The sequence below is a fragment of the Drosophila elegans genome, unplaced genomic scaffold (genome assembly GCF_018152505.1).
Source record: "Drosophila elegans isolate 14027-0461.03 unplaced genomic scaffold, ASM1815250v1 contig_476, whole genome shotgun sequence".
NCBI classification, from domain to species: domain Eukaryota; kingdom Metazoa; phylum Arthropoda; class Insecta; order Diptera; family Drosophilidae; genus Drosophila; species Drosophila elegans.
The window spans coordinates 13,940,431-14,182,543 of record NW_024545863.1 but is presented as its reverse complement, the minus strand read 5'-3'; the positions used below and the strand labels follow the sequence as shown (position 1 = coordinate 14,182,543).

General features: G+C 41.2%; 45 protein-coding genes across 85 annotated transcripts; 21 read left to right on the top strand and 24 right to left on the bottom strand.

Moving 5' to 3' along the window:
* The first annotated feature begins 645 nt into the window (after positions 1–645).
* Positions 646–6,892, top strand: LOC108135673 (epidermal growth factor receptor kinase substrate 8). 2 transcript variants are annotated; one of them, XM_017256520.1, is made up of 7 exons: positions 646–767; positions 1,845–2,238; positions 2,294–2,338; positions 2,398–3,288; positions 3,926–4,292; positions 6,236–6,576; positions 6,646–6,892. In XM_017256520.1, exons 2-7 carry the CDS (start codon positions 1,846–1,848, stop codon positions 6,739–6,741), a joined length of 2,133 nt encoding a protein of 710 aa, XP_017112009.1. In that variant the 5' UTR covers positions 646–767; position 1,845; the 3' UTR covers positions 6,742–6,892. The 2 variants fall into 2 exon arrangements, with proteins under 2 accessions (XP_017112009.1, XP_017112001.1); XM_017256512.2 differs by lacking the exon at positions 646–767 and adding an exon at positions 1,213–1,324.
* Positions 6,893–8,941: 2,049 nt separating this feature from the next.
* LOC108135425 (peroxidase) lies at positions 8,942–24,886 on the top strand. Its single transcript, XM_017256158.2, has 9 exons — positions 8,942–9,364; positions 21,666–21,835; positions 21,895–22,101; positions 22,162–22,373; positions 22,451–23,195; positions 23,796–23,952; positions 24,014–24,383; positions 24,451–24,556; positions 24,615–24,886. The coding sequence occupies exons 2-9, from the start codon at positions 21,666–21,668 to the stop codon at positions 24,721–24,723; spliced, it is 2,076 nt and encodes a 691-aa protein (XP_017111647.1). The 5' UTR covers positions 8,942–9,364; the 3' UTR covers positions 24,724–24,886.
* LOC108135431 (adenylosuccinate lyase) lies at positions 14,852–16,475 on the bottom strand. The gene has a single exon (XM_017256171.2). It carries the CDS (start codon positions 16,400–16,402, stop codon positions 14,957–14,959), a length of 1,446 nt encoding a protein of 481 aa, XP_017111660.1. The 5' UTR covers positions 16,403–16,475; the 3' UTR covers positions 14,852–14,956.
* A 109-nt stretch (positions 24,887–24,995) lies between the features above and the next one.
* Positions 24,996–28,641, bottom strand: LOC108149898. Of its 4 annotated transcripts, none has more exons than XM_041709656.1 (5): positions 28,361–28,641; positions 28,138–28,299; positions 27,720–27,860; positions 26,948–27,659; positions 24,996–26,884 (listed from the first exon to the last, which is right to left on the bottom strand). In XM_041709656.1, the coding sequence occupies exons 1-5, from the start codon at positions 28,527–28,529 to the stop codon at positions 25,153–25,155; spliced, it is 2,916 nt and encodes a 971-aa protein (XP_041565590.1). In that variant the 5' UTR covers positions 28,530–28,641; the 3' UTR covers positions 24,996–25,152. The 4 variants fall into 4 exon arrangements, with proteins under 4 accessions (XP_041565590.1, XP_041565589.1, XP_041565588.1 ...); XM_041709655.1 differs by having other exon boundaries at positions 24,996–27,033; positions 27,097–27,659; XM_041709654.1 differs by having other exon boundaries at positions 24,996–27,659.
* A 1,332-nt stretch (positions 28,642–29,973) lies between these two features.
* On the top strand, positions 29,974–32,253 carry LOC108148199 (collagen alpha-1(III) chain). The gene is made up of 5 exons (XM_017275104.2): positions 29,974–30,004; positions 30,081–30,719; positions 30,985–31,287; positions 31,387–32,019; positions 32,050–32,253. The coding sequence occupies exons 1-5, from the start codon at positions 29,974–29,976 to the stop codon at positions 32,247–32,249; spliced, it is 1,806 nt and encodes a 601-aa protein (XP_017130593.1). The 3' UTR covers positions 32,250–32,253.
* Positions 32,254–33,163: 910 nt separating this feature from the next.
* On the top strand, positions 33,164–34,191 carry LOC108148198 (putative cuticle collagen 99). The gene is given in 3 exon segments (XM_017275103.1): positions 33,164–33,191; positions 33,610–34,109; positions 34,111–34,191. Coding segments are annotated over 3 exon segments (609 nt in total).
* A 1,333-nt stretch (positions 34,192–35,524) lies between these two features.
* LOC108148394 (peroxidase) lies at positions 35,525–38,083 on the bottom strand. The gene is made up of 5 exons (XM_017275421.2): positions 36,676–38,083; positions 36,278–36,617; positions 36,026–36,221; positions 35,867–35,972; positions 35,525–35,805 (listed from the first exon to the last, which is right to left on the bottom strand). The coding sequence occupies exons 1-5, from the start codon at positions 37,902–37,904 to the stop codon at positions 35,724–35,726; spliced, it is 1,953 nt and encodes a 650-aa protein (XP_017130910.1). The 5' UTR covers positions 37,905–38,083; the 3' UTR covers positions 35,525–35,723.
* Positions 38,084–38,145: 62 nt separating this feature from the next.
* LOC108148393 lies at positions 38,146–42,102 on the bottom strand. Of its 2 annotated transcripts, XM_017275419.2 has the most exons (13): positions 41,944–42,102; positions 41,676–41,811; positions 41,513–41,623; positions 41,295–41,454; positions 41,194–41,220; positions 40,928–41,093; positions 40,534–40,875; positions 39,655–40,473; positions 39,425–39,596; positions 39,259–39,361; positions 39,065–39,196; positions 38,854–38,995; positions 38,146–38,789 (listed from the first exon to the last, which is right to left on the bottom strand). In XM_017275419.2, exons 1-13 carry the CDS (start codon positions 42,036–42,038, stop codon positions 38,561–38,563), a joined length of 2,634 nt encoding a protein of 877 aa, XP_017130908.1. In that variant the 5' UTR covers positions 42,039–42,102; the 3' UTR covers positions 38,146–38,560. The 2 variants fall into 2 exon arrangements, with proteins under 2 accessions (XP_017130908.1, XP_041565471.1); XM_041709537.1 differs by lacking the exons at positions 39,655–40,473; positions 40,534–40,875.
* Positions 42,103–42,431: 329 nt separating this feature from the next.
* On the top strand, positions 42,432–43,545 carry LOC108148402 (putative tRNA (cytidine(32)/guanosine(34)-2'-O)-methyltransferase 1). Its single transcript, XM_017275434.2, has 3 exons — positions 42,432–42,608; positions 42,670–43,352; positions 43,411–43,545. The coding sequence occupies exons 1-3, from the start codon at positions 42,488–42,490 to the stop codon at positions 43,513–43,515; spliced, it is 909 nt and encodes a 302-aa protein (XP_017130923.1). The 5' UTR covers positions 42,432–42,487; the 3' UTR covers positions 43,516–43,545.
* Positions 43,546–43,600: 55 nt separating this feature from the next.
* On the bottom strand, positions 43,601–44,772 carry LOC108148401. Its single transcript, XM_017275433.2, has 2 exons — positions 44,320–44,772; positions 43,601–44,262 (listed from the first exon to the last, which is right to left on the bottom strand). The coding sequence occupies exons 1-2, from the start codon at positions 44,707–44,709 to the stop codon at positions 43,687–43,689; spliced, it is 966 nt and encodes a 321-aa protein (XP_017130922.1). The 5' UTR covers positions 44,710–44,772; the 3' UTR covers positions 43,601–43,686.
* Positions 44,773–45,180: 408 nt separating this feature from the next.
* On the top strand, positions 45,181–50,463 carry LOC108148334 (protein PAT1 homolog 1). Its single transcript, XM_017275336.2, has 5 exons — positions 45,181–45,304; positions 45,480–46,314; positions 46,760–48,306; positions 48,555–48,800; positions 48,856–50,463. The coding sequence occupies exons 1-5, from the start codon at positions 45,266–45,268 to the stop codon at positions 49,132–49,134; spliced, it is 2,946 nt and encodes a 981-aa protein (XP_017130825.1). The 5' UTR covers positions 45,181–45,265; the 3' UTR covers positions 49,135–50,463.
* A 6,751-nt stretch (positions 50,464–57,214) lies between these two features.
* Positions 57,215–74,818, top strand: LOC108148271 (mothers against decapentaplegic homolog 6). The gene is made up of 8 exons (XM_017275225.2): positions 57,215–57,582; positions 58,277–58,405; positions 60,884–62,135; positions 68,289–68,342; positions 68,405–68,530; positions 72,307–72,525; positions 72,583–72,733; positions 73,051–74,818. Exons 3-8 carry the CDS (start codon positions 61,154–61,156, stop codon positions 73,214–73,216), a joined length of 1,698 nt encoding a protein of 565 aa, XP_017130714.1. The 5' UTR covers positions 57,215–57,582; positions 58,277–58,405; positions 60,884–61,153; the 3' UTR covers positions 73,217–74,818.
* LOC108148270 (guanine nucleotide-binding protein-like 3 homolog) lies at positions 74,801–76,997 on the bottom strand. The gene is made up of 5 exons (XM_017275224.2): positions 76,887–76,997; positions 75,941–76,826; positions 75,602–75,852; positions 75,126–75,536; positions 74,801–75,063 (listed from the first exon to the last, which is right to left on the bottom strand). The coding sequence occupies exons 1-5, from the start codon at positions 76,906–76,908 to the stop codon at positions 74,888–74,890; spliced, it is 1,746 nt and encodes a 581-aa protein (XP_017130713.1). The 5' UTR covers positions 76,909–76,997; the 3' UTR covers positions 74,801–74,887.
* A 27-nt stretch (positions 76,998–77,024) lies between these two features.
* On the top strand, positions 77,025–78,368 carry LOC108148272 (30S ribosomal protein S11). Its single transcript, XM_017275228.1, has 5 exons — positions 77,025–77,296; positions 77,357–77,487; positions 77,556–77,656; positions 78,017–78,082; positions 78,153–78,368. The coding sequence occupies exons 1-5, from the start codon at positions 77,100–77,102 to the stop codon at positions 78,258–78,260; spliced, it is 603 nt and encodes a 200-aa protein (XP_017130717.1). The 5' UTR covers positions 77,025–77,099; the 3' UTR covers positions 78,261–78,368.
* A 146-nt stretch (positions 78,369–78,514) lies between these two features.
* Positions 78,515–84,744, bottom strand: LOC108148268 (kelch-like ECH-associated protein 1B). Of its 3 annotated transcripts, none has more exons than XM_017275222.1 (6): positions 84,670–84,744; positions 81,340–81,662; positions 81,008–81,265; positions 80,268–80,950; positions 79,769–79,974; positions 78,515–79,705 (listed from the first exon to the last, which is right to left on the bottom strand). In XM_017275222.1, exons 2-6 carry the CDS (start codon positions 81,652–81,654, stop codon positions 78,930–78,932), a joined length of 2,238 nt encoding a protein of 745 aa, XP_017130711.1. In that variant the 5' UTR covers positions 81,655–81,662; positions 84,670–84,744; the 3' UTR covers positions 78,515–78,929. The 3 variants fall into 3 exon arrangements, with proteins under 3 accessions (XP_017130711.1, XP_017130710.1, XP_017130712.1); XM_017275221.2 differs by lacking the exon at positions 84,670–84,744 and adding an exon at positions 82,715–83,006; XM_017275223.2 differs by lacking the exon at positions 84,670–84,744 and having other exon boundaries at positions 81,008–81,287; positions 81,340–81,423.
* Positions 84,745–85,160: 416 nt separating this feature from the next.
* On the top strand, positions 85,161–86,221 carry LOC108148414 (lysophospholipase-like protein 1). Its single transcript, XM_017275454.2, has 2 exons — positions 85,161–85,948; positions 86,013–86,221. Exon 1 carries the CDS (start codon positions 85,238–85,240, stop codon positions 85,943–85,945), a length of 708 nt encoding a protein of 235 aa, XP_017130943.1. The 5' UTR covers positions 85,161–85,237; the 3' UTR covers positions 85,946–85,948; positions 86,013–86,221.
* On the bottom strand, positions 85,996–87,215 carry LOC108148197 (probable histone-lysine N-methyltransferase set-23). The gene is made up of 2 exons (XM_017275102.2): positions 86,209–87,215; positions 85,996–86,150 (listed from the first exon to the last, which is right to left on the bottom strand). Exons 1-2 carry the CDS (start codon positions 86,858–86,860, stop codon positions 85,996–85,998), a joined length of 807 nt encoding a protein of 268 aa, XP_017130591.1. The 5' UTR covers positions 86,861–87,215.
* A 1,279-nt stretch (positions 87,216–88,494) lies between these two features.
* Positions 88,495–90,710, bottom strand: LOC108148212 (protein midgut expression 1). The gene is made up of 4 exons (XM_017275121.2): positions 90,624–90,710; positions 90,475–90,560; positions 88,810–89,017; positions 88,495–88,751 (listed from the first exon to the last, which is right to left on the bottom strand). The coding sequence occupies exons 2-3, from the start codon at positions 90,507–90,509 to the stop codon at positions 88,825–88,827; spliced, it is 228 nt and encodes a 75-aa protein (XP_017130610.1). The 5' UTR covers positions 90,510–90,560; positions 90,624–90,710; the 3' UTR covers positions 88,495–88,751; positions 88,810–88,824.
* Positions 90,711–91,653: 943 nt separating this feature from the next.
* Positions 91,654–118,941, bottom strand: LOC108148333 (cadherin-86C). Of its 7 annotated transcripts, none has more exons than XM_017275331.2 (12): positions 118,220–118,941; positions 103,373–104,166; positions 102,708–102,791; positions 102,514–102,639; positions 102,304–102,453; positions 102,127–102,241; positions 99,827–100,019; positions 97,359–98,670; positions 97,165–97,313; positions 95,769–95,859; positions 95,050–95,240; positions 91,654–94,991 (listed from the first exon to the last, which is right to left on the bottom strand). In XM_017275331.2, the coding sequence occupies exons 2-12, from the start codon at positions 104,162–104,164 to the stop codon at positions 92,375–92,377; spliced, it is 5,820 nt and encodes a 1,939-aa protein (XP_017130820.1). In that variant the 5' UTR covers positions 104,165–104,166; positions 118,220–118,941; the 3' UTR covers positions 91,654–92,374. The 7 variants fall into 7 exon arrangements, 4 of the variants coding, with proteins under 4 accessions (XP_017130820.1, XP_017130819.1, XP_017130824.1 ...); XM_017275330.2 differs by lacking the exon at positions 118,220–118,941 and adding an exon at positions 115,419–116,304; XM_017275335.2 differs by lacking the exon at positions 118,220–118,941 and adding an exon at positions 115,419–116,304 and having other exon boundaries at positions 91,654–94,940.
* Positions 118,942–126,827: 7,886 nt separating this feature from the next.
* On the bottom strand, positions 126,828–128,972 carry LOC108148206 (probable tubulin polyglutamylase ttll-15). Of its 3 annotated transcripts, XR_001774547.2 has the most exons (5): positions 128,808–128,971; positions 127,577–128,742; positions 127,309–127,522; positions 127,001–127,251; positions 126,838–126,942 (listed from the first exon to the last, which is right to left on the bottom strand). XR_001774547.2 is itself a non-coding variant. In XM_017275114.2 (4 exons), exons 1-4 carry the CDS (start codon positions 128,859–128,861, stop codon positions 127,135–127,137), a joined length of 1,536 nt encoding a protein of 511 aa, XP_017130603.1. In that variant the 5' UTR covers positions 128,862–128,972; the 3' UTR covers positions 126,828–127,134. The 3 variants fall into 3 exon arrangements, 2 of the variants coding, with proteins under 2 accessions (XP_017130603.1, XP_017130602.1); XM_017275114.2 differs by having other exon boundaries at positions 126,828–127,251; positions 127,309–127,507; positions 128,808–128,972; XM_017275113.2 differs by having other exon boundaries at positions 126,829–127,251.
* A 701-nt stretch (positions 128,973–129,673) lies between these two features.
* On the top strand, positions 129,674–133,098 carry LOC108148225. 4 transcript variants are annotated; one of them, XM_041709322.1, is made up of 9 exons: positions 129,674–129,941; positions 130,005–130,109; positions 130,161–130,301; positions 130,359–130,458; positions 131,236–131,369; positions 131,544–131,684; positions 131,748–131,954; positions 132,093–132,449; positions 132,551–133,098. In XM_041709322.1, the coding sequence occupies exons 1-9, from the start codon at positions 129,741–129,743 to the stop codon at positions 132,923–132,925; spliced, it is 1,761 nt and encodes a 586-aa protein (XP_041565256.1). In that variant the 5' UTR covers positions 129,674–129,740; the 3' UTR covers positions 132,926–133,098. The 4 variants fall into 4 exon arrangements, with proteins under 4 accessions (XP_041565256.1, XP_017130629.1, XP_017130630.1 ...); XM_017275140.2 differs by having other exon boundaries at positions 130,356–130,458; positions 132,551–133,096; XM_041709323.1 differs by having other exon boundaries at positions 129,835–129,941; positions 130,180–130,301; positions 130,356–130,458; positions 132,551–133,097.
* A 381-nt stretch (positions 133,099–133,479) lies between these two features.
* On the top strand, positions 133,480–135,968 carry LOC121467625. Its single transcript, XM_041709678.1, has 2 exons — positions 133,480–133,675; positions 135,700–135,968. The coding sequence occupies exons 1-2, from the start codon at positions 133,633–133,635 to the stop codon at positions 135,966–135,968; spliced, it is 312 nt and encodes a 103-aa protein (XP_041565612.1). The 5' UTR covers positions 133,480–133,632.
* Positions 135,969–136,001: 33 nt separating this feature from the next.
* Positions 136,002–141,689, top strand: LOC108148273 (la-related protein Larp4B). The gene is made up of 4 exons (XM_017275229.2): positions 136,002–136,108; positions 136,169–138,044; positions 138,223–139,175; positions 139,693–141,689. The coding sequence occupies exons 1-4, from the start codon at positions 136,047–136,049 to the stop codon at positions 139,769–139,771; spliced, it is 2,970 nt and encodes a 989-aa protein (XP_017130718.2). The 5' UTR covers positions 136,002–136,046; the 3' UTR covers positions 139,772–141,689.
* A 303-nt stretch (positions 141,690–141,992) lies between these two features.
* On the bottom strand, positions 141,993–147,588 carry LOC108148274 (eukaryotic translation initiation factor 2 subunit 3). 2 transcript variants are annotated; one of them, XM_017275231.2, is made up of 5 exons: positions 147,399–147,583; positions 146,658–146,832; positions 143,544–143,780; positions 142,564–143,437; positions 141,993–142,500 (listed from the first exon to the last, which is right to left on the bottom strand). In XM_017275231.2, exons 1-5 carry the CDS (start codon positions 147,462–147,464, stop codon positions 142,425–142,427), a joined length of 1,428 nt encoding a protein of 475 aa, XP_017130720.1. In that variant the 5' UTR covers positions 147,465–147,583; the 3' UTR covers positions 141,993–142,424. The 2 variants fall into 2 exon arrangements, with proteins under 2 accessions (XP_017130720.1, XP_017130719.1); XM_017275230.2 differs by lacking the exons at positions 141,993–142,500; positions 142,564–143,437; positions 143,544–143,780 and adding an exon at positions 143,882–146,009 and having other exon boundaries at positions 147,399–147,588.
* A 109-nt stretch (positions 147,589–147,697) lies between these two features.
* On the top strand, positions 147,698–149,519 carry LOC108148276 (protein SET). The gene is made up of 4 exons (XM_017275233.2): positions 147,698–148,084; positions 148,471–148,660; positions 148,722–149,063; positions 149,125–149,519. Exons 1-4 carry the CDS (start codon positions 147,833–147,835, stop codon positions 149,133–149,135), a joined length of 795 nt encoding a protein of 264 aa, XP_017130722.1. The 5' UTR covers positions 147,698–147,832; the 3' UTR covers positions 149,136–149,519.
* A 386-nt stretch (positions 149,520–149,905) lies between these two features.
* Positions 149,906–151,026, top strand: LOC108148277 (ATP synthase subunit O, mitochondrial). Its single transcript, XM_017275234.1, has 3 exons — positions 149,906–150,023; positions 150,260–150,703; positions 150,766–151,026. Exons 1-3 carry the CDS (start codon positions 149,994–149,996, stop codon positions 150,919–150,921), a joined length of 630 nt encoding a protein of 209 aa, XP_017130723.1. The 5' UTR covers positions 149,906–149,993; the 3' UTR covers positions 150,922–151,026.
* Positions 151,027–151,047: 21 nt separating this feature from the next.
* Positions 151,048–153,147, bottom strand: LOC108148275. 2 transcript variants are annotated; one of them, XM_041709677.1, is made up of 2 exons: positions 152,895–153,147; positions 151,048–152,831 (listed from the first exon to the last, which is right to left on the bottom strand). In XM_041709677.1, exon 2 carries the CDS (start codon positions 152,826–152,828, stop codon positions 151,065–151,067), a length of 1,764 nt encoding a protein of 587 aa, XP_041565611.1. In that variant the 5' UTR covers positions 152,829–152,831; positions 152,895–153,147; the 3' UTR covers positions 151,048–151,064. The 2 variants fall into 2 exon arrangements, with proteins under 2 accessions (XP_041565611.1, XP_017130721.1); XM_017275232.2 differs by having other exon boundaries at positions 152,899–153,147.
* Positions 153,148–153,484: 337 nt separating this feature from the next.
* LOC108148330 (zinc transporter ZIP1) lies at positions 153,485–155,455 on the top strand. The gene is made up of 5 exons (XM_017275328.2): positions 153,485–153,938; positions 154,002–154,246; positions 154,309–154,519; positions 154,656–155,034; positions 155,102–155,455. Exons 1-5 carry the CDS (start codon positions 153,687–153,689, stop codon positions 155,110–155,112), a joined length of 1,098 nt encoding a protein of 365 aa, XP_017130817.1. The 5' UTR covers positions 153,485–153,686; the 3' UTR covers positions 155,113–155,455.
* A 439-nt stretch (positions 155,456–155,894) lies between these two features.
* Positions 155,895–160,265, bottom strand: LOC108148329 (centrosome-associated zinc finger protein CP190). The gene is made up of 5 exons (XM_017275327.2): positions 160,154–160,265; positions 159,137–159,634; positions 158,069–159,080; positions 156,985–157,934; positions 155,895–156,927 (listed from the first exon to the last, which is right to left on the bottom strand). Exons 2-5 carry the CDS (start codon positions 159,536–159,538, stop codon positions 155,968–155,970), a joined length of 3,324 nt encoding a protein of 1,107 aa, XP_017130816.1. The 5' UTR covers positions 159,539–159,634; positions 160,154–160,265; the 3' UTR covers positions 155,895–155,967.
* Positions 160,266–160,676: 411 nt separating this feature from the next.
* Positions 160,677–161,692, top strand: LOC108148373 (18S rRNA aminocarboxypropyltransferase). Its single transcript, XM_017275398.2, has one exon. The coding sequence runs from the start codon at positions 160,765–160,767 to the stop codon at positions 161,575–161,577; it is 813 nt and encodes a 270-aa protein (XP_017130887.1). The 5' UTR covers positions 160,677–160,764; the 3' UTR covers positions 161,578–161,692.
* On the bottom strand, positions 161,575–163,243 carry LOC108148372 (nuA4 complex subunit EAF3 homolog). Its single transcript, XM_017275397.2, has 4 exons — positions 163,108–163,243; positions 162,933–163,047; positions 162,761–162,876; positions 161,575–162,705 (listed from the first exon to the last, which is right to left on the bottom strand). Exons 1-4 carry the CDS (start codon positions 163,178–163,180, stop codon positions 161,738–161,740), a joined length of 1,272 nt encoding a protein of 423 aa, XP_017130886.1. The 5' UTR covers positions 163,181–163,243; the 3' UTR covers positions 161,575–161,737.
* Positions 163,244–163,315: 72 nt separating this feature from the next.
* On the bottom strand, positions 163,316–163,837 carry LOC108148374 (cytochrome c oxidase assembly protein COX16 homolog, mitochondrial). Its single transcript, XM_017275399.2, has 2 exons — positions 163,677–163,837; positions 163,316–163,616 (listed from the first exon to the last, which is right to left on the bottom strand). Exons 1-2 carry the CDS (start codon positions 163,793–163,795, stop codon positions 163,421–163,423), a joined length of 315 nt encoding a protein of 104 aa, XP_017130888.1. The 5' UTR covers positions 163,796–163,837; the 3' UTR covers positions 163,316–163,420.
* A 4,913-nt stretch (positions 163,838–168,750) lies between these two features.
* LOC108148260 (tropomyosin-2) lies at positions 168,751–196,071 on the top strand. 17 transcript variants are annotated; one of them, XM_017275207.2, is made up of 12 exons: positions 168,751–168,869; positions 172,058–172,205; positions 172,684–172,809; positions 173,981–174,069; positions 175,715–176,924; positions 182,435–182,568; positions 183,882–183,999; positions 186,789–186,859; positions 188,235–188,310; positions 188,474–188,536; positions 190,482–190,551; positions 194,890–195,268. In XM_017275207.2, exons 2-12 carry the CDS (start codon positions 172,092–172,094, stop codon positions 194,973–194,975), a joined length of 2,157 nt encoding a protein of 718 aa, XP_017130696.1. In that variant the 5' UTR covers positions 168,751–168,869; positions 172,058–172,091; the 3' UTR covers positions 194,976–195,268. The 17 variants fall into 17 exon arrangements, with proteins under 17 accessions (XP_017130696.1, XP_041565339.1, XP_017130693.1 ...); XM_041709405.1 differs by lacking the exons at positions 173,981–174,069; positions 175,715–176,924; positions 183,882–183,999; ... (1 more) ...; positions 188,474–188,536; positions 194,890–195,268 and adding exons at positions 182,762–182,879; positions 187,624–187,694; positions 189,043–189,105; positions 195,316–196,071; XM_017275204.2 differs by lacking the exons at positions 173,981–174,069; positions 175,715–176,924; positions 183,882–183,999; ... (1 more) ...; positions 188,474–188,536; positions 194,890–195,268 and adding exons at positions 182,762–182,879; positions 187,624–187,694; positions 189,043–189,105; positions 190,997–192,270.
* On the bottom strand, positions 177,892–178,207 carry LOC108148262. Its single transcript, XM_017275209.2, is given in 3 exon segments — positions 177,892–177,982; positions 177,984–178,002; positions 178,054–178,207. Coding segments are annotated over 3 exon segments (264 nt in total).
* Positions 196,072–198,324: 2,253 nt separating the features above from the next.
* LOC108148337 (tropomyosin-2) lies at positions 198,325–203,913 on the top strand. The gene is made up of 4 exons (XM_017275339.2): positions 198,325–198,442; positions 200,985–201,631; positions 202,118–202,295; positions 203,610–203,913. Exons 2-4 carry the CDS (start codon positions 201,038–201,040, stop codon positions 203,690–203,692), a joined length of 855 nt encoding a protein of 284 aa, XP_017130828.1. The 5' UTR covers positions 198,325–198,442; positions 200,985–201,037; the 3' UTR covers positions 203,693–203,913.
* Positions 203,914–205,897: 1,984 nt separating this feature from the next.
* On the top strand, positions 205,898–207,858 carry LOC108148380. Its single transcript, XM_017275406.2, has 3 exons — positions 205,898–206,263; positions 206,322–206,893; positions 207,028–207,858. The coding sequence occupies exons 1-3, from the start codon at positions 206,079–206,081 to the stop codon at positions 207,669–207,671; spliced, it is 1,401 nt and encodes a 466-aa protein (XP_017130895.1). The 5' UTR covers positions 205,898–206,078; the 3' UTR covers positions 207,672–207,858.
* On the bottom strand, positions 207,778–209,530 carry LOC108148379. The gene has a single exon (XM_017275405.2). It carries the CDS (start codon positions 209,370–209,372, stop codon positions 207,963–207,965), a length of 1,410 nt encoding a protein of 469 aa, XP_017130894.1. The 5' UTR covers positions 209,373–209,530; the 3' UTR covers positions 207,778–207,962.
* A 343-nt stretch (positions 209,531–209,873) lies between these two features.
* LOC108148308 (E3 UFM1-protein ligase 1 homolog) lies at positions 209,874–213,016 on the top strand. The gene is made up of 5 exons (XM_017275295.2): positions 209,874–210,035; positions 210,117–211,117; positions 211,343–211,808; positions 211,884–212,542; positions 212,691–213,016. The coding sequence occupies exons 1-5, from the start codon at positions 209,959–209,961 to the stop codon at positions 212,828–212,830; spliced, it is 2,343 nt and encodes a 780-aa protein (XP_017130784.1). The 5' UTR covers positions 209,874–209,958; the 3' UTR covers positions 212,831–213,016.
* LOC108148307 (PAX3- and PAX7-binding protein 1) lies at positions 212,933–217,245 on the bottom strand. Of its 3 annotated transcripts, XM_017275292.2 has the most exons (9): positions 216,910–217,243; positions 216,548–216,849; positions 215,726–215,966; positions 215,483–215,665; positions 214,726–215,379; positions 214,058–214,606; positions 213,802–213,994; positions 213,417–213,740; positions 212,933–213,357 (listed from the first exon to the last, which is right to left on the bottom strand). In XM_017275292.2, exons 1-9 carry the CDS (start codon positions 217,133–217,135, stop codon positions 213,306–213,308), a joined length of 2,724 nt encoding a protein of 907 aa, XP_017130781.1. In that variant the 5' UTR covers positions 217,136–217,243; the 3' UTR covers positions 212,933–213,305. The 3 variants fall into 3 exon arrangements, with proteins under 3 accessions (XP_017130781.1, XP_017130782.1, XP_017130783.1); XM_017275293.2 differs by lacking the exon at positions 216,910–217,243 and having other exon boundaries at positions 216,543–216,655; XM_017275294.2 differs by lacking the exons at positions 212,933–213,357; positions 213,417–213,740; positions 213,802–213,994; ... (1 more) ...; positions 214,726–215,379; positions 215,483–215,665 and having other exon boundaries at positions 215,880–215,966; positions 216,543–216,849; positions 216,910–217,245.
* A 379-nt stretch (positions 217,246–217,624) lies between these two features.
* On the top strand, positions 217,625–220,649 carry LOC108148370 (arrestin domain-containing protein 17). Its single transcript, XM_017275393.2, has 4 exons — positions 217,625–217,840; positions 218,475–218,630; positions 218,686–219,531; positions 219,862–220,649. The coding sequence occupies exons 1-4, from the start codon at positions 217,726–217,728 to the stop codon at positions 220,014–220,016; spliced, it is 1,272 nt and encodes a 423-aa protein (XP_017130882.1). The 5' UTR covers positions 217,625–217,725; the 3' UTR covers positions 220,017–220,649.
* A 100-nt stretch (positions 220,650–220,749) lies between these two features.
* On the bottom strand, positions 220,750–222,740 carry LOC108148369 (axoneme-associated protein mst101(2)). The gene is made up of 2 exons (XM_017275392.2): positions 222,430–222,740; positions 220,750–222,254 (listed from the first exon to the last, which is right to left on the bottom strand). The coding sequence occupies exons 1-2, from the start codon at positions 222,617–222,619 to the stop codon at positions 220,777–220,779; spliced, it is 1,668 nt and encodes a 555-aa protein (XP_017130881.1). The 5' UTR covers positions 222,620–222,740; the 3' UTR covers positions 220,750–220,776.
* A 625-nt stretch (positions 222,741–223,365) lies between these two features.
* On the bottom strand, positions 223,366–224,447 carry LOC108148231 (sperm-specific protein Don juan). Its single transcript, XM_017275147.2, has 2 exons — positions 224,245–224,447; positions 223,366–224,183 (listed from the first exon to the last, which is right to left on the bottom strand). Exons 1-2 carry the CDS (start codon positions 224,339–224,341, stop codon positions 223,429–223,431), a joined length of 852 nt encoding a protein of 283 aa, XP_017130636.2. The 5' UTR covers positions 224,342–224,447; the 3' UTR covers positions 223,366–223,428.
* A 278-nt stretch (positions 224,448–224,725) lies between these two features.
* LOC108148228 (sperm-specific protein Don juan) lies at positions 224,726–225,702 on the bottom strand. The gene is made up of 2 exons (XM_017275145.2): positions 225,488–225,702; positions 224,726–225,433 (listed from the first exon to the last, which is right to left on the bottom strand). The coding sequence occupies exons 1-2, from the start codon at positions 225,609–225,611 to the stop codon at positions 224,817–224,819; spliced, it is 741 nt and encodes a 246-aa protein (XP_017130634.1). The 5' UTR covers positions 225,612–225,702; the 3' UTR covers positions 224,726–224,816.
* A 3,012-nt stretch (positions 225,703–228,714) lies between these two features.
* LOC108148226 lies at positions 228,715–232,910 on the bottom strand. Of its 3 annotated transcripts, XM_041709430.1 has the most exons (4): positions 232,312–232,910; positions 231,880–232,254; positions 229,559–231,825; positions 228,715–228,970 (listed from the first exon to the last, which is right to left on the bottom strand). In XM_041709430.1, exons 1-4 carry the CDS (start codon positions 232,793–232,795, stop codon positions 228,917–228,919), a joined length of 3,180 nt encoding a protein of 1,059 aa, XP_041565364.1. In that variant the 5' UTR covers positions 232,796–232,910; the 3' UTR covers positions 228,715–228,916. The 3 variants fall into 3 exon arrangements, with proteins under 3 accessions (XP_041565364.1, XP_041565363.1, XP_041565362.1); XM_041709429.1 differs by having other exon boundaries at positions 228,715–228,986; positions 229,559–232,254; positions 232,312–232,909; XM_041709428.1 differs by having other exon boundaries at positions 229,559–232,254; positions 232,312–232,909.
* An 18-nt stretch (positions 232,911–232,928) lies between these two features.
* LOC108148404 (sorbitol dehydrogenase) lies at positions 232,929–235,468 on the bottom strand. Its single transcript, XM_017275437.1, has 6 exons — positions 235,339–235,468; positions 235,242–235,275; positions 234,202–234,671; positions 233,401–233,619; positions 233,219–233,340; positions 232,929–233,164 (listed from the first exon to the last, which is right to left on the bottom strand). The coding sequence occupies exons 1-6, from the start codon at positions 235,390–235,392 to the stop codon at positions 232,981–232,983; spliced, it is 1,083 nt and encodes a 360-aa protein (XP_017130926.1). The 5' UTR covers positions 235,393–235,468; the 3' UTR covers positions 232,929–232,980.
* Between the last annotated feature and the right edge of the window lie 6,645 nt (positions 235,469–242,113).

The window sequence follows — 242,113 nt, the reverse complement described above, 5'->3', positions numbered from 1 at the left end:
CAAAATTTTGATTCGAACATTTATTTTTAATTATTTCCTAAATACAACCTTCAAATATATAGTTTTTTTAAGAATAAAACAACAATAATTTTGAATTAGAGTGCTTGGTAAAAACGCAAACCTTATAGAAAATCTCTACAGCTTTAAAATAAAAATGTAGATAACGCTAAAATGTATTTTTAAATGTTGTTTAATAAACACTTTCGCTTTGTTGTTGATAAGTTCGAGCGTTTAACTAGTATATATAGGTCTAAATGGGGAACTTGTCACTTGGGGATTACTTTGTGGGTATGCCAGAAATGTTACTCTGGGAAACTCGCCTAAATTCCTTGCACACCTTCTGAGTATTTGTTGGTCGCCCCCGCTGACCAATTGGTGCGATAACCTTGTAGGCCTTGTGGGGATATCAAAGCCCAGGGCAGCGCCATCAGACTATTCCTATGAGAAATGGTATATTTGTTTCTGTTGTTTCTCCGCCATGAGATAAGATTGCCAAAAGTGCCAATGGGTATGAAAGCGATACGATGCACAATCGCCGCAGAGATAAGGCACACTTTTGCTTTTGCGATAACGCAGCGCTGAAACAATTTCAGGCAATCAATTAATGAGCGGGGGGAGCCAGCTGATATCGCCGATTCCCTTTGGGCCAGCCAACGTCAGTTAGTTGGAGTTGGAATTTGATTCGCAGCGGGTCGAGAGTGCGAGTTCGGGCCAAAAACAACCGAGCAAATATATATATAAATAAAGATCGCAGTGGCCAGTACAAGGTAAACCATCGGTTCATCGAAGTCCGTAAATCACGATGCCAAAGATATGGCGCTGACATCGGTATCTAAGGATCTGATGTCATGCCAGTGGGAATAACAAATAAATAAAACTCCAATCGAAGCATCGACCATCCGATGGCGATAGATAATTGACAAAAATCACTGCCTAAAAATACGCGATTAACTCTTGTATTCGGGTCTTTATGTAATGAGCTTTCATTAATGATTGCTTCATGTGCCAAGAATTTCCTGGCTTTGTGATAACTGCAAAAGTAAAATAATGCCAGCAAGGTGCAAAAACAAAAGCAAAGGCAATCGCAAAGTCAGTTCCTAATGGCGTTTATCTAATCGGGCAGGTGGCTACCGCGCAGGGAAATGGGGTACTGCTTCTCATTAGAACCTATATACTTCTGCATGTAAAGGTATCTATCTATCTGGATCCCATTGCCCACTCGGAATCAATAGTTTCCCAGAACGCTTTGCTTCCACATCGGCGGAATGGTCAAAGCAGGCAATAGGACCTTGAAATACTTCCGACCCATATCGGTTAAATATGGGTAAATATCCCATATAGTCAGATAACTATCACAGAGTTCGCCGCTTAGATATTTTGCACAAACCAATCATAGTCTGGAGTTTGGGAAAACCGTATAATAATAAATCAGTTAAAAACTTCACATACAGTGCAGCTAAATATTTGTATTTTATTATTCCATTCATACATACAGCTTGATACCGAAAAAAACAAATCTGGTGGAGTTACAAGCGTTACAAATCAAAATAAAATATAACGAACATTAGCATAATTTCTTTAAATAGTAAATGATTTTTTTTTGTTAACAAATAGGACTGTAAGTGAATTGGTTCATGGAATTACAAAATGTAAGCACTGAAATGGCTTATTGACAATTGGCCTTGTTTATATGTAGTGTTATTATCAAAAAAATGTTAAAGAGTGTGGAACTGCGCAGTTTATTGTCTATTTTCGTATGAAATGGTGCATTGGTGACGACCACCAAGAATTAATGATACATATAAATGATAGATAATGAAAATTCGAATTACCCATTGATTCAGGATGCCACGCAACGGCTACGAAAGTGGAACCCCCTCTGTCGATCAGACAAATGGGCACTATGATGAGGTCAAACCCACCTACGCCCTGGAGCACCTGGCCACTTTCAAGCTGAAGAACGAGGCCGAGATCAAGCAGCCGAAGGAGAAGATGAAGCTGCTGATCGAACTGGACAAAACGGGGGGCATTTGGCCGCACAAGATGTTCATGAGCTTCAACGGTCAGTGGCTGGTGATGCTGGACAGCGAGATGAAGGAGATCGAGAATTTCCCGGGCAGTTTGATCACGGAGCCAACGGCTTTCATCAGCGAGCATCCGCAGGAGTCCTACAACAACATCCTGATCTTCTCGGTGCCGGGAATCTCACTTGGTAACACTGAGATGCACATCTTCCAGGTGAGCATGTTGCATTCGCACTGATCGGAGTTCTGATATCTCTTAAATCTCTTAGGTGGCCGATGTCAGTTCAGTGCATTTGGTAGAGGACTTGAAGACGGTGAGTTTTGTAGACACATGCTTAGTAATCACTGTAATCCAACCACCTGGCTCTTCCAGCTGAGCAAGGGCACCCCTGTGACAGTGGATCGCAACAAGACGCCCATTCTGCTGCCCAAGCCGGACAGACCTCAAAGTCAGCAGGCCAAGGATCAGTATGGAATAGCTGCTGCTGTGGCCGGCATCGCAGCGGAAAAGAACGCCCAGGACAAGGAGCAGACCGAGAGGGATGTGCAGGTGATCAATCACTGTTTCGAGGACATCGAGAGGTTCATGGCCAGACTTCATTACGCCGCCGAGGCCCTCAACGAGTTGAAGCTGCGCAAGGAGCAGCACAATCCCCACGGGGAAGGCCTCCTGGTCCTGAGATCACGACCACCGATCGAGAGCGAGTTCCACGACATTCTGGCCAAGGTGAAGCTGGCACTGATATACTCCGTTCGGCTGCAGAACCACTTCACCAAGTCCACCGACCCAGTGCACAATGTCTTCATCTCGCTGCAAACCATCGTGACCGTCTGCAATGACATCTACGTGGACGCGGGTCTGCCGGAGTCGGTGGTCAATCCCCTCCTGCGCCGTGAGACGATCGCCTTCCTCAACGGAACCCTCGACTCCAACGAGAAGCAGCTGTGGCAGAGCCTCGGTCCCAACTGGACGGTGCCCAAGGACCAGTTCAAGGATCACAAGAGCTCGTATCATCCGATATTTTACGACGATTGGTCCCCCGACTGGGTGGTGGACGAGGAGGTGCAGTACCTGGCGCCTGCCCTCAAGAAGACCGCCACGCCATCGCCAGTCCTAGTGCCCGTGCCCCCGAGCCCGGGTCTCGGAAATCGCACCTGGCTGAGTCGTTTGGAGAGCCGCAACGTCAAGATCGCCGAGGTGACCTACAACAAGTCGGCCACCAACGACAAGGAACTCAAGGTCACCAAGGGGGAGTATTTGGAGGTACGTAAACGATAATAATACATAGCTCCATTAAATTATGATCAATTAAGTTATCCGAATGAGAGTTACATTCATCTAATGCCATTAGCATAATTTAAACTGCACTTATCACTTTAAGAGTTTGTTTAAATTGGCCTTATCTCGTTACAAGGTTGTTTATTTACTTGGTAATTACGACTGATTAAACTTGATTTAAGATTTTTAATTTTCTGCTGACGTACTTAAAAGATAAATTCCAGTTTAAATAATTAAGGTATGCCCATAAGGGTTGAGTCACTAAATTGTTTGTCCCTAAAAATAATATTAATTTTTATTATACGTAATTAGAACGTCTGTCAAAAAGATTTCAGCTATCTCAAAGATAATAGACTTAAGCTTCGTAATACGCGTTAAAATAGTAATGAACTTATAGAGGTAGGAAATATGAAACGGTTTATAATCTACATGACTCAATATTAAAGAATAAGGGGAATCTCCTATGTCTTATGGTAGAGATTCTTAACGAAAAGGAGGTCAATAGCATGTTGTTAGTTTTTAGTAGAATACATGTACATATGAACGCCTAATCTTATCGATTGTGCAGTTACGAGAGCGCTTAACTATGGCTTACTATTAATGGTGCTCTTCCGATTCTAAGATTATCGATGACTCTCGCAACTGGTGGAAGGCCCGCAACTCGTACGGAAACATTGGCTACGTGCCGCACACCGTGCTCACGCCGTACAACTTTGAGCCCGGCGCAAATGGAAGGGACACGGAGTCCCTGGCATCGATGGCTCTGACCGATAATGGCGGCGAGGAGGTCAACCCCCCACTGTACCGCAACACAATGGCCATGTACACCGCCCCCGTGGAGCCGGTGACCAATGGAAAGGCCATGCCGCGTTCCTACTCCATGCCCAATGTGCCCGTTCCACCGCCGATGCCGCCACCAAGCGACAGCCAGCCGCCCACGCCCAGCGGCACCCTCAAGCGCAACATGGCGGCGGCAGGAGCACTGGCAGGTGGGTCCTTACTTACTTTACTCACTTGTCTAAAGTATAGATATATTGTTTGAAAATTTTAAAACGATCGGTGCAGCAGTTTTTAAGTTATGATAGACACTTACTTTGAAAGCGTTAGTTTTGAGAAAATCACTTTAAGCTTTTGAACATTAGAACACTAGTACCAGAACAGGTAAAAAAATACTTTTTTTTGTTTGTTCCTAAATTCAAAATTTATTCATTCATTAAAAATTAAAACGAAAAAATTAAAAAACATTTTTGAACTGTACTGTTCAAATTTGTAAATCAATGGTATCCGTAACATCATAAAAAGTCAGATTTAATTCAAATTAAACACTAAACATTGTAGCATTATTGTATCTCAAAGTTGATTAAGAGAAAGTATTAAGTGTTCGGCAGAATTTGTAACAAACAAGAAAGAAAGCAAACTTCGGCAAGCCGAAGTTCATATACCCTTGCAGCAATCGCAAGAATTAAATATTTTTGAAAACATTAAAATTATGATTTACTTGCGTATTTAAACCATAATTCTGAAATATTTAACCATTGCTATATGTCGAAGAACCCAACAAAAAATTAAAAAACAGCAAAGTTATAATTTTTTTTCAATTATTTTTCCGATTGTTCCTATGGGAGCTATATGCTATAGTCGTCCGATTTTGATGAAATTTAAACCATAATTCTGAATTATTTAACCATTGCTATATGTCGAAGAACTAAACAAAAAATTAAAAAACAGCAAAGTTATAATTTTTTTTCAATTATTTTTCCGATTGTTCCTATGGGAGCTATATGCTATAGTCTTCCGATTTTGATGAAATTTTAACCATAATTCTGAAATATTTAACCATTGCTTTATGTCAAAGAACAAAACAAAAAATTAAAAAACAGCAAAGTTATAATTTTTTTTCAATTATTTTTCCGATTGTTCCTATGGGAGCTATATGCTATAGTCGTCCGATTTTGATGAAATTTAAACCATAATTCTGAATTATTTAACCATTGCTATATGTCGAAGAACTAAACAAAAAATTAAAAAACAGCAAAGTTATAATTTTTTTTCAATTATTTTTCCGATTGTTCCTATGGGAGCTATATGCTATAGTCTTCCGATTTTGATGAAATTTTAACCATAATTCTGAAATATTTAACCATTGCTTTATGTCGAAGAACAAAACAAAAAATTAAAAAACAGCAAAGTTATAATTTTTTTTCAATTATTTTTCCGATTGTTCCTATGGGAGCTATATGCTGTAGTCGTCCGATTTTGATGAAATTTAAACCATAATTCTGAATTATTTAACCATTGCTATATGTCGAAGAACTAAACAAAAAATTAAAAAACAGCAAAGTTATAATTTTTTTTCAATTATTTTTCCGATTGTTCCTATGGGAGCTATATGCTATAGTCGTCCGATCCGGCTCGTTCCGACTTATATACTACCTGCAATAGAAAGACAACTTTTGGGAAAGTTTCATGCAGATAGCTTTAAAACTGAGAGACTAGTTTGCATATAAACGGACGGACAGACGGACAGACGGACGGACAGACGGACGGACAGACGGACGGACAGACGGACATGGCTAGATCGACTCTACTAGTGATGCTGATCAAGAATATATATACTTTATAGGGTCGGAAACGTCTCCTTCACTGCGTTGCAAACTTCTGACTGAAATTATAATACCCTCTGCAAGGGTATAAAAACAATTTTTTTTAGAGTTCATCCTAAGTTGTTTTTGTTTAAAAGCATTAACAAAACTAAATTTACACAATTGTCTCTTCAATTGACTTTGCCTTGTTCTTTATAAAAAAAACATTTTTAGCTTAATGAGCTTGCCGAATTTGAAAAATTATGCTTTCATTTATACAATTTTAATTTGAGAATGTTTTTGAACTTGTTATTTATTTGAACGATATTTTTTCTTACCCATTTACACAGCCATGCGCGCCCGCAATGATTGCGAGGCTGATGACCAGGCCTACTACATGCAGGACGACGTGAACGACGAGCTGCGTGTTTTGTTGCAGCAGCGGGAGCGACGCAAGGATCTGGAGATCCTGAAGACGCCGGAGATCTACATCACGCAGAACTCGACGCCTCGCGAGGTGGAGGAGTGGCTGCGGGGCAAGGGCTTCTCGGACATCATAATCAAGCGCTTGCACACGCTCACCGGCGAGGAGATTTTCGCCCTGTCGCCGCACACCATTGAAAGCTACTTTGGCCAGCGGGAAAGTCGCCGCCTCATCTCCCAGATCGTGCTGCAAAAGAACTTCTGCGAGGTGGGTATCTGCATACATACATAGCTACCTTAAATTGACTTTCATTTTCAATTGAATTACTCTTTTCAGTACAAAACCATTCGATCATCGGAGCTTTCTGCCAAATTGGCTCGTGCTCGCCAAAAGGCCGATCAGTCAAATGGCAATCCCAACGAGGTCTTCTAAGACTCCCACTGTCCCGATTTGAATAGCTGGAGACCGGAGTCACACTAAAGCCTTAGATGCGCCAATCTTATTTATTTATGTGTAATATTCCTTCATTTATGTTAAACAGTGTTCATACGTATACATTAAAAAACCAGAAAAAAAAGTTAAACTTGCTTTTATATTCAAACTCATACAAAATACTAATTATTTTCAACATGTTCAACATATGTACATTTTATATTTTCAGTAAAATCATATAAACATTTCCTGTACTAAAACAAGAATAACTTTAAAAACGGATATGCATAATTACCTTACTCAATGCTCTGACATGATTAATTAGGCAGGAATTATCATTACAGGAACCTAATATAAAACTGGTTATTAAACTACTTTATTGCCATGTTTATTGGTTAACCCAGATACCTTTTACGTCTAACTCCATTTCGAATTGCAGACGTCAATCAGTCCACTTGCATAATACACGAACTGAGTTGGAAAATCAGCAAACATGATTTTCCATGATTGAAGAAGAAGTACCTAATAAACACCCACTGTAAGACGAAATCTAAGTGCAATAATACCGCCAAACCGTAAGTAACCATAAGATAACCATAAATTCAGCATCATAAGTGCATCCTAAAAGTCCAATCAGTGAGAGTTCAAAACCGGTAAGGGCGTGACTTGTCAAGTGCTCTTTTTGGGTGCACGTTGCGGGGGAAAACATTTGAAAATGTAAGTCACGCGCCTGTTCACCCAATATTCGGATCTGTGAAGTCACATGTTTCAAGGCTCCAACCGGTCGCTTGTTCGCCTGTACGGTAGACATATGTACGTTCACGTGTACTTACTTGTTAAAACATTGAAAATACAACATTTGTTCGCTACAGATTCGGAATTTAACTTTTCGAGTTTGTCCAGTTGCAGCCGATGCCCAATTGTTTCGCTTTCTGCGGCGGTTTTGCCAATTAGAACGAATTAATTTTGCAATTACGCGCCACGCACAAACAGGTCCACGGGTTATTTGAGTTTAATAGACGGTCAAACCGAATCAATTATACACAAATATTATTGTAACGAACAAGCAGAAACCGAACAAGTTATGAGTGATACCTGATTTTTTGTCAACCTTTGTTACGGATAGGACTTTTAATCGATCGGTAATGCATCTGACAGATACAATTGTGTGTGAACGTAATGTATCTAATGCTAACCGTTTTTTCCATGCATGTTGAATTTTTCCATGCCACAATGTTGGCTACACATTATACGGCTTGTTAATGTCGACAGTAATTACTAACTGTTTGGTGATTTGGTAATACGATTGATTTAGACAGCAGCAAACATTCCCGGCCATAAATACTTGAAACGTTTAGCTCGTTTCTGTTGGGCGCTCTTCTGTGAAAATAACAGGCAGACTGTCGTATGTTGATGGATTGAACCCATCTAAAACACAAACGAATATTATAGAGACTTCGAGTTTAAAATTAAAGTATTATCTTTAGATTTATTTGATCAGTATAAAGTAATTAAAATGCATAGAGTAATTATAACGCTGTTAGTTTCATGGTTTATTTATATTCATCTTTTGGCTTTCAACACACTACTGCATTTCTTAATTTTTGCATTCCCACAAAACTTTGTTGGGCGTCGTTGCAGATGTCGCCATTTTTTGTACATTAAGCTCTAGGACGGCCTCAATGTTTAATTAATGAAAACAATTAGCCATAACGACGGTCACGCAGAGCCAGTGACACACACAAGACGTTGCTTTCGAAACATTTTCGAAAGAAAAGCTTTCTAGGTCACCACTGGGTGACCACGTTACAGAAGTAGGCACTTAAAAAGGTCACGCGATGGCTGATCCCCATTGCCACCTGAGCGCTAAAGACCAATAACCAATAACATTAAGCACACGTTAAACATGCCCAAGATATGCAAGTCCTGGCCAAAAACGACAACTGTCCGAACATAAATTACATAAAGCATAAGGCTGTGTTTTCAATAGCGCTATTAAATTGGAGCAGAGAGCAAAAAGCGGGCAGAGGTTTTTGATTTACACACTCGCAGACACAAGTACAGTGGAACCGGCCTGCTCTCCGCGGATATGCGGCTGGCAAACGCTAACGCTGTAGCTACTTTTTTAGCGTTTGCGCAGGCGCAGCGCGGCGCATTCGTTATAAAAGGCCCAAATTCAGCGGCAGCGCAGTTAGTTCGCCTTGGGCCTTTGCCACAGTTAACCAACCGATCCGAACCACAGTACCGATACAGTACAGCACCAATACATTGTGCATATCCAATTTAATCGTCCACGTATTAGCGCTTAGCCCTCGATTTTGGTGGGCAGGTGCAAAACTGCGACCAGTGGCTGCGGCGGCTAATTAAATAGTGAACTGTTTTCACGTCAATAGTAATCGCGAAAACCAACATAATTCAAAGCAATTTGCTCACCTCAGCGTGGAATTCGCGATTGCGCACTCGAAATTGGTGGATTGTAAATACGGTGTTTGCGTACCACGAGGGAATACCCCTCCGGCCCCTTCACCAAAAGCGTAAGCAATAAAAGTGAAAGAACTACATTGTCTTCGCAAACAAACTGTTGATTAATCGTCGGGAGAAAGGATATTCGCTTGAAGCTACTGTAAGTATAGTTTCTGTGAAAAGTGCGCTAACGAAATTTTGTAGCGCGAATATACACAATCATTTGATGACCTAAGAAGTCTGCGAAAAATCTACGATTTCCAAAACATTTAAATTTAATAAAATAAAGTCTCTAAACAAGACAAGAAATGCATATTATCCAATAATTTTAAAAACCTTAAAAACATTTAACAATAAAAAAAATAAGTGGGACAAATATAGTCAAATGTTTTCCTTTTTTTGCAAATAAAAAATAAACTTTGAGGTCTGTGCTTTATTAGACTTTTATTAGCATGTTAAGTATTGTGGCAATACATTTTTTTCATTGCAAGCCAAAAGATACTAAGCAACATTTAAAAAAACAAGAAAATAAGTGAACATTAATTATTTTGGTTTGATTAAAAATTCAAAATAAAAAAAAAACACCAATATTGAAAAATATATTGGTTTTGTTTTCTAATTGTTTTTCTTTAAAGCGTAAGACTTAAAAAAATGATATTCGCTTGAAGCTTAAATATAGCATGACAGTTAACCAAACTGCTTAAAAATATTTAACAAAAAACAGTTAGTTATTTATTTTACATTACATTTTATATATTTGCGACCAAGGACTTACAGGACTTTATTAGCATGTTTAGTTAAACATCTTCTATTTTATTTTTAATTATTTTTCTTTGCATACCATAAGTAAGAACACAAAATTTTTAAAATCAATATTTTATTTGCATGAAAAAAAGTGAAAAGATTTGAAAAATAATGTTTTTGTTTTTAGGTTTTTTCCTTTGCAAGCTATAAATCGTTTACAGAACGTCATAAGTTCTATTAAATAAATGAGAAAAAAAATTTATGGTTTTTTTTCTGCAAATGAGAAACCACAATTGGAATACATTTTATTTTATTTGGCAAAAATAAGGTCACCAAAATGGAAAATTACGACCAACAAAAAAATTGATTTGCATCAAAGCGGATTTGTTTAAATCCAATTTCCAGTGATTGCCTTTAATGAATTAAGTCGGAGGTTAATTAGATTTATCTGCAATTTGAAAATTAGAAACCGCATTTGCGCACAGTTTCTTTTATGGTTTAAGGGCGCACTGATTTCAAAAAGTCATTAAATCTATCAATCAACTTTAATGGCTTCAAATGATTTAAGTCCAATGGTAATTATTTTAAAATTTAAAATCTCAATTGCAAATAGTTTATTTTATTTGCTAAAGATATTTAATGATACGGAATTACGCTTACGTTTGTTCAAATTACATGAATCTCTTAACAGCTTTGGTTTTGGAATGAAATGATGGTAATTAATGGCAAATTATGAAGCTCAATAGCTGTACGTACTTAAAGCACGTACCGGTTTGCAAGACTGCTCTAAATTACACATTTTAACAAAGATTACGGTCAAACGTTGTTTTTAAAAACCACTTCGTGCCTCAGCAGTAAACAACTGACCCAAGCATTGCGTTGAAAGTAACAAATGTTTTAATTACAAGCAAGACAATTATTTTGAGATCCAATGCGAGCGACCTTCAGTTTTCCGTTGCGGGTCTTTCTGCAAAGGTTTCCAGTCGACCAAAAACAAAAAATAAAAACCAAATACCAAATACCAAAAACCACATTGATCAGCACCCGCTGCGGCCTTTGAATGGCTCGAATTGATTTCTATTTATTGCATTCTAAATTCGGTGTTTGTGATACGGCCACAGTACTTTGATATAAATCTCCGACTCTGACAGCTGTGATATATGCTCTACGTGATGGACAATTCATTTTCCTTTCTTCTAACCATTAAGCACTCGGTAAATTATTCATCTAGAACAATTAAATCGATCATTTGTATCCGGTTTTCGATCGTTCATGAATTACTACGCTTACGGGCTTTACTTTCTCTCGCGATTGGAATCTTAAGCCTGTTATGCAAACGCAGCCAATAGTGACGTGTGCCTTAATACTTTCATATATTTCATTGCATCTTGCACTTGCCATTCACCTGCTGGTCTTAACGGCTATGCTTTTTCTGAGCTGCCATTTAGCTCAAAACCCAGAAGTCATTTACGATCTTTGGGCCGCAGGTATGTAAATCTGTGCAGGCGACTTGGCAGGTGGTTGTATCCGTCTTTGTCGGTCGATCTCACATAAAATTAAATTATTGAATGGGAAATAATAAGACCTGCGCCTCGAGTCACGACACCTCCCAACAATGGCAATGATTAGTTTTGGGAACTGCTATATAAATCATCCGAAAACAAGAAACACCATTTCAATTAGTTAAGTTGCACATAATTGGAACTTATGTGCATAATTCACTTCTGGGTTCAGTTTAGTCATACCTGTAATTAGGCCAATCCAGTTACATTAATGAATTCAATCCAGAATTGCGTGAGCAAACCAGCAAAAAAAAAAATCTTAAAAATAAACTCGTGCCACTACAAAGTAAACCAGTTAATTATCCAGAGATATGTCTAAAACACAGATAAAGCAACAAACTTCACCGGCTTATGCCCAATTAAAAACAATATTTTGTGTGCACTTATTACGCATTTAAATGGCTAAAAATAGCTTGAGAAACGTAGCCACTGGTCACCTAGAGAAGTGGGCGTTTTTACGGGCGTTGCACTCGAGCTCGTTCATAAGTTGGCTTGCCAAACCGAAGGCACAGCCTGCAATCGCATTGGACTCTTTCATGGCAGACAGAGCGGCGCGTGCGCACCTCATATGGCGGGCTCGGGCTGTTCGCCCAAGAACCACCAGCTCGGCCAATTATTGCAATTACCCGAACGAATTAAACAATCGCATATTTAATTAGCTGCGGAGTTTGTGGAATGTGGCTGATGAGCACATACTTTCAAAATATGTGGGCCTTTGCCACAAGGCTCAGGATTATCTTAAAGGCATACGTTATCCATTTAAACAATATAATTTAAAGATTTCTAAACAGTATCGTTTAAATCTGAAATATAATAATATTAAACTTCTTTGTCTAAAATAAACGATTAATTCTTAGAAATAGCAATGGGAATAGCCTAGAGTATTAAGGTCATACGCAAATAAAAAATTGGTTTAACCATTAATTAAAGAGGGCAAGGCTATTATATTTTTAATCTAAAATAAAACGGATTTAAACAAATTTCTTATTTTAGTTGTTAGGAATAGTTTTGTTGCAATTCGCGACATACGTATAACGTAAGACCATAAACAATATTATTTACGATTAGACATTTTAATTAAAAATCAACTAGAAAACTAAACAAATTCGAATAGAAAAACACCTGCCTCGTGTTAAATTTTAAAGTGCATCTGCTTAAGTTTTTTTTATTATATATTTGACTATTTAATGCTGTTCAATGAAAATAAACCTGCACTAACTCATGTTATGGTCAGCAATAAAAGCATTTTACGCGCTTTGTTACATATTTAAATTCCTATTTCATAACGCATTGGCGACGACGGGTGGTAATGCGAGATGATTGCCATGACTTAATGCCCAAAGCGGTCGGCGAACTGCAGTTGATCCAATCGCTTCCCGCCAATCTGAATGCAATCGGCGATTCGGGCTCAACCAGTTTCAAACCATTTCACCTCCAGCCAAACTCTGGAGTCTCTGAATTCGCCTCGATTTCGGTGGCGGTGTCGATATCTGTTTCAAAGTCAAGGTCTCCGTTCAAAAACGAAAACAACGCTGTTGCAACGGTCAACGGCAGCAATTGGCAACATGGTCCGTCCATAATTGGCCCCCATTACCACTTCAGTTGGTCCGTAGCCGCTTGTCGGTTAGCTGATTCACGGGGCGTCTGTCATAGTTGGCGGCACGACTGGCTAACGAAGCCCGAGATTAGCTTCCTTGCTCTCCGGTTTTCCACAGCACAGACACCATTATAATCCAACAGACATCATAATATCATAATATCCAGTCCCAGGCAAGAAGGTCGCGAACGATTAATGGCGATGGGAGTGCGATGAAATAAGGGCGGCGGTCTTTGAATAGATTGCGTGAAAGCATATCCAGAAAAACGAGCCGACATTGCAGTAACACATTTTTGAGTGCGATATAATGAAGAAATCGCACATACATATGTACATATGCACATATCTCGCGTGCCCCACGACGAATTGTCTTTGGTAGCTTTAGCTTCCGTTTTTCATATTGCAAGAGTTTTCCCTGCTCTGGTTGGCATTGTCACTGCCGTATTTTGCGTGCCAACCGGACCATTGTAATTACATTAGATTTAATTGCAGCCAGTCAATACAATATTCAACCAGGTAGCGGATCATAAAATGCTGCCTTGTCTCCGGTGTATTTATATTTCTTTGTTTTACATGGCGCGACACTAAGCCCAATTAGTCGAAGTGCTTGTCTCACATCGTTCGCACAAGTGCAGCACACGTTCGGCTCATCATATCATAGCCATCATAGCCATCGCAATCAGTCCAACCGAAAAGGAAACTTGATGCCAGTTGTCGTCAGCTTGATTAAATTGTTATGCCTTCCAATTGCAGACAAGCAAATCTATTAACAGCTCATAAACAAGCACAGAAAAGCCAATTTCAGCTTGCTACCTAGGGAAAAAACTTAAGGAAATTCTCTACTTTTCAGTTTTTTGAAATTCTCAAACAAAAGTGTTACTTTCATATATAGTTGTCTCTATAATAATATAGAACTTGTTACTTAAGATGTTTAGTTAGTTATAAAATATTAAATTTATACAAGTTAAACTTTAATTCTTTCTTGAATATAATTTTGGGAATGCAGTTTTTTTTTTTAAATTTGAATGTTTACTTCTATTATAGCTTACAAAATAATAAATGTTATATTATTAATATAATACACACATTTAAAAACGTTGAATATATTGCATAATCTCCCTCCAAATCAGTTTCCATTTTTACACTGTAAGTATTATCTGTTTTGAATACAGTCAATTAAATGTGATAATTCATTTAGCAACAGCAACAGTTAAACGACCTCTTGGCGATGCGCTTTTGATAAGCTTACTTTTGTTGCACATTTCATTTTATAGGGTCGTATACTTTTAGTTTCATATTACTTCAAAACAATCTTAATTGTGGAAACTGATCATAAATATGAGATATATCATCCAGCTAACAACCAGTAGCAACTGCCTAAGAAATGCGACTCCCAAGAGAATTCTCAGCACTTGGCTATGTTATATGTTTATATGTTGTATAATTAAAAGTAAAGCAACAGCATGAGACCCAGAGACCTACTGTGCTGGCAGCATTCGATTCGAGTCGTGATATGTCAGTCCGAGTGGCGAAAGGCAAAGCCAAAGCCAAAGGCACAGGCGGCAAATATTTTTACTCAGATCAAGAACGTCGGCTCGATTTCGATTCGATTCGAGGCTTGTGGTTTTTGTTTTTGTGTGTGTGTTTTTTTTTATATTAATTGTAAATAAGCTGGCAAAACAAAAACAGAAAGACAAATCACGACGGGGGTCCCACTGCCATCGACCCATTGAGTCTATTGCGATAATGTTGACTGCATCAGCAGCTGACGCAGTTGATTAGGTGCGAATGTACGTGTGTATTTACGAAATCAAAGTTTGGAATTTAAACAGGGCAACATAAAGGGGATCTAAATGTTCAACTTGACGTCCTGAACGCTCTTCAAGGCTTCGGAGTAGCGTGCCAGCACGGGTTCCACCTCCTCCCTGACAAACTCGCCGACCTGGTCGCTGGCGCGTCCAGTGAAGGTCGTGGCATCCAGTATGGTATCCAGCTGCTCCAGGATGGGCGAAAAGTACGGGTCCTTACGCACTCGATCCACCAGATCGTTGTCCTTGCCGTGCTGCTTCACCTGGGCTCCGGCCTCCTGGGACAGCACGCGAATCTTCTCGTGGCACACCTGCCGATCTCCGCCCGCCTTCACCATGGCCATGATAATGTTCTCCGTGGACATGAAGGGCAGCTCCTGGGCAATGTGCCTCTCAATCACCTTGGGATAAACGACCAGTCCCTGCGAGATGTTCAGCAGAGTGAGCAGAGCGGCATCGGCAGCCAGAAAAGACTCCGAAAGGGTCAACCTCCTGTTCGCCGAGTCGTCCAGGGTGCGTTCCAGCCACTGAGTGGCATGCGTGTTGGCGGCACTGCTGAACAGGGTGATGAGGTGACGGGCCAGGGCGCAGCAGCGCTCCGAGCGCATGGGGTTCCGCTTGTAGGCCATGGCCGAGGATCCAATCTGGGTGCTCTCGAAGGGCTCCTCGAGCTCCTTGCGAGAGGCCAGAATGCGCAGATCGGAGCACATCTTGTGGATGGTGGTGCCCAGGCTGGAGAGGGCGGCCACGATCTCCACGTCCACTTTCCGGGTGTAGGTTTGCCCGGTCACGGCATAGGCCTTCTTGAAGCCGGCCAGTTCGGTGACCAACTGGTCCAGCTGCTTCACCTTCTCGCCATCGCCGTTGAAGAGCTGCAGGAACGAGGCCTGCGTCCCAGTGGTGCCCTTGACGCCCCGGAAGCGCAGATCCTCCAGGCAGCGGGACAGTGCTCGCTCGTCCATGATCAGGTCCTGGATCCACAGACAGGCTCGCTTGCCCACCGTGGTCAACTGGGCCGGCTGCAGGTGGGTGAATCCCAGCGTGGGCTGATCCTTGTAGCTCTGGGCGAACTGACTGAGTCGGGCTATCACGCTGGCCACGCGCGGCAACAGCAGCTTGAGGGCATCCCGCAGCACAATAAGATCCGTGTTGTCACCCACGTAGCACGAGGTGGCACCCAAATGGATCACCGGAGCGGCGGCTGGGCATTGTTTGGCGAAGACATGGACATGGGCCATCACGTCGTGGCGCGTGAGTCGCTCCTCGGCCGCGGCCGCCTCGAAGTCGATGTTGTTGATCTGCTGCTCCATCTCGGCGATCTGGGCATCGCTGATCTCCAGTCCCAGCCTGCTCTCCGCCCTCGCCAGCCACACCCACAGCCGTCGCCAGGTGGAGAACTTGTTCTGGTCGCTGAACAGGAACTGCATCTCCTTGCTGGCGTACCGGGTGCTCAGCGGCGACTTGTAGCCCTCGTAGTTGCTGGCCATCTTTGGGGGATTATCCTCTAGCAGATTAATAAAACCGTAGGTAAATTAAACGTAATTGCAGGCGAAGAGCCGGAAAACAACTGTTGCTTAATGAGCGGTTCTCACATGTGGCGCAGCAGTGTGACCGCCGGCAGGGCGCTCAAAGATACCGAACGCTTCACATACCGAAATATACCAATTATGGCTTCGAATTTAAAACGTTGTTTAAAAAAAAAACAATGTAACCGAAAATAATCACTTTTTACAGTTTCATGGGCCGTTATGTTGAAGTGTTCAACAAACACATTAGTCATAACAAAATAGTATTTAAAAAATAAGGATTGGTCAATAATATCTGCAATTTTGTGAAGTTTATACAGCTTAACTTAATATTTTGTAAACTCCAAGGTTTCTATATACATAAACCAAGTTAATTACAGTATTTTAGCTATAAACACCGAAAATAAGTTATTATTTATCACCGCTTTGTTAAGGGGGTTTTATTATATTTTGTATTAATAATCATTTACCTATCAAAAACCAGAAAATTCGATTATTAAATATCAGCAGTGAACTTAATGCTGTTTTTGACTAGAAAATCGCAATCCAGGGAATTAATTTAAAAAGCTTAGATAATTAAATTAACTTATTGAATAGGTTTGATTCATTTAAAAATCAATCAAAACCGAATAAAGTCAGCACATATTTATTGGGTAATTTGGTAAACATAGCACATTAAAAACTTGTCGTAAAACTAAACTTTAAAAGAGAAGACAGATATTTATTACAGATAAAAACTTCATCATCCGAAACTAGTTATGACTAGTAATTTACAAAAAACAAAACATATACAAAAAAAAAAAAAACATAAAACACCGAGTAAAATAAATTTTGCTAGATATCTAAACTAGTTTTTAAGAGTTGACAAGATAAAATTCTCTTTTGCCAATATGCTGAAATTCGTTGCGCCATAAGATAAAAATCAGTTTTAAAGCGATTGTCACCAAGTAGCCGGTAAAATTCATTAAGATCGCTAAAATGCGAAGCACTTGATGGACAATTTTAATTTGCATCGGGCCAAAACATAAAAAATAACTACACTCCAAAACTAGTTACCACTTGGAACAGAACTGGTCCACCGAAACGGACGCAAGACGGTAAAGAATCAATTAGTGCGTCGCATCTATGGCGATTGCAAATTGCATTTGGCATGTGTGAAAACATCCAAATGGCTGCCAAATTCGGCGGACAGACAAATATTCGCCGGCCAAGTGGCCAAGTGGGCAAATGAATAAGTGACCAGGCGAAGTTCCAAGAGCGTGGGCCTGGGCACGAGATCTCGATCCCCTCGAGATCTTGTGATCTAACTGGTTACGTATATCACACGATTTGGCTTTGGCTATAAAATCGCATATCGCATATTGCATATTGACAGCGTTTTGACAAAAAGCTGGCATTGCCTTGCATAAATTTTGATCTGAAACAGCACACACACACACACACACATACACATTTTGTAATTAACGCGCGGATTTCGAGTGTTGCGACAGCCGGGGGCCCGTAAAACAAAAATTCCAGAGCAACTGTCAGGCTTCTGATGGGCCAGCGCAACTCAAACCCCGGGCGCCACTTTTAGGTGCCAGACGCTTGGGACACTTTCCTTTTAAATGGCAATGGCCATTTCAATTAGTGCTTGTTACTGAATCGGTCGGACAAATCGGAATGTCCTCGATTAATGTGCACGCCACGTATTCGTATTCCCGGCGCGTTTTTCATGCCTCTGTCTCCTTCGTGCTCCGATTGCAATGATGTTGTCGCTTTCCGGTTATAGTGCACGGCTTATATGGATATAGTCATATAGATATATATATGTATATATATATGGTCCATAGTCAGCCAATAAATCAATCACGGCAGCGCGGCGTCCCATGGACTATTTTACACTTTAATGATCAGCAAATAGCTCGGGATATGAATTCGTTTTTAATTAGAAGTCGTTAAAGTTGTAAAAAATTTGCTCGCGATTTCCAATTTTGGCTCTGGACCTGGCCAAGTTAGCCACGCCTTTGATGGAAGTTCGGTTTTGGGTGCACCTGCGCATATAAGTGCATGGCTCCATTACGTATGGTCTATGTCAATCACGAAATTATCCAAAGATAAAGAGTGCACAAGAGTATGTATGGACATGGCCAAAACCAATTGGGCCCTTTCCGTCAACATGACGCAACGCTTTTATTTTCCTCAATCGATCTTTTGTTGCCGAGTACTTAAAAAACCATAACTCACTCTTTGGTATGCGCTCTTAATTTAGAGAAAGTCAATCAAACACAATCATAAATCATAGTTTGCAGACTTCGGAGTCGTACAACTTTGTTTTATTATTTATGGTTTCAACCAAAAATGTAGTTGTACTAAAAATACTTTAATGGTTAGTCTGGCCGATTCTTTTTTTCAAACTTTCGGCCTACAATTTGTGCCTGTAGGTAATAGTTTCAATAAAAATGTAAAGACTGTGACGAAATTAGGGACTAAAATTATTCAAAGAAGTTGGAGTAATAAAAAATTAAAAAAGGTAAGGTGGCAAGGTAAAAACAAGGGTTCACAAAGCAATTCTTATTTTATTAAAGTGATTTTTTATCTGTTCATTTAAAGTTCATACATATAAAGAGGATCATTAAAATCGTACCATTTCTGAAGGTACCAAATTTGAATAACATTTTTTGCGGAGAATTCAAATTTAAAATATAAAACATATTTAATCATTTTCCATTTCGCTTTTAGTTGTAAAATTTGTTCATCAATTCATGAGATGCCGATCTTATTTGGTCAATTATATTTGTACCTTCATAAATTGTATGGATTTCTAAACTCAAAAATGAAAGGTTTATTTTCTTCAAATAATCCAAAGTTCTTTAAGTCATGCCTTCGCTTAAAGAATTTGTGGCCATTGTGGTTGCTAAGCAATATATGCATGCATTAATTTTTTAGAAAGGGACTGCATGGTCAGATCGGAGTAATGTTGATATGTCAGCACCATTCTTGTGACCATTTTAAATGATACATGTGCATCTAAACGATCCAAATATCGTCTAGATGTATTCTGTTACAGATTTGAGCGATAGCAATATCAGATATTTTTATGTCCCAGTTAATCGTGCTTAGTTGCGGCTCATTAAGATCAACAATGTAGATGACGGCCCTGACCAACGGCTGCTGTTTTCTGTGCTAACTTGCATATGGATTGCCTTGGCGTGTCCGCCTGAGACTGCAATTCAAAATCAAATTGAGACTCGAGTACGCGACGGCGCTTTTTCTTATTGACAAGCGGTGACGTTGGCGTTGCTGTTTTTAAAATCCAGCCAATCGTCGGTTCCAATCACTCGCTGACCCCATTTGAATTTAGAAACCCAAGAGATGCACTCAGCAAAATATTAAAAGTAAGTTGACTAGTTTTGTAGTCTAGACTACAATACAAAAAAAAAAACAAATTAATTTGTTAGCTTCAAAAGACTTATTTTCACATAACATAAAACATCTTAAGATATAAATAATATAAATTAACATAAGCAGTTTAATATAAATTTCATGATTATGATGAAGTTTAAAACACCAGTTTGGTATAGAAATTTTACAAACAAGTGAATTAACAAATGACTTCCAACCACTCCATTAAGTACTCAAGCACTTTTGTTAGAAGTGTAGGCGTGGGTTTCCTGGAGAGGGCCACCTCCAATCGACCGATCTGTTTGAGACTCAGGGTCCAGGAAAGTGTAAGACTCATGGCACGAACTCGAATTGTTGTCTGGTCCATTGTTCTGCACGGCATGGCAATTAAAACATTGTCAGAGGCTGGCTTTGTTTTATTTTGTGTGGTTTCTGCCACGGCGGCTGCCGCTGCCACTGCCGATGGATGCGGATTTGCATGCAAATGCAGCTGGCCTTTTGTGGAAAAGGTTGGGAATGACTTGGCTCAGTCGACAGAACGAACGGGGCCGCAGACAAATTCATTATGTAAAGCTAACCATTACTGTCGATTCGGTCGGTTTACATAAGTAGCTTGCAAATTGGTCAAATATGCCGTTGCCATAAAACAATTATGAGACTTTTCACGCTTGCGCGGCGAGCACTCGAATCTGAATCCATTTCATTGTGCTCAGATTTTAGCTCTTAGCTCGTTGTTTGGGTGTTCGGTTTGGGCCAATACCATATAGTATACATAATAGCCAGAAAGCTGGCCTGAGCAATGAACATGTTCGTACTAAAATGTCGCAATAAATAATAATGAATGCGCACCGAAAACGGTGATGAAACCAGTTGTGACCATATGTGAGCCAAAGGAGTCGGAGTCCAGATCGATCGGCTGCCGCAAAAAATGCAAAACGTTCCAGTTGTAGTTCACTTGCCGTCTGCAGCCGGCGAACATGAAATGTGTCCAATGTGTCCAACTTGTCCAAGTCGATGGTGTTGGCTCTAAGCAGCCGATGGGGTACATACAAAGTATGCTCTTTTGGCCAAGCGCAGAGGTACCTCTGCAAAAAGTTTGCTTTTTATGTGGGTTACCATACCTGCACCACGTAAATTGCCGAATGTGTTAGGTGTGCTAACAACTTTTTCCCATGTAGTTCAGGATGCCATATCGAAAGATTGTCGCTGGCCGTAAATGGCGCAGACCTTGGACTACAATATTCATGATTATTATGTCTTGTTTCGCACAGAAAAGGAAAATATATCACACATTTTGAATTTTTTATTGCGTTAAATTGGATTTGCTAAATATAATGCTATCATACTTTGGGACCAGTGCAAAGCACATTGAGGATTTAAGATAAATGGCAATTTTGGTGCTTTATAAATATTTTTGTAAATTCAGGAAATTTCAAATTCCAATCTGGTGTTAACAAAAGGACTACGAAATTCATTATTAATATGTCTTGCTTCAGACAGGAAAAGAAAAATAATAAATCAAATAATCAAGAGCTCCTGTAAAATGAATTTTACCTTTTTTAAAGCATTACATTTATTTAGCTAAGTTTTGAACTATTTAATAATGCTATCATACTTAGGGGCAAGTGGAAAGCGCTTTGAGGATTTATGTTTATTTACAATTTTGTCTTTACATAAACACATTTGAAATGTAAATTATTTTTTAAAAGAAAATCAAGATTACAATCAGGAAATTCTAATTATTCGTTTTCCTTTGTTGCTTTATGGTATTTTGGTATGGTATTTTGTCTTAACAGAGGACAAACCCTTACTTATTAGCACATTTCCTCTTCAATTTTAGATGATAAGGGCACGGGATCTTCTGCTCTTGGCCCTTTTGGGATTCGTCTCAAGTGCTCTAGGCCTAAAAGTATCCTCGGGCTACCATATAGTCCACAATCATCCTCAACCAGCTTTTCCCGATTATCATGGATTCAGTTACCTCCAGGGCTCAGCTCCCTATGTAATAGGGTAAGTCTTAGGAAATACCGCTCATAGTTTTGCATTAACAATGTATGAATTTCTCTTAGGAATAGCCTTCCCACGTCGCCCGCTCCCCAACATCCATTTTCGGCGCCTGCAAGTCCTCCGGTGTCGGCCTACGGCTACAGTTTTCCCACGGCGGGTCAAGTGTCGTGTGCTGCTCCTCCTGCAGTTTGTGAGAAGACTTCCTACCGTACGCTGGACGGATCCTGCAATCACCTGGAGCGACCTGGCTTGGGAGTGGCCAACTCCAGGTAATAACTAACTAAGTAACCTCCAGTGCGACATATTATTAGCAATAATGATTCCCTTAGGTATGGTCGCCTGATGACACCCAAGTATGCCGATGGCATATCGGCACCCACAAGATCAGTGTCGGGAAACGAACTGCCCAGTGCCCGACTGGTCTCCTTGGTGGCTTTCGGGGAGCAGGATGTACCCGATCCAGAGTTCACGCTGCATAACATGCAGTGGGGCCAGATTATGACCCACGACATGAGCATGCAGGCGGGAGGCACCCAGTCGAGTAAGTATCCTTATTAATATAAGTTGCCCTTAGAATGGTGTTAAACATCCCTCTATCCTATACACCACCTCCCACAGAGAAGCATCCCACGCGTTGCTGCACCGACGATGGACGTCTGATTGGCTTGGATACCGCCCACAAAACCTGCTTCGCCATTATTGTGCCGCCCCACGATCCAGCGTATTCCCAGGTGGGCACCGAGTGCCTCAATTTTGTGCGCACTCTAACGGACCGCGACTCCAATTGTCAGTACCGCGGCGGTCCGGCGGAGCAGATAACGGTGGTCACCTCCTACTTGGATCTCTCGCTGGTCTACGGCAACTCCATTCAGCAGAACAGCGATATCCGAGAGTTCCAGGGCGGTCGGATGATCGTGGAGGAGCGTAACGGCGCCAAGTGGATGCCACTTTCACGAAATGTCACCGGCGATTGCGATGCCGTGGATGCCAACGAGGTGTGCTACCGTGCGGGTGATGTGCGGGTCAACCAGAACCCGGGACTGGCCATCCTCCAGACGGTCCTGCTGCGTGAGCACAACCGCATCGCGGATCATTTGTCGGCCCTGAATCCCCACTACGATGATCGCACGCTGTTCCAGGAGGCGCGCAAGATCAACATTGCTCAGTACCAACAGATTAGTTACTACGAATGGCTGCCCATATTCTTGGGAGGCGAGAATATGCTTAAGAACCGACTGATCTATAAGGCTCCATCAGGCAGCTATATTAACGACTTCGATCATAATATCGATCCATCCGTGCTGAACGAACATGCCACGGCCGCTTTCAGATACTTCCACTCCCAGATTGAAGGTCGTTTGGAGTAAGTACATTTCTACGATAAAGTTCAAGGTTAAAACCTTAAGAGAGATTAGATTTAAAAGGCTTCCACTATCAAAGCAACTGTTTAAAGATATAAAGATATCGCTAGATAGCAACATTTTAGATAAAGCAGTAAAGCTTTTTTTAAATGCTCATGTACAAATTCGTTTGATAATATCCAAATTATAAACTTCTTGTGAAATCGATCAAAAATATGGAAACTACAAATGAGGGTTACATCTGAATTATTTTATCAATTAAAAGTTCCTCGATTTTTAAACTCTGCACAGCATAGTTTTAGTGCAGGGCAGTGGGCTTTAGCGTATATTACTTATACTTTCTTATTGCAGTTTGAAAAAAACAAACAATTAAATGTTTTATATAGATATCTTCGGAAGATATAACTTTAAAAAAGCTTAGATGCCATTCTTAGGATCTGCATTAAAGAGTCCATCATATTTTAAGTAAAATTAATTTTATGAATATTTTAATATATGTGTTTACCTTTGTTCCCAATTAATTTTGTTAATTTAATGAATAGAACATGTGTTTTTAATCTGTAAGATATATTGAAAATTTAATGTAAAAAATCTGATTGCAGCCTGCTGTCTGAGCTGCGACAAGTTCTCGGATCTCTGACCCTCAGCGACTGGTTCAACCGTCCCGGCATTATCGAGGTGGGAGATAACTTTGATTCCCTGACCAGAGGACATGCCACACAGCCTGAGGAGCTGACAGATATCAACTTTGACAAACAGGTTGGGAGCACAAACATCAAATGTGATTTACCTATCTCACCTATGGAATTTGTTTGTCTAGATCAAGCACTTCCTGTTCAGGAGGAACATGCCGTTCGGTTCGGATCTGCGTTCCCTGGACATTCAGCGCAATCGCGATCACGGTCTGGCCTCCTACAACGACATGAGGGAATTCTGCGGACTGAGACGTGCCCATTCGTGGGAGGAGTACGGTGACCTGATCAGTCCCCCAATTCTGGAGAAACTGAAGTCGCTGTACGAGAGTCACGAGGACGTAGACCTGACTGTGGGAGCCTCGTTGGAGGCCCACGTGGCCGGAGCATTGGCGGGACCCACATTCCTGTGCATCCTCACCGAACAGTTCTACAGAACCCGCGTGGGCGATCGGTTCTTCTTCGAGAATGGGGACAAGCTCACTGGATTCACTCCTGGTAAGTGAATTGAAAACCATTACTTTAAATAACATGAAAGTAAATGAGGAATCGTTTACCTCCATAGATCAATTGGAAGAGCTGCGAAAGGCGAGTATGGCTCGCCTATTGTGCGACAATGGCAACCACATTTCATCTATGCAGCCCGAGGCTTTCAGGACAGTTTCCCATGCGTAAGTAGAGCTTAAGTACATTTAATTGAATGTCTATGAACCTTACGATTTTTTCTAGGAATCCCATTATGCCGTGCTCAAATATTCCACAAGTCGACCTCACCAAGTGGATTGATCAAAAGCCATATGCCGCGGTAGATCCGTCCGCTCATTACGGAAAGAAGTGATCTCCGGCTCTTCGCTCGGCGATCTATTATTAACTAGTTGAATACAAAATACCTTTAGCCTAATCAGTAACATAAACTTAAATGCAATCACCCCTTTATCCCTTTGTATGATAATTCCCCAAACTGATGTACAGAAATAAAGCCCTTACCATTTAAAGACAAATGTTGCTTTTCTAGATACTGCTTGATATTAAAATGGAAATAAATAAAATAAATGATGGGATCAAACTTTTTAATAATTTCATAGTTTAATTTGTATTCCCTAAAATTGTATTCATATATTTAATACCCACAGCGACATAAATTGCTTATTGGAAATTACATAGCAATTTGTCAAACCAAGGCATATCAAAATTTATCTTCAAAGGCAATGGGCATATAAATTATATTATAAAAGATTATATTAATCTAGAACCGATCCTCCCGCGCTCAGACATCAAAGGTCTCATCTCCAGAATCATCCGAATTTTCAACTAATTTGTTGACATAGCGCACTTCGATAAACAAGATCTCTTTGAAATCCTTGGTAAGCGACACCATTGTGGGATAATCGATGGCCAGATAGCTGTTCGGATAATTGATGATCATATGTGGCACGCTCTTGAATTCTGACATTTTCATAAAGTCCAAAAGGGACCTGCCCCTGATGCTGTGATCCTGGCTATAAACATAAAGTCGACATCCGACATTCGAATAATCAAAGTCGGCTATGGCCAGCCAAAAGACATATATGGTGGCATGCTTCTCGTCGGGTGGATTTAGTGGATCCTTACCGGCTATTGTCGCGTGTGAAAGCTTCCGTTTTGCATGTTCTTCAATATCCTTTTTGGAAACCTGGGCGAACATCAGGAAACAGGGTATATGACCGGCGAAATAGAGAAGTTTCGAGGGCAACTCTTCGTTGAGAACAATCCTGGGTTGTGGCACTAAGCTGCGTGGCATCCTGTCCAGCAAAGCGATCACACAGATGCAGTAGATCTGCATGGGAGGATATGAGTCTGGATAGAAGAGCAAAACCATGCGATCCGTTAGCCAGAGCTCTTCTATGCGGCGACAGTGGTCAGTGAGAAAGTGGGCCATTAGGGTCTGCGAGTTTAGGCCGCTGAGACAACCCTGAATGGCACACCGAAAGTCGAGGGGTCGAACGCGCTCTTTATCGGGATAACGCCTGATACTCGAAGCCATGGGATTAATGGCCAAAGCATCGGGTCGCGGCAGTACTCCTCGACGGTAAAACTCCTTTAATGAGTGCAAATTGGGCGTCCGCATCACCACAGTGTTCTCTAGGCCGGCCCGCTCCTTGGCATAGCTGATGGGCTCATCGAAGAGCTGTTTGACGCGACTCTCGTGTTGCAGGGCCCAATCCATTAGTTTTAAGTAATTGATTCGATCCTTGAACAACCGACGATCTCGCTCCTGCTGATAATGTTCCACCATCGAAACGGCAAAGCGACACCTGAGCAAAAATCTCTCCTTCGACGGTCGTCTTTCGGAGATGGCCCGATGGTAAAGCACCCTAAAGTAGGACGTCACCATCAGGTGGGCCATCTGGCATGTGAAGCGTATTTGACCCTGATCAGGTCTGTTTACGCGATTTATATACCTAATTATGTCATTGTCTAGCTGGGTATTGGTAAAGGACTTCAGCTCTTCGGCGGGTAGTTTCTCTAAAAGATAGTGAGCCGGAAAGAAGCCCTCGTTGACGAACCAATGGAGGAACAGACCATCGTAAAGCAAACGCTTCCTGTAAAAGTGCACCAAATAGTTACAAATCCTCTTCTGGCCCTCGATCTGGCCGTTCTTAAAACGCATCCTGGACACCCAATGGAGAATCTGGAGGGTAACGCTATCCAGCTCAAAATAACTCCTGAAATCGCCTTTCAAAGGTATGTATTTCACATTCGGGACTTCCAAATCGTCTGCAGGAGTTCTTTTCACCTGCTCTCGGCGTTTACTTAACATTGTTTTTGGTAAACCTTTTGGTACTCTACAACGCAGGCCAAATTTCTTTTTCCCACACAATTCCGTGCCTTTTCTTACATATAATACTTTCAGTTGAGGTTTTTCGGACACACCCATGCAGGAATTAAAAGTTTTCGCCGGTTGTTGGGCATCGTAATATTGGGTGCAAATGGAAGGAGCTTTCGGCGATGCAGGCAAACTGGAGGTGACGAGGGAACTGAGATTAGTACTTGATGGAGTCTCGCCCATTGGATTACTTAACCCTGATGTGCTGGTATGATAGGTCCTGGCACTTTCAAAATCGATTTGCTGTTCTATTTCCAAACTTTTATTTTGGGCATCTTGGAGCTGTAAACTGGATTTATTAAGGCTTTCTCTTCGCTCGAGAGTGGGTAAGTAGAATGCCTTTACCGGATCCTTGGGAAGTACCAGATGGTGCAATTTTTCCTGACTCCTCAGGCGTTTGCTATCCATTAGAAGGTTCTTCAATCTCTGACCCCGGTCTATTGCCTCGATGGGTTTGTTGATCAACGAGCAGCTTGAAACTGTGTTTTTTGGACTTTCCTCAGCTGTCTTGGGTACCACAGTATTTGGGATGCAACGCGGTATTACGATCTTTCGGTGTCGAACATTCAAGATTTTTCGCATTAGGAAAGGTTGTTGCTCTTCCGAAATCTTAGTAAAACTATTTTGAATGGGTGAACAATGATGTGTTTGCTCGATTTGCTCGGCCCTTAGGCATCTCCTATGACTTTTGAAGGCCTCATCGAACTTTGGGTGGACCTTTATTCTCACAATTGGTACATAGGAGTACTTCCTTTGAAGCTCCTCTCTGATCTTGTTCTTATTGTTCAGATCTATTAATGGTTCCTGTACATTCCCTTCCTTCTTTTGTTTCTTTCCTTTTTTGGTTTTCTTATTATATCTTTCAAAATTAATGACTTTCTTTTTATATTTCGTCAATGCTGGAGATCCTATTATCAGTGGAAAAAAAATCCTAAGACTTTGGGGAGGGACAAACGAAGCAAACTCACCTAAGCGTCTGATTTCAGTCAATGTTGTTTCCTCCTTTCTTGGGACCTCATAAACAGGATTTACAAGAATCGGGCTATTGACGATTGAAGATGCCTTTTCGTCTGAAGATTCTCTGGCTAGACCCTGATCTTTAGCTTTTGCTGTATTAAATAAAGTTGATTAATCACTCGTATTTACTCCAGAATTCATAAAAATGCGAATGGAACAAATGCCTAAAAAGTCATAAGCCATATAAAGTTTGAGTTATTATAAAATAAGTAATTGAAGTTGAGTTATTATTAAAAGCTCTGGCAAATTCTGAGTCACAAACAAATAAAAAAAAATTGCTGGACAATCCTAATGCTTAATTTTTGCCATACAAAAATAAATATAGATATATGTATATGTATATATATTTTGGAAATTTTACTCACTTACCGGGTGGGTTCGAGTCCTTGTAGAGCACAAAATCGCAGTTTGTGTTAAAGAAGTCATCTTTGTAGGAGTTTGGTGAGATCTGGATTATATTTTTGACCCGCGTGGTGTTGTCCTTGATTGTCAGCCGTTTTGGATCTTTGTCCGCAAATTCTGAGAATCCGTCTATAAGTTCATGAAAACACTAAAAAATATAAATATATTAATTTGTATTTAAACCGATTACCTTTCTTTGGGGTCTCTTTCATTTTGACAGTATAATCTGTGAGTTTTTCCCAACCCCTTTCGATTCCAGGTCCGCCAATGGAATAATCACGGACCGTGTTGGCTCGAAATCTGTCAATTTGCTCCTTTCCGAACTCGCAGTCAATATCGAGTTCTGGCTTCAAACTCATCTCCAGCAATGGATAATATGATTGGTTACTTACAGGAACGAGCAATCCAATTTTTTGGAATTATAGAGCTCAGATTTTATTCGTACTGCTCACTAACTGGACTGGTTGTACTGTTTTGGATCCTTAATACGAGGACTGACAGTAACTGTGTATTTTTCATGGCGCACCTGATATGTTAAGGCACATCAGCATAAATCTCACTCAATTATTTTTGTTCGTGTATATATATATATATATATATATATATATATATATATGCATTATATTAGTTTTTATTGTGCAATTTATTGAACAAGTTAATAATGACTTACAAAGATATCAGAACTCTGTAGTTGTTAAAATTGAGAGCTCACTATTTTGCTGTTATTTAAGATTAACACATATTAACGGTAATTATAAGTACTATTTTAGTGAAGCTGGGAAGATAAATAGCATTATAAGTATCCTTCAATGAAATAATTGTTTAAGATGTAAAATAATATTAATTTTTCATTTAAGTAATAAAGATTTTTATTTCTTTAATGTATATTAAAGTATGTATTTTAGTTTACAATTTTTTTATTTATTGGTTTAAGAATGAAATTTAAAAAACTTATGATTTTTTGAGACAGTTTGTGTTTGCATTATTAAAATGGCGTAAAAAGCGGACACATTGCAAGTTTGCGCCAGCTAACACTATGTGTACAAACTAATGATTTCGAAACAATTATAATGCACTACATCATATTGCAGTTAAAGTTATAGATATAATTGAAACTCCAGGTCCAATAAACGTTTCGAACAACTTAAGAAGTATGAATTTGCGTGGGCATCTAATGAGCAAATGCAGAACAAAAGGCGGGGAACTAGCAATCAGATTAACTTTGAAGTTCAAGAGCAATATCAAATCACGCCCTCTTCTTGCGCAATATGGGAAGATAATAAAGTGTCGGGTCCGAAAACCTTTACACTTTCGTTTGACTTTGGGTTAGCTCCGATCGATCGGGGTTAATCATATGTAGGCGCGCGACCAAGGTGTGAACAACTTGATAGAAACGGCCAATTAACAGACAAAACGCTTCTTTTCTGACGTCTTTGACTCATTGTCGATTCGAATCGTAAAGCCAAACAACCAACAACAAAGAATCTGTTCTTTTTTGCATATGTCTGCTGTATTCATATGCGAGTTTACATATTAATACATCAGAGGCGGTCCACTTTCTGAATGGACATAAATTTACATAAGTTAAGAGAGAACATCGACAGAAATCATCATCTCGACCAGGTTTGCATATTTTCCGAGAGATTTGGCGAGCAGATTTCTCAATGGTCATGATATAACGGTTCTGGTGAATCTAGATTAATGAAAGTGATTTAAACAAAGTGTGCATACGAGATTAACAGTTCATAATGCGGTATAAAAATGATCCATCCGTTGGCGAAAGGCAGCAGATGCCATTTTGCCATGAGGCTGTTCGCAGTGATTTTCTGGCTAGGTAAGGGATTTCCCCCGATGGATATGGTTTTAGTCGGATTAACTTGATTTCTCATTGGTCTGTATTTTCATTCCAGGCTGGGCTATTGGCCTGGCGGGAGCCAAGAGCCCGAGTCCCGAGACGGGCAGACTGATAGCCTCCCTCCAAGCAGCTCCGGCTCCGGCGCCAGCACAAAGTGTGATCTACAAGCTGCCACCGCAGCACTATTACCCGCCACCTCCGCCTCCTATACAGCACTTACCGCAGCACTGCAATTGTCCACCGGGACCACCAGGACCTCCGGGACCTCCTGGCTTGCCAGGAGTTCCGGGCCAACAGGGTCCCAAGGGGCCCAGCGGAGCTAAGGGTGAACGAGGCGAGAAGGGAGAGCGTGGTCATTACGGTTTACCGGGATCTCCGGGACAACCGGGACCCATGGGACCACCAGGAATGCCCGGACCACCTGGTCACAAATCGAGAAATGATCACCACGATCACGATCATGGTCATGATCATCATCACCATCACCACCACCCACACCCACACCCACCTCCGCCTCCTCCTCCACCGCCGCCGCCGCCGCCTCCACCGCATCATCACCACCACCCGCACCCACCCGTTATTCCACCTCCAATTATAGTTCCCATTCCAATCCCAGCCCCTTCGAAGGGTGGTGGTGGTCACCATCATCATCACAAAGGATCCGATGGCCCTCCCGGACCACCAGGTCCACCAGGTAAGTGAATTTTAAAGCCCAGAATTATTTTTTGAACTATGGATATTTAAAGTGTCAATAGTCATGTACACCCCGATAAAAAAGGATCAACATTTGTTACGATAATAAATTAGTTGATTTTAATCGATTAAAGCCCAAAGTGCATTCGTAAAAAACCGCTCTTTAAAACAAGAAGATTCAAATAGGCCTTTTTAGAACGTGATTAAGATATTAAAGCTCCGAGTTCTTAGTTTCATTGTTTATTTGTTTTTAACATCGATTTTAGGAACGGGACCTCCTGGACCACCAGGACCACCAGGCATCACGTATCCCCCTCCTCCTCCCCCACCTCCATACCCACCGTATCCGTACCCACCAGGACCCTATCCAGGACCAGGTGGACAAATCCCCTGGATTCCCGTGCCAGTGCCAGTACCTTGGCCTTCCAAGGGACACAAGGGAGACAAGGGGCACAAAGGCGGACACAAGGGAGACAAGGGCGGACACCACCATCACTACTATCCACCAGGACACAACAAGGGCGGTCATTATCCGTATCCACCCCATAATGGTGGACATGGCGGACATGGTGGACATGGCGGACATGGTGGACATGACGGACATGGAGGTCACAATCATCCAGGCCACAATCATCCAGGCCATAGTCATCCAGGCCACAATCATCCAGGCCACAATCATCCAGGCCACAATCATCCAGGCCCTTATCCGCCACCTTACCCGCCGCATGGTGGAGACAAGGGTCATCATCACCATCACCATCCCTCCCACAATCACGGAGGTGGAAATGACGGGCACAACCACCATCATCCATCTCACAATAACGGAGGGCATGGGCATCATCATCATCCCTCGCACAACCACGGAGGTGGAAATGACGGGCACAACCATCATCATCCCTCTCACAATAATGGGGGGCATAACCATAATCATCCCTCCCACAATCACGGAGGTGGACATAACGGCCACAACCATCATCACCCCTCTCACAATAGCCCTCCCTCCCATCACAATGGAAACGGAGGACACAGCCATCCCCCGCCGAATCCCAATGAGCCGGGTGGCAGTGGTGAACAAAGCCCCCGCGATGATCTAGACTTGCTGGATGAAGATGTAGAGATCGTCGAGAACATAATCGATGATAATGACTTTATGGAGGGCGCGGAAGAAACACCGTCCGAAAATTCAGATTCCGAGACTGAACCCGAGGATGCGGGCTATGTTGGCTATGTAGACAATACAGTGGAAGTTATGGAAACTCCTGTTTACGCTGAAGAAGCAAATGAGGAGGAGCCAAATTTGAGTGCTGAAAACATTGTAGAACCAGACGAAGAACCAGAAGAAGCCGTTGAAGCCGTAGAAGACGAACCTGTAATGGAGGATCAGATGGACATGGAAATTGTAATGGAGGATAACCAGTCTTTCGATGGTGATGCAATCGAGGAGCGAACCAACAAAGGTCCAATTATCCTGGCCATTGGAACTCCCAGAAATCCATTTCACATTTATGCCTATGAACAGTATACCACATAAACAAACCAATGATTCACGAAAATAAAAAAAATTAAACATGTAACACTTGCAGTGCTTTTTCTTTCAATATTTTTAGGTTGCATTTAAGAGGAACCAAAATTGTGTGTTTTTTTCTATGAACACGTAGCCCTTTTATTTTTGCTTTATATAAAAACGTTCTAGTGGGATATTATACAAAATTATAAGAATTTAACACCTTGCGTAAACTAAATCATAATATTTGATATGCAAAACTTTTTTGAGTTTATTCTATTAATGAGATCATCTTCACGAATTTGTTTGCCATAAAAATTGTAATAAATTCGCAATAAACTATCTTTTTGTTAACTGCCGAAATTGTTCCGTTGTTCCAAGAAATTGGTTCGGCTTTGTGTGCTTTTCTACAGATTAACAATGGACAAAGACATATGAAAAGTGAAATCACAAAGAAATAAAACAATTAAATCAATGGCAAAGAAATGGCTCTGCCAATACAAGTAAAAGTGTTCAAAGACATATTGTAAATCTGAAATACATATATAAGGCATTACGGTAAACCCGTTTTCATATCTCGGGTAAAAGTACTTAAGTTTCAAAATTACAAAGCTATCAAAATTTTTCTAGTTTTAAAGATATAATTAGATAGATTTAAATATAGATATAAAAAATAGGTTAGACCAGATTATTAGGGGATAAATAACAAGAATTTTTAAGTCCATATTGTTTGAGACAGCTTTACGATTCCGTGCATCTAATTGATCCACTATTGTTATTACCTTCAAGAATTTGGCATGTGTCATTTCGAATTTCGCTACTTAAAATCAATTTGTATGAGCACCATAAAAAAACAAACGTTTGTATCTATAAAAGCAAATAAGGCAGATCGTTCCATTTTTGCGATATCTCTTTTTTATTGCTCCATAATAAATAAAACAATGGGTGCAGAAGTGGAACAAAGCCCGGGTAGAAAACAAAAGTGAATTAACCTTTTCTTTTGGTAATAAATATATAATTTTACAACTAAACAAAAATAAAAAAGGACCACAATTGCACCACTAAATTTTTAATTTAAAATAAGACCATTTTAAAATGAAAATAATTTTTGATCTAACATCAACGAATATCTAGCCTGTGAAATTGGACCACACTGGAGTTAAATTTATGCTAAATTATTTGGCTAACTTAGATCTGAGATCAGCGATTTGAATTTTACGTGTTTCCAATTAACCCATTATAGTCTCACCCATCTTAGCAGTTTGAGGAGTCTATATAAGACGAGTTCTTAGACGAACAGGTGTTCACTTTCGAATGTAGAATCTCAACATGAGGCTGCTCGCTGTTCTTCTGTTATCAGGTGAGCCTTGCGAATAACTAAGTTTAGAAAAATTACCACCTCTAATTTTACTTGTATTGTATTTCTAAGCCTTTTCAACATTCTGCGAGGGATCGTGGTCTTTTGGCTCAGTTCAGCCTGTTAGAACAGAGTCTCGTCCAAAAGCGAAGAAGCCACAGTATAAAAACTATGACTTGTACTATTACAATCCTGAAACGCTAGGTTCTTCCTTTTACTTTGGATCACAGACTCATTGTCAGTGTCGTCCAGGACCTCCGGGTCCTCCGGGTCCACCAGGAGTTGCTGGCCTTTCAGGTGAAGAAGGAGCACCGGGTGAAAAGGGCGAACGCGGTGATCGTGGAGAAAGTGGTGATCGCGGAAGAAGTGGCAGACCGGGGTATCCTGGATTTCCGGGGCCCATTGGCCCACCAGGTCCCCCAGGTTTGCCTGGAAAACCAGGGGTACACCACCAGACAAAACGTCCAACAATCGTTTATTTACCGGCAGAGGACAAGCCGCCCAAAAAAGAAACCACAAAGGGCAGTTCAAGCAATGAAAACCCACCATCAAAACCCGATAACAGAAAGTCTATTAAAATAGTAAGCAAACCTAAGGCACCGCAGCCTTTGAGAGCAAACTCCAGTGAAATGAAGGTTCTGAAAATTAGTTCGCAACTAACCCAAAACCATAAAAACCTAAATCGCAAAAGACCAACTGCTTCCCCTATTTCCAATCGCAAGCGAATCAATCAGAGCAACAAGATAAACACACCAAATAAGAACAGAAAAACAGTGTCCATTTCCAAAGAACATAAAACAAATGTGTCAGTTGATCAACAGATTAGTAAACGAAAGGTAATTAAAAATACAAGTACAACAGTGAAAAATAACTCGAGCACTTTTAGCCGACGGCCATTAACTACAAAAAACAAGGGAACAGTGATTATCGAAAAACCCAGTTTAGCAAATGCAAATACAAGCATGAATTTGAATATCAGTCAAGTCGGATCGCACCAAAGGAAAAACGTAACCAATAATGGTGTACAAATAAGTCAAATTAATTACCCAATAAATCAAACAATACTACTTGGTGACAATAAAACAATAAGCAAAGAACCCGTTGTCGTTGATAAAATATCTGTACCGAATTCAATCGATAAAGATGTAACTACGATGAAAGCAGAGATAATTCAAACAAATTTGGAGAAAGATACTACTACTGCAGGTGGAGATTTGTTAGCTAAAAATACAACTTATCCTAATATGAACAAAATAAAAGAAGAAAGTCAAGATCCTAACTTATTAACTACAATTACCGAAGAGACACCTGTCGATATTGATACTACAACTGTTGAAACAAAAACCGCAAAGATTGAGAAAACAGAGGAATTCGAAACGACGGAAAAATCCATTCAGGAGTTGGAAAAAATCTCTACAGAAATTCCAGAAGAAGGAACCACAAATGGTACATTAAAGGATGAGGAGATGACACCCTTATCAACCACCGATATTCCGGTGACCACTTCAACAGAGTTAGCTGAATCGTCGGAATATACAACACTTTCACCAAACGAAATACCAACAAGCAGAAATGATTTTGAGAACTCAGAAGCAGATTCAACGACCGATGTACCAGTAACTATCAACCCAGAAACGACAGAAACACCAACAACAGTGGAAGATCAACCAGATCGGATGATATCTTCCACTTCCAAAGAAACCGATTTCGGTATCCCGGTATCTATACTAATTGATACTATATCTGGGGTGATGGAAACTACACAAGAAACGTAAATTGGGTGTGAGTTAATGAGTCTGATAGAATTATGTTTAATAAAAAAAATATAAAACAACAAAATTGGATTTTAATATTAAAATGTATTTTTATATATACTTATCAAGAACGTTTAAATTTATCTTAAACAATTCTTTTTGTTTTTATTAAGTAATTGCATTTTCGTATATATCAAGGGATGTATATTAGAAATAGAATTCATAGGTTGCCATACTTATTTTTAAACAAAGTCCAAAAACACTTTATTTCGTTGTGATATTGTTTAAAATAGTCGATGAAAAATAAAATGAAAATGTTGAAAATAAAAGTGTTTGCATCTAAAATACAAATTGGGCTGACCAATTTGGTTTAGATACAGGTATTATACTCTAGTGTACAAGTTCAGGTCTGAGATCCTGCCATTTGCTAAGATCAATTTGCCGGATAAAATTGCAGTTGAGTAGTAAATTACTAAAAATAGAGCAGTGTTTCAATAACATATGTTAAGAAAAAAAAATATTTTTGAACTTACTGTGAGTTTGGGAACACAAAAACGTTTGGCTGGATTAGATGCAGGTAGTTGGCGTTGTTGCAGAACAAGCTGGCCAGACTCACTTTACGGATCTCCGCCAGTTGAGCTGCGGAAATAAGATTTGCAAATGGTTCTGCCATATTAGGATTCTTTACTTACCACGTGAAAACCCTACAGCATTCTCCCGCTCGAAGAAGAATCTATCGCCGCGTCGCGTGTTCAGGAATTGTTTTCCAACCACACACAATAGAGTTGGTCCGAATAGAGCCTCTGGGACGTGGTACTCCAGGGAGCCACCCACACTCAGCTCCACATCATCCGGAGTGGCATATAGGCGACGCAATAGTGATATTTTCTGGAGAAACACACATTACAATGAGTTGAACTACAATAACCAACTTGATCGGCTACCTCTCCCGGAATCTCGTGAGCGAAATCCGCCCAATCCACAGCTCGTCGCAGTCCGCAAAACTCTCGCACATCATTGTAGGAGGCCAGTCCGAAGTCTCGAGCCCTCTGAATATCTATAGACTTCAGATCCGATCCGTACTCCTCGAACTCCTTGCGGTGGAAATAGTGTTTGATCTCCCGATCGATATTCCCATCCGATCGCTTTTGGCACTGAGTGGCCAAACCCCTCAACATGGCATCGTAGTTGTCGGCTGTATTCAGCAAGCGGATGGTCTCCGATCGATCGAGGTAATCGCTGAGGCGCATAGTCTGGTTGGAGTTGCGATTTGGGGCCACCAACCTGTGAAAACAATGAACTATAGTGTATCTCAGCCTAAGTTGTGTCAAGAAAAACTTACGAGAACCAGCCGGGGATCTGGGTGTGGGCATATCGGAAGGCTGCAGCCGAAAACTCCGCATAGGCAGCGGGATTAACCGTCTCATCGTAGTCGTTCACGTACTCAGTTGGCTCGACCGGATAAATGAGACCGTTCAGATAGCTGTAGGTGCGACCCACGACCAGGGGCAGCCAGTCGTAGTAGGTGATTTTCTGAAACTGGGCAATGTTAATCTTGCGCGCCTCCTGGAAGATGCGCTCGTCGTCGTGATGAGGGTTAATCAGCGCCAGGTTCTCGGCCAGGCGATTGTGCTCCCGGACCAGCAGAGTCTGCAGCAGGGTAATGGTGGGCGAGAATTGATTCCTAATGTCCGGCACGCTGTAGCACTCGCTCTTGATCCCGCAATCGCCGTTCTCATTTTGGCTCACCGGCAACCAGTGCTGGCCATTCGTGTAGCTTGTCTTCAGGAGACCGCCTTTGAGCAGGCGAACTTTCCTGTTCTGCGAGGGGTTGTTTCCATAGACCGACGACAGGTCCAGGTAGGCAGTGGCCACCGTCAACTTCTCGGGATAGGGTGCTTCACTCTTGGGGCAAATGGCATCCGCTTCAGACACACTGCGGGCAAAGTGTAGGCAGGTTTGGCCCGTATGATAGGCGATGGGTCCTCCACGCGGTAGGTTGATGACCTGACAGCGCGGATGACGTGGCTCGGCACAGCAATCCCGCGGAGCTCCCTGCAAGCTCAACTGGCTGATGTCGTGGGCCACAAACTGTCCCCATTGCATGGACGCCATGGTGCGGAATCTATCGTTTATTGTCTCCTCGCCGTACAGGGACAAGGAGATCAACCGGGCATTCGGAGCCTGCTCCACTTGCCGTGGAGGTAGAAGTCTTCCATATCGGGAAACGGAAATTCCGTAGTCAGGATACAACAGGTTATTGCAGGAACCATCGATACTCCGATATTGCAGATTCCGCGTATCATTTAAGCAGTCTCGAGGTGGAATACCACATTTTAAAGCCTGATGCGGACCAAAACGCGGGGGCTCAGCCCAAGTGGTGTGCACATTGTTGGCACTGTACTTGGGCATAAAGTCCTTGATCAGAGCATCCAAGCTTCCATCACTGACACTTGGTCGAATCTCAAAAGCACTCCGTTTGGACCTGGCCAAGGGTTCGATTGCCGCATACGGACACTTAATGGCCACCGTCACAGCCAGCACACTCAAAACCACCAGAAACACTCTCATAGCACCGACGACACCACAGAACTCAATGCAGCACCAGCGACTGGGCGCCCATATATAGAACTCCGCCAGTTGCTGGCCCGCACGATCTCCATGCTCCGGAGACGTGATAATGACTCGCGAAATTCTCGGTATGATTGCCCAGATTGAAGAACGTGCAGAAATATGTGAGCATAATTTCCAATATTCGGAAGTCTCAAACTGTGGCCGAATTTTCAAAAACAAATAAAGCCGACCGGAACGTGTTTACGGATCGAGAAAAAGTACAATGGTCGAGTTCTTATTAAATGAACTTATCGTGCAGCTAATATAAAAAGATAAAGTATTGGTAGTTTTATTTTTGCCAGCGGCATGAACAATGAAAACAGATAAAGCCTAATCATTATGTGGTGCATTAAGCAAGGTGTTATGACTCATATTTCTTAATATATGTTTGTTAAGTACATCAAACAAAATAGTTTTAGAAATATGTAACGTTGATTCATCTTAAACGAAAACTAAATCAAATAGTCAGTTTGCCTTTTTCTAAACCTAAACCTAAATTAACTGGAATGCGTTTTTAATAATATTATAATAACAAAAACATAATATTTTTCGGTTGTTTTGGCAAGTGAGAATTAACAGGATAATCAAATATTCCATTTGCAGTACAAGTTACCTTAATTTTTGGAGTCTACCAAAAAGTTTCTTAAACCTGGTGGCATTAGAATATAAGAGTTAAGTATTGTCTTCCATTTGTAATGGTAGGTACTATATTCCATGTATAATGAATAAGCCTCTTCGTTATCAATTAAAGCTTCGGTATGAAGCTGCAGTCTTCTTAAAATCAGTGAACAGCTTCCAAGCAACATTTTGGGATAGTTCCCACTTAAATCCGAGCAATCAATCCTGCAAAAGATGGAAAGTAATTAACAAGCTTGTTTGATTAATGCATAATGCATTTTTAACTCACATGATGTCAATATATTGTTCCATAATACGCTTGATTACACAAAAGGCTTGACGATAAATGTCGACATCTTTTAAATAGATATCATCCAATTCAATCAACTCAACCACGTGCATAATATTATCGCTTGCATGTTGCAAAAAACCTTAATTAAAAAAGATACAAAACTAGTCCCAATCAAAAGACATCAATTTTCAAAAAAATTAATACAAACCATTTATGGCCAAAAACATAGAAAATTTAAGTACTCCTATCAAACGTATCTCATCCTTTTCTGGGCAATGCAAGTCAAGAAAGCTATTGTAGGTGCCGTATAAAATGGTCAACTTAGCTTGTAGCTTTTCATCTGAAATGAATACATACTTAGTGAACTTTATAATCAAGTAATATCAGTAATATCATTCAAACCTTGAGTAGACTGTTTCCAAGTTGATAGTCTGTTGTTAATTGTGAATATGAATGCTTTATTATGTCGTAAAAACTCAGGAGAAGGGCCAAGGCTGTTTTCAAACTAAAAAGCATAATAAAATAAAAATATTAACTATACGGTCTCAAAATACAACCAAACACTTACACTTGATTTCCCATGATAAGAATTTGAAAGAAAATTAAAATCTCGACATTGTACTAAATTCAACATTAAGTTCGGATCATGATGCCTGACAATCTCAGAGCATATCACTAACTCTTCGCCGTCAACGATATTTTTAGCAGTAACTCCAACACACTTTCCTCTCGGTAGCGATCTGAAAATATAATATTATCTTTAGAAAAAATAAACAGATTAAAAAGGCACAAACTCACATGACTTTAACATTTTCTGTCGCACAGTCCTGTTTGAAAGCTTTTAAAGTGGCACGAAGTGTACATTTAAGTTGAAAGGTATTTGCAACTTTATTAAAATATTGATGAACAAATAGGTGAAAATATGTTGCAATACTTGTCATTAATTGACAACGTTTTGAAGTGTTAAAGATATCGAGAATTTCGACGACTTGTTGTGTCGGTAAGATTTCCGCACTTATGAGATCTTCAATAGTTTCGATTTCATATTTTTGAATGCATATGGAATGAAGCCTATCAGCAAACAAAAACATGGGACTATCATTAGAAGACTTCTCTTGCAACTCATTTTCGACCTCAGGTAGACTGTCGTGTAGGTTGTGATAACAGTCTATGAAATCTGATATCGCATTTATTCCGTAGTAGCTAAAGGCATTTGCGGTTATGCGGTCAGTTGGCATCGGTAGTGCATCACATTTTGAGAATTCTTCATGAGTTTCATTCATGACTTCTCCGGGTTTCGGATAGTACAGCTCATCTCGTTGAGATTTTAACAGAACGTGGCCAGCGAGCCGTAAAAGAATCGCGGCCATCACATTAATTATGTCTATTTTCTGTAGAGCCAGCAAATAAAAGTATTTATCTGTAAGGTCTGTGTCATTGTAAATAAAAACCGACAGACGGAATGCGGTAGTTACAACTTCGAGATACTTCTCCTTCGTGAGCTGTTTGTAATCAGGCGGTGTGGCAAGAAATTCCCCAACAATGTTGTATTTTTTATCCTCTTCCTGAGCGTGCTCCTGTATAAAGATCCAAGCGTCACGGGAATCATTTATTACTCTGTTTTCGGGGTAATACAACTGTGATTATAAGTACTCCGATAATTGGCACTTTACATACCCGCCCTCCATCGCAAAATCGACTAAAGCCGGAAGTATATATTCGCCTGATTGAAGAAACAATCGAAACAGTATCGAAGCCTCTAGCATAGGTATTAGGCCAATTCTGTATCCATAACACTCAAGTTGATGCACTTCTGAATCAGTTTCCATGCACAGCTTTGAGCAATAGGTTTTATAACGACACTTATCACAGGTGTAGAGCAGTTCCCGATGCAATCCACACATATCGCAATTTATAAATGGAGCACTGAATTGGAAGTAAATTGGATTTTCCACCACAACAATTTCTCCTTTGGGAATGTCGATCGAAGCGAAAACTCCGGCACATTTTTCTTTTTCGCTATGACAGAAGATGTACTACAAATTCAACAAGGCAAACATTCTTTACTTACAAGTATTCACAAGCTTTGCTGGCAAATGGTATTTTCCTTGTAAGCTTATGTCCCTCAAAAGGCACTATGGTCTTGCTTTGAACTTTCTGGCTAAACTCAACATTCCTCCTAGCTTGGTTGATTTTCTCATCATATTGTTGTAATAGAGACAGGAACATGGCGATTTCTATAAGATTGGATTAATTGCATTTTAGGCCTCTTACTTTGACTGTATAAATTATTGGGAGTGTAGGACTAACAACCGCAACAAATTTACTTTTACTCACCACTTTTATCAGATAAGGGCGTTTTCCCTAAAAAAAAATAAAAAACAAAATACATAAATTACTACGTTTTTAGCAAAACAAAATAATATTGTAAATATTACCAATCAGGTCTTTTAACATAGCTAATTTATCCTTTGATGCTTCATATTCCCGCACCATATAGAGACATATGCATAAAAGGATCTGTGAGACTATAGTTCCCTCTGTTGTCTTGAGAGCTGGGTCCAAAGCCTCATAAAATAACAGGTCATCGCAGGCAACCTAATAATGAAACAGGATTGTTAACAATATTCATCTAAGTTATTTACAGATTACCTACGCCGTGCTGGTTACTTTTCATATAAATGACACTCCGGGCCAAAATCGCGTCAACGAATGTAGTGGTTCCGCTGGGTGCGCGGCATATGATTTCGTCCAGACTCTGGGAAGTCTGAGAGAAAGGATTACAGTACGAATAACCACCGAAAATAGGATGCACATACCTTCTTCAGCACATCGCGGTTTTTCATGTTCATACATTTCCTTGAAACATTTAGGGACGTCTGAGCACTCTCGGAAAAGTTGTGAAAAACTGCATCGGTTTCCTTTCGCAAAACCTTCAAGAACAGCTCACATTCTCTGCAAACCGGATAAATGCAATTGTTAGATGGGATTTAATTGACTGGTTAGAGAGTCCTCATTCAGGAGGAGCAATATTTCACAACATTTGGAAAACGGTGTGGTCGAGAATCAAATCGTGTTGATACTTACATCAGGTTGCGCGGACACATGACCCTGGACATTGTTACATATTCAGAGGTCTCGGGGCAAGGGTCAGCCACCATATGCAGGGGAATTCTATGCATATTTGGCAATTAATCACGAAAAACCTCCAATAAATGCGTCTTTTTAAAGCTCTCGCGGTAAGAAGTGTGACCGTATTGCGAGTCCACTAAAATCCATCTCCATTTCGTTTGATGTTTTCAAATGCATTTTTCTCTAGACAAAATATACTATTTTTGATTTAGGAAATTCATTATAATTTAATACAGAATTTGACAGCTTCTTGTTAGTAAAGTTTTGTAATTGATTAAAAATCTAATTTAAGGGAACGGAACAGGCAACAAAGTGGTTAAAATAAGCTACGATTTAGCATATAACCGGCACAGGGAATATCCTAAGCTATATTTTTCAGGCTTTATTTAGTATTTTTACACAATATGCTAAAATAAAGAACCAGTTCCCCACATGTACCATCTCTAATATTTCATCCCAGCATGGGAGATACATTATAATTGACCCTAGATATTTTAAAATGGGAAAAACTTCTAAGGATAAACGTGATATATATTATCGACAGGCCAAGGAGGAGGGCTGGAGGGCCAGGAGTGCTTTCAAGTTGCTCCACGTGGACGAGGCTTACGGCATTCTAAATGGTACGAGTCAAACGGTTTCCGATTTTCAACAACCATGTAAATTTAACATCCTTGTAACCAGGAGTCCAGCGGGCCGTGGATCTTTGTGCCGCTCCCGGCAGCTGGTCGCAAGTGCTTTCCCGGAAACTGTATGATCCCTGCCAAACGGACGACGAAAAAGCCGCCGTGAAGATTATAGCCGTAGATCTGCAGGCTATGGCTCCTATACGTGGGATAATCCAGCTCCAGGGAGACATCACAAAACAGTCCACCGCAGAAGCCATCATCGGTCATTTTGGCGGAGATGAGAAGGCACAACTGGTGGTCTGCGATGGAGCACCTGATGTCACTGGCGTCCACGAGATGGACGAGTACATGCAACACCAGTTGCTAGTGGCTGCCCTCAGCATTGCCACCTGTGTGCTGGAAACTGGCGGTACTTTTGTGGCCAAGATTTTCAAGGGCAACGCCACCTGGCTGCTCAGCTCCCAGATGAAGATATTCTTTAAAAAGTTCGACATCTACAAGCCGCCGAGTTCCCGCCCTTCGAGCATTGAAGCGTTTGTGGTTTGCTCCGACTTCTGCCTGCCCGATGGTTACATTCCACAAGTGATCAACCCGGCTAGAGATGATATCCGCCTGCTGGCGCAGAAAACGGGATCAGATGTCAACCGGCGACTGGTCCCTTTCATAGCTTGCGGAGATCTGGGCGGACTAAGTGACCCTGATGAGGGTAAATCTTCCGCTTCAAAAGAAACAAAATCGGTAAGCAACATGAGCTTTATCTTTTTCAATCATTTCATTTAAGTCTCGTTTCCCAAAGGACGTGCAATATGTTTACGATGCTGTGATGAGCGACGCATCTTATCCCTTGGAATTCAAGGAAATCTTAAAGGAAGTCTATGATGAACAATTGCAAGTCAGCTAAATATCTCTGAAATAAAACTTAAGAAAGCTATTTAATTGTATGAATTGGGGGCCTTAAAGCAAATTAATGATAATATTAGGCAACATTTTAATGAAATACTTAGTTTATTTAATGATAAGGTTATTAAAACTACCTTTGTTATTACTTTATTGCGTAAGTAAGTGAGTCCCGTCATTTCAGCGACAACTTTCGTTGTTCGATTTCCAGGAGTTTCTTCTTTATTTCTATTTTCTCGGCCATCAGTTGCTCTATGGCGAGGTGGTGACGCTTGTCCTCGTACAGCTTCTGTTTGTACAGGACGAAAAACTCATTGAGAGCGAGATGAGCGCTGCTGGCTGCGTCGTGGACCATGCCAATGTTATTGCTGATCTTCTCCAGCAACGTCGCATCCTCCTCCGTGACCCGACTGCTGGCCAATGCCGCCCTCTTGCTCGACTGCAGATAAAGGGGGTCTATGTCCACTTTGCTCTCCTCCGGTTCGTAAACGTACTCGGCGGAGGTCTGAAGAGCGGCACAATCGTCTTCGGGGACCACGTCTTCCACATCGTCCACGTCGAACTCGTTGGTGGAATTATCGTGCATTTCATCGTCGGAAACCTTCATGATTATTTGACTAACATCCTCGTTTAGGCGGCACAAGGTGGCTATTGTCTCCTCCGACGAACTGAGACTGGTGCCGAAGGGTACGTTGTGCAACTCATTCTTCTCCACCTTCTTCAGGATGAACCTCTTCCAGTCCTTTAGGGCCTGAGATAACAAAATCGTATGAAAAGGGTATATGGAAAATAGCGTAAGTAAACCCACCCTTTTCCAGGTGGCCACATCCTTTCGCGGCGGCCCGTGGCGATTGAGATCGGAGGTCAGCTGTTCCCACAGTAACTCCAGATCACTCCTGGTCTCCCAGGTCGGGTTCTGCAGCAGCCGCGGATGCTTCTTGACGAACTCCAGGATAATCATCTCCTGCGTCGCGTTCCGAGGCTTTCCCTTGTTCCTGTCCATGGCAAAACTTCGTTGGCCCTGGATTTTGTACTTGTTGTTTTGCAGGACCGTCGTGGGATGCATCCTGTTCATGTGCTTACTCAAATTTGTGGTGGTCGTCTTGTACGACAGCTTCGCCTTGCAGATGTTGCAGAGCGCAAACGTGTCGTCCACGGCCCGGAAAAAGCCCCAAATCTCGCTTGTTTTTCTCTTCATGTTCGGTTTTCTGGTTTAATAAGTTCCGAAGCGATATCTTGAGGAACCAGTATTTAGAGATGCGCTAGCGTTCGTTGGTTCCGCATCGCGGAACTGGTTAAAAATATCGATTGCAAGGAAAGGGGTATTTATAAATTGCATTTCAGAATGAATTAATAAACAATAAAATAAAACAAAAAGCTATATATTTTTGTTTAAACTAAGGCGGCATTAAATTAAAATCAGGACTTTCCATTCAGTATAAATATACATATTCCAAAAATTCTAAAACAGCAATATGATAAAGTCATTATTAATATAATTTAATCTGGGAATAATAACACGATTTGGTACACTTCAAGTCCATATTTTTTATACTGAGCGAGTAGTTATATTCATACTTCCTTACGATTCGCGCCGATATTGGACTTCGATAATAATGCGTGCAGCAACAATCGATATAATCTATCGATGGTTGGCTACCCAACCACCCACGCCGCGCTGGTCACACTGGTGATGTGACAACTTGTCACTGACAAGTCATGATAATTTTTTGTAAAGCAATAGTTTTATCGCCATGGATGACTCGTTTTTCAGCTTTGACACAAATCTACCGGTAAGCAATGATCATGGCTGCGGCGGGAATGTCCGAGAAGGCAGAGCCGCAGGCGGGGCGGCATGTGCGCAACGCACACTTTAACTTTTCACTCGGCAAAGAAGGGGGAATGAAGGCCACCGGGGGCAGTAAAATGTTCGGATGTCTAATTTACTTGCATTGATTGTTTCCCCAGGACGATGACGGCGGCGATGGACGCATCGGCGAGGCAGAGTACGATGCCCTCAATGACGAAACCTTCGGATCGGCGATAAATGGCGACTGGGAGGAGGCCCACGAGACGATGGTGCGGCTGGGCGAGAATGGCGAGAGAGTGCGCAAGCGACCAGCGGATTCCAGCGGCGGCACTAATTTTGCCAGCCACGGCAACGGTGCCTTCCTGCGGCACGGGAACCCGCTCTCCTCGGCGCCCTCGTCCAGCGGTTCCACTCCGGCCCCGTTCAATGCCCCCCTCCGACAGTCGCGCCACATCGGCGACTCGGACTTGGAGCTGAACCTCTCCTCGATGAAGCTGGACGACATGGACCTGTCCACGTTCGCAGACAGCGAGGCCGGCGGTCTGAGTAACCGAATCAACTTGGATTCGGGCGTCTGGGGCTCGCAGCCGTTTCCCAACAACCAACCTTTGTTTCGTGAGCCGATGCGCAGCGCCTTCAAGCCACAGCAGCAGCAACAACAGCACCACCACCAGATGAAGCCCCCGCCGGAGACCAACGCCAACTTTCCACTGCATCACCTGCCTCCACAGGCTGGCCCAAAGATCACCACCCTCGAGGACATAGAACGCAATATGATCATCCAGCAAGCTATGCCCAAACAGCAGCAGCAGCAGCAACAACAAAATCAGCAACAGGCGGAGCGCAAGATGTTCGACGACTTCAGCCTGGGAAACAGACAGCATGTGGCCACACCAACCATGTTGCATCAGCAGCAGTTGCAGCAGCAGCAACACCAACAACAGCAAATGCAGCTGCAGCAGAAACAACAATCGCAGCAAACGCAGCACAAGGGTGAGAATATTTAAATTCAAAGTAAAGCGTTATGAATTTAGTTTTGAACAGATTTTAAAACAAATTTATTAGTATAAATGTTAAGAGGCAGTGCATCCTTTTTTTGCATTTTAAAAACAATTCTAAAACTCAATTAATCAGGTCCTGTGTTTGGAAATTTTAAACTTGACCAAGTCAAATAATCAAATGAAAAGTCATCGGTTTCCTTTAAACTGAAATTAACTGATTGAAGATAGAAAATGTATCTAATATATATATATATATAATCTAACATTAAAAACTAAACGTTTAATTGAGTTAAAGGAATTGATAGTAGAATTTGCGTTATCTCGAAGTCTTGTGTCTAATCAACGTTTTTTTAAGTGCTTTTCATTGAGTGTCTTATACAGATTAAAAGAGATTTCTGCGTCTATAAAGTCTGACACCTTTTAATCACTCATTACAGCCCCTCCTGGCTTTATGGGAACGCCGCAGACCTCTCCACCCAGGCCAAATATGGGTTTTCCCGGTCCCCATCCACTGCCCGAGCTACTGCCCACACCGCCGTCGCAGCAACAATTGAACGGCATGGGTGGCGCCCGAGTGCCGCCCGGGTTTATTTACCCGCCAGGTCTGCCGGGGAATATGCCGCCACTGCCGCAGCATCCGCTAATGCCGCAGCACATGCCGCCTAACTTTCCACTGGCCGGCGGTAACCAGCGCCCCCTACCCAATCCGCATGCCCTGCCCACGGCTCTGAACAACTTTGCCATGCATCCGAGCTTCAATGCGATGCGCGCCGCTGGCCTGCATCCGGCGGCCTTTATGCAGCCACCCCATCCGCACCAGATGCAGGCGCCGCGAATGCCGCCGCACCCGTTGCAATCGGCCAGCAGTCTACTAGGCCAGCAACCGAACTCCATGTACAACATGTTCAACATGCGGCTGGTGCAGGAGATCCAGCAGAATCATCCGCTTCTCCAGCAGGCTGCTGTGGCTCGCCAGATGCAGCAGAGCAGGGCGGGTTCGGTGGCCAGCGATCGCCAGAAGACGCAGATGCAACAGCAGCAGCAGCAGCGACGTCCGGATGGCACAGGGAATTATCCACTGGACGAATACGACGAGTATGCCAACCTGATGAGTACGCGCGATAAGCACTGGCTAATCGGAATACAGCTTTCGCAGCTGAACACGGACACGCCGTACATCGACGACTACTATTACACGGTGTTCAGGGAGCGCAAAGCCCAGCAGAACGGGCAGATGCGCAACAGCCAGGCGCACAAGGACAACCAGCTGAACCATCCGCTCACCCAGCCACGCGGCCATGCGCAGCTCATACTCGTGCAGTTGGGCAACAAGAATGGCACTCGCAATGGCCACGGACGAGAGCGTCGCAACTCGGAGAATGCCAACAGCACGGCAGGCAGCACAAACAATGGGTCAGGTGGCATCGGTGGCAACAACAACAACCTGACGGGCTATATATTCTCGCCGCTGAAGTTTGAGAACTCGTTGGGAAAACTGCAGTACGGCAGTGTGACAGCGCCGCGAAAAATCATCGATGCGGACATTATGAGTGGCGAGTCGAATCCTGGCGGAGATGCCAACGCTACTTCCTCCTCCACGAGCTCGACTCCGCTGCCTCCGTCAGCGAGCCATGATGTTAATCCCAGCAGCATGCGCAAGTCCCGACACATTCTGCTTCTGATCGAGACGCTGTACCGCTATCTGCTAAAGCTGGAGGATCTGGAGAGCCCCGAGGTCATGGCCACCATAGAGCTGAAAAAGAAAAAAGAGGCCGAGCGCATCGCGGCTCTCGAACAGCTGGAGATGGCCAATAAAACGCCCGAAGAGCGGGCCGCCGAAGCTGCCAATCCGCAGACCATGAATCCGCAGCTGAAGAACAAGTTTAACTATGAGGTCGAGACAAACGCTGCACTGGTCAATAAGTTGAAGGCGGGTCTGGCTTTTGACAAGGTGGTGTCCATGATGAATGTGCGCAAGGGAAAGGTGAGCTGAATACCATGCATATGTATATATTGTTAGGGTGAATAATGGGGAAAAAATCCGTCATTTTAGAGGGTAAATTAAAAACATATATCTAAAAAAAAGCGTTATACTCACAAAACTTAAACTAATAACTAGTACATAATAATTTGTTGACAATCTATTCTAGATTTTTTTAAACATATACTTGGGTTCTTTGGAAAACGCTTTATAAGATCAAAGCTATAACTAAAATAATATTTTCCTTGCAGATACTTCTTCGTCGCATTATGCCCTTCATTGAGAATCAAAGCATTCGCTGGATCGTGTGGAGCGGAATCTTCTGCTCCCTGCAGACTGTGGTGAAGAAGGACAAGGACGACGTTGAAGGAGTCTTGTACGCGCTCTACCCAGAGTTCAAGAAACACATAAACAAAGCCAGTTTCGACATCCTAGTGGGCATTTCAGCTGGCATTACGCTGAACGACAAGAAACTGACTGGAATATTCTGCAGTCGCGTAAGTAATCCTAATTTCCATGTAATAGGCAACCCAATTAAAATATGATTTACAGTTTGGCATCCTTTCGCTGGTTGCCCTGATACTTCGCGCCGAGGAAATTTACGTTTCCCGAACTGACGAAACTCTCAGCGAGGAGAACAGGCAAAAGTGGCGTGAGTTTCTGGCTCAGGTGGCGTCCTGCCTCAACCGCACTATTCAGAACCAGACCATCTCGGCCGCCATTGAGTCGGATGCGATTCATCCGCTTATGGACCACTTTGGACGGTTTAAAGATCTAAAACTGGATGCCCTCTTAGCATTAATAACCGAAGCTAGGCATCAAATTGACTAGGTTGCTTCGCAAGACTTTACTTTCACTTGATCGAGATAAATGTGAAATTATGTAGCCGAGTTCATTGCTTTACTCAATTACGCATATGTTTGTATAAATTATGTATCCAATACTTACATATGTACGACCGTGTTTACTTTTACGCATACTACACAAAAAATATTGCTACAGGGTATACAAATCTCACACTGAATGGAGAAAGTACTCAACTGTCAATAAATTTTGATAATAGTTTGTTAGAAACGTTCTTTTATCCAAAATTATGTGCACTGTACAAGAGAGGTAGAGAGAGAGAGAGAGAGAGAGAATAACATGTTTTATAAATAATATATCGAATGGTAGGTTTTGCTCATTGTACATACTTATTTCATTTCGTATTTGATAAGGAGTACTTTTTCGGCATTTTCTGCAGAGATTTATAAAGAATAATCCACCCTCTTATGTGTAAATTAACATTCTGGTAATTTTCTTCTTTTTTTTTTGTCATCAAATAAACAACTGGGTAACTTGTACCCGATTAGAAAGGGAATATAATAACTACGTTTACAATTTTTAAGCACCGATATTTATGCGCAATCCATTGCATACTCATTAAAACATGCAACCATAAATATCAACTTAATTTTTGGTATTTGTAAATATCGGTTTTATAAAATTTCTACTATAATACATTTTGGGTTTTATTGAATCAAATTTGTGCAAGACCCATTAAAAAAAATATAATCGAGACATTCAGCATAAATGTGTACTAAATAATTAGCATTGTGAGAGGTGCAGCCGAAAACGTGTTTATTAAAACAAAATGATCAAAATTGTGATACATTTTGACTTTTAAACCTAAACGAAAATCCGATGGTCGGAAAGAATTAGTTTAACACATAAACACAAAATTTGAAATTAGAAAACTGCAATTTTCATAACACTTCTGTAACGCAACGGAGAGATATTTGTTGTAAGAATCCGTTGTGTAGCATTTTAATTTTATTTCGTTTTTAATTTTATCGACTATCATTTCAATGTTCTTTTAAGTCACTTTTTATTGAAATTCATGTTTTGTATCTGAAGGAAATTAGCACTCGATTGCAGGAGTTTTGCATGCACATCAAAAACTATGCTTTTTAAGCAAAAAAAGAGTCAAAATACGATAGCTGTATAAGAATGTAAACGCATATACAATAATTATTGTAGATTAATTTGTATTTATCACAAGCAAACACTTCAAACATTTAACTTAAATATGTTGGCAGATTGAAAAACAAACTTTTAAAATTGATTTAATTTCAAGGAGTATAATAAATAAAACATACCATTTCACAGAACACACCGAAATCATATCGCAGTTTTTCTTAAGTCTTAAACTTTGAATGGTTATTATATTTTCAAATAATGGTTTTTAAAACAGAGGTTTTTAATAGACAACTGCATTAACTTTCACTTTTTTTCTTGTTGAACTATGAAGAAAAGTGGTGATCTCAACCATTTTTTTTTCCACTTTTCCTATTTTATGTTTCCAACTTTCAGGATTATCACTTGAAGGTTGTACCAATTAAAGAACAATTAAATTATCTATTGAATGAATTATACTTATAGTTACAATTACATTTCTATTAACTTATATATGTTCATATAGGAACATACGCGCATTATGCTTTGAGTGGGGGCCATCGCATCAATATCAATGGAGCGGTGACAGACCGTGTTTTGTGTCTGTCTGTTTTGTTTTTGGCGCAGAATCAAGCGCCGAAGTGTCGGCAGTTGCCTGTCCGTAAAGGGACATTTTGTTGTGCGGAGGCGCCAAAGTGCGTAACAAGTGGCGGCGGCGCGCTCGGGAATTGTTGCAAATTTCTGAGTCGGCGACGCCAACCACTGGCGACGGTCACCAAGACGACAACTTGTCGGCAATAGTCCGCCCAACGCGAAGGGATGCGAAGCGAAGCCCACGCACCCATTCCCACCCCCCTGCGGGCAGTTAGCATTCGGTGCACTCAAGAAAAAATTTATACAAAATTTACAAATTGCTTATATATAGAGTTACATGAGCCAGAACGGAACCCCAAATCAAACATCTCGGTGCTAAATATATTTTACTTTAAAAGCTATATTATTTAAAAGAGTGGTGCAAAGTGGACCCCATCGATTAATTGCTAATATCTGTGCAATTATCTACATATGTATCGCCCCACTCAGCTATTCAAATTACTAAGCTTAGTAAGTTTCCTTTTATTCTGAAATATTTTTTTATAATTTTACAAAATTAAAAAAAATATAAGAACTTTTAATCATGATATTATATATGACAAACCATTTCTTTTTACTATGTTCAATGAATTCTAAAACCAAATAAGAAATTGTATTTGTAAAAAAAATTTTTGAAAGAGATTTTAGAACCAACAATGAGGCAATGATCAATGGTTTTTAAAGTAAAGTGTGAAAAAATATGGACTATGAAATTTAAGTTTATTTATACATAAATCTCTATGAATATGTTTAATGCCCCTTACATGAAGAGTAGAAAGGCAATCGACTGGGCGCCAAAAGTACGGCTCTTTCCCAAATTTCAATCAGTTTTTCCGAGTGCACCCAAAGGCTAGACTTAGACAGACGATTGTGGCGACCAGTCGCCGTCGTTGCTTCTTCGGCGACAGCGAGAATGGCACGACGACAGCCGCGACAGGACTCTGCCGCTGCCGCTGCCGCTGCCGTGGAGCGGAGCGGAGCAGACAGTGCCGCAGTTCTGGGCAGGACCAGGACACAGCGGATGCGGATACGCAGAACTTTGATTTGCGAACGGGCCAAGTGTGCGCCACTGGGCGCCGCTATTATTGCCACTGCCACTATTGGCGCCCCAAACGCCGCTGCTCTCACAATTAGATGCGAAAATAGCCGGCGCGTCGATGATGACGAGTTATTGTCGCGTCTATCTGGTCGTTGTTTTTGTTGACGACACCCCGATTGGTAAGCCGGGGGGAGGCGGGGATCTGCTTTACACTATTACCAACGAACCCGAATTATTGGTGGTACAACTGGACTAAACTGATCCTTTCACCTGCTTGATCGAAGTAAATTTTTAGTAAAGTTTGCACTTCTTTGACTAACAAGTGTTGATTTAGCTTCATTTTGAATAATTTGTCATTTTACAGGGAATATTTTTTATTTTGTAGTGACATAAACAATACTTGGTTCATTAACATTCGATTTAGATTACATGTCGTATGATTAATATTATGTTTATAAGATCCTCATACGAATGGTTTAAGTATTTAATTTAATAAGTAAATTAATGTGATTCCTAAGCCTATCTAACTTAATTGTGTGTGTTAAATTAACGATTGAATATTAACAAAAGATAAAAAACTTATTTGACGATTTACTAAACTAAAGTCATGCCACTCATATCCAACTTACTCAGGTTTTGACCTCGTTACATACAATTTAACCACTTAATTGCCGGTTAATGAGTGTCGATGTTTTGATTTCTCTTCTGCTTGCCAATGGGTCGACGGGGTCGTGCACACTTTCCCATCGGAGTGTCTGCGTCTAGGGCTCACTGTGCGGTTTAGACCAACTTGGGCCGCCAGTCGCCATCGTCGCCGCCGCTGGCAGCCAACATTTGAAAAACGAAATGGCGCGCAGATAGGTTTCAGCTTAGACACCAGTGCGACTAGACCAGACCGCCTAGTGACGCCAACTAAAAATTTATGTACTTACTTCGTTGTGTTTTTTGCAGTCCCTCAATTTCTTCCAATTAAATAGGATTTCTTATTCTATTAATAATGGTTATGCTTATGTATTATTCAAGATAAGCAATGACTCGATTGCTAAGGTCGTAATTAATTTCGGCTTATGAGAAGCTCATTTTTTCTTAAGCTTTTAGTTAGTTTTAGTGTAATTTCATTTCTTCTTTAATTCATATAAAATTATATTTCTTAACCAACTATTGTAATTATATAAAATGAATGAAAAAATATGCAATTATAGAAATATTTGAAAACATGAAAGAACTCCTTTCCCAATTTGTCGCTGGATCCGGTAGCCAGAAACCAAAACAAACAAAAACCAAAACATCTAATGTGCCCGCCACAAAAAAGGATGGCAAAGACAATAAACTCGAATATCCACAGCGACAAATGTACATCTGCATACAAGTGCCAGTTTGGTGCATGAATGGCTGGCGAGGGACTGCCAATGAGTCAGAAGGACGCAGGAGCAGGACGAGTGGCGTCGGCGTCCAAGAAGGACTCGTAAGCTCGATTCAGTTTCAGACGGCGGCGGCGACGGCGCCTTGTCCAATGAGTCTTCCGTGCCGGACGGCGCAGGAGTCCCCAGTGCGCACCATACCCGTGGACCCGAGTCCTCGCCTATAAAAGCACGAATCCTGCTACCGCCGGCGCTTAGTTGGCTTAGAAATGTGCCACAAGACACGTTCGCTCGAATCGCGTCGGTTAAATGTAAACGCGCGCCATCCAAAACAAACTTTTAAAAGGAACCACAGACAGTTACAAAGAAATCAGAATATGCACAAAAATCCAGGAGGTAAGCCGCCGATGACCCTCGGATCTATTAGTCAAAGATATAAATAAATAAAGTGAAGTTTGTTATATTTTTTAAAAATATTTATAAAATAAGCAACATTAGTTAACTTCTTCCAAGGATAAGTTGTTGTCTGTAAATCGAATTTATAAGTTTGGGCTTAAAAATAGTTGTGAGTGTTTGCTAAAATGAAAATGAACTTATATTTTATAAGCCAAACTGAACAATTAAAAAATATTATACAAATAAATATAAAGTGCTCTAAAACCAATTTTATGAACTAGTTTAATAATATCTTAGTGCTTTTTGAATTAACAATAATACCGGAAAAAAAATTTAAAAAGTTAGAAAATCTTAGTTAATGTGAATCTCTTTGAACTAAAAACAATATAATTATAAATTATAATTTAGAAATTATAGACAAATTTTACACAAAAATAAATTATTAAAATAGTAGAAATAATCTCTTAAGTAAAAAGTTTTGAGACTGTTATATTTTATAAGCAAACACCGCTGATCAAATCAAACAGATAAGTCGATTTGACTTTTTAGAGCCCAAAGGCCAAACAAATTCTTCCAACTTTAAGGGACACACGCTACTCAGATTTATCTTCTTTGAATGAACTCTCGAAAATTAGCTTATGAAACTTAAAACCGGGGGTAGAAGTGCGACAGCGGGAATATCAATGAATAAAAAAAGGCAGGAACTCGTTAAGGGGCAAACAAATCTCAAAGAATTGCCCAGGATAAGAAGATGATGGAACGATGCTAAACTGGTTTTCAGCTCTGCCAGGAATTTCGTCAGCTTCAGGGTTTCAGAGGAAGTCTGCTGCTGATAGCGGATTGCAGCAGATTCACACAGAATGCGAGTGAAGAGTTCTCAAGGATGAATGACCACCCAAGTGGGTCCCTGTCAACTGGACAATCATTCAGACATAACAGAAAGGACAGAGATCAAGTACAATTACAGCTTATTAACTTCATCTGACAAGAATGTGGGAAATTTTTAAAATGCAGTAGCAAAAGGGCTGAACTTTTTTTTAGATCAACTGCTATTTCGAGATTATTTTTGGCTAGCAGCCACCTAACTTCTGAGAATTCTTCAGATAGCGAATTAGGAAAACATTCTAAATGGACCGAATTCCACAGTGTTTGTCGGCATTTAAAAAGACCGAATCAGAAACCCGATACTTTTCCAACATGCCAACGCGTAAAAAGCCGAGCGAGTTAAGATTTCATAGATGACCATCTACTATATCACTGAAACCATATACCATACCCCTTCCCACACACAATATGCATATTTATGATAATCAACATTGTGCATTTGTTCATATTAAGATGACGTCAGTATTATACAGGTATATTTCTGTGATAGGCAGGTGTAAATTGATGCTACAACATCAGTAAAATAATGGAAAAGCGAATGAGATTTAAACTTTAGCCGTGTAATCAAAATGTTTACTTATGTCTATATATGGTGGAATAATTAGATCACCAATCCACAATCAGCGTCAATTTGAAGTTATTCAAACCATTTTCTAAGTACACTATAATATGTTATTCATAATTATTCTGATTATTAAACATTAATGAAAAGAATTTCTTTAAATGTGAATAATAATATATATGGCCAAATTAAATAGCAGAGATATGACTTTTTGCATATTGATTTTATCTTAGTTCGTATTTTGATTTTCTAAGGGACAAGTTAAAAAAAAAAACAAAACATTTGCAAAATAATTGAACCTCTCAAAATAAGATGCTTAATGGGACGACCCGGCTTGCTGTCTTATTATTTGTTTAGCATTTGCGGAATGTCTTCTGCTTCATAAGAAAATAATGTATTCAAACTCCTGCTGTCCTTTCCTGAGGTAATACCCCTCGACAAGCCAGGGGCCCGACTCTCGCTTATTTAACGCTCACGACGCGATCAAATTCCTCCTGCCAACATCGGCATCGTCGGTTGCCGGTTCCACTCCACAAGTGGCCTGTGTTCCCTGTTCCCGACCTGTTATTATCGTAATGACGGGAGCCTATTTGCTTTTGTGTTTTCGAGTCGTCCAAACGAGAGACAATTATGTATTTTTGCTGGAACTGACGAACCCTGGGTTTCTGCTGGAGCGTCTGCTCGGCACTGAGAGAAATTAGGCTATCATTTTTTGTATTCAGATTTCCTTTATGGGACATGTGTAGATAATCAAAGATGGACCAAGAACTAACAATGCTTTCAACTCCATCTGAAACAAAATGTTTCGCTCACAAGATCAAAAAATATAATTTGATCACATATTAATAACTTTAACTTCCCTGTAACCTAAAACTCTAAAACTAAGCAAACTTAAAAATCATAAAATATCTGCTAGATTTTGTATTTTACAAACTCAAAGCTAGTTTAAATATTTTGGCTTCGATATAGTAATCATTACTGATTTTTCTCAGTGTGTGACTCGATCCTTGCTGCGCGTTTTCAGTAAGTTTGTGTGTGTAGGCACGCTGCAGGGGCGCCAGTTCGTTTGGGTGTGTGATTGTCAGTATGTTTGGGCAGACATGGGCAAGGCAATTGCAACTGATATGCCCTTGATCACAACCATTCATCACATTTTGCGGCAACGAAGACCGCGCTAAATGTCGATGTTGCTTCCTCAAGTTTTCCGCTCTCGAGTGCATCGAGGGAGTTGCGTTTTTTTAGCAACATAAACCGACGTATTTATTTATTGTAAGGTACTCGACTGAGGTCTGTTATTTTTAGACATTTTGTATGTTTTTTTCAAAAATTCGGCACTTTTTTTCTTAAAATTTAGCGTTTCTTCAACAAGTAATTTTCGAAAAAAAAAAAAGCAAATTGAATTCTCATATAGTTGGTTTTGGCGACCTTTCCAAAGTATATTAATTGTTAGCCGGCTCGAGGTCAGGACGTTGAATTTAAAATATATTTAAAATAGTTTTTAAAAACATGCTTTTTTAATTGTTTTTATTTTAATATCTGCTGGCTAAATCCAATCTTAAACGTACAATTTTTTAAAAATCTCTGGTATAATGTTAATAAACTACGAATTATTTAGTTTTACCAACTAATATTGCTTATCAAATTTAATAGTTTGAAAATTACCGCGCGCTTGCCAACACTAAATCCACCGGCACTGCCAGCTAGGAAGTAGAGAGACAGTGAGAGCGAGTGGGTGTGCGTGCGCAGGTTGTATCTGTGTGCGGGAGAGGCGTCAAATTCACCACGGCATCCAACGGATTGCTCTCCGCTCAGTGCGGATTCTTTGGTGCTCGCTCGAAGTAGGGATGTCAATACTCTGAAGAATCGTCGCGATGAATTCTTTTTTTTTAAAACATTCTTTTAATGTTTAACATTTTGTAGAGGAAAACTATGTAGGATTTTATAGAGGCTTAGTTCCATTTATCCTGTCAATAGATATCGCTTAAATAGAGCATGACTCTCCCGCTCTCAATCCGTCTCTTGTTGCGTTCGCTCTCTTCACCTATTAAGAGCATGTTGGTAAACCCAACGCTCAAGTTAATTCCCCACAGCTCCACAGACTGGCAATCCATATAGTTTCGTGCGCAGCGCTCCGCTCATTGCCCCACAATTTTTCAACCGCGCCGCTTGTGTTTTCGTTCGCCGTTCGAAAATCCGAAAGATATCAACAAAAAGATGGATACTTGACGTATTGCCACGAGAAATATTCCGAATTAATGATACTAGTGGTCGGAGCCGCTAAGCGATTTTTGGGCTAAACGAATGACAACGCTACGCAGTGCAGGAAACTCGGACTTTGTCGTCTTTTCCGTTTTTTGCGCTACGGCTACGGGTTTTTTGTTGTAAACGCGGGCGTAAACAACAAACAAGTGCAGTGGGAGTTGTTGTACGCTTCAGAACTGAAAAGTGAAGGAGGAAATAGAAAAAGTGTGAGTGCGGGCGAATCTTTTGAAGTGAAAATCGAAGGGGATTGGAAATCGTCAGGCGAAAAATCTTTTTTTTTTGCTGTTATGAATTCTATGCATATGTGTGTGTTTGTGTGCGAAGAAAGAGGGAGAATTCAGCGCCCGGCTTTTCCTTCGGATAACGGATCTTCGATCTCAATTAGAGATTGTTCACGAGTGCTTGCGCAAATATAAAATCAATAAGAATCAAGGGAAAGGCCGGGCAAATAATAAATCCATATGTGAGTGTATTCAAACTTTAACTGGGCAAGGCAAATAACCGAAAAGAAAAGAAATGCAATTGTTCGCCAGCCACGTACACACATTGTACCTGCACTCAGCCACACAAACAAACATACGTATATGTATATAGCTGCGGCAGCAACGCCTGCAGAATCGAAGCAGAGCGCAAATCGCAAGCCAACAAAAAACAGCTTTTCCACCACGTTGAATTGTTATTGTTTTTCGGCTACTTCAACATAATATTCAACCGAAATCAACACATTACTCGCACCTTATTAAATCCGCACAAACGTACATATGCATAGCAAAAAGTGACTGACCAACAAAAAAGAGAAAAAGGCAACTGCGGTTACCAATCCAATAACAAAAACCCGTCGGCACGTGTTTACCCAATTAAATTTCGTTGTGCATTTTTAATAATTTGTTTCTTCTACAGTTAATGTAAAATAGAAATTATAAAGTGAACTTCTTAACATATCAAATACACATAACACATATCATCTATAATTATTACTATTAAACAAAAGGATAAAACGGATACCGCTTGTAAAATATACTTGAAACAGTAAGTACTCATTTTCAACTTTTCTAATTCTAAGTTTCGGTAATTTTTAAAGGGGTAAGCTCGTGATTAAACTAAAATGGCTTAGGCAAGCAAATGTTTGGTAGTTTGAGTTTGGTAAAAATGCCGGTTTGCAGATAAGTTTTTGTAATTCTCTTATTTTTTTTATTATTTTGATTCAAAAGTAATATTAAATTCACATTGCTTTGTCGTTTTTTGCTTTATTTTTCAATTTAAAGGACGAATTATAAATTGAAATTGCGAAATATGCTTGTATTCTTTTATACGATCATATTGTTATAGAATGTGCTGTACAAGTCAATTCAATTGTTATCAACTTTGCTAGTTTTTAAAGTTCCCCTCATAAATTTTATTTTATTTAATACATATCTCCTAATCAAGGTGCAAGTATCTGTTACCAAAGCGTTAGCTTTATCTACCGACTGTTTCCAATCGAATTTTAAATTAGTCATGCTTTCATTATCAGCAAATGTATAACTATATAATGCTTAAATCTGTAAATGCGAATTTGCAGAAAGCTATATTTTAAATACTAATGAAAAAAGAATGCATATAGCCATCTGCTCGTTAAATATATAATAATTGGCGTTCAAACTGTTTGTCTTGGACTGCGCGGTTGTGGATTTATGTACATCCCAAAATATTGACTTTTAAGAACTTTAAAACTCTTAATTTTTTATTGTAGGTCTTTTGAAAACCTTCAAAAACACTACATTTTCATCCGGGTTTTGATTTTACCATACATGTACGTACTTATGTATGTTTGTATAGCATTTCTTTCTGTTGATTGGGTATTGTCATTTTTTTTATTGCAAGGTTTTGGTTCTGATCGAGTACATACATATGTACAAAGACTTTTACGTAGGTACATATATTGATTTTGTTTTTTTTTTTTGGTAACTGTAAGATTTCTAATAAAAGATTTCGGTTCTGATTAAGTAAAACTTTTAAAAATTCTCGGAAACTTAAATATATTATGTTTACCAGACTTGTATTAGGGGAATCAAGAAAGTTTTTTGAGAGCTTCTAAAACTCAAAGTTCCCGACTTTCTGAGTTTTTTAGATTCCATTTCCGATTCCCACCACACACTAACACATGGCGGTGGATTCTCTCGCTCGGAGGCTCTCTTCTCTACGGTAGATTATTCCATACTCACCTCAACCTTAAATTGTTGATTCTTCAACTTGTCAAACCGGCTGACAAACCGACCGTCGCTCGTCCGTGTCTGTCTGATGTTGAGCTTATATTGGTGTGGCGCCATTCCGACGACGCCTCTGCCGCCGACATCGTTACTATTATTTCTTTTATTACGTCAGTGGCGCCAGGCGCTTCCGTCTCGCTCGCACGCCCGCCGCCCTGCCTTTTTTTTTACTCTGCACGCAAGCATTCTGTAAGCGTGTGTGTGTATGTGAGTGAGCGAGTGTGTTGGAGAGCGTGTTTGTGGGGCTGACTGACTCGTAATTTTGTTGCTGTTCGCTGGTGCTGGTGCCGTTGTTGTTTTTGTTGTTGCCGTCATGCCGGCGGCGCCACTTTTGTCGTCGATAAGAGGAGCGCAAGAAATGCCAGCAACAAAATGGAAATGCTCGCATGGGCCACACACACGGACACATTTGGGCTGTTAATTTGCGGCGCTCCCCGCTCGGTCCCCCTTCCACACGCCACCACTGTCTCTTGCCCCCACCACTCACCGTCTCTTTTCTACCGACAGCTGATGCTGCCGCACAGATCTTTTGCATATGCATTGGCGCCGCCTGTCCGTCGGTGTAAGGGGTGTGGGGGCGTGGAGCGGGGGTATTACTCACTCAAGCGATCCGCGGGCAGATTCCTTGCCACCAAGGGCGTAGTCTGGAAAGCGAAGAAGGGGACTTACACGCAACACAAAAAACTTCTTTTGACGGAAATCTGAAAATGGAAAAAATCGTAGCCTTAAATTTATTAGCACCCACAATTTTCAGGTTACAGTTTATCCAACACAAAAAAGAAACCTTGAATTGCGTATTTTCAAACCTTTTATAAAAACTTCAAAAGGATCGGACTATTCAAAAACACTTTCTTATTCTTCTCAATGAAAATTACAAATTTGGTAGAACTTTTAATTTTGGTCATTTAGTTTTTTGTACATTCTGGGATGTCAAAATTATTATTAGAAAATATAGAGTAATTCTAATAAGTTACAGAACAGTAACAGTATTATTCAGAACAATTTATGTAATTTCATTATCTGCCCGTAAGGCCGATTCCACTTTATTAAAAAAAATTCTTTTGACAGGAAATGCTTACATTTTAAATGTATTTTTTTGTTTCCAATTGATTTAGTTCTTTGTATAATGAACAGGCTTTCACAAAGCTAGCATTCATTTGAACCCTACCTTTGCTAAGCATAAACACGAGTGCTCTTAACGATGCTGGGAAGACCAATAAGGCCAGTGACTAATCAACATACTTCTCTTTTATTGCAGAGTGCACACCACTGGACAATACATATCAAACCCGTCGAAAGCATATCAAAGCCAACAAGTGATACGAGGAGTATAAAACAGTTAAACGTGTTCCCAAGTCCCCGCTCCCCACGAGAAACTCAAGTTCCCAGACCCACCCGTATAACCGAAGAGAAACAAAGTAAACTACCGTGACTAGCCGGTCCTGTCGAGTCCGCGAACCAAGTTAGTCAACTACAAATAATGCGCATACAATAGGATCGATGTTACCGCAAAACTGTATGTCCCTCCATGCTATTCCCAAGAGAAACGAAGAAAGAACTATGGCGTTATGCGTCCAGAAACAACCCGGGTCCGTGCGATGGGGTGCCAGCTGCACCGCCCGTGCAGCCACCACGGCCGCCGCCCCCTCCACATCGACCCCGCCCTCATCCAGCGCCTCCCTGCTCTGGCTACTCCTGCGAGGAAGATTCCACGACAATGCGCCAGACGCCGCCGCCGCCCTACAGCTCGATGTCCTGCGCCATGGACTGCTCAGGCTCCGGCTCCGACTCCTACTGCCGGAATATGACTCAGGTGCAAAACAACAACAACAGCCACCCATACCGCCGACTGCCAAATCACAAGGATCTGTTGGCGCCTCCGTCAGCGTCCGACCGCTGCTATACCGCTCCTGGATGCAGTTGCGCAAGCTCCTGCGACGATATGTTGATCGACGGAAGCGATCAGGATCAGGATCATCATCGGGATCGGGTTCGGGGGCAGGTTCAGCAGGTGGATCGCCGGATGTTCAGTGCCACCACCTTTGCGACCATGTTACGGAAGTGCTGCGGCGGCACCACAGAGTCAACCAGCGGATCCACACCCACGTTTGCAGTCACAACGACCCGAGCCGTCCATCATCCTCAAAACCAAACGCAGAGTTCGAGACGCAAGGATTTCGATGCGCTAATGAAACTGCTGAAGCGCAAGCAGATGGCGGAGCTCCAACTAGCGGTCAAGAGTCGCTTGGATCCGCCGACGAGGACCCATCGAGATGCCGTTACCACAACCGCCTCCTCCGCACCCACCTACCTGCAGTGCATTCTGATCCACTGTACGACGCCAGCGGATCGGGAACAGCATGTGACCGCCAGCCGGCTGTTCTTCTGGCCAGGATTGAGGAGCGGCGAGGAGCTCAAGCGACTACCCGCCTGCCCCGCTGCACGCGACTGCGTCTACAATTGCTGCAATCCGCTGCACTGGTTCCGCATCCTGCATCAGCCCGAGACAGGTAGGGATCAAGGGACCTACGTACATATTTTAATATTCTTTGCCTAGAAAAGTACACATCTTTTTGGCAAAGGCTTTTTACGATTTTTTAACAAAATAAATATAGAACTATGGTTTAATGGTTTATTACTTTTTTTACCATATTTAATCTTTATTACCATCTCCATTTCAAGTGCCGGTTTCGCTTAGCCATGACACTTATTGATTTAAAAATTTTAAAATTTGTATAGTTCTGGGGGCTTACGGTATTGATATTCACCGAACATCCCATTTAATAATTTAAAAACGCAAATACAAAAAATTTAAAAAGCTAGACAATGGTCGTCATTGTGAGCCAATTTAAATAAATAAAATTATCGGTGGGTTTCTCGGAAAACTTCAATTTTAAAAGTTTTGTAATCGAAAATGGAGAGTTGTGTGTTTATTTACTGGACTTGGATCGAACGAAATCATTTGCAATTGGTTTCCCCCGCAATAAATTCGTACCTTATCCAAATCTTTATGACAGGGGAAAAGGTAATGACAATCTAAGCGCCAGCTGTGCCAATACTTGTGCCCACCACTGTAGGCGCAAACACTCAGACGCACACAAGTGCACTTGGTGAGTGGTGTACATGTAGTTGGTGGCGCCAGGGCACACAGACAGACACTCACACTAGTTCACTAGCGCTGCGGCATGCGAAATCCATACGAAAATGCCGCCGCTCGCCAATTTTATTTTTTTCGCAAGCGAGCATGGGTTGCACTCTGCATTGGTGTGGGTATTTTGTACTTATGAGTGAGTGTTTTTGGCCTGGAGAGCAGAAGCAAAGCCAAAAGAGCCTGAGACAAGGTGCAACCGGTCTGTACCTGTGTTAGGCATTAAACTGCTCCCGCAGAAGACTAAATTTCAAGTTCCTGCACAGAAAAAAAGAAACAGGTTGATATTAAATCGAAATGAGCAGGAATCGGGCAAAGATATGTATTCAAAATTTTGTATCGATTTGAAATGTGATGAAGATTGATTCTACATTTCAGCACGTACCAAAAGACCATGTTCAAATTCCAAATTAAATATGAATGTATGTAAAATTTTAATATTCTAATATTAAAATGGATTGTTCATTTTGTTAGCTATGTCCAGCTGGGGTCATGAAAATAGTAGTTTTATTTTTCTATGGAAATAGCAATCAAAACTAGTTTTGAAACCACCTTTGACATATTTTTTATGTTCATAAAGCTAACTATAAACTAAATGGGACACATAAAAATCCGCATTTATCATAGATATAATATTTTAAAATATTTTACAAAAATATTGATATACAAAAATTTAGTTAAGTTTAGTTTTTTAATGTTAAAAATAGATGAAAATTTACAAATATTTTTATTTCAACACAAAGGCCAGATGAACTATGAGTTTTGTTTATTTTCTTAAATATGTTTAAAATTATTATCTACAAAATTGTGAAAAGTAAATTTAATAATAAATTTGAATATCTAAAACAATATTAAAAGATTAAGATTTATCTTATTTTGTTCATTGTTAACTAAACGTAAGCATCAATTATAAAAACTTTTAATTTTCCTTGAAAATCTAAAACCGTATTAAAAGTTTTTTAAACCTAATTTTGTTTAGGTATTAAAAGTTTTGCTATGCCATAACGGTATGTTTTTAAGCGCATTATGACCGCAGCTGTATGTATATCGAATGGAAGTTTTTGATCATCATATCAATTTCTTTCTGTGTATGCACACTGTGCGCCGCCGCCTTGACTTTTGCCCAGACACAGACACCGCAACAACACTTACACACCCACCGATTCCACCGCTCTCCGGCTCATTTATTCCGCTTTATCATGGCCTGCACACACAAACAATAACACATACACACGTGGGGGAGCAGAGAGAGCGGCGGAGAATGTGCGTGAAAGCGCCACGCAAACGGTCGGCCCAACATGACGGCGACTAAATTCTTTTCAAAATAATTTGCGTAAATTTAGAAACTGGCGCCAGGAAATAATCAGGCGTCGTCGCCAACGCAAACGCAAAAGCTAAAGCTAAAGCAAAGTCAGGCGGCGGAGTCCGTTACCCATTGCCCATACCCATTACCCGTACTCGTCCGAGTACTCGAAACATTCGAAATACAGACCAGCTCGCTTAACTCGAACTATAGCGCCACACAAGCTTGTGGAGTTTTTAAAAATAAAAAATAAAAAAAATACGCACAGAAAAATAAGACTTAATTATTAGTACCATTTATATATTTTTACTACGAAATTCAAGTTAAGGTTTCAAACTCGAGTACTATTTAAACCCAATGCCTACTTCTTGGCCAACCGAAATTGGAATAAATAATGAGATGTTGTAGTAATTTAAAAGTTTAAGATTTGTATTTAAAAAAAAAAACACTTTGTAAGAGTTTGAAGCTCAGACCAAGAAGATGGGTTTTGAATGGCTAAAGATTCGTCTTATGCGGTTTTGACTGTAGCTGGGGCCGCGGCATATCCGTCGCCACCAGCTAGTTGGCGCATCGTTTAGATATCCCATTCGCACTATGTACATTCGGGCAAACATCGGAGCTTGTGCATGTACATATGTACATTAAATGTACATACATGTGCGCTTTCCGATTTGTTTGCTTTTATTTTTAGCACGCGCATGCACACACTTTGCTGTCGTATAAAAATACGTAGATAAACCATTTGCATTTGTCGAATGCAGATGCAATTTCATCGTAGAACTAACTCTTCATCACGGTTGATGATGAGTGCGATTTATTTATAACCCATTTCCCCGGCCAACAGTTCTACTGGGCACAATGAACGTTATCTAGAACATGCGTATCACTCGGCCGAGCTTACAACTGTATGGGCACATGGATCGACGTTCTGGTATTAATCTAATCGGACTATTATATCAGCACTTAACTGCATGCATGTAATACATCATCTGTGGGCGTATGGGTGTGAGTTGTTTTCATCAATAAGAGTCATTTTTTTCGGGCAGATTGGCTAACCTCAAAGTGTAACAAAAAAGCCTACTTGAAACGCCATGTGCAGACAGGAAATCAGAGGGTTTCCACTAAAATCTATAGGAGTTTTACTATCAAATTCTAAAAAATACTACTTAGTTTAAGTGTGCTAGAAAACCCAGACACTCAATTCCCCTAACTTGTTCTTCCTGAACAACATTTAAAATGTTAACCTCATGGGTAAATAAATACCGGTGATACTGTTAAAACACACACAAATGTATGAAATAGATTGGTGACTGGGAATCCTTATCATCAAAATTATACTTTCTGGTGATACCAGAAAATGACATTAATAAATGAAATAGGTGTACTTAAAATTTGATTAAATTACTCATCAAAAGAAAACTACCTTAATAAAATGTCTATGTGCGCTAAAAAAAAAAAAAAAAATAGGGAAATAAACCTTTAATTAGAGATTATAAGATTGCGTACAAATTAATTAGGAAATTGCATACATTTACTTGGCGATGTTTAACGTAATAGCGACCAAGATTAAGATCACATTTTTTGCCAGCGATTTCCGAGGACCCCTTAACCGATAATCACTGTAGATGTGATGGAGAAAAGGCATGTCTATACCGACATTCCTGTGCACAAAACACAATCTTTTGGGAAACATGAAGACTCTGTTCGTGCCGGTCCGCAGATACAGATACAGATACAGCCTCCCTGGCTGGTCGCTTACCTGTGCCACTTACCTGTGCAACAGGCAACTGGCAAAAGGCTCAGGCAGCAGCAGCAGCAGCAGCGGCAGCGGCAGCATTAGCAGCAGGCTGGCTCTGTTCTGACCGCTTTCTGCTTTCTGGATGCCTTCTGCTGGCTGTGTCATCGTCTGGCCGGCGGATGGACGTCCCGACAGTGACTGGTTTTTTAATGATGGCGCCGAACACATTAAACAAGTCGATAATGTTATTCCATCCGCATCGGCCGGGGAACACAATTCCAGGAATTGTAACGACGAGTGGTCCGCACACTGGTGCTAGTCTTTGGACATTGCGGCCCCAACGTCCCTTCGTCGCAGCGAGCACCCATAAAAAGGATCATTTTGCGTGCCTCAGCCCCATCCATCCGATCCCATTCAGAGGTGCGGTTCTTGCCCGACCGCCGTTGGCCATAAAGCTTTGCTTTCGGCCTCTACGGTTGAGGGTTTTGCTGTGTTCCTGTGGATCGACTGCAGCTACATATTTATGAAGGCATATTTGCGCTGGGCCGAAATTGTTTTGGGCCTATTCAATGGAACTGAGGGGAACTTGACTAATTACGTTGTATGCTTGAAACATCAAAGTTGATTTTGTACTCTTTCTTAAGCCATTATGTCAGGTGGGTTTATATTTATGTATACATTAAATAATAATGATCTAAGAAAAACATTTGAATATCTGTTAATTTACACTTATAATAAATTTTAAATCAGAGACAGAATCTGGTGCTTGGCCTAAATGGCATAAATTAAACCATAAACACTGGGTGGAATTGCCATGCTTAAATTACAATTACTGGAATCTGACTCAATAGACTCGTACTCTTTTGCCAGAACGCAGCACCGTGAATACTCAGTTGCCTATTTCGCCGACTGGTCATACGATCCATCCATCAGTTTGTTGACGGCGTGCTGGAATGGTTGGCCTCCCCTTAGGTTTCAGTTTCGGTTTCGCTGCGGCGATCGTGTTTTTATTTTTTTTTAAGAATTGTTATATTTTCGTCGTTGGCGTCGATGACGCGGCCGCTCGTAATCAGGTTTAACTGGTACATTGGGGCTTGGGGCCGGGTATCTGAGTATCTTTGAGTCGAGTCGAGTCGCCGGGCGCCGTTGACGAGGCAGATCAAGCGATTTAAGCGCCGTCACAATACCAAGAGCACTACCACTGATTGTCTATCCCTGTTTCTTGCCTGCTGCACTTTGGTGGATACTTTTGGGTCCTTATAATCATTGCTATTGCTTTGTTTTCATCAACGCTATTTACATGCAAAACCTTAAGATCTAGTTTTTTTACATAGGCCGAGCCATTTTTATCTTTGACATCTTTATGATGGCACATAAATGAAAATAGTAATTAATCGAACTATGGTAGGGCACAGTACAACTATCTCTTGGGTAAACCTTAAAATCCGCGAAAAACTTATGTATAAAAACAGACATAACTATATTTTTTATATTTCAAAATTTATAGCCCTCTTGTCCGACAGCCTTTTAGCTTAAAGTATTACTTTAATGCAATCTATTAAATATTAATGCGACGTTTAATAAATTATTGAGTTTATTGAATTGAATGAGAAATATCTTTGGATTTGGCAGGTAAATTCATTGAGGCTTTTGTTTGCCCGAATCTCCGCCACCAAATGCGACCTGTTCCGTTTGCTTTTTTGGGAGTGAAATGAGAGAATGAAAACGGAGTAGAATGTAAGCGAGATTAATCACAGCGCCAGCGGAGATCGCCGCACATCAAACGATTTGTGCGCCAATAAAATGTCCCCCAGTGCTGCTGCCTGATATGCAAAGATTATTTATTTTTATATCGCCGCGCTGATGTTTGGCTTGCTTACGCTTACGCCTGGGTTTGATTCGCCTGCCTTTTCTTTTCTTCTTGTTGTGGCCTTTGTTTTTGTTTGGCTTTGTTGCTCTCTCTGTTTTTGTTTCGCTTTGATTTGCTGCTCAAATATTCGAGCACTAGTATGTATTAGTTTTGCGAACCATGATCTCATCCTATATGCGCCCCGACTAGAAGACGCGCATTTATAACTCGAACTTTTGATAAACTCGAAATTATTTGTAATCACCCAAGTCCCTTTGCTTACCGGGCCTTTAATTGCACAAATTGTGTTACCTGACTTGATTGTGTTTTATATAACGCAAATGGCCTTGAAAATTATACATTTTACAAATTTATATCAGTACGCTTTTAAACTGAGATTAAATATATCCAACAAACTTTAAAAAGCTAAGAAGTATTGGTTTGTTAACTTCTATATTCTGATATGAAATAATATATAAATTACTATTTAAGTGGAATTAAAGGATATGGAATATTATTAACTTTTTAGGTAAACAAATGTGGAAACCTATAGTTGCAATTATCCCATCAAATATGTATCTTCAAGATATCTAAAGCAAAACCATACATTATTGTACCATTTCAGAAGCACAACCGCCGCCATACCAACGCTCAAAAATGCTGAGACTGAGAGATGCAGGTAACCGGCTATACCATATAGAGTTTCGATCCAGTGATACTTATCCTCCCCGATTTTTGCAGATTCCGAAGAAGACTCGCAGAACGATGCAAAGTCGGCAGCGCTGAGCACGTGGAGTGCGCAGAGCAGCAGCATTTCGAGCATCTTCAAGCCGCCTCTCTTCGAGTCTTTCACCACTGATGGAAAAGGTGAGTTTTACGCCCAATACCCCTCTCTGTTTAAGCTCCCCCGCATATCAGACAATTGCGAGAGTGCACATAAAGAAAAAATGTATATGATATGCCATGATTTTACATATAATTTTTTAACAAAAACCAATTCTAAAGAGATTAAAAATTTAAAAACGGTTATTTGGAATCATTTTTGTAAGGCTTTAAAAATAATGAATATGAGTGCTGTGTTTGCTATTTCCATTTAAAAAACTAATTTTTTATATAAAACGAAGATAAGAAAATCTGTCTTATGTTAACAAATGCCAAATAATATATTTAAAATTATATGATGTCAATATAACATATGTTAATTCATTTTAATATTGTAGTGAGGGAATTTTTTTTCCAGTGTGGGAGAACTGTTGCCATTATTTTGCAATGCAAGTGTGTTGGACCCTAAGATTTAGTGAGTGTGTGTGAGCGGACGCTCTCTCTCGCGTACCATTTGTTGTTGTATCGTGGCGCCAGCTTGCCGCGTCAGGTCGTCACTTTCTATATTGATATTAACTTTTAAGCGAAAACAGCAAAAACGAAATGAAAATAAATAATGAGCGAAAAACAAACACGGTCGGCGGTATACTGAGCGAATGAGAGTGCGGAGAGCGAGGAGTGAGGTGAGTTGGCGCTCTCGATGGCGCCACAATCTTAGCGCTAACTTACAAGAGTGTTCCGAAGGGGGCCGAAAGGGGTACGGCTATGGGTCCTACGGCCGCTATGATATCATTCACGGCATTACCATTACCCGGCGATTGGGACAACACCATGAAACTGGCCAGAACTCACACACACCATCGTGTATTTGGCTTTTTTATGGCATTGTACTGGCGACAAAACGACGGAAAACTATTACATTTAAATGGACCGTTAAGTTGCGGCTTTACGACGATTGGGTGACAGGCCTGTTAAAAATAGATTGAAATTCCAAATTGATTGATTCCCATCAGAGTTTCGACAAATGCCCATAGTTAGCATATTCTTGGAACTCGGAATGTGTTAATAAGGCTGGCAATATTCCTTTCACTTAATTTCTTGTAATTCGTCAGTGATAAGAATTATCATTGCGTTTGTTTTTAAAATGCATTATTTAATGCAAACCCATTATTATTTTGTTAATTTCTAGTTGTCTTTGTTTTCAAACTCAAGGTTCAGGCCCATCGCTTAACTATACCTTTTTTCCTATTGCCTTAGCTATCGATTCGAACTACCTAATTGTCTTAATGCAACTTTGTCGCCGTTTGCACTCCAACATGGAGCAAACACAAGACGAACATCCGCGTTTCCCGAAGGCACCACATGTGTGCCACCAACAAACTTACAGGCCACTGCTTCGACCCACACATGCACACAGATTGAAGATTAAATATTCTAAATTTAAAGATGATGTAGCAGCCCGTGGATTCGGGCATCTAACACAAATGTATGTACATTAATGTACCTACTTACATAAATATTAGCAAGGGGAATCAACAGCCACGAAGCGGCGCTACGAATTTATTTATTTAGATATTCATTGTAATGTGTAATACAGGAAAAAAGTGCAGTAGATAGAACTCCTAGGCAGAAACTTTCATTAATGGCAACCGTTTTACAAATTTTCCAAATATTCCCAGTCATTTGCCACCTAATCCCAAAGGCCACAGATCTTCCAAAATGGTATATGGGAAAAGAAAATTATAATGTATTTATTTTACAAAGAATCACTCGCAATACAAAGCTCTTGTATAAACTAATTTTTGTGATATTTTAACAAAGAATGAACAACTAACTAAGAATCCTAAGAACTCAAAAATATCGAAGTGTTTATTTTATAATAAAAACGGCCCAAAGACAACTATCCCAAGGAATTATAATTGATATTGCCTATCACCGAATCAAATACGATGTTTTTTTTAAGTTAAATACCAGAAACACAAATAAATTACACAAAAAATGAAAGTACTCGGAGGAAAGCAAATAAATTCCAAAGTAAATATTCAATTTCGACATGTTTGAGTTTGCGCAAATGGGGCAATTTGATTCCCCAATTTTCCAAATCACCTTTCGCTCGGATCAACTTCTCGCTCAGTTGAGCGCGACGCCAGCCTGGTGGGGTAAACAATTTTTCGTGGCCATGGCGAGACGCGACGGAATCGCCGGCGTCGACCTAATTAGGTAAACATCGGACAGGCGCCACTTGCAGCGTCCAACGCCCCCGCTGCCCCCGCATTCGGCACATTCTTTGCCATGCAAAATTTTAAAAGCCGTCTACGGATTTATTGCGATATATTTTTACTTGGCGCCACTGCCGTTCGCCTGGGCTTGGCCTTTGCGCCTTTCGGCCTTTTCGTTCCGATTTATTCTCGGCGAGCGCGTGCTGGCCATTGTTGGCCGTTTTCCCTGCGATTTTCCCTGAGCTGAGCGATTGTGTTTTGTGTGTGCCGCCAAAGCGCGCACATTTCTCGAATTGGCTCTCGCCGTTTTGGCCAACTGCAGCAATCGACTATCGACCCGCTGGCATTGTTGCAATTGGCAATTTGGCCGCCATGGCGTATGCGCGATGTTTGCACTGTATTGTCTCAGAATGCTGTTTTTGCCATTGTTGATTGATAAATTCCCAAGACGAGGGTGTGTTTATGCTGACAATGGTGTCATCTGAAATTGGTATTAACAAATACATATGCCTTGGATAAAATATGACTTCGGTGGCGTATACGTAATGTTGATATTGTTAGATTTTACGACTTTAACATTTAAATTCAGCACATTTTGTTTACTAATTCAGAAATGTTTCGAGATATTCATTGGTATTTCCATGCCTTTATACCTATATTCTTTTAATTAAATATAAATTTTTAAATTTATGAATGGTTTAATGTGGCCATAAATATTAAATAATTTGTACTCAAAAGCCCACACACTCGGATACTCTCGTTAGCAAGGATATCACATAAAGAGTTGCACTTGTTTCTCACTTTGTTATTGGCCCGACACGCGTTCGGAAACGGAATATACAAATGAACCCATAAACAGACTCTGTGGGTTTGCTTACCATATACATATACAGCCACTCAGGCCGATATATGCGCGAATGAATCCACACACATACGCGACACCGGTCTGTTTACGTAATGCCCTGGCGCCAAAATTATTACCATTTAAATGTCTGAGCACACAAGTGAGTGAAAACGTAATGTGTATGCGCTTGTTTGCTTGTTTGAATGTGCGACTCGCTGAATTCGCCGACGTCTCTTCGTTCTTTCTTCATTTTCAAACGATAAAGCGAGAGCTTACACCCCCGATCTCGCCCCAGCTTGAATGTTATGGCAATTTCAAATCACTTTTTATTGGGCGACGAAAGAGTTATTACCGCCTTAACTTACAATTTGTATGCGGGTTACAAGATTGCGATTTGAATAATAGTTATTGATGGGAATAACTTTATCGCAGGCATATTAAAGAATTTAATTAGTCCCCTATCTGGCTTATAAGTTAGCATGTTAACTTGACATCGTAATCTTTAAGCATTTGATTAGGCGCCCTGTAATGTGTGAAAAATATGCTTTGAATATATACAATTTATTAGGTGTTCTAAGTATGTAATTATCGACATGAAATCTTTTTATTTCCACCAAAATAACTTCCAAAATATTTTTATATTGGAAAATTCTGGGTGTAATGTATATTTTTGTTTATTCATTGTTATAACGGCTTAGACTCTTTAAATTATAATTAAATATATGTATATATATATCCTTTTTTCTTGTGTATTTCAGATTATAACATCAATGGCAAGGCCTGGTGCCAAATCGCCTACTGGGAGATGGCCGACCGAGTCGGGGAGTTCTTTCACGCCAGAACGAAAGCAGTCAATATCTACACGGATGGGATCGTGGGCAGTGAAGGGGACAGCATGTGCCTACGTGACCTTACTCCCGCAGGCAAACAGGTCTACTCGGAGCTGGTGCAAACTACGCGACAGAAGGTCGGATTGGGTAAGAAGATCGGCCTTTTATCTTTGAAGCAAATTTTAACCGGACTATGAATGGCAGGGGTGACATTGAGCCTAGAAGGCGGCGATGTTTGGATATACAACCGCGGAAACACACCTGTGTTTGTGGATTCACCCACCCTGGCCGAAAATCTGGACCGTGTGTGCAAAGTGATGCCCGGCATCTGCCTAAAGGCCTTTGAAACAAACAGGTTAGAACACTCTTTCAATTCGATTGCAGACTATTGCTTATATACAAGACTTTTTTGTTTTTTAAATGCCAAAAAGAACTTATAGAAAAGAAAAGTCGTTTGGCTCTTAATTATTTTATTGAATTTCGAAATTCTCCAAATTTGATAATAATTTTTTTAATTGTAATTTACACACAAAAATAAACTTGAATTGATTTTCTTAAATTTTTTAAAAATTTTAAAATTGAACTTTAGTAAATAGTGCATATGAAATAAATTAAAAGTGAATTTTACAATTTATATTTAAAGAATTGTTTTTTTTTGTTTTATTTAAACAGGGCTCAACTGCTAAGCATGAAACAGCAAGGACATCACCACATGGGACCCGTCGACTACTTCAGCATAAAGATCAGCTTCGTGAAGGGGTGGGGGCCCGCCTACAAAAGACAGGACATCATGGGCTGCCCCTGTTGGCTGGAGGTGCACTTTAGCCATCTGCGGTGACAGTACGTGCTGCTGGCGCTTTCGGCAGGACCTCATCCGGCATCCCAGCACCACGTCGAGCATTTGGGTTACCAGATGAGCAGCTGCCGGCGGGAAGGACATCGGCAGTCGCCTCAACTGCTGCGGAAGGCGCAAAAGCTGCTGACCAGGCTGTGCAGACACGTGTGCGCCCTGACGAATCCTGCGTCGAGGACGAGATGGAGGTGCCTGGCGGGCAGGAGAGCGAGCCGCCAGTTAACCAATAAACAACCAATAATTTGGAACAACAAAGGACTGCAAAAGAAATCATTTTAAATGTTAATATACATAATTACGAAACAAGTTTCAATTACTGCTAGTAGACACATCGAAATTAATTTTAATGCATCCGAGTCGCATTAAGTGAGAGAAGTCGAGGAGTCGGACGAGTTGGATTGAAATACATAGTAATTGATTGTTAAACATACATAGAAAAAATTAATATCCTGTGATTCACTCTATATATACACATGTAGTATGTACCGACGCGTGGGGCTAGAGCTCCATTGCCATTAGCTATATATGATATGTATAAATATTTAACTTATATATACATACATACTAAACAGAAGGCACATCAGGGCTAACAGTTTCGAGAATGGCAGATAGTCTAGTTATGATACAACATTTAAACGCCACTACCTTTTCTATTCGACGTTTTTAAAAGAACCTAAACCCATAATTTATACCCCACCCAAATGAAACCAAACATCACTGAAATACAAATCTGTTCAGTAAAATCTGCATAAGATCCTAGGTTAAATGAAAACACAATTAACAAAATTCTATACGGTTTTAGACTCTAGCGCATAGCGATCGAATTGACATTAAGAAAGCATACGTCATTTTCGAACATTATTTGTTTTATGTTGATATTTTGACTGTTTTCGTTGTCATGAAATTTGTTCATTGTTTAAATTAAAACCAGCCGTCATATAAATTGTATAAAAATATATCGCACTAAGATACTTACAGCATAGGATACTTCTATTTAAATCTGAAATCATCTATCGTCCATACACATTTCACAAGCCCGAACTTCAGTTGCATTTCCACCTGTTGGAAATGCCAATTCGAGAATTCGGAGTAGTAGTAGAAATCCGTGCGCTAGAGCTTTAGCCTTTGTACCAAACATCCTAGAATCCCAGCCTTGTATGTATTTCGTTCTAAGTATAAATGCGATCCACGTAAAACTATTGTTACCATTTTTCTCACTGTTAAAGGAAGACCGTGTTCAGTAAATTCATAAAGAAAATAGGTACGTGATTATTGTATGTATATTTTAATTCCAAAAAAGCACTTTAAAAAGTAGTAACAAACTTTATGAGCAAAGATACCGGGCTGATTTTAAAAGTTCTCCTCATGTAAGACGACAACGTAAAAAGCCTGGTTGAGAGGCATGTATACATACAATAGCTTCAATATGATCAAATATTTAATCAGTGCAGTTATACTGTTAAGTTTAAAAACTTGTAATAAAATTTCAATATATTTACAAAAACAATTGAAATACTGAATACGTTTTCACTTGTAATGGTTAAAATCATCCAAAATAAAAAAGTGGCATTTACATTTTTTTCCAGAGACATTACACTTCTCTATATATAGTGTATCATCAACAGATTTATTTAATGATTAAAACTAAGGCAGAAATTATTCAATCACATAATCCTTATCAAAATCGTATTTTTCTGCCTTTGAAGATGACGAACCTAAGCTAAAGTTATCCAGAACGTCTGTAATTTTGGAGATTTTCTTCTCATTACGGACATTTTGTTTCTTCTTTTGCTTCTGCAGTTGTTTGATGCCTTTGTTTAGGGATTGATTTTCTGGAAATGAAATAAAACACGACTTAAATACTATTTCTCGGTGAAAAATAAGTATTGCATACCATCCAAAAGCAGACTGGGATCAACCTTCTCCTTATCTTCATCCAGTTTTCTCTTGCGACCCTTTACTGGCTTTTCCTTCTCGTTTATAATCACATTTGCAGCCGCTTTTGTAGCCGAATCCTCTTCCTCACGGGGCTGTCTGATCTCCAGTGGTCCCGTAGACGTTATCTCCATAATGTCATCAGTTTTTACAGCGCAATGCTCTAGGATCTCTGTCTCCATGGACTCGAAATTTTCCACATCGAACTCGCGGGCCTCGGAGTGTACTATTGAGGCACTTATGTGCACACTCTGGGCTTCCTGAACTTCCGGTGGCTGTGTGCAGTATTTGATTTTGCCTGTGTTCCAATCGTTAAGCACGCTTCTCGCGGCGGCCACAACATCGGGAACTCCCTTTTTCAGAAATTTTCCTATTGAAGTGGTTAAAATAAACTTATAATTCTCCTCTACTTCTGATAGTCTTAGGTGTACTTACCCATTCTGGCTGCCTTTTTGGCGAAGAATTCCTCGAATGTGTCGTAGCTCGTAATGTCGTACATGGTGCAGAAGTAATCTTTACTTGCGCGCTTCAAAACGCTCTCGGCAATAGTGAAGGGATCTTTTACATCGCCCACACGCTGGGCATTTTTTAGAACAGCATGTGAGTTCTCAGCTCCACTGGTGAACACGATTCCGGGGCAATCGATCAGTTTTATTTTCGAATCCAACTCCACTTCCTGCATTGACCTAAGGTAAATAGTGTAAATTATCGAGTTTACATAAGTAAAACATTGAAAATATGCAACTTAAGGCACGTGAAAGATATTCAACTTACTTGGTCACTCCTGGCGTGCTGCCCACCATGCAGGATCTGCCTCGGGTCAATGAGTTGATGATGGAGCTCTTGCCCACATTGGGGATGCCCACGACGCCCACACGAATCGAGGTCTTGATGCCCTTGTTTCGGCAGTAGTTGCCCAACATGGACATGAGCAATTCGGCGCCAATGCAAACGGAGCCCTGCATGGCCTTCTCCGTCTTCATCTCGCGCAGCTTGCGACGCCCCAGTCGGTTGGCCTGATCCTGTGTGGAGGCTTTGAAGGCGGTGACGGGACCGCTGCGGCGAAAGTATTTGATCCAGTTGTTTAGGTTTTCACGGGGCACCAGATCGGCCTTGTTGAGCACCAGGACCAGGCGCTTGTTTCCCGGAGCACCACGCACGGCGCGCTCCACCTCGTTGCAGCGGGTTCCCAAGGGATCACGTGCATCCACCACCTCCAGTACAACGTCGGCGTTTTCTATGACTTTGCGGAACTCTTTGAAGTACTGCTTCAAGGACTGCTCCTTGGTGACGGCATTTTTGTACTTCTTTTCGTCCGCATCCAGGTCATCATTTTCGTGCATTATTCCGTGCACGGTGCTCCGCATGTCCGCATCTTCGGCCAGTGTCTCCAGTGATTTGAACTTGCTCTGCTCGCGCTCCACCTTAAATGCTTCGCGGCGGGCCAGCCGCTCGGCCTCCTGGCGTTGCTTTGCCTCCTCCACCTCCTTGAGAATGTCCTCCTTGAAGGGACATATGTTCGGGATCTGGATAAGCTTCTGTTTCTTGCTGCCCTTCTTGGGATTCTTCTTGGCAGCGCGACGTTCCTTTTTGTTGTGGTCACGCACCTTCTTTTCGATTTTGTGCTTCAGGCGGCCGGTCAACCTCTTGGATTTCTTAGCTAGGGAAAGCCATGAATAAGCATATTTATTTTAAGTAAATGAAAGTAATAAATACTTACTCTTCAACCTTTTCAGAGCCATTTTAGAAGAGGGAAACGGGAATCAAAACTAACTTTAAGCAAGAACACGTGAAAATACTCTTCTTCTTTCACTCTGTCAATCACCACGAAGCGGGTCACTTGTTGTGGCGTGTTAGCCAGCACTGCCGGAGTTGCCAGACTGGCGGTGTGATGTAATTTGGTTTTTGTACACCGTCCGCGAATTAAATTAAAATGTCACTTAAAACTGCTTTATTAAGTGTTATCCGGAGTTTCTCCCGGCCAGCTGTGACTCTCCAGACTTCAAGGATACACACAGGGGTGTGCTGGCGGAAGGCGGAGGATCGAAAGGAAATGCTGGCATCGCTGCCGGCCAAAGACGAAGGAACAGTGGGCGAAAAGACCGTGGACATAGACACACTTATCAACCGGTGGGCTATATTTCATATTTATGTAAAGAAGCGATTAATAATCTAGGTGTTCCTCTACAGCAAGGCCAAGTTCTTTCCCGACGCCAGCACTGCCACCCAATTATTCAATGGAACGCCCTTCAACGAGCTCCCCATCTGCAACATTCGCGTGTCGCCCAACAACACAATTATTTCCGTCACGGATCACAAAGGTTGGACACCTGAAAGTTTCCTTATGGATCTCTGGATATTTAGTAATGCCATCACCCACTATTTACAGGTGTCCTCCGGCTGATACGATCCTGTGGAATTGAGGGATTTAAAAATACTCGCAAGGGAACAAATATTGCTGCTCAAGCTACTGCTGTGACCATTAGTGGAGTAAGTCAAAACCATGAAGGAGCATAGTCCATGTTTTAACAAAATAGGGATAGTAAACATAGTTAACTTTACGTACCGTGTTCGACAAAACTTTAAAGACTCTTTGGAAAAACATTAATGTCTAAAAATTAAGTAGTTGCAAATACTGGAAATCGACTTTCTGTTAAACAATAATATTAGATTGCATATTTTGTTTGGTTTGATTATATACCACTGATTCATTAGGAAGTTTTAAAATTGTTAACCATTCTTGATTGAACAAATTAGAGATCGAATGATTGATTTAAAATTAAACCAGTATACTGATTATAAAGTAAACAACAAAAAATCCGTGACCCACCTAACGAAATTAAATTTCAGAAAGCCATTGAACTGGGTTGGAAGACAGTGCGAGTAAAGGTTCGAGGTCTTGGCCCTGGAAGAATGGTATGTTTACAAATGAATACTCTTTTTCTTATTAAAACTAAACTTAATTCAAATTTTATTGTGTTTTCAGTCGGCTATCAAAGGACTGCAAATGGGTGGACTAAACATTGTTTCCATAACCGACAACACACATGTTTCATTTAATCCCCCAAGACCCCGAAAGCAGAGAAGTCTTTAAACTTCAACTTGTTAACACCTTTGTTTATGAACAAAGTACAACAATAGTCGTTAAATAAAAAATAATACAAAATTTCTTTGAATTATAATAAACGATTTTGTCACGGTGTCTGATATTGTCTTACTTTTCAGTCACAAGGCTAAATCGTTAATTGCTTTTTTCTTACGTAAGATAACTTTTTTTTGTTTGTAAATATCTATATCTAAGCCAAATGAAAGTAATAATTCACAAATCGTACCAACGGTCCAATTACATCATTTTTGTAAATGTTTTTTTTTATTATAATTTCTCTTAAATTAATTGCGTTTTCTTATAAATTACTATGAATGCACATAATTCCTTTGATAAACCTACTCTAAAAAAGTACAATACGTAAGTTATCAGTATGGACCTACGAAATACATAAAAAACGACACTTTCCTTTCACTAATCAACTATTAACCCTAATCACTCTTTTTTAAATGGGCTAACGAGCGCCAGTTAATGTTATGGATGCCATAAAACTGTTTGACTAAATATCACCTAGCGTACACAATATACATATACAAATGATGCTAGATTTTAATGGAATGCTGCTTCTCAACATGGAATTCTATGGGACGCGAACAGGCTTTGTACAATGAATGATGTTTTTGGTTGTGGCTAAGCTTTAGGCTCGGATTCGTATTGTCATGTGGCTGTAGTTAGTTTTCGGAGACGACCTTCAATGTGGTTGTGGATCACTTTCGCAGCGGTGGTAAGTAAACATGTTTTTCGTGCTTTATCGAATTTATGTGGAGCCTTTAATTTTTTGTCATCCCTTTCCGTAAAAGATAAGGGTGGAGTTCTTCGAAATTTATTCTGCATTTTGGACCAGGGGCAATTCGGATTGGCAAGCTCCTCCGAATTGATGGCGGGAATTTGAAAATTATGTCCTTCTGCCGGAATTTCTGACTTCACATCTACTTCGGAGTCACAATTTTTGCAGCCGCTCATTCCGAATGAGGTGTGGAACTGCATGTTAGGCGCGATTCCGGGATAATGCGGACTTCCACCGCCGTACGGATTTTGTGATGTTTTTGCATCCGCGCCACCATCATTACTTCCATCCGTCTGGGGTGTCTCGCTCTCTTCGAAGTCCATTAACGTAGTGGTGCAAGCTGGCTGATAGATAACAGCAGAAGCATGGCCAGATCGTCCCGATTTTAGTGGCGTTCCTTTCGTCCAGGTGTTCGTTCGCGGATCGTAGACCTCAACGATGGACAGGAAATTGTTGCCGTCAAATCCACCAATTGCGTACAGCTTTCCGTCCAGCGGTGTCAGCGAGAGAGCACTACGTGCGATTTGGATTGGCGCCACCATGTCCCAGGTATCGTTTTCGGTATCATAGCGCTCCACTGTAGCTAGTTGTCGGGTTCCATCAAAACCCCCTACCACGTAGATGTACTGGTTGATTGCAGCCACACCTGATTGTAATTAAATCGTATTATAGTCGATGTGGAGATAACAGGAGGGCCATTCATGCTTACCCGCTCCACTGCGACCCGTTTGCAAAGGCGGAAGGAAACTCCACTCATTGTTCTCGGGATGGTAGCACTCCACGCTACCCAGACGCTCATTTCCATCGAAACCTCCGATGGCATAGAGCAGGCGATTGACCACCACCACCCCGACACCCAAACGTTTAGCGTGCATTGGCTGCACGAGGGTCCAGCGATCGAGTTCCGGGTCGTAGCTGTAAAAGATTATATGTACTTAATTAAATTAAAGTTAAATAATTTGTATTATTGCTAGATTTGTATGGGTTTTTTGGTTATAGATTAAAAATGTCTGAAAAATAAATTTCTTGTCCCTCGTTGTCAAGTTTACTTCACAAAAGTTATCAAAGATAAAGGACAGCGAGATAATTTAAAATAACTAGTTTCAAAACTACAAAAAAAAGTGCTTCTTTGCCCTTAAGAAAATTATATTAAAAAAAAAATGAATACAAATATCGAATACCCTTTTTCATTGAGGAAGATTACTTACTATTCCACAGTGTTGTGATACTCCATGCCCGCAGATCCGCCCACGGCGTACATTAACTCGTCCATAACGGCCACGCCCACTCGATGGCGGGGCACGGACATCGGAGAGCAGGGACGCCACGTTTCACTGACGGTACTATACCGATCCACCCAATCCGAGTCGTAGGAGGAGCCAATGTTGTTATTTCTGCCTCCAACCGCGTAGAACTTGCCCTTGAGAAAGGCGGCACCAAGGCCGGATCTTGGAATTCGCAGATTTGGCAGTGTCGTCCAAGTCTTATCGTCCACATTGTAGGCCTCCAGAATGTCTAATGAATGCCGGAAGAAGCCGCCAGCCACGAATATCATGCGAGTGGTGTTGGGTGTCCGTTCTTTTACACCTGGACACTTGTGCAGCGTTAAGTCCTTAAAGATTTTGGCCAAATACTCCCGGCAAGCGGGCACCTTTCGCAGAACATCGCAGTTTTTCATCTGCTCCTTGAGAAAGTTGGGCGTCAGGAACTGGCAACGCACGGCGCCCAGAATATGTTCCATTTTGCAGTGTCGATTGTCCTCGTCGTATTTAACCCACTTTAGGACAGCATTGTAGACCTCTCGCTCCTCCTGCACATTCAGTTCATCTCTGCGGATCAGGGCTATCAACTGATAGGCTGAAAGTTGGAGGAACTCCTCCTCTTGGCACACCTAAAGAAACTCAACAGCTGCAACCTTTTACAAATGATTCGAGGGAAGACAACTTACCTGGGTAAAATTCCGCTCAATAAAAATATTCGCCTTCTTTTGCAGTTCCACACAGCCGTGCTGCTCGGCAAAGTTGGCGATACCAATGGCATTGGTGGGGTCCAATTGGCGCTCTAGGAAGGCACAGCAGGCATCGATTACGTTTGGCACTTGGAACATGGTGGCCGCGGGCAGGAGTTGGCACACCGTCACCTCAGTCACTCGAATCTGGCCGGTGTACATGAAGTACAGGATGCGAGACATGGCCGTGGGACACACCTGAAAGAGCGAAAAGGACGAACTGTTCATCCATTAAACCAACCAATTGAGGGTCGCGCTTAAGCTAAACTTACCCCCTGGAGCTGGACGCGCGACATTTCCGACTCCTTGAGGCCGCCCGTGAACATGGCCTTGAAATAGGGCGATGCGGCGGACAGCACAACCTTATGGGCAGGAAATAGCTCCTTCTTCACCTCGAGCACAACGTCCGTCAGCATGCCGTGCGACCGCATCATGAACATCATCTTCAGGGCCTCCTTGGGGTAGTTGGACATGCAGAAGGTCATGTCGTCGTCCGTAGCATCGTGGTCATCTAAGGTCGAGTGCACCGATCCGAACCGACCGCCGCATGATGACGAGATGGAACAACTTTCCGATGTGCTGTTCATCTCAGCCTCTGAAAAGCCAAGAAAGTTTTGTTATTACTAAATCAATTAGGATATATTGTTTTAATTTATTTGCAATTGAACTAATGAAAACATTTTTATCTTCAAACAATTTGTTTAAAGTATATTTATATAAGATACCATCAAACTTCACTGGCACTATGTTTTAATACGTACAAGTACAAATTAAATAAAAACACTAAACCTCTTACTTTTAGTAATAAACACACACACTTTACAGCTGAGCCCTATAACCCTTGTACCCATACATCGCAAATAGATCGCCAATCAGCTTAGGCTATATATTCTATTATATTATCTAATCTGCTATGAATTTGCAAAAAAAATACAAGATGGCACTTTAAAGAAATCGTCCCAGTGTGAGATGACGTTTTTGTTTATGCATATCTAAGATAGCTAAACGATGAGATACGAAAAAGCCTTTAATGAGTTCTAGAAGTTTATGGTATTATTTAATTTATTTTTGAAATCATTTTATTTTCAGAAGTTTCGAATAGTTTATGATTGAAGTTTTATAAGTTCCAAATCATGATAAGATTAAAGCAATTTGGCATGTTTATATAAAGAGCTTTTAAGATCAAACCTTAACAAGCCAACACTATATTTACTGTTTCGAGTACACTCTTTCGAGCGGGCACTATAAAGTACTAACTATCAACCGGGTTTTGTATTCTCACCACAAAACCAGTTCCTTCGTACTGTTATCTTGTACGGTAATATCCAAAACGACATTCAAGTGTCTCTTAATATTCAACTCGACACATGCGCGAATCTAGCAAAGCAACTGAAATTAATGCACGTTCGGCTTTTGGTGATTTCACTGTAAAGCAATCTACAAACGTTTCAAACATTTTCGCCAATCATTGTGGGCTGTTTTAGAGTGTGGGACCCGCCAGAGAACTTGATTCACAATGTGCACTGTCATGATCAGTGGTTTTTTTTTCCCCAAAAGTCCAAGTAACAAAATTATCTTGCAAACTGGTTGAGAATTGAACTGTAGACCCATCGTAAAATCCAAAACAAAACTAAAAAAAAGACGAACCTTCTGGGCGGCGGGAGTAGATTTTGTGGGTGGGTATATCGGAGATGTGACTCTCGTACTGCATTGGGGATTGCATTTGGGTTTGCATTTTGGCAGAATTAAGTATAGTTCACAAGATATTGTTGCTAAAATCAGAGATATGTATGTCAACACTTCTCACTCGTGATAATGCCGATTCGCGAACAAAGCCACAATGTCTTTTCACACAGAAAATGAAAGCGCACGATCAGCTGCTGCTCCGCGAATCCGCTCCGGCGATCATGCGTGCGCCGTGGAGAGAGCCCGTCAACTGAATGCCGGGCGGTGGTTCGTTCGCCCACAGAGACTAATCTGGCGGATGGAGCGGAGCGTCCCAAAGAGCGCTATCATGCTTACATGTGACTCGGTTCTTTGCGACCCTTGCTTACATGTGAATACTCCTTGTTATGGCGATAAAAATTGTACCATCAATGAACGCACGGCTTACGAGTGTTTTTGGTTCGTAACGATGATGTTCACAAATCAGTACCTTTGGTTAGCAACTGTCTTTCATGATTTGAGGCGAGAAATACCTAACCTGCCCAGCAGTTTTTTAAGGGGATCATGATTTTCCAAAAGTTGTATGTTCCCATTCAATTATTTTGTAGGGTAGATGTGCGTCTACGCATCGTTCTTGAAAATTTTACGCGCGTCATTCAAGCATTTAGGAATTTCGTTTTGCTAAACAGATAGCTTAAATCTGTTCAAAGTCCATACAAAATCTACGACTTAATACAATCAAAGAACAAAAGTTATGCATATTTCTTAAAATCTACTTAATATCATAATTCTATTAAATATTTATGAAAGAAAATAATATAGATTCGAGAAAATATTTATAGTAAATTTATGTTTGTCTCTAATACTCAATCGATTCATTTTTTTAAGTAAGTGAAACCTATAAACCTTCAAATTTGTATGTATGGCATTGGTATATCTGATTAATCACTGTTACCAAGCAATCGAATCATGGCAATAAATATCTAAGAATCATGTCATGACTTTACTTTCCCAAAACTGACAAAAAACCACATATTTTTTAAACTCAGAAAATTATTATCTTATGTATATATGTACATTAATAATACTATTATCAGAAATATTACACTATAAAATGAAAATTACATTGATCTTGAGGTGGCAGAAATTGGGAATATTCGGCGACTATGAAGTACCTTCTCTTTCCTTTGTTTTATCTCAATCAGCTTTTCAGCGTATAAAGGGGCTTCCCCTAGCAATCTAATTTCTGTAATCCATTGAATTACACGCACTTAAGAATCTCCAGCTGCGGTAGTATTGAACTATCGTTTATCAAAAAGGGGTTTTAAAATTTCCGCGTAAAATTACGCTGGGTTTGTTGGTAAATTAATGATAAAGGCAAAAACTGGGCAAATTAGTGCCGAATCATGGTGAGGAGGCAAAACCTTATACACATTCACATATTCGGACGGATTTGTGTAGGTGAAAACAAATAGCGTAATCAGCACGACTGGTGGGAGTGTGTGTGTGGAGGTACCGTTGAACTTTGCTTCCACATAAACAAATATTACTCACATTCCACTCCCTGTCCCCCTCCCACGCACTCTATTTACTATTTACATACACACACGCACTGCCATGTGCCAAACAGCTGATGGAGGCCATGAAAATGGAACGCAAGGAAGGCCATTGTGATTAATTAATAAACTTAGTTGTAAGAGATTACTGCAATCACCAGGGATCTCGACAGCTCAATTCGTTTTCACAGAGGCTGTATATAAACACGTATATAAACCGTAAATTTCTCCCTTTGTTTCATTGAAGTTTTCACTAGAAGTTAAATTCACTGCCTCTAGTAAATAAAAGGTGTGTTGGTACATACAAAATGTATTTTAATGTAAGGCACTTGATTTTCATTGTTTTGTTTATAGATTTTATGGTTTATTTCGGCTACTCACAACTTTATTTATTTATTTTGCCACTTCACTTGCCACTCCGATTTTTTTATCCTCTTCCTCTTTGAGGTAAACGGACGAGTGTTGGAAAACGCATCTGTGAACATCTGTGAATTGAGGAGTTACCGGATGGTCAAAAGTTTAGATTCAAAATTTAAGAACTTCATTAAAATAATCTAAAACTAATATTATTTAGTTTTTAGGTTTGTTTTTTAAATTTTATCTGGCGGTATAGTTTAACTAGATTTTGGTCAGTCTTCTTATAATACCTAAAATACGGTCACACTTCTAAGTCAGCTGGGTTTGTTTACAAGCAAATAGTACAAAATAATTTTATAAAAGAAATTTGAGAAAATAAAACAATAAATAAAACATACTCAAGGTTTAAAAGGGCATTTATTGACGGCTGAATAAGTACAACAGACAAAAAAAGGAAAGAAATGGAAATCAAAATTGTTGCCAGCTGCTGATAACACATGTGTTTTATTTGAATTTTTAAAGCTGGTCACACTCCTGCCCTTTGATTTTCCTTCTATCGTGCAATTAATTATCAACCAAAGGTTAACTAAATATGAATCTGGCCTTGAAGACGGTAAATGCCACAGGGAAACACACCGCCTCCGTGATCTTTTTTCACGGATCCGGCGACACCGGTCCCAATGTTCTGGAATGGGTGCGCTTCCTCCTCGGACGCGACCTAGAATACCCGCACATAAAAATCCTTTATCCGACGGCTCCGCTGCAGAAGTACACCCCGCTGGACGGGGAACTATTTAACGTCTGGTTTGACCGCAGGTCCGTGAACATTGCCGCGCCGGAGAACAAGAAAAGCTTGTCACAGTGCTACGATGCGGTTAACCAGCTAATCGACGAGGAGGTGGCCAGTGGAATTCCGCTGGGCAGGATCATCGTGGGCGGGTTCTCCATGGGCGGAGCCGTGGCCCTGCACACGGCATACCACTTGAGGCCCAGTCTGGCAGGTGTATTTGCGCACTCCTCGTTCCTGAATCGCGGTTCTGTTGTCTACGATTCCCTGGAGAGTAGTAAAGCTACTGAATTGCCGGAGCTGCGAATGTTCCACGGAGAACGGGATACTCTAGTACCAAAAGATTGGGGCCTGGAGACCTTCGAAGCACTTAAAAAACTAGGCGTCAAGGGCACTTTCCACCCACTTAGAAACACCCTGCACGAACTAAAAACCGCCTCACTTAAGGATCTTGAGCAATGGATACAGGAAAAACTGCCGCCTCTGGAAAACCAAGTGCTAAATAAACTCTGATTGGCAAGTATCTACATTGACTTATTCAACATAAGCATTAGTTAATTTATTTACTCCCCGATTTCAGTGTTCGGCATGAATCCCGTGCAAGTTGCAGCAGCGCAGAGGCAAGTCTTTCCGTCATTTACCTTTTTGTACTGCCCCTCTCCGCCGTAATGAAAGCACAACTCCTCCCAGGCCGGAATATCTCGTGCTGCAAAAATACCTAGGCATAAAGATTCGTTAACTCCAGGAATCGGAGTACAACTAGCAATAAAACTCACCTATTTTCGGCAAGGGACAGTCTATTCGTACAGCTGCTATTTGACAGTTTGGCTCACAGCTATGGTTTAGGTAGCGTCCTATGTTACCACGCCTAGAAGGATCCACAATGGTCACCTGTTGCTTCTGTTCGCTGGTGTATTCATTTAGAACCAGGACATAGTTCATGCAGCCAAGTTCTTCATTAATCTTCAAGCGTCTTGTGGCCTCGGATGTGGTCAAAAGTTCTCCGGCATATTCACAAATGAAAGCGCCGCGTAGAATTTTTTCCTTAGTGCGGAGTCCTTTGGATCCGTATACGGGAGAATCAAATATTTCCAGATTTTTCCTTGGTCCATACTGCACAAGGCGATTGGAGCAGGTGTTTTTACTGCACTTGCAAAGATCATTGCATTCGACGACGGGCTTTGAGAATTTCTTAAGAAGCAGTTCCCTGCCCACCGTTGCGTTTTCGTATTGACTTCCATGTGGACAGATCTCGCTTTTTTCGCAGTCTCCATGGCAGGAACATTGGTTAAGAAGAACAGAATTGTATTCTTCCGCCAAATGTTTAAATTCTAAACTATCATCGTTTGGCATCAAAACAGATTCGAGTATATATTCTAGACTATCTGGGTGCTCGTAGTCGTCATTAAAAGCCATCTCACATTCCATCCACCTAGGATTGTTTTTATTTTTTTTTAAAGCAGTACTACTGAGGGTTTTTCTTTATTCCTTATTTGTATGACTTTAAGGCGTTATTGTGATTCCGTATTATTCAATTCCATGCAGTCGGTCACACTCTTAATTTAAAAATGTTTGTTAAGTTAAAGGGCATAAAACTCCAAAGCAAAGTATTGTATTTCTTTGTCATTTTATATCCTTCCCATATATGTATATCTGACCGTTTTATTTTGGGCGTTACCAGACGGCCAAAAAATGGTGTCAGTCCTTTGTGATGAGCTCCCATTTCCCCTGCATGGTGGGTTTCCAACGCTCCACCATGTTGAACTTCCCACTCCCCCGTCGTGTTGGGTTTCCATTTCGGAGCGATGAAGGGGCTGATTTGGATCCAATCGAAGTTGTCGAACGATTGGCAGCACTTCTGTACTTTATGGGAGCCTGGTAGAAGTTCATCGAGTCGATGGCTTCAAAATGGTTCTGAATATATCGATTTTATTGGACATTGCTCGCTGGGCGGAGGGACTGTTTTCGGATTGCAGGGCCCACGTGAAAGTGTATTGGATACTTAGATTTATACATTTGGCCCGGCTCTGTGGGAATTTTGTTATGCAGAGGTCAAATAATATTCTTATCAGTAACTTTTTTACTCTATTGAAAGACTTCCGTTTGGTTGTTTACACAATTTTTGCTTGAGTTTAGCAGTAGAGGTTTTTACTATAACTAGTACGAAAAGTTCATATTTGTAATAGTTAATAAATATGTTGTTTATAAAAAATATAAGGAATTAATAATTTTCCAATCGCCCGTGCTTTTTTTGTAAAAGCATTTTAAAGTTGCTATTATTTATTTTAATAAGCTAGTTTTTCTAATTCTTTGTTTTCTGAAAATGCTTATACAGGACTGCTCTGCAAAAACTATTACTTGGTAGTTGCAATTTAATTTTCGGTGTATCTTAAAATGCGAAAAATAAATATTCAGAGTTATTATTAAATCTTTCATCCATTATTTTGATGAATTGGGAAGTAATCTAAATGAACTAAAATCATGTAAGTCATTCAAATTGTGAACGCAAATCGATTTCGAGTTAAACGATTTAAAGTGAAAAGTGGAATTAGCTTGAAATATTTTATTTAAAACCAGGACTTGATATATTGTTGAAAAAATGTTTGTTACGTGAAGAAGAAGACATTGACGAATCATAACATAAAAGTTGTGGATAGGCATCATTAGTGCACATCTTTATTCGGTCATTTTAGGTTCAGGGGGTTTTAAACATTATCAAACATCTACAAAAACGCGGCTGACCAGACGATAATTTTTTAATCTGCCAGGGCTTAAAATGAAAATAATTCAACTTTGGACATTTCGATCTGATGGGAAATAAGGATGGTGTTTCAATTTTGTTTGTATGCCCCGTCAGCTTAGGCAGAAGTAATTTTTTTTTAACTCTTCATCTAATTGTATTAATTGAAATATGATTTAAAATTTCATCAAATACCGAAATATATTTGATTAACTTCATTGATATTAAAAATAACTGCAGAGGTTAGCTGTAATAGGAACAATCTAATAAAATATTTGTTTAAGGCCTACGTTTCTCCCTTTTTTATTTTTATTGTAAAACATTTTTTTAGAAAGTAATTTTTATTTAGACATCATAAATATATAATTATAAAATTGTTTTGTATTGAAACTTTCTGTACGTGGGAGATTCTCAATAATATTTAGAGGGTGTAATAATTATTTGTACCGTTACTGAAAAAGTTTAACAATTATCTTCCTCTAAAAGGCTCCGGCGGTGTTTGATTGTGTAAATTGGTGGCAATTAATCTGGTTCAATGGAATTATGCAAAGCTTGGAACATATTTTTATGTAAACTTATCTGAAAGTAAATTTTTTTACAGTCTTAGACAAATTTTTTATGCAGATTTCGTTTTTACCATCCGTTCTTAATTTTATTTGCTTAGGGCATCCTTGATTTTATCCAATCCTGACTGGAAGTTATCGGTAACTTTATTTGTGAGCTTGGTAACATCATCCTCCTTTTCGTAGTAGTAAATAAAGTAGACGGCCAATCCGACTACAATGATGACCACCAGAAATGTACTGATGACTGAAATGAGCACACTAAGCGCACAGTTGAAGCAGCTGAAAAGATAATAATTCGTAACTAAAATTAAATTGAGTATATAAATTATTTATTGACACATTTTAGAGCTATGATTTATTATATATATTATTATATATATATATTATTTCATCAAATGAGATCACCAAAAGCATGTCGTTTATAAATCGCAAAGCATGTGTTTGCTTTATGTTGGACTAAATATTCAAAATGTGTTTATATGTTTTCTTTGTGTTGTTTTGTAGTAAATATTAAAATAATTTTTAAGTGGTCATAACCATAACCATAGTTAGCCATTATTAGCCTCGATAGTTGAAAAAAAGTCTTCTAACAAAATATAAAATGATGCAATCCTTCCGAATTAATTACGCATGAAAAGTTGTGTCTAATAAAATTGCACCCCAAATAACATTCGTAGATTAAATTTCCACCCCAGCAGAGAGGTACAACTACGTTTCGAGGGCCAAGAGCTGGCATTCCTACGGAAATGCGAAACCGGCGACAAGCTGCCGGTTGTTGGCCAAACCACTGGGGCGGGGAGATTCCTGGGGGTAGATATGTATTAAGGGAATAATTCCGTCGCGCCTCGATGGAGCCAGGACTTTCTGGAGCCAGATGGTACATATAGAAACTAATGCGTCGCATAGTGCCACTGTAGTTCGAAATTCTACTAGACATGACCACATTTTTTGTTTGTATCTAATATATACGCAGATATGGAATTTTTCAATTGTGGTCACTGTGCGCGAATATGAATGTATATATGTATGTACATATATGCATACACTTAAATAAGTGCCTTAGGGAAGCGTGAGCTGGAATAATAATAAGTAGTCTTCTGTGGATACCATGTTGCATGCCATGTACGTATATTTTTCACAGCAAATATGCGTATGATACCATAGACAATTAAGTAATTTATTCTGCCAGTTGTATGTATGGGATGATACACCAACGAAAGTGGAAATACTTCCAGGTAGAATGGATCTGAGTTCGGACTCTCATGCGGTTTGTTTACCTGCTTTCATTGTTTTCATTTGTGATATGGAAACCTGTGTGAGGGCAAACCGACATGTATAAGAGTTGCAAGTGAGAATTTGCACAGACGATTTCCAGTTTTCTCTGAATTCTGCTTCCGCTTTAAAATTACATTGCTCTCTTTACGCGCCCTCTTAGTATATAAATAGTACAAGTACTGGGCATTATTTATAGGACTGTTTATAGGATTCAAACATATATGTATGTAAATATGAGGAAACCTAAGTTATCAGGTGGTTGCACACTTTCTTATCTTACTCGCTGACTTACTCACAAATCCCCAATCTATTTATATTTCTTGAGCCATTTCCCCCCGTTTTATAAATGGTACTCTACAAAAATACGTAAATGATTCTGTATACTTGAATATCTTGCTTATTTACAGTTTCCAAGATACCATATATGTATTTATGATGCTTATTTAATTTATAGAACTTACCAACAGGCTACGTTTCCGGCTAGGCACTTGCACATCTTCTTGTTCTTTTTCTATAGATGCCTTGGTGAAATTACAATTTCGAGTATCTGCAATTAAATAAAGAACTATTCAGAATTTTACGCTTCACTAAGAAGAGTCAATCAACTCACAGCAACCGCTTTTGTCGACAAAGTTTGTTTTACTAAACCCAAAGAGAGTGAGTTTATTTAGCGTCCCAGTTCGGTTCGAAAACTTCTCTGTCATACATGTTCGACGTCGTACAGTGGTATTATTTGAAAATAATTATGAAATAAATTTAATTTTCCATTATAACATTAATTAAAGTCTTTTTTTTAATTTGTTGTTTTTTAAAATGTTTAATTTTTCATAATTATAAAATTATAAATTGTAAAGAACTTTTAGTTTTAGTTGTTAAAATTTGTGAGTGTGATTTCGAAATACTCATGAATTTTGGTCAAAAGGGTAAATAAATATATCAAAAAATATCTTTAATTAAAAATAAAGATGATTGAAGTTTGAGCTGATTTAGAATTAGTATTTTTATGCTCTTTTGGACTGTTTGTATATATAAAAAAAAAACATATTTATTTAAAAATAATGATTGTTAAAGTTTTTGCTGATTTAGAATAAATTTGGTCATATAAACACCTAGTGGTTTGAGGTAATACTTCTTACGTATAACTCTAATACAATCTTTGTTCGAACCAGTAGAAGAGGCTTCCAACGTGGGCAAAGATTCAGACGTATTTTTTTCTTTCTTTGTTTTCCTGGCCTTCGCAAAGAAGTACTTAATATGAGAAGCGTGAATGCTGTACGCACTTCCTCTCCTCTCGACTTTTGAGCTCTTATACACACACTTAACGAGTTGGGGTGAGAAGTTGAATGGAGCGTGAAGAATAAAAACACGTTAAAATTAACCCTAGAGGTTTGTTTGTTGTTTTGAAGCCAACAACTGCCAATACGTAGGAAAAATGAATAAATGACTGCTTAGTTTTAGGTCTTCGTTTACGTGTAATCTTCTTTTAAAAGAGTTTTTTTTTGCAGATAACGCAACCATTCTCGATTTATAGATTTAGAATTGCGTCACCAGGCAAATTTATTTGTAGGAAATTTTGAAGAACCTTTTTCATTCTTCGGATTTTATGTTCCCATACTCATGACCAAAATGAAAAAAACATATTTGGGATTAATTTGATTTATTTGCATAGGCTTATCTTTAAAGTATTTACAAAAACTTGCTTCTGATTTATTAGATTATATTTGCAAGTGATTTAAATATGGCAGGCATTTGTTTATTCGACTGCATAGTATACATTAGCTTACGTACATACACATCTGCACAAGTTTTGTGGTAGGAAAGCACTTGGTAATGACTTGTGGGATATAACTACAAATGTATGTACATGTACAAAGATCCATTAAACATTATCCAATATAAATAATCTTAACAATTTTGGTCATGCAAAGTCCAGTACATTATGAATATAGGAAAGAGTTGAATACGTTGGCGGCATGGCCCCAAGTTCTGGCAAATATCGTCTGAATAAATCGGGTGACCGGGACTCGTAGATTAGAGAAGTAGTAACCTTTCTGAACGTCCGTTCCATACCACACTTCTAATTATAACATTAAATATAAAACTTTGAACTACATCTGTCGGCTTAAGTGTAAAATGAAAGTGGCTAACCGATCCGGGTCCTAACGTACTTTCGGTGCACGGAAACGAGTTGAACATTTCTCAACATCCCGTAGACTACGAATGGGTAACATGCTGGCTTTTGGTGTATATTATACAGTATTGCAGATAGTGTTGGTTGGTTCGATGATTCGCAGGTAGGGAGCCTTTGAGGCTATCACATATGATTGTTCCTTTGCAGGGTTTGGAATGGATCGTACGATCCTACGAGTACTGCGGCGACTCGCCCCCCGAGTTGATCTTCTTCACTCGGCTGACATCGTCGTAGGCGATGGAGAAGACGCTCTTCTTCTCGGCAATGGGATTCCTACGTCCCAGGCTATTGAGCAGTGAGTTCATGGCTATTCCGGAATCGTGATCATCCTCCAGAGTCGAGGCATTCAGCTGTTTCTGCGTGGGAGGCCCCGCTCCCCGATTCTCCACGTAAATCTTTGAGTTGGACACTTTGACTTCGTTTTCCCGGATGGGTGATGGCTTGGGTCTGGGCTCCTTGGTGGACTTGGTCTCCTTGTTGGCGGCAGCCGCCCGTGGCGGAGTCTCTGGGTACATGTAGTGGGGCAGTTTGGTGGGTGCAGTCGGCACCTCCAGAGCGTTCTCCCTTTCGAAACGGTGCTCCGAGTGCTGGAGGAGTGGATGATTCGTGTCAGTCTCGATTTTTGGTTTGTGCTGCTTGTTCAGAGCCCGGTCCTCCTTCAGCATGCGACTTCCCTTCGGAGGCGATTTCCGGGGCGCAGGCTCTGGCTTGTATCTGCCATTAATCTCCTCATCGTCCTCGAACTCTTTGGGATGAACTGTGATCCTGGTTTTCGAAACCCGCTTCTCCGCTGCTCCCACCTTCTTTTTGCTGGATGGCTGGGACTTGGATGACTCCGTGGAGGTGCGTCCACTTACGGACGCCTTCTTCTTGTTGTAGTACCACTCCATGTACTTCGGCACATTGCGTTCTTCCGGCTCGGGACCACCTAGATCCGTTTCACTCTGATAACTACGATCGGTTAGGGAACGCTTGGAGCCCACTATTTCCGTGGAGGTGGACATCAGCTTCCTGCCGTTTTCGGTGACCGTAGACTCATACTTGGAGATGGATACTCGGTTGTGCGGGGGTTCGGAGGACGTTTGCTTCCTGGAAGTCCTTTTAGAGCTATCGCGCCTTGACAGTCGCGGCATAGCTTCTGGCTGAGATTCCGTTGGCGAAGACTTCCTCGGAGACCTTCTTCGACCCGCTGCTTCCTCCGGCTCTACGTAGGTCCTCTCTTCCCTGCGGTACCTTTCGGTCTCCTGGCTCCGACTGGGGTAATTGGTTCTGATCACGATCTCGTCGCCATCCGAATCGATTGAGTACTCGGTGTCGTCCTCGTCGAAATCGGCATCCGAGTGCTTGTAGTACTTCTCCACCTGTATCTTTCGGATGCTGTGCGATCCCGGACTGGCTAGTTCATCCATGGAGTCGGTTACCTCCATGGGGAACTCACGGTTTCTGGCATCCGATTCGGACCTGTGGCGATTGCCTGTTTGGCTTTCCCCGTTTCGGGATTGGTCCTTGCGGCTTTCGTCACTTAACTGCTTGCGCAGGATACTCGTTTTGGTCTCCCGCAGCGGTTTCTTGGGTGGCACGCGCTTCTTCCTCTCCTGGATTTCTTCCTCCTCCTTGATTGGCGTCCGGATCTTGCGCTTCACCTCCTCGACCATCACGATCCGCTTACGGGGTTGCCTGGGCCGTTTCTTCGTCCGCCGTCGCTTGATCCAGTAGACTCCCTCGGGACTATTTGGCGGATTGAAGCGCACGTACTCGTATCCATCCTCCGACATGGACTCATCGTTTTCGCTGCGGGCTCTTCGACGTGAGGGCTTCGCCTGGGTAATCTCTGCATCCAAGGCGCCATCCAGTCCCTCTGTCTGGGTGCCTGCATCACAATCCGTCTGAGTTCCAATGGCCATAGACTGACCGGGAAGACTCTGTGTTTCCAGGGCCACTTCATGCTGCGTGTATGCACTCTCCAGCTTTTCCTTCTCCATTAGAATCTGCCTGAGCAATGCATTCTGCTGCTTGAGAGAGTGTTCCAGTTCGTGGGTGAGCGATTGATTGGAAACCGCTGGCTGCATCTGCTGCTCCAAGGAGACGCCTTCACCTGCCTGCACCGGCTGAGTGTGAATGACCTTCACCTCCGGCTCCAGTTGGGAGTAAACTATGCTATTTGGTCCCGATTTTCCCAACGGAAAGGTGTCCCCCTTCAGCGTCGATCCCTGCTGCACCTCGTTGGGCATCGATTGGATGTATGTGGCTCCTGGAACTATCTGGTAGTGCTCCCTGATGATCTGCTTGCCGTCCGGCTGCTCTTCGATGAACCTGCGCATCAGGATCTCCTTGCCAGAGTTATCCACCATCAGAAGCTGCGGGTGGGAGAGATTGCCCGCCGGTTTCAGGGGGACATTCACGTAGATATTGTCATCGTCCAGATTCAAGCCATCCCTAGTCTTGTCCCTGGTCATCAGCTGCAGGATCTCCACATTTCCGTCCTTAATGAACAGCTCCCGTTTGCTTTTCAGGCTGTTGTGCGCGGTGTTGAAGTCGATGTCGCTGCCTCGATCAATCTCATGCCTTCGCATGGAGTCATCGTCGATGTGCCGGACATCCGAGTCGTACTGCTTCCTCCGGGCGTACTCCTGCCGATTCACCCGGGTCCGGGTGATGTGCTCCCTGTCCTCCGCCAGATCCCGGTTCTCAATCACATCCTCCATGTACACGTCGCGGTCGTTGATCAGATTAGTCCTAGAGTTATGGAAATTAAGATGAAGATCGTCTTTGGCTGTGCGGTTATTCCTGGGAAGTCAGCTAAAGTTAACTTTGTTTTCTTCAGAATCCCGACCTAATGTCTTACTTGATGCGAACACGTCGCTGCTGCTCCTCGGCCGATTGGATGTGACGCCCCTCGCCGATGTCCTGGCCCCTTCCTACGTCTTCGTCAAGCTGCTCACGTCCATCGTGGAACTCCCAGCGGGTGGGCTTCGTTCGGTTATCGGGAGGTTTCTCCGCGGACCAGGCATCGCGTCTTCCCATCCACTCGGCGACCTGCAAGTCGGTTAAGGATCCGTTTTAAAAAGAGATTAGTACAAATTCTAATAAGACCAAAAACCGAATAATACTTAGGGAATTTAATAATGCATATGAAGCAAAGACGCCAGAGAACATAACACAAAGCAGTTATTATTTGACAAAGTATTTTCAGCTTTAAAATAGCTAATTGATCTTAGATTTAAATCTTGTTTGAAAATAACATAAATAAGGCTTGATTTTATATATAAATATTTACATATTTTTGAGTCAAAAAAATTTAACGAAACATTTATTGACAATAATTCATTTTGAAAAATAACTGCTTCGTGAAATGTCCCCTTTGGTTAGTTTAAACGTGTTAGATAGACTGCCACATCCGTTATGATTTGTGTGCCATTTTTGCAAAGTGAAAAATTTCGTAGGCGATAAGGAAATCAAAAATGAAAAACTTAAAATTGACAGCTTTTGCAATTTTGGAATTTGGTAAGTGCGTTTGCATTACGTTTACTACTACAATTGAGTTCGAAAAAGTTCAAAATCTACCTGAACAGATTTTGTTTGTTTTCCATTTGCCATTTCCCTATGCACTAGATGCACATCGTCTTCAGTTCTACTGATATTAACTATTCTTTTGCTACAAGAGAAAAATAAAAGATTATACATAGATAGAATGGTTGTGATGTTGATTAAATGTAAATGATCCCAGAAATATTTAAATACTTGTCCACCCAATCGGGTTGAACTCAGTACTTAAACGTTGGTTAAGTAAAGCCCATTTGACTCAGTTAATAAACTCGGTACGACATTAAGAAAATGGAATTGCGTGTTTACAGCTGCAACATTTACTAGGCACCGTAAATACTTGACCACTTTACATATGGTAATATTAATTGGGGAGTTCGCCTCACCCATGACCAATTTAGCATTCGAAAGTTGGCTTTAAATAATTATTATTGCAACCATTAAACTTTAAGGCTTTTTATATGTGCGTTTGTAACGAGTTTTTTATGCACTCCCAATGTGCCGTTTTTACAATTACATAACTTTCATCTTAGCTTTTATATCTGCGACTAAGTGACAGAGTGAATAAGCCGAGTACGATAATAAAATTTTGGTGGGCAGTCATTTTGACATTGCGTCGTAAGAAATAGAGTACTATTTTGAACATTTTGTTGATACAGGTTGTAAAGTAATGAAAAATATTTTAATTAATTTTTTTCTTATTTTGTTTTCTAACATAGGCAAAGATTTTGAGGATAGGTTGGCCATTGTAATCATTAAACGGGGCTATGATATTAATAATATAAATAAACTTTTGTAAAAGTCGAAGTCCTTTAAGAAGAAGTTAGCCAACTGCACATTTTATTTTAAACTTTAAAGTTTCTTTTGAACGGTTTTTTGAATTTAGGAAATACGGAACATAAATAACTGGTTCAAATTTGGATCTTAATATTATAAGAACGTGTAAAATCAAAAGCCAAATCGTCTACACTTTTAATATACATATTTCCGAATAATTAAACGAGTTTTCGCGAAAACAATTTCATAGAAATACAATTGATATGTGATGGTTTAGAGTTTGTACAATATTTTGAGGAACTTTTGCATACGTTGCATATACACCCAGAGAAAAATCATTAAGGAAAATGTTTTCGATACTGATTTAGCCCAGACGGGTATTGAACTTGTATTTGTTTTCTTTTTATTTATTTATTTTTTATTTTAAGTATGCAAAAATTGTGTTTAAAATTACAATTTTTCTATTGGATAAAAAAATTAAATATGTTAATAATTACATTATCAAGTTTTAAGTTTATTTTAAATAGGTTTTTATTTAAAAAATACATCTATTTTAATGTTTAATTTTACTATGAGGTTTTTCTCTGGGTGTATAGTTAATCGAACCGTTTAATTTTTAATAATATATTGTGGTACTTACGTCGCCGCCCCATAAAGTGGGCACCAGGAGCAGATGCAGCAGAGCAGCAGAATCAGGATGGTCAGAGCCACCAGAGTGGCCAGCAGGATGAGCAGCCAGAAGAGCACCTTGTTCTCGGCCTTGTACTGCGTCTGCAAGGGGGTAAGAGTCTATTAAACGCAATAAAGCAAACCGATCCTCCAGGAGCCACTTACGTCTGTGCCCGAGGAATCCTGCGGCATGATGGCATACGAGTTGTTGTGCTGGGACAAGCGTTGCTGAATCTCCGATATGTCCACCACCGAGGAGCTGTCATAAATCACGGTGGCCGTCACCACACTGCGCTCCTTGATCCCCGGATTGCCCGCTGGTATGTCCTTGGCACCCGGCTCATCGGGTCTCAGTGGTCGGATGTTGTGGATGTACACCTTTCCCCCCGTTATGGCCGAAAGGGTTTCCTCGGTCTTGGCCTTGTCTGGATTGTGTCCCGGCACCACGAAGGTCACAGTGCGTTTCCGGCTCTCCGGTGGATAAACGCGGATCGTGGTGGTGGAGAAGCGCACTGGCACTCCCAGATCGTATGCCCTGGCGGTCAGGATGAATATATCCTCGCCATCTGAGCCCGCCTGCCGACGTCTTCGCGTCTTGGCATTTTTCTTGGATCGCAGGTGGATTTTCTCCCTCACCGTCAGTTCACCGGTTATTTTATCCAAGACAAACTGATTGTCGTAGTTGCCGTTGATGATCTCGTAGCGCACTTCGTTATTCGGTGCAGTGGCGTCCTTGTCCTCCGCATGGATCACTGCGGTGGTGGTGAAGCCCAGTAGATCGGGTGCGAGTATAAACTCGTACAGGTCCTTGTCGAAGATGGGCGTCTCGTCGTTCACATCTATCAACTTGAGTATCAACGGCACCTGAGCTCGATTTCCCTCGCCGTCCATGTCGCGAGCCTCCACGTAGAGGTGGTATTCGGGCATTACCTCCCGGTCGAACCCATGTTTGTTGGTGGACACCGTGATCAGGCCCGTCTCCGCGTCCAGGTTCAGGGAGGTGTTCAGATAGCCCAGAATGGCCGTGTACCGCACCTTGCCACCCAAACCAGAATCCGGATCGGTGGCCAAGACCTGGACCACCTTGGTGCCCGCCGTCATGTTCTCGGGCAGCTCCACGGAGTAAGCGGGCTGCTCGAAGACCGGAGCATTGTCGTTCACATCGTTGATATAGACCGTGACATTGACCAGCGCCGAGAGATTGGTGGCCGGTCCCAGTTCCTGGGCCAGCACTTGGAATTGCACCGAGTGGCGCTGCTCGTAGTCCAGCATGGAGTTGTCCCGCACCCGGATGAGGAACCCGGCACTCCGCTCCGCCACATTCGGGGTGATCTCGAACGTGCCGTTGTTGTTGAGCAGCGTCAGCGAGAAGACGCCGTTCTTGCCCGTATCGTCGTCGTAGACCCGCGGCACATAGGGATCAACGAACGTCAGTGCGGTGCCTTGCGGGGCGTTCTCGTCCACCCTCGAGACGTAACTGCGGGGAGGGGAGCAGATCGGAGGAAAGTCGTGAGCCAGAGATTAGCATGGGGAAAGAACTTCGTGAACGCTGTACACTGTTGTTAAGGCGTGCGACAAGCTACGTCTACAGTCGTCAAAAAAATTGGTCAGCATTTCTGTCATTCTTCGGGGAAATTAATTGCAATCTAGTGCTCATACAAAATAAACCCTGACTGAAGACATTCTTTTGAAAACTTTACTAAAAAATGGCTTAAACAATCTGCCGAATAAACGTAAAGTTTGAGATGTTCTTAATGGGAATGCTGCTTTTAATGGCAAAATTGATTTTTACATGATGTACTTTTTAAAAGCATATGTCTTATCAGAAAAATTTGAAAAATATTCTGTACCCAATTCGGTTATTTTGATATTATATATAATATATAATGTTTAAAAATTTCTTTAATGGAAATACAATAAATACTAAAGTTAATAGGTCTATAACGTCAGTATTTTTGTTTAAAAATAGGTCAGGTTGATAATATTAAACAGTATATATCTGTACATTATTCGTTTTTAAAATATTTTGGCTACTTTTGTATACAGATTTTAGGTGGTCAAATTTTGAGCTGGAAATTTTCAAGGATGTAATATTTAAGTTGTGCAATTTAAAGTATGTTTTCTGAATTATGGGCAGCCATCAAAATTTAAGGACTTTTTCTTGATTAAAGTGCCATTTTTTCTGACTGCAGCTGGACTTCTAGTTGGCAGTTTCCAGTTTGTCGAGAATTCGGCTGGGACGGACTCAAGTTCAAAGTTAGTGCGCATAAATGGATGCTGCAGTCGCTGATTTCAGCAGAAGAGTTTATAGTCCTCGTCTTCGACTTGGTCGTCTTCTAAGTCGTCGCCTTGTCGCCGTCATCGTGGTTGCCTATGCCAAGAATTTTAGGACTTTATGCTAATGGACGCGGCTAAAATTTGTTGTTTGTGTTGGTCGCAGCACTGCTGTCTTTTCTGTTTTTGTTTTTGTTTTTGGGTTTTGGTTTTTTGGATAAGCAACATCACTCCTACTTCGCCAAATTGCACTTGGAGGGACCCATAGTGGTTAAGCAGGTTTGCCCTTGCCCCGCATCCCCCCAACATTTTTTTTTTGTGCCCCCCGGCCACTGCGATGGGAACCTGCTGGTACTTACTGATCGTTCTCGAAGTACGGCGGCGAATTGGTGCGATCGGGCAGAAAGAACGCCAATTGGACCGTGGAGGCCAGTGCGGGCGGCTCGTCACGACCCACCTTAACCTCTTCCGCAATTACGGTGAGCAGCACCGGATCACCCACATGCGTGATGAAGGCAATGTCCTCGAGGGGTCGCATCAGGAAGATCTCACCTGCAATCCGAAAAAAAACAGAAAACATTGATTGACTCAGAGCGCAGTTTTTGGGGTGGTGCATTAACTAAAAATGAAGTTCATACTTTTAAGAACTCCTAAAAATTCTAGAAGAGTGTATGTCCATGTTGGAACTTCCTTACCAGACAATATATATTTTCATTAACTTTAAACCAATGTATATTGTGAACTCATTAGAATAATAAAGCCCTGCTTATTTATATATATTTCAATAAAAAAAAAACAAGATTTAAAAGTATGTTTTTTACTTGAATCCCACAAATAAGCTATTTACATATGTTCCATTCTGCTAATAATAATAACACATAATCTGCTAATAGCAACACCTAAGGTATAAAAATGTTTACTAAACAGAGATTGATATTAATCTAAATATTTATTTATATTTTTCATATTGCTAAGAGGTCTATGGAACCTTATATAAAACACATCATTAACATCCAAAGGCAATTATGAAGGTCAACTATGGGAATTACAGTTTTTTCTGCATTTATTCTGGGGTGATTTGCGTGCTGGAAAAACTCAAAGCTCCAGGCACCTGTAAATGCACAGGTTTTGCTTGTGGCAGCAGAAGCGCTTTTCTTTTGCTCCCAGACGTCATCAGTAAACCTGATAAATGGTGCAGAAAGTTAGCAGTTCCCACGCCAAGTTCAGTTCAAGTTGATTATGCTTTTTTCCAATTTTTCATTGAACGTTTTTTTTATGGTCGCCTTGTACTTTTTCCCGGTGGTCTTTGAGTAATATGCAAAGAATCTGTGCAGACCGAGAGAAAAGTTTCCCAACCATAAACTTTCGGCGGATTATCCGGCGCCGTAGTTACGTTAACCGAGATTCTCAAGGCTCAGAGCTGCCTGGTTAACCTTGCCACCCACAATTTGAATAACTAATCAGCTTGGAGTAGCTTAGAAAGGCACAATGTCTTGTGTTATGTGTTTTTGCCGTTAAATAATTAGTTCGTTTCTGGTAGTAATAATAAATCCGGGCAGTGGGAATATCGACCACAACGTTGTTAATTGTTTTGCCCCGAAGGCATTGCAGTTTGAAATTCATTTGGAAACAGCCAGTAAAATGCGAATCTTCATGGCAGGCCTCAAAGGCCGTTCGCAAAAGCAATTCCCACTGCACACGGCTGAAGGAAATTGTGGGTTGAATGAGGGGAGGGAGAGGGTCGACGATGAGGTGGAGGTGGAGACAGCCTGGCCATTATATTCGATGGAGGGGCAAGAGCGGCCTTATAGCCAAAGTCATCAAAGTGCTACTGCCAAGACAAGCCAAGAAACGAAACGAGACGAGACGAGACGAAACGAGACGAAACGAGACGAGACTAGCACGAAACAAGGAAGTCTCTGTGGTGCTGCCTTGTGGTGGTTTGGGCCAAATTGCGGCACAGAACTTGGCCGCAACGAACGGGTATTGCCGCTGACGTCGGAGGAAGTTGGCTAAAATCGGAGGCGGGGTGCAGATGGCGATGGCTGTTTGCTGCTTGCTGCTTGCTGCTTCTATCTAACGAGTCTGACGACAAAGCGGGTTGCCGTGTTGCCCGACTCCCTCCTGAAGCACTCCGCTGCACCACCGCACCGCTGCACCACTGCACCACCGCACCACCTGGTAGTTATGTTAATATCGGTTACCTGACGTTCTTCTGCAGCCATTCCCTCTCGCTTATTCCTGGCGTTGTTGTGGTCTCTGATTTTCGTCCAATTTATTTTGCTTGCTTTACTTGCGGTCAATATTTTTAAGTCCGCTGCCCATGCGCAGACCATTTTTCTTGCTTCCTGCGACTATATTTGCGAAAGCTTGGTGCAGATTTCTTACCCCGCCGCATCTATGGGAATCTGCGATGCATCTGAGCCCGCAGAAAGCTGAAATTTTCCCCTATCTATGCACTATCAGTGTCCCATGAAGATGTTATCTTATTTTATTACAGTGGACGATGGTAAGAGTAACTATTATATAAGCATTCCCCAATACGGTGACTCTCGTAGGAAGAATTACAGTGTGTTATCTCTGTGATAAATGCTTCAGCCTTAGAAATTAAGTGAACTTCCGTATAGAAATAGATCACTTGCTAAAATCTTGTACTTACCGCTTGTTTCGTTAATGTCGAAAAACGATGTGAATGGATTGTTCTCGGAGACCAATCCGTAGCGGACCTCCCGGGGGTTTCCCTTGTCGCCATCCTCTGCATGAACTTGTAAAATCTGCAGGGCCAAATGAGTTGCAATTTATATATTTAGGAGATGGGAAAGGGACATTATCATACCTTATCCCCTGGCAGAATTCCAGGTGGCAGTTTGGTGACCGGTGGGGCAGAAGTGAACACTGGCGGCTGATCCTGAACATCCTGGACGATAACCACAATCTCCATTCCCGCAATATTGCGACTGTCTTGACCAGGCTCAGCATAGGCATCCTGTGTCCGTGATTTGACTTTGTTATTCATACTTTTCGTTAATTAAAAATCACTACTCACATTGGCTAGTATCGTTAGATGGTACATGGCTTGCTTTTCAAAGTCCAGTGGTCCTAGGAGGAAAACGGTGCCTTCTGTGGTCTCGGAAGATACGATTTTTTGTCTTATGGCAAACAGCGGAGAACCCTGTTGGCGAAAAGTACGATCCATAAATCATGAGCTCCGTTGGGTTAGGGGTCTCGTTCTCCACTTACCCATAACTCGAGGTAGACTGGTTTTTGAAACAGCGGATTCTTGCGGGCAATTACGTAATCCAATTCCGTGCCGCGTTTAGCATCCTTTAAAGATAAATCGGGGTTGAGACTTATAACTTTTGATATTTCGGTCGGGTAAATTACACATTTGACCCTGTCCGAATGCGCTTGTAATTTTGCACCATAACAATGATTATCGTGTACGAGCATCGCTTATGAAAAACGAATAGCATCTTCCCATTGGGAGACGTGCTTCTAATGGCTTATCTGATTACTGCTTCATTAAATTGGTTACACTTGCAAAAATTTCACTATTTTACCAATACATGTTATTTTGAAAATATTTTAAATTTTAATTTGCAATAGCTAGACTGACAACTGAAATCCTTATTTAAAATAATTTAAGGGTGCTTTAAATTATAGAATTATGAAATAAATTAGAATTCTATTCATCTCGTCCAAAAAAACTTGATGATAAGAAACTTCTTTTAGTTTATCAAATTCTTCTTTGTTTATTTTATATTCCTTTTCGAACCTAAGAACCCAACAGCTAACTTTTTCTAAGTGCTATAGAATCTGCCGACGGATGTGCACACGGGCGTTACTCGTAATTGGTAATTGAAACGTTCTGGCCAAAGGCACATGTGGATGGGTAGTGTTCTCACCTCGGGAATCATTATGATGCCGGGCTTGTGCGGGAAGATGAGGTCGTGCGGCGTGGTGAAATTGGTGGCCGTAATTGAGCAGAGCTGCGTGGTCATTCCGCCCTTGGTGTCCTTCACCGAGACCTGGAAGTCGTAATATCGACCCGGCTCCAGTCGTCGCTGGAGAACTATGTTGGCCTGGCAGACCGAGTTGTACTTGGTGCAGGGAAGCGATTCCACCTTGACGGTGGAGGCACTGGCATCGCCCACGAACTCGAAGGTCAGCGGATAGTCGAACTCCTCGTCGGTGGCACGCAACCTGTAGATTACCGAGTTGACCTGTGCGTCCGCCGGCACCAGAACCAGGCGCATGCGCGTGGTCGGATCGAACTTGGGGTCCACTCCCTGGACGTGATGTGGACACAGAATGCCAATTAGGAGGCTGATTGTCAGCAGTCGATAGGCGGTCATTGCGCCCAGCCAGGGACCAATCGGACCCAGCCGCGATGGCCACTGGTGCTGCATCTGCTGGCTCTGCTGTTGATGCTGATGCTGATGATGTTGATGTTGATGATGAAGATGATGATGATGCCGGTGGTGCTGCTGCTGCTGCTGCTTCTGCTTCAGGCGGTGGTGATGTTGGCGATGGTGGTGCTGGTGGTGCGAGGAGGTAGCTGGGGTGAAGTAGTAGCATTCCCTCTGCCCACTGGGCTCCTCAGCCGCGCTCGTCCGACTGATCGGATCCGTTCCCAGGCGGCATAGCGGGACATGTGATCGGCTCTTCTCCGGCTGACTGCTACTTGTGGAAGCCATTTCTGTAATAACAGGGATGGCCAAAAATTAGAGATTAGTTTTATTTAACATACGATGAGATCTCTTGTTCATCGGCATCATCAAATATACTTAATCTACAGAAGATTGAAAATTTCAGAAATGTTTCTATGAGGTTTAATTTATAAGATTGTATTAATCATTCTATTTAAATACAATTTGTTTTGTTTGTTACTTTTAGAGTGATGTTTCAATTTACATATGGCCTTTTAAAAGCTTGCCTATTTTTGAAACAATTTATTAAAAGTTCATCAGTATCAGCAAATATGCTTAATCCAGAGAAGATTAAAAATTTGAGAAATTTAAGTTACATTTGAAAAGATTGTATCTATAAAACCTTTCCATACAAATCCAATTTGTGTTTTCATTACTTTAAGAATCATGTTTAAATTTACATAGAAGATAAAGTGTTGCTTTTTACAAGCTTGCCTATTTTTTTAAACAATTTAATTGAAAGTGTGAAAAAAGGCACCATATTCAACAACAAAAAGGTGTATTTTCGCTGCTTAAATTCAATTAAAACAGATTTGAACTGTTTGAAATTGAATGTTTAATCTCTGGTAAAATCAAAATTGAAATTTTCTTAATACAAAAAAACCGGTGACCTTGTTAAAATTTAATTACAACGCAATGCGTATCGAATGGATAGTGTTAATTCGGGACTTAAAGGTAATTCAATTAGAGAGCCAATTTAAAGAAAGACTTGTAATGCATCATCATTGACCAATGAAATGGTATCAGGGCATCTGATCTGCATCTACGGATTTTCAAAAAGGTTGTCTTGGGAAACCAGAGTGGTTGTGCAACGCGGTGACCACGGCCTAAAACCACGCCGAATCATCGTCCAAGCCAAATGCATAACTTTTGTGGGCCAAGACGAATCCGAGCAGCAAGTCGGGACTGCAGTTGGATCGCTTCGGGTGTGCAAGTGTGAACTATGTATTAAGGTTTAAGACCGCGTCCGGTCCACGAGATGGCTGAGTGACCAACCGACCAACCGACCGTCTACTTTCATTTTCCGTTCGGGGCGGGCTGGGCAGCGCTTTGAAATCGAATTAGATTTCATAATTAATACTGCAGCACTTTCATTTTTTCATTTTTCCGTAAACCATAGCCATGACCAACAGAAGAGGCCAATTTGTATGGCTTTACCGCAGCAGAGGCAGAGGTGGCAGCTGCCTGATAAATAATGCAATTAAGAGATCTACGACTGCTTATTTGTCGCACACCCCGCTCTGTTTTTGGCACTGTGAACAAAATACTCAAACAGCAGGCCGAGTTGTAATATTATTAATTAACAAAATACTCGCGCTTTATGCAATCGCTCTGAGCAGCGACTTTTCACAACGAGTAAGTCCACTTGGTCAATGTTTTTCCGCCGCTTGTACTCATTCATGTCTGTGCAATAGCCATATACGAACGAGAGAAATGAATACGCCGAAAACTAAGAGCTGAAAGCGTTTTGGCAATATGTTGAAATGGGCATAAATTATGAACCTAACACTTGAAAAGGTTATGGCTGTCCTAATTACTTTTGTTTTGCCCTAAGAATGGAAACCAGATATCGACTCATAAAAAATGGTTTACAACTCCGTATAGTATTTTAATGACCCTATCGTAACTTTTCGCAAAGTCTTTCGATTACTTCGCTAAAAAGGGCATAACTTTCTCACTCAGCGCCCAACGAAGTTATGATGGATTTATTTATTTTACGGCTTGTTCAATAAGAAGGCGGATCTAAATTAAATGACTTTTCATTCATAATGTATTCCCTCATAAACTTAAATGCAAAATGTTATATGGGGCTAGCAAATTAATATTAATATGACAGCTTAATAACTTATATATTGTTCGAGTTGAAATATAATGCAATCATATAATAACCAGCCACAGATCTCATAAAACTCTGATGACCTTTATGTAACTTGGCGCAATTAAGACCCCAGATGAAATGTCGATTCATCTGTTTCAGAGAGAGAGTGGGATTATGTGGTCACCTGACAGGTAGCACTCGTATGTGTCTGCCGGCCCACAGAACACCATGTTTAGCAGATAATTGGGCTATGTCTTGGCAGAAGTTTCGTTCTCGAGCCATCATATCGGTCATCATCGCGGACCGAGTTGTGGAATTGGTAACGCGGTCATTCAAGCGGTCACGTCTCGTCTGTCTAAACGCGAAAAAATTTTATTACGTTTAATCATGTGCGACAATTACAAGCGGTACTTTAGACGCATTTCTCTGAGACACGGCACATTACGCTTACAAATCGTATCGCGGTCGTTTCTGGTCTAGTTGCTGCTCTTGTACGGCTCTTATTAAAACTCGTTATTCTAATGAAAATTCCATAAACCTTTGGGAATGTGATTGTTCTCGCTTTTTCAGATGGCTGACTGACGACCGACGACTGACGGACTTAGATACTTAGGCAGAGACAGCGGGCAGCAGCCACCGAAGGAAATCAAGAAATAGATCGCGACGGCTTTCGTTTTCTTAGCCCAAATTGCTCAAATTGGTAAGTACACACAGCGTGAAAGATGATAAAACTCGGACCGTAACGCTGACACAAATGACAGCGGACATTAAACGGTGTTGAAATGACAGTGTAGCGTTTTTGCACCCATCCGATGCCCAGCAGTCGAGCAGTTGAGCAAATTGAGGGGCCCGGACCCCGACATCCAGTGGCAATCTGGGCACAAAGAAGCGAGCGTTCTGGATGCTCGATTACAGGAAAATCGACCGGAGCCTGCAGACAGTAGCCGCGGCGAATCATTGACCAAATCCTGGGACCATTTGCTGGCCGCATTTGCTGGCTTTGCTGGCCCTTAGCGTTCACGTGTGCAGTGTGCCCCACGTAATTACAAAACTGGCCAAGAGTCAGCAGCAGCAGTAGCGATGCACTGCCGGAAAATTCCATGAAAAGTAGTCAACAATTAAGTTATTTTAATTGAAAATATATTAAATATGGTTTTCGTTTTCGAACACTGTAGATATTAGCTGAGAGTTTATATCACTAGATCATGTTTTTGAAATGTGAACCCAATCCTAGTTTTTATTTACAAGACCAATGTTTTTATTAAACTATTAAAACTAATGATTATAATTTTATATTGAAGTTTACCTTTAATTTAATTTATTTTATTGTTACTTTGTTTTGTTTAAATACGCTTAAGTTAACAATTTATCTGCATACTAAAGTTTTGTTTTTACACGAGAATTTGTTTAAATACTTGTACAAAACTCAAGCTAATATTATAAATTGACCTGCGGAATTTTAAATTTTTGTTAAGTTCTACAATATCTAAAATACTTTAAATTTTAAAATTATAAAAAAAATGTATTAGAAGATGTAAGAATGTTTGGATTGTCTTGTAATGTTGTTTTGTTTAAAAGCTTGCAAGAAATAAACGAAAGGGAATTAAGTTGACTAACAGTAAGAATTTTATTTTGTTAAAATTTTTACCAGTGGCGCAGCCGCGGCTCCTTTTGGCCCGAAACGACGCGGACCTCGGCTGCTTAAATTGCGAGCTCAGACTTTTTTGCGAACAGCTCGACGGTGAGCTATTGGCAATCCGGTTTTGTCCGTCCGCCGCGGTCGTTCGTGCTAGCTGTATTTGCCAATTTCCAGTTTGTGCAGCTGCATCTAAGTGGCATCGTCGAGTCCTTAGCCGCGCTGCAGCCACAAGCCAATGACCAGTTATGTCAGTCGGATCCCAGGCAGCCCCACTTGGAGTTGTAGCTGGAGTTGGAGTTGGAGGCGAGGCTATGGCCACCCGACACCCTCGCTTTTGGTCGCCAGCGTGTTGCAATATTTTCTGGCTGCTGCCCGCATTTGGCTTAGAAAGGCTGCACATAATGAATCTGTGTTATATGCACACTGGCGAACAAATGTGCGCCCGAATGGCCGATAATGCTTCATTTGCAAGTATCGCCCAGGCCCAGTTCGGTTCCACTCTCAGTTCCAAGTTCCAAGTTCCCAGTTGCCAGTTGCCTGTTGCCTGTTGAATGTTGCCTATTGAATGTTGCCTATTGAATGTTGCCTGATCCGTATTTTCAGGGGGCTGCTGTTGCGCAACAACTGTAACACACGGCACACAATATTTGTGCCATTTGACCGAATTTCTCTTAACACATATACCAGGCGGAGCAGTCAGACAGCTTGCCTGGCCAGCTTCATGCTACATACAACATACAACACACTACACACTAAACACAACACATTACACACTACATACTACATACTACTGGCAATGAAGTTGGCCCGGTCTCCATCCGAAGCTGGATCTGCAGCCAACGCCTTGATGTTTTGCTAGCTGTTATTTGCTATTTGCTAGCTGCTACTTCTCCGCCGTCTATATATAGGATTAAACAATCGTTCACATAACGCCGCGGATTCAAGCAAGACTACATTTCTTCGCAGAAAGGAGTATGAGTCAGTTGAATTTATTACCACCCAAAATGGCTTAATTTGTGCTACTCAGAAATGTCTTTGAAACGGGGGGAACACATGGGCAGCTGAATGCCTATAGCCTGTTTTATAAAATGATGACCTAATTATGGCCATTACTTAAAAGTTAAACAATTGTTTCAATTTTTTTTACTTATAAATGCCTTAAATAATATTTTGTTAGTTGATAAGCATCAGATGATATGACCTAATAAGGATTCATTTATACTAGCTATGATTATCAAAAGAAGATATTAAATATCAGATCAGGTGAGAGTACTTATTGAAAGTGCTTAGAAAGAAGTAACTAAGAAATGAGGCACAACTTGTCGGTTTTGGGTTTTTCCTTAACCAATTTCAATGACCTTACTATTTTTATACCAGAACTCTATGAATGAATAGTTGGATAGCTGCCTTACGACTTTTATTTCCTGTTAATGTGAGCTTTGTATTTTATAATCTGCCATTTCAAATGTGGATATAGACATCAATAAAAAGAACCATTAAAACTTGTAATTTACGCAGGAATGAGGAAAAGGAGAAATTGACATGTTAATGCTTTTCATTTTTATGAAAAAACCAGTGTTTTTATGGGTTGCAAATTGCCACTGCTGTCTGAAATATTTGCAGGCCGCATTTAGTGTGTCGCAAGTGAAGGGTATATAAACTTCGACCCGCAGCTAATGATCTATGCCTTCCTGCTCTGGCCCAAGTTGGCCCAAGTCTGTGGTCTAGTCTCTGGTCTAGTCTGCGGTATACAGGCTGTGGTCTATCGTCTCTGCCTATGGGCTAGGATTGGATTCCCACTCCACTGCGGCTGCGCCACAGAAACAGCTCGTGAGTTCACTCTGGAGCAAAACAAGATTTTGGGCGTTGTTCAATTTTCGGGCTGGCCGGGCTCCGGTTCAAAATTCAACTGCAACTTCCAGCACGCAGCTTCGTGAGCCTTGCACTTTTGTCTCTTTTTTGGTCTCGGCTTGGATTCGAACTCGGATTTGGGCTCGGATTCGGATTTGGATTCGGGCTGGGCTGGGCTGCAACTGCAACTGCAACTGGCTGGCTGCGACTGCGCCGTGGCTGCACACAACTAGAATGAAAATTTGTGTTGCAAATAAAGTTGAACCTGATGGCAAACTAATCTGCTTCACGACAATAGAGCTCGCAGCCAGACAGCGGGCAGCAACAAACTGCTGCACTGCAAAAATTGCGGGGGCTTTTAATTTAAAATAGTCGCTAAGTCAAAAACTATGTTTCCTATTTAAGTTAATAAAATTATTATGATTTCTTGCTGTTTAGCTACTGCCCAAACGGGAAATGGAAAGAAAAATTATAAATAAAAATATTCCACTCTACTCTCATGTTTTTAAAAGGTAAGCAATAATCTAAATAGTTGGGTTGGGTAAAATAGAGTAAAATGTAAAAAATGTAATATTTTGAAAACTTCACAAATTAACAACCATTTATGAAAGCTTATCATTTAAGAAGTTGTTCTTTTTGTTATTTTGTTTGTTTTGTTTTGTTTTTGTTATTATTCCCAAGTATTTTTTGGGCAATAAAATAGGTATTTCTGATCTAAGCATCCTTTACACAAAGTTCAGATGCTTTAATGGCTACATAAATCATCATGAACGTAAAATCAATGTTTCTATTTTTCATTTTCTTACTGGAATTTATTCCGAGTGTATCCGCCAGCAGACGGCGAGGGCAGCTAGCGGCGCAGACTCGTAATCAACGTTTACTCCGTGGTTCGTTCGTGTCCCCCATGCGACCGTCGACCGTCCTTCACCAAGCTAGAAGCCCCGTCTATCCTTTCCTGTTTGGACTTTTGGGGGTGGGGCGTGGGGTTTGGGCTGGGTTTTAGCTGGGCTTTTGGCTGAGTCTGGGGCTTGGGGTCTGGGGTCTGGAACTGTGACTGTGACTGGACTGAGACTGGGACTGAGACTGGGCCCGAACCCGAAGCCGCCGGCCGTTCCTTTCCGTCTTTGGGGTTTTGTCTGTCTGTCAGCTCGTCAGCACACACACGTATATTTATTCATGTATTTTCAGTCGATTTTTGCAGTGTATGTGTACGTATCTGCATCTATAAAGTTTTTATTGCCGCAGCTGCGGGCGTGTTTCTGGGTGCGCCTTGCTGGGTAAAATAAATACGCATAAAGGCAATATAGCTGAGCAAAATGGAAAAAACAGGGATAACTACTGCTGCATGCCAGAGAACGGCAGCGTTTTTAATATATTATTCCTGTATTTTAATTGCGTCCCATAAAGTGCTTAGCAAACACTGATTATTCAATCGCCTCTGGCAAGGATTTATTGATCAGTACTAAAAAGCAACGAAGATTAAAACCTGAGACAATTCGAGACAAGTATTCTTACAAAAAATGAATATAAAGTATGGTTTTAATATATTTATATGGCTACTCCCGGTTATCTAAGGCTTTGTGAACTCCTATTACTAAAACGGCCATTGTTATTCAACGTATAACTGGTTTCCTATCTGCAAATCAATGTTGACTTAAATACTTTAGTGCTTTCTTAGAAGTTTCTTTGTCTCTCGTGGCAAATAACTGCCAAGGGCGTGAAACTATGCTTTGAAACGTGAGAAAGTCAGTCATACTATTTATTGTGATAATTACATACCTAATCATTTAAATCATTACTAATTGAGAGTAATAACACTAGTACTTATCACTATCGTCACAATTTTGTGTTAGACTTTTTGTTCGGTTGTTGGGTTGATGTACGTGTTATGGATGACTAAAAACTTTTTGTTTAACTATGCGCGTTTCCCCAGATTTTCTAATTATCGTCGGGGCCGACTGTGATGTTTTCCTTTCATCTCAACAATTCCAAGCAGTTGGATGGCAGCGTTTTTTCGCCTTTGTTTCAGTCATTTTCCTACAATTAACAACGAACGCACTGCGGCCTAGACAAGGTTCAACTGCAGGCTCTCAGAGGCCAAAAGAGACCCAACAACTCACAGACTTGGCCTGCAGTTCACAGTCGATTGTAAATGAAGAGCACAAACAATGTTTTGTTAAGACCGTCGAATGGATTCCACTACAGATCCCACTCGGATGTAGACCCATAGCCAGATCTAGAGTCAGAAACCCAGACCACGGGGGCTGGACCGGACCACAGACTATTCGATTAGTCGGGGTGCCAACACGCCAACGCCGACGTTCCAGCTCGCCATCATCGTCCGATAGATATTAAGAAACCCCAGCATCTACAGCGTCATCGCCCGCGCCTTCTTCTATCGCCGGGACCTGGTTCGTCTCGCCTGTCGACTCCACTTCTTTTATTTTGTATCCGTCATGCTGCCGCTTTGTTTTCGGGCCACGGCTCCTACGATCCCCTACCGAATGCAGCAACAGCGTCAGCGACAGCGAACAAAAAAATAAAAATGTAAATAAAAGACTCAAATGAATGCAATAATAGCAATAACAGCAATAATAGCAATAACAGCAATCCCAGCGAGCAGCGTCATAAAATGGTGCGTGGGATTGACAGCGAAGACAGATACTGAGATGGTTCGGCTTTGGCTTTAGCTTTGGCTTTTGCCTGAGTTCCAAGCCAATCCAGAGTCTATTCCACCCGGGGCCAGGCACACTGCCAACGGCGATCGGCAATGCGATCCGTTCCGTTCCGTTCCATTGCGATCTGATCCTCCAGCCGGCAGCGTGTTGAATACTCAAATTGAATCTCGACTTTATCGGCACCCAGACACGGGCCGCTGGCAGACACGAAATTAATTGGCTTAATTTATGTGAACTTTTATAAGAAAATGCACTCAGGCTCTTTTGCGAGTTGATTTACATTTATTTTCGCATTTGCAGCGCAGTTTAAATACCCATCCCGTCGTCTTCTAATGCTTGTTTGGATTGCAGTAAAGCCGCATCAACTGACACAACCAGGCTCGCTCCGTAGGAGCCCAAGCCCAGCCATCCGACTTATACATACGTACCCAGCGCGAACGAACGCCTTTGCCGTTGGCCAGCCTTCAGTTTCAGTCTGCTGGATTACCAACCGTCAACGGATGAAGGAAGCCAGGCAGAAGGCCAGACAAAGGCTGTGACTGATGGCTGGCTGGCGGATCAGCGGCCCGGGGCATTAAGGCACTGGGCGAAAACAAGGACCAAACAAAACCTCTGCCCCCGAGATTTGTAAAATACTCAAAAATGGATGACAAATACTTTGAATACAAGTAGAATCGTTTCTCGATTATGAACTGAATCCAGAACCACTTCTTAAATCAATAATAGCTTTAAAAATATGTAATCCTATAACAAATTCAAACATTTTTGATTCCTAACTTACTAAATTATTTTTGGTTTATGAAATGAATCCCACGTTATTGGGATTTAGTACAAAAATAAACTTGAAGAGATTTTTGAAATTCTTACAATATTCAAAAATGGAATGAACAGACTCCTTTCTCGATTAAGAATTGTTTCCAGAGCTATTAACTAAAGCAGCGGCGATAACTAATCTAAAATATCTATAATAATATGTAATTCTATAACAAACTGTATTTATTGTTATATATTTTTGATTCCTAACTTATTAAATTATTTTTGGTTTTTGCAACCGGCAAGAACGTTGATTTAGTTATGTGAATTAACTATTTAAACGTGTATAAAATAATGAGATTTTGATATTGCATAGTTATAAAGAAAGTAAAATAATTTAACAATTACAGAAAAATATTTTAAAAGCTAAACATATAAATATAAACCTAAAGAAAAGTCTAATCATTAAAGAATATTAAAAAAAAGGATATTCGTTTATAATTACAAAAGGAATAGTTGCAAGAGTTGTTAGTTCTAATTTTAAACATGTTCTTGTTGTTTGCTGACTACCAGTTGCATAATTATCGGTATAAAACTCCTTTAGCTAAACCAATTTCTCTCAGTGCAAACGGACCAAGATTGAGATTGGGATTGGAGCGGAGGCTAGGGCTGTTTTGAAGAACAGAAAATCTATTTGCAGCTTTGCGTTGTAAGGAATCGGCGCGTCGTTGTAGGCCATAATTGCTCTCCTCAATAAAGCAAAAATTTATTTCCACTTCGGCAAATGGGACGCGCTGAGAGTTGGCCAAGAGTTTTGGCCAAGAGCGGTACGAGACGAGCGGTACGCGAAGAGCGGCCCAGACTGCAGCGGCGACATTGTGGGCGTCGAGCATAAATAAATGTCTTTATGTGCCTTTGCGCAGTTATTGTTCTTCATTCTGCATGCGGCCGGGCCGAGGCTTCAGACTCCGAATTGTATTTTTAAGACGCGGTTGAACGACACTTTAACGACTCCAGATTGTTGGGCAACCGCCGAGAACTAGTCGCCATTACGAGTGCCAGTACGTGGACGTCGATGTGAATGTGGATGTAGATGTGGATGTGGCCGTGCGTCCCGTTGCCTCGCAGCAATCGAAAGACTGAGGCAACGAACGCGATGCCGATGTAATTAACTTTAAGCGTCCCCGTCTCCGGGCACTGTTAATCGGGATGCAGCAATCGAATGGCTTTCCAGTAGTCTAATTTGGCGTTTTAGGAGAGGCCAACAGCCGGCCCCTCCAATTAATAAATGTGCTCGGCTCGACGCGATGCATGATGTCGTAAACTACAAAACACAAAATAAATCATAGACCGCCGACCGCATCTGACTGACTGGCTGACTAACTGACTAACTGACTAAGTGACTGCACCCCTCAGCGGCGTATCGGATTTTTATAAATGAAAGCAAGCGGCAGATCGATGGCCGGGAAAAGTTTGAGTTACGAGCAGAGAACAGTATGAAAAAACTCCAGTGCTAAACGGGGCACGATTGTATTTTCGATGCTCGAGCACGCACGGGACGGCACATAAAACACAGCCATTATGGATAATTCTGCAGCATAAATTTTAAAATGCCGCAAAGCTGTCAATTTTGGCACTGCCCCGAGTAAAGTGGGTCAGGCAAGGTCGCTCCGCTGCTGTTGTTGTTGACGCACAGGTAAGTGCCCAGGTATGTAGTTTTGAGTTTGAGTTTGAGTTTGTGCCTGTGTTTGCTTTTGCGTTGGCTGGTAGCCATGTTCGTGTGCCTCATAATATATACATATATATAGATATATATATATATATATACCGACTTGGCTAGTTCCTGCAGCAACAGTCACTTACTTGCTGACTGGCTGCAGATGAATGTACATCGTTATGTAATCCATCAACATGGCCTGAACGATTTGATTAGATTCACCATATGGTTTGATGTTTCGAGTATTTGGGGGGATTATCCCCTTAATTAGCCCCAAAGTAGGTGTATACTGGAAAATTATCCAACGAGATCATTTGTTTCAGATAAAGAGGTTTGAAAGATTGTCGTCTTTAGGAGGGTGTTTATTGAAATAATTAATTAATAAACGATCAATCATCAAAAAACATGTTTCAACGTTTATGAAATTTAAAAAAAATTATGAATTGTATAAAAAAATAACTGAGATACAAAATAAGCTTTGAGAAATGGTGTAACAGATATGGTATATATTTTGTTTAAGTCTGTTAGCCTAAGGACTATCCAGCATTGTAAAAGAGATGAATCAAATAACCATTAGATAGATTTTTTCACCAATCATGTTATCAGACACGTCTTATTAAAAATTACACAATAAAATACGACAAAGGAGAGTTACTTTTAACTTTACCTTCGTATTATTGGTTATTGTCTCGTCTGAAGAGACTTGATTTATATATTTTATTTTCTCCCTCGCACACCAACTGTGAGTTGATTAAATATGTACATACAAACTAGTTCAATTATACCTTTTGAATGGTTAAAAAGAGCTGCGATGTGAACTCCAGAGAAAAATCGCGGTATCTTCACAGTCTGACTCTTAATTTCAACTTTCCATGTGGTCGCCTTATTTATGCAACCCGAATTCGAGCACTTCACTGATTTTGTTTGTCGTCTGTAATCAAGTGATTGACATTTTCGGACCCGCACTGAATATTAATAGTCCATGTCTTAAATACGCTGCGGCACATTGGGGTCTAAATTAGAGGCACATTTTTGAGCGCTTTTTTTTACCAACGGTCCTTCCGCGTCCCGCACGTCTTCAATAAATTTTATATGAAAGACAAGCAACCGAAGACACCGACCGAAAACCGAAAACCGAAAATCGATACTGAAGCGCTCTCAATGATCCGTGTTTTCTAAGCTGCTCAGATAACCAATTTGAGGCTTCGCTTGAATGAACCTCGAACGACCTTGCCTTCGGATTAGATCAAAGACGATCGGATCCAAACGGATCGTTTCAAATTAATGGGGATCCCGTGCAGGCAGACCTGTCAGTCACTACTAGGAAACCATTCTTGGCGTAACTCAATACCGGGCCAGATTATTTTGGGAACTTTGCGAAACGTTCGCTAAACGTTCTTTGTTCGCTGGCGATTAAAGTGGTGTCTCCAATTGCAAACAGAAAAGTATGTACCGCGTCAGCAGTTCACCGTCCACATTAAATTGCAGCAATTATACTGTAGTGCCTGCTGGCCAGCCACCGATCCCGATTTCTATGCCGATTCCGATTCCGATCGCGTTCACGATTTAATCGCAGCTATGTAGGTAGAGCTGAACTGAGACGAAACAACACGAGACGATCCGATCCGATCCGTGTTTGTTGTAAAGCGCGCCGCCGCCGAAGTGCTACTGCCGCCGTCAATGGTCCGGAAAGAGTGCTGGACTAGTGGAGCTTATCTGCCGTCGATGGGGAGAATTCTTCGCAGAAAGCCAGAGACTGAGACTGAGACGAAGACTGAGCCGCAGAAAGCCGGTTTGTCGCACTCACTCTCTTTCGACAACAAACCCACTCTTGTTTTTGTGGGAGCAGCAAACCCGTTTCGCTCGCCGGTAGATACACTACACTACACTCGGCTCCACCACCACCACTCCAATGAACCTTGATATATTCCCAATAATAAACAAGCCTGAGAACTATCGGAAGCGGACGAGTCCGCAATTAATCCTGCAGCTCTTGTGTTCGGTTGCGTTCGCACATGCAAATGGCGTTTCTTTCAATTATTTAACTATGGGCCACAAATTTGCACGGCTTATACAATAGGTAATTTGTTGCCATTTTCGTGACTCTCAAAGACTCGAAAAGCCACAGAATTAAGCCATGAAATCATTATTGCGCTTTATATATCGGTGCTTATTTTAGCGATTTTATTAGCCATTTAAGAGTAAAAAATCAGAGTAACTGTTTAAGCGGAAAACAATAAATTAGCTATTTAAAAGTGCCAAGTATCGGTGTTTTGTATTAAAATCCTTAATGATTTCAATCGATTGGCAATATTCACTCTAACAGTTGCTAACAGTTAAGATAATAGTTTAATTGATGTTCGTTTTAAAATTTTGTGAAAGTTGCAGTATCGCAATTATTTTTTGATCCCGTAGTTGATTCCTTAAAGATTTATGCACCATTTAGTAATCATTAAATTTAACGCCTTCAGAGGTTTTAAAATAGTTGGTTTCCTGCCGACAGGAAAAAATATTGTAAAGGTCATTCTTTTTAATAGTCCTCGAAACTAAGCTGTGACTTAGCTAATATTCAAAACCGACATGCATTCGATTAATGACTTATGTCTGCTTAATTAATTTGGCCGAAAGACCACCCCACAAATGAAAACATTTACAGAACCAATGTTTTTCGGATTGGTTCCTCGGCGTCGGTCCGGAAAATGCTACACACGAAATTGCAGTAATTCGATCATGTTTTCAGCTTGTTCAATATGTGTAATCGTGTTCTGTGCTATTTATCTTGTGACCTGCATCTAATGCAGTCGGCAGAGGTATCGTAGGTACATTAAAATATTTCCAGTGCCGCTGTCTGCTATCTGCTGTCTATAGGATATTTATACACGGGCCAAAAATGAGGAAAAAAAACACAATGAGGGCGGCAACCTAAACGAGTTTAACGAATCCCAGGCCCCAGCCCCAGCCCAAGACCAGAACTCGGAGCAGATGTTGAACCCATTTCTCATATTAACCTCCGTGTGCATGGAGGCTTTTCGGCTGCAGTCGGAAAAACTTGAGATTTGGCCAAAGGGGCCCACGTGGTGACACACTTTTCCAGGCTTTTCAGAGTTTTTTTTCTTGTTAGTCACGTCTCGCGGTGACGAAGTGGAGCCGGAGCTATCCCGGCTCTTCCACATCCCAGGCTCGAATAGGGTCAAACCCAATAATGAGGACGACGTACCGCGAGATGGCCTATCCGAATGCCAATGGCTTGGCTCCGCCCTGAATCGAATCCACTAGTTGAGCTTGGTTTATGGGCCCTCGATTAGGCCTTACCTTGAACACACTAACTTAACGGCGCCTAACCTTTTTGACCTACGGATATTAAATTCGACGATGACGACGTCCTGACCTTGTGACCAGGCGGCCAAAACAAATACAGACGGGCAGAAGGAGTCCGTACGGCCAAAAATCGAACACGTCAAATGTCCATTACCATTACCATTACCATGCATATTTAAGTACGAATAAATATAGGTACTAAGTAGTACACACAGTTCAAGTGCAATATGATTACTTAAATTTAAGCTCGAAAATATATAGTAGTTACCTCATTTTGTTTAAGTTCCTTAGTTAATTTTGAACTTTGTGTGCACCATCCTGCATCGGGGTCTTCTCTTTCAATTTAAACATTTCATCGAAACAACTTGCGGATAATCGCTTCCATTTAAAAATACAAGACAACAGTAAAACAAATGTCATGTTGTTATTCCAAATTCAATATTTGCGATAAGTTTGGGGCTTTCACTGTCATGTTAACTTTATCCGCATGAAAGTTTAGATATAGCACAAATCACGCGATGCGCTTCGGCAGCGCAACTTTGACAGCCTGCAACATGTGGCTTCGGAGTTCGAATTGGTGAACCCCAAAGGTCCCTGCATGGGTGCAATTTCGTTTTATTGCCTCTTATCTGGGGGCTGGTGCTTGTGAGTGATTCTCGGGATCGAAAGAACTCAAGACACTGAAAGCGAATAGTTCACGAGTAAGTAAACTAAGTGAATTGAAAGTTTTCACACGTACTCGGGAGCACATACCCATGCGTACTGCATGTAAAGCCCCTTGTTGATGCTCTATTTAGGAAGCTAGCTTCTACCAGATGGCTTATCTGGCTCAGCAAACACTTTAGCAGAAGGCTAAGTCAAATTTGGAGGTACAACAACCTCGGATTCGACAAGGCACCCAGCAGTTATCGCACCGTCTCCACTTTCTCAAATTATTTTTAGGGTAATCAATAGAATGAGGCGGTGGAAAGAGAAAGAGTTCACTGCCTGAAAATAATTAATCTGGCTTTTGTTGAAAATGTTAGGCCATGTGGCCGATTTTTCGCTCTTTTCTGACAGCCTTGTCGTGTTTTTAATCCGCCACATCAAGTTTATTGACCCAAAATCACTTCACATGTCTGGATTTCATTTTGTATATTGGGAAAATTAAGTTATTAGGAATTATACTCATTATTACTCGAAACACTTTTTATTACATTTTTAAGTTAGCAGTTTAGTTTGGAAAACTTTGTTGTATAATCAGTTAGCACTTGTCATATTACAGAATATGGAAAAAACGCGTCACCGCTCCGTAAAAAAATAATGAAAACCCGCGAGCTACCGTTGGGCTCAGAGTCTTGACCACGTCTAAAGGTCTTTGAGTTTGATTTGCATGCGAACAGCCCAAACGGCCCAAACGGCGGGGACGACGCCACTGGAAAGTCGTGGGTCGAACGAAATTACAACCTTCCCCCGAGAATGTCCGAGAAAATTAATGAATTAAGCCGCGATTTATTCAAAGTCCGGTCCTAAGTGTATACTCTTACAAGGTGTTTCTGTGAACCGGCGGTCAGTACCAGTGAAATGTGGCTCATTGGTGGCGAATGTCATTGGGACACCCTAGTTCAATTTGCATACATATTCCCGAAGTGACCTCTCTCTATTTTCAGCCGTTAGCTCTAACACCATGGTTACCGACCATGGTCAAAACACGCTACTGGACTTTCCATTAATTTATACAACAGGATGAATGGTGGCATGAATCCTGGCCATACACACACATTTCCCCAGCACATACACATAGTATGGGTGCTGGTGGAGAACCTCAGGTGGTTGGAGCTCTTCGACTTTGTTTGTGACCAGCCCGAGGACCGAGGACCGAGGACCGAGATTCGAAATCCGAAATCCGAAATCCGAGGTCTGAGTTCTAAGTTCTGTGGAGTTTTTCCACACCTACACCTCAGGGCATTTGCCGTAGGTTTGTGAAAGGCAAACTGAACGAAATGTTTGTGTTTCCGGTTTGACTTGTTGAGGTTTTATTTGCATGCGAGCCCAGCTCCCATCCGCCGATTGTGGCGAGAATATTGGAATACTTAATTATTCCCTATTGGCGTTCATACATTTTATTCTCGCATTCACGCAATTCACGCAATCCACGCAACTGACCCCCGATCGCAAATCAAATTCTGCCTTAATGGCCAATGCCAGTCCCTTTCGGCGAGATTTCCCTGGATTTACGTGCATCCGACCAAGTAGCTGGGCGGATTTTTGAAATCGCCCAATTGGGGTCAGCCACCCAGAGTGAGCTACACTTTTCCAATAAAAAATGATTTATGAATTACCTAAACTTTCTTCAAAAAAAAAAAGAGGCATAGATGGGGGGAAATATTTTATGGGGCCAAGACCTTTGCATATCCTTGGAGTTTATGGGACAATGAGTTGTTATAATATTCGAAATTTTATAATAGTGACTTTCAAGGCCACTTGGAAAATGTTTATTAATTTATATTACATTCAATTTTATTATAGCTTGCCATGTTAATAAGATTTTTATTAGCAGTTTATTAGTAAGTTAGAAACATGAAAGAATATAAAGAAATAATGCCTTTATTAAGTGCTTCTAGTACACAAACTGAAAGAGAAAAATTTCTTTTGGAAAAAAAAGTTGCAAGCCTGCATTAATTCTATAACAAATAACATAACCCGTATACTTTTTATTTTCATTTCTATACCGAAAAGTCTAATACTATAGTGGTACTATTTTAATACTCACCTTTTTGAGAAATTTGTAATATCCAATAGTTTAAAATTCTTGTAACATATTTATTTTCTATGACAATTTTTTCTTGTGTGTACTAAAAATGTCTTTTGGTTTAGAAACTAACAACCTTTCAAATTATTATATGTTGTTACAGGAGGGATGCATGGACTTTCAGCTTTCGAATGGTAAATATCTCTGAGCTTCTGCTATTATGGAGTTCTTGAACTATTTGGCATATTTGTTTAGAATAGTTTTAATATTCAAAACTTTATAGTAGTAACATAGCAATTGTTTATTAATTTATATTACATTCCATATTTTTATAGCTTAATAAGATTTTTATTAACAGTTTATTAGTGAGCAAGAAACGCGAAATTAATAATGCCTTAATTAATAAAGCACACAAACCTAAAGAGAACAATTTTATTTGGAATGGAAAAATTTTGCACTTTTATTGTGCTGTTGGTTTAGAAACTAAGAACCTTTCAAATTTCCATATGTTGTGAATAAAAAGAGTTCGTATACTTTCAGTTTTAGAATAATAAATATCTTTGAATTATTGTTTTAAGATTTGCTATTATGGAGTTCTTTAACCATTTGGCATGTCTGTTTAGAAAGTAAACGTTCAAGGGAAACACTTACCCTTTCAGTTTGGAATTTACCATTAGTCAAAATATGAGTTTAATTGTGTGTGCCTTATCTGCTCCCTCCCCCATCGTGCATCGAAATATTCTCTATAATAGAGGTGCCAATGTCGCACGCCACATATTTCCTGGGCGTTAATTTGAGTGGCTCATACAATGGTGCAGACCTCACCTGCTCAAAGTTTCGTGCTCACTCACGTTCCTACACACTATGTATGTATATATGTATCTACGGCAATTTACATACTTTAGTCATTTCGATTTATTCATGCATGGCCCCGTATGCAAACGAATCTACGGGGAGCCCATCTAAATTGTTGCACACTGCCTTCGGGTGGTGGCGGGGGGGTCAATCGAGGACTCACCTCGAGGCTCGAGGACCTCCGAGAGGACGTGTTGATGCGCGTGGATACCATGGACGTGGACACGGATGATGAGCAGAAGCGCGGGACAGGTGGCGGCGGGACACGAGGGGGACACCAGGGTGAGGATTTGGATGCCCGATGGCGGGCAATTGCACTCGCACTTGCAGCCCGGCGAAAAGTTAAAATTGAAGTTGGCAAAAGGCGTCCGCATGGCGGGATTTCCGATCGCTTGTTCAGCCTTTCGCACACTGGCCAATATACATTTTGCGGGCCCGATTCCGACTCCTCCGATTCCTCCGATTCCACCGATTCCTCCGGTGCTCAAGTGCCGACTGTCAAAGCAAATAAAAATAACAAAATGGCCTCACCTGGCACCTGTATCCTGGCAACATTCATTAAAACACCTCCGAGCGGAGCGCCGCTCAACTTCAGAGCCGCGCCGAATTTGGCGGCGAGTCGCTGGGCTGGGCCCTGCGATATATGGAATATGGGATATTAATCCATTTGCACTCGCCTGCATAAGACAAATCGGGCAGCGGAACCGATTTCTCGGCCAACTTGCGACGCTGCGAAACGAGCGCATTATTTAATAATACCGTTTGTTTATTGAATCGCAGTCAAAACTTTTGGCAGAGTCGGAAACCCAGCTCCCCTGGACTCCAACTCCTCCGACTGCTCCTCCTCCAGTTCGCCGCAAGTTGGTTGGTTGGGCTGCTCGGGTGGTTCATTTCAGGTGGGTCAGCACAAGAAGAAAAAAATTGATGATGAAGATTTTACTTAAATATGTTCTCTGTGCTAGCAGGCTTTCAGTTTGATATGTATAAAAAAAACTATGAACTATATTTTTTAAACATTTCAATTTCATATTAGAACTGAAAAAACTTTTTTATTAAGCTTAAAAAACACGAATTCATTAAGACTGAGATCGATGCTGCAAGGTCCAGCCTAGTATGATATCTTAAAGACTGTCCATGTATACCATAGTTTTCTCTATTTACTATCTCTTCTTACCCCACATAATTATTACTTTATGGAAAAAGAATTAAAAAGTATAATCAACAATTAAAAGTATAAAATTAACATATAATCTCGATTAATCAGTAAGTAATATTTATTTATACTGACTGTGAAAACTTAAGTTTAAACTAGGCTACTAGACGGTCGCTTATATGAATCAATTTACAATTTTTAAAATATTTAAAATATAAGGAATACTGTTTTATATCAAACTTTGCTTATTCAGTACGTAATTTATGGACGCTCGCTTATGTGAATCAATTTACAATGTTTAAAATATTTAAAATTTATATCAAACTTTTTTTCTCTGTGTACTTGGTGGGGGTGGTGCAGTCGTCGACGGTAACGCCAAAAGAATGAGCAAAGGCAAAGGCCCTGGCAAAGGCAACGCCGGCATGTCTGTCACACCCCGAAAAGTGAAATAGCTTCTGTCAATATTCTGTCAATAGGCACATGTTTTCCGCTGCCGAGTGGGTGGTCGCGGGGTGGCGTTTGCCAAACCAATCCGAAACTGGAGCCACGGGTGGCTTTTGCTGCGTTTTCCCTTTCGCCTGATATTTAATCGATCTCCTGGCAATGAACATAGATCAATATTGCGTCCGAAAGTGAGTTTTTTTTTGGGGGCTCGACCCATTTTTGGCACTAGTCCTGTGCAAAGTATAATGGGTGCATTTATGATTATGTGGGGTTTAAAGCGACCAATTCATCTAGGTAGCAATACAATAAAAATACTAGTTTTTTTTTCTAAACTTGATCTGTTTTTAGCAAAGGGTTCTACTATTGCTAGAATTTATAAAAATACTAAATATATATTACACCCCTTTAAAACTGTATTTAAATATTTCTTGTGATTACAAAAAAACTTAAAAACATTTAAACATAAATAGAAAATAAAATATATAATAAATAATATAATAAATACTTTGTGCAAGCTTTGAACTTTTTATTAAAATACCTCCTATGTGTGCATCTCCAATCTTCCAACAAATATGTAAAATTCAACTCCATGTCAAATCGCAAAAAAAGTTTCTGTTGCTGCCCTTGTTTAGTTGCAAAATAAAGACGTTGGCGCATTTATCTGCATAAACTTATAGCGTAAAGTATCTCATCTCGCAGGGAAGGCAAGAGGAAGAACCCAACCGTCTAGGGTCAAGTAAGTACACTCGAGAGTGCATGTACATACGTACGAGTACATCTGTGTGGAGGAAGACAAGGATCTGGAACTTTGGAACTCTGGAGCTCTGGAGCTCTGGAGTGGCAACCAAGCGGACCGAGTCCACAGACTGTGGGATATGGGAACCGGCAGCTCCAACACTTTTCTTTGGCCGCTGGCCATTTCATCCATGCACCATAATTTTCAATAGCTATTCAAATTCTTTGAAGTTCTCGAGGTCACCTAACGGATGCAAGAAGGCATTGAAATTGATCCAGGCCATGAGCATCGCAGTTGCCACTGCCAACTTGCCATCCGCCAAGTTTTGGCCACTAAACCGGATAGTCATAGTCATAGTCATAGTCAGAGTCACAGTCCCTTGCAGCTCTCTTTGTTTGTGCGGTGCGGCCAAGATGCATCATCACATCGGCCCAATCGCATCAGCCAGTTGTATCCTATGCCGCGCATTTATCTGGCAAGCAATTCCAATTTCGTCCGTTACTGCGACTATTCAGGTAATCACTAGTTTTCCAAGCAATCAGGGGGCTAAGTTGCATCAAGATGCTTACTTAAAACAAAATTGTTTTTATAAAAACAGCATTAAGCCGCATGACTTTAATTAGAATGCCGAACTACATGGCATTCCTCATCTTCATGAATTGCATATGCAATAAAAGCCGCTTGGATCTGTGATTTTACTAGGTGCACAGAATGTGCTGTATTGCACTATTACGGCGATATTATTAAAGTTTTTAGAGCAACAAGATCCTAAAAGACTTTTTATACTCAGTACTATGCATGCATGTGGTTCTCAAATTACCAAAACTTTAGATTTCGGCACTAAAAAACAACACCATGCAGTGTCTTAAATAAAAAAGATGTGCGCTGGTTAGGCCGGGCAGAAACTAAATCTATGTATGTACATATATGATTTTGCAATGGAATCAAGTACTTTATTGAGTTAAAAAATTCTGACTTCCCGAGGAAATACTTGCTTAACAGCAATCAGTTTTTTAATGGAAACTTAAGTACGCATATCAGATTACGAGCCAATGAGCGTATGCATGAGAAATAATGGGATCTCGTCCTCTCGTTTAACGGTGGTGTCATCAAGGTAACGACCTTAACGAAGAACAGATGTTGGTGCCGAGGAATTTGCATACTCGAAACCGACTAAACCGAAAACCTACCCAATATACTCTAAAGCATAAAGCCAACTCGGTGTTAAGCATAAGCTCGAAATGAGCCAAGAGAGAAGTAATGAACCAGTTCGCCCATGGTCGCACATTAGCATCCTGCAGAGTACTTCATTTACGCCAGTTGCCTAAGCTTCTTGGTTTGCGCTTTGGCTTCTTGGCTCCTCGGTTTCTTGGCTTCTCGGCTCCGAGATGCAAATGAAATATGCGCCGGCATTAAGAGCAAAATTACAAATTTCAGGAAAGGAGTGCGAGTGCGAGTGGAGTGGAGTGGAGTGGAGTGGAGTGGAGTGGAGTGGAGTGGAGTGGAGTGGAGTGGAGTGCGAGCGGCAGCTGCTTCTGGCTATGGCGATGGCGATGGCTATGGCTATATGGCGCTGCCTTCTACCTATTGCACGGTGGCCATTTCCTGGCATTTTAACTGGTTTTGTTTGACGGTGGTTACAATTAGCGGCTATTTAAATTGCCACGCATGAGCCGCTATTAATTACGGAACGATGGCACCGCAGCCGAAACAGAGAAAAAGTTGTTTACGCCCGGTATTCCGGGGGAATCGAGATGGGGTTCACGATGGGGGATAGGGGATTGGGGATAGGGGACTGGGGGATAGGGGGCAGAGTTTGACCGTTAAACGGAAGCTCAAATGCCTTTTAAGTACCGAAGTTCAGAGAAACCGAGATGTTGTGGAACCTGCACTGATTTGGGCTCGGGGGAACCACTTTTTATCGAGCAGCAATTTGCACCTATCAGTCGATCCCCGATCAGTGTCCCTTTAGTATGGAGCTGCGCATTTTATTTTCCCATGGCGCAATCACAACTAATGCACAACGTATGGAGCCTCTAAATGTCGAATGAAGTCAGCGATAAATTCAGCTGGTTGATTAGCTGTTGGGGCAATAAATCCATCGCTTCACACCGCCACAAGTAATTGCCGACAAAGCGTCTTCGTCGTCGTCTTCATCTCCATTTCGACAAAAAAGCTCAGCTTCGCTCAGCGACTTGGCGACTTGGCGACTCGGACTTATGTCCAGTCCGTCCATCCATCCATCTATTCTCTGGTCCCTGGTCCCTGGTCCCTGGTTCACGGTCTGGACTAAAGCACTCGCACAGCTCTCCACTCTGAGTAAGAATGTGTGCCGGCCAATATTTTATCAAACCTGACATTTCCTCGTGTAGCTCCGATTATGGCCCGGGTTGCGACGAGGTCGCGATTCTGCGCGACCAGAGCGGCATTGATTGCCACTGCCCATGTGTATTTATTCCGCTGCTTATGTTTATGTTGACATTGACATATCTCGCGTCTTATCGGTTTGCAATAAGTGTACGCCGGGCCATCGTACAGGCACAAATACAGGCACTGCAGCAGCGCAGCAATAAGCCGGCATCGCTTTAACGTTCCTTTCTGCTCGGCCAATGTCGCCACAGTCGTCGATATTGGTGGAGGTATGAAGGTATTATGGCCGAGAACGCTGGCAACAACTCCAGCTCGGATCGGACCCTCTTGTCTCGTGGAATTGGACAATGACCTGCCGCAACAACGGGTTTGACCATTAGCAATGTGATATTTGGCAACGAAATTAAAGATTTGGTACTTTTTAAGTGATTCTTATTTCTTGAAAATAAATAAATTAATGATCAACGAAATAGCTGTCATTTTATGACATATATTGATATATTTTTGATCATAATAAACTGGAAGACTTATTTTTTATTCTTTAACAGGTTAATTCATTACCATATATATATATATATTTATATAATATATAAAGTTAAGGATAGCCATTTTTGCTTATGTTATTTTAGAGCTAAGGAATCGAATTCATCTAGGGACGGTTTTCTTGGTTTGTACATTTTTTTAGCTGTCAATTTAAAGCACCTAAGAGCAAAACGAGCTCTAGATTAATATTCTATAAATAGTAAATAAAACTGATTACCTATGACTGCAAGGCACTCTTTACCATTGGGCATTAACATTTATCAGTGTCGAATTAAGTACAATCGGTGGCCATTTACCAATGCTGAGCATATGAGGTTACTAAGTCACAGCGGATGTTTACATTCAAATTATCTAATTGCACCAGGCAGCATCAAATTGGCATTTGTTATAGAACCAGCGGGTCATCCAAGCGTTTCTCTTCGTCATATTAGCAGTTTCCTCCACAATGTGGAAACTTTTTAGGTCGTGCTGAAGGTAAGGATTATTTTAGTTAGAATTCCCGAACATTTGAAGTATTCTACGTACAATTGGTTGAGGAATAATGCGCTTCATGTCAACGCGATGTAGGTGTTCCTCATGAGCTTGCTGTAGCATCTTGTACTCCGATCCACTGAGGCATTGCAAGCAAAGATGGCATTCCTCTCTGTTGCAGGACTTGTCGCAGTCGTAGACAGCGCATTTGTTCAGGTCAGTGGCCAAGTTTTTATCGGCCGTGATCATCTCACTGCTTTCGCCAAACCTTTAAATAAATACATTTTACGACTCATCGGGTGGTTAAATAACAATTACTTACATGGTGCCACTTGCTGCAGTAAGTGGTCGAATGCCCACTAAATTGAAAACGCTGTACAGAACTTGCTCGTACAAAAGCGAATTCGGCTTGAAATGGGCTGAAGAAAGATTAGGAGACATGTTGGCCTCCATGAGGAAAACCTTTAGATCCTCGTCAATAAACAGATCAAATCGCATCAGATCGAAAAAGTTGTGGGTCTTGTACGAGCGTAGAATATTGACGATGTCCCTCTCCTTTGCCGCAATCGTGGTGCGGATTATGTGCTCCACCTGAGGCCAAATCTTGGCCGGTTCCATGCCCTGGTCACGAACATATGCTTCAAAGACGGTGCGCATGCTGCCACCAAAGCGATTGTAGTACTTCCGCAGCGAAGGGACCTCCCAGGTGGGCAGATAGTCGTCCCCCACAATGTACTTGTCCACATTCTCGGCGTCGAAGGGATGGTATTTCACCGGACAGTATCGGAACAGCACGTCGCCCGAGTAGATGTACGCTCGCAGGGGATTCACAGAGGTGATGACCACATAAACTCCGATGTCGAACTTGTGGCCATCCACCAGGAAGGGTCTCTGGACGAACTCCTGGACAAAGGAATCATTGGACCCTAATGCAATATCCGCGGGAGCTCGGACCTTGATGTGCCGGTGTTCGTTGTGCTTCTGGACGAAGAGAGCCTGCGGATTATCACTGGCGTAGTCCAGGAACTCCTCCCTCTGCGATGGCAGGCGGAAGGCGCGTGGCAGGAATGGCAGCTGGGTGGTGCACAGGTCCACCTTGTTAGTGAGATAGCCGCAGCCCGGTAAGTGATTAACCACCTGATGCTGGCCAAGATTCTTGAGGCTGGAGAGGGAGAGAAAAGGATAGTCGTGGGCCCACAGCAGGTTCCAGCTCTCGTTGACGCCCACTCTTTGGTAGCCGAACATCTCCAGCACTTTCACCACATGCACCAGATGCTCCTCCGTGGGACTCCGCCCAAAGATCGCATAGGTGGGCGGTGGCTGCTGCTGGTCTTCTGTGGAAACCGAGGAACTCCAGGGAAAAACCTTGCTGGCATGGGGCAGGAGTTCCACCATCACCGCTGTGGTCACCGTGGCCGCCAGGAAAATCATAACCGGCAACAGGCCAATGCTATTTGATGGCTTCTCGGCCTCCTCTGATTTGGCCAACTGAAAAAAGAGAAAGTTTTGAGTTGCTCATCAGAGTTAAATCCACTATTTACAGCCACACTTACCTTACATTCTGGTTCCGTTTGATGAGAAGCGTTTTCCTCCACACTGGCATCCATTTGAAGTTTAATAAGTGCTATACAAGCGACTAATACAAGCGACTATTTTAAAACAACCTTTTAATAACGATTGGAGGTGGAGGAACATTGATGTTTTCAAAACATCGGTAATATCGACGGTTGTTAGGGAATCACCAAAGTTTTTCCATCTCTAACTTTTCGATAGCTGCGGGTTATGTCCCCGCTACCAGCAGACGGTGTCTCCACTACCTGTATGTAGGGTGTATCCACCACTTCTAGTATTGGCAATATAGTTCGACAGATGGCGCCACCTAAACTCCGAATGTTTCGTGGGGAGTAGTATTTAAGTAGCAGTATTTATTTATTGAAATACTCTTGCTAATATATTTAAAAGATACTCGGTACCAGTAATAAAACTTTAAGGTATGTTTTATGTGAATATCAGTGAAGTCCAAATGTATGTCAAAGCAAATTGAGGAACACTCTCCCAAGTTGCCCAATTAAAAAAAGGGGGTACATCATCATACGTTATTATGATTATACGTTTTGAAAAGTAAGCCAACAAAAGCCGATCTTTAATGAATAATAATTTTCTTAATCGCATGAGATTGACTTTTTGAAAAATCCATCACTAGCAAATCAATCATACTTTTATCTCTAAACATTTTTTAATGGCAAAATTGATTAAAAATATATAAATATAACTAAAATATAAAATCACCAATACAACAAAAAATTTTAATTAAAATAATAGGTACAACTCAACTTGTGTGAAATGGTCTTAAGCCTCTTTCAGTGTTTCGTTCTGACACGATAGAATTCGAAATTATTTTCAGATAATGTCATAGAAATTGAACTAAAATCATTTTTTTTCTTACATTTTTCTATTTTTCTTCATATTTGCTAACACTTGCGGACATGTATAGGCGTTTAAGGGATACTGCAGAGGTCAAAAGAATTCAGGCTCTTAAGGCGTTGTTTAAAAAAGTTATTCGCATGGTGAGCTTAAATAATCCGTGGAAAGACAGCGATGACGACCACAAGGTAACTTCGTACGTTAAGAGGAATATATCCACTCGGGTTCGGGCACGGCCCAGAACAGGATTCCTCACAGCAGCGGTAATTATATGTTTTCACAATATATATTAAATGTAATATAAGAGATTTGTTATTACACTGCAGGAAAAAATAATAATTCGCACACCGCACGTGAGACGCACCATTCCGGATAGAATGAAATTGTGTACGTTATTTGCCAAGTTAAGATGCTTAACTTGTTTTACTCCAGTAAGGTAGTTTCAACTTGAGTAGGATCACAAGTGACCAGAATCCCCTCAGAAACTACGCGCACGCTTAGTTCCTGTGCTCCGCTTGATGCCTGTTGATGCGGGCCGAACTATCATAAGGCAATCGGATGTGCCTATAACCGTGTTTTTTGTAATATCCGGGGAAGTGCATATGATTGAAGACAACGACATGGTAAAAATGCATTTATTTTTTGCAATAACTCTGCAGTTGACTTTAATTTTTAAGGAGAAAGATGAGTTGGTGAAAGGCATTCTCGGCCCTGGAGATATGATGGGAGATGTTGAGCTGATAGAGGGTATCAAACGTACATGCACCTTTAGAGCAGCAAGTAAGCATATAGCATGGGTCTAAAATGAATTGCCATATTTTAAATACCTTTTTATGGTTTTTTTATTTGGTTGACTTTAAAAATTCAAAGATGAGTACAGGCGATAATTGCAGTTATGTTTAAAAACAATTCTAAAGAAAGCTTAGCAGGGGTTAATGATTTTCTGATTAATTAATATTTTTATACAAACACTGGATATTGCGCAAAGAAAATTGCGAAAATTTAGCAAAGCAAATCTAGGTGCTACTCCGTTTTTTGGCAATTTTATCGCACTTAAAGATGATAAGAAAATTACTTAGGTAAACTGCAACATTTGCGACTCATGTCGAAATAAATGGGAAATACATAGCCCAAGCACGCGATAGGTACGATTGTGTTTATTGGGAAGTTGTTGATTTTTGTTGCTTCATTTGCGATTGCCTGTACCCACCAATTTAATCAGCAATAAACAACGTTAAGTCCTAATTCGATTCAATCAAAATGAATAACAAAATACCCTCCGCCCGAGTCCGTCACGTGCCAGCTCCCCGAGAACCGGAATCGCCCGGTATTCAGTCGAATATAGGTTGGCCCAAAACAACACCCGCCTTCCATTGGCGCAGTCGTGTGGCTTGATTTTTGGGCTGTTGTGCCTGTTACTCCGCGTGCTGGCAATCTTTTAAAAACAGATGCACGCCACCAGCACCAGTAGTTGCCACTGCTCCATGGAGTCCGGGCCGCAGCCGATGTGCCCAATTCGAGAAATCGCTAGTAGCTATTGAACGCTTCACTTTACAGCTTACTGCGAGCTGCTGGTGCTTTTCGACTATGACTTTGTGAGGATTCTCGGGCCCCACATGACAAAGATTTGGGACGAGAAGAAACGGGCCCTCAAGGCGCTGGACTACTTTGATTTTCTCGACGATGACCAGGCAAGTACACTTAATTCCTTCCCACACAATACTCAATCTCAGAAAAGCCATCCCTGCCTTACCCTGTTTCCATTCAACAATCAACAAATGGCAACATGCAACGTTTAACAAACTACTTGCCATTTTTATCGAAATGTTATCTACTTGAACTACATTTTTGCAAATATTACCTAGATCGTGGAAGCCTGCCGATTCGGGAGGCTAAAGCAATTCCATCCGTTGGATACCATATACTGTGACGACATAGGTTCCATGACAAATGTTCACTTTGTGCTCAGTGGAGAATGTCTGATACTTCAATGCCTAAATATGAGTGTTAGCAGATCGGAATTGAACATAAGTGGGTACTATTAAAACTAACCATATTTCTTACTTTAGGTAAGCGTGAAAAAGGGAAAAAAGGTTTTTCAACTAATGCCAACGGCTGCGGGCGATGTGTCGAAAATGTTTAGACAAGGCGTTAGATCCACTATGGTCAGTCCAAGTAAATCGGAGAATCTCTCGAAAATAGATATAGTTGGTATTGTGGAGAGTTCGAGTACCAGTTCCAAGGAAAATGAACACAATTCTACACTCAATCGCACGGTGAGTCGTCCACATTAAATAGACATTTTGTAATCAGGCAAAAATATTAGTGTTTTATACAAAGTATACCATTCAACAAGACATTTAAATTTAGTTCCTGGTATTGTAATGTATATTATTAACTAAACAATCACACAGATGCGTAAAATGCAATTAAGAGATATTGAAAAAGCATGTGGTTTGGTCAAATCATTACCGACGCCTAAACCACGTATTACATTGCGGCGTTCAAATCAAAAGTCAAACATTACAGTATTCTCTGAAACCGAAAATGATTTTATTTACGAAGACATTTACGAGAATTTTTGGGAGATATGCGAAGATGAAGATGACATAGAAATAAGCTCATCTGATACAGAAGATTTGAGCTTTGAGCTCAGAGCGCCTTTTCATACTTCTCCTGTTGTCTACAATAAGGATGAAAGTGATCAGAATGACAGTGATTTTTGCTCATCGTCTTGTTCTAGATCTACGTCGAGCAGTAATTGTGCAACTGTAAGTCCACGGAAGAATTCATCACTCAAAATTATACCCTTAGTCTTAGAACAATATAATTTATTTGGCAGTTTTTAACTTTCTTCAGTTTCTCATTGTAGACACCCGTTGTCGAAAGTCATTTCATCGATGTCGGTACTCTAACTTTTGGAGGAATTTTCGGCTTGGGCGAGACAATGGAGCACCGAGTGATAATGGCCAGAACCACGGTTCAGTGTCTGACCCTTCCCAGGTTTTTTCTACTAGAAAAGAAGCAAAATCCTGGCAACATCTGGGAGCGCAGGCTTCTGTACATGGATTGTATGATACCTTCAAGGGAAGCCCTGTTTGCCCACTATTTAAAAGTTTGTGATTGGAAGAAATTCAAAAACGACTTTATACGCGAAAGTCTGAAGCCATCCGATAATGACGTAACACATGTAGGCGATATTCCAATAATTTGCAAAATTGTGGAAACTTCAGATGATGTTGAATAATTGTTTAAAATAAAATCGAGGGGTTCCGTTTTTACATATTTTAGTTAAGCAAAAAGTAGATACAAATCTTTTGGCTGAACTGAAAAATATAAAAACGTCCCCTGGAAGAACAAAGCCATTGTGTTCTTGTTACTACATTATAAACAAAGCCACCGTAATTATAATTTATCTACCAACCTTTCAAACATTAGTAATTTTTTGTCTTGCCTTAAACATTATGTGGATTTAACAAGAAGTAAGCCTAGTAACTATATTCACAATAAAATAAATAAAAAATAAATACACATGTGTGCTTATATCCTAAAAGACAATGATCTCATTTGCAAATATAAAATATGTCATACGATATTTCAAAGGTTTCAGTTTCCTGAGTCCAGAGGAGTGTTAAGTCAGTTAACCAAATGTCTTTTCATCACCTTAAAAGGCCGTTACAATTTCAAATCAGTCGTTCCACCTCCCACGCAATCTTTTCTGAAGCCCTGGAACTGGTTCCTTGCAGACAGGCACGATAACGGTGTCCATGAAGCCAACCCTGGCGCGTAACGTCTGTGCGAAAACTCCCGTTCGGTTCGTTGTCGTCGGTGGTTGTTGGTATTGCTCGAACGTTCGCAAAAAAACTGTTGAAAATACTTGAATAAAAGTTGTTTCACAAAATCAGCAAGTTTCAATTAATTGTGGCGTGTTGAGTGCTAACTAACGTGTGCAATATGTATTTTTTGGCATTGCTTGCGTTCATTGGAAATGCCAAAGGTAACGGATATCAGTGGGGAAAATGGTGTGAAAAATTTTATACACATACACACACAAATACAGGGACATGCAAATTCAGCCCCATTTCCTGGCTTTAAGTGAAAATCTTCAATTTTTCCAAGGATAAACTCTTTGAAAGCGAAACATACAAGGTTTTTCAGGCAAAATCAATTTCGATTGCTCAGCTCCTTCAGCGATAATTGGAAATATGGTCCATGGCCACACAGTTCACAATTTATGGGACACGGGGCACAAGCACACAGGCTTTGGCAGGCTCACCAATACCAGGCCACATGCTCGCTCTTTTTCAGAGAGAGAGAGAGAGAGCGAGAAAGAAATGGGGGCGAAATGGAAATGGCAAAACGAAGGAAGTGGCCTGCAAAATTTCGCTTTGCTCTGCACAGAAAGAAAAATTTATAAGATAAAATTACCAATTTGTTGGTTTCAGTTGTCTTTTCGGACCAGCTATGCGCATTCCATTCAATATGTAAAATATATTTTAAATGTTTTTAATATTGTATTTAGCTTTCAGCGTGAAATATACAAAGTGGTATAACTTTAAAAATGGGTTTAAGAACAGGATCTTAATTACTATAAAGATGTTTTACGTTTTAAAATAATTTATATGCCTTCTTAGGTAAAAATGATTATCATTTCAATAGGAAATACGAATGTAAATATCTATTTGACCTGCGCATTTCGATTTGATTTTGTGATTTTTTTTTCCGTGTGTGGCCACACACACATGCAAGTTTGTCAGTGTATGTAGGCTGGTGGGAGGTTGTTGTGGGTGTGTGGGTATGGTGTTTATTTTTTGCATGTATACTCACCTCCTCTGTATGGGTGTGAACTGGGTGTGCGTTTGACTCGCGTGTATGTATTTTTCGCACACACACACTTGAACGCAAGTTTCACTTGGAAACTCTCGAATAAAAGGCAAACTTTTTTTATATGTGATATTTTTCCACTTTTTTTGTTGCGGGGGTGTAACGCACGCCAGTTTGCCATTTTCGTTCGTGCGTTTCCTGCCCAGAAATTCGCTTTCCTGCTGCACACGCATGTACCTATGTATACAATCTATGTTCGTGTGTGTATGCGGGGGTGTGTGCATGTACATATATTTGTTTTTAATTTGAATTTCCTTTTGCTGTTTAGCATTTAAATGATGTCGAAAATGTTATGCGTTTGCATTTAATTTCATTCAAGTGATAAATATTGTGGTCCTTCGTCACTTCTCCTCGTATCCTTTTTGCCCACGCTTTGCAAGGAGAATTTTCAGCACCTGCTGCACTTTGGCAATGCTTACATGTATGTGTGATTGGTGGCGCAATGTTAAATCAGCAAAGGCGAAAGTTGGTCAAGTGTGTCAAAATAAAGAATTTAGCTAGCATCGAATGGAACGGATGACATGTAAATACATACATATGTATTTATGTACCAACGTACAAGGATGTACCTATTTATTTGGTTATTCACAAGATAGTTATTTAGAACTAGAAAAGTATTTTTTTATTTTAAAAAGGTATTTTTACTGTTTAAAAAGTTAACTTTCTTATAATTTTGTAATTCCTGGTATTGTCGTTTCTTTTATTATTAAATTTTCAAATAAAATATGAAACTGTAAAAAGAAAAGCGCCAAAAAGTGTGCTTTACAATTCAGCAATCGTTAATTCGCCGAGCTGTATTAATAACTTTTTTTTTAAAACATTATAGTCTCAAAGACAGTAGCCAAGTGCTCAAAACTTTAAGCAGTAAAAAAACTTCTGGATTTGTAGGTATTTGTTTAAAACATCTAAAAATGACAAGGCTGTGTCAAATTAAAAACTAACAATTTCGTTAAAGTCTCCAAATTGTTAGATCTTTGTTAATACATTGGGTGTTGTGAAAAGCTACTATTTAACATGAAATTGATCATAACAAATGCTTTTGCTAAAATCTGTCCCTTTTCCAATTAAAGTCCGCGAACTTAACCACTTGATTCCTCTGACTCACATAAGTACTAACCAAATACTCTCCTCACTTAGATGGAAACGCTGTGAGCTCGAGCCTCGGAGGCTCCTGCCGCGACTATAATGGAAAAATGTACGAGACGGGCATGCACTACATGCCAGGACCTGACTCCTGCCGCCTGTGCATCTGCGACAGTGGACTGCCCAAGGCCTGCAAGATGGTGCTCTGCGAGGCGTTCAGCAAGTGCAAGTCCTTCCAGACGGTGGGCAGCGGCAACAATTGCTGCGAGGTGATCTGCCTGGACGACCAGTTCAGCGACGGGAGCACCGACTTCGGCATTTGACTGGTGGCCAGTGGCATCACGGCCACGCTGTCGCTGTCGCTGCTCTTCTTCCTGGTGAATCGCCTGCGGCAGCGCAAGATGAGGGCGCGTGAGAACCGCCAGAATGCGGAGGATCAGCGCAGCATAGTGGGCAGCATAGGGTGAGTGTCCTTCAAATACCGTTGCCTTTTAGATTCTCTAATGCACCCTTTTCGATGTAGCTACATTGCCGGAAACATGGGCTACATGGAGGGCAATCTGAGTGCCATTGATTACTCTTATGGGGGCGCTGCCACCCACTATCCTTTGTGGAAACCGCACTTTCCGCGTGGAGAGGCTCCACCTCCGTATGAGGAGGCTGTGGCCATCTCCCAGGCGGAGGCATTAAGTGCCCAATGCACCGTCAGCCTGCCAGCCAGTTCCCAACGAGCGGTGGCCAGTGTCAGCCAGCAACAGCAGCAGGCCGTGGCCCAGGCCCAGGCTCAGGCCCAAGCTCAAGCCCAAGCTCAGGCTCAACAGCAGCAGCAGATGCAGGCCCAGGTGCAGGCTCACCAACACCTGCAACAGCACACGCTGCAACTGCACACCCAACCACAGCAGCATCACCAGCCTTACAGCCAACAGCTGGTAGCCCATCCGCACCCACACTCCGCGGCTTCGGTGCTGCCCCAATCCAACCAGTACACCCAGAGCACCACTAACCTGATCAACATCAACATAAACAGTGGCGGGGTGACCACCATAGCCACTGGGGAGAATCATCAGCCGCCTTACAGCCTCCAGAGCGACCACCAACTCAGTTTGGAGCAACAGCAGCAGCAGCAGCATCTAGTCCAGCCTCCGGTTAGCAGTGGCTCCATTTGCCTTCAGACCATGCCCAAGCCACCGGTCTCCGCCGAGTGTAGCTACAAGAACTGCCATCTGAACATCAGTGCCAGTGTAACCACTGCTGCAGCCAGCTCCAGTTCGGCAGCCTATACGGCAGGAAGAAGAACCACGCCGCGGGGATCCCAGGAGTTGCTTCATCAGTTACCACAGCAGCAGCAGCAGCAACAGCAATATCTTACGGTGGCCGATGTGGAGATCAATGCCAGCGCCAGTGCGGCTAGCTACCATTCACTTCCGGCCAGTAGTGGAGAGCTCCTAGCCACACCCACCCACTCGCAGGTGTTGCAACACCACCAGCAACAGCAGCAGCAGCATCATCTCCTGGCGGCCATCTCCTCGCCGGCCATGGAGCTGATGCAGCCTCTGGAGATAGCCACAATCTCGGCGGCGCCTGCCTGCAGCACAGCGGATTCGGTGACCCAAACCACCCAGATGCCTATGCATGGAACCCTGAAGAACAGCCAGCAGCAGCAACAGATCAACAAGACACCCTCCAGTTCGAGACGCTATCATCGCACTATACCACGCTATTTTGCAGTGGCCGATCCTCTCCAGGTGAAGCCGAAGACCAGCAATAGTGCCACCTCGACGAGCGAGAAACAGCAGGCCAGCAAGAAACCCATGTGCCAGTGCCCTATCCAGCACGTGCCCATGTCCTACATGGGTAGCACGGCCAACGCGAATGCCTTCTTGAGCGGAGCCGGCAAGTTGTTCGCGGGAAACTCGAGCAGCAGCAGCACCTCCACGCCCACCTGCTCCTTGTCTCCAGGAGCAGCGGCCACTGGTGGAGCTCGTCATGCGGCCACCTTATCGTATGGACAGCGAGCCAAGTCCTCGACGAATTTACAACAGCAAGCACAGGATTTGATCACGGCAGCGGCTTCGGGTGGTGGAACTTTAAGACGTAGTGGGTGTGGACACGAGCCCAAGATAGCCACCATTTCCAAGCAGGTGGGCGATGAGACGCATCATACGCATTCGGGATCTGGAGGCGGGGTCAATGTGTCGGCCATCATTCCACCGCCGCCGCTGCAGCATCCCGAAGAGGTTTCGGCCCCACCAATTGTCCTGGGACGCGTCCAGAAACGATCCTCCAGCAGTTCCGCAGACAGAGGGAGGAGCTCTAGCGGAGGTGGCAGTGGTGGACGCAGTGTGTCTAGTGGTGGCGGCGGCGGCGACTCCCTCTCCAGCGCCTACTTGAATCGAAAGGTGAGTTCGAAATGTAAGTAATCCCTTTGTGAGAGCTTGACATGGCGGGGAATGAGATCGAAGGCGAAATTGGAAAGGGACTTGATTGGTTTTCGGTTGAACACATGAAATATCTCTGGTTTCATTCCTCGATTTCTGTTTACCTTGGCCCCTGGGCTAATCCTCCTATCCTTTTCAGGTTGATGCCTACTTGAGTTTGACGCAGAAACAGCAGCAACATTTCTTTAACCAGCAACAGCAGCAGCAGCCAGATCCGAGCAACCCGACTTTACCACCGAAACTCTACAAAAGCCTAACGAATTTAAAGAGCGCCACCGTGGTCAGCACATCCTCCTCCTCCTGCTCGTCAGGCAGCGGGAACAACAGCGCCGTGGCCACCATTTACACTCTAAGCAAGCCGTCGTCCAGTGGCCAGCGCAAGGAACAGACGCCCTCGCTGACCCTGCCGCCGGCGAGTCCTGCCTCTGGACCCGGCGAGAAATTAACCAGCGGCAAGATCAACTCCAGCACCTTCTATCCGCTGGCCAATCACGTAACCTACACCCTGCCCAAACACATCAGCGGGAAGGTGTCGCTGAACAGCACCATCAACAGTGTAGTCAGCAAGGTGCCATCGGTGATCAGCATTCCTCCGGTGGAGAGCAACAATCCGGGGCAGACAGGAGTTCCGGCCAAAAGCACAACACTGCCAAAGATCCTGCGCGTGAAGCGGGACACTGGACCGGGATCGGCAGGAGGAGGAGGAACTGCCACGAGCCTGGCCGTTGCCCACTGCCAGATGCCCAGCTATCCGCTGACGCCGAAGTCAACCGCCGGAGGATCCAGTGGTCGATCGCCCAGCAAGCAGCTTCCAGTGTGCACAACGTCGAAGAACTGCTTGAATCCGAAGGAGCACTTCCTGCCCAACGACACCAGCTTGGACGATGACTATCTGAGCGAGTGCGAGAACTGCAAGATAGCCCAGAGTGCCAAGTACTACTTGGATGCGGAGATGAGCAACGGCGGCTCCTCGACCTCCCCGCAGGAGACAATGACGCTGCAGCGCAAGTCGTTGGAGGAGACCAAGGAGGAGCCGCTCGACAGTTACTACCGCAGCTCACAGACTCTACCCAGCAATTCCAAAAAGCATGGGTATGTAAAATTTTTGAAGACTGGTTACACATGCTTACAAATTTAAATCGAAAAAATCCTCCAGAGATCGAACATTGATTTTCCGGTTCAGTTTTACTCCCTAAATCATAAAATAACACTATTACCTATTTTTTAATGTGTAATTTATGTTTTTCATTTGAAGCCTATTTTGCTTGCAGAGGGTATTATAATTTTAGTCAGAAATTTGCAATGCAGTGAGGGCGACATTTCCGATTCTATAAAGTATATATATTCTTAATCAGCATCATGAGGTGATTTGATCTGTCCTATCCGTTTCTACAAACTAGTCTCTCAGTTTTAAAGCTATTTTCATGAAACTTTCCCAAAAGTTTCCCAGTTTTTTTTTAATCTTTAAACTTTTATCGGACTCACATTTGTAATAGACTTTGTATCACAATTTAATTAAATACATCACATTTTGTTAAGAACTTAAATATAATCAATGCTAAATAAAATCCTTTTGATCTTTTATGTTCTGGTCTTCTTAACCTTATAGCAAGAACAACAACCGGGAGAAGTGGCAGTTCTCGACGATACCCGCTGCCAGCTCATCGGATGAGGATGTCAACGAATGAGATTTAAGCCATTTTCTTTAAGATGCCAAATCCCCGGCCAGAAGAGCATCCTAAAGAAAACGCAGGCTCCAAAAAACCACAACCAATGACCCCGACCCGGAAGGCAAATCAGCTTGAAAAGAGCGAAACTTAGGTTCTTAACCAAACAATTGCTACTGCAATACGAGATATATCCTGTATATAGACATATTAAGCGTACTTTAATCTGCATACAGTTATGTAACAAAATATGTGTAGACGGTTACCAAATGATTGTTAGTTATAACCATGACGATACTCAACCCAACAGCGGCATGTAAATCTGCGTGTTTGTTATGCACCTGTATATCTCTGTATGTATGTAATTGAATCTGTACTATACGATATAAAACGATAGGCTAAGCGAGTTAGGCCGGGCAAAAATCAATTATAATCAATGCATTATGAGGATATTAGCGGAACTGTTGAATACTTAGCATAAATGAAATTGATCATTAAGATGTCAAACCCTACTGCCATCTGCCATTTTGCCAACGTTAACTGTCAATAACTGTGTATGTATGTAATATCGAAAAAAATGAATGTAATAATTGTAAGTGTTTACATTTAAGAAAAGGAAGCTGACCAAAATTCAAGGTATTTTCCTGCTGCTCATTCCCGAAATGCACAAACATTGCACATACGAACTCTAGGATAAACCAATTGACATATGCATACATATATATAAATATATGTAGAGGAAACCTTAGGATACGAATTTGAATTCAAAGCTCATTGCCATTTCATTCCCGCTTATTAAAATGTCGGCATGAGGATAAACGATCTAACTTCGAAATTGTTCCCTTATTTTCCCTTCCAACTCAAATAAATGTACCATATAAAATGAAACTATGTCAGTATATTAGAAATAAGAAATCGTTTCCAAATCGTTTTTGTGTGGGGTTTAATAGACATTAGATGGTTTCTTGATCGATAACGAAGGACTTGCTAGAGAATAACTTACGTTTGTTTCTTGAATCGGGCGGGTCCTAGACAGTCTAATGCCAACGATATAAGCTCGATATAATTATAATTATATGGAATACAGGTAGATGAGCGGCGTCCCAAAAAAAAATAAAACGGGAAAGGATGGTTTGATTTGATCAATTTTCAAAACTAGTCGTAATCATACCAAACCAGCACTTAGTCGAAGCTTCACTTAGACTAGAGCCAAAGATACTCAAATAGACACAAAAATTTATCTGATTTATCTTAGTTCGATCCTAGTTTAGGTAACTTCCCCACACTTCTAAAGGCAAAATGATGGCAAAAACTTGTTCGTAAACGGTTCTTGTTCCGCTTTTGGTTGTAATCGATCTCAGACCTGAAAACTGTATTGTGTTCAACAAATGCTCAAAATAGCTATATACCGAAAGGAATGAATTATACAATTTGTTGTTTAAGTTCGGATATTGTATGTTCAACGAAGACTTAACCTCGACTCTGTTATCAAATGCTCAAAGCGTGTACTGACCACAACGCAATCGTGTCCCCCAAAATCGGGGGAGTAATTTAGCAAACTGAAATTACAAGTATTACAGAAATTACTCAATAGTATTAAAGAATGAAATCAAACGTTTTTCAATATACTTATTAGAGTGTCATTTATCAACATTTAATTTCAACAGCAAAACAAAAACAACATATGTACATCACGGCTAAGTACGAATTTTTATTCAATAAGCTATATTTACTACTAAACAAAGTCTCAAGAAACCGAAAATAACAAAAAAAATTCTTGATAACAGTAGTTTAAAATTACAAAATATAAAAAATACATTAAAATTAAACTAGTGTGCGATAGTTAAAACAAATTTACCAAATCGAAAAAAACCAAACCGTTTCAAAAATTATTCAACACAATTGATGTCGATGCGGCATACTGATTGACTGTAATCGGTAACGACGGGCATCGTGTTTCAAAAACGATATTGAGATTTGTATGAATAATTGCTTAAACAACCAAATATTACGAGTATCAATGTGTTATTGAACAAACATCGTATTGTAACTATTTAAATTTAATTGAACTAAAATGGAAAAATAAATTGGTCTATAATGAAAACTTAATGTTTGTTTTCTCTGCTTTATGGGCAATATTTTTAGCCTCACTCTAGAAAAATGTGGGCTTCGGCAAAGCGATTGATATTACTTTCAAAAGTAAACCCCCTTACCAATATTCCCAAAAATAAGAAGTCAGTTCTTGAGGTTTTAATTGTAAAAATGCAATACAATTGTTACGTGTTTTTTGTTTGTTTCGTTTTTCTTTTGTATTTAAATCATAAAAACAATTTTACGATGCATCAGATTTGCCTTTAGTTAATATAATAAGTAAGGTATATCCTATTAGTTGTTTTTGTTATGCCTGATTCTGCTATAGATGCACAACACTCGTCAGCAAAACGTGTGTGTTCTTTTTATATACATACTCTACAACAAAATTCAATAAATTAAGTTAGGTATGTATTTCTTGTTGGTACTTATTTTTTGTTTCGGTTTGATCAACGGACACGGGAAGGATGGAGCGGGGAGACAAAAAGAAGCAGGTCAAAGAGGCCTAATAAAGATGATGCTGCTACTGCTGTCGCTGGTGTTTTGCTGCTTAATGTAGAACCAATCGGATCCTAACTTAGTTCTACTTCTTGGCTACCTGACTGTCCAAAACGGGAGTGATTGTCTTGCCTCCAAAGATCTGACCCCAGCCGATCAAACTGAAAGGGAAGAATTACATTTTTAAAAGCGATTTTAGAGCGAGTGTTGAGGGAAGCACTCACCGCCAGTGGTTCTCCACACGTCTGCTAAGGGCAATCTTTTCGCCCTTTTCCGTGCATACGGGCGTCGTGAGCACAATCTTGGCCAAATCACCCTTGGTGGCCGAGATGCGTCCACCGGTGCTAAGGGATCCGATGTTCACCAGCAGTATCTCGTTCTTCTGCAGCTTCTCCACGCGCGCTCCCTTCTTGTCGCCATCGGTACGGACGCCCAGAAGTCGGCGCAGCAGGTAGTACGAGATTTCCAGCTCCTGGTAGATGTCTGGCAGCTGGCCAACTGCTCCCAGCACCTGACCGACCAATCGATCGGCACGGCACAGCGTCGGATCGATCTTGGTGCCCACGCCAATCAGTCCACCGGGCACGGCATATTGTAGCTCGTTTTGTTCGGCGAAGAGCGAGACGATGCGAGAGAAGATCGGGCGGCAGGTGATGTTGCCGTCGCTGTCCTTGGTCACGACACCCGGACGCACCTCGATCTCCTGGCCCACCTTCAGCACACCGCTCAGGATGGAACCTCCGGCCACGCCGCCCTTCAGGTCAGCCACCTCACAGCCTGGCTTGTTCACGTCGAAGGACCGGATGACGATCAGACGAGGCGGGGCGTTGAAGTCACGCGGCGGCACAGGAATCTTGTTCACAATATACTCGCAGAGCACATCGATGTTGTACTTGAGTTGGGCCGAGATCGGAATGATCGGCGCGCCCTCAGCCACGGTGCCTTGGACGAACTTGGTGATCTCCTCGTACTGCTCCTTTGCCTGGCTCTCTTTGATCAGATCGATCTTGTTTTGCAAGATCAGAATTTGTTTAAGCTTCATAATCTCAATGGCAGCTAAATGCTCAGAGGTTTGCGGTTGTGGACAGGATTCATTGCCTGGAAATGACATGGTGACATGGTTACATTATGTTGTTATTTAATGTAACCCAATAAAGCTGGCACTTGTCTCGCACAATTCGCCGTAGTTTTTTGGATCACTCACCAGCAATGAGCAGCAGGGCGGCGTCCATCACAGCGGCGCCGTTCAACATGGTAGCCATGAGAATGTCGTGACCAGGGCAATCCACAAAGCTCACATGACGCACCAGTCTGAAGTTGCCAGAGCAGTTGGGTCGAGTGCAGGGCAAGCTGTCGTCCTTGCTCGAGGCGTCCGATACGAAGCTGGCCGGTCGCGGACACTTGGGGTTGTCGCACTTGTAGATTTTGGCATTGGCGTATCCTAGAAGCATGACGATAAGGATTATAAAGATCATAAGGCTGTGCGTTCTTCGAAATTTTAAGAATAGTTTTGTGAAAAAATAAAAAAAAAAACGTTTAATATCGAATCAGTTCATTACTTTATTTTCCCCAATACGTAAGGTTTAAAATTACAACATTATGTTGCTATTAATAAATGAAGACTTAATTATTAAAAGATATTTATTTTGAAATCAGTTATACACATAATACCGTACATAATTTCAGCACTTTGTAAAGGTGTTTGTCAAAACACTACTGTAACCTATTTCAATAATACAAATAATGAAATGTATAAAATTAGATGTACAATTTATACAAAATTTTCAATTAGTTCTCTGGTCGAGCCTTGATCAAACTTAACAAAGATCAAATCCATCCATAATCGGCATTCGGCAGTGCAAGTAATTAACAAATAAATAATTAAAATGCCATTAACTGTTTTGTAAAGTAAAATCTGCATTCAGATGGCTAGCAAGGTCTAACTTAGGTGTTAAAAAAATTCAATTCAATGTAGTTCAAGGAAAATCATAAAAAAAAAATGGGAAGTTCTTGTCCGCTTAGAAGAGGACTTTCCGGCAATTGTCCGCTCCGCAGCGGCACTCTACGCGCACAGCCGTCGAGAGGTTTTCGTAAGGCAAGTCCTCATTGTCCGCGCGGATGTAGTCGAAGCTTAGCTCCTCGCCCGCCTTGATTGGCCGCAGCGTGAAGAATACAAGGTGCGGAAGGGCCACATTCAAGTGCTCGATCCAGCATGGAAACACGGCTAGATTGGGATCGCACGAGTGGTTGATGAAGTGCGAGATGTTGCCAAAGTTTGCTGCGTCGATTGTGTACTCGCTCTCCTGGGCCGTGTTGTAGTCCAGGTCAAACAAATATGTCCTGCCCTTATCATCGTAAGCCTTGCCGCGCTCATTAGCCTCGTCGCTGGTGATAATCTCCCCGATATACTCGCACACAAATTCGCCCTTTCGTAGAGGTGTAGGGGTGCGCACTCCCCAGCCGCTGCCATTGCTTGTCTTGAACAGCACCAGCGGTATCTGTCGGCCGTGCTGAACCAGGCGGTTGGAGCAGCTTGCCTTGCAGGAGCAGCGACTATTGCACTCGAAGATGGCACTGCCGGGATGCAGGCGCAAACGTCGTGTGCTCCGATCGTAAGCGAACAGCTCGCCGGCCATGCGAGCACAGCATTTCGTAGAGGCGGCGCACTCCTCTCCGCCCTCCTCACCATCACACTTGCAGCCCAGAAGCCCCGCTTCCGGCTTTGGCACACCTGCGCCGATTATGTTCTTCTGTATGTACATGAAATTGTTGTCTATGGTATCCAGATCCACGTTGTTCTCAACTCGTATCCGAGGAGACGGCTGCTCCACGAGGTTCATGCGCTCCTCGAACTTGGAGAGGTCAAGCAGCTGCTTGCGTCGCAAAAATTGAGCTCGCTTAAGCTGCATGCCTCGCAGGGCTCGCTCCCCGATCTTCTGTGGCTCTCTTTGACTGCGACTGCTGGCCGCCCGGTATTGGGCCAGTAGGATGAGGTCAAGCTGCAGTATGAGAGGATCATAGGCATCCACTTCGCACACATTGATGTTCTCCATTAACGGCAAGGCCTCCAGCTGCTCCTCAAGTTCACTGGTTATCTTGGCTATATATGTCTCGTACAGCTGCTGGTGCCGCTCCACAAACTCTTCCATTTGGGCACAGTCGGCCAAGTTGGCAAGGCTCTCCCATGTGTTTTTGCTGGAGCTGTAGCCCAGCCATTTGACAAAGAAAACGGGCTTGTATTGGTCCACCTCCACGCACTCAATGCGCTCCACAATGTACTCCCCCCTGGGCGGCTTTTTGACCAGAAGTCCCTGGTTGTTTTTGGAGCGCTTGGAATTGGGAGCAGGTGTGCTAGAGCTGCTGTTACGTCGACGCTTTAGATTAGTGGATCCCTGAGATTGGGTCACGTCATGTTCTTCGCATCCGAAGACGCTGCCATAGCCGCTGCTGTTGCTGGGACTCAGCGAGGCCTGGCTGCTGCTGCGGCGGCTGAATCGTCTGTCCATGTTGAGCACGGCGGATGTGACTGGCTTCAAGCAGATCCAGCGCAACCGGCTGTGGCGCCGCAATTCGGCCAGGTGCCGCAGGTAAGAACGTTGCTTGATCTCGTACTGCTGTCGCTGCTGCCTAGAGCTCAACAGTTTTCTGATTTTCTTTTCGCTTAAGCGTTCTGCAAATGACAAGTTTTGGACATTTTTGGATTGGGTGGTGGGTTGTGTGGTTTTTTTGTGGACGCGCCGCAACCGAAGTAAACGAAAAAAACCGGAGGAAAAAGAAGAAAAAGATTGGCAATTAATTAAATTGCTGGATTATAAGTCGTATCAATCAAAATATCAAATTCAAGACTAAGCTAACAAGAAGAGTTTCTTAATAAAAGGTTTAGGTTTTAGGTTTAGATAAACTTTTTTCAAAAAGATTTCTTTCTTTTTAGTCTACTAAGGCGACGACACAGCTTGAGAGGCAAGGCAACGCGTGCTAATCCAGCAATTTAAGTAAACAAAATACACATGAGTAAAAAATACAAGAGGCAATCATTCGCAGAACGCTTTTTCAACGGTATCTTGATCCAAAGCAGCGACAGAGTTGGCTACGCGGTGTGCCGTCGTCGGTACAGGGTTAAATAGTAGTTCTTAAGATTAAACAGGATCTGTGGGAGGTAGGAAGTACGACCGGTTACCTTCGGCCAGCCGAGGAACAGTACATTCTTAGGGTGCTACGGGTATACAGGCGAGCAGAAAAGATCAACATACGGCTAGCTTAGACTAGAAACGTAGATACGTCTTAGACTACGGGTTTCTTAGGCGGATCCTTCACTCACCCAGCTTGATTGTGATGTTGCGCTCCAGTTCGTTCTTGAAACGCACCGTCTGTACGCCGGAGATGGCCTTGACCACCGTGGATTTGCCGTGGGCCACATGACCGATAGTGCCAATGTTGATGGTCGCCTGGCGCGAGATGACCTCCGGTGAAAGGGGCGTAAGTTTGGAGACGTCCTGCAAGATGCCATGGGCAAACCGATTAGTAAGGGTGGATCAACAGGGAAATTCAGTCCAGAAGTCTTTTTTACCACCACCACCACGCCCCCCGACAAAACATCCCGCCTTAGCTGCATGTGTGTATATGGGAAAGCAGTAGATTTTGAGGTTAGAATGTCGGTTGAATTGCATCAGCTAAATGGATGACAACAGTCGTGCTGTCCTCGCGAAACTGAGCTGTTTGTAAAGACCTACGCCTTGCCTAGATACAAATGAAGCCCATATGCAGGACCAAGCCCCTGGTAAAACCGAATAGTATCTAAATGTAGCGCCACGTGCTGCATTTTCCCTATGTTTCTCACCCCTGCCGATGGGCCAAAACAAAAGACTGTTGGCCCTGGCAAAACCCACTTGGATGGTTTGGAAAACCAGGCTGTGGCCTGCTTGAGGCTATCTGGGCGCGTCCTGGCGTCCCGCGCCCCGCTGATTTTCCGGGAAGCGGCTCCATAATGACGACGCGTACACTTTCACACAGGGGAGAAAAAAGCAGGCGGCGTCTGGCGGTCGACTTTTCGGCTGCTTACCAAGTTGCTGAGGTCCTGCTTCTGCAAGTTTCTGTTCACACCGATTTGAGCTTCCGCCGTGGCCATGTTGCTGATGTTTTAGAAAACGATGCGTATACAAAATTAAAAAATTAGTTTTCAGCTATTACAGCTCGGCATCAAATGTTGTCCGCGCGTGTTGTAAAGGACCGAAAACGCGCTGCAATCTAGCCGCCCAGTGTTGCACAGCGACGACGCAACGTCGGTGGTGGGTTAATCGATATGCGATATCGATAGTGCGATAGTGCGATAGCCGCATGCGGCCACTATCGATACACTCACAACTTTGCAGCCTCAAACTCTCTAGGTAAAAATCCGCTTCGCTTCTCTTCTGCTCAACTGTACCGCCGTTTTTTGGGCAAATATCTCGTAAATTGCGAGATAATTAATAAATAAATTAACAAATTACGAGCACAATGTCGAGCGTGCCAAAGCGACCCAAGCTGGACGGCGCCCCCGCCGATGGCAACACATCCGCCGGCAACAACGAGGAGGAGTCGGAGGCGCTGGAGCAGATCGATGCCTGCCAGAATGAGATTGACGCGCTGAACGAAAAGGCCAGCGAGGAGATCCTCAAGGTGGAGCAGAAGTACAACAAGCTGCGGAAGCCGTGCTACGAGAAGCGGAGCGAGCTGGTCAAGCGGATTCCCAACTTTTGGGTGACCTCGGTGAGTCCCCTGCGGCCATTATTGCCGGGTCCGCGTGTCTATACTTTGGTCCTAGATCTTGATGGTCTATATTGGTTTTGTGGCCTAGCATACTTCTACGAGAAATTTTCTCTATTCGAGAAATTTTTTCTTTTTCATCTTGGGCTGTAATTCTGCCACCGCCGGCTCCCCACTCTTTCTACCACCCGAAAAAGTATGTTATCGATACATCCGTCTGGCGGGCACGTTCGAGAAATACACAAATTTTCCCTGTCTTTGCCATCAGCAAATAACCACTGAGTGGGGACCAACAAACCTATAATTTCAAGAGCTCTATGTCCGAAAAAGATTTGCATGCAAATGCCGCATTCGCATCCCCGTGCTAATCCCAACAACCATACTTGCAGTTCATTAACCACCCGCAAGTATCCGGCATTCTGGACGAGGAGGAGGAGGAGTGCTTGCACGCCCTTAACAAACTGGAGGTGGAGGAGTTCGAGGACATTAAATCGGGCTACCGCATCAACTTCCACTTCGACGAGAATCCTTACTTCGAGAACAAGGTGCTCACCAAAGAGTTCCACTTGAATTCAGCGGGTAAGTCCAGCCGAAAATGCCCAAAAACCCGAACACTCATTTATACATCATTAACTAACAGCGGCTACTGAGAATGGCGAATGGCCCGCGTCTACCAGCACGCCCATTAAGTGGAAGGAGGGAAAGAACTTGCTGAAACAGCTGCTGACCAAGCCCTACGGTAACAAGAAGAAGCGCAACTCCGAGTACAAGACCTTCTTCGACTGGTTCTCGGATAACACTGATCCTGTCAACGACGAGATCGCAGAACTGATAAAGGACGACCTTTGGCCAAATCCACTGCAGTATTATCTGGTACCTGATATCGAGGTGGAGCCCGAGGATGAGGAGGACAACGAAGAAAACGAGGATGAGGATATCGACGATGAGGACGGAGAGGGAGAGGAAGAAGACGAGGATGAAGGTACCAAAAACTTTACCTAGACTACTTTGAGGATCGTTTCCTAACATTTTATCGCTTTCAGATGACAAGTAAACTGGAACCAGCGAGTATGTAATTTCATTTCGCTTCCAACCGAAGGCCCAAAGTGTTTCCAACCACTTGCAACTATAGTTTCTCGTGTGTAATATTCGCAACCATTTCAGACATATTTAGGTTTCGATTTAAGTAAAAAAAAAGGTATTCGTACGTATTTCCATTGAAGAGCAGAACAGAAAAAAGAAATCACAATTAAATAAATTTTAAAACTATAAAAATAAAAAAGACCTGAATCGAATCTCGCACCGAGTCGTTTTCACCATTTAAGTTCTTCTTTAAAAATTTGCTGAGAAGTTCAAATCAATAATGTTGGCTTTTCAAAATTGGATGACAAATGTTAGAACACACAAACGACATCACTATTAAAACAACAAAAAAGAACCTTTGTTTTAATTAAAACTTGGGTGGTTTTAAAAATTAAAAAATTTAGCTTTCTGGAAATAAAATAGAAGGTTGTCAGAGAAGTACTGAGGTATTATGAAGTTGGCATCTCGTTGCGAACTAGTCATTGAACAAAAAGGGGCGCATAATTGACTTAAATCGCACGATGATAATCAATTTTATTTATTAATAAACGGGTCGATAGGGTCAAAGATGATTTTCTGCGTCAGTTCGTGTGTCATCAATGCAACGAGCTTCTTTAAATGGTTTACAGAGGTTTAATGACTCGGGAAATCGGACTTAAAATAAATAAATTTGGGTAAATTTGAAATACAAATCTAGCTATTTTTGTTTATCGATAGTTGCTGCCCAGCACTCACCGACGGCAAGCAACCCTGCCTGAGGTATCGAAAGGTCCCCTTACGAGTAACGTAACCCTGGTCACTGCTGCTGAAAAAATTGTCGGGATAAACGATGGCCTCCATTAACAAATTAGCAATTTTGGTAGGTTTTTAGTGAACAAACCAAGGAAAAGAGGATTGCCCAAAAGAAAGACATGGCGTTTTAGGTGCGGCACATAATAGCAGTGCCAGAAGAAGCTTCCCTCGCAAGTGTACAATTATCTAACGAGCTTTTCTTGGTTATGTAATTTGTGTCCACTTTAACCCACAAAACTGGAGGACTATTATGTTTCTTAAACCGAAGGATTAACTAATAACTCTCTTATGGTCATCCCGCAGAGCCGAGCCCTCAGCTCCACCGCCTCCCAGGCGATGGTGAAGCCACCACTTCAGGTGTTCGGCCTGGAGGGTCGCTACGCCACTGCCTTGTACTCGGCCGCCACCAAGTTAAACCAGTTGGACCAGGTGGAGAAGGACCTTATCGCCCTGCAGTCCACCATCCGTAGTGACCGGAAGCTGCGCGAGAGTGTGACCAGCCCGATCATCAACAAGAAGGTTATGGGCACCGCTCTGAAGGAGGCATCCGAGAAGCTGCGCTTCGCTCCGGCCACCGGCAATCTGCTGGGTCTGCTGGCCGACAACGGACGACTAAAGAAGCTGGACACCGTGATCAACGCCTTCAGGACTATCATGGCTGCCCACCGCGGAGAGGTGGTCTGCGAGGTGGTCACTGCCAAGCCCCTGGACTCCTCCCAGAGCAAGCAGTTGGAGGGTGCCCTCAAGGTAGCTACACACTTCTGCAGTCTCTGTTCTCCATCACCATTAACTTTTGCTTTGCTTTGCAGTCCTTCCTGAAGGGCAACGAGTCGCTGAAGATCACCTCCCGTGTGGACCCCAGCATCATCGGTGGCTTGATTGTTTCCATTGGCGACAAATACGTCGACATGAGCATTGCCACAAAGGTCAAGCTCTACAACGATGTCATCCAGACCGCTGCCTAGACCCTTAAGGATTAGCTCTTGATTTAGATGGTTCAAACTAAAAGTTTGGTATTGGAATTCAAGCGGTAATAGCGAATAAACCACCCTTCACCCTTGGAAAAACAACGAAAACCTTTTTTAGCATGTATTCCCGGCTTATCATGTTAAATTTCGGTTTCATTTTTAGGACGTGGCTTGTCCGTGCACTGCAGCTCGGCCACCTTGTGCTGAATGGTCTGCTGCAGCAGGTTATGCTGCTGCAGCAGATTCTCCAGCTCCCTGATGCGCACTCTCTGCAATTCCAGGACCTTAGTGTAGTTGGCCGAGTCCGGGCAATCGACCCAGTTTTTGCCCAAATCGTACTGTCGTTCCGTACTTTGATTCTGGTTAGGACTAAGCTGCACTTCACTTCTATCCTGCGTGGCTTCGTCTCCCGCGGCTTTGGGGCTGCATCCACTTATGGGATCTTCTTCGAGAACAAGGACGTTCATCTCGTTGGGATCGGTGGTGGTAGGCCGGCAAACGCGGTAGTTGGGCTTGTCGATTTCTGGAAACGTAGCCTGTTCATTGCACTCAGTCAGGTCCGACTCTTGCACGCAAATCTCTGGAGGCGGGGCCAAGGACTTGGCCGGACAGCAACACGGATCAGCGTAGTCGTTTTTACGGGTTCCATTCATAAGCAGCACATTGATGGCATTTGAATATTTTCGCTCGGCTCCGTAGGAACTTTTACTTGAGTTAGTGACGGCTGAGAAACCAGTGGATAAACTTGCTGTTTGGTAGCTGAACGAAGGAGTCGCCTCGGTTCGACTAACAGGTATGGAATTTAGGGACTGTAGGGCCTCCTTTGACACCTGCACCTCCTTGTCCTTCAAGCGCCGGGGAATGGAAGCCTGACAGCATTGGCACTTCACCTCTGGCTTTGGGATCCTGTTTTTCTGGTTCATGGTGAGTTTGGTGCTATCGTTACTCCCCCACGATTCCGATGGCGTGCGGTTAATGGGGCTGAAGAAATCGATTTCCAAAGATTTTGAGTCCTCTGATCTCTGTTTCCTTACAGCGGGACAGCAATGACGTTCACAGGATCTATGTCTTTCCGCATTTTTCTTCGATGTCTCCTTATGACCTTTGTTCATACTTTGTTGGCTTCCGGAATGGCGAACCACTGGACCTTTTCTACAGGAGCCCTCTTCTGGAGGTCTGTTTTTTGTGTTTCTTAGCAGTGGACAGCATGAACCGGGGCAACCTTCTACAAAGGGTCTGTTGCTCGTGATTCTGATCATTGAACAGTGTGTACATTTGCAACATGCCGTTCCTTGAGGCATTTGATTAACATTTACCCTTGGGCTTAACTTGGTAAGAGGAGCTCCCTTGCTGGCAGAAAAAGATCTTGGCATCAGCGGACTCCTGTAATTCTGCCCCACTTGGGTGCAGGTATTGGTATTACCCTGGAACATGTTGTTGACGGCACCACGAAAACGGCAGTTGCCATTTTGACATCTATTTGCGTTGCTGGATTCCGGCCTCCCCGAATTGAGACCCAGTTTGCTTTGATTTTGGATCTTCTCGATGGCTTTGTTGTTTGTGGGATAGCTATGTGCGTTAGGAACATCCCGCGGCCCATGTCCCGATCCCGTAGAGCTCCGTTTGACGCCGGACTGTCGGCTTGCGGAGTCGTAGTTCGTCGATCCGGCTCTAGTACTTGCCCCCTGAGCAGCAGCAGACGAGCTCTTCGAGTCGGAGTTGGATCCTTGTGCCAAGTCCAAGTGGGAGGCGCACACGCAGCCGTGCCGGCACAGGGATTCCGTGTCCACATCGAAGGTGCTGAGATTGGCCAGGTTCTGCCACCGGCGAGCCTCCGTCATGTTTCGCGGGTAGACGCAGTGGTCGCCCGGGTCCTGGCCACAGATTATACACCGACGATGCATTTCCTAACGGACAACCAGGACAGAAACGGTTAAATTTTGAATTTTGAATCCCCGAGCATTACATACATACAGTCGATAACAGTTATCGAAATGGGCCCTATTTGCACTTTTATTTTAATTGGGATGTTCAAACGTAGAGTTCGAAATTTCACATTCGAAAACAATGTTAAAAGAATATTGGTTTTAGAGTAGGCAGTTCCCTCGATATGAGTTATACTGTTTGATCGATAAAATCGGATTGTTTCAGAGATTCAGACGTTTTGGGAAAACCCAAAATATCTTTAAATTTAGAGGCTTTTCTAATATACTTATATATATGTAGTATATTTGTGAAGGGTTTATTGTATAGAAAGTTCCGTAAAACTCTGAGTAAAAAGTGTGACCAGGTATTAGATGGTCCAAAAATCTAGGCTGTTCTTACGGTACTGTAGCGAGCGGGCTTTATAATTTTAATGTATTAATAACTATCTAAACATAACATAATTATTCCAATAATAATTTTGTTTTCAAACGATCGTCCAGCCATGGGTCCAACGATCCTGACGGAATGGCTCTCATGAAACCTAACACTTCAAACTAGCCGCCGTCTGGTAACGTAAATATGCAGAGACGCCAGCTGATCGCTCGAAACTTAGCGACTAAAAATACTTCTTGATATCAGTCTTAAACTGGAGCTCGAAGTGTTTAAATTGTTTTACCCGCGTCACGGTATTCTTGCATAGCGTTTCGGTATTCTGTGCGAATAAAACGGCAAGCACACCGCCACCTGTTTAGTTTAAAAATAGTAAATGCAACGAACTTTTGTGTGGTTTACTGGCCCATTCTTGATGACAAGGCCTGACACTGGCAGCTGAAACAATGAGCTTGGCGAACGCCTCTTCACCCATGGAAATGATGCCGAACCCCAGTTTGGGGGCCACGACGAGTCGTGGCGATCTAGAGAAGGTGCTGGCTATGCTGGTTCTGGGACTGGGTAGCCTTTTGTCCGGAATGCTACCCGCTATTATTTCGGAAAGGAATCGCCAGCGATTCCCACTGACCACATCCTTGCTCCTCTGCTTCGGTGCGGGCATTCTCCTGGCCACCGCCTTGGTTCACATTCTGCCCGAGGTGAGTTCACCTTTTCACAGGTGCCTGTGCAATTTGATGACTTGATATTCGACACTGCAACAGGTGCGCGAGCAAATGGACTCGAAATTCGCTGAGGTGGCCATGTGTGGCGGATTCTTCATTATCTACTTCATCGACGAGTTCATCCACTACTTCTTTGGCGAGGCCATACAGCACACGCATTCCCAGATCCCCGAAACTGAGCGCATAAGTCCCACCAATGGCAATGGCTATGGCGCAGTGGATGAACGGGCGCCGCTTTTATCAGCCCAGACTACGTCACATGCGCATTCGCATCACCATGACCAGTAGGTTGACTGTATTTCCATCCAAACACCCCAACTAATTACTTTGTGCTTCGATCAAACAGCGATCATGACCACGACCATCACCATCACCCGTCCACCGCATCCGGCTGTGATGACGCAAGGGTCGAGGACGCCAACGCCCGCATTTGCCACACCAGCCATACGGAACCCTGCGTCCAATCCATGACTGGCACCCTGGGACTCTTTGTGGCCCTGTCCCTGCACTCGGCCATCGAAGGACTGGCCATCGGCGTCCAGAACTCGTCCACAAAGGTCTGTGCAGCCGCCGGCTGCCTTGACACAGTTAGACTAGTCCGACACAGTGCGCAATCTTGGGCAAATATTGATGCTGAGAAACGCGCTGGCTTAGTCTAATTAGATAACCGGAATCTGCTTTGTCTCGTTTTAGGTTCTTTTTCTATTGGGAGCCGTCGCCTGCCATAAGTTTGTGATGGGCTTTTGTCTGGGACTTGAATTCCGCTCCAATCCGCAGACGAGTTTTCGCGCCCAGTTCGTCGGCGTTTCGGTTTTTGCCCTGGGGGCTGTCATTGGCATTGGCTTAGGTATGCTTATCGTAGATGTACCCGCCGCTTGGTCCAGCAAAACGCTTCCTATCGTCCAGGCACTGGCCGGTGGCACGCTCTTCTACGTCACCGTCTGCGAAGTGATACCGCGCGAAAAGGCCCGATGGCACTCGAATCCGATCCGTCGCTGGGCGGGATTTTCGCAGTTCGCAGCAGTAGTCGCTGGCTTCGCCACCATGTGCATTATAAACTTCTATCTTTCTGGTAAGTAACATAATTTGTTGGTTTTTTTTTCGTGCTCTGCTGATTCATCTCGTTTACACATTCCCAGATGAGGAATAGGAATTTCGGTTGGAGATATCTTCGTTGCGCTGTGACCCAAATAGCCTCTTTTTATATAAGATCCTTTTATATATAAGCAGGTGTTGTATGTAAGACTACGTCTATGTGCATTCCCAAAAAATCTTGTTTTAGCTTCTTGTATATCGATCTGCCGTAAAATAAGTAAAAACGTTAAAGCACACATTTGTGTCTACATTTTATATTTTGTTTCTCCAAAGTATTTGTTATTTTTTTTGTATGCTTTTATTATGTATAATAAACCTTACACTTAAGTTGGTAATCAAAAAAAAGGGTAACCTTTTTGATTTTGATTAACATTACTAAGCCAATCATAAAACGTCAATCATTTTACTTATTAATCTGCGAACATCCTGCCTTTGTTTTAAACCATTTAAAACAACATCTAGTTACTACATATATCTATATGTATGTAAATAGGCATATGTGTATACTATATATAGGTGTATATAAACTGTTTACCTAAACGTGAAATGTTGGTTGGTTGCTCTATTGGTGGCGTAGGGGTGAAAGAAACTGACACTCATAAATAGCGAATTGTTGGTTTGTTGGGTGGTTTGGTCTCTGATCTCTCATTTAAGGTAACTCCAACAAGTTTTACGAATTTCATGCTAGCAGCGAAACATATATGGGATGGGAGGGGATTTACACTTACGTGAGACGTGTAGATTAGATCTTATACACTTAAACCTGTGCATATGCGTATCTTATCGTCACCTCAATCTTCGTTAACAATTTAATTTACAATAGAAACCAAAAATTCATGCCGAGCTCAGATGGTACTATATGCTGATCTGGTTTGAATCGCCGAACTTAGAACATAAATAAATCTAGTAATTATAGCTCCTCCTTTGCCGCAGCACTCACACCATTCTCATCTTCGTCCTCCTCGTCATCGTCCCCCCATTCGCTAATGAGACTCTTCACCTTGTCTACACTGGCTGCTTCACCAGTCGTCGTTCCCTCAGCTACTGATTCAAGGGTCGCACTATCTGCTGCTGATGCATCCCCGCTCTTGTTTGGTTTGTCCTCTATGACTTCTTTATCCTCCGTCGTGCTTGTGTTATCGTTATTCTTGGCCGGTTTTTCCACTTCTTGCTCATTCACCTCCAGATGGTCGGTGGACATCTGTGTAGGAGGCACCAGTTCATCCTCGTCCGTGACGGCACTATCTAAGGCTGGATCTGACGCCTCTGTCGTAGAATCCTCTCCAGGTTTTACGTTGCTCTTCTCCTGATTAGGTTTCTCGGCCTCGGCTATCAGTTCATCTAACAGCTCTTTGCGTATGTTATCGGCCTCCAGATGCACCTCGTCGTCGCCCTCAGCGGTAGCTACCGCTTCGCTTGATTCCACCTCTGGTTCGGGATCCGCGATGGGTGTATCTTCCTTGATAAATTCTTCTTCCTCGTTCTCAATCCCTTTCTCTTTCTTGATCGTCACGACTGACTTTGAATCCTTTTCGTTCACCGCTTCCGAGTCTACATCCATTTTCTCGGGTTGGCTATTTGTACTAGCCGATGGTATTACAGCTTCTTCGGCACTGGTGATCAAATCTTCATTAGTTTTCGCTACAGCTTGATCTTCATGTCCTTTGTGAAGAGACTGGAGAGCCAAGTCAATGGCGTCCTCTTCTTCTTCATTGGCTGTTGACTCTGAATGCTTTGCAGCTAGTTCGGATTCAAGCTCTGTGGTTGCGGGCTGGTCGTCGGCATCGTCTTCGTTCTCATCCTCGGTCCAGTCACCGGTCAACTCCTTAAGCTTTTCGCTGATGTCATCTCGTGACTTTTCCAATTTAGGCTGCAAATTACAAATTTTCAGAGAAACCCTTGTAGAACAAAATTTGGCTGAACTCACCTCCTTGTTGCTCTGCTCCTCGGACTCGGCAATTAGGTTTTCTGCCCATTCCAGATTATCCATGGACTCCTTGCTTTCATCTGCAATGCTCTTTTTGGCGCTCTCCACAGAGTCGGCGGCAGCCAGCTCGGTATAGATTTGACTGTCATCATACTCCTCTTCGGTGCCGGCCAGCGATTTTTCGTCGGTCTCCTGCTTCACGGGCTCCGCTTCTGGCTCACTGAGCACCATTACCACGCCGCCGGCAGCGGCGCCTGCTTGCTGCTGGTTGAGCTGTGAGAGGATTTCCTTGCGCTGCTCGTCCGTAAGCTCCACTTCATTACCATCGGCGCCCACAAACTTCACCTCCTGCTGCACTTGCTCGTGGTCCACATCCTCCTCCTGCAGTTGCTCCTGCTGAACTGGCTGCACCGCGATGGCACTGGTTGCTGGCAGACTGATGTCCGAAAGGATTCGCACTTTGCCAGTCTGCTCGGGTTCCTGCTCTTCCTCTCCTTCGGCCTCCTCCTCTTCCTCGTCTTGAGAGCCGAGGAACTCCTCGTCCGTTTCATCAATGATACCATCCTCCAGGGCCTGCTCTTTGTGGTAGCTCTTCATATGCCTGTACAACTGAAGCTCTTGCTCGAACACCTTGTTGCAGTAGATACACTGCTGCTTGTTGTCGTCGGTGTGGGCCTCGTTGATGTGGGTCTCCAACTCGCCCTTGGTCAGATAAGACTGGTTGCATAGCGCGCACTCGGCGAAGGTGTACAGCAGCGACTTGACCTGGTGATCCGTATACATATGGAAATGCAGCGCCCGGTTGTTGCTCGACCTCCAGCCGCAGTGCTCGCAGAGCGCCGGGTCAATGGTCTCCTTGTGCGTGTTTATTAAATGGCGTCGGAAGCCTCGGTAAGACGGAATGCTGATGGGACGTCCGTTTACCCCGCATCTTAGGCACAGCCATGGACCTAAAATAATAAAGAAATTCCTTATTAGCGGGCAGAAATAAATGTTCAGATCAAATAATTGGCTCGATTTCGGCAAGATTTTCTTACAATATTCCCTACATCTAACCATGTGGTAACAAAACGAATCAACTCACCAGTGGTATTCTCGGCTCCTTGAGCAATCAAGGCATGCATTGTCTTACTGTCAATGCGTCGCTTCTGCGCTGCGGCTGCATTAACAGGTGGGTTCGTCGCCGTCCCTTGCGTAGCGATAGACTGCGTGGGCGCGGTTTTTTGTGGAGAACTGGCCGCCTTCTGCTGGGGGGTTATTAGGGGAGCGTTCTTGTCCGCCTTAAATGATACATGGAGCTTCTTATGGGGCGATGTGGAAGCGGATGACTGAGTCGACGGTGCTGGTGATCCACGCTTGACTGTCGCCGGTGCAGATTTTTCTGCGGACGCAGGTGGTGTGTTCGGCATTATCTTAAGTTTGATGTTCTTGTGGCCCTTTACAATGTGTGGATACTGGCGCAGCACTTCAGCAATGATCTTTGTGTGATTCAGCTTGGCATTGGAGGAATCCTTCACAATTATCGTCGGGGTTTGACTGGGCGAGTCCTGCTTCAGTATAATGGTCGTGGATCCATGCTCAAGCTGGGTCTGTGTGCCCTGCGGTGACTGCTGTTTTGATGTAGATGGCTGTAGCGGCAGATCATCGTCATCATCGTCACCGGCATGGACATCATCATACAGCATGCCACCGTCGTATTCAGGATCGTGATCGCCGTATTCCGCGGCTATTTGCTTACGCATCCGCTGTTGCTCGGCAAACTCCTTGACCTCCTCCAAACTGGGCTTTTTCGAGGGCGGCGACAGCAGACTGGTCTGTGCGGGTCTCTTATTGTTGTTGTATCCCTTGCGCAGCTGTTCGAATGGCGAGGTTGGCTCCTGCTTGACAGCAGTGGTCTCCGCATACTGTGAACGAGTTGTGCCGCCCGAGGTCCGGATCATTGTGTTGCCAGTAGGTCCGCGCTGTGTGTTGGCCCGCTGCATAGTGGGTGTTCCAACACTCCGGGACTGCGGAGATGGACCTAGGACACGTTGTTGCGGAAGGCCCGAAGTGGGCTGTCCAACAGTGCGTCGGCGAATGCCCTTGGGACTAGGCGGCTAAAAGGAAAACGTATATTAAAATAAATAAGCCGAACGTGAATAACTCTACTTACCCTCTGCTGGCGATTTACGTTCTCCATGGTACGACGATGTGCTTCCAGCAGTTTGAGCAGCACCGTCATGTTCATCTCCTTAGCGGTACGTAAAAGCTTGCCGTACATCTTGAGCTCAAACTCCAGGGTGCCCGTATACATGAAGTTGACAATGGGGACCACCACATCCGCCTGGAACTCGTTGGGCATGATGAGGGCATCATCGACAATCTCGCACGTCTGTTCCAGCACATTGAAGTAGTCTGTGCAGGCACTGAGCACCAGGCGGTGCACCTTCAGCTGTGAATTGTCCCGGAACTGGAGCGTCAAATCGCAGTAGTCCGTCTTGTTGAAAAAGTTCTGCAGCTTCTGCAGAAAGAAGACGCCCCAGTTGTCCACCTTCACGGACTTGACTTCGCCCATCTCGCCGATGCTGCTGTGTCCTTGGCAAGAGCCTGTTTTTCCTTTTCCGTATTGTTAGCCTCCCGTAGTTTTGCTTGCTCTGGCTTCCAGGCGCAACTGTACTCCGGCAGGGGTAAAGAATCGGAAGGCGCGAATTGGAACAGGAAACAATCCAAAGGGAAGGCCGAGAAAGAAACAAAACAGAAACAATTAGTGAGAGCGGTATTCCCGGACGTTGTTTTCAAATGAACGCCATTTGATTTTCGGTTATTCAGTTTATTTTGTGCTGCCGCCACGGCGCGAAATGCAACTCGCAAATATCGATATACGCCTGTGTACGTGTGCCTGCGTCGCTTGCACGGGTGTGCGTTGTGCGCGTCGTCAGGCTTTCTTTTATTATTTCTATTCAATTGCCAATTGTCTGTAGGCCAATAATGTTTTTGCCTAAACTACATTGGGCATCTTTCGTTGATGGCATTTATTTTGGCCTTTTTGGCGCGCCTCTTCTCATCACACAACAATGGGTTTTTAGGGCACACAACTTCACTTTGACCATGTAGTTCTCTTAACGAACTTTGTTTTGATTGCAACACATTTAACGCGTCAGCAACGGGCATTTGAACATTTAATACATACATTTCTTCGTATTGCACACTACTTTTGCCGGACAAATTCTAATTTTTTTCCAGAGTCAGGTCGCCATATTCTTTTCCATTCATCGTGACAGAGTTACACTTGACACTTATCGATAGGCATGCGATAACAGCACTTCCAGACATCGCGTTGTTAAGGTGACGCAAGGCTAGAAACCGTTAACACGGAATTTTAAAAATGTATGCAATATTATTAGTGTATTTGGCCTAGATATGCGTCCCTGTTATCAGAAAAAACAATTTTTATGAATTTAATTCCAACGTTCAGACCTAAAGCTACATGTCAATCAATAAAAACTGAATTAAAACCTTAAGAATTTGTATTATTATGCACAACATAAATTGATTTAATAATTTTAATTAAATAAATACAATAAAAAAACATATTATTATATCAAAACACTCATGCTTGGCCGAAAACCCCTAAAAATAATTATTTTTTCTCAATAAATGTGACGTCAGATACGTTTACAATTCATTGCGCCACCTTACAAAGTTATCAAAATTAGTAAATATAAGGCGGGTGAGCAGCCACCACGAGTTATTGAAAAACATTTGATTTACTTGTTCATTTTTGGGATTAAGTCGAACAGAATGAGTGCCCGGAACCGGGGAAAAGGCAAGAGAAGCACAGGACCCTATCGCAATGTCAAAGCGAATCACAATTGCGATCGCAACTTTGCCCAGCAGGCCAACGAATTGGCCAGCAGCACCGAAGGCGACAGCTCGGATTCGGAATCCTCGGGAGGGGGTGCCAAGGATAATCTCGGCCAGCCGCCGGAGTTTGCGGTGGCCATGTGGGACCTCAACCACTGCGATCCGAAGAAGTGCTCGGGCAGGAAATTGGCGCGCCTGGGACTGATTTCAAACCTCCGACTGGGCCAGAAGTTTCCCGGACTTGTCCTTTCGCCCGTCGGGCAGTTGTGTGTCAGTCCCCTGGATCGAGATGTGGTGTCCTCTTCGGGCGTGGCTGTGATCGATTGCTCGTGGGCCAAGCTGGACGAAACTCCCTTTGGAAGAATGCGTAGCCCACATCCCCGACTGCTTCCCTTCCTGGTTGCCGCCAATCCCATCAACTATGGCAAGCCCTGCAAACTCAGCTGCGTCGAAGCCATTGCCGCCACTTTGTACATCTGTGGGTTCCCGGAGGAGGCCCGCTGGTTTCTGGGCAAGTTTTCCTGGGGTCACGCCTTCCTGGAACTAAATGAAAAGCTCCTTAACGCATATGCAGCCTGCAAGAGCAGCGATGAGATTGTCAAAGTGCAGAATGAGTACCTGGAGCAGGAGCAGCAGGAAAAGAATAAGCCCAGGGATCTAAAAGACTTTTATCCCACCAGCAGCAGTAGTAGTAGCGAGGCAGAAAGTGAGGACGATGATGAAGAAGCAAAAACGAAGCCGAATAACTAATTTTTACAAGGTGCTGACATTTTATTAGCATTACCATTAGCTTATTACAAAACATTGTTACTTGTGTTTTAATTTACAAACCAGTTGTTAGAAGCAACTACTGAATTATTGCAAATTGTTTGGATGAAATATTTACTTCAAGTCAAAGAGAGATGATTGCCTACTGTGCATTTCGCACGTATTCGGGGTCCACGTTAATGAAGTTGCTCATGCTGAAAAACATGGCACTATTCTTCACCAAGAACTTGAGGAAATCCTGCAGGTGTACGAGCAGATTCTGCATTGACTGTTGGTCTAACGCTGAATAGCTTAGCATTGATCCCAGCCGTACGAACAGGCGGAGAAGGTGAAAGGATCCGTACAGCTCGGACAGCGGTGTGTCCGGATGTTTCTGCATCACATCCGCGTACTGGGTGCGCTCGAATTTGTACAGCAACTGGGAGCCGAGCATAACATTAAAGTATTCTACAATGCCATCAAGCACATCGTTTATGGCCACTTCCTTGCTGGCACTGGTCGACTTCACTGACTTCTTGTGCGCCAAATACTGCTCGGAGATCTGCTGCACAGTAACCTTGGCGGGCAGCTCCAGCAGCTTGTGTTCCCGCACCACAGCATACCAGTCGTCGGTCAGATAGTGCTTCAGTTCGTCAGGTATCTTGATCTTGACCTCCAGCTTGGCGGCGTAGGCCTCCTCGCTTTCCACACAAGGTGCGGGCTCCGTGGTGGGTGTGGATGGCGTGGTGGTGGGCGCCGGTGTCTTGTCTGCCACATCGCTGCCAGTTAGAGAAGGCCGCTGTTCGCTCATCCTTTTCTTCTTCGGCGCCACCGGCGTGACTGCCTCGTCCTCTGTGGTCTCTGCGGCGGCGGCATCTTCTTTTTTCTCACTGGGTGTTCCGGGCCGAGCTGTGGCCGCCGCCGACTGTGTGGACTTGCGGTTGGCCCGACTGGTCGTAGTGGTGCTAGTGCTGTTAGTGGTCGTGCTGCTGGTGCTTCCGGCGTCCGATTTGTTGCCCGGAACCGTCGGTGCGCTGCTAGCGGTCGATTGCGAGGTGTTGCTGTCCTTTGATGGCGTTGATGCACGAGATTCGTTGCGCATTTGCTCCATTTTCTTGGCCTTTGCGCTGCCTATTGTACAAATGGGTTTAGTCGATTGCTTCTGAAACTGCGCCTGAACACCCACCCTTCTTATTATCCTTCTTAGAGCGCTCGCCGCACTGGCGCGCCAGCTCCTGTCGGCGCTTGACGTTGTCATCGTTGTACTTCAGCACTCGGCTCTCTGGCACCCACTCGTCCCAGCTGAAAATGAGGCGGGGATTATTGTTTTTCGGTATTCTGCAGATCAGTTTCCTTACTTTTTGCTCCAGCCCGCGTAGTGGATGTAGTACTCAACCGGCGTCGCATCGGGCTTTGTTTTCAGCACCTTCGCTTCGTAAATGAGCGGGCCATGAAAGCACAGAACCCGTTCCCCTGTGGAAGGCATCAATACAATTAGAGCAATTTGTGGATGGGTCAAAGTTCGGGGCTTACCATCTACAAACAGCGTATTTGCGTCGGTCCCCGCGCTATAGTTTTCCACTTTAGCGGGTTTTACTTCTCCCATTTTATTTTATTGCAAAATACAATATATTATGACAAGTGTGACCGTAGAGCCACGCATTGGACTATCGGCTAGAAAAAAATACTGAAAATTATCGATGCATTACAGGGTATTGTTTTGGTATGTGTCCAAAGCATATGAAATTAAAAATTGTTTATATTTATTCAATTATGACTATGTACATTGTACAACAAGCAAAACAGTCTGCTTTTAACAAGTGTGTATGTTCGGAAAACATAATGTCTAGTGTTTTGCAGTCGAGGGCTGGCCCTCTTCCTCCCAGGGACGTGGTCCGCGTTTGTTTTCCCAGTGGTCTATATCCACCGACTTGACTTTGTCATACTCCGACTCCAGCGTCACCTCCTGGCGGTTCTTCATGTTCACGCCGTACTTTTTCATCTCCTCCGGCGTCACCGGTTGCTTCTTCGTGTACTGATACCTGCAAAGTTTTGAGCTCATGACTCTGATAAGGATTTTTCGTTGTTACCGAAGTACTAACCTGAGGTTCGAGAACTGCTGCAGTCCAAAGGAGCCGGCCACCATCATGATGAGGAAGGGTATGCCATATTTAAATGATTTTCGTTTACTATAGTAGTTTAATTTTTCTATGAACGACATTGTTGTTATGACATTTTGTTAAGTGTGGCCTTTCTACCATTGCTCTTTCGCCGGCTAAATATCGATAGCGTTTAGGGATGAACACAAAATTTATCTAAACTCTTGCAGCTTATATAAATAAAACGGTTTTTCCAAATATTTTTGTTGGAATTCAAGACCCAGACCATTCTGATTGCTTACCTTTTATTTTTTTATTTATTTATTTTTTCTTAAATCTTTCTCTTTTTTTTTCTATACCATTATAAAGTTCATAAAATTGTAAACAGTTTATTGTTGTTATACCCTTGTAGGCGGTATTAAAATTTCAGTTAGAAGTTTGCAACGCAATGAAGGAGACATCTCCGACCCTATAAAGTATATATTTTCTTGATCAGCATAAGTAGCCATGTCCGTCCGTTGACTGTCCGGTTTTATGCCAACTTCGCTCTCTGTTTTAAGGCTATCTGTATAAAACTTTCCTAAAAGATGTTATATAAGTCGGAACGTGCCCGATCAGAAGACTATCATATAGCTCTTATAGGACCGAAGGGGGAAAGAAATTAAAAAAATTCTTTAAAATATAGCTATGGTTTATTATGTTAGAATTACTAATTTGACTAAAATCGGACGATTTATTATATAATTCCCATGGAAACAATCGCAATATTTAAAAAATTAGTAAACAAAAAATGTTTGCTTCTATTTTTTGTTTTAATTTTTTTAGGACGTTGTAATTGTTTACCAATTCAGAATAACGCTTTTAATTTCATAACTTCATAGCTGCCACAGGAACTATTGAATAATTGAGCTGAATGAGCAATGCTTTTAAAAATATAAACAAAAAAATTAGATGGTTTAAAAAAATATTTAATTTTTGAAATAGCTGCAAGGGCTGCCGAAGTTTGCTTTCTATCTTGTTGCATAAGATTAAATTAATTTATATATTTCTCGTATACTTGTTAAATAAAAACTTGCATTAAAATCCGCGTTTTAGTGACATAATAATGCCATTTTGCGTGCAATAAAACACCGACTTTGAATTCTGTTAAAGCTATTTAGTTATTTTCACATTGACACACTCAGTATACTTTTTTATATTCTGCAAACTACACACAATATATCTCAATGTCCATTTTCTTTGTGCAGCTGTCGTGCCGACCCTATTAAAATAGTTGCCCTTGAATTAAAATTAAAAGATTTGTGTGATCTGCCAGCGCGCGTGCAATTTCTAAAAATTTCTAAAAAGCAATTGTTTACCGGCGCACGCCTTTTAATCATCATTTGCATTAGACTTGGCGATAAGTTCAAGGTCCCGACGTCTCTTTGATTCTCAAATAATTGACACTGACAATGTCGAAGAGCGCCAAAACGCTGTTCAAATGCACATGCACACGACATCCGATCTGGTTCACCTTGGCCAATTGCAGGCTTGGGCAAGGCAAGTAGCTCGCAGCGAAGATTTCCTTTTGGTGCCCAGAGCTCCAACCAGTTCGCGTCGCTTCATTCACAAGGAGCCGGCGCCAATTGAGTCATCGGGGGCCCCTGAGACTGGGCTAGTCCCACACACCCCAAACGCCTCCCCCCCACAGATTATGTTTCATTTTCCGATGCACCCTACTCTCGTTCCAGCGAGCATTAGACTGCCAGATCTGCATGGAAGAAATAATTTATATTATTTAATGGTCAATTTATTGGATTTATGTACATGAAAACCGTGGGCATCATCAGATATGAACAAAAAGGGAGCTTTCTCACTTAAAAGATTTAATTTTAAGTTTAAGTTTATAAAAAATACATTATGATTCCTAAAAACTCTGTTATTTTAAAATTTTTTAATTTCTTGATATAATACTAGTATTTTCCTTATTACTTTAAGAACTATTGAGAGTTATTTTTCATAAAACTAAAAATCTATTTATAAGCCTGTATTTTAGTTTCTTTGCCAAATAAATCGCATTTCTTTTAAATTCATGTTATTATTATCATTATTCTCATATCAAAATTATATATTAACAAATTTAAATCGGTCTGTTTCATTTTCAATTTTTCCCATCACAAATATAATGCAACATTTTTATCTTGTTCTCTAGAATTTATATCCATTTATCATCATAAAAAAGTGGTATCTTTAATCATTTCTGTTTAGTCTTTCGTCTAAGTGACCTGCTGCTTAGTCGTCTATGCCCCGCAGGCCTGATTGCACTTTTCATTCTATTTTCGCCAAATATGGTCGCGATTTTTCTAACAAGATTGAGCACTTGTCTGATCCAAGCTGAGCGCTACACACTCATGAACTTATTTTATTCGCGTATATTTTGGAATTATGAAAACTTTGGTTTTCCATAACTAACAAAATGTTAACAGCTACGGCCATGATTTCGTTTTCGTATTTAGCAAGTTGCTTAGACTGATTCGCTGTTTTACAATGTTTTTTCAACGATTTCTCAAGGGTCTTTCTCATGCCTATCTCTTCTTCACCCAGTTATATATTTGTAAATATGAAAATATATTCGTGTATTTTTCTTTTCTCAAAACTTTTTGTTTTGAATGAAAACTATTACGTCATACTGTGGGTGTTGCTTGTTTTAATTTTAAACTTTTCAACAGCCTCGACGTGCCAAAACCGAAATAATTTGTTCCATGATAAAAAAAATAAGAGGGCAAAGAGTAAATACATACATATGCAGATATCAAATTGGCTTATATTTATATCTGTCTTTGGTTGCATTCAGTATATGGCATTAAAAATATCTATGGAAATTATAAATAAAGAAAGCAACAATGATTAAAACCTCATTAAAGCCCCATAATGCAAATTTATAAACTTATTAGGGAACCCGGCCCAATTCTTTAGATTTTTATATAAAACATTTCGACAATTTGCTGAGAGTGTTTAATTTCTTTCTAACAAACTAAAGTAAATAGGTTGAATTTACGGTATGAATTAAAATATCCTTTCGCCTTTCTTTTAGGTTAAAAATAAAACTTTTCCTAACAATAACTAATTTTATTACAAATAAGATAACTTAATTGTGGTTCGAAAGTGGAATAGCAATCTACAGAGGCAAAGATATAGCCGGATCAGATATAGTTCTTATCAATTTGCAAATGATTAAAAATAAGATAAAATATTTGTGATTAAGAAGCTGAAAAGAATTCCTCAAGGGCAGAGATACCGCAATATGAGATCTACAACGATCTTTAGGAAATTGCATTGCAGCAATATTCACGTTTTGCGTTTAAAAACGCATGAATCATCTGTGAGTTTTCATCAGAGACAGTTACAAAAAGTATACTTTCATATGTGACATTAATGATTGCCAACAAAATGTTTTCCGTTCCCAGACATGACGGTAAAAAATCTATAGATATCGCTTTTAACATATAGAAAAAAAAATAATATTATGTAGACATATGGTGGAAATACATATAAACTACGTGAAACAAGATTTTTTGGCATATCAATAACTGAAAATTAAAAATAGAAGTCGAGAACATCAAAAAGCAAAACAAAAAGATCCACTAACCCATACACTCTCATTAGAAAAAGAGAAATGATTGCTTAAGTATTGGAATTATTTTGCAATGGCCAAAATACTGGGTCAGGAAAGCTTTTCAAAATAAGGGGAAATATTCAAAAATAGCCAGTATGAAAATGAGCGATTCTAAATGGCTGAGCACCAATACACTTACATGGGGCAGGTGAAAGCCCCAAAGAAAGGATCGTGAAAGAGAGGCAGCAAGAGCAAAGAAAAAAGGCGCAGGCGCCGGTTATTATTGTGCGAGAATAATGTACTGTGTGTTCGACTGCGGTGCTTTCGTTTACACTGGAAATACAAAACAGTAACGTTATCAACTATATGTACATATATAGTATTTCTGTTTAAAATAAATGACTATAATTTTTAAAACTAGTTAACATTATTAAATCAAAATATTCGATGTACAAAAAACTAAAGAAGATACAACATTAGAAGTACAATACAAGTTTTATACATATATATTTCATGAGTTCATAATCCAACAGCTCAACCATATATAACATTTTGAAAAAGTACAATCAAGCAAACAACAAATGTTGAGAAGAACATCCTTTTTATTTAGAAAATCACTGTTTATTAAGCTTTCGATTGTGGAGATTGTATCAAACAAAAACACCTTTTAACGCACCTTTTGTGACGAAAAGTGAATAAACTTTCGACTTAATAAATACACTTTTTAATATTTCCATTCCTATTTTGCCTACACAGGCATTTTTAATCTCAGCGCGCCGAATGGGAATATTTAAAAGAATTCCATTTTGAGCTATACAAAAAAAAAGGTGTTATTGATTAACTTTTGAACGGATCATCGGATCCAAGCAAATTGTTGGTGTCATTCGATGCGTATTTCCAACAAAATTTAAATTGTGCTAAAAAAGAGGAATATTTTACAAACCCGTGCCCAAGAACTCACTTAAAAAAATTTTAGTATGTCACATTCACCGCCTTTTCTCTGAACCAATTAATTTATGATACCATCGGACCATCCCAGCAGATTTTCTATTCTGCGGCTATATATAATAGTTTCCCATGCACACGCTCTTGGTGGGAATTGTCAACTACATGTTCTGCCGTCCATAGTAATTACAATTCATTAATTTAAATATATTTTTGAATAGTTTACGCCTATTTCGATAAAAAAAACCCTAAACCTAGAAGCGAATCAATTAAAAAAAAATTTCATAATAAATGTTAAATTTGAGCAAACATGCAATCTACCTTTTAAGTGGTTTCGCGCAGTGTACAAGCTCACATATAACACTCGCACAATTTGTTGGTTCTCTTCTTGGCGTAAATTGAGCACCGACTGCAATTCCAAAATAAACGCAAGTAGCAACAACATTGCCTCGCTTTTGGCCGAAAAGTGCGCGCTCTTTTACACAGATACTCACCCACACAGGCGCACCCGTGCGGCGGCTCACACGCACACACACCAGCGCAGATCGCTCGAAATCGACCAAGCGGCGAGCATCGAACGTCAACATATTGAATAAATATTTTCAGTTGAACATCACAATCCGTTCAAGTCGCGGATAACTCCGAATAAAAGTTTTGTAAGTAAAAAAGGAATAAGTTTACGTTTATCAACAAAAAAATGAAAAGATATCACAAAATTTCAAGCTAAATAAACCTGTTAAGTGCTTAAAATAAATTTTTGCAGTGCTAAAATCAAATTTTATTAAAGAAAAGGATCGAAATCAACCAAATAATATAATTATATAACCGTTGCTGCTAATCTAACTTTTAATCAACCAAAGTGCTGTGCAATTTTAAACTTAAACCAACAGCAAGTATTGAAAAATATTAAAAAAATATTTTCCGTCACAATTAAAACCCCAATTAGAGGTTACGCACCTTTGCAGTTTGAGAATATCTAAGAATAACTATTCGCGTGGCCTTCTCAAGATTGTCTGCTAACCGCAAATCGATATATAGGGTTTCTATTAAACGCAATTCATAAGATATATAAACATTGTCTGTGGGCAGTTAAGATGTATTATCAGCAGCATTTGTAAATTTTTTTCGGGAAAGGATACCAATTCCGAAAGATAAAGATTCCTAAAGTAAATATTTTTTAAGAAATATTTTTTGTCTCAAAAGATATGGTCGACACATATTTTATATATTTTAAGGATTTCCAAATACTTTTAGGATATTAAAATCTATATCTGACGACGTATGGTAAGCCCTTACATTATATTTGTGTCTGAACTAGTTTTTTTAAACAAACTAATCGTTAAGTAAATTTTGTATCTGATTATGCCCCATATCTTTTTAGGATTTTTTAAAAAAATTACTGGGAAGCTCGATAATTTTTGTTGCAATTTTGTATCTGTGAAATCCGATACACGACCACTGGCCTTAGATGCCAAATGGATCTGAAGCAAACGTAGGCGAAATTCACCAAGAATTTCCTAGAAAGCTCCCATCTCTTAGTGTTTCCCAACTTAGTATTAAGTAATATCCGTGGGGAGGCAAGATACTCAACAGATGCCTCAGTCTGACTATTTTTAGATACTTTCTGTGCGTGCTAGAGATATAAAACACTGAAAAAGAGAGGAGAAAAGAGTCAGAAAACTTTAAGTGTTGCCTTAGGCACTAAGCTAAATAATCTATATATGTTAGACCTATATAAACCAGTGTATGTGTATCCAAATCTATTTATAGAAAGTTATGTATTCTGTATAGAGAAAATCGTATTTTTTCTTAGAAAAGTTGGAAAATTTTCTGTACACGTTAGAGGCCGAAACATAACTGGAAAATATCTGGAATCTGTCTGGAGCTAGACAGGAGAATACACAACATTTGCAGAGTACAAGTACATAAAAGTAGCAACACACTTTTGGTGGTTTTAGATATAAATATATATAATATATCTGTATGAAAAATTATATGCAGTAAATAATTAAGTACTTAACCATTGAACATCCGCAAAAATCCAAATAATTGAGCTTTAGAATTTTGTAACACAGTGCTAGGAAAGTAAGTATTTCATAAAGTCAATATAATCAAGAACTTTGGAGGCATCGTTGATTTAGGCCCATTTTTTTTTTTAATTTATGTCATTGCCAAAAGTTTAAGATGTCATGCGAATTTTTGTGCTGAATCAGCACAAACATAACTCAATGTGTCACCTTAATCGACTTATGGCCCATACACATGCAGATATTTATATATATTCCGGCGAACAAAAAATTTGCCTCGATTGCGATTTCATTAAAATTCAACTTTTTGGCTTTTCGATTTGCGGTTGTTTTGCATTGCCATTGCCACTTCTCTTGTGCGGATCAGGCTCAGGAATGTAAACAGAGTTTTTAAAAATAAATGCATGTTTAAGGCAGGAGAACAACAAGTGACAGCGACGAGCCGTAATAAAGAATTAAAATTTCACGATGCGAAAGTCGATGTCAATTAGCCGGTGGTTGCTTTTCGTTCGAGCCATGACAAATGTTGGTCAAGTGGGTCTCATTTTGCCAGGAGGAAAGGGGGAGAGATGGACTTAAGGAAGGGCCAAACCCTCCAGCTGCGTTAGCATTGAGTCAGAAAGTTGAGGGAGTAGTCCACAGCAGCTGAGAAGATGATTCATTGTGTGTTTTTTAATTACAAAATGGAAACTCATCTAAATTTCAGTTTTAAAGAAGAAACTTTAGCTCTCAAACACATAACACAAACATATGTAGGTTTTTCAAATTTTTACCACATTTGTATAAATATAAATAAATGTGTACACCGATCTTTTGGCCCAGATTCAAATTATCCCAATCTAGTGACACAATTTGTGTTTGGCGACAGAACTCTCTATTTAGGAATGGCCCCTGTCTTTTCCCCCAGCTTCGCATGGCTCTACAATTCAAAGCGAGCCGATGTGATCAGCATAACTAAAAGCACACTTTTTCGGTTCGTAGTCTTCTCCAAGAAGAAAAAGGCAGGTATTCTCGTTTTAATGATTTACTGTGAGATGAGAAAACACTCTCGAAAAACAAACACCAAAGAAAGAATCGGGCAATAAAAGTCGTGAAGAAACGCCAGCGAAATATTAAATTCTCAATTTATCAGTTGGATGAGCTTAAACAATGCGTCTGGCTTTGAAATGAAACCTTGAGTAACGCGGTTTTTGGCCAGGCCGAATAATTTATTGTCTTGCCACCTTTCAACCAAATAAGGGTAACAATTATTCGAAATCATTGGATGAGTATCTCTATCTTGAAATGGAGGATAAAAGTCTTTCTTCCACTAATAGCTTAATGATAAGCCAGGCTTTAATACTTTATCTATAACAAGTTTTTTTTAAGAAAAGTGATGTAAATGATTTGAATAATTAAAATATATAGGTCCAGTAGTTTATTGAATAAGCCTTTGAAGATGAAGACGTAAAACTTTGTTAGTAATGTGTTTTATAGAAAAAGACCTGACAAACATGTAAGATAGACGGTTAATTATCTAGTTAGGATATCGGTTATTACAGAAAGTATCTTAAGAATTGAGTTTTGAATGGAATACTTTTCAATCAAATTTGGTTAAAAATAAATTCATATAAATTAATTGATCATTGTAGAAATGATTGTAATACGCAATCAAATTTCCAGAGAGTTTCACTTTCGCACAAGCCTTGTTTGGTTTTTCCTACACCCATTGCGATTGATGGTTATCGCATAAATTTGCTAATTGTTTTATTGGCTGCACTTAACAACAGTTTTGATCGCAATCTTCATCTCCATCTCCATCTCCGTTTCGGTTTCAGTTTCTTTCGAGTGCAGTAGCAAAACAAAACAAACATGGATGCCATCAAGAAGAAGATGCAAGCGATGAAAGTCGACAAGGACGGAGCTCTGGAGCGCGCTCTCGTCTGCGAGCAGGAGGCACGCGATGCCAACACCCGCGCCGAGAAGGTAAGTCAAAGTCAGCCACCCTGTTTCCCCCCCAAACGGTGCACAGAAAAAAAAGGTTCGCAATTTCACATTTACATTCAAAATCCTATTCAAATTTCAAGATCAACTTGGTAGATTACAAATACTTATAGGTTTAATACATATGCCAACTCAAAATATATATTAAAAATGTTGTGTGAAATGAGTATTGGTATATAATCAGTGTACAATAAAATATTAAATTGTTATTGAACCACGTCATAGGAAAACAAATTAATTATTTTATTTATTTATTTGAGCTATCAGTTTTCAAAGTGTCTAATTTTTTTTTTGTGTAACCACCACCCACTATAAACCCAACTGCGCACAACAAAACATTTACTGTAACAAAAAGCATAATTACCGGCTTACACACAAACACCTTAAAATCTTGTTAACACATGCAATTTTCGTGTAACGATTTGATTTTTAATTACATTTTATAAATCTAAATCCGTAGGCCGAGGAGGAGGCTCGCCAGCTGCAGAAGAAGATCCAGACCGTGGAGAACGAGCTGGATCAGACCCAGGAAGCCCTGACCTTGGTCACCGGCAAGCTGGAGGAGAAGAACAAGGCTCTGCAGAATGTAAGTTTCTTTCGAAATATTCAATATTTTAGAATCGGCCTTAAGCTAGAATAAAAAAAAATCCAATTCCGGCTAAACTTTTTTTAAAATTTACGTTATATTTTTAAAGTAGTTAATTTAAAACATAAGTTTAAAAAGAAAGATAAATTCAAAAATAAATTTCAATCACTCAATAAAGGAAAGGATTATAAGTATTAATATTGAAAATTCTAAAAACTATTTGTTTTTTTTTTTAACATTAAAATATGACAGATTTGATCAATCTGTATTCATTTTATACCTCAAGAACTATATTTTCAGCATTTCAAACCAATTTTCTATTTATTTTATCTCATACTTATGCTGGAAATAAGTTTTTTAACGTAACAATTTTCAAACAACTCAAAATTAAGTTTGACAAATATTGAAATAGATACAGAAAAAAACAAATCTTACCACAATAGCGTTTTAGCCACAAGGAACACATTCCATTAATCATTTGAAACTGAAGTCCGCCAGAACTGGTGAGAACTGACAAATTTCTCAGATGACCTGAATCTAACACCATTTCCTCTAAAATTTACAATAAGGCATTTTAGTTCTTAAGAAAAATAGATATATATTTTTCATTCTTCTGCTCGATTTTTTGAAGTGCATTCAGGCAAGAAATACACATAAATTTATAGCAGACAATTTTAAAGAATTTCGATGACAGCCGGCGGAGGGTGAGCTTCCCGAAAATGGGGCAGCGGCAATTTAACGCCAATTTCATGCTTGAAATGTGAGAAATTGTTTGGGGTAGACATTAATTTTGGATGTTTTCTAAAATTCCATAAAACATCATAAATTTCTTTTTTGAGTTCAAACAAAGCAGTCAGCAAATGACACGCAGCAATAGATCCTCTCTCGCACTCTCTCTTTTTCTGTATGTGCTGTTGGCAACGCCTTGCGGAGTGGCGCTATTTTTAAATTCTTTGAAAATAGCCAGCGCATGATATCAAATAACGCGACTGAATTTGTCTGTTGGTTTGCCAAAAAAATGTTCTCGCAAAAACAACACATACTGAATTCTCTTCTTCTCTGCATTTGCTTTGCACCTAGAAATTTCGTTCGTTTTTCGTTGCGGGCCTCAGTGTTTCCAAAAAGAATTCGAATTCGAATTGCGATTCATCTGTTGATTGCCACATTTTGGGAAAGTATTTCAAGGACATTTGGCAGCGTTTCAAAAAAGTCTCCGCAGGTAATACGCTTGGAAAACTTATCGTTAGGGAGGTCTACACAGTAAATACTTATCAGACAACATACATAAATAATCAAGAGTAATGTTGACTTGGCCCAACCCTTGGCTTTAAAATAAATATGACAACGTCTGACTAATAACCAGAAAATGGAGCAAAAACAAAAGATAAGCAATTAAATGAATCAAATGCTGAAAATTCTGTCTATTTGGGAGAACACAGAAGGAGAGTAAAGGAGCTGGAGAGCAAAATAAATGATTTGCTTAGAAGAGTACATTTCCTTTCTACCACCCTCTCTCTCTCTCTCTCTCCCTCTCTCTTTGAGTGGGAGGGCTGTGCCTCGCGATCCATATTGCTGACTCACTCGCACCGTGCCACACGCAGCGAGGAAGTGAAACGGAGAAAGAGCGAGAGAGTGAGTCTCCCCACTCTCATCTAACGGTGAGCGCATGGCCCCAAAATTCAAGTACAACACAAGCACAACACAACGAGGGGCCGAGGAAAAAGCAGCAGAAAAGCCAGCAGCAGCCGCCCGCTCATAAATCGTCAAAGAAAACCTAAATTAATTAAATTAATTACCAACAAATCACATTCTCTTAAATTAAATTAAAAGTCGTTCGGTTCGGAGCAATCAACTTGTACAAAAATCCCTACTTTCATTTAAAACTTATTAAATGAAATTCTAGCGATTTGCAATTACATAAAAACTGTTGCGGAAGTTCTCTCTCTGCAATTTTCACGCGCCGATGAAAATTCGCAAAAGATCTGTATTAAATCATCAATATAAATAGCGAATAACGGTACAATGAGCCCAGCTGTTTGAAAGCCGCAGCAATCAACAATCAAAAGTATAAAACAGCACGCACCAAATCACACAACAACAACAGCATTGCGCATAATTAATATGTACGAGAAAACATTAAACATAGGAACTGCAAAAGTTAATAATGCATATGAATGGCAAACAGTGAGATACAACAACAAGCCCCAAACAACAACAATAACAGCAGCAGTAAAAGTGAAGAAACAACAACCACAAAAGCAAAAAAATGCCACAAAAGCCGCACCAGCAACAACAGTGCTACCGTTAACCGGCAATAGCATTACCGTTCAACAAGGGCCAAAAATCAAATTCGTTGGCAACGCGGCGCGCCGGCAATCGTTGGCCCATCAAATTAAGCGAGCACATCGGCATTTACTGACCAGTCAGGACAAACCGCCGCAGCAAAAGCGTAAACAATTCACCTTTAATTATATTTTCAAAAATGCGAAATTCAAATTGTCTTCTACACGCGCACAAATGGCTGCGAGTGCTCTAGCAACCAGCTTTACATTGTGCGCGTGTGGTTGGCAGCGCAGCAAAAAATAAATTCGATCAGCTGGAAAGAGTGGAAACGGTGCCATTATTCTTATTGGCTTTGTTTATACTGAACAAGAAATGCACCGTTGCCAGCCCTTCCAGTCAATGGTATTTTCGGTATATTTCAGACTGGCCACACTGCCCAATCCAGCAACAGCTGGTTCCAGTAGAAATTCACGTAGCAATTTTGGCCACAAATTACACAAAAACAAAGTAAATAATTTGGTTTATTAAATACAGCGATATCAAGTTTGTAAATATACCTAAAATACCAATAGGAGAGAGTGGCCAACGGCGTTTGACTGGCCTCAAACATTGCCAATCGAAGAAAAACCAAATTTAACATTTCAGAAAAAACACAAGTGCTGTTGCAGACTGGCAAAACAGTTGCCAAACCGAAACAGAAGCAGAAACAATTGTTGAAAAGTGATAAGGCGAGAGAAAAGCAGAAGCAGCACCATCACCAAAGAAAGTCAGCCGCCAACAGGAACACTCGCAACCGCAGGCCGCAATCGGAATCTTCGGGCCTCTCTTCCCGCTGGTGTTCCATCGAGGAGCAGCTGAACCTGCTGGACGACCTGCTCTACTACTGCGATGAGGAGGCTGAGCTGTATCTAGCCCAGCTCTACGAAAGGTTCGAGACCCTCCAGGGGAGCAGTAGGGGCTCCTCGCCGGCCAGCGACTTCTGGAGCGATTCGGACATGGATCACGACGACTCCAGCACCAGTGGCACTGGCAGCCATACAGCCAGCAATGCCAGCCTAGTTCCCGCCTCGCTAAAGCGACGTGGCCACCAGCATCATCCGCGTTTCTCGGGCACCCGCCGGCCCAATGTGCCCAATGTCCAGGAGATACTAGCCGCCCTCTACCGCGGCGACTCCAAGAGTGCTCTCTCCAATCTCAGGGGTGAGACGCAGCCCGACGAAGAGCAACAGCAGCCGGAGGAGGTGCTGCCGCCTAGCAGAAACACTTTGAGCCTGCCCCTCAGCGAATCGGTAACGAATTCCCTGGGCAGCAACAGTCCCACGCCCACGGACGAGAGCAGTGTGCAAGACGAGGTTGCCAGCAACCCGCCAGCAGCTTCAACCGGAGAAGGAGCAGTTCCTCCGGCAGTCACAACCACCTCCAAGAGCAAGAAAAAGAAGCGGGAGAAGGGTGAAAAGTCGGAGAAGTCCGAGAAGTCCGAGAAATCCGACCGCAAAAAGAAGTCATCTGGCAAAAAGGAGCGCAGCAAGCGTTCCAATCCCATGGAGCTGAGCAGCGACAGCCTGGCCACCGATCTCAGTGCCGGGGCCATCGACGAGGGCATCGCCCTAGCGGATGACGACGACAACCAGGCGGCGGAGTGGTCTAAGCTACGTTGCACCAGCGAGGCGGCCGAAATTGTGGCGGAACGGGAGGCCAGCCGGAACAAGAGACGCTGTGCGGATTATCCGGGACTGGCATTTGGCAAGTCCATCTTCAGTTCGGACACCATGATGAAGTTCAACATCATTCGGAACGAGCTGCACAACATCATGAACACACAACTGAAAAGGGTAATTAGTGGAGTCTTGGAGTTTCTTGCAATTTCCCTACTAATGACCTTTCTAAATCTTCTGTATTTTACCCATCAAGCGGAGAAGCCACCTCGTTCTTGTTGTTCTTTGCTGAAAGGGGTCTCCAAAGTTTGGTTAGGTTCAGCATTGCTCCAATTTGTTCTTGTCATCGGCATTTTTTGTTCGCATTGCAAAGCGATTACGTCGTCGTCTTCGTCTTTACGCGATTTTCTGGTTGTGCCTTAACCCTCGGCTGGCCTCAGGGTCTTTGTTCGACCCGCTTGTTTTCTTTTGGCCCTAGCTAAAGATTTTGCTTTTGTAAATCTTGACCCACTTGATTCATAGCACTTATTTCTCTCACCTTTCACTAGGCATATTGCTTAAGATCGATTTGGCTCATAATTGTTTAGTTTGAACGTCTTTACAATTCGAGATGTCGATCATATTCATATTTCTATTTTGACAACATGAGACCATTTAAAATTTGTTCTTGAGGAAATATTTGAATTTTACAAAGCATACAATTTAAAGTTCGATTTTTTTCTCCAAAATATTTTGTGTTGGATTTTTTGCCATTCCCCTTGCAAAAGTATTCCATTAATTTGGGCAAATATTTTAACTTAATTGTAGGCAATTGTTTAATTAGTTGCGCAATTGCTGGAATGCCTAACGGTACTCGCCGGCCACCTGTTGCTCTCCCCCTCTTTCGCCTGCCGCTGTGTGGGTGGCTGAAAGAGAGCGTCCGATAAGACCGCAAAATGGTATTAGTGTTGTTTCTACTTTTTTTTTCTCAACTCTGCTGAAAAAGGCAACAGTTTGAAAAACTAAAAGGAAAATACGGCCTTATTTGGCCAAAGCATAAAACATGCGGGGCAGTCAAGCTCGATTTGCCAAAATTGGCTAACAAATTAATTATTAAACGCCGATTCTCGGCGACCTTCCCCTTTTATTTACTTTTAATTTCTCTTCAATGTCGCCCGGCTAAAAATGGACAAGCGCTCATTGTTTGCATTATCAAAACAATTACGCCATCGCCGGGAAGTCGGGGAAATTTAGCCAATTGCTACAGGTGGTTGAGCACTTCGAAAAGAGCGCTTAACATCCCGATTAGTCATTACGTTGCGCTTACGTTGTTTGCTGATAAGCGTGATAAAGCACCGGCATTGTGTTTTCCGTTTTCCGTAGTAGAGGCAATTAGTTGAAGTTGTAGGAGAGGTGGAAGGTTCGTTGCGTTGGCACACACACACACACACACCTGGAAAGCACCCTACCTGCTTACTCATCTTTGGCCATTTTACATGTCCGATTTTTGCATAATATTATTTGCCTGGAAATGACAAAAATCCAAAATATTTCTTCACTAATTAATGCCAAAACAACAACAGTGTCGACATGGACAGAATTTTAGCGGCTTTTAACAGGTTTTCCAGCCGCAAACACACACTGGCGCACCGTTTTAGGCGAGGCAGACAGACTGGAAGGCAGTGCAGCCAGCAGTAGTTGTCCCGCTCGCACAAACCACCACCGTCGCTTCGACTGACGGTTCCAGTTTCGTACTCTGGAATCATTTCCAGTTTCGTACTCGTCGCAGTCGCGTCGTCGTTTTCTCTCCGTGTGTTTTTGCCACCAAACAGCCAAAATTAAATAATTAAACGCTGATTATTCCTCTCGAAAGTGTTCCCTTGCGAGTTTTGAAACCAAACCCTGCCGTTAAAGTCAAGCCCAAGTCAGGGAAAAAGCAGTAAAAGCAAAGGAAAAACCGGTGGTTCACTGTGTGCGTGTGTGTGTCTCCAGTCCGTTCGTGTGTGTGTGTTCCGTTCCTCGAAATTCCAAATTGTAAATTAAATTTGGTGTGCGCAGAGAAATTGTCCGTAAAGGCAGAGTGCTTCTTCAGTAAAAAACGAGCTCAAGTACCCAACACTTTGTCGGCTAAAACACCCACAACCTCTCTGCCGTAAAAGAAAAAAAAACCACAAAAATGACGACCAGCATTCCACAAGGCACTCTCTTGGACGTGCTGAAGAAGAAGATGCGCCAGACCAAAGAGGAGATGGAGAAGTACAAAGACGAGTGCGAAGAGTTCCACAAGCGCCTGCAATTGGAGGTGGTGCGCCGCGAAGAAGTAAGCCCAATAGATGTGGATTCCCATAAATTTGCTACCTTTGGTTTGGGCAAACGATTTTGCATAAGTCCTAACTTAATGAAAAAAAAGATAGTCCAGCATTTCTTTCGCCCCCTCTGCCAGCGTTTTCTTTGCCCTGTGTGTGCGTGTGTGGGAGCGGGACAACACAAGTGGTCGCTGAGCGCTCGCTCTGGCTTGTTCTTCTCTTAGCTGTTGTTTTTTACTCTTCAGGGGTTTTTCCAGTCCAGGTCTCGCTCTTGTTCTTTTCGTGATGAATTTTCGGGTTCAGATACAGGGTGTATCTGGCTCCCCTTAGATTTTGGGCTAACTGTTCTTATCGCTGACCGAATTCATTCACCTTTCGAATTGTGTGTGTTATCTCCCGCTTCACAGCACACACAGAAACATTAGCATAAGACACACACACACTCGCATGAACATAAGGCCAAAAAGGAGAAAGAAATCTTTTGTAAATTGAGCGATTCGGTTGGTCTTTCTTCTAGCTTTCTGCTTTCTCAGCGACAAAAACCGGCTTTAAGTCCAGCGAAGAAGCCACATCGTTTAGCTTGCGGTGTTCTAAATTCGATTAATTATGATTTTTACGCCACGGCCATCAATAAGTGGTTTAATTCTCTTAATTCCTTTCCAGCTTTGGCCCGTTGGCTCTGTCATGTTCCTAATTCAATTCTAATTAGACAATTGAGTGCGAGGGGCTCCTTTTTGTTTGTGTGTATGACGTCATTGCTGAGGGAGCAGATTTTCGAATACAGTCTTAGCTCCATAACTAGAACTTCTTGGCTCATGGGTATTTCATTAAAAAAAAAAGATACAAAATTATATCAACATATTTGACACTTAGTTTGTGCGAGTTCCACTGTAACTTTCTGTTCTGATTTCAAATTGATTTTCAATTTGAAAAGATTCTAAAGCCTGATTTTTCTCCCTCGTTGACTATTTCCCTGCTGCCAACAAGTGATTGACGTTTCGCTTCCCCCTTTAAAACGACAAAAAAAAAAAACTAAAACAAAACATAATTTGCTTTATTCTGTATAAAATACAATGCTTTCAATGTCACTCTGGCGCGTTTTCCCCCTTTTTCCACCATTTTCCCTTCCTGCAATTGAACGTTGATAATTTCAATGCGCGCATTGTGACAAATTGGTTTTGATTTGTGTGCTTTGCCTCTTGCCAGTTTCGTAATTCGGAGATTACAGCATATGACGCCATCGCTTCACCCTTACCCTTCTCACCGGAATTAGAAAAAATATTTTATGCTTGAGAGCATCGTCTTTAAAACAGTGTTTTACATTTTCATGGCTTATTTTTCGGTTCATAATTAAAAATGCATCATCACAATAAAAACACGCCCTACGTACCGCTCCAATAAGTCTTTATTGTTGTTGTTTTTCGGTTGCCAGGGCAATAAAACAAAAGTGAAGGAAAAACGAAAAACACGTAAATTTCAAGGTGTGTGTGACTAAGCCGTCAACAATTTCTCGGCCACAGTTTGCATTGGATTTTATGGAAAGTGTCTTTCGGCATTTACATTTTTTTTTTGCATTTTGCCGGTCATTTTTTATACAATCCACAACAATTGGGGGCCACATTCGGCGACTGTCTCCATCTCCCTCTATCTTTGAAACGTGTTCTGTCGCCGCTTTTCTTTGCCCACTGGTTTTTACCCTTCCCCTCTTCGTTTTGTGGCCTGTTAATAAAGCGTTTAATCTTCAATACGTTTTGTTAATGAGTTCGAAAAAAGAGCCAGCGAAGAGACTCCCGCTACAAAACGAAAACCAACTGGAATTCACTCTTCAACTTCTTAGCTTTGCTCTTCGTAATTGTTGTTTTATTTTAAAATACCCTTGAAGGGGATATTACCAGTTTGGTCAGATGAAAGTAAAGTTTTCAAACGTCCTATAAGTATTTATGTTCGGAAACAACATCATCTTTAAAAGGGTTTTGTTTAACATCATACTTATCAGTCGGACTACAATCCCATTAATTTTAAATTTTATTTTAGTTTTTGTTAGAGTTACAATGTCCCTTAGTTGCCATAGGAACAATAATAACTTGGTTGTTATTGGAAAAAAATATTTTAAAACAGCAAAATGGTATTTTTTGTATGTTTATTATAAATATAGACATACGAAGAACGGAGAAGTCAATTTTGATGATATCTGCAAGGGTATTGAAACTTCGCCTTTTCTTGTAAGGTTTTATTTTATTTTTTGGCATTTTTCTTTGTTGCTGGCTCTTGGGCTTTATCGGCGGTTTTGTTGTGTGACTTTCGTGTTTGGAAAGCTGTGGTGCCTGCTCCCCCAATTCGAAATGCTTTTTATCGCTGAACATGTGTGTGTGTATATTTCGTACGATGACGTAAGCCACACGGTTGGTTCCAATTCATAATCACACGATACTTTTACGACCCGCACTCACATCGTTCATTTGGTTCTAGGCGTCGTCAGTTGGTCAGTTGTTCAGTTGCTCAGTTAGTCATTCCATGTACATATCAGTAGCTCTATCTCTATCTCTATACCCCGGCACCATATCAGTCATTGGACATGGTTTTGGACATGGACATGGAACTTGGAACTGGCACTGGACTGCCTTGTCCAATTGCTTTTCAGCCGTTTTTGATTCAAAGTTTGATTCGACTATTTCTATATACTTTTTTCACCATTTTTGGGCGTGTGCTTTTAGCCCGCTGTTTTCGCTTTTCATCGTTTAACGTGCAGGCTCTATAAGGCTATAGAGCATCAAATATTTTCCGTTTTTTAATGGTTGCATGATTCTTGACGGTGGGAAAACTCTCGGTTAATCTGAGTCGATGACGTCATGAGCCAAACACCTTGTATTGGCTTCTTTTTGGAATTAGTTGCCATATCAGGTATCGGTGTTGATGAACCTTTGTTTAACTTTGATGGCTAGTATTGATTGCACTTGGCAGAAATAACACGCCAACTTTTCTGTTGCTTACTTTATGGGGGCTTGGGGGTTTGTTTGACCTTGCTTCGACAACAACAAGAACGAGGTGGAAAAAGGAAGTTTTCTTTACAGGTGGAAGCCACAAAAAATATGGGACCAACGGTCGACTTAATAGAAAACAAATTAGGTGTACAAAAATAAGTACTGTAAAGGGGGTTAAAGAGAGCGCACAGGCAGCGGTGTTTACCAAACAATAGTAGCAAATTTACAAGAAGTTGCGAAACCAAAAGATGCAAACGTTTCATAAACCAAAAGTAGCAATTATTTATGAGTATTTTTTGCCTAAAAATCATTAAGTTTAGCTCTGTAAGAAGTAATTTAAACAATAAGTTAATATCGTTAAGTTTAAGCAAATGGATATGCTATATCTGGTTCTTTCGACCATCGAACGTTTATCTTATAGGCCGAATCCGAGGTTGCCGCTCTGAACCGTCGCATCCAGTTGCTCGAAGAAGACTTGGAGCGCTCTGAGGAGCGTCTGGGCTCCGCCACAGCCAAGCTGTCGGAAGCCTCTCAGGCCGCCGATGAGAGCGAACGGTTAGTACCATGTTTCCACCTTATGTCCATGTCCCATTATTACCCAATCTATACCCCCCACTGTACCCCAATATGTAAAATATTCTTTAAGTTTACAGCAATTATTACAGAATTATCTTAGTTCGAGTTACAATTATATATAATAACCTTAACCGTATCTGTATATCATTTCGCATTCCTGCAACAAATTCAGGATACGAAAAGCGCTTGAGAATCGCACAAATATGGAAGATGACAAAGTAGCTCTTTTGGAGAACCAATTAGCACAAGCAAAATTAATTGCAGAAGAAGCCGATAAGAAATACGAAGAGGTACAGTCTATATATTTATTTGCGGAAATTGGTCTCCGCTTTAGGGCACTAGGGTTATTAGGTTGTTCCCCTTGAGGTTAGGTTCACTTGGTCAACATTTGCGTTACTAATTAGGTTTTGGGTCTATTTATCTGCGCTCTCTTTTTTAAACTTATAAATAACCAACGACAATAATAATGGTCACTTTTATAATGATGATGTATTTAAGTTAGTTTGTAAGAATTTCTGTAAACAGCATTTAGTTTGCCATGATGTCGACCCGCCGTTGGAACTGGAACGCCGTGGATGCTCTAAATTCTTGTAAAAAATATTGTAAAATTATGTATAGGAAAGCATGTCCTACATAAGCTTATGGTAGTCAATTAGTCAAATGGCTGTCCAACAATTATTTCTAAAAAAAGAACAAAAGATCCCAAAATGATTGTAATGAGACGAAGCTTAAAAAGTGTTTGATTCTTGGTCTAGATGAAGTCTAGACAGGTTTGTTGGCTTAAATACCATTTAAAATTGATGCTTCTAAATTGGTTATGTACAATTCAAAGCCGCTTTTATTTAGCCAAACATTGTTTAAGCTTCTTGCTTATCCCTTTTCGTCTCCTCTAGTCTCCTTTCCCCCCTGTAAAATACTTGTTAATTAAGTAGAAAAAATCCGAATTGTTAACTTAACTGGCAACAACAAATTTCTGTCTCTTTTTACAACAACAACCACGACAACAACAATCAAACTTCAATATTCACAAACCAAAAATGTATATCTCTATCTGTGAATGTTTGTGTAAAACATCTGTTTGTCATAACAATTGCAACAACATCAACAACAACACTGAACACTCAACGATGTGGACGATGGCGTCGAATGATTCACATGAAACCTTTTCGGCTGTACCAACTGCAATTCCGCTGGGGAACGGCAAATCATCGCTAACCACTTGGTCACTGTCTTCTATGGGCATGGTCGTCGCAACCTATGGTCTATATATACACACACTATATATGATATAGTGCTCGCAAGATTCTTGAGAACCGCGCCCTTGCCGATGAAGAACGCATGGACGCTCTTGAGAATCAGCTGAAGGAAGCGCGTTTCCTTGCTGAGGAGGCTGACAAGAAATACGATGAGGTGCAGCTAAAAACCAATTTGTCTTCTACTAAGCTAAGCAACAATAACAACAACAGTAACAGTAACAATATCAATATCAATATCAGTAAATCAGAGTTATGTAATGCCAGCGCTATTGGTGGCACCAACAACAATAACGCATCCAGAACTATTGCATCTGCTGCTGTTGGTGAAGAGACTTCCACCTTGTCCTCCACAAGCCACGAACACAATAATAATCCCAATAACGATACCTGATCTGGTTCCTTTGTCAAGCGGATATTGAATACAATTGATTGATTGAGGGTACCTCGCACCCCAAACTTGGCACAGGAATCAGCCAGAGTGTTGATGAAAAACTTGTGCTTACCACAATGATTACGAATGATGCTTGAGGGCAGATTAAGCTTAGATCTAGAACTAGATCATGCACAGCCAGCCTGCCTGACAATATGCAATATATATACGTGTATAGATGATGACAATGGTGTATTAGTCGATGTACATACAATGCTAATCCAATCCAATGAAATTTTGATTGTAACTTGTGAACAAATCCCCCCAGAGAATGGAGAAGGCCCTAGCAAAGGCCGAAATAACTCCCTTGTGTGTCTTTTAATTTGTAAAATACCAATAGAATTATGTAAAGTAAATGTTAAGCGGTCTTTGGATGTCCACAAGTACTCTACTAAATGTACTCAATGCTCTTCCATGTGAAAAGGCTTGAAAAGCATATCGCTACTAAATTGATTTTTTGAATTTGTTTGTTTATTTCCATTCGATTTGCGTATTTGCAAAGAAAATGTAATTTATACTCACCTTATATATGCATAAAGAAACACACCTTAAAATTATAAATACCCCAAGGAAATGTCTTATTTTGGATTAATACTTTTGCAAATTAATGTTAATATAACATATTATATACAAACGAAATATATAAATATATAATTGCAGCATAACACTTACTTGAAATTATTGACCAATTAAAGGGAGCAGATATTTGGTTACTTATAATTGTTGTACATTGTAGGTCGGATTGAAAGTCGGATTGATTTGATTTTTAAAGGATTATGAGGGTGGAAAAACTTTTTGTTAAGGCAATTTTGTAGGACTATGCAAATAACTATGTTGAAGATGAGTATGCTGATAATAAGAAAGAATCTTCATTTGATATTCTGGTATTCTTTTTTTTTTTTGAGATATTGAATGTTATTACCAACATTTAGAAGTCTACAAAGGAATGGCATTAAATATGTATGCCTGAAAATCTTGAAATTTTTATATAAATTCCAAAGCTAAAGATTGAAACAAGTGCTAACCAGCTGAGCCTTTAAAATAAAAAACATCATGTTAGCTAGCTGGCTGGTAAAAGATCTCGACTTTCCTTATTAGTAAAGTTAGCCTAACCTACTAAAGACGGCCCTGAATACCGACGTGTTTTTCGCATCAATCAGAACGAAGAAATAAACCAACTGATAACCTGCATTGGCAGATAAGCTCCCCTTCTTTAGTATTTTTTTGCCCTTGCTTTCTTATCTTTTCGCAGAAACTTAGGCAAAGGCAGCGATTGCATGAAAAAATACAAAAGTATGAAAGTACAAAATGGAACCAATAACTGGACAGAGAGGGAAAAAGAGTTTGTTTTACTGGTGTCGATAAGAAAAGGCCGCTCCCCGAATGGGGATACTGTTTGTTCGAGTAGATTTCGTACGCTCGCAGCTTAAATCGTGGGCCATGACATAAGCGGCTAAAAACTCAGTTGCCAAAACGATCGATGATGAATCAAGCAGGGGGGATCACTTGACCCTCAGATGTAGGCCGATGGAAAGTGGTCTGAGTCAGTGGCAAAAAATGTGCGTGGAGCATACGTATTTCCATCTGCATTCGTTATCTTTTCCACCTAAAAGATCTGACGACACTTTAGTCACCAGGCCATGCTCGGTGCATTGTCTGTCATGATTCATCGGGATCTTTTCAGCAGGCCAAGTTATGTTAACATTCAAAACAGCGGAAATTAAAATTAATTTTGGGCAGCAAGATAATTATAATCAATAGGCTTCAACCCCAACATGGGTCAAAGTGATTTCCATGCGGAGGGAATAAAATTCAGAATCTTTTAGGTAACTGGTTTCTGAACAAAAGATAAAAGTTGCTGTATAAGCAGTTATGACAAAAGGAAGTTTGCAGTCGGTGGATAGTTTCTGTAAAGACTTAAACATGGTTTTGTTTAATTTAAAATCATTATTTCCGTTGGTTAACTTATGATTGCAGAGACAAAGCATTTAAGGTTAAAATTAAATTAAAAAACGTGTGTTTATTGGACGCGACTTAATTGCCGTCAAGAGTTTGGGTTAATATGAAAATATATTTATTCAAAAATAAAATGTACAACAATTTTGAAAGTCACAAATTGAAGCAACCGCTAACTGGTTATTTTATGCGACATATGGAAGAACAATAGTATAGTTATGGAGGACATCAAAGACACACACACAATAAGCACAAGTTTTATGGGATGAACATCTGAAAAACACATTTAAAATCTACACATGTTGTGTTGTTAGTACTAAAATATCCTAAGGCACCAATACAATATCATACAAAGTACATTACAAATTGCATTAACAATTAATAAAGAACATTATCTAATGCTTTTACGTTATTTCACTAAAAAAAATCTTTGTAAAAAACATGAAGTTTAATACATTTTCTATATGTTCTCCTGTATACCCGACGTTCCTTGTATTATATCAATCAATCAACAATCAATCAATGAATCGATATGTTATATGAATGTATGAGAAAAGGTTGCCCGTAAATTGGCCATGGTTGAAGCTGATTTGGAACGTGCCGAAGAGCGTGCCGAGCAGGGTGAAAAGTACGTTATAAGTCCAAATTTAAATTTATATTGTTCAAATTGTTCGCAGCCCGTTTGTTGTGCCTAATAATAAAAATAATGTTGATACTGCCGCAACAACCTAACCTCATTTAAAACCAAAAACATAGTTTTTGCATTTCCCCCGTTAAGTTGAAATTTTGATTTTGTTCTTGTTTTTCTAGCTAGCTAGCTTTTGCCTATATGTTTACAATGCTTGGTTAAAAATGTGAATATCCTTGAATTTTGTCTAGTCTAATTTTTGTATGATAAAAGCATGCAATACGTTTAATAGTTTAGATCAAACAGAAGCACAAACATAGAGCAGCTAAAGCAAAGAAGTGAAAATCATTTATCTCACTACCGCTGGGAATAAAACCGCAGGGTTCTGCTGCAAACCGCGGTGATCCCTGTTTTTGAGGTGGGAAATAAAGTTGCAATGACCTAAAGTTGCGGGTCAATGCGCTTTAAGTCCGCTCCCCAAGATCGGTAAACGTTGCACAGCGCAAAAAAAAACGAAACTTGACAGAGAATTTTCACCTTTTTAGCCCAACTGCTCTGTGGCCATGAATCATGAATGAAACCAGCACAGTATTCACATTTTTTGCCAATCTGCAGCTTTAGCCAGACACGAAACTAATCATGAAAACCTTTTTTCTATGCCATCCATAACCCATGCCAAACAAAAAAAAAATGTGTGTACTTAACACAATGCTAACACCTTGCCACGCCCCCGCCATGCCACGCCTCCTGCCCTGCCAAAAAAGGTTGCCAGAAAACTCGTGCTCATGGAACAGGATCTGGAGCGTTCCGAGGAGAAGGTCGAGCTCAGCGAAAGGTTTGTCCACTGCCAAGCCCCCATCAGCCTTCCATACGATGTCTTTTTGTCTACTAACTGCATTTGGTTAAATATAATCCACGTTCGTTTCTTTGTGAGCGCAACTTAAGCCCGAGATACACAAATATTTATTTATAATTTCCATAGTTATAAATAACCAAAAAGCTGTACAAATGCCTCAGGACGGGTCAGAAAAAGTGAAATCTTTTGAGTTGCCGGTCCAAAAACAATTGTTATTATTACAAAAATATTTGCCAGACCTTCGCATCATGATTTGACGGTTTCTCGTCTCTTGGCCAACTCAACTTAACTCATCGCCTCCATTGGCAGCAGTCACAAGATCTTTTTTGAAAGTGAAGTGTTGTCAACTTGGAGTTGGTCAACCGTTTTTGGTATTGCTCGGGCATAAATTGCGCTTGAAAGAAACCTTTATATTTAACAACTGCATGAGTTGTGCTATTCTTCTTCATTCCCAGCCTGTCTATTGGGCAACTATTTAATTATCAACTCTTTTCTGTCATTTTCTCTCCGTGCCAACAGCAAAATTGTGGAGCTTGAGGAGGAGCTGCGCGTGGTTGGTAACAACCTGAAGTCCCTTGAAGTCTCTGAGGAGAAGGTCAGTATCTTTATAGGATGACTAACTATATACTCCATTGGAGCCATATTTGATAAACGATTTCAATCAAAGCCATTCTTAAACATTTATATTTATATTGAATTCCCTATTCCTGAACCCTAAACTTACCCACGAAATGAACAAACAACAACGATAAATATAGGCCAACCAACGTGAGGAGGAGTACAAGAACCAAATCAAGACCCTGAACACTCGTCTAAAGGAGGTAGATACGAAAAAATGTCAAACGTCGTACCAAAAAGTGGTCCAAAAGCAAAGAGAGCTTCCCAGCTCAAAATCCATGCCAACCGAGTGTCAAACCAGCGAATATATACATATCTTTTGTTGTTGTTTCTCGTTTTGTTTGTTTAACCTAATACCCAAAATGAAGGGTTATTCGAGACAATTCCCCCTCTCTTCAAATGTTTTCGCACTAATTCCTTTAAAATGTCTACCGACATGATATTCGTTTACAGATCAAGCAAAACATTTTTGAAATTTGCACTAATTTATACTTTTTATTTCTTTCTTATTTTCATATATTGTTTATTTAAATGTTGACGCCTAAAAAAAAAATGCCATAAATCCAATTCTTATTTGCGTACCTGCTGGATGTTTGCCACCTACACAAACTGATTTGTTTTTGCATGAAAACCTTACAAATTATGTTCAATAATGCTTATAACAAAAACCCAACCGCTTGCCAACACTGAACACCAAAACCGCCCGCAGGCCACACAAAAAGAGGAAACCTTTGAGACGCAAATCAAAGTGTTGGATCATTCTCTGAAAGAGGTATTACGACAGAGTCAAACTTTATCATAAGTATAAGCTGTGGTCTCGGCAATTCTCAATTCTGGTGTTGGTTAATCTGCTGCTAATCTTCGATCTCCGTTAAGCTAACATAGTTTAAGCACTAAATAACCAAACAAAAAAGAAAATATTGAATTGCACAAATCGTTATTCTCAATTTTAAATTTACTGTACATATTCGTCGATTCGACATTTAATATTTTCTTTTATGTAAAACAAAAACGCTTTGTGAAAATACAGCAATCGTAAAGGAATACCACAAGTTATGAGTTTTAGATCAATAGATCGATATCGTTATAGAGCGTACATCATGGGCAAGTATTTGTGAACCATTCTCTCGCATAAGACGTGTGTGTGTACATTTGTTCAAAATTGAAAACAACTTTTTGTGCATTGATTGCAAGTGAGAAAAAACAGTAAAACCAATTCAAACTGCAGAGTTTACAATTATAATTTACTATTCCTAAAGCTAATGCCTGATTAGTGGCGAAGGAATTAATTCTCGCCAAGTAGACCATCGAAATTAATTCAAAGAGATAATTATTTCGGTAGATATTTTATAAACCCCCAAAACTCACACCCATGCAACAACACACACACGCACACACAGCCACCCAATGTACGTGAAATTGATCTATTGCCATAAATTATAATTTGTTGTATTTTCCTCGACGTCTAGGCACGCGTCAATCACAAATATTACGAACAGGAGCTCATACAGTTCAAATTAAATGTAGAAGCTGTAAGTCGCCACAGATAAATGGGCGTAGAGATTATAGAATCCGTCGAATTACGATCTTAACAGCATTTTCTGTTTTATGCAGTGACTGCGTAGCCTCCACCAGTAATCGTTGCTCTTATCATTCCCTTAATGACATTTAATTTGTCTGATTTAGGTTTTGTCTAAAAACCCTAAATACACAAGCGTCAGCAGTTTGTAAGCATTCTAGTTTAATAAAAAACCGAACTAGTTTCTAAGTTGTTTATTTGAATGTTTCGTTAATCTGTACCATATTCTTTTATTAACTAGTTTCATTTGTCATCGTTATTAAATAATCTTCATTTTACACGTACATTTTATTTAATAAGTTTTTCTGCTGGTTCTGGTAGCATATTTGGGAAGCTTCTTAGCTTAGTGAAATGGTTGAATTTAAATTCTGAGTGGAGGATTTAACAAAAACCGAACAATTTCGCCACCCAGAATTTAAATTTCGCAGTGAGATGAAGAAATGCATCTGTTTTTCTTTAACTCTCGTCTGCAGTGGTAGCCACTTTTTGCTGCTTACTGTTTAGAATATATTTAATATTTTACTAACATAAACTTTTTACCTTTTTTACCTCTTCCAATCAATCAAAAGGCTGAGGCTCGTGCTGAGTTCGCTGAACGTTCCGTTCAGAAGTTGCAGAAGGAAGTCGACAGGCTCGAAGGTATGTCCGACAAAGATTTTATTCAAATTTTACTGAGAATGTAGGATAACTAGCCACAGAAATTTTTAATTTCTGAAATCTGCGTAGCAATATTTCAAATTAAAGTACTAGAACATTTAGTTAACTGAACGTTTTTTTTTATTGTGGTTTATTATGAATTTATAAACTATTTTTATATAAGTAGGATCAAAATTGATTTCCTTATTCCAAATCCAGTACCAATTGTTATTTAGTGAAATTGATGTACCTCGAATTTTGTTTATTATCTTATCTGTTTATGCCATATTTTTTAATTTGATTTTCTTATTGTTTACTTTTCATATATAATTTTGTTGTTATTGTTGTTATTGTGCTTAACAAAATACAACTTGCGCTGCTTGCTAAACCATTTGTTGCATGCCCTGCCCTGCCCCACCGAAAAACAAAAAATGACCAAAAATCCCAGATGACCTGCTCAACGTGCGGGGCAAGAACAAACTGTTGCAGGAGGAAATGGAGGCCACCTTACATGACATACAGAACATGTAAACATCTAATTTGCTTATGTAAATTAACTAAACTGCCTGCTTTGACGTCAAACAAAACCCCACGCACACAAACTGGCGCTTTCCATATTTAAATACTAGAGAACACATCTCCACACCCACGCCACGCCCACCACCCACACGAGACAATCCAAGGACGCCAAGTGTCTTCCATGCGGATGCGAAAGCCATCTTTGAACGCTAAGCAACGGGAGAGTTAATCAAAAATAGCGTTAAACACACACTAAACATAAACATAAACTCAATGAAAAGCAGATGGAAGGGCAGAACCGAACCTAAAGCAAAACATTCTCGTAGCAAACGCATTCCAATTTACAATTTCCATTTCGATGTATCGATTTCAATTCGCAAAATTCGAATGGTTTACCGGCAGCTATCGCCATTTTACAACACTGCAATAATTGCAATACAATGTCGTTAAATCAAAATTTTAATTATACCTTATACTTTGATTTTACACTTGCTTTTGCTACCCCTTACCTTGTTTTGTTTTAATTTAAATCTTAAACTTAAAAGTATTCTTGTACTTTTGTATTTGACGAGATGACAACTTGAACAACACACGCATTGCCGCCTTCTTCTTAGTTTACGTGTATTAAAATAGAGAGACAAACAATCGCTGTTATTTATATTTAAAGAGTAAATTCTATGCTAAAACTTTGTATTTTGTCGCCAGCTTAACTGTATTAATAATATGCTAATGTTTACCTTGTTTATACATACATATTTAAACAAATTGTCGTGTTTGCAAAACGTTGTGTAATATTTGCCTACTTTTAAGTTGCCGCCACGCCTACCAAACTACTACACGTACTACTACTACTCTTTCGATAGAGATTCCAAAACAAAGACAAAAGACAACTAGCTAGTGCACATCATTCCAATTGCAAATCGATCACCGGTACCCGGTTACCGATTCCGACAACTTTTATTTGAAAAATAAAACGAAAACCAATTTCCCTATACTAACCAATCTTCTGATTTTGAAAACAGTAACATCCCCAAATGAGAAGAATGCTGCAACAAGAAGGGCATTAAAAATTCTAATTTGATCTATTTACGATTTACATAAATTAATTATTTATATTTTAATATATACCTATACAATACATATACTATACAATACATACCATGCTGCTGCAATTGCACAAATAAAGTATTTTTTCGAAAAACATATGCCCTGCCCACCGATCGTCCAGCGTTTAGTGTTTTGCCCCCGACTCTGTGCGCCCCACCACCCACATTGGCCATCACTGGAGGTTCTATCGCCCTGCTCTCTCTATCTCTCTCTCGAATCTGCTCTAATTCGACTTTCTAACCCCTTGAACCACCAACACCAACACCAACCATCAAACCACACCCATCCGCCATGCCAGACGAGATGATCAAAGAGATAGAGCACTACGCCCTCATCGGCGACCAGCTGGACTGGACTTTTGTGGAGATGATGGGCATGCCGCCCTTCTACAACGAACGCTACCCGAAGCCACCCACTCCGGAGCTAACCGAGGAGGAGAAGGCCGCCCTGGAGGCCGCTGCCTTGGCCGAAGCCGAGGCTAAGGCCAGGGCCGAGGAGCTGGCTGCCCTCGGAGAGGAGGCCGCAGCACAGGGCGAGGGCGGTGTGCCCGCGGAAGGCGCTGCTCCCGGCGAGCCAGGAGCAACTGTTGAAGTCGTTGAGGCGGCCCCGGCCGAGCCCGTCAGGATTCCGACGCCCCCACCTCCACCACCATTCGAGTATTCCATCGATCTGCCCCCAGAGGGTGCCGAGGTGCCGTACGTGAGGAACGCCGAGCCGGGTGACTTCGCGCCTCCTCCAGAGGCGGCTCCTGCTGAGGGAGCTGCACCAGCAGAGGGAGCACCGCCAGCTGAGGGAGCACCAGCAGCTGAGGGAGCACCAGCAGCTGCTCCTGTGGAGGGAGGTGAAGCTGCCCCTCCAGCAGCTCCCGCTGCAGAAGGTGAAGCCGGCGCAGCTCCACCAGCACCGGCTGAGGGAGAGGCTGCTCCACCAGCAGATGCCGCAGCCGCTCCAGCACCAGCACCAGCTGAGGGCGAAGCTCCACCAGCTGCACCAGCCGCTGAAGCACCAGCAACCGAAGCCGCTCCCGCCGCTGAAGCGCCTCCTGCCTAGAAACCCTGAAAATGTTTAATTGCGATTAGTGAAAATAGATCAAAGGATCTGTAGAAGGATCTCGGCGTTCAAGAACTGGCCCAAGTGTTTTCCTTTCACTAACTATTCAAGCCCTAAACTCCCAAGATAATATATCAAATCCAAACTGTATATAAGAAAAAATGTATATAATTTGAAATTTGTTCTGTTGTTTTACAAGTATGTTATATTGGTGTTTAGGGTTTGAACCCCCCTCTTCGTTTGATCCATTCCATCATCTACTCCTCCTGTTTCCCTCCCAAAGCTTATTGAAGTTTAATTTTTAGTTAATGCTTCTATTTCCTCTTCACGCCCTATTTTATTTATCTTTATGCTCTATCCCCCATCTCCATCGCTTGAATTGCTTTTCTCACAAACATCTTCGCATACCGACCCTGATCGCGATCACCAGACGATCTAATTGTCGAAAAAGAGCGCTATTGCCTGGTTAGCGACAGCCTGGACGAAGCCCTAATGGGCCAGATTAGTGGTCTGGAGCCCTTCTGGAATCCGCGCAACCCCAAACCACCCACGCCCAAGCTGCCCACGCCCACGCCCGAGGAGCTGGCCGCCTTGGAGGAGGCTCGAGCTGCAGCGGAAGCGGCCGCAGCGGCCGAAGCTGAAGCGGCAGCAGCCGCAGGAGGCGAGCCCGGAGCAGAGGGTGAGGGCGCAGCGCCCGGAGAGGCGAAGGCACCGGAAAAGGAGCCCACGCCGCCACCCAAGGAGCCCACTCCGCCACCACCACCACCGCCGCCATTCGAGTACTCGATCGACCTGCCCCCAGAGGGTGCCGAGGTGCCATTTGTCAAGAACTACGAGCCACCACCACCCGGATCCGAGCCCGAGCCAGTGCCCGCTGCTGAGGGGGAGGCTGCTCCGGCTGCAGAAGGAGCTGCACCTCCAGCTGCTGAAGGAGCTGCTCCTCCAGCTGAGGGTGCTGCACCAGCTCCTGCTGAGGGTGCTGCTCCTGCTCCTGCTGAGGGAGCTGCTCCTCCGGCTGAAGGGGCTGCACCTCCCGCTGAGGCAGCTGCTCCTGCTGCCGAGGGTGAAGCTGCTCCGGCTGAAGCGGCACCTGCTCCAGAGGCTGCTCCCGCCGAAGCAGCACCTGCTCCAGAAGCTGCCCCCGCAGAAGCGGCTCCTGCTGCTGCCGAAGGAGAGGCACCACCTGCTTAAGCCAAGTCCAGCCAATCCCCTCCTGAAACTGCTGCACAACATCGAAAGAAAAAAACATCTGCTACCATATGCTGCCCTGCTTTTAAAACCCTAATTAAGAACACTTTTAACGAGTTTTATTTTTTAGAAATAACATTTCGAAATTGAATTAAAAGTTCAGTTAAACAAAGCATTGCAAAAACCAAATGCTGCTTTATTTTTTTCGTTGTTCCTGTTATCTTTTTATTTCTATTAATATTAACAGCTAGCACAACCTTGCCGATTTTGCAAACTCAACTGCTGGCTTTTTCTGTTTATTTTGCCCAAAACGAGGTAATTATTATTCATTTCTGTCGAGTTTTTATGTCTAAGTGTGAAGGTCTTAGTTTGTGTCAGGTTTTAATTGTAATTTTAATAATTTTGTATACATTTTTATTAATTTCTGTTCCTTACTCTTGCGTTCTTTTATGATTTTTCAAACACTACCTTGAACAGACGACCTGGTCCTGGAGAAGGAGCGCTACAAGGATATTGGAGACGATCTCGACACTGCCTTCGTCGAGCTCATCCTCAAGGAATAAGCGAACCGACCTTGACGGCCCCTCGACCTCAGACCGAAATCGATCCACACCTCGATTTGCGCGGCACACCTTTCGATTGTTTTTACTGTAGCATAATCGTAGGCGCACTGTTCTCGTATTTTGTAGCCTTTACTTTTGATTTGTGTGTTGTAGATCGGTAGTTTGTAGATTGATTTTGACTGCGGACCAATAAGAGGAAGCATCGAAACAATTGTGTATTTGTTTGACTCAAACGTTTTTATTTATTATTTGTATCCAAACTAAGCAATAAAGCAATCAACTTAAAAATATAATTCCTGATACATTTGTCATCTTTATTTCGTTCACTTCACCGCTGCAGACGAGGTGAGCAAAGGTAAGGAAAAGTACAAAACTATTGCTCAGGAACTGGAGTACGCCGATCTCAACAACTACTAAGGGAACTTAAACCCAATCCATGCGGAAAAAGAACAGCAACTACAGCCGCCAGAACAACAAATGCAGCCTGCGATCTACAAAAAAAAAAAAAAAAAAAACTAAAAAATATGGAGTCTGAAAGCATTTCGACGTCCAATTTACAAATTATTTTTAGCATTACACTTCTTCGCCTAAGCATTCCAAGACAAATTTTCATAAATAAACAAAAGCGAGAGTGTTAAAGTAATTGTTTAGCAATTATTCAATACAATTTATAGAGAACATTTCGTAAGAGTTGTGTAACGAACAAACGCTGCCATTTTTCTTGAAATCACATTCCAGTTTGAAATAATATCTGTATTTTTTAATAAAAAACCCAGAAGCCCACCAGTCGATATCGTAAATACCATTTTCACAGCTCTCAGAAGTGCTTGATGTAGAGTCAATTTTTAATTATTTTCCGTTGCTTGTGTTTCTTGGCAGTCTGCGAATTGTGTCTACAAAATTTCTATGGCCTTTGCATAAGATTAAAAAAAAATATAACATAAGAATATATAAAGGAAGACGTATAAAATAAATTTACACATTTGACATAGCTTTTATAATTCAAAAAACATACCAATCAAATAAAGCAATGTATGTATTTTTATTTAAAACTCAATATTTTTATGATCAATAAAATGAAACCATTCTTTTGCAATTGAAAACTGTTTAATCTATTTTGTATTTAAATGGTGCACTGTAGTATGTATGTATGTATATGCGGCGGCTTCCTCATGCCTTTTGTTAACTTTCCTTGCAGAGGGTATTATAAAATTGGTTAGAAGTTTGTGACGCACATTTGCGACCCAATAACGTATATATATATATATATATATATATATTATTGACCAGCATAACTAGTCGAGTTGGTATAGCCACGTCCGTCTGTTTCTATGACGATTTCGAGATTAGTTTAAAAGCTATAGATTTGAAACTTTCGCAATCGTATTTTTTTTTGTGTACGCAGATCCAGTATGAAAACGGCCGAGATAGGACGTCTATATCATTCAGCTGCCATTGGAACAATCAGGTCTAAATGTCAGAACTCGCTGTTTTTTATTAAGTTTTAGTATAAATAGCTGATTCAAGCTCTATAATATGTTTTAATAGTATTTAGGACCTATACCTGGATATTTGATCAAAATCGGTTGTCTATATCCTATAGCTTACAGTTCTATGCTGGTTATTGGCGCAGTGTAAAGTATAGATTCTTGAATCACTGAAACCGATCATGCTTAAAAATCTTGCCGATCGGAAGACTATATCCTATAGCTGTCATAGAAACAACAGTAAAATTTAAAAAAATTTCGTTGTTTTCTAAGAATTATGCCTATATCTCCTTTTTGTTTGCCTTATATAAGGACTTTTAAAAATTTCGGATCCCTAGTCTGTAATAGTATTAAAACTACGACTCTTATCGCTAGAAAAAGCATAGAACTAGTAGAAAAATAATAAACCCAGAGAAAAACGGCATAGTAAAATGATATAATACAATAAAATATTTGAATGTACCATTTTTTTCCCCCTTGCGAAACATTATTGTCCGGTTAAATTTATTTGAATAATACGAGTAAAATAATTATTTCAAAAGTTATTAAGAAAATCAAAGAACGTCAGCCCAATCAGATAAATACCTTAACGCCTTCTAGACTTTTTTGAACTATGATTTAATCACTATTTGAAAATGTTAAAAACTCCACAAATTTTGCAGCAGTTATTCAGAATTTAAGTTAAACAAGGTCAGTTCTGTCAGATAATTGTTTTTAACACTAAATGGCTCCGCATCTTTTTATACCCTTGCAGAGGGTATAATAATTATAAATATAATATTTCAGAATTATGGTCTTAAAAATTATAAAAATATAGCTTCGCTTTTTTTAAATTTTTAAATGTTCTTGAGATACGTATTTAATCTCATTAACATCGGACGACAAAAACTTAGCTATTTTTTAATTAACTTGCATATACCTCATAATTGTTTATTAATTCAGAATTACGGCTGCCATAGTAACGAATGAATAATTTAGCAGAAAATCATCATATAGTCATAAAAATCAGAGTATTGGTGATTTAGGGAGTATTTAATTTGCAAGGGTATATAAACTTCGGCTGGCTGAACTTTGCTTCTTTCCTTGTTGTGTTGTGGTTAACAGACTAAGGAGTATTTCTTAGTCGTGCACTTAGCTGTAGCCTTAAATACATTCTTATAAAACATTATCCATTTATGTAAAAAATGTTATGTCATTAAAAAATGGATTATAGGAAAGGGAATGCATACAGAAAATTAATTTTAATTTTTTCCATAAATTTATTATTTAATCACAAAATGTAATGTATTAAGAAAATCGAATGAGTCCATGTGAGTCCAAGATCTTTAAAAAAAGAGCTGCATTAAGAAGCAAACTAAAGTTAACGCCTTAATTTCTAAATTTTGGATCAATTGCCATGCAGCCGTCGCACTCGAGGCTTTTGAAAGCAAAAGAACGATGGCCGATCAAAATTCCAAATATTTCTCAATATTTTTTTCCGAGCGAAAATAGATTTTCATCTTGTTAGGCTTGCTCTTGCTGCTAGTCGCTATTTTTAGCCGTGTATCTGACGGATACACATACACAAAGAGCCTGCTGTGAGTAAAATATAAATTGAATTTAAATTGTAAAAGGAGAAAGAAAAACGCATAATTTTCACGAGAGTGCAGCACGAGAGAGGCGAAGCAAATAGCTTTTGGGGAAATTTCGAGGGAAATTTTCGAGATTGCCGAGCAAAGTTTCGAAAGCGCTTTGGCGCATATACTTTTTAATGGGAAATTTTTGAGGCGAGAAAATTATTCAATACTGCGTTGGTGTGAGCCCATGTGTGTGTGAGTTTGCCCGATTACCAGGCTGTTTGTGTGTCTGTGAGTTTTTCAGTTTGTTCGAGTGCCAGTGTGCGTGTGCGTTGGATCTTGGGTCGCTTTCTGGGCTAAGCAACTTGGTCAGCATCAGTGTTCTCGGGGTTTCGACAGCGTATAGTGTGTTTGAAACGCTAAGGTTGGTCACGCCAGGATTTTTACCCGAGAAAAATTAACTCAAAAATAATATAATTAAATCGCCTGCTTTTGCTGCTGAATTGGTATTTTAAGCTGATTCCAAGTGGATAAAAATTAGTGAAAAGTGCATTGCATTTAAATGCATTGAAATCAAAAAAAAAAACCAGGAACCCAGGAAGGAAAATTTTAATAATACATCAAAAATATTGTGCATATGTATATGTGTCGGGCAGTATGGATACAATTCTTTAAAAAAATTAAAAGAGTGATGCAAATCTAACGCCAGTGAAAAAATGAAATAAATAAAAATATTAACCTTAAAAAATCAACTTAATACCTTAAAAGCCCCTACAAAACGCTTTAAACCATTTTAAATGGAATTCTTATGATAATTTTTTCGGACATTTTTAAAATTCGCTTATAAGGAATTTTGTAACTAAATCTGACGGGACTAATACCATTTAATGAAAATCCGTATGTGTGAGAGAATATTTTTTTGCACACACACATAAACACAAGGAAAAAGCTCCCACCACATATACATATGCACACCTTACTCACCTATTGCTACGCACAATTTTCACACACACACACACACACTACCAAAAGAATTTTCCTCGAAGAAAATTCTTTAAAATTAACTGCAGACAGACACCTGCCTGTCCCACACACATACTTGCCCATTTATTTTTAACTTTGCATGAAACTTAGACGAAAAAGCTTTTCCGTCTAGCTTTCTGTGATCTCATAAAACGAAGGCAGCTGAAAATTGTAGGTATTTATCCTTGAGATTGTTTTCGAGATAGTAGCGAGAAAGAGAGATATATTTTGGAAAATATCAGAGACTGACATGATTCCCAGATGTGGATAGATATCATATGAATATATGTATATTTGAACATATCTGGGTATATATGCTTGGCATAGACACCCACACAAAATTAAGAATTTCAGAATAAATATTCTCTTGCCGTTTGTGAATGATTCTGAAGGCCACAAAATTTGCTTACTTATAGATTCATATTTAAACTGGTTGAAAAATTAAATACTTTTGGCAGATACAAAATTGTAAAATGTATTGATAGTCTTTAAATTAATTAAAAAACAAAGAATTTTAAGAGTATTGAAATATTGAAAGCCATATATACCCCAAAAATTACTTTATATTCTCTGGATTTATTTGTTATTTATATACTGCAAAACTTTTTACCTGTCATCTTCACCCACCTCGTTATATCTTTTCTCTACCTCATATGTCTCCATTACCCATTGTCCCAATTTAATAGCATTTGGGAAACAAAACACTCCTAAGTATCGAAAGACCTCCAAAAGATCAGCAACTACAACATAAATGACTTTGTCCCACTTCGGGTGGAAGCAGCATAGATACACGAATACACACCCACGCATTGAATGACCCCAAAGAATTGAAAACTTTTCAAATTGCAATCTCTGCGTAGCTATTTGTGTGTGTGTTTCGAAATAATAGGGGGAAACTCTAGAATTACATTTAGCAAACGATGTCCAAAAAAGCATTTTTCTATGCGTGTGTGCGAGTGGACTGGATATTTTTCTCACATGCAAAAGCGTATAAAGTTTATTTTTAACTCTTCAGAATCGTGCAGCAAATAAATATATAGCTCACTGACGAATCCGGATTCGGATTCAGTGTGGGCGAAAAGAAAATGGAAAATGAAAATTACGTGAGATATTTTAAATGTTCGGCGTAGCCAAACAAAATGTGTTTACAATAAACTTTTAAAATTTATTGCACAGATACCTATAGAGGATATATATGTATATTTCTAAATATACGTACAGATATACATGTTAACATTTAGAATGCGCCTGGAGAGATTTTTAATTGCATTGGATTAAAAGCTTGATATTTCCAAGTGCCAAGTGAAATATCACAGAAACAATAATTGCTTATAAATGTTAGGTTCAAAGAAATCTATATATGTAGAATGTTTTGAAAACATTTCGGAAACTTGAAGTTCGAACGATTATTTTACCTGAGGACTTGATAAACAAACACCCAGAGAAAAATCATGATAAACCCCAACATTTTCACTTTGAATTAAATATTTTCGGTGCTGATTTGTTGTGTTTAAATCAAAACTTTCATTTTTATTTTTAAGTATAAAAAAACAAGGAGTTTTAAATTTTAAAAAAATGCAATCTAAAATTTTTCAATTGGATAAACCAAATAAATATGTTAATAACTACATTTATGTTGATAGCTCACGTTTTTAATCGCTTGTGTAGGCGCTCAAAAATAACTAATAATATATCTAAATATATAGAGAGCTACTAATTTTCTAAACAAATAAAAATAAGTTTTTTTTTTAAACATAATTTTTAATGAAGGCTCTATTTCTCTTACGTAAAAAAAGACTTTCTATTATATGGTTATATGGTTTTCTATAACTTTGGTATTGAATAATATTATTACAAGTTCTATGGAGACTAACATTTACATTTGCAAATTAATGTTAAGAAAACAGTTGGGTTTCCATACTAATCTTTATCTTTCGCCACAGTGCTTTTTTCCAGTTTTCTTCCTTTCTAAGCCAACAACAAAAACACAAACACCATGGACGCCATCAAGAAGAAGATGCAAGCGATGAAGCTTGAGAAGGATAACGCCATCGACAAGGCCGACACCTGCGAGAACCAAGCCAAGGATGCCAACTCCCGCGCCGACAAACTGAACGAGGAGGTGCGCGATCTGGAGAAGAAGTTCGTCCAGGTGGAGATCGATCTCGTCACCGCCAAGGAGCAGCTGGAGAAGGCCAACACCGAGCTGGAGGAGAAGGAGAAGCTCCTGACCTCCACCGAGTCCGAGGTGGCCACCCAGAACCGTAAGGTGCAACAGATTGAGGAGGATCTGGAGAAGTCCGAGGAGCGCTCGACCACCGCCCAACAGAAGCTGCTGGAGGCCACCCAGTCCGCCGATGAGAACAACCGCATGTGCAAGGTGCTGGAGAACCGCTCCCAGCAGGATGAGGAGCGCATGGACCAGCTGACCAACCAGCTCAAGGAGGCCCGCATGTTGGCTGAGGATGCCGACACCAAGTCCGACGAAGTCTCCCGCAAGCTGGCCTTCGTTGAAGACGAGCTGGAGGTCGCTGAGGATCGTGTCCGCTCCGGCGAGTCCAAGATCATGGAGCTGGAGGAGGAGCTGAAGGTAAGTTGCACTTGCAGTTTAGCGACCCCACGATTTTAGAGTATATAAATCACACTAGTAGACTAGTAGCCCACGATCTTGGGCTTATCAGGTCCCCTGTTAAACATTTATTGACAGAAAAAAAGAAATAGTACTTGTTTTAATGAATTGCATATTAATTAAGCGAAAAATTAACGCTTTTTAACTTCAATTTAACCTTTTTAAATGACACTACAAAATTAATTGCAATACTCAATCAAAAGTGTAAAATCAATATTTAAAACTACATTATGTGATATCCACAGGCCAACAAACCCGTATCAATTTTAAAATTTTAAAAGTGTATTATTAATATTAAAGAAAGCTAATTTTTCGCTTTTTAAAGAATACCAATTCATCACCATTTAAGCATTTAAAATACCATTCAGCTTAGGAATTCAAATTATAATAGGTTGTGTTTAATATCATACTTTAACATATTATTTCTACTCCAATCATTCCTCATAGGTTGTCGGCAACTCCCTGAAGTCCCTGGAGGTTTCCGAGGAGAAGGCCAACCAGCGCGTGGAGGAGTTCAAGCGCGAGATGAAGACCCTGTCCATCAAGTTGAAGGAGGCCGAGCAGCGCGCCGAGCACGCCGAGAAGCAAGTGAAGCGCCTGCAGAAGGAGGTCGACAGGCTAGAGGGTATGTATTGTCGTCCTTACGCATCCAGCCTACCCACTCAGCCAGCTCCCGAGGATGTATCTCTCCACGAGACACCGGAGATGCTGTCCACAGGAAGCGATCCGATTCGATCAGACGGATTGCTGGCTTCAACTAATGCTCGCATTGTAGTTATCGCCCATAAGGATATTAATACTTCTACTCAGTACTCTCTGCTTTCATTAATTGTTTTTATACATCCAAACATAATATATCACTCTCGCCCTCTTTTTGATTATCTTTGTATATATTTGTATAAATGAACAACAAACAAAATGCTTTTTGCAGACCGTCTCTTCAATGAGAAGGAAAAATACAAAGCAATCTGCGACGATTTGGACCAGACATTTGCCGAACTTACTGGATATTAAAAAAAAGATCAAAACAGAACTCACACAGAGCCCCTCCCAAAAGAAAAGACAACACAAAATTCAGTACTTCCCAAATCCCCCAATATATATATATATATATTATTTTTTGAAGCTCCCCCCCCAGCAGTTTCAGTGTATTTACCAACCACCCATCCCACACTTCTGTCACGACTTTCTATACACTGTAAATAATCTGTTTAGTCTCGCTTGAATGTGGCCACACCCACAAAACCCGATCCCCACGCCAGTACACTGTAAAAATATATTCAGATCAAGCCAAACCAAGTTGCAACTGTAGTTAATACAGGTGAATTTACCTATGTAAATATTGTTGTTTGTATGCCAGATTCTTACCCGTTTTGATGTGGCATGACCTCTTGACCTGTCTCGCCTGCCCAGAATCTCAGCACTCAGATCAGCACTCAATCTCAATCTATGTCTCTCTCTCTCTATATCTTTTCTCGACGATCATCAGTGCAAGTCCCTAGTCATTTAATGGTTTCCGAGCTGATTTCGCCTGGCCTTGGTTGAGTGAATCTCTCATTTCCGCACAAGCCAAGGATTTCTGCAACGATTGGTTGGATAGATCTTGGCTAGATTCCGTAGAGCACCCCCGTAGAAATGATCCCTGAACCCACGCACAGAACCGCTGACTAACCCACAAACTAGAAACGCTTGCCAGAACAGCGCGTCACTAACCCAGGCTCAATGAACTCTATAAACTTAACAATATGAGTATGGACCTTACTTCTTATCACATATACAAGGTCATGCGCATCTTGTTAAGATTGCAGAATATTTGCACCAAAGAATTCGCACAGTATAAAGTTTAAGTGTTCTGTGTTCGATTCTAATGTTGCTGTGTGCTGAAAAGCCGCTTTGAAAATAATTTAACATTTTTTAAACCATCATTTGCACTCCGCAGACGAGTTGGGCATCAACAAGGACAGGTACAAGTCCCTGGCCGACGAGATGGACTCCACATTCGCCGAGTTGGCTGGCTACTAAAATGGCCAAGTGTCCCAAAATCCATAACCAAACCAACATCGAGCAACAGAGGAGGAAGATGGAGACGACGAGGAACTCTACTAATTGTAAACGAATATCTCAGATTGATTTGGCTAGCAAGAAGAACCGCAGCCCTAGATACCAAGAACAACATCCATTGTGTATACAATTCTTTATAAAGCTATATATTTCATAATAAATAAATAACAACAACAACCAGATCAACAACAGCAACAAACACCAAGCATAGATTGTGTAGAACCAAGGATAACAGCAAATGGAAGTTCTTTTGTTTTTTAAAACAATAAAATTATCTTAAAGTAAAAAGTAGCAGAATGTAAAAAAATACCCCAAAACACGAATTTTGTATTTTTAAAGCCAATGTTTAAAAATATTAAGAAGCGCTTAAAGCCAGGCAATTGCAGAGAGATAGAGAGAAAATGGTCGAAAAAAAAAATCAGGGCAATATCTAAGATTTTAAGAACAAAGCCTGCTTTAATTTCAATTTATATCATACAATTACACAACACACAAAAAACACCCACAAAAAAAGTATAAAAAAATTTATAAAAACTTTGCTAAAAAAAAATTATATGTTTGATGTTTGCTTTCAATGATGCATAAAACTGATTTTCTTTGCCCGTCAGCGAACTTCGCTGAAATTTACTAGAAATTTTCGGGTTGCAGGCGGACTTGGCTGTTATGCAAAATCGGTTTTTTCAATGATTTCTCAGATTTTTGGGAAACCCCAATTGATGTTGCTGGACCGAAATATCCGATTTAAAGTGCGTCATCACTTCATCGACGATGGATCACGATCCGCAAAACGAGGCCTTCATTGCAACATCGTTAACATCCGCTAATTGTCAAAGCAATGAGTTATGAAAGTTCAGATATTGGTATATATATTCATACATATCTTCAGGGTGAATCGGTTTGCATTTTGAGAGATCTCTTGTAGATGTGGGCAGTTCGCTGTTTGACCATCAATAATCCAGTTAAGGCCGAGTTCGACATGGGGGTCTCGGTCTGCACCTCTTGGCCAAATGGATTCTGCCGGTCTAAGGCATTTCTTAAAAATTAAGCATTAATTCCCCCGTCTGTCCACCGGTACTTTTCTCTTCATTCGCTCGCGACGTGGGGCCATAAAATAGTTATTAAAACTTTAAGTGGTGTGTTAAATTGCACACTAAAAAGCTCAAGTCATTATTTACATAATTTACATTATGATATGAATGCTGGCAGATATTCATGTCGTATTAGAGTGGGACATAAACTTGAAAAGAAAAAGTGATTTCGATTTAAGAAAACTTTTCTTTTCAGTTTTGGCTAATACAAATTGAACTGATTAGAAAGAAAAAAAGTTTAGTTAATTGACAACTATATTGTTATTATATTATAAAATCCGATTTTAATCAAATTTAAACCTTCTTTCTGGAATAATAAACCATAATTATATATAGAAGAACTAAAAAAAAGAGGTAAAGTTTTAATTTTTTTCCGATATGTTATATTTGTCTAATCCGGCTGGATCCGAATTATATACTACCTGCAATAGATAGAAAAGTTTTTGTAAAGTTAGGCTGATACTGATCCTGATTAATAATATATATACTTTATAGGGTCGGAAATGTCTGTTTTGACTGAAATTATAATACCCTCTGCAAGAGTATAAATATGATAATACCTAAATAAAAATTAAGAAAAATGAAAATGTCTCTGCTTCTCGTGAGTGAAAACTTAAGCCAAAACTTGAAAATCTACTTTCTTAGTAAGTTTTATTTAGACAGAAAATCATTTGAATATTCTTCAAATTCAAAAAAGGCAGTATTTAATGTGGCAACACATAAATAAATTGATTTCTTTACACCATTAGTTTTCGCTTCAATTGACGGCCCCATAAGCCCCGTCAATTACCTAAGGCTGGGTACAATTTAATGGAGTGTAAACAGTGGGTCGGATGGCGGGCGTTGACGGGCCACAAAAGCTGCGAGAGAAACACTGAACACCGAAGAAAAGCCCAATGACTTACATTTGCCAAGAGCCAACCGAAGGAGAAAGTGAAATTTTGCATTTCTCGGCGGCCGGCAGCAACAACAATGGGTCTGGGCCATTGCCATTGGCGGTGAACAGTGTTCGGTGTCGAGAGACTGGTCGAGCAGAGCAGCTTGGACCGGCTGCAGGCCCAAAAGTCAAGCAGAGACTTCAGTCGCGGTTTTCAGCTCGACACAAGCAAACGAACGTCTAAGAAACGCGGACGCGGCTTAAACCGCACGAAAAAAAAAAAACGCACCGAAATCGAAAGTGTTTAGCGCGCGACTTGAATCGCCAAGTGCTTCTCAGGAGGCGGGGGCAATATACCCATCCGTAAACATTACGTGTCATCATGTCGCCGGCTGACAGACAACTCCGGCTTGCAGCCCTTGTTTACCTGGCATTAAGTCTGGGCCATGGGCCCTGGCTCTTATGCAATGCCAGCGATGGTGAAACTAGACAAAAATACGCCAATGAATCACTCGCGGATGCAGAAGCTCCAGTTTGGTCGCAGTTTCTCGAAGATTACGTCTTGAGGTGGGTTGAAGGAGCGCTAGGAAACACATTTATGCCAATCTTCCCTCGCATTTTATAGCCAAGGCAGCAGCAGCCAGCGAAAGTCCAAAGATCTACCCTATATGGGTGGCGATATGGGCATGAGTGGTCCGCTCAGCTATCACTCATCCGCCTACAAGCGACCGGGTAACAATATTTACATCACACGGCGGATTGGCGAGGCCGTGGAACTGGAGCCCCATCTGCGAAAGCCCGTGGAGAGCCAGAGCCCAATTGTTAATCCCCAGTTCCGACCCATGACCAATCAGATGTTGCACCAGCAACAGCAGCAACATCATCAGATGCAGCAGCAGCAGCAACAACAGTTGCAGCAACGCCAGCAACCTGGTTTCCTGCAGCAACTTTTTGGTATAGGCGGCACTACTGGCGGCGGTGCCAATGGCAATGGCAATCCAATCCAACAGCAGCATGTTCGTCCAGTGCCGCTGCAGCAGCAACAGCTGCAACAGGCACCGCTGCAACATCCGCAGCAGCAGCAGCAGCAGCAACAGCACATTGTAGGTGGTGGCGGCCAGCCAACCACATTCCGAGCGGTTTCTGAAAACGATCTTTATCTTCTGGGAGCCATCGAGAAGTTGGTATACCGAGTGGGTAAGTTTTAAGTTATATTTAGGAATACTTTTTAAGCACTGAGTTTGTATATATTTAATCGAAGTTCGTCAATTTTGTTTTTTTAAAAACATGAATGATTAATCAACCAATAACTTTAACTCAAACACTTTTAGACTATCTGGAAAGTCGTGTAAGACGTTCGGAGCAGCTAATCTACTACCTGATGGCCGGGAACAACCAGAAGGAGGTGAAGGATCCCTGTCCCACGAACTTCACCCGCATCAGCGACAACTGTTACTACATCAACAGTCAGCAGCAGGTCAACTGGAAGACGGCCAACACCGCCTGCAAGGGTCTGAACTCGCACCTGGCCGAGTTCGAGAAGGTGTCGGAGAACGAAGAGATCATGGCGTATTTGCTGAACCAACCAGCCCACAGGGGACGCGACTACTGGCTGGGCGGCCTCAATCCAGGACTGCTCTGGATCTGGTCCAACTCGGCGAAGCCAGTTAATCCCAACATGAATCTCACGTCCATTGCGATGTCACAAAAGGGTGAGAACTCCACGGCCGCCAATCTGGTGGACAGTTCGGAGCAGGCGGCGGAGGAGGCAACTGGCGGCGATGTCCTTAACAACACTGTTCAAATCGAGGGCAAGGGTCGCTGTCTCCGGCTGAGCTATAATGCTGGGAAGCATAGCTACGTGTACTACGGACAAGAGTGCACCTCCAGACACTACTACATCTGCGAGCATGAGGACAAGACGCTGGACAACAAGATCAAGAAGATCACTCGCGAGCTCAAGCTCTTTGAGTGAGGATGAGGATCCAATCCGGTGCGATCCTCATGTGATACTTCCAGTTTCCTAGCCATATCTATCACTTGATTTCAAATGAATTTATTCTTGTGTTACACATTAAATATTTATAAATATTTATACATTTAATAAACATAGCTGATAGTGTTCAAAACGTTTTAAGGATACTTTGTTCTTGCACAGCAAAGTTTTAAAGAGTTTCAAATGATCAGGGGAATACACTCGTTAACAAGATCGAAAGCGGAACTGGGTTCCGTTGCTATAAGCGGAAAGTATACACAGAGATCGTAACTAGTCCGGGTAAAGGTAGTCCTGCAGAATGTTCTGGAAGGCTATCTTGATCTTGCCGCGATCGCGCCCGTTCAACTTCTGGATGTCCGGCAGCAGACTCATTAGAAACATGGCATCCGGATCGGTTTTGCAGTCGCACAGTTCTACGCCGCCGTTTGATACGGATCCGCTTGACGGATTGTTGGCTTCGAGGCGCAAAGGAAGCGATGATGGCTGCAACTGTTGGTGTCCTCCATGAACGTGATTGTGTCCATGCCGTTGGCTGAGATAGCTACTGTTGCTACTGCTGCTGGTGGTATTAACGCTGCTGCTGGGCGCATTGGGTGTGGCCACAGTCGCTGAAGATGGTGTGGGCAGGTCCGCTTCGGATGGCCCAGCCATTCCGGTAGGCCCTCCTCCATTGTGTGTTGTTGTGCTGACCAAATCCACTGGCTTACTAAAGGTGGGCCGCACAAAGGAAATGTTTGGATGAGCGGCCGACTGGGAGGCGAAATTCACTCCAGTTACGGCTGCAGTTGGAGCTTGCAGCTCCTGGGAGCGTGGACGAATGGCGCCCCGCATCTCGTCGTGGTAGGCGCGCATCTGCAAACGACCCAAGTGCATTCGACTGGTGTGCGGCTGCTGATTGGGATAGCGACGCTGGGCGTCGGCAGACGAAGAGCTGGAGGTGGGCGCCATCTTATGTAGGTCCTGATCCTCTGGCTCATCCTCATCCGGCTCGTGCGTTTCCTGTTCGTAGTCATCTGCCGGTTCCTCACACTCCGATTTGATGTCATTGCCATCCAGCTGGCTGTGGTAGCGACTGCTGCGCTGTTGCTCTTCCTCCATAATGTCCTCCAGCTCGGAATTGTTCGGCTCGCCCTCATCGAAGTAGTCCAGGTAGTTGTCCAGCTGCGGAGCCGGCGGTGACTGGTGGGCGGAGGGCGTGGGCTGGCCACCACCGCTGCTGCTGGCCGGGATGACCACCGAACGTTCCCGCTGCATGCGACTGGACAGGCTGGAGAGATGTGCCAAGGCGTCCTGGACCTGAGTGTCCAGCGACTTGGGTTGCTGGTGCTTCTTGCGCAGATACGGATGCAGGAAGAACATGCGGTCGAAGTAGGACCAACAGGGCGGCACCTTCTCCTCCAGGTAGTTGGTGTACTCGCGCCGGAACGAGATACGCAGATTAGTCCACTTGGCAAGGCTGGCGCCCGGATTCTTCTCCAGCTTCAGGTCCACCTCGCGCCAGAAGTTCTCCACGTACGGCCGGCAGAAGTAGTACTTGTGGCGCGGATTGTAGATGGCCTCGTCGCGCTGCACAATGTCTATCAGCTTAAAGACCTCCTCCGTTAGCCAGCGGGAAGACGCACTGCAGCCTGCGTTTGGGTTGCTGGACACAAACTGGCCCCCGTAGTCGGTCGTCATCATCGGTGGCGGTGGCTCCCAGGCAGTCGGTCCAATGGATTTCGGTATCAGGCGTCTTTTTCAGCGCTCGCCATGACTTTTGCGAAATATTTTTATTGTTTTTCCCAAGTGTTCTTTTAAGTGCTGCCGAACCAAACAGGCGGTGGAACTGGTTCCGGAACACAGAAGCTTTTGCGAACTGTTTAGGTTTATGCGAGGGTTTAGGGTTTAAACTTTCAGTTCAACACTTTGCAACGGCCTACGAACCAGTTCTTTCGGAAGAATTTCTGGCCACCCCATAGACTCGCAATCAATCGCTAGGCAGCCGAACAGAAATTGTTTTTATCGTAACGTAAACAATTTTATTCAATTTATTGTTTTGCACATAACAGTAGCTAAGATTTCTACCATTCCATTTTCTTGGTTGACATACCATTAATAATTAGACACAAACCATTAGCAGTGTTTTAAACCGCCCAAGCCGTGAATGCTTATTAGCAAAACTGTGGTATGGCCACACTAGACTTTTGTTGACGTCTCAGTTTTTTTGCACGTCACCTAAATGAGAATCGTCTTTTTTCATATCTTATCTATTTGATTGATAACAAAGATGGGTAGTGATTGGGATGAGATCAAGCGCTTGGCCGCCGACTTTCAAAAGGCGCAGCTTACGTCGACGCTGCAGAAGTGAGTAACGCCAGCAAGATCAAACTTTTCATTTTTTTTCCACTTAACGACCTTAATTTGTCAAAATTTTCTCTTTTTCAGGCTCTCGGAGCGAAACTGCGTGGAGATCGTAACGCTGCTGCTGGAGAAGCAGATGCTGGAGGTGGTGTTCACCAACGATGGCAAGGAGTACATAACACCGGATCACCTGGAGCGCGAAATCCTAGATGAGTTGTATGTGAACGGGGGACGAGCCAATTTGGTGGAGGTCAGCAAGACCCTTAACGTGGATTTGTCACGTATTGTGGGTCTAGCCGACCGCATAGCGGCTGAAAATCCACACATACACCTGGTCCTGGGCCAGCTCATCGACGAGGATTATATCAGTCACATTGCACAGGAGATTAACGAGAAGTTGGCGCTGCGAGGAGAGATCTCCATATCGGAGTTGGCTTCCCAGTTCGACCTGCCGTCTGACTTTCTGCAGCACGACGTGGTGGAAAAGCATTTGGGCAGGATCATCAAGGGTCGCCAGGATGCCACCAATCCGCGTGTGTTCTTCACTCAGGCCTACATCCAACGGTGTAAGGCAAAGATTCGAGGAGCTCTGACTGCCATAACGAGGCCAACGAATGTGGCTGTAATCCTGCAGCAGATCGGAGTTCAAGAGAAGATCTTCCACTCGCTGCTTGACGAGATCGCGCCAGCCGGCCAAGTGACCTCCAAACTGGCCAACTCCCAGTACGTTCCGCACATCTATGCCAAGACGCAGGCGGACTGGGTGAACTCGTTTTACAAGCAAAACAGCTTCCTTGAGTATGATGCCATCCAAAAGCTGGGTATTTCGGATGCCAAGTCCTACATCCGCAAACAGTTCCCCAGCGAAGAGTTCCTCTTCCTAAAGCGTGTGGCCCTTGGTGCTCGACTTGTGGAGCTCACGGTGGTTACGGCGTTAAACGAGTGCAGTGCCACCAAGCAGTACTTGGATCTGTCCACCATTTTGCCTTCCAATCTGTCAGAGGAGGACATCGAGGAGGTTTTTGGCGCTATCATGGCACAAAAGCACAGCAACCCCAGCAACTTTGTGTACCTGGACAGCATCGGTATGTTCTACTTTAGTTTTAAATTTAATAATACATATTGAATGGAAAAAATACAAATATTTTTCCGTTTTCCCATAGAACAAATTTTTATTTTCTGATTTTTTAATTATAAATTTAACAAATATGGTTCCATTAAAACTATAATTTGAAATTTTTGTTCTTACTTTTAACTGTTTAAAAATGTAGCCAAACTAAATTTAAATAATTTATTCAATCTTATTTCAGTGTTCTCGCAACCGTATCTTACGCAGCTGGTTCAGCCCTGCCAAGCGCTGGCAGAGTCCCAGGCCAAGATGGCCATCGACAGCGGCACCTACCAACAGTACATCGTGGACAAGACGCTGGCGCAGAAGGGAAGCGTTTCGACCCAAGAGCTTGAGGACGATGGCAAGTTGGACAAGCGCGACGAGCGCAGGAAGAAAGCGTCTTCTGGCAAAGCAGGCGGCGGAGCTCAGGGGCGTGAGACAAAAACCAAGTCCACAAAGAAGCATCAACGAGGCAAGGCGGCAACTCAGAACGATAGTGATGACGATGACGAGGTACAGCAAAGCTCTCGAAGTGGCGGAAATAAGAAGGCAATGAAGCAATTGGAACTAGTCAAGACTGCCGATATTGTCAAGTTAATTAGTAGCAGTCTGGAGGAGGAGGGATTAGAACATTTGTCCAAATCAATTGCTGCTCTATATACGAAGTAAGTAAAGCAGTTCAAACCATATATCTAATGTTGTGGATTATTTCCAATTTATGGTTAACATTTTCATTATAGCCAATTTAATCAAGCAGCCTTATCACGTGCACAAGAGTTGTTTGAGGCCACACCACAGACCAACCGCCGCCAGACACACGCCGCCATACAGGATCGCATAAACACGCTGCTGATAGATATACGGCTTTACGAGAAGGGTTTGAAACTGTTCCCCCAAGACACGCAGTCCCAGTTGGTTAAATATCTGCTCAAATCATTGGGCAATGATATATGCAACGAACTATCGCTATACGTAGCCAGCGAGTGCAATCTGACTGTAAAAAATACAAACCTGAACGTGGATCAGCGGAATAAGTTGGCTCAGGAATGCGATGCCCAGTACCGAGCAGCGTTGTTGGAACAGAACAGGGCCCTGAACAAGACCATTGACGATTTTGAACTGGCCACGGAAGCGGTGCTAAAGACCTGCAGCATGATTATCAAGAAGGTGGACAAGAAAAAAGATCGCCTTCTGATCGCAGACCACAAGAAGAAGCTACAGGAGCAGCTACTCAATTGCCAGGAGCCGGCACTGCTGCTGCATTTGGCCGCTCTAATACTCTTCACCACGATCAGTGGCAGCATTTTGCACGCGTCCGGAAAATTTGTATCTGCCATCCTGCAGCACATTCGCGGATCACTGAACGAGCCACAGAACGCATTGTTGCTCCGATATCACGGTAAGTTTTTATTGATAGTTAAGGTGTGTACATTAAAACACATTTTAAAATAAGTGTCTGGGATGATATAACACTGGCGGCCGTTGTCTTTTCAAAAAAAGCTTTTTTGTCTAGTTGTAATTAATTTTGTGTTGCTCAATGTTTTCAGATCTGGTCCTCCAAGTTTTGCAGGCCAATCCGGACAGCAGCGAATCAAAGATCGCCCACGAACAGTTACTTGCCATGCAGACGGAAGTTGTCGAGCTGGCGCAAAATTTCACACGCGCCTCCGTCTCCAAGGCAGAATGATTATGATGCATCTATGTTCGCCTAAGCTTCCAAAGCATTTCTTTGTATCTTCATTGACATCGGGTCTGGTCCGAAATAGATTTTGCAATTGTTAAATTTTCATAGTTTATAAATGGTTTTTATTATTGCTATGCATGAGAGTCGCCTAAATACAATCAGTAAAGATACAAAACGATGAGCCTTAAACAGAGTTCCAAACTTTATCACTTTCGAGGTTTTATGTTCATAGGATAACGATTTAAAATTGATTGGATTGGATGTGCTATTCTCAATTTAGTTCTGTAAGCTCAAGCTTTGATTTTTAATAATGACCTACTGAGCACTTGCTAATTATATACATTTTTTGATGTCTTATAATTATAAGATTTGCTAACAAGACAAGATATAAGTTGTGCTTTCATGCGTTCTACAACGAGTATTTGATTGTTAGGATTGATGTGAACGTGATGATGTGAAGTGAATGGTTCCCTGCACTTTATAAACTATGCAGTCTTTGAAGTATTTGCTTGGCCTTATCGCTTGATTGCCTGAAGTAAAGAGTGGAAGTTAATATTTGTTGGCTTTAAAACTATGGTTGACAACTTACATGAAGACTGGATTGCTTGCATCACAGCTCTCTAATGTTTGTTTTATGTATCCTATGAAAAGCTCCATGTTCTTGAGGGTCTCACTGTTGGGCAGCAGCCAAACCGTGGGCAAGGTATTCACAATGACGTATGCCTTGTTTATGGCATCGTTTGGCGTGCATACCCGCATGGCCAATAGAAGGTAGCGGTTTAGCAGCGCTCCAATGGCCAGCTCCCGCAAAAGTTTATCCGCCAGGATACCCTGCCAGCTGAGGAAGTTTCGAAACAGCTTAAGGCCGCTGCAAAACTGACGCTGAAAGAACGACGTCTTTGCCTCTTGGACTCTAGAAAGCAAAAGAAAGAATTAAATTAGTTGTTAAACGTTTTAACGAAATATAAACTTACTGCTTTGGAAAGATAGGGATAAAGACGTCGTTTTCTAGGGCTAACCGCATGCGTTCCATGATGGATTCGAACAGTTTGTTAAGCTGCTTGTTAGTGCCGCTCAGCGGAAACTCGCGGCCCAGCCGATTGATGAACCCAACCAATCTAAGGGTCTGCGTGGTGGACAAGGGGTCCCAGCATTCCGTAACCAGGGCTAAAAAGAATTTATAAATGTGCCCTCAAATTATATTATAGCAGAGAAAGCATAATTACTCACCAGTCACCTTCGGCAGCACGATCTTTTCGATGAGCGACGGTACCAGATTGACATCCGGGTCGTTCTTCAGCTGCTCCACGGTTTCATCTGGCTGGCAGGCGTACAACATGCAGGCCTGATACCATCGCATATTCTCGATGTCCGCGTACTCATCCAACAGCGGCGACCACAGGACCAGTTCGTGGCGCACCAGCGGCGCCAAGAGTTTCGGAAGGCACAGACTAACGAATGCGTCCTGGTACGAGGACATGTCAGTCTTTCGCCAGGCATAGAACTTCATCAGGATTAGCTCGATCTTGCTGAAGTCATCGGTAACGTCCTCAAAGGCCTCCACCGACTGGGATTCTATCTGTGCCGTGGAAGCCACGCTCTGCTCCTGCTGTTGGTCGGCGATTTCATCGTCGCTGGACATGCCATCCAGGTGGGAGGAAAGCAGATCGTTCCGCTCACGCTCGCATCGACGACGTGTTCTTCGGCCCTCCCGTTCTGCGGCACGGCGGACTTGCTCTTCGTATTCTGGTGTTCGTCGGGCAGCAGCTGAGACGGGTTCTGAAAATCAAAAAATTAAAAAAAAAAAAGTATTAGTATTTCCCTAAGGAACATTCAAAAGTAGAACTCTGTTTCAGCAATTTCCTGGTCATTTGGCAATAATAATAAATTTCTCATACTTGCTGCCTCGGCGATTTCCTTGGCCTGATCCCGGACATCCTGCCGCCGTCGATTTACAAGATATCTTTGGTTCTTGCCGTATTGCAGCAGGGCTCGCTTTTCCAGGTCATTAATCACCGGCGCCTTTTCGGCCAAGCAGTCCACAAGGTCATTCACATAGCATTTTACCTCCTGGTAGAACTTGTACTTTGCCGCCGCTGTTGGTGCGTTCTGCTGGCACTCCAGCTGCTGAAGCTTTAATGCCTTCAGTTCGATACTGATTTTGGCCATACTGGCGCTGTGATCCGCCGAGCGTTCCTTGAGCTCGCTAAGACGTGCTTGAATGGCGGCAAAGATCTCCTGCGGAGTGCGCAAAGCCGTAGCCTTGGCCTTTTCCTTCTTGGACTTGGCGGATGAGCGAACTGCCGTAGCCAAATTGCTGCGATCGAGAGCGTTCTTCGCGTAAGCCTGCTCCAGCAGCGTGGACGTGGACTGCGGTGCCACTAAGTCGCCGTCGTCCATGGCGGAACCGTTTCCGGGAGTAGCTGGCTTGATCATGAAGCGGGAGAGTACGGTTTCGTGCTGGGAATGGACCAACTGGGCAGCCGTCACTCCTTTGCGGATCTGTTGGTTCTCCCATTCGTTCATTTCGCGATCAGAGTCTTCGTCGGTGGCTGCATTGGATTGAACGAAAGGTTAGCAATAGTTAACAAAGTTCACCTGCATTTGCTTTGGCTCTGTTACTGGCCACAAAACGGACTGGTCCACTCTACATACAATCATTCTCGACGGCATAGAATTGCTCGCGTCGCTCTTCGCGCTCTTTGCGTCCGGTAATGTCGTTCATGTCCATACGCTCCTCGTCATCCGACTGATCGCCCTCAACGTCTTCGCAGGGCAGGCGGGTGCTCAGCTTGGGCGGCTCCTTGGGCTCCTCAACGGGTATATAATCGCCTGCACCTGGATTTGGAAGCAAAATAATGGTGAGTTATTGTCGGTATTATAGCACATCGATCGTACCCTGTTCTCTGGCTCGCTGACGGCGCTTTCGGGCAGCGTGTATCATGGCTGCATCCGGAATGGAACCGCTTTCCAGCATTTGTTTCAAGTGTTCCGGCTTGGAGAAGCGATGACGCGTTTTGTCGTGGCCTCCATCCTCGGATTGCTGATCATCTTCGTCGCTCATATCCTCCCGCCCAGCACAAAGGGCAGCTCGACCATTTAGAACTGCTTCTGGGGTCTCGGATTTCTTCACCACTAGCTGGGGGTAAAAGAGTAAATGCATGTTATTGGCGGCGATCTCAACAGGGTTTTGATCAGAGTAAGGCTGAAGAATTCATGCTGCTAAGGAAGGAAAGGCATGCGATTATAGTCAATGGTGGGAAAAGTATCAGTTTTATAACTAGGTAAGTAATAGGTTTTTTAACATGGCTGGTATATGGCTAACAATATCTCTAGGCCATTTATTTTAAAATAATGACTAGTTGTTTACAAAAAAACAACCGGTTGTGTCCTAGCAAAGAATACTGTGGTATTTAAGAGAACAATTTAAAAATAACCACTTAAAAATTAATTGATTTTGTTGGTCATAGATAAGGTATATTTACTACCTAGATATTTCCCATCACTGATAAATTAAACGCAACAACTATATTACTTTGAATTTAAAATGGCTTAAAAGCGCCAAACAATCATAACTAAACTATGCTCTTAATACACATTTAAGCTAATGGTGTAATCATTTGTCTTTTAATCGGTCTACGATATTTTAATGTAATTTCTGATGTTGAAATTTCGTTAAACGGTTTAATGGTAGAAAAAATTGAATAATAATAACCTTACCACAAAGTCGTCTGTGCGTATTTCGGTTTGGATCATATGATTATCACTTTTTTTACTTTTACTCTGATCGCTGGCACTTTTATATCTGCCAGCATTGGCAGGATTTGAGTTGGAATTGGCAGGACCCGAAGATGGGCCACCGGACGACTCTAAATGCTGTGTACTACCATTTTCGCCACCGGGGTGTCCGCTGTTTTCCGCCCGCTCCTCGCGCTTCTTCTTGCGTCGCTCCTTGTCCAGCATACGCATCACTTTCTTGCTGTGCGACGATTTGCGTACTTGGAAGACCTCACCGTCGTCATCTGCAATGGGTTTGGGGATTAGAGACTCTTTTGACTCTGGTATTCCAGCCACCATCTCACCCTCATCCGCGAAGCTGAGCAGCGCCTTCGGTTTACTGCTGTCCTCCTGGGCCTTAATGGCCTTCCGGCTCTTCTCTTTGTCCCGCTTGCCGGAAATAATGGGAGGCGGAGGCGCCTCCATCTCCATTTCGGCGTCCGGGTCCAAGGATGTGCCGTCCTCCTCCTCGTCCGCGTTGCTGGAAAACACGCGCCGCTGGATTTTTTTCGGTTTGCGGAAAAGCGACATTTTCCTCGACGCTTTAGCTACTTGGGATTTGTTTAATCAATGAAAACTCGGGAGAAAAGTGAATTTTCGCAAAAGTTCTTCTTCTTCACTCTCGTATGTAATAGAGACGGAACTTGTGAGGTATCGTGCATTAGTTCGCGTGAGTCACGTGCAGTGGTGGACCAGATCGTTTGCCACTTCTTGGACAATTTTACCGAGTGGTGGTAATATATTTATATTTGAAACCACCTATTTGTTAGTTTGTTTTATGGCAATGCTTACCAATTGTACCGTGTGCAACTTAAATTTTATTTCAAATTACTAATGTAACCATAAACTAACTAGTAATGAACAGCGAAAAAGCGAAAAGTTGAAGGATTTTTTTTTCAAATAAATTAAATTACCCTGAAGCAAGAAAGAAATAAAAATAACCAGGGCAGCAACTCTCAAAAACCGGTTATACTAAAATATCGAAAGCTGTTATGTTATTTTTCATCTCTAGATTTTTCAAAGTCCATCTCTAATCTCTAAATTCGGTAAACGGAGGGCGTTTAAAAACAGACCGAAGTTGTCTTTTATTTATTGGTGCTTTAAGCCACTGAATCTCAAAAATGGGCCTTAAAGGTTGTGAAGTGCAATTGGATAACCCATGGAACACCTACTACGCGGGACAGACAGTCAACGGACAGGTGAAGTTCACATTTGACTCGCCCAAAAAAGTTCGAGGTAAGTAAGTGCGAATTAAATCACCTTTGTGGCACTTCAACTAAATGTTAATTAAAAACCCAGCTGCGTTCTATTACTCATTGAAGTGACGACATTTTTGTATGGGTCAGCAAATAATTTAAGATTTAGGTATATGAAATAAGCATATATGTATGTGTATCACATATTTTGTTTGATAGGCAATAGTATTTATTTTTTTTTTTGGTTTCTTTACTAGCTATTCCTTCAAATCCCGTTACAAAAAGCCGGTGCAGCACCCACAAAAGTAGATTTCTTTCATAGTCTTTAAACGACCTACTACCCGCATAGCAAGCGGCTGTTGAACCCGCCGAAGAAATGCACTTTCTCCTCTTCGAAGTTAGGCGATAACAAACTATAAATAAATAGCTTCAAGTGTGAACACAAATGAAAGTAAATAAATAGATCTGTATGGGTATGTGATCTGTGTGACAAACACCCTACAATAATCAAATTTTGAGGCCATCAAGCAAGGGAGCGATGCTGACTGGTGGCGATGATGTCATCCAGTGGGTATGCCGTGGCGAGCTTTTCATATTATTTATAGCTAAAATTAAAACGCGACAGTGACGTCGCAGATTGTCATTCGGTAAATACAGCCACTTGTTCCCCGTAGGCATTATCATCCGGTTCTTGGGCGAGGCCAACACCGAGTGGACAGAGGAGAAAAATGTGACCACTAGCGAAGGAAAGACAGAAAACGAGGTGACCCAGCTGAAGGGGCACGAGGAGTACTTCAAGATCCAGTACTATCTACTGGGCGGCAAGAACAGTAAGTATAAGGAACAACACATATTATCCTTATTTAAATTTATAATTGATTGCAGGTTCTGAGACGGAACTCCCGCCCGGCACCCACACTTATCCCTTCACTTGCGCCCTGCCGCCCAATCTGCCCTCTTCCTTTGAGGGTGAATTCGGCCATGTGCGCTTCACCATCAAGGTGACGCTTGATCGTCCCTGGAAATTCGATCAGGACATGAAGATGGCCTTTACGGTTATAGCACCAGTCGATCTGAATCTCAATCCACGTGTCAAGGAACCGTTTAAGCTGGAACTAGAGAAGTCCTTCTGCTGCTTCTGCTGCCGCTCGGGTCCGCTGGCCGTCATTACGAGCATACCGCAAACTGGTTTTGTTTCGGGCCAGGTGCTTCCCATCACCTGCGAGGTGGACAACACCAGCAATGTGAATCTCACCGCAGTGAAGTTTGAGCTGCGCAAGCTAGTCACGTTTCACACTAATCAGCCGCGGAGCGAGAAGCGCGAGTCCAAGGTGATCATAGCCAACTTAAGTGTTGGTCCAGTCAATGGAGGAGAGTCTCGCACCTTTACGCAGCAAATGGAGATACCTGCGCTGCCACCGACCAACCTTCTCAACTGCGGCATTATTGCTTTGGACTACGATCTGCACGTAGAGTGTGATGTCAGCGGTCCGCATCGCAATCTTACCGGCAAGGTGCCAATAACCCTGGGCACCATTCCATTGGCGGGTGTAAGGCCACCAGCCCAGTTTACAGATGCTCCGTCGGCCATGCCGTCCGAGGATCCATCGCTGGCACCTACACAGCCGGTGAGTCCGGCTAGTCCTCCGGGCGGCGATGGCAAGGGCGGTGCCTTGGGCTGGAATGTGGCAGACAGTACTGGGGGTGGTGGTTCCCTGTATCCCAATATCCGTAAGTATAAATTCGATTTTATAAAATTTATGGACTGTACAAACTAAGAATGCTACGAATAAGCATATTCTTGATCTCCGATTTTGTAGATTTATTTTTTAAAAGCGTAAACTATAAAAATTAATTTGAATTAACTATCAAAATCATTGAGTAACTGAGTCTAAGGTAAAGTAAAAATTAAACGGTTAACTTTTATGCAATTAATCTTTTTGGTAAAGCAATATTACGATTTTTAATTATATTTGTTTAAGTAAGAACCTATTATTAATATTTTTAATTATATTTATTTAAGTAAGAACCTATCTTATAAAATGTTTTAAATTTTTACAGCACCACCACAGTTTGTGGAGACCCAGTACAAGGCGCCGACCATAGCCGGACGCGACGACTCCGAGCATACACAAATGATGGGCGACGGAGCCTTTGCACCCCGCTATCCGACCTTTCAGTTCAATAATGCCACGGCACCGCCAGCGAACCAGTAACCGAATCTCTCAACCTGATCCACAATGATATTCTTAAAAAGCTGAAAGCAAATTGTAATCTCCCTTTTTATCATTGTCAATGGAAGTTCGATGTCCAAAGTTCGATTTAAATTTTAATTGCAGAGGGCCTATTTTTTTTCGTAATTTTAATCGGCTTGCATTTATTGAGTAATAGCTTTCCGTCCTTAACGAAAGCCCAAACAGCTGCAGTCAAAATAATAAACAATTTGGAAAAGTTGTTAAACTATATTTAAAACCCAGTTTTGTTTGTTACTTTATTTGTTGTTTACATATATATTTTTGAAAATAAAAACTAATAAACTTTAACTGGTAGAATTTAAGCTAGAAAGACTTAAAAATCATCGATCCAATCTATATAAGATATTTGAGTTATTTATACCAGTAAAGTTTGTTAATTACACCATACTGTTTTAAATAGTTTATCCAATACAATATTATATTGTTTTGACTGCATCTGAATAAAAATTCGAATAAATACGCACAATTCAGTCGATTCCGATTTAAAAATGCAATCGCTCTGCTCAAAATAATTTTTTCTCATTTTATAAGCCAGCAATAGTGCCTGAAACTGATGTACGACTATTATCGTAATAAAATACAAAAATTAATGAATTAATAACGTAGGCATAGCAAATGCTTTGCTGGCAAAGCTATTAAAATGTGTGATACTTCAAGGAATTTAATTTAGTTGGTAAACTGAGAGATCTGAGAATTTAAAGCCGTGGTACTTAAAAAACATTTATTTCTTCTTTTGTTCTGCTTTCTTACAGTACTCCTCTAGATCTTTGGCCTTCTTTGCTTTTTTTTCACACTCGCATTGTTCCTTTAACGTAATTTTTTTGCATTTGGCTTTCAGCTTCATGATCTCCTTTTTCTTTTGTCTTAGCTTATTTTCGGCTAGCTTTTTGCAAATCTGGAAGAGTCCGTTGGGATCGGCCTTGGGTGGTGGAGAGGGTGGATTTGCGGCCTTGGGTGGTGGCGGAGATGGGGGAGGAGTGGATCCAGCAACCTCCTTTTTGATCTGCCCCTTGACCTCTTGTTTGATTTCATCTTTTACCTCCGTTTTGATCGACTGTGCGGTTTCAATAACATCGTCCTCGCATTCCTCGAGTGCTTCTTCGAATTTGTATTTATCGCATATGTCAACTTTTTTCGGCTCTTGCCTCTTATTGAGCTTTTCGCATAATGCTATTTTGGCCCTAGATTCGCTTTCGGCCTTCAGTCTTGCCTGCGCAGCTTCTTGGGCGGCTTTAAGCCTGGCCGCCTCCTCCCTTGCGGCCTTTTCGCATTCGGCCTTCTCCATGTCGGCCTTTTCCTTTTTGGCCTTCTTTCGGCATTTTTCAATTGCGACCATCTTTTTGCACTGCTCTTTCATTTTTTTGGCCTTTGCCCTTTCGGCCATGGCCTTGAGTTTTTTCTGATTGGCCTTCGCTTTGATTCTTTGCTCCTTGGCCAATTCGGCACACTGCTTCTTTAGTTGGCAAAGATCTTCTTCGGGACCCTTTTTGGCCTCCTCTTCGGCCCTTCTTCTTTCCTCCTCTTCGGCCCGCTTTCTTTCCTCTTCTGCTTTCTTTCTGGCCTCTTCTGCCAACCTTGCGCATTCTTCTCTATATTTCTGCTCGCGACATGCTTTTTTGATTGCCTCTATTTTGGCCATCTTTTCACAGTTCAATTGATCCGCTAATTTCTGGATTTCTTTGTTCATCTTTTCCATCTCCTCCTCCTCGTCTGGGCATTTCTTTTCCTCCTCACAACATTCGTCGTCATCCTCCACCTCACTTTCTCCTCTTTCTTTTCTGACGCACTTAATGCACTGCTCCATTTCTTCCATTTTCTGGCATTCTTTAACCTGATCCATTTTCTTGCACTTTTTCGCCGCGGCCTGTTCTTTGCACTTTTTGAGCATTTTCTTCTTCCGTATCTTCTTGCACGTCTTTTTTAGCTTCTTTATGTCGTCCTCGCCATCATCGCCCTTCTTTCCACCACCCTTGCCACGCTTCTTGTGCTTCTTTTTTTCAACACTCTTGCCTTCTTCGCAACACCCACCGGAACCTTCGGCGGCGCTGGCCGTTTCGGTAAGAATTTCCCGCTTCAAGGACGTCTTAAGATCGTGACACTGTTTTTCCAGGATTCTCCGCTCCAGCTGCAGCTTGAGATCCCCCAGGAAGGCACATCGCATGGGCTGATCGGGTCGATGGTAAGGAATATCACTTGTACCTGAGCATAGAAAACAACGACACTTTAAGTCAACAGTTAAAGCATGTGGGGGATGTAAATGTAACCAAAAGTATTATTTCTTAATGATCTTAAAACAGACTGGTATATACATATTTGGCTTATAAATAAAAAATTTGTACCGATTCCGCATAAAAATACTCAATACAAAACCAACCTTCCTGGGAAATCAAGTGGCTTTGCAGCTTAAGCAGCGGCTTCCAATAATCCTGGTTAGATTTGTGAGCAGCCTGAAGATTCTCGTCGATTTTTTTCACATGATACATCCGTATGCTCCTGCAAAATTTGCAGGGACGGCAACAAGCATTGGGGTAGTGGCTCAAAGCCAGCGAGGCTCGCTTTAACATCTTATCTTTCAATTTAGTCCCAAAAGTTTACAGACAATTTAGAATCTAAAGGGTAAAAAAAATTCCAAAAGCTAAGAAAATTGGGACCCGATCTGCGACATGATATTCCTTTAACTGGAAAATAAATAGACCTGTTTTTGACGTTATAATCCCAGATGGTCTGTGGAATGCTAATATTAATTATTTTTCTTAGCATACTTCTTGGTATTACATTTTATATTAGTTTAACTCGGGTGGGTGCCCATGCCACTGATAAAAACAGCGATTAAAATATTATAATATTAACATATTTAGTACGCAGAGCATTCTGGTAAATATTTTGTACACACAAATTTAAACTTATAATAATATTCAAAAAATGTTCATGTTACGTCAAAATAGAGAAATGAACCGGTTTCATGGGAAATTACGGAAACTTAAGCCTTTCTGGTTAAAAATACAAGTGCTTACTGAAACTGGCTCCTCTCGATAAATCTTTGGTAAAGTGGATAGATATCAGAGATGTGCATTGGTTTTTAATTACTACTTTTTGTCCATAACTAGAAACGTCCATAGGTTGGAAACGCATCTTAAGTTAAATCAGTCTTGCGGAAATAAAAAGAAACCAACAGAGTTTGCAACATAATGGATTTTGGTTTTCATTTGTTTGCATACCGTTATTAATACTTTACCTGGCTACTTTACCCTCAAACTACATTTTATATGGCCTAACCTTTTATTTCAGATATTAAAGTATCACCACGCTGTTTAAAAGTTATTTAAATTTATTTAATTTTAATGTTAAATCCGCGATAACCTCGATCTTTCATTTACTTTTTCTTGCACTTGTCTTTTTTGGCTTTTAAGGCTTTTTTCCTGCATTTCTCTTTCTCGGCCATCTTCTTGCACTTTTGCTCTTCGGCCAGTTTTTTACAATTTTTAAGCATTTTCCTCATCTTTTCTTTCTCGGCTAAATTCTTGCATTGTTCCATTTCAGCTAGTTCCTTGCAAATTTTGTTTATATCAACTTTCTTTTTCTCGCATGGATCTTCTTTCTTGCATGGATCTTCCTTCTCGCAAGGGTCTTTCTTCTTTGGCTTTTCCGCGCAAGGACAAGGATCTTCTGGGCAAGGATCTTCTGGGCAAGGATCTTTTGGACACGGATCTTTTTTTTTACATTTATCTTTTTTTTTAATTTCCTTACACTTCTTTTTCAGTTTATCCTTTTCACATTTTTCCCTTGCAGCCAACTCCCTACACTTTTTCTTTATTTCTTCCTTTTTCAACTTCTCCTTCTGGACAATTTCCTTGCAGGAGTCTTTTAAATCGCTGTCGCCACCACTCATGGTGATCTCTTTGTCCAGCTTCTGGTATTCTCTTTTAATCTTTTTGAGATATTCATCCTTTTCTTTTTCTAACGACTCGTTCCTTTGTGCCTGTTGGTGTTTCAGATCATCTAGGAATTGGCGTTGCATCGGATTGGCGAGTAAAGAACGTTCGTGCTCCTGAATGCGGATTACTCCTATCAAACCGTTTTTAAATTTTGTAGGCTTGTGAATAGAAAAGCTATCAGGCTTGCAGATGTCTAAACCAGAGATTTTATATTAATATTACATTGTAACCAGGACCAAAAGATGAACACTAACCTTCCTTTTTTAAGTTTGCAAGAACCTTTAGGTGTTGTGACCGTTTTAAGGTGGTCTGTATGGACCGACCTAGAATTAACGCAGACATTTTAGACATTGTTAACTGAATTTTGAACTTTTGCGGCCAAATGTTACAAAGAATTTTGAAAAAGGCCAAAGCAAAGAGATATGTGTTGAGTCTACAGAAGCTGGACCTACACTGATATCAACCTGTAACATCTTTTGAAAGGGTATAGAAATACGAATGACATTTATATCGAGGGTATGCTGCAGGAAATTATAGCCCAACCGTTCTTAAAATACAATCTCAGCAAAAGTTATAATTTGTGTTATTTAAATAAATATAAAACATCAAACATTATGGCCACCAACTAATATCTAAAATATGTTCAAATTCGATCTGGCCATGCCTTAAAAGCATATTTCTTTAGCCTTGCAATTCCCATTCGACCACTAAACGATAAAACAAAGCAACAAGCTGTAAAGTACAAATCTTTAATTTTGTGCCTCTAAATACTGTATAAGAAGAATTAAAAAATTTGTTGAATTCGCATATTTCTCATTTCGGTCATTTACTTTTTCTTGCACTTATCCTTCTTGGCCATTTTTTTGCATTTTTCTTTCTCAAGCATTTTTTTGCATTTTTTCTGCATTTTCTTCATCTTTTCTTTTTTGGCAAGTTTTTTACATTTTTCCTTTTCGGCCAATTTTTTGCATTTCTTTTTCATATCACCATCTTTATTTTTTTTGCAGGGATCTTTTTTCTTGCAGGGATCTTTTTTCTTGCAGGGATCTTCCTTTGGGCAAGGATCTTTTTTCGGGCATGGGTCTTTCTTCTTGCATGGGTCTTTCTTCTTGCATGGATCTTTCTTCTTGCAGGGGTCTTTCTTCTTGCAGGGGTCTTTCTTCTTACACGGATCTTCCTTCTTGCAGGGGTCTTTCTTCTTGCACGGATCTTCCTTCTTGCACGGGTCTTTTTTCTTACAAGGATCTTTTTTCTTACACGGATCGTCGCAATCTTTACCACCCATAGTGATCTCTTTGAGGCATTTAAGATCTTTACGTTCTTCTTCCATTAACCTTCGGGCCTGCTGCTGCTCCAGATCGTCCAGATATCGGCGCAGTACATAATTCTCTCCGATCGCACCGTCATCAAATCTTTTAGGAAGGCCATTGGTCTTGCAGATGTCTACACCAGGCAAATGTTAACATTGTAACCATAGACCATTTAATCAATACCCACCTTCATTTTTTAAATTTGCTTGAAACTTAAAGTGAAGAAACCTGCAAGCGGTGGACTGTAGGCAACGACTGAAAAAGCTGTTATTTGTGATCCGAATTAGAGTTAACGCGGAATTCTTAAACATTTTAAACCAATAATTTTGAAATTTTCTGTCTAAACCGTAACAAAGAATTTTAATAAAAAATTGTTGTGTAGTGCTTGGATGCAAGGCCTAAACTGAAATTTAGATGTAACATCTCTCGACAAGACTTATGAAATTGACTGACAATAATATCTAAGTCTCCGTGTGCAAAACTAAAGTAACAAGAAAATTTAGTTAATCGTAGTTATTGAAATTTTAAAATCACAATGAAGAAATAAATACTTTTTTTTTATATTTTTTTTAATATATAAAATTTATTTATAAAAATTTAAAAACGATTTTACAAGTTAGTCTACAAGGTGTATACAAGTCGGGGAACTCGACTATGTCGTTCTTTCTTGTTTTTTATTCGCCTATGGGGCTTTAACCCTTATCCTGCGCGGGCATGCGTTTAGTGATATATTCGAGTCTATATCAAGACGTCCACCGAGTTAAGGCTTAATATTACCATTTAGTTCTCCATCACAATCTTTTTATACCCTTTTTATACTCTTTATAATTTCAGTCAGAAGTTTGCAACGCAGTGAAGGAGACGTTTCCGACCCTATAAAGTATATATATTCTTGATCAGCATCACAAGTAGAGTCGATCTAGCCATGTCCGTCTGTCCGTCCGTCCGTTTCTACGCAAACTAGTCTCTCAGTTTTAAAGCTATCTGCATGAAACTTTCCCAAAAGTTGTCTTTTTATTGCAGGTAGTATATAAGTCGGAACGAGCCGGATCGGACGACTATAGCATATAGCTTCCATAGGAACAATCGTAAAAATAAATGAAAAAAAATTATAACTTTGCTGTTTTTTACTTTTTTGTTTAGTTCTTCGATATTTAGTAATGGTAAAATATTTCCGATTTACGGTTTAAATTTCATCAAAATCGGACGACTATAGCATAAAGCTCCCATAGGAACAATCGGAAAAATAAATGAACAAGAAAGAAAGCAAACTTCGGCAAGCCGAAGTTCATATACCCTTGCAGCTATCGCAAGAATTAAATATTTTTGAAAACATTAAAATTATGATTTACTTGCGTATATGTTTAAAAACATTGAAGCTATGACGATTTGCAGCTTAATTATTTGATTGTTCTTTTATATATTTTTATTATTTGTATGGGAGCTATATGATATAGTCGTCCGATTTTGATGAAATTTAAACCATAATTCTGAAATATTTAGCCATTGCTATATGTCGAAGAACTAAACAAAAAATTAAAAAACAGCAAAGTTATAATTTTTTTTCAATTATTTTTCCGATTGTTCCTATGGGAGCTATATGCTATAGTCGTCGGATTTTGATGAAATTTTAACCATAATTCTGAAATATTGAACCATTGCTATATGTCGAAGAACTAAACAAAAAATTAAAAAACAGCAAAGTTACAATTTTTTTTCAATTATTTTTCCGATTGTTCCTATGGGAGCTATATGCTATAGTCGTCCGATTTTGATGAAATTTTAACCATAATTCTGAAATATTTAACCATTGCTTTATGTCGAAGAACAAAACAAAAAATTAAAAAACAGCAAAGTTATAATTTTTTTTCAATTATTTTTCCGATTCTTCCTATGGGAGCTATATTCTATAGTCGTCCGATTTTGATGAAAGTTAAACCATAATTCTGAAATATTTAACCATTGATATATGTCGAAGAACTAAACAAAAAATTAAAAAACAGCAAAGTTATAATTTTTTTTCAATTATTTTTCCGATTGTTCCTATGGGAGCTATATGCTATAGTCGTCCGATCCGGCTCGTTCCGACTTATATACTACCTGCAATAGAAAGACAACTTTTTGGAAAGTTTCATGCAGATAGCTTTAAAACTGAGAGACTAGTTTGCATATAAACGGACGGACAGACGGACAGACGGACATGGCTAGATCGACTCGCCTAGTGATGCTGATCAAGAATATATATACTTTACAGGGTCGGAGATGTCTCCTTCACTGCGTTGCAAACTTCTGACTGAAATTATAATACCCTCTGCAAGGGTATAAAAATTATAACTTTTCTGTTTTTTAATGTTTTGTTTAGTTCTTCGACATTTAGTAATGGTTAAATATTTTCGATTTACGGTTTAAATTTCACCAAAGTCGGACGACTATATCATATAGCTCCCATAGGAACAATCGGAGAAATAAATGAAAAAAATTATAACTTTTCTGTTTTTTAATTTTTTGTTTAGTTCTTCGACATTTGGCAATGTTTAATTATTTCAGAATTATGGTTTAAATTTTATCAAAATCGGACGTCTATATCATATAGCTCCCATAGAACTAATAAAAATATATAAAATAACTATCTAATAATTGAGCTGCAAATTATCATAGCTTCACTGTTTTTCAGTATATACTGAAGTAAATCATAATTTAAATGTTTTAAAAAGTATTTAATTCATGCAATAACTGCAAGGGTATATGAACTTCGGCTTGCCGAAGTTTGCTTTCTTTCTTGTTGTTTTTTATTCGCCTAGGGGGCTTTAACCCTTATCCTGCGCGGGCATGCGTTTAGTGATATATTGGAGTCTATATCAAGACGTCCACCGAGTTAAGGTTTAATATTACCATTTAGTTCTCCATCACAATCTTTTTTAGAATATACTTGGACTTGCACTGATAAAACCACATTTATCCAATGATAGGTTTAATAATTGGCTTTTATTAATAAATTTACCAGCAAAAAAAAAGCGAATCAATAAATCTATTTTGAAATTATAGGTATATTGCTGTATGAAAAAGCCAAAATATAATATTTAGAAATTTTATTATAAGAGGAAATACTAATTTATATTATCCAAAAACAAGTTTTTTATTCTGAATAGAGCAAATAAAATTTTTCTGTATGAAAAATGTAAATTTTATCTTGCACTTTTTATTTTTACTAATAAATGTAGTTACAAAAGAATTTATATACTTAAGTAACGTATTGCTTCTTTTATTTAAAAGAAAATGGTTATTAATACTGAGTTCTAATGTGGTTTTATTTGGTGGTCAGTAGTAAGAAGATATATTTTCAAAGGACATACTGCCTCCCGAAGATATTACGAGTATGATAAACAATTTATTTGACCAAACCTGGTCTTTTTTATTGTTCCATGAATATATTTTGTACGTTAAAATAACATAAACTAAATCGTAAGTTGTTAAAAATATATATTGTGTTAGTTGCTTCCCATTGATAATTCCAAATAAATCCAATTAACTCTGTAAAATTGGTTTCCAGAAAGCAATCAGGGCTACCCCTTCATGTTTACGTTGTTGGCTCAGATCGATCACATCATCTCCGTATTCATGGCATCTCGATTCGCAGATTATTTGACTTTGCTTGAGTGGTTTGCCGCATCTGGAATTATAGAAAACTGTCCTTCATTGGTTAGAAATTGTAATCTTGACCTACAAACAACCTATGTCATCTCCCAGAGCTTTATTTGTATTTCTGAATATTTTCGTCGCCTTGCCTACACTTTTACTATTATTGTTGAGTCGACGCTGATTTGCGACTCCTTATCAGCCCCCGGGGTGGTATAAAATTTTAATTGACTCTGAATAATTCCCCTCTTTTTATACGGTGTCGTGCAAAATATAGCTAATCTATAAACTACATTTAGCGGGTAGTCAATAACCTCGATATGACATTCAAAAAAGTCTCTGATACGTTCCCCCAATTTTGGCAAAAGAAACCCATTCACTTTAGTCGAGCAGACCTTTAAGAATATAACAAAATATACAAATTGTTTTTGCACAAAAAAAGATTTATAAAATAAATTGTATTATTTAAATACTTTATCTAAATTAATTAAAGTTTAGGAAGTTCCAAAATACAAAATTAAAAAAAAAATAACATAATTTAAGCTTTAAAATAGTTAACGACATAAATTATAGTGTAACTATTGATTATAGTTGGCTTTTGGTTCAGTGACCCCAAACTTACCCAGAGCTGGCGAAAAAACCGCGACAAGTTGTTTGAAAAATGTTCCCGCCCACAGTCATCGTCGTCCATTTCCTTCTTGAGTTCCTCGAGCCGTTTCATCTTCTTGGCACACTCCTCGGATCCGCCAAGGATCTTGATCTTCCTGGTTTGCTGCTTCTCACGGAGAAGCTCACGCGGCGTCTTTTTGGGCGAAGGGCAATCGGGAGAGCCTCCCTTAATTTCGGTGTCATCGTTCTTGTCCTTGGCGAACAAATCAAATGTGGGCGGCTCCTGCACGGCCTGTTGTAGACAAATGATTGCAGGAGATCCCGCCTGGGAGACTTGACTCGGATTCTCTTCGCTGATAATCTTAGTGACCAATCGTCTCTTGACCAATCGCTTATTCCAACTCCTGGAGCCCATTGTTTTGGATTTATAATGCGAAAAGCTTCTAGGCGAGATTGCAACCACGGAGCTTGTGCTAAGGTGACGTCGACCTGTGTAAGAGGACATCTGCCGTTTTCCTTCGTTACTCTTGCCCCTGCCGAAAATCTTATCGAAGAGGTGTTGCAGGAGGCTCTTTTCAGTCAGCGGTTTTCTTGTCTGTGGCATCTCCGCAGTCGCTGGCATCTCTGCCGTAGCTTTATCCAACAATTTCAGGGACAGTTCCCCATCATCCAGTTGTGGTTTCTCATTTCTCGATAGAGTTTCCTCGACCGAAGCCTTTTTATCAACCTTGACTTTGGTTTCATCCATTGCCGTGGGTGCCTTGACTTTGGCTTCCTCCTTCTTATGCTTGACCTCTGGGGCCTCTAGGCTAGGACTGGATTCTTCGCTTTCTTCAAGCTCGGACTTGCCCTTTTCCAGCGGGGCTGTGGAAGAAACCTCATCGGATATGGGATCGTAGAGATCGCTTGGTATTAGCTCCGATGTTGTTTCAACTTTGCTCTTGGACGTCGACTCCATTTTATTTAATCTTTTTGCGTTTTGGGTGGCATCGGTCCTATTACCACTTCCTCCAGCAGTCTTCATAAAGGCAGAAATCTTTTGCGCTAGATCAAAACTTGCCTGATCGACATTCTTCTTATCCTCCATTTCACTCTTTTTAGACCCGTCCTTTTCCTTTAGTTTATCACCGCTTTCCTCTCGAATTGTTGAATTCAAGTTACTAAGTTTAGCAAAAACATTTTCGTTGGCACTGTCTTCCGATTTCTGAAATACCTCTTCTTCTCGGATGGTTGAGTCTAAGTTTTCAAGTTTTTTAAAATAGTCCTCAGCTTTATTACCCGAGTCCGTATCATCAAGGTGTCCTGTTTCATTATTGGTATTACCTGCTTTTTTATCGGAACTCGATGAATGCGTGGACATACCTTTCACTTCACTGTTTTTGGTAGCTACAGAGGTCCACGAAGGATTCGGACTACCATCAAATCTATCTAGTGTCTCGAATAATTCCCTGACTCTTCCTTCTTCCATTTGGGTCTGATCATGATCGTAGTCGTCTTTAAACATTGCCACTATTTCATCTGTCGACTGGCTTTTAAGTTTCTCATGAGCAACGAAAACCATTTTATTGGGTTCTGCCTCAAACGTTGCATTTGATTGTTTGGATCCAGATTGCCAAGAATCAGATCCCGCATTGTTAGTTGCAGGAGGCTGACTAAGAATAAATTCTACGGGCTTTGTTGCTTCACTCGATGCTTTGAAGTGAGTATCCTTACTTGACTTAAGCTCAGAGGAAGGTATAGGGTTGAATGTTTTCCTAAACTCCGTTGGAGCTTCGTGCTTGGCCACGATTTTCAGTGGCAGTGCGGTTTGGGGGCTAGTCTTTGTAGTGAAATTCTGACCAGAGGGGGATAAAGAAGTATTCAAAGAAGTTGTGTCCTTGGGCACCCATTTATTGTTTTCCTTCACTAAGGATTCCTTAATATAAGCTGGCTTGTCTTTATTGCACTTAGAGGATTCCGAGATTCCCTCTGAGGTTTTATTGTCGAGGACGGAGCTAGCCTTTTTGTCCGCCAACTTAAACTTTTCAACCCACTTTTGGATATCATCTCTGTCAACCACACTTTCTTTCACAGTTTGGAACCTTTTTTCACGAGCTTTATCTAATATCTCACCAAATTCTGTCCTGCTATAGATGGGTGTTTTTGTATTGGCTTTGATCTCCAAAGGCACATTAAAACTAGAATTCGGAACTGCCTTAGGAGTTTTGGTTTCTCTGGTCTTAAGCTCAGAGCTTTGTCCAAGTTCTTCAACGGAGGTGGTACACTGAGAACCTGTCTTCTCTGTTTGTGATTTGGATATTGAACTTGGTGTAATCTTTAAATCGAGACTCCCACCTGAATGAAATGTGATAGAATCGGACCTTGGCTTGGGATCCAAATCAATAACCTGAACTTGAGGGCTGGAAGTTTGGGACTTTGCGGACTTTGATTTAGCTTCAGTCGACGACTGAGACTCTGTAGAATGGACGATTTCAGGTATGTTCTTATCTTTTGACTTAGCTGGTGTCGAATCTTGAGACTTAACAACAGATGGAATTACGAAAGATGTTTGATGGGGCACATCCGTTTTAGATCCATTTGCGGTCAAATCCGAGGATTTAAGTTCAGCATTAATTGGAGGCGTTGCTTGATTATTAGAAGTGAAGACTGATTTTGTAGAGTTGAGTTCAACTGGAGACGAAGCTTGTGATTCAATCTTTGTCTTCAAGTCTGAAGGGGAGGGGCTTAAGATGTATTCTGGAAATACAGTAACTTAACTTTGCTCACCTTTTTTTTCCGTTATATTTATAGCAATACTATCGCCTCGGGAGTTTTCATTTTTTTCTAAAACATCTTTCAAAGATTCTGATAAATCTTTATTACCCGAACTGCAGATGATAGTGAGTGGATTTGGCGGTTTGACCTCTGCGGGCGGGGGATGGGAGCGATTTGGCTGAACCTCAACGGGCAGCTCGGGTCTGGCCTCGTAGGGCGATTCTGGTCGCCGTACACCGGGAACCTCCGGCGGATTGGGCGGTGCTGCTGTCGTATCCAAGCCACCAGAAGTGGAAGCTGGTCCCTGGGACACCTGTATGGACTTCTTCTCACCGGAATCCCCCGAATCCGAGGAGCTAGAGTGCCGGCGAAGTCGCTGATGCAGTGGGGCATTGAAAGGACTAAAATAGAGGGGGCGGAAGGAGACGCGCAGGATTCCGAGGTAGTGAGTGGATCGACGACATGCGGCAATACCGCCTAGAACGATGCCGGCCATCTGGCTGATTAAAGAAGGGGGTCGACCGATACTTTACCGGAAACTCAACAAATTTAGGATTTTACAAATACTGGGCTATGCCGAAACGTTAGATTTTGTGCATGGCTATTGCCTATTGAATGATGCGCAACAGTTTACTGTGTTTCTAGGCTATATTTATAGGTTATTTGTGATTACAAATGTGATCAAAATTTCCGAGGATTGTTGGTGTCCCGGGGCTGCACATGGATCATGACCTTGATGGCGCCACCCAGACCCTTTCGCGAGGTCTCGAACGCCTTTGCCGTATCCTTGATGTCAAAATGGTGGGTCACCAGTCGCTTCACATTGACCCTTCCAGAGGCCACAAATGCCAGGGCAGCGGCATAGCTGTACGAAGTTGTGGGTAAGCAAATTGATTTTTTTGTCGAATTTAACACTTACTCGTTGCAGTAGCGGAAAACGCCACGGATGTCCACTTCGCGGGCCAGGGCATTGATCAGAGGCAGCTTGACTTCAGCAGCTCCCATGCCGACCACCACCACAATACCGCCAGAACGAGTGGCCTGAAATAGAAATTGCAAATTTGACTATTTCGATCAACCTGAGCCTGTAAGTTGTCCTACAAAGATGGCCAAGCGGGCACTGGTCTCCGCACCACAGCAATCGATCGCCCTGTCCGGCTGAGCGCCCAACATCTTCTGGACAAGTTCCGCCGTCTCCTCGGCGGTCTGATCCCTCTTCAGCAGAAGCGTGTGGGTGGCGCCCAGCTCCTTGGCCACATCTAAACGTTGCTGCAGCAAATCTGTGATCAGGATCTCAGAGGCACCCATGGCTTGAGCAGCCTGCAAAGTAAGAGAGATTAAAAGTAATTTGATTATTTTAAATTGTTTTGAAAATTTTATTTTGATTTAGTAAATTTTATAAATTTCTAAGCATATGACTATTAGCAAAACTTACGACTTATGATTTAGCGACTCTTTGGTGTCATATTTGGAAAAGTTGTATTTAAAATAATTTTAAAACCAACTCTGAGATTTAAATGATCAATCGAATACCTATATGAATTCTCTTAATTAAGATTTAAGATCTTAAAAATGAAGTTCATAATTGGAGACTTAGAAATTTGAAATTTTAGAAACGTGTTTAAAAAAAATTCTTCTGCCTTTTCTAGACGTTAGTATTCAGCATTTAAGTAAATTTACTATATATTCAAAGAAACTCAAAAAAACTGAAGTATAAATAAAAAAAGCCATTTTTTGACGAGGCAATACTTTTTAAACTGTAGTAATTGCTCGTTCTTAAAATCCAATGAATGTACTTGTGCTTTTTCTTGCTGCAAGAAATTTTCATAAGTGCAGATAGTTAAAATATTAACTTCCTGTGAGTCAAAAAGAAATTTAATTTACCTATTTAATTTAACTTACCATCAGGGTAACCAGTCCGATGGGTCCTGCTCCCAGGATGAGCACTTTGGAGCCCAGGGTGACCTCTGCCCGCTTGCAGGCGTGAACACCCACGGACAGGGGTTCCAGGAGCGCTCCTTCCTCCATTGTGACGTGGTCGGGCAGTTTGAAGCAGAAGTCCGCCGGGTGCTTGTAGTATCGGGTGAGGTTGCCGTCGTAGGGGGGCGTGGCGCAGAAGACCATTCCCGGGCAGAGATTGTACTTTCCCTCCTTGCAGTGATCGCAGTAGCGGCAGGGCACTCCCGGTTCGATGGCCACCCGGTCTCCAACCTTCAGGGTGGTTACCTTTTTGCCCAGCTTTGCCACCACACCGGCGGATTCGTGGCCAATAATCATGGGCTTGGTGAGAACAAAGTCACCAATTCGGCCGTGGGCAAGGTAGTGGACATCAGAACCGCAAATGCCGACACTGTCCATGGCCAGAAGAACCTCTAAGCAAGAGGCAAATATATAAATACAATTAAATGGACCTTAGGTATTAAATAAGTTCCCTACACTCAGAAAACTAAATTGCTTGATTTCAGGAAAAATAGCCCTAAAATGAGGAATAATTGCCTTAAATTTGAGCCTTTCTCAATTTAGGAAGACATTACCTTAAGCGACACCCAAGAATATGTAACACCCAATATGAAACCCAATGTAGTCATAAAATGAAGGCAATTTAGTTTTCTGAGTGTATAAAAAAAATGATAATTTATTTTGTCTCTCAGCTCTTAAATTGTCAGAATCTGTATAGACTTTTTACAAACAAGAGCTGCTTTTATTTCCTTATCATTTAATGATGAAGTCACGTAAATTTAACCTTGACACAGTCGGCTTGAAGTACTAGGTCATTTAGTCGATTAGAATTATGGAATTATACTGACATTGTTTAAATATTTTAATGTTATTTACGTTAAATAGTTAGACATTCCCATTTCATCGTACTCTCCACTTGTGTAACAAAAATGCGTATTTGACTGTGTTTTAATTCGCGCATTGGTTTAATTAAAATTGCTTACCATCATCTGCAATTTCTGGAATGGGGCGTTGTTCCTATATAAGAAGAATAAACGTGCTGAATATTCGAACGCGTTGTGTTATCCTTTTTAAGCTTACCAATCGCATGTCCTCAATTCCATGCAACACCGCCGTCAGGTTGTCTTTTGCCATTTCTAAGCTTGGATCGAATTTGCCAGCAATAACCACTCACTTGAAATGCCGATTCGCAACTGATTCAAATACTTTTAAATTTACGCTAATGGACCTCAAAGTTTGCAGTTATCAGCAAACTGTGGAATTGTGAGTGTGCTCTTGTGACGTATGAGACACAGATAGCGATAAGAAATTAATCGACACAAACCCCACCCTCATTTTGTAATCAAATGTTATCACCACTTGAACACAGCTGTTTGGCTGTGTTTGTTTACATTTTAATTGCAGTGTAGTAAAAGGGTATACCAGATTTCTTTAAATTTTTTGTAACTGCGAGGAAGTAATTATTTTTATACATTCAATGCACAATGGGATCGACATTAGATATTAAGGATAATAATACCAAGAGTAAACTAATTTAGCTTGGGTATTGTTATATCCACTCATTTCCAGATTTGATATATACAAAATTTCATTGGCCTAGAATTGAATCTAAAAAACAAGGTCTTTCTGCGATCGGTTTCTTGCTGAGATTTTAGCGCGAAAGAAAAGCTAAGCGGACTTAGCTTGTTTGCATTTATTGATAAGATATCTCGAACCAACAATGATAATGCCGGGTTCCCCAATATGATTAAAAGCTTAACACAAAAACATGAAAAGAGATGAAGGGAAACATTGCACTTGGGGATACAATATTAATTTGTTTAACAAATATTTGTCGACAAATTTTGTTTTTAGAGAACAATGGTTTACTAAGGATTATACTTTTAGCCAAAACTGTCTTCTAAGCTGTCTATATCGTAAGACGTACAAATTATTTTTTAATATCTCAAGGCACCGTTCAAAAATACAAAAAAATGTATAATCTTAAAAAGAAACTAGCCGTGTAATTTGAAATTTGACTTCCAAGATGATTATAAACATAATTAACACATCAATATTCCCTATTAAGGGCAATTTAGCGTATACGTAATATTCATTGCAATTATTTGGTTCAGATTGCAGCCAAATTAATCCGATGGATTCCTTGTCCTAAATTCCGTGTCAGTATGGGAATGAAAAGCAGATCACAACACGCCACTAATGTCCTTCTACGTCAGGCTTGTACTTTAGTACAAATAGGGGATGTCGTCAATGTGTCATTGCGGACATTTAACAGAACATCAAAAGTGGTTGCGCCATAAATAAGCAGACCCTAACTTTGACCCCACAACTAGTTCACATCCACCCCCAACCGGGATGCACTGGTTCTCCAGGATCTGTACCATTTGTAATTTTTTTCTCGGACAATAACAACGACAAACAAATTTTAGTCCACTTCTGTTTTATGGCAAATTAATGGAGCGACATGCTGCCCATGTTCGCAATGGAACTTCACTCCATGCACTCGAGCCTAGCAGGTGGCCCCAGCTTCCGCCCACGCCCTCGTCCAAGCCCACTCCACCCAATTCCGGCCCTCCTGGTCAGTCCGCCTCCCACCTTCTTATCATCCTTCGCTTCACACATGCCGAATAAACATGGTTTATGACGCGCCCTACAAAAGGGTACTGTTCTATAATGTCTAATCTTGCTATAAACATTTTTAAGCAAATAAGAAGTATTTCTTTACCGGACTTATACTTCTTGTTTTGCATATTCTGTATACACTTGAGGATCGGCAGCCTAAAATACAGATACATTTAATTATGTACTTGTCTATTCTTATTTAATAATTTTTAATTATTCTTTGAACTGTGGTACAATCAAATCGTTTGATTATATCTTTATCTTAATATATTTTAATTCCTAGTACCTACAAATGATCTTATAAATTAAAATCTTCCACCATCATCTGCTTATGTGAATTTCTTTGAAATTGTAAATGGATAAAGTTTTATTAACATTCAGCCCCAACAAAATAATGTATTATAGCTTATGAAGATTTTAGAAAATTTGAATAACCCTGGTCGAGGGTATTCAAGGTTTTTAGTCCCTGAACTTTGTTGTCTTTTTGTTTTAGTTGTTGTTGGTGCTGCTGTCACTGATGTCGATTTTGTGCAGGCCGTATGTTTGGGTGTTGCTTTCTTTTGGCTTCGTTATGTGTTGCCAGGACGGGCTAACATATTGGACATTTATTATTTTTCGTGAGTGTTTTTGCTCGTCGAGTAAATTATGGCGCTCCAATGCGGGTGGAAGTTGACCAAAGCTTCAGCTCCCACCAGTGATGGGAAGTAGGTTCAGGTTCACTGTGTTTTGTTTCCAGCAAAATAATTTTTTTTTTAAGTTTAGCTGAATCTATAACTTTGTTTAAAAATTTCACTAGATAGAATTAATTGGAGAATATAATTTGTAAATGTTTTACAATTACTTATTTGTCAAGTGATTTAGTGACTTAAAATTGAGAGAATTATGATTATTAAGAAGTTATAGTAGACTTTTATTAGAGACTTTATGTTAAAATAAATACTACAAGACTTAATATTTACCAACATCGTCTGCACATTTTTAAGCCAAAATACATTTCCATCACTGACCATCTTTATTTCTCTAGAACTCCAACCAAACAAATTGGCTTACAATACGCTCACAGCTGTCATTTTTTGTCCGGCCTTTACTCGCGAAACGTTTATCCGGCTTAGATTAGATCTTTATTAGTTCCGTGCGGAATCCGATTCAAATATCAGAGATTGAGGGTGGAGGTCAGTGGGTGGTGGTGCGTGGGAGCGGGCGTGGCACTGTTGCAGGCGTGTTAAATTAATAATTGCATAAATTTTACATGTGCTGTTGCATGAGTTATGAACGAAACGGCATAAATCGCGAATAATGTGCACACTGGCCGTGCGAATATTTATGGCTGTGACTGTAAATCATCAAACCATAAACGCACTTGCAACGCCAACACCAAGCGACCAGTATCTGCACCGATCCTCTCGACCCTTTGTTTTCTTTCCATTTGGGTCTGGACACTGAGAACAAAAGCAGTCTTATTAATAATAATAATAATTGTACTACAACTAAAACCAAGAAATTCAAGCTTATTTCTGATATTATTTTAAGATTAAACAAGTTTTTTTCAAAACATTTTTGATAGAATTATTTGTTATTGAAAGTCGTAATTCCTCAATTTTATATTACAGTTTAACAATTATTGTATTCGCTTTCGTTTCGATAGCAAGTTTAGTTTATATAATTTAATTAAAAACATTATTTTTAATGATTGTCTATAATTTATTTGCAAGGTTAGATTCGGTCGGTTAAATTCTGAAATATATAATATAATATAAAAGATGTACAAAAATTAGATTTAAATATATTTTAATTAAATTTATTACTCATGGAAACAAAATATATTTTTTTTAATAATGTCAAATTACAATTGCCATTGTTTTTTTTTGTAATGTAGAATTATTTATTGTCAAATTGAATCTGAAGGTTTATCTCCTTTTAATTTAATTAAAAGCTAGGGAACTTCACAAGTCGAATAATTTTTATTAAAATCAGATCCGATTTATTTCCGCGTGGCTGGCACAATTCGGTTTTCGTTTTTAATTTTTTAAAAATCTTCAATGATAAATGTGCAAAATTAATGAAGTTGTGTTATTTTTAAATTACGACATTAAATACGATTGTATTTGGGCATTTAGTTTTTACATTTTTTAATATATAATTGTTGTTTATACTTTAACAAAACAACGTGAAAGATACCCTTAAAAACAAAATATATAAGTCCAAAGCAAAATTTTATTTTATGTTCGTTGCAATATTATTATTTCTGAAACGTTAATAATTATTAAAACGTGATGTTTAGAATCTGAATTGCATTTAACTTTTAAAAACTATAAATAATCAAATGGTAATTGATGGTTTTCTGTTGCATATATGTAGTTCCTTTATTAATTAGTGATTATGTATACAATTATTTAGAGAAATCTTGGTACAAAAATCTTATAAGATAAGTGTATAGTTTTCAAATCATATTTAATTATATTACAAACATGTAATGCAAAATTTGCCATCAAGGCTGGATCAAAAATCAGGTTTTCCCTGAGAGCCTAAAAGTATGCAATGTTGTCGCGATTCTGCAGTATTTTTCCACAGAAAAATAAATAAGCCAAAAGACGTTGTCTTCGCAATATCTCCCGTTTCTGTCTTTGTCAATGAAGAACTTCCGGCAGCTCTCGGCCATTAGTCTTAATACACGCATGGAGATGAACCGAAATTTGCCCAATAAAAGTTCGATGCCATAAATTAAGAGCGCATCCTGCGCCATGTCCATGGCCCCGGGCCAAGGAAACGAAGGATACCAGGCGCCAGCTGCCGGACGGAGGGGATTGGTTGTGACTCTGGCGAGAGGTGAAGGTGTTGACCAAGGGGGCCGAGATATGCGATCAGTAAATACGTTTCCGGTTCGTCTGCTAATACACTTCCGCCAGGATTCAGCTTTAATTCTTAGACACCCGCCAGCTGGTGATGGATGAAACTACGAAGCCCCCAAAATAACAGGAGATACAAAGTCATTACTCTCAGCTGCTGTGCTGTAAGCTCGCAACACTTTGATGTTTCAAAAATTATTTCATTTTCTATATCTTCCACTCCAGCTGCAGCAGAAAAAGGAGCAGGACACTTGGGTAGGACGGAGGAGGACAGGACGCGGGCTTTAGATTTATGGCCGGGAGCCAGACAAAGTGTCTGCGGTTCGGTCAGAGCCTTCAAGGCGAATGCTGCGGGCCTTTGTGTATCGTCCGTCCCATCGCAGTTGCATTCTGCGCTGCTGCTGCTGCGCTTTCTCCACTATTTGTCGAGCAGGAAAAACGGCCAGAACTGCACGCAAAAAGTTGAGGAATGGTGGAAACTTGGCCGGGTCACATGTGAGTCAAAGTAGCCGAGTCACAGCAGCCGAAGAAGAACCATTTTTAGTCAAGTTGTTCGCAGCACTGCAGCAACTTTCAAGACGAAAGTGCAGCAATGGCAAAAAAAGTGGAACCGGATGTCGGAAGCACTCCATTCAATCTGCAAACAAGCCGAAACTGCAGCGAAATGAGATATTCGTTTTTTATTTAAATTCCAAGGCGGAAGAAAAACATCCTCGTCTGAGATCCTGTGTCCACTGTTGCTCATAGTTCTGATGCTTCCACACAGAAAAAGTCTAATTTTATTTTAAACGCTGTTGGAAAGATAAGATTAAATCGAAGAACTGAAACCTGGCATCAGCAAATAAGTTTGAGAGTTATGAAATAAAGCTTTGCCTGCATTTATTTTTTAATTATAATTATAAAATATTTACTTGTATTTATATACATAGTTATACATATTTTCTGTGCAGACATATTTTTCAGTTCAATTAATACAAAATTAATATTCTTGGTATTTTTTTTTTTAAAAAGGTACAAAATATTATACAGGTGAGTATTCCAAATAAGTTCTTTATGTCCATTTCATATTGTAGTAATTTAATGATTTTCTTCATTGCCTACATTTGTTTTATTAAATACCACAAAATCACAGAAAATATTTAATTCATAAGTTATATAAAAGATTTTGTTGTTACATATTGGTCTTACCTTTTAATGATAAAGTACTCATAAACTTTAAGATTTAATGATTTTTTTTAGTGTTCTGTGTCGCATCTCTTGCTGATTTTCCTTTTGCTACACCCAAGTTTTCAACTGCTGCTGAGTTTTCCACTGGTGCTTCCGGCGCGAGGAAGATGAATGCCTCGCCAACGACAACACGATGACGCCAATAGTTTTTCCTTTCTCAGCTCAGCTCAGTCTCAGCTGAGTTTAGCTTTTCCGAGTTCAGCTCAGCTTGTGGTCCCCAAGTTTTGTTGATTTAGGAAGCCAAGAAGGGTTTCTTGTGCGTAACTATTTGGTTTTTGCGAAAGTTTTCTGAAGAATTCAAATAATTTCTCAATTTGTCAAAAGCGGGAAACGAAGAAGTAACATTTTTCACAGAAAAAATTATATTCCAGAAATCATAAAATGTTAATCTTAAGTTATATTAATTGTCACTCATTGCAAACCAGAAAATTGTATTAAATTTTTTTAGTTTTGTCCAGAACTGATAAGGGCATAAATCGTAAAAATCGTAGTATACTTTGTGGCGAACCAATTCGGAGAAACCAACATATTTGGCAAAAAAAACGTTGGTATTTTTAAATTTAAAAAGTTTAAAAACCCCAAAAGTTTTTATAAAACATTCAGTACTCGTTTAGCAAAACAATCAGCCAAGTCCAGCCATCAGTTCATGTGACTTTTACTCGTTAATTCACACATCGGCGAAATAAATGAAAAAATGTGTCTCATAGAAGGGGACACTAAATTAAAAATGATATAGAGAAGGCAATTTACACAGTCATCGCAGGCTTTGTCAGGGGAGCCAACAAGTGGAGAACTTGCCTAATTAAATACCATTACAACGTGCCATGGGTTGAAGATTTTCAAAAACGAACAAAAAATACATATTTTAAAAGATTCGAGCTGGCAAGTTCCGCGATTAAATTAAGTGACGCGAAACTAAATCATTTTGTCGCGTCACAATTCACACTCCAGAGGATGTCAGAGGATGGTATAAAGAGAAGATATATCCATGGGGTATATCCTGGTAGGCTTCTTGCAATTTGTCTACGCTTTTTGAAGGGTTGCAAGAGCAATTTTCACTACTCGGCACTCAGTGAAATTGGCTCATTTGCATTCGAAATTTAAATTAATGCAAAACCGCTGAAAATGCCAAAAAAGCTGTTGGGTAAACTTTTGGCCGG

Bases quoted from the DNA above. Each gene is read 5' to 3' on its own strand.
- LOC108148197 (XM_017275102.2), bottom strand. From the start codon at position 86,860: ATGGAATGTGAGATGGCTTTTAATGACGACTACGAGCACCCAGATAGT. The intron at 86,151-86,208 runs GTGAGTTTTATT...CTTTATGCCTAG, and splicing joins CTGTCCCTTGCCGAAAATAG to GTATTTTTGCAGCACGAGAT.
- LOC108135673 (XM_017256512.2), top strand. From the start codon at position 1,266: ATGGTCAAAGCAGGCAATAGGACCTTGAAATACTTCCGACCCATATCG. The intron at 2,239-2,293 runs GTGAGCATGTTG...TAAATCTCTTAG, and splicing joins CTGAGATGCACATCTTCCAG to GTGGCCGATGTCAGTTCAGT. The intron at 2,339-2,397 runs GTGAGTTTTGTA...TGGCTCTTCCAG, and splicing joins TGGTAGAGGACTTGAAGACG to CTGAGCAAGGGCACCCCTGT.
- LOC108148308 (XM_017275295.2), top strand. From the start codon at position 209,959: ATGGGTAGTGATTGGGATGAGATCAAGCGCTTGGCCGCCGACTTTCAA. The intron at 211,118-211,342 runs GTATGTTCTACT...ATCTTATTTCAG, and splicing joins TGTGTACCTGGACAGCATCG to TGTTCTCGCAACCGTATCTT. The intron at 212,543-212,690 runs GTAAGTTTTTAT...CAATGTTTTCAG, and splicing joins ATTGTTGCTCCGATATCACG to ATCTGGTCCTCCAAGTTTTG.
- LOC108148277 (XM_017275234.1), top strand. From the start codon at position 149,994: ATGGCCTCCATTAACAAATTAGCAATTTTG. The intron at 150,024-150,259 runs GTAGGTTTTTAG...GTCATCCCGCAG, and splicing joins TTAACAAATTAGCAATTTTG to AGCCGAGCCCTCAGCTCCAC. The intron at 150,704-150,765 runs GTAGCTACACAC...TTTGCTTTGCAG, and splicing joins AGTTGGAGGGTGCCCTCAAG to TCCTTCCTGAAGGGCAACGA.
- LOC108148225 (XM_017275140.2), top strand. From the start codon at position 129,741: ATGTATAGGCGTTTAAGGGATACTGCAGAGGTCAAAAGAATTCAGGCT. The intron at 129,942-130,004 runs GTAATTATATGT...ATTACACTGCAG, and splicing joins CAGGATTCCTCACAGCAGCG to GAAAAAATAATAATTCGCAC. The intron at 131,370-131,543 runs GCAAGTACACTT...AATATTACCTAG, and splicing joins ATTTTCTCGACGATGACCAG to ATCGTGGAAGCCTGCCGATT.
- LOC108148273 (XM_017275229.2), top strand. From the start codon at position 136,047: ATGAGGGCGCGTGAGAACCGCCAGAATGCGGAGGATCAGCGCAGCATA. The intron at 138,045-138,222 runs GTGAGTTCGAAA...TATCCTTTTCAG, and splicing joins GCGCCTACTTGAATCGAAAG to GTTGATGCCTACTTGAGTTT. The intron at 139,176-139,692 runs GTATGTAAAATT...TTAACCTTATAG, and splicing joins AGCAATTCCAAAAAGCATGG to CAAGAACAACAACCGGGAGA.
- LOC108135431 (XM_017256171.2), bottom strand. From the start codon at position 16,402: ATGGCCAGCAACTACGAGGGCTACAAGTCGCCGCTGAGCACCCGGTAC.
- LOC108148274 (XM_017275230.2), bottom strand. From the start codon at position 147,464: ATGGCCACGGCGGAAGCTCAAATCGGTGTGAACAGAAACTTGCAGAAG. The intron at 146,833-147,398 runs GTAAGCAGCCGA...GGCATCTTGCAG, and splicing joins AGCAGGACCTCAGCAACTTG to GACGTCTCCAAACTTACGCC. The intron at 146,010-146,657 runs GTGAGTGAAGGA...TGTCATTTGCAG, and splicing joins CAACATCACAATCAAGCTGG to AACGCTTAAGCGAAAAGAAA.
- LOC121467625 (XM_041709678.1), top strand. From the start codon at position 133,633: ATGTATTTTTTGGCATTGCTTGCGTTCATTGGAAATGCCAAAG. The intron at 133,676-135,699 runs GTAACGGATATC...CTCCTCACTTAG, and splicing joins GTTCATTGGAAATGCCAAAG to ATGGAAACGCTGTGAGCTCG.
- LOC108148330 (XM_017275328.2), top strand. From the start codon at position 153,687: ATGAGCTTGGCGAACGCCTCTTCACCCATGGAAATGATGCCGAACCCC. The intron at 154,247-154,308 runs GTAGGTTGACTG...TCGATCAAACAG, and splicing joins CATTCGCATCACCATGACCA to CGATCATGACCACGACCATC. The intron at 154,520-154,655 runs GTCTGTGCAGCC...GTCTCGTTTTAG, and splicing joins TCCAGAACTCGTCCACAAAG to GTTCTTTTTCTATTGGGAGC.
- LOC108148379 (XM_017275405.2), bottom strand. From the start codon at position 209,372: ATGATGACGACCGACTACGGGGGCCAGTTTGTGTCCAGCAACCCAAAC.
- LOC108148374 (XM_017275399.2), bottom strand. From the start codon at position 163,795: ATGTCGTTCATAGAAAAATTAAACTACTATAGTAAACGAAAATCATTT. The intron at 163,617-163,676 runs GTTAGTACTTCG...AAAACTTTGCAG, and splicing joins CAGCAGTTCTCGAACCTCAG to GTATCAGTACACGAAGAAGC.
- LOC108148276 (XM_017275233.2), top strand. From the start codon at position 147,833: ATGTCGAGCGTGCCAAAGCGACCCAAGCTGGACGGCGCCCCCGCCGAT. The intron at 148,085-148,470 runs GTGAGTCCCCTG...CCATACTTGCAG, and splicing joins CCAACTTTTGGGTGACCTCG to TTCATTAACCACCCGCAAGT. The intron at 148,661-148,721 runs GTAAGTCCAGCC...ATTAACTAACAG, and splicing joins GTTCCACTTGAATTCAGCGG to CGGCTACTGAGAATGGCGAA.
- LOC108148414 (XM_017275454.2), top strand. From the start codon at position 85,238: ATGAATCTGGCCTTGAAGACGGTAAATGCCACAGGGAAACACACCGCC.
- LOC108148373 (XM_017275398.2), top strand. From the start codon at position 160,765: ATGAGTGCCCGGAACCGGGGAAAAGGCAAGAGAAGCACAGGACCCTAT.
- LOC108148268 (XM_017275221.2), bottom strand. From the start codon at position 82,802: ATGCAAACCCAAATGCAATCCCCAATGCAGTACGAGAGTCACATCTCC. The intron at 81,663-82,714 runs GTTCGTCTTTTT...TTGGCTTTTCAG, and splicing joins CTACTCCCGCCGCCCAGAAG to AGGCTGAGATGAACAGCACA. The intron at 79,706-79,768 runs GTAAGCATGAAT...AATTACAATCAG, and splicing joins AACGGGTCGCAGTGGAGCGG to GTGTGGCTGCAATCAACCAG.
- LOC108148372 (XM_017275397.2), bottom strand. From the start codon at position 163,180: ATGGGAGAAGTAAAACCCGCTAAAGTGGAAAACTATAGCGCGGGGACC. The intron at 162,877-162,932 runs GTAAGGAAACTG...CCTCATTTTCAG, and splicing joins TACGCGGGCTGGAGCAAAAA to CTGGGACGAGTGGGTGCCAG. The intron at 162,706-162,760 runs GTGGGTGTTCAG...TTTGTACAATAG, and splicing joins TAAGAAGGATAATAAGAAGG to GCAGCGCAAAGGCCAAGAAA.
- LOC108148270 (XM_017275224.2), bottom strand. From the start codon at position 76,908: ATGGCTCTGAAAAGGTTGAAGA. The intron at 76,827-76,886 runs GTAAGTATTTAT...GGCTTTCCCTAG, and splicing joins GGCTCTGAAAAGGTTGAAGA to CTAAGAAATCCAAGAGGTTG. The intron at 75,537-75,601 runs GTAAGTACACCT...CCACTTCAATAG, and splicing joins CAAAAAGGCAGCCAGAATGG to GAAAATTTCTGAAAAAGGGA.
- LOC108148206 (XM_017275113.2), bottom strand. From the start codon at position 128,861: ATGGATGCCAGTGTGGAGGAAAACGCTTCTCATCAAACGGAACCAGAA. The intron at 128,743-128,807 runs GTAAGTGTGGCT...CTCTTTTTTCAG, and splicing joins AAACGGAACCAGAATGTAAG to TTGGCCAAATCAGAGGAGGC. The intron at 127,523-127,576 runs GTAAGTAATTGT...ATTTATTTAAAG, and splicing joins ACTGCAGCAAGTGGCACCAT to GTTTGGCGAAAGCAGTGAGA.
- LOC108148212 (XM_017275121.2), bottom strand. From the start codon at position 90,509: ATGTGCAAGTGCCTAGCCGGAAACGTAGCCTGTTG. The intron at 89,018-90,474 runs GTAAGTTCTATA...TTATCTTTTCAG, and splicing joins GCCGGAAACGTAGCCTGTTG to CTGCTTCAACTGTGCGCTTA.
- LOC108148380 (XM_017275406.2), top strand. From the start codon at position 206,079: ATGTCGCCGGCTGACAGACAACTCCGGCTTGCAGCCCTTGTTTACCTG. The intron at 206,264-206,321 runs GTGGGTTGAAGG...CGCATTTTATAG, and splicing joins CTCGAAGATTACGTCTTGAG to CCAAGGCAGCAGCAGCCAGC. The intron at 206,894-207,027 runs GTAAGTTTTAAG...AAACACTTTTAG, and splicing joins GAAGTTGGTATACCGAGTGG to ACTATCTGGAAAGTCGTGTA.
- LOC108148226 (XM_041709428.1), bottom strand. From the start codon at position 232,795: ATGGCCGGCATCGTTCTAGGCGGTATTGCCGCATGTCGTCGATCCACT. The intron at 232,255-232,311 runs GTGAGCAAAGTT...CCTCCCCTTCAG, and splicing joins AAATATAACGGAAAAAAAAG to ACTTGAAGACAAAGATTGAA. The intron at 228,971-229,558 runs GTAAGTTTGGGG...CTATAATTCCAG, and splicing joins GGTTTTTTCGCCAGCTCTGG to ATGCGGCAAACCACTCAAGC.
- LOC108148271 (XM_017275225.2), top strand. From the start codon at position 61,154: ATGCTATTCCCAAGAGAAACGAAGAAAGAACTATGGCGTTATGCGTCC. The intron at 62,136-68,288 runs GTAGGGATCAAG...GTACCATTTCAG, and splicing joins CCTGCATCAGCCCGAGACAG to AAGCACAACCGCCGCCATAC. The intron at 72,734-73,050 runs GTTAGAACACTC...TTATTTAAACAG, and splicing joins AAGGCCTTTGAAACAAACAG to GGCTCAACTGCTAAGCATGA.
- LOC108148272 (XM_017275228.1), top strand. From the start codon at position 77,100: ATGTCACTTAAAACTGCTTTATTAAGTGTTATCCGGAGTTTCTCCCGG. The intron at 77,488-77,555 runs GTTGGACACCTG...CACTATTTACAG, and splicing joins TTCCGTCACGGATCACAAAG to GTGTCCTCCGGCTGATACGA. The intron at 78,083-78,152 runs GTATGTTTACAA...TTGTGTTTTCAG, and splicing joins GTCTTGGCCCTGGAAGAATG to TCGGCTATCAAAGGACTGCA.
- LOC108148401 (XM_017275433.2), bottom strand. From the start codon at position 44,709: ATGAAGAGAAAAACAAGCGAGATTTGGGGCTTTTTCCGGGCCGTGGAC. The intron at 44,263-44,319 runs GTGGGTTTACTT...TTGTTATCTCAG, and splicing joins ATGTGGCCACCTGGAAAAGG to GCCCTAAAGGACTGGAAGAG.
- LOC108148334 (XM_017275336.2), top strand. From the start codon at position 45,266: ATGGATGACTCGTTTTTCAGCTTTGACACAAATCTACCG. The intron at 46,315-46,759 runs GTGAGAATATTT...CACTCATTACAG, and splicing joins GCAGCAAACGCAGCACAAGG to CCCCTCCTGGCTTTATGGGA. The intron at 48,307-48,554 runs GTGAGCTGAATA...TTTTCCTTGCAG, and splicing joins TGAATGTGCGCAAGGGAAAG to ATACTTCTTCGTCGCATTAT.
- LOC108148260 (XM_017275207.2), top strand. From the start codon at position 172,092: ATGGATGCCATCAAGAAGAAGATGCAAGCGATGAAAGTCGACAAGGAC. The intron at 182,569-183,881 runs GTTAGTACCATG...TATATGATATAG, and splicing joins GCCGCCGATGAGAGCGAACG to TGCTCGCAAGATTCTTGAGA. The intron at 190,552-194,889 runs GTATGTCCGACA...TACCTTGAACAG, and splicing joins GGAAGTCGACAGGCTCGAAG to ACGACCTGGTCCTGGAGAAG.
- LOC108148199 (XM_017275104.2), top strand. From the start codon at position 29,974: ATGAGGCTGTTCGCAGTGATTTTCTGGCTAG. The intron at 30,005-30,080 runs GTAAGGGATTTC...TTTTCATTCCAG, and splicing joins CGCAGTGATTTTCTGGCTAG to GCTGGGCTATTGGCCTGGCG. The intron at 30,720-30,984 runs GTAAGTGAATTT...CATCGATTTTAG, and splicing joins CGGACCACCAGGTCCACCAG to GAACGGGACCTCCTGGACCA.
- LOC108135425 (XM_017256158.2), top strand. From the start codon at position 21,666: ATGATAAGGGCACGGGATCTTCTGCTCTTGGCCCTTTTGGGATTCGTC. The intron at 22,102-22,161 runs GTAATAACTAAC...TGATTCCCTTAG, and splicing joins TTGGGAGTGGCCAACTCCAG to GTATGGTCGCCTGATGACAC. The intron at 23,196-23,795 runs GTAAGTACATTT...ATCTGATTGCAG, and splicing joins CAGATTGAAGGTCGTTTGGA to CCTGCTGTCTGAGCTGCGAC.
- LOC108149898 (XM_041709654.1), bottom strand. From the start codon at position 28,529: ATGAGTTTGAAGCCAGAACTCGATATTGACTGCGAGTTCGGAAAGGAG. The intron at 28,300-28,360 runs GTAATCGGTTTA...ATGAACTTATAG, and splicing joins GAAAGAGACCCCAAAGAAAG to ACGGATTCTCAGAATTTGCG. The intron at 27,861-28,137 runs GTAAGTGAGTAA...TATTTAATACAG, and splicing joins CAAGGACTCGAACCCACCCG to CAAAAGCTAAAGATCAGGGT.
- LOC108148402 (XM_017275434.2), top strand. From the start codon at position 42,488: ATGGGAAAAACTTCTAAGGATAAACGTGATATATATTATCGACAGGCC. The intron at 42,609-42,669 runs GTACGAGTCAAA...CCTTGTAACCAG, and splicing joins GGCTTACGGCATTCTAAATG to GAGTCCAGCGGGCCGTGGAT. The intron at 43,353-43,410 runs GTAAGCAACATG...CGTTTCCCAAAG, and splicing joins CTTCAAAAGAAACAAAATCG to GACGTGCAATATGTTTACGA.
- LOC108148337 (XM_017275339.2), top strand. From the start codon at position 201,038: ATGGACGCCATCAAGAAGAAGATGCAAGCGATGAAGCTTGAGAAGGAT. The intron at 201,632-202,117 runs GTAAGTTGCACT...CATTCCTCATAG, and splicing joins AGCTGGAGGAGGAGCTGAAG to GTTGTCGGCAACTCCCTGAA. The intron at 202,296-203,609 runs GTATGTATTGTC...TGCACTCCGCAG, and splicing joins GGAGGTCGACAGGCTAGAGG to ACGAGTTGGGCATCAACAAG.
- LOC108148231 (XM_017275147.2), bottom strand. From the start codon at position 224,341: ATGTCTAAAATGTCTGCGTTAATTCTAGGTCGGTCCATACAGACCACC. The intron at 224,184-224,244 runs GTTAGTGTTCAT...TCTCTGGTTTAG, and splicing joins TGCAAACTTAAAAAAGGAAG to ACATCTGCAAGCCTGATAGC.
- LOC108148275 (XM_041709677.1), bottom strand. From the start codon at position 152,828: ATGCATCGTCGGTGTATAATCTGTGGCCAGGACCCGGGCGACCACTGC.
- LOC108148307 (XM_017275292.2), bottom strand. From the start codon at position 217,135: ATGTCGCTTTTCCGCAAACCGAAAAAAATCCAGCGGCGCGTGTTTTCC. The intron at 216,850-216,909 runs GTGAGATGGTGG...AACCCATTGCAG, and splicing joins GCTCAGCTTCGCGGATGAGG to ATGACGACGGTGAGGTCTTC. The intron at 213,358-213,416 runs GTAAGTTGTCAA...TCTTTACTTCAG, and splicing joins GCAAGCAATCCAGTCTTCAT to GCAATCAAGCGATAAGGCCA.
- LOC108148329 (XM_017275327.2), bottom strand. From the start codon at position 159,538: ATGGGCGAAGTCAAGTCCGTGAAGGTGGACAACTGGGGCGTCTTCTTT. The intron at 159,081-159,136 runs GTAAGTAGAGTT...TTTTCCTTTTAG, and splicing joins ACGTAAATCGCCAGCAGAGG to CCGCCTAGTCCCAAGGGCAT. The intron at 157,935-158,068 runs GTGAGTTGATTC...TTATTATTTTAG, and splicing joins AGGAGCCGAGAATACCACTG to GTCCATGGCTGTGCCTAAGA.
- LOC108148369 (XM_017275392.2), bottom strand. From the start codon at position 222,619: ATGTTAAAGCGAGCCTCGCTGGCTTTGAGCCACTACCCCAATGCTTGT. The intron at 222,255-222,429 runs GTTGGTTTTGTA...TTCTATGCTCAG, and splicing joins CCACTTGATTTCCCAGGAAG to GTACAAGTGATATTCCTTAC.
- LOC108148370 (XM_017275393.2), top strand. From the start codon at position 217,726: ATGGGCCTTAAAGGTTGTGAAGTGCAATTGGATAACCCATGGAACACC. The intron at 217,841-218,474 runs GTAAGTAAGTGC...TGTTCCCCGTAG, and splicing joins CTCGCCCAAAAAAGTTCGAG to GCATTATCATCCGGTTCTTG. The intron at 219,532-219,861 runs GTAAGTATAAAT...AAATTTTTACAG, and splicing joins TTCCCTGTATCCCAATATCC to CACCACCACAGTTTGTGGAG.
- LOC108148394 (XM_017275421.2), bottom strand. From the start codon at position 37,904: ATGAGAGTGTTTCTGGTGGTTTTGAGTGTGCTGGCTGTGACGGTGGCC. The intron at 35,973-36,025 runs GTAAGTAAAGAA...TTATTTCCGCAG, and splicing joins TGCTGTAGGGTTTTCACGTG to CTCAACTGGCGGAGATCCGT. The intron at 35,806-35,866 runs GTAAGTTCAAAA...CTCTATTTTTAG, and splicing joins TTTGTGTTCCCAAACTCACA to TAATTTACTACTCAACTGCA.
- LOC108148333 (XM_017275331.2), bottom strand. From the start codon at position 104,164: ATGGCTTCCACAAGTAGCAGTCAGCCGGAGAAGAGCCGATCACATGTC. The intron at 97,314-97,358 runs GTAAGTGGCTCC...TGCGTTTAATAG, and splicing joins AGGATTCCTCGGGCACAGAC to ACTCTTACCCCCTTGCAGAC. The intron at 95,241-95,768 runs GTAGATTTTGAA...ACCGACTTGCAG, and splicing joins AACAAACAAAATCTGTTCAG to GTCGCCGAGTGGATGGGAAG.
- LOC108148404 (XM_017275437.1), bottom strand. From the start codon at position 235,392: ATGGCAAAAGACAACCTGACGGCGGTGTTGCATGGAATTGAGGACATG. The intron at 234,672-235,241 runs GTAAGCAATTTT...CCTCTTGCTTAG, and splicing joins TCCAGAAATTGCAGATGATG to AGGTTCTTCTGGCCATGGAC. The intron at 233,165-233,218 runs GTAAGTGTTAAA...AACTTCGTACAG, and splicing joins GTTTTCCGCTACTGCAACGA to CTATGCCGCTGCCCTGGCAT.
- LOC108148393 (XM_017275419.2), bottom strand. From the start codon at position 42,038: ATGCATAGAATTCCCCTGCATATGGTGGCTGACCCTTGCCCCGAGACC. The intron at 41,094-41,193 runs GTGAGTAAAAGT...CCAATCTTATAG, and splicing joins GCCCTTATCTGATAAAAGTG to AAATCGCCATGTTCCTGTCT. The intron at 40,474-40,533 runs GTATGTAAAGTG...CCCCGAAAACAG, and splicing joins GATTTTGCGATGGAGGGCGG to AGTAATAAATGATTCCCGTG.
- LOC108148228 (XM_017275145.2), bottom strand. From the start codon at position 225,611: ATGTTTAAGAATTCCGCGTTAACTCTAATTCGGATCACAAATAACAGC. The intron at 225,434-225,487 runs GTGGGTATTGAT...TGCCTGGTGTAG, and splicing joins AGCAAATTTAAAAAATGAAG to ACATCTGCAAGACCAATGGC.